The 288,358-nt window shown below is 40.9% G+C and overlaps 1 protein-coding gene across 5 annotated transcripts; it reads right to left on the reverse strand.

Moving 5' to 3' along the window:
- Positions 1-1,744: 1,744 nt before the first annotated feature.
- zfpm1 (zinc finger protein, FOG family member 1) lies at positions 1,745-198,288 on the reverse strand. 5 transcript variants are annotated; one of them, XM_080186879.1, is made up of 11 exons: positions 198,277-198,288; positions 150,879-151,010; positions 122,393-122,488; positions 58,234-58,370; positions 34,208-34,310; positions 23,962-24,198; positions 22,788-23,012; positions 19,046-19,090; positions 16,806-16,901; positions 7,655-7,798; positions 1,745-7,301 (listed from the first exon to the last, which is right to left on the reverse strand). In XM_080186879.1, exons 2-11 carry the CDS (start codon positions 150,994-150,996, stop codon positions 4,798-4,800), a joined length of 3,705 nt encoding a protein of 1,234 aa, XP_080043005.1. In that variant the 5' UTR covers positions 150,997-151,010; positions 198,277-198,288; the 3' UTR covers positions 1,745-4,797. The 5 variants fall into 5 exon arrangements, with proteins under 5 accessions (XP_080043005.1, XP_080043002.1, XP_080043003.1 ...); XM_080186876.1 differs by lacking the exon at positions 198,277-198,288 and adding an exon at positions 198,000-198,200; XM_080186877.1 differs by lacking the exon at positions 198,277-198,288 and adding an exon at positions 159,411-159,499.
- Between the last annotated feature and the right edge of the window lie 90,070 nt (positions 198,289-288,358).

Consider the following 288,358-nt stretch of genomic DNA (forward strand, 5'->3'; position numbering starts at 1 on the left):
GCGACTCATGCACAAGGACCCCCAGGTCCCTCTGCACCGTAGCATGCTGCAGCTTTTCGCCCTTTAAATAGTAATCCCTCCTACTATTATTCCTGCCAAAGTGGATAACCTCACACTTGCTAACATTGTACTCCATCTGCCAGGTCCTCGCCCACTCGCTCAGCCTATCTAGATCCCTCTGCAGACTTTCCGCACCCTCCGCACAATTTGCTTTTCCACTCATCTTTGTGTCATCAGCAAATTTCAACACCTTACACTCAGCCCCCTCCTCCAGATCATCTATATAAATGAGGCCCCAGCACCGATCCCTGAGGCACTCCACTAGTCACCAACCGCCAATCAGAATAGCACCCATTGATACTTACTCTCTGCCTCCTATTAGACAACCAATCCTCTATCCACGCTAACACCTTACCCCCAACTCCATGCCCCCTAACCTTCTGAAGCAACCTTTTGTGTAGCACCTTATCGAACGCCTTCTGAAAATCGAGAAACACCACATCCACCGATTCCCCTCTGTCTACCGCACTAGTCACATCCTCATAGAATTCCAATAAATTTGTCAAACACTACTTCCCCTTAACGAATCCGTGCTGTGTCTGCTCTATCAAACAATTCTTTTCTAGGTGCCTCGCTATTTCTTCTTTGATGACGGATTCAAGCATTTTTCCTACTTTAACCTCAATAATCTCCTGGGAGTTACTTACTGTCATGGGTTCATCTATTTCTCTCAAAAATTAATCCCCTATCTTGAAACCAGATGATGTTAAATATCCTCCTTCAATTATTAATTTTGCTTTTTTATGCATAAACAGCATAAAGCAAGAGGAACTCCTAGCTTACCTACATCTCATCCTACAAATGATTTTAAAAGTTCAGATATCTGAACAAACCCTATTTGGACTTCATAGCCTATCAGAATGGATGCCATTTTCAGAACAGTAAGTGAAACATTTCTGGGTGCAAAAAGACTTTTTTTAAGCATGCATACAAATTATTTTTCATACATCATGCAGTATTAAGGGAACCACATAAGTAAAATAATGTAGTCAATTTATCTGCAATAAAGAGGAAAGTTAAGAATGGAACATTAACACAAATCTGCACAGAACCAAAACTCAATGCTCAGACCTGACAAATTGTTTTCCCTAAAAATTTAACTTACAGAATGCAGGAGGAACTTTGGAACTTACCTGAAGAACAAAATAGTGGTAAATGAAGCAGGGAAAATTGATACTTTGCATTTGAGTGATTGACTTATTCTAAATAAGGCTTGTCTTTTGTCAGAGAATCTTTTGAAAACTGAAATAGTATATTTCAATTGCTGTTATACATATCCATTAGGTTATATTACAAGTAACCCTCCAGACCCCACCACGGTTTCATCTTAACACACTGTCCTCTCCCAATGACTGTATGTGAAACAAGCTCTGTGCTCAATTCCTAGGAGATACAAGTGAGTATTATGAAAGAACTCAAAGCAGCATTGTAATTTCCTCCATGTTCAAGGTGCATCATTACAAACTAATGTATCCGGTCGAATACAGGAATGGAATATAACAAACACAACTGAGGGAATAATATGAATGTCGAGTCCAAGGAAAAGTCCAATTTCACTGACATAACATACTCACTGTGGTTCTGTCTTTTCATGCGAAAATGCAATTACTTTTGTCTCAAGATACTGATTCAGAAAGAAACATATTATAACAAAAGGACTCACAAAGACAAGCGAGGCATAGTAGTGCTTCAGATGTCCCACTGGACAATTTATTAGCATGCATAGCTCAAACTAGTGTGTAGGGGTCAATTCCCAATTGGAAATTAAGAATGACATTCAATTTAACAACATGATCAGTCTTAGAAATGGTTAAATCACTGAAGGCAGCTTTCAACTGAAAGTTGAAGGTTATTGGTCACTATATTAGGCAAATTCAGAGAGGTATAAAAGTGCTGAATTGAAACATAAATATCTTGTAAATAGCTCCTAAACTACATCATTCAGCAGAATTTATACAGTGCAGTGCAAAAAGTGTAAAAATGGATTTATTAAACTGAACATCCATTAGCACTGCTTTATGGAGAGAGGAGAGAGAGAGAGAGAGACAGACAGACATGTGTCAAGGTTTATTCCACAGATCATAGTAAACACTGCTCTACAATATAAATAAATTAACAGCACCTTCTGGAAAAGTAAAAAAATCTTGTATTTCATAAAGTCTTAGAAAGACACACGTGCAACCAAAGCATAGCTTTTCTGATTACATAGGAACAATCATGCAAACAACAAGAGTTTCAGCGACCTTCGGGTTTGATCCAACTTCATTTAAAATGTCATTGCTTTCATACATCTTTAGGAAACATTAGCAGTCTACAAACTGTATAGTAGCCAGAAGTGTTTTATTTAATTTAGTGATGTAACAATCTTTTGGATGAATAAAATCTATAACGATGTTTAAAATTATACCACAATATAAATCTCCAGATAGACTACCGAGGCATTGTAGGTAACAGTCCACAGGTGTAATATTTGGTCAGTAACATGTTTTGACCCAAAAAGAAAGAAAGTGAATCTGCCGGGGAGCACAGAGGATGCTTGTTCGGTACCACTGAATTTGTGGTCCAAGTGCCACTCTTGCCTCTCATTTCCCATCAACAGAGGAAAAGTTACAGCAAGATGGCACAGTAATTAGCACTGCTGCCTCACAGCGCAAGGGACCGAGGTTCGATTCCTGGCTTGGGCCACTGTCTGTGTGGAGTTTGCACGTTCTCCCCATGTCTGTGTGGGTTTCCTCCATATGCTCCAGTTTCTTCCCAGTTTGAAAACAAACATGGTTAGGTACATTGGCCATACTAAATTCTCCCTCAGTGTGCCTGAACAAGTGCCAGAGTGTGGCGACTAGGGGATTTTCACAGTAACTTCATTGCAGTGTTATTGTAAGCCTATTTGTGACTCATAAATAAACATTAAAAAAATTAGTTTGTTCAGTTCCAAACAGAGCATTGATAAGGGTAGTGGGGGTGGGGGAGGGGGAGGGGGAAATGTAGAAAGTGGAAGAGGTGGAGCGAGAAAGTCAGGTTAAGAGCAAACACTGCCACATGTATGATGGGCCAAATGGCGTTATTCTGTGCTCTAATTGCAGTGATATTTATTCACGATTGAAGCGGCCCAGTCAGGTTGTTGGCCTTCTCTTCCTCCTTTCATCTGGTTCCACTCAGGTTTAAAAAATGTTAAGGTATTTTTCAAACTCACACAGATGCCACTGAACAAGGCAACTTGTTCCCTTCTTCCAACATTACACCTTTCAGATGAACAACATGAAACACAATCGCGATCAACAGTTATTCATGAAGACTACCAGACTGATAAAGAGTAGGGATCATTCACATTAAAGCACCATGACACCATTCCATTCATTAAGCGCACAATGTACATTGTAGCAATAAGCTTTGTCTACAAATAATAAAATGCAAAAGAAAGGCAATTAAATCCTGGGATGCATTGGACCTATGGATATTGTACAACAAAACAGTTCAAATTATTGTCTCCCCCCAATTACATTTACTACGTTAATTTGAGTCCTGTTCTGGTAAATGAAGTTGAAAAATAAAAAATAATGCTGTTGCCAGCACATTTTTGCCTTGGTGCTGGCACTGCATTGCATGTAAACCCTGATAATAAATACAATACTAATAAATAAAAATTAGAGACATTACTACAGTTGAACTGAAAGTACCGAAATGAAGACTGACAGCTTAGCATGCACTAACAATTAGCAAGAGTATCACTAAATCTATACAAACTAGCTTTAAACTACTCTGCCCCCTAGTGATCACTTTTCAATATTTCAGTAGTATTCAACTGTCAGAATGTGTGTGATTAACATTGTGAGAAAACGTATGACTGTTTCAATATTTTCTTAGGAATCATTTTCGATGTTTTTGACTCGAGTTACAAAATACTGAATTTGCAAGGCCAAGTTCTGGCCAGTCTGCCAATCAAAGCCAAGCCTGTCCTAGAATTAAAACACATCCAATGGCCAAAAAAAGGTTTGGAATTCATGGCAGCTGGGCTGTTGTTAATGGCACGGGATGTCTCGGAGATTGAAAACACTGACAAAGTTATATTGCATTAAAATTCCTTCAAAGGTGGAAACTCAACCAGCACCCATGAGGTTAACAATGAATAAACTTGTGATACTTCAACTTTAACCCCCTCCATTTTCATAACCTGCAAATCTTCCCCTGAACAGAAGGCAAATATAGGTGCCAGATTGTCAAAAAAAGAGAGATGAAAGTATAATACTTGTTTTATAAACTCACCCAAAGGTTGCACATGGAATATTCCAAAAATGTTTCTAAGAAAGTTAGCGTATGGTTAATTTGATTTGGGAATTTATTACAAAAATATTTTATATTACACAGCTGGTAAACACGCCTATTGGCTCTTTCACATGGCATGTAAACAGGTGTGAAAGATTTAATTTTGTGCATCATCATCCTTATTCAGTCAACTGAAAAAGTACAATCCTTCTAATGTGCTTCCCCAGCTAAGTATAGGAGTTTGAAAATGAATCCAATTTAAGGGGATAGGATTGAAAAAAAAATTCTCTCTATCATGGGACATTTCAACGTCCGAAGACTGGAATGTGGTTAACATTTGAACACCAGAAACCAATGTTGTGTTTTCATGATTGTTTCTAAACTGTACAGCAAATGCACAGATATTGAGGTGTTAGGTAATTTGTGCCAAAAATCAGAGCAAACATTCACAATACAGCTTGCAGATGCAAGAACTTATTTCACATGTTCTGCAGTATGAGAAGAACAGTAATACTTCTTGTGAGCTATAAAAGTTGAAAGGCTACTGAACTTGATGTTGCACAAGCGACAGTATCTGTGGTTTCCATTCTGCACCGGGCTTGGGAGTGACATGGCTGTCTGAACAGATTTGTCAACATTCATGGCTGGGCTAAGGGATTTGAAACCTGGGTTCCTGGGACTTTCAGGCACTGGTAATATTTTCAAAGCAACATTAGGGGAGGGTGTCACTAAAGGTTTAGGTGAGATGTTTTGCAAAGGACTTTCAACTGATGACTGGGAAGAGATCGATTCTCTTTGATCTTTGGCATTCGGGATATTCTTCTGTATTTGAGCAACTGATTTGAGAGATGGGGCAGAAACTATGGAATTCTGAGGGCTGATTTCAGAAACACTGTTTGTCATGAGTTTACCTGGTGCTGAAATATCGTGCATTAAGCCATCTGCTGAGTGCCCAGTTGAAAGTTGCTTGGCCAACAACAAATCATGAACATTCTTAAAATGATCAATAAGGTCTCCTTCAATTGGTCCATTAAGTGGACAATAGGGGCAGATGACTGAATGAGTGCGCTGAGATGCTGAGAAGGTTTTAACATGGGGTGACATCTGAGGCCCATCTTGCAAAACATCTGAACTACTGTGATACATTCCTGGAGAGCTGTTGGGCGTAACACTGCCATGTACTATGTTTGGACTTTCTGGAATACATTTAGTGCTTATTTCATTTTTCTTCAATTCCTCAGTTTGTATTGGAGGGTCTGCATTTTCCACCCTATTTTTCTTGGCTTTTACTGAAGCTGATGCCTGCATCTTTACTCTGGCCAGATGCTCCACCTTGCTGTGCTGAAGAGCAGTAGCAGAGCAGTAATACTTTTTGTGAGTAAGATAGTTTTCTACATTGTTGAAACCAATTTTGCAGGAGGTACATTCATGATAGTCTGTTGAAAAGTGCGAGGCTGGACGCAAAGGGGCAACATGAATCAACGGTTCTTCCTGAATACGAGGCTTTTTGCTAAGATCAATTGGGCCATCAACATCCAAACTTGAACCTGGTGATGATGTTGCACTGGACTGTGTTGTTAATATATAACCTGTTGATAGGGAAAGAGAATCTGATGACCTTGAAGAAAGTGAGAGAGCCTCTTGTTTAATTTTCAAAGGTTCCACATTGTTAGGTGGCCCAGCACTTTGAAGGATGGCAGCCGAAGGACTGTGAACAGGTACTTCACTTGGGGAAGGTGGAGGAAAGGGCTGATGGCTAGTACCATGAATCTCATACAGTTTTCTACGTTTACGTGTACGTACAATTTGCTGAAGCATTGCCGCTTTTCCTCCGTTTGGCCTGCGAAGAGGGGGGTCATGTCTTGAAGCACAATATAAACGCTTGTGGACCACATAAGTTTCATGCCGGGTAAACCTTATATTGCAGGCTTCACAGACAGTTTTTGAAGGGTCATCATCAAAATCTTCAACGGAGTTGCTTGGACTTTGGCTGCCTTCACTGACTCTACTAACACTTTCCCCTTCAGATGAGGTATCCTTCATGGCACTGTCTTCACTTTTGATTTCTGGAGGTTTACTCTCAACATTTGGTGTCCGCAGGTCTCTTTCAGAGTCAGTCTGTGAGGAAGAAGCATGCTGGTTTTCTGTTCCAGAAGTTGGGCTGTGAATTACTTGTTCATTTCTATGTGCGGGTGCAGAATCTTTCACAGTGTCATCAACAGTAGGGTTTTCTGCCTGCTGATGCCTGCTGGAACAGTAGAGTCGTTTGTGTGCCAAATAATTGTTGATATTATTGAATGTAATGTCACATTCATAGCATGTTGCTCCTTTTTGAATGGGTGCTCCTGCATAGAGAAGTGGATAGTTGTTGACTCCTTGCTTTAATCTGCTGTGGACCAGCTCAGACATCTTGGCTAAAATTTCAGAAGCTTGTGGAAATGTGGAAGTTTCATGACTGAACATGTATGGTATCAGAACTGTTCCTTCAGGCATAATTGAACCTGTCCCGCAGTGGACAGGACTCGAGGCTGGTGTTGGGCTTGAACACTCCGATTTCACCTTTGCTATCAATGTGCTTCTTGGTGATGAAACATTGGAAGATTGGTCAGGAGTAGGGGCTGTCTGACCCTCCACCATTGTCCTATCACCTTCATTTTCACACTGCAAATTGAGAGGCTCCTCTTTGACTTTCACAACTACGTCAAGTTCCTCGGAAACTTCTCTACTCAAAGCTGGAGATCTTCCGTCATCCCTGCCCTTTGTCTCCTCCACATTGTGCCATGGCTCATCACCTTGATGAATCTCCATGTGCTTGGCCAACTCTGCAGCATTTCTTAGCTTCTCGTGGCACTGGCTGCACTGAAATGTATCTTGTACAACATGCAATGAAATATGTTGCTGCAAGTTTGATTCAGAATCCCCAACATACTCACACTGGTTACACTTCAGGCTTAGGAAAGGACTTGCAACCTTTACACCTGTGATAAACAGATTACAACAAAAAGAAATATAAACAAAAGTTGTATAAATCCAGTATTATTTTCAGCTTTCATCCACTAAATAGAATTTTTAAAGTGTTATTAATTCTATACAGCCAATGCACAAATTGGAAATGTTTCTAAACTTGGATGTTACTTCCCCCATTGTTACTAACCTACATTACTTTTGCAATTTTAAAATATGAACATTTTCCAACTTTTAAAAATAATTTTACGGAAGTATCATTTGATAAGTGATGCAATAAATAAGGAACAGACCGATCATTTGCCATTTCAAGCTGACACTAAAATAGCAGGATATGGGACATTTCTAGCATGTGCTTGTTGCTTACCTGTTGGAGGAAGTGCAGGTACACCTGTCCTTGGAGAAGATGAGTCACCTCTTGCCCCTGGCTGGCAGGCCATGTGATTGGTAAGTAGATGACTGTACAAGATATCTCTTGTGGTGGAGACAAATCCACAGCCATGACAAACACCTGTGGTAAACCACACAACAGTCTTCTGAGATATGTCCTTTAAAATTCACACCACCTCTCTCAACCTGGTACTCCTGCCCTACTCGAATGTTTTAAAACCAATGTACCCCTTGTTTAAAAATACAGTTTACTTAAAATTTTGCATATGGAGTAAGAGTAGGCCATTCAGCCCCTCAAGTCTGCCATTCACTGTGATAATGACTAATTGCCATCTCAATTCCATGGACTGGTCTTTGGGAATATCATTTGTCTTAACTGGGCAATCAGAGGTCACTGACTTTATTGCTACTGTCCATCTTCTACTTTTGAACCAATCACCAATTCATATCATGATGTTACCTCCAATTCTATACCATTTCCTTTTTATAAATACTTGTGTGTAGAACCTTGTCCAATGTCTTCCAAGACTATATAGGCAACACCCATAGAGATACTTCCTTGATTATCCCAAGAAATCACAGAATATTTATAACACAAAAGACAACCATTCAACCCCTTGTGCCTGTGCTGACTCTCTGAAAGAACAATTAATCTAATGCCACTTCCCATAGCCTTGCGCATCCTTCCTTTTCAGATAATGATGCAATTCTCTTTTGGAAGCTCCAATTGACTGTGCCTCCACCCCACTCTCAGACAGCATTCCTAACCACTGGCTGTGTCCAGAACACTTCTCTCACGTCACCACTGTTTCATAATTGCCAATTACATGAAATCCGTACTCTAGTTCTCATTCCATTCACCAACGGGAACAACTTCCCCCTATCTACTCTGTCCAGATTCTTCATGACTTTGAAAACCCCTATTGAATCTCATCTGAACCTGCTCATCTTCAGGGAAAAAAGTCAACTTCCCCAACCTTGGTAACTGAAATCCCTCAACCATTTCCATGAATCTTTTCTGCAACCTTCACATCCTTCGTAAAATGTGTGCCCAGAACTGGATGTAATACTCCAGCTGAGGCTGAGACAATGTTTTACAAATTTAACACTATGTTCTCACTTCTGTACTCTATGCCCTTATTGATAAAGCTCAGGATGCTGAATGCCTTATTACCAGCTCTTTCAACCTGTTCTATCTTCAATAACTTATGTACATATATACCGGGGTTCCTCACTCTCTTTATATAGTCCCTCTGCATTCTTCCTACCAAAATACATCACTTCACACTTTCCCGTATTGAATTTCATCTTGCCAATGTCCACCCATTCCAACAACCTATGTCCTTTTGAAGCTCTAAACTATCCTCTACATGGTTCACAATATTTCCAAGTTTCATATCATCTGCAATTTTTGAAACTGTGCATTATACACCAAAGGTCTGGATCATTAATACTGGGGAGAATATGTATTCTATTCCCTGTGGAACTCCTACAAACCTTCATCCAGTCCAAAAAAAACCTTTCATCCCAACTCTTCAATATGTCACACTCAGCCAACTTCACATCTGTGTTGCCACAGCTGTCCCTTTCATTCCACGAGCTCTCACTTTGCTCAAGTCTGTTGCGTGACACCTTATTAAATGCCTTTGGGAAGTCCAAATTTTTTTTTTCTTTTATCCAGTAAAACACTAGAGCAAGCATGCAATGCCAATTTTGGTAATTGTATCTGGTCACTGGCTTGTGTCGAAGCTTTCAGTTTTCTGTCAGAGTTCTGAATAACTTGATCTTACGTGCCAAAATAACTTAATTTCTAAAAGCTGGTTTAAAATACTTTGCAAACTCTTCATAAAACTAAAGAGAAAACTTGGAAGGGTAAGACCGTGGGGAGAGGGTAAGACCATCTCTGTTTCAGCTCATCTGCTGTGCTCACTGACCTATGTTGTCTCCTGCTCAATGTCCTGATTTTAAAATTCTCATTTGTTTTCAAATCCTTCCATGATCATACCCCTCCCTATCTCTGTAATCTGTTATTTCAGCCTTATGACGCTCAGAAATCTGCACTTAACAAATACTCATCTAATGCTTATTAAAGCGATTTGAACACCCTTGATATTAATTGCTCTACCACTGGTGGTCATACCTGAAGTGGCTTTAGGCCCCTACGACTGTCCTCCTTTAAGACACTCGTTAAAATACTTCTCTGATTAAGCTTTTAATTATCTGCCTAATATCTCCTTCTGTGGCTCAGATTTTGTTTTATAATGTTCCTGGGAAGCATCTTGGAAATTACATTAAAGGCTCTATGTAAATTTAATCTGTTGTTAAGCTGTAAACTATAGCTTCCAGTCTACATACACATGCAGTTTACATGAAAACTCTTGCAAATGGGCCAAGGATTTCCAGCAAAATAACTCGGCAGTGCCACCCAAATACTTATTAATACAAATGGGAATAGATTTCTCCAAGCATATCTCCATGGCAAGGAAACCATAAAAGTGCATAATGATAAGCGCAGAATAAAATGTGCCTTAGTAATGTTCACTCCTTTGATTCTGGGGATGAATTATGTGTGTTCAAAAAGAACACTGAATATTATGTTAACCAGCACTGGCTTATGGCCTTCTTTGCTCAAACTTTCTACAAAGTCTAAATACATTTACAGGAAATCCAAACCTCCAGTTTCATTTCATCTTTCACTGTGCACTTTCGTCATTCATCCTTATTGACCCGAGTGTATGAATTACAGATCCTCCTATGAATGCTACTGGCAGTGTCACTTCACTCCTTGGAGACATTATTTTACTTTTCAGTGCATGAGAACAGTAAGCAGGATGGCCCATGGAAATAAATTGTCATTGCTGGGGATTAAATGCCCAACTGAGAACAAAGTGACAATGATTGATGAATCTATGTATCACAAATCCCTGAGTCAAGAATCTATCAGATTCAGTGTAGGAGATTACTTGTTATTTTACCAATAAATTTCTTCAAAAACAATGTTCATTCAAGATTCTTGGCAGGAAGAGGATTTAAAAACAATATAACGGATGGGACTTTCCCAAAAAAATTCCAAGTGTCGCATTTGCGTAAAAACTGGAGTAAATTACGCTTTTTTTTCAGCGGGATTTTCAAAATTAATCTCCCACACACTGTGTGCTGCAGTGTGCAAATCTCATTAAAAATCAGGGGGGCAGGGCCTATTTCCACTGGACAGGCTGGCAGCATAGTATTGAGCAGGGCACTGCGCATGTGCCAATCTGTCATAGTGGAGATCAGCGCATGCACAGTGGACCCGCACTGATGGCCTCCTGAGCGCTGGCCAGCACAGCAATCCTCGCGTAGCTGGCCGTGCAACCATCCCCCACTACTGCCCGCCCCTCGCAACATGCACCAATCACTGGCAACCTTCTTGCCCCTGATCTTCTCAGGGAGTGGGGGCCTCAATTGCACCCCCTTCACTGCAACGCACTTGGGCTGCCAGCTCCCTGCAAGTGGGGAGCTGTTGAAAACCCAGCTGGAGTGAAACACTCCTGGTTGGGGGAGTTGAGTCCCTGACCTGCTAATTAGATGCAAATTTTGATTTGAATACATTATGCAACTCTGCACCGATTTCTGGCATGGAGCTGATGGCACCCAGACACAGAGGCCGTGGCGCCCAGGGGGAACCCCACAACCTCTGCACGAGTCTCCCAGCTCACTGCTCTAATCGCTCCCAATGCCTTTAAACTGGGAGTACTGTTAGAGCATTATTTCGCTTTCAATGAGCAAAATGGACAGAATAGGGTAAGCTGAATTCTATTCAAAATATTTTGTTTTAACATGACAATACATCAAAACACCGTGTTTAAAATATATTAGAATGATTAACACAGGAATCAAGTCAAACATTCCAGGAAACAAACCTACTGACTGGATCTCTCAAGAAAGTTATTTTATTAACAGTAGATATGATTTGGTGCCTTCAGACTGAATGTAGATTCAGCTCATATTCAACTTGAAGGACTTTGTAATGGTGCCAAATTAAATAACAATTTCAAAGCAGTTTTCTCCTGTAGGTTTGTTCAGCTTCTGACTAGACTGGAAGGGTGGAGAACACAGTGTTGGGGTCAGTTTATTCGATTGTCTGGATAACTAGATGCAGAATGACAAGTTGAATCCTAGTTCTGGCTGTGGTGGTTGATGGAGGCCTATTTCCTCACTTTGCCCTGTGATTGTCGAGTGGTGCGCCTCAAGCTATATACAACCATTGCATCTTTCCAATGGAGGGAGATGTTTGTGGGTCCTTTGTGGACCTATGGCTAACGAACTTATCTGGAAGGGCGGAGAACAATCATGAACAAAATGCATCAACTACAGGAAGCAACATCCCAGAGAGAGCTATATTGTGAACTGGAAAATATATACTTCCACATGTGCGCACACATGCACGAAGACGCGCACACACAATAAAAATAAGTTTAATATACTTCAAACTGTTACAATCACATTACTGGATTTGACAAGAACTGCTTTAATTACTTTTCAACTACAATGAAAATAGTTTGAAAATGCATCTAAAGAGTAACCTTCTACCAAATTCAGGGATTGGGAACTATGAAAGTTTAAGTTTATTGAATGAAACAAGGACCTTTAATTCATATTGAAACTTTGGTTTTTAAATACATTTCTATAGGATTTAATTTTAGGAAGACTAATTGTAGTATTGGAATACAGTTTCACTTCTGCTTCTTGAACCCAGCTGATTCTAATCTAAAGGTGCGAGAAACAAAGTTATAGCATCAACTCAGCCAGGAATTTTCCAGCCACAGATGCCTGGCTGGATTAGAAAAGGCAGCTATGGAGTTGCTCAATTGTGGACATAACTGGGGATGCAATTTTGGCTCAGACATTTAGTGCCACAGAGCTGGGTTACAAAAATACTGGTTGCTCCATTGCTTTTTGTGATTTTAAACTTTCTTTCCTCCCACAGTTTTAACGTTATCCCTTTCCTTTCCATTCTGAACGTGTGTTGACTATCTAGTTTTGTGCATTCGGCATCTCCTAGGCTTGCATATTTCGTAAACTGAGCCTGTGTCAGGATTGGTTCAGTCTCGCACTCTTGCCCAAGTCAGATGGTTGTGAGTTCAAGTCCCACTCCAGAAACTTGTGCAGTAAATCTAGGCTGACATTCCACTGCCATACTGAGGATGTACTGCAATGCCATAGTGCTGTCTTTTCGGTGAGATGTTAAACAAAAGTCAGCTGTGCCCCGCAGGTGGGTGCATATGATTCCATAATACTATTCAAAGATGAGCAGGGGAATTCCTTCCAATGTCCTGGCCAACATGTAGCCTTCAACCAACATCACTGAAAACAGAAGACCTGGCCACTAACACATTGCCGTTTATAGGAACTCACCTTGTGCAACAAGGCTACCACATCCCTACATTACAACAGTCATTATACTTCAAAAGTACGTCATTCACTGTAAAGTGCCTTGGGACATGGAAGGTGCGAGGATGCCATTCTGATTGTTTGAACTTGATGAACATAAGAATATACAAGATAAAATACAGGTAAGTGTGAGGTGTTGCATTTTGGCAAGTCAAATCAAGGTAGGACTTTCACGATGAATGGGAGGATCGTAGGGAATATTATGCAACACAGAGACCTTGGAGTTCAGGTGCATGGTTCTCTAAAGGTGGAGTCATAGACAGATAGGGCAGTGAAGAAGTCTGTTGGCATGCAGTACTTCATCAGGGCACGGAGTATAGAAGTTGGGAAGTTATGTTGCGATTGTACAAGATGTTGGTGAGGCCACACTTGGCGTAGTTTGTTCAGTTTTGGTTGCCTTGCTATAGGAAAAATGTTATTAAACTGGAGAGAGTGGAGAAGAGATTTACAAGGATGTTGCCAGGTCTCAAGGGACTGAGTTAGAGGGAGAGCTTGGACAGACTAGCACTTTTTTCTTTGGACAATAGGAGACTGAGGGGTGTATAAGATCATGACAGCATGGTTAGGGTGAACACATTCAGTCTTTTTCCCAGGGTTGGGGAAATCGAGAATTAAAGGCCATAGGTTGAGGTTAAGAGTGGAAAGACTTCATGGGAACCTGAGCAGCAACTTCTTTTATACAGAGTGTGGACGTATGTGGAATGAGCTGCCAGAAGAAGTGGCTGAGGCAGGGACATTGACACCATTTAAAAGGCATTTGGACAAATACACAGTTTGAAAAAGTTTAGAGGGATATGGGCCAAATGCAGGCAAACGGGAATAGCCTAGGTGAGCATTTTGGTCAGCATGGACCAGTTGGGCCAAAGGGCCTGTCTCCGTGTCGTTGATTCTATGATAATCAATGATATCCCTGACCACTGGGACATCCAGTCCATATGAACTGATGCACAAATAGAATGTCTGCAGATATATGCACCTTTCTTTTGGGTGAATCAAACACAGAATACGTCAACTATTACCATTTTAAATGGTTTAAATCTTTTGCCACGAACCAAACAAAAGATCTGGGAGTGAAGGTATAATTACTACTGTCCTCCACTAGAGAGAGTTCCTTGTGATCTACTAAACAGAGTCACAATCAATGTGAAAACAGGTGAACTTTATTGACTTCAATGACGGAAGCAGAGTCCCCAATTCTACTGTCAACTGAAACTAACCCCTTCAATGTTTGACTAGTCAAATGGTTATTGAAGGGAATCTTTGTGACATTATTGTAAAAAGAGCACTTCCAAATAGGCTAAAAAATAGAGACCACCTTGAATAATGAGAACAAGTACATAGCATTTAGTTTTTAAACACGTTTTCCTTTTTAAAATATCTTACAAATAATGTCTCAAACATATTAGCTTGGCACTGAAGCAGAAGCCTTGCTGAAGGTGTTCCCTTCTATGTGAGTCGTTAAATTGAGAGCCTTTCTGCCTTCTTGGGTGGATGTGTTCCAAACAGTGGTCTTGCTAATCTCCTGTCTCACGTTTATTCCCCATTAACATCTCCAAACTAAAACGAATCAATTCCTTAGGAAGACAGGAAGTTGATTCTTATCCTGGCTGCTGGTGCACGTATAGTTTCCCCAACTAAGTGGCATGGTGGCACAGTGGTTAGCCCTGCTGCCTCACAGCGCCAGGGGCCCAGGTTCAATTCCAGCCTCAGGTCACTGTCTGTGTGGAGTTTGTACATTCTCCCTGTATCTGCATGGGTTTCCTCTGGGTGCTCCAGTTTCCTCCCAAACTCCAAGGATGTGTGTGTTAGATTGATTGGCCATGCTCAATTGCCCCATTGTGTAAGGGTGTAGCAGGGTAAACATGTGTGGTTATGGGGATAGGACCTGGGTGGATTGTTATCAGTGCAGGTTTGATGGGCTGAAGCTTCCGCTCCCTCCTTAGACCTCCACTTCCTTCTATGAACCCTTGCCATTCCCTTCGCTTCTCTTGTGTACTCTCCACCATCACTTCCAGAAGTGAGCTAGTGGCAAGATGCTACATGATCGAGCAGAAAGAGGAGCAGCAAACTGTTTGAGGGAAGTCGGATGGACCAGGGAGAAACGAGCCATCGACAAAGGAAACAGCTAGGAGTCGAGAAGGTAAACTGAAGCAAGGTAATTTGAGGGTGCCACAGGGGTAGGGATGCAAGGGAGCGGTGGGGTCATGGGGAGAAAACCAGAGCAATGTTGTGTTTTCTTTACTGTCTTTGTTCATTTTAATACAGGCAGCTGCCCGCGATGTCTCTGTCAATGATCTCGGTCTGTGCAGGAAGTGCACCCTCTAGTGCTGTGGCATATGTAAACACAATTCTTATCTCATTACAGTTGCGGTACTTGCCACGTGTTAATAAACTAATATACTTACTCATTAAAGAAAATCAAAGTGACAAATTCAAAGTAAGTTCACTTGCTATCAAACACATTGGAAGATCTCGCGGATGTGAAAAATGCTTTAGAACGAGTTATGTTTTTTCTGAGGGGCACAAACGGCAACAATTTTGCTAACATTTCAAAAGTTTGACACTGGTAGAAATGAACAGATTGCAAGGAAAGAATGGATTTCTTCAAGGAACTATATTGGTATAAGCACTTAGTTATTTAGTGAATGACTCAAAATGGGAGTGAAGTGCAATTTTAAACTTAGGTGACGTAAAACTTCAACAGACAGTTATTTTGTTATATATTTCTACATGTGACCAAAAAGAACACATTTGAGAAAAGAAGACATCATGTGAAGTAGGGTACAGAAATAGATTACGCTTAGCTCTGGCATAAAAGCTCAGTTTAAACTCTATATTTACTTTGGGTTTGTCTAAATCGGAGCTAAGAACATGACAGTAATCAAGATAGCTGAAAAAAGGTCTTTGGCTTGGGTAGTCTGGTGACCAACATAATTCACATTATACCATTAGAGTTACTGATTTATATCTCTGTGACCCTCTGCCTCCCAAGCAATACACTGAGAAAATGCATTAAATGGACCTCATTATTTTTTCACTGATTCATGTCTTCTTTAATCAAACAAATGCAAAAATCCGGTGGAAGGAAAATATAGAAAGAAAAATCGGTTTTAGATGGAGATTTCATTTCTTTTCCAAAAATAGAATCATGTTTTTCCAAAGCAGCAATGCTCCAGGTAGAGATATCCCAAACTATATAAAGATAAATGGAATAATGAAAGTTTTCAAGAAAACTAGACAACAGCCCAAAGTATAAATAAGATCATAGCTTTGCCAATTTAACTGAGTTTAGAGGTATGGCTTTGGCCTGACTGGAAGAACAAGCAATAAATAAATGGTTTGCCTCAGAATCAGAACATCTGGATTTTAATCTCATGGCTGTCCAATATTTAAAGATGGAAGTCTCAGTAAGCGGAGCTCCAAATACTAGCTGAAACATCACACAAGTACAATTTTCATCTCGGATGACTGGAAAGGTGCACATAGTCTCAAATGTGCAATCCATTTTACATCACTCACTGGATAGTCAGGATATGGGCAGCGCAGTGGTTAGCACTGCTCTCAACACCAGTGACCTGGGGTTCAGGTGATGATTCATCACTATATACAAGTGAGAGGGTAGTACATTATGCAGGGGAAATCAACAAATTAAAAGCCCCTCCTGGGTAGAATTTCTGGATGGAAGAGTAAATTACCATTCAGGCTGTCCATGTGCACTTTCAGGTGTCGCTCACAGTTTGCTTTCGTTGTAAATGCTGATAGACAGATTAGACACACAAATGGCCTTTCACCTGATCAATAAGAGAACAAACAACAGTCTGAAAACCAATGACAATGGCAACATTGAAAGGTATAATTTTTAAAGGCAAGTGAATGTGCACTAACTCAACATCAATCTTAAAGTTTCTGTTTCTTACAAAATAACAAAGGTATTTAGATCAACCACCACTTCAATATTTAATTCCGTTCAAGCTGAATTGCTGCAGCTTAAAGTAGAGATTGCAAATTAATTACATGCCAATTTAAATCGCTTCCTACTAAAATCTATGTTCTTGTCCTGTGGTAAGAGGCTAATTCTATTACTTTCATTAATATATTGCCCCCGCCTGCCCCCTTGCTCCCAATCCAATTTCACAATGGCAACAATTTGTACCTGCTGCTTTTGGCAACTTTCCTCTAGTTTCTTTTTAATTTGATAAAAGCAAAATACTGCGGATGCTGGAATTTGAAACAAAAACAGAAAATGCTGGAAAACCTCAGCAAGTCTGACAGCATCTGACCAGTTTCAAAGGGTCATCCAGCATCAAAACATTAGCTCTATTCTCTCTCCACAGATGGTGTCAGACCAGCTGGTATTTTCCAGCATTTTCTGCCTTTGTCTCTTTTAATTTGTCCATGCTACACAATCACTACTTTTACCATTTATCCTATGAGGTTCAGTGTGGCCATGTGTACTTACTTCCATTTTATCTTAAACTCTTCAAATTAGGGTCTCAGATATCAAGGAAATTCCACAAAGATGTAAGCAAAACCCATGCCCGTTGAAGTGGTGGAGGCTACCTCGCTAAATATTTTTAAGACGCGGGTTGATGGGTTTTTGATAAGAGGGGATTAAGGGTTATGGGGAGAGGGCGGGAATGTGGAACTGAGCCACGACAGATCAGCCATGATCTTACTGAATGGCGGGGCAGGCTCGAAGGGCTACATGGCCTACTCCTGCTCCTATTTCTTATGTTCTTATGTTCAAACCATAGGTGAATTTCACCATTGATGAGCCAGGCATGTTTCTTTGACATTCAGAAAGGTTCATCAGCAAGGTTTTACAAGATTCCAACAGATTATTGCATGCAGTGACAGAGTTTTACAGAAGAAGCACCCAAAGTTGCTTAAAAGAACACAGAGCTGGAAAAATAAACACTTCATGTGGCTACGGTGGCAGGGTTGCCACACAAAGTATCTAATTGTGCTTGCTAGTTTTCTTCGTTCCATCGGAGGATTCACTTCCCCAGCCCAAAGTCAAGACTTCCAGCCAGAGACTGAACATATGGCTTGTTTAAGTGGAGATTCATCTCTTGACTAGCATCCTCCTCCCGTGAAAACATTACTACCATGTACAAGCTAGGAGAACTGAGTTATGGATAAAACATTCACATTACAGTGAAGTTGATAGTGTTCTACATTGTCTAAGAATGTAGTGGTGTTCAGAACTGTACTCAAAAATAAAAATTTGAACATTGAGGCAAAATGCACTCTCAGCTTGGCTTTCTTTGCTTGTTTCATGAATATTAAACCATTTCATAGAATCCTACAGTGCAGAAGGAGGTCATTCAGCCCATCAGTTATTCCACCCAGGCCCTATCCCCATAACCCCATGCATTTACTGTAGCTAGTCCCCTTGACAGTAAATGGCAATTTAACATGGCCAATCCACCTAACTTGCATATCCTTGGACGATGGGGAGAAACAGTGGGAATCGAACCTGGGTCCCAGGTGCTCTTTTCTGGAAAGTTTGTCCAAAAATGAAATAGCCAGTGTAAATCCTTGTAACGGATTCAATTCATGGCCATTGCTGAATCCCTGACTATTAACATTCTGGGGGTTACCACTGACCAGCAAATTAACTGGAATAGCCAAATAAGCACTGTGGCTACAACAGCAGGTTAGCGGCTCGGAATTTTGTGGCAAGTAATTCATGTCCTGACTCCCCAGAACTTGTCCACAGTCTACAAGGCACAAGTCAGGAGTGTGATGGAACGCTCTCCGCTTGCCTGGATGGGTGTACCTCCAACAATATTGAAGAAACTTGACGTCATCCAGGACAAAGCAGCCTGCTTGACTGGCAACCCTACCACCGCCTTCAATTTACACTCCCTCCACCACTGACGCACAGTGCCAGCAGTGTGCACCAACTACAAGATACACTGCAGCAACTCACCAAGGTTCCTTCGACAGCACCTACCAAAACCACGGTCTCTACCACCTAGAAGAGCAAGGGCAGCAGTTACATGGGAACACCACCACGAACAAGTTCCCCTTCAAACCTTCAAACCACACACCCTCCTGATTTGGAACAATATCACAATTCCTTCGCTGTTGCCAGATCAGAATCTAGGAGCTCTCTTCCTAACAGCACTGTGGCTGTTCTAACACCATATGGGCTGCAGCAGTTCAAGGTGGCGGCTCATCAATACCTTCTCAAAGGCATTTCTGCATTTATGAACGGACAATAAATATTGGCCTAGCCTGCAATGCCCACCTGCCATAAACAAACAAATTTTAAAAACGTGAACTCTAATTTCATAATAGCTTTGAAAATATTATGACAGCCACTTTCATTTTATTTATTAAAAGTGTCACAAGCAGGCTTACATTAATTAACAATGCAATACAGTTACTGTGAAAATCCTTTATCTGGCAAACTCTAGCTTCTGTTCAAGTACACTGAGGGGCAATTTAGCATGGCCAATGTGCCTAACCAGCACGTCATTCGGCTTGTGGGAGGAAACCCACACTGACATGGGGAGAATGTGCAGATTCTGCACAAACAGTGACCCGAGCCAGGAATCGAACCTGGGTCCCTGGTGTGGTGAGGCAGCAGTGCTAACCACTGTGCCACTATGCTGCCCATTCAGTATGTGATTGGAAAAGATGTAAACTACAATGCAGTATTCAGAATGATATTCTGATTTGGGTGGCACGGTAGCACAGTGGTTAGCACTGCTGCTTCGCAGCTCCAAGGACCTGGGTTCAATTCCCGGATTGGCTCACTGTGTGGAGTTTGCACATTCTCCCCGTGTCTGTGAGAGTTTCCTCCGGGTGCTTTGGTTTCCCCCCACAGTCCAAAGATGTGTGGGTTAGGTTGATTGGCCATGCTAAAATTGCCCTTAGTGTCCTGAGATGCATAGGTTAGAGGGATTAGTGGGTAAATATGTAGGGATATGGGGGTAGGGCCTGGGTGGGATTGTGGTCGGTGCAGACTCCATGGGCCAAATGTCTTCTTTCTGTACTGCAGGATTTCTATTCTTCTATTTCTATGCTGTCTACATGTTTTGGAGCACCAAAATGATGTGACACGCTGTTGGAGAGACAAGTCCATGCCTACAATACAAGATTCCCCTCTGAAAGTGGCAGTCAAGCAAGTGAGAAGCATCTTAATTTTATTTTATATGAAACGATCTGGAGAAACATTACAAATTCCAGATTTGAAAAACGTATCTATGAGAATCTCCTCTTAAGATTGAAGGGTGACTTAATAAACAGCCTCAAAATTATGTAACGTTTTGACACAATAGACACAGTGTTGCCATGTGTATAGAAGAGCAAAACTAGAGGCCTTTTATATAAGTTAAATAACAAATACAGAAGAAACATCTTCACTCAGTGTGAAGAATGTGAAACTTGCTACTATGGCAATTAGTTGAGGAAAAAGAATTAAGAGGAATATGCTGATCGAATTAGATGAAGAAGGATAAGAGGAGGCTCGAGTGGAGAATAAACACTGGCTCGATTGGCTGGACTAAATGGCCTGTTTTTTCACTATGTTCAATGCCATTCTATGTTACTGCAAATGAGGTAATGAGGTGAATAAGGGACTCATTCATTGTCTAGAACATTAGACTGCAATTTTTTCCGTTGATATATTTCTGACAAACATTTCCATTACAGGTGTTTAACTGAACATGGGTTTTCCAAAACAGTCCATAATGAATGGCAAGCAATGTGTCTATTAATTTAGTTTTGAAGTCTTTTTCTCAAGTTAAACTAAAATGTCCCATCATTCATCGGATGAACAATATTAAACTATTCTGAGCTTTTGAAATCACATCATAATTTAGAAAGCAACATTCCTCCTGCAATGCTAGAGTTTTCCACTTCACCCAGTGAAATTTCCCTGCCTTTACCTCTGTATAACTATGTAAAATAATGTTGTCTATTATCAGGAGTAAGTCAGATGTAACAATCAAGTGGCAAAAAAAAACCAGCAAACACAGATTCACAAAGGAAGACTGCAGCAATCTTTTACACTTTTTAGAGGAGTTGAAAAGAATTGGACAATCGGAGGCCCCATGATGTGGTGCACTTCCAAAATGTCTCTGAAAAATATCTAAAAAATACTGAACTTGTTTATGTAGCATCTTTCACAACCATAGGATATTCCAAAGCTATGCACAGCTAACTAATCACTGAAGTGTATTAACACTTGAAATGCAGGGAAACCAATTTGCACAAAGCAAGGCCCCACAAATTTCAAGACCAGAACATCTGTATTGGTAATGTTAATTGAGGGAGAACACATCTGTATCACTGTGAGCATTTCCATGGGATTTATTTTGTTACATTCATCTGAGACGATGGGCAGCTCAACAATTTAACACCTCATCCAAAATGCAGGATCTTCAAACATTCAAATCCTTCAGCATTCCATTCAACTGTCAGTTCAGATTATGTGCTTAAATTGGACCTGGAGGTGAGTGTGCTACGAGTGAACCAAGGCTGATTGCCAACTATAAAGCTTCTACTTAAGGTTCAAGTGGTGAGGTTACGAGGCTTTACCTGGGGATATATACAAGCTGACAGCTGTGTACAAAATAATGAGAGACATGGACAGAGTGGATAGGGAGTGGCTGTTCCCCCTAATTGAAGGGTCAGTCACAAGGAGACATAGGTTCAAGGTGAGTGGCAGGAGGTTTAGCAGGAATTTGAGGAAAAACAATTTTTTTACCCAGAGGGTGGTGACGGTCTGGAATGTACTGCCCGGGAGGGTAGTAGAGGCAAGTTGCCTCACATCCTTAAAAAGGCATATGGAAGAGCATTTGACACATCATAACATTCAGGGCCATGGGCCAAGTGGTGGTAGATGGGATTTGATGGGGGGTTCAGGTGTTTCTAATGTATTGGTGTGGACTCGATGGGCCGAAGGGACTCCTCTGCGCTGTACGATTCTAGGTACAAAGCATTAGGCTTTTATTAGGGTAGTTATGTCACATCGGGGAAGTTCGTGTTACATCAGTTTTGGAATTCCTACTGAGCGTCCAACATCAGAGAATTCCAGCCAATGACTCTGGATCAATTCAGGGATTATTATGCAAAGCCTGGATTGCTAATTTGTCAGAATGACAAATCGGACATTCACTTTATATTACTTGATTTCATCGCTGTTGGCATGTCGTGGAACCTAATCATACTTTTTGTGGCCGTAATACCACTAACAGGTCACCAGAGCCAGAAACACAAATCATTTGTTCTGGAACACAGGCCATCGCTGACAGACTTGTGTTATAGTTAAGTGAAACAAACTTGTATTTGGAATTTTGAATTGTTACTGTGTTATTCTTTTTTTGGATTGTTCGAGGCTGGCTACATGAACACTTTCTAACTATGCACTAAACATATAATTGGCAGATACCATTCCCTAGTGCTAACAAACATTGACTTGATGATTAAGTACCGACTACCATTTAGCTTCACAGCTCCTCCAAGTCAGCGTACTCATGTGATGATGTAATGATTTAATTAATACTCATTTCTGTCCCACTTCTGTGGCGTCTCCAAGTTATTTCTTTTGTACTGAAATGGTTGCAATCCAGCACCCTAATTACCCCATTCTACACCCAGAATATTTTAAATTAAGACCTGCTGTATTAGAACAATTTAACTATAGATGTAAATTTACTCACCACTGTGACTACGAACATGGATCTCCAGCGAACTGGCACTGGGACAACTTTTGTTGCATTGCGGGAAGGGACAGATACGCTCATGTGGTGAAGGATCCTTGAGCTTTTCCTCTGTAGGAGTGGGTACAGATTTCTGCCGGCTGGCACAGTAATACATAAGGTGAGCTTGCAGGTTTCTTTCGCTCCGATACCAAATCCCACACGATTTACAGGGAAAGATGTCCTCTGGAACAATCAAGTTTAAAATAAATATTCTGAAGAACTATAAATACAACAATTCTGATAAGTAACCAAAAATCTGCTTTGATATTCTTTTTCTTGTACAGATAGCAATTTCTCTATTTGCCTGTCTTCCGAGATCGTGACGAAAGGAATGCATACATACTCTGATCCTACACACTAATCAACAAGATGTGAAACTGCTGTTAGGGGATAGCAGCCCTCTGTGACCCTCCTACGGATTCTCTCTTCCCTAACGAGTAGCACTTCCATCACTGCGACAGTCAACTCAATAGTGGTGGGGGGGGGGGGGTTAGTTATCAATGCAAATCAATATCCCGCTACAATATTATCATGGATCATCTCCAGACTTAAGTTTAATTTATCCTTCAATGATGAAGCTCGTTGGAAATATGGTGTATATTTTAAAATACCACATAAGGAAACAATTTTATCAATAACATTTAATAAGAGCCTCTGGTGCTCTGAAATATGATATGGCATGCACATAATGAGCTGCTAAATCAAGCAAATTCATTTTATGATAAAAATACTGATTTATAAACAAAGCGAAGGAATGAAAAGGACAGGAGCAAGTATTTTATGCAAAATATTAACCCATTTTCACTTCAAAAACAAAATCCCAAACACATTATCTGTGCCCACCATCCTTTAATTAGTTTTCCAATTAACCTCTGTTGAAAATGTCACCGTTTTAGCACTTAACATTCAACTGCTTCATTATCTGAGTACTGATGGAGTGCTACACTGTTGGGGGCACCGCCTTCCATGCAAGGTCTTCAACTAAGACCCTGCCACATTTGCTTAATTAGCAAGTGACGACACTTCAAAAGTCATTCACTTAGTTTAATCTTCTCCAGTAAATAACAAAAGGCCACAGGAAGTTGTTACTTTAGTGATTACATTAGCTGCTTTCTATTTCAGTGGAACTTACTGTTGACAACTGCAGTAGCTAATATTGCAGCCATGCCCGCTTGCTGAGGAAGAAGCTGGATGTCAGAATGTAATGAAGCAGGGTAAGTGGTCGCTTGCTCCGAGCACTCTGCAGGCTCCACTGGCTCCATCTTAACACTTAGATTTAACACAGGGTAATTGTTACTCTGATCAACAATTGCTGTTAAACATTCTCCTTCTGCGATGGGCTTAGTGGTTTTGCACCAGATCTGATTATCTGTAGAGGAAAACAAGACACTTTTGTGAAACAGTTCTGAAGTGTTCTAACAGTGCCAGAGCTTGGTAATACATCCAAAACATTCTATAAATCTGCAGCAGATAGTATTTATTGTTTGCTAGGGGACTGAGTTTGTTTATTTACCACCCCCTCCTCCACTTATTTTCTGATTTTGTTCACTCAGAATAGAGGATTGAATTTGTTCTGATTTTTGCTTCCCTTCCTCTCCAGGGCTTCAGATTTGGTCTCAATTGAGGGGACAAGTCACCTTCCTCATCAGAAATTTCCATCAGCTCTGATATTGTTCATAGATTGGGGATCTGATCCTACCTACCCTAGAGACGCAGTTAGTTAACTGGAACTTAAATCAATTGGGGGAGGACCACTGGGGACAATGGGAATGATCGATACGCAGACCAGGAGCCTTATAAAGGTGAAGAAATGAGAGAATACTTCTGTCAACCTACCTTAACCTACTTGTACAAACCTGGCTATTAGCTCAGGCTCAAAGGCCAAGGTTGCTGCAAGTAAGTAGTTCACAACACCAGGTTAAAGTCCAACAGGTTTATTTGGTAGCGCGAGCTTTCAGGGTGCTGTCCCTTCATCAGGTGAGTTGAAGGGCAGCACTCCGAAAGCTCGTGCTACCAAATAAACCTGTTGCAGTGCTGCCCTTCGCCTCGCCTGATGAAGGGACAGCACTCTGAAAGCTCGCGCTACCAAATAAACCTGTTGGACTTTAACCTGGTGTTGTGAGGCTTCTTACTGTGCTTACCCGAGTCCAACACCGGCAACTCCACATCAAGGTTACTGCACCACGATGACTGCTGACTAGAGCTAGACAATGATTGAAATGTGGACTGGAATGTAGCTGAGATCAATCATGATATTATCCAGGAAGGCAGGAACGAAGTTTATTTCAAGCCAGGAGTGAGTGGGCTGCAGTGTTGAGGGCCAGGATGGAGGCTAGCATGGAGGCTGGAGTACTGGGGGAAAAAAAAAGTAGCATTCAGGACATGCTGATGTGGGAAGAAGGATATGGAAACAGAGCTAGCAGGGAAGAGGTGGCCAGCCAGAGGTCTGGGGAGTGTAAATGCTAGCTAGAGCACCTGTGGTTAAGGATTAACTAAGCAGAAAAAAAAACCACATGCTGTCTCAGATGGAGAATGCATCATTATGAAGGATTTACTAAATTACTACAATCGCACAACATTACAGTCAGACCCACATTACAAACAGATTTTTAATGAAAGAAAGAAGTCCACCATATGTTCCATAAATATGCAAACACTTTCTGCAGCATGTTGCTGCTCTTGAAAATTTGAATCAGCAAACAAAGGATCAAGCACATACATAAATTATAGTAACAGTGGTTAAACAAGGCAGGGGACTGTACATCTTTTTTTAAAGGAAAAGAGAATCTTTGGGGACAAGGTGGTTAGGAGGGAGCATTTGCTTCTATTTGCAATAGCATCCTGGAATAACTCTTCCAGAGCAAATGAGGGCTGTGGTACAACTTCAAAGGGGTCAGAAAGCTGCTGAGCCACACACAAGCTAGAACCACAGATTTTTCATTCAATTAGTGAGGGCAGGCAGCGCTACAGAATCCTCAGAGCTGCCTCCTCTGGCCTCATGTTTGTTCTGATGTGGATATGCCTGCGTTGGACTTTGTTCATCGATGAAGTCATAGAATTTCTGCAGTGCAGAGAAGGCAATTTGGCCCATTGAGTCTGCATCGATCTTCCAAAAGAGCACACCACTTAGGCCCAATCTTCCATCCTAACCCTGTAACCCTGCAGATGACCAATCCATCCAAGTTGCACATCTTGGCCACTAAGGGACCGGCTTGGCAACCAAGGAGATAAATTGCTTCCAAGTTGAAGTGAACTATTTAATTGATAAAGGATTAATCATAGCAGACCTTGTTGCTAGTGGAGAATATATTTAGAATATCATTGTTAGGGACAGCAGAGAATAAAGATTATTTTCAAGAAAGATTTTTTTTTTGCCATGCTGGCCTCAAAGTACTTGGGCATCATGAGTGAAATAAAGTCCGACAGATGCAATGCTCTATCATCTTCACCATATATAAACAAAGAAACATGTTTACATCTGAGGGAACCATTACCACAGAGCAACATAACCACATCTGTTACTAACCACAAAGGGTTTTTTTTCTCTGATAAGTCATTATCATACCTATCTACGAGGCATCCCACTGCTACCACTACTCTGGCTTGGTGGTTGCACCTTTCAAAATGTGAACGCCTTCTCTAGCATCGAGCAAAAATCTTACCAGATAATCAAAAAGCTAATAGCCATTTTGTTTATAAATTTTAGAAATGAAGAGGAAACCATAAATACCTATGACTCAGACAACTGAATTTAAGCAAAGCTTACCTATTTTTAGCCAGAATGTTTCAGAGCTTTATTCTCTCTTGTTAAGGCATTTACTACTCATGTTCCTTAGAAGCCTATTTCTTTCCCCCACAAGGTACCACTCCAATTTGAATTTCCTTAGTCTCACTATATCCTAACTTAAAATAAATCTTTTGTAATATTGAAATTAGTAAGTAGACATTCATAAAACATTCTTCATAGTTGTATTTTAATATTGAATGTGTGCAGCATTATGGTTTACCGTACGGTTATGCTAAACATAGCTAATTTAGCTTCACTAAGAATGCCAATGATCCATCGATCATATTCAGGATCATTCTCGAGAAGTTGACCCCATCAGGCTAGGAACCTCTTCTCCAGCTTGCCAAGCACCAGGCTTTTCCAATGACAATCTTATAAGTTACAACCAAGTGGAGTTGCTTGAACTGGCCTCAATGTATCTCAGCGAGCAAGATGGGAAAAGAATCCTCACCAGGGCTCACATTCATAGGCTGGGAATTGGTAGCCCATTTTCAACTGTGTGTGTATATCCACACTCCCGCTGGAGGAAGGTATACAGGCAAGTATAAAATTTAATATGATCACGATGTCTGATCAAATACCCTGCCAGCTTTCTACTTAAATTCACACAATACAATTTTTTTACATGGCCAAATTACCAGAGAGCATCCAGCATCCATACCTGAACTGGAATTACCAGCAGAGGAGAAATGGAGAACACAGAAATAAAATTATTAACTGACAGCAAGATTCTTTATTGTTAATGGGTTGGTGGTTTACCAAAAACAATGCAGTGATTAAAACTTCTGGCATTTCTTTATGAGTATGAATCATAAAATGTAGTTTATCATAGCAAAGGAGATTAGAAATTTTAAGAAGAGGTGGACACATTTCTAGTAGACAAAGTTACTGAGTGACATGGAAGGTAAGGGTGATGGAGGGGGGTTTGGGACTGATGAAAACAACCATCTCCAGTTTTGTACAGTCCTATGTTCCACAGTACATTTCAGAACTTTTAGCGTTTAAATAATTGTGGGGTGCTAATAGGAGCAATGGAGGGGTGGAATAAAAAGTAAACAGAACTTAAGTTTTTTTAAAAAATATAAAATGATCTTGTTATCTGTAGCATTGTAAAGAAAGGAGGCAGCCCATTGCAACCAAATGAAATGATGCAGTTACCAGCTGTAAAACAGTTGTGCTAACTGCTGCGTTTATTTATTTATTGAACAAAGTACAACAGACAACTTTTAAATATGTACATGTCCAAAGAACAATAGGAAAGGTCATGAATAATGGTGGACAATTAAACAACTAACAGGATGGGGAGGAGGCTCCTCATCCTCAACGATGGGGAAGGCCAACACATCAGTGCAAAAGAGAAACAAAAAACAGAAAATGCTGGAACATCTCAGCAGGTCTAACTGCACCTGTGGAGAGAGAATGGAGCTAATATTTTGAGTCTGGGTGACCCTTCATTAGAGCACTTCATCAGTGCAAAAGAGAAGACTGAATCATTTGCAACAATCTTCAGCCAGAAGTGCCAAGTGGATGATCCATCTCACAGTCTCCTACTGAGATTCTCAGCATTTCAGATGGCAGTCTTCAGCCAATTTGATTTACTCCATGAGATATCAAGTAATGATGAAGACACAGGATACTGCTAAGGCTACAGGGCCCTGGCAACATCCCACCTATAGCACTGAAAACTTGTGCTCCAGAACTTCCCACGCCACGAGGCACGCTTAGTTCGAGGACATCAGTGCAGGAGATTGTCATGGAAGTGCAGCTTCCAAATCCAGAACCTATACCTCCTAGAAGAGCAAGGGCAACAGATATGTTGGTTCCCCATCACCTTGAAGTTCCCCCTCCAAGTCACTCACTATAATCGCCGTTCCTTCACTGCCACTTTGTCTGAATCCTGGAACTTCCTCCCTGACAACAGTGTGGGTGCACCTACACCAGATAGACTGCAGCAGTTTAAGAGTACAGCTCATCACCACCAATTAGGGATGGGCAATAAATGCTGGCCTAGCCAGCAATGCTCACGTCTCAAGAACAAATAAAAAAATCACATTGTATTTCTGACAGACCAGGGTCTATAATTTAGATATTAATTTTATCAACAAGCACATACAAGAAACACTATCTAATTAATGAATTAGCTATCATAAACTAAATCATATTTTAACATATAAGCAGAGCCCATCTTCTGCTGTCCATGCATTTTTATCACTCCCATTTGAACTAAGTTGGTCATTAGACTGCAGCAACAAACTGTTTCTCTGTTCTGACTTGAAAAAGGAACCTGAACATCAATAAAGGGATGCTACACAATATGTGCACACATTTCAAATAACAAAGTGGTTGTTTTGTATCAATCCTCAGGAAGCTCATCCATCCAGTAGTCAAAAGGATGTGATGGAAAGTCTTTTGCACCCCTGATAATGGAAAACCCCAGACTGATGGCCCATTGTGATCTTGATGTGGGTATGCCGGCGTTGGACTGGCGTAAACACAGTAAAAAGTCTGACAACACCAGGTTTTAGTCCAACCTATTTATTTGATAATATTCTCACTAGCTTTCGAGGGGACAGCCTCTTCGTCAGGTGAATGGAGAGTTCTGGCCTCAGACAGAGCATATAAAGCACAGACAGTTTAGAGATTACTGATTAAAATGCGAATCCTTACACCTAACCTGCTGTTCAAGACCTGAAGTGGCTGACAATGTGAGTGGTAGGAGCACTGATCACAGTTTAAAGAGATGTGTATTGTCTCCAGACAGTACAGTAAGTGAGGTTTTGCAAACCCAGGCAAGTCACGGGGGTTACAGATAGTGCGACATGAACCCAAGATCCCTGTTGAGACCGTCCTCATGTGTGCGGAACTTGGCTATCAGTCTCTGCTCAGCGACTCTGCGCTGTCGTGTGTCGTGAAGGCCGCCTTGGAGAATGCTTACCCGAAGGTCAGAGGCTGAATGCCCGTGACCACTGAAGTGTTCGCCAACAGGAAGGGAACAGTCTTGCCTGGTGACTGTCGAGCGATGTTCATTCATCCGTTGTCGTAGCGTCTGCATGGTCTCCCCAATGTACCATGCTTCGGGACATCCTTTCTTGCAACGTATCAGGTAGACAATGTTGGCCGAGTTGCAAGAGTATTTACCATGTACCTGGTGGATGGAATTCTCACGTGTGATGATGGTATCCATGTCGATGATCCGGCATGTCTTGCAAAGGTTGCTGTGACAGGGTTGTGTGGTATTGTGGTCACTGTTCTCCTGAAGGCTGGGTAGTTTGCTGCGAACAATTTGCGCCTCAATATGCCAACATCTTCATGCACAGGTTCGAACAAGACTTCTTCACTGCACAGAATCTTCAACCGATGCTGTACACTAGATACATCGATGACATTTTCTTCCTTTGGCCTCATGGTGAACAATCACTGAAACAACTATATGATGATATCAACAAATTCCACCCCACCATCAGACTCACCATGGACTATTCCCCAGAATCAGTTGCATTCTTGGACACACGCATCTCCATTAAGGCCGGTCACCTCAGCACCTCACTGTACCGCAAGCCCACAGACAATCTCACAATGCTCCACTTCTCCAGTTTCCACCCTAAACATGTTAAAGAAGCCATTCCCTATGGACAAGCCCTCCGTATACACAGGATTTGCTCAGATGAGGAGGATCGTGACAGACACCTCCAGACCCTGAAAGATGCCCTCGTAAGAACAGGATATGGTGCTCGACTCATAGATCGGCAGTTTCGATGCGCCACAGCGAAAAACCGCACCGATCTCCTCAGAAGACAAACACGGGACACAGTGGACAGAGTTCCCTTCGTCGTCCAGTACTTCCCCGGAGCGGAGAAGCTACGACATCTTCTCCGGAGTCTTCAACATATCATTGATGAAGACGAACATCTCGCCAGGGCCATCCCCACACCCCCACTTCTTGCTTTCAGACAACCACACAACCTCAAACAGACCATTGTTCGCAGCAAACTACCCAGCCTTCAGGAGAACAGTGACCACAATACCACACAACCCTGTCACAGCAACCTTTGCAAGACATGCCGGATCATCGACATGGATACCATCATCACACGTGAGAATTCCATCCACCAGATACATGGTAAATACTCTTGCAACTCGGCCAACATTGTCTACCTGATACGTTGCAAGAAAGGATGTCCCGAAGCATGGTACATTGGGGAGACCATGCAGACACTACGACAACGGATGAATGAACATCGCTCGACAGTCACCAGGCAAGACTGTTCCCTTCCTGTTGGCGAACACTTCAGTGGTCACGGGCATTCAGCCTCTGACCTTCGGGTAAGCATTCTCCAAGGCGGCCTTCACGACACACGACAGCGCAGAGTCGCTGAGCAGAGACTGATAGCCAAGTTCCGCACACATGAGGACGGTCTCAACAGGGATCTTGGGTTCATGTCGCACTATCTGTAACCCCCGTGACTTGCCTGGGTTTGCAAAACCTCACTTACTGTACTGTCTGGAGACAATACACATCTCTTTAAACTGTGATCAGTGCTCCTACCACTCACATTGTCAGCCACTTCAGGTCTGGAACAGCAGGTTAGGTGTAAGGATTCGCATTTTAATCAGTAATCTCTAAACTGTCTGTGCTTTATATGCTCTGTCTGAGGCCAGAACTCTCCATTCACCTGACGAAGAGGCTGTCCCCTCGAAAGCTAGTGAGAATATTATCAAATAAATAGGTTGGACTAAAACCTGGTATTGTCAGACTTTTTACCATTGTGATCTTCCCAGAGAACCTATTTGACATGGTCAAAAAAATCCTTTAATTTCAAAATAGAATTGATTGGTGCTGGTTGGAGAACTTGCCCCAAGACAAACCAGCCCATTGTGATCTGAACTACCCGGGCATAGTCCGTATTTGGCATGTGGCAAAAACAGGACAATGCTTAAATGTTTGGTGACAGAAATTCAGATGAAGCATTTAATGATGCACAAACACTTTTATTGCTCTGTTAAGTAAAAGCAAACCAATGTTTGCATTGATTCCTATCCTTGTTTTTTTAAGGAAAGCTTTTCATAAAATCTGGAAAAATACTTATATACAGGTAATGGCATTAGAAATGCTTGACACAATTGGCAAGTTATTAGTTTCAGATGGTGCTTATGCATATAAATGTACAAAATATAATGATGACTTGAAAAAGAAATATAGAATCCGGAGAGATAGGAGATCTTAAGGTTTGATTAGTAGACCAGTTATTAAAAGTTATTGGGCTATAATTTGTCGTAATAGTGGTGTATGCCGTTAATTAGATTTGCTCCTGCACATTTAGCTTTTAATATTTTTCTGCAAAGAACATTGTTGAAAATGTGAGCTAATAATGTGAGAGCAAGGGGAAACAGGCATCTGCAGCCCAGGTGAACAGGGCAAATAATCAACTATTCAGATTGAAGAGTCGTGAAATAAGCAGCACAAGGACTGAGAAGCAAGCACAATTTAGAGTGTGTCAATTCTTCGTCAGGACGAAGGGGCTAACCCGAAAGCTTGCGAGTATATTATCAAATAAATAGGTTGGACTAAAACCTGGTGTTGTCAGACTTTTTACTGTGTTTACACCAGTCCAATGCCGGCATACCCACATCAATTCAATCAGCCAGACCTTGGTAGAATGATGTGTTTAACAGCACACAGCATTGTTAAACTGGTTAGCAACTTCTGGTGATTCCAAATGCGCAATTAAACATGGAAACCAGAAAGCTGTCCGAGTTACATTGCTCTTGAAGCTGGATGAGAATGGTATCTTGCTGAGAGACTTGCATTGAAACATATGGGTACAGTGTTAAGTTGCAGTACTTAAGTGATAAATACCCACTACACTTGCCAGAAGAAAATGATGACTTGTCCATTTCAGCACAAGTAAATTTTTATTGCTATGTTAAGTCTTAACTGCTGTCAAACAACACACAGGCACAGAAAATTAATGTACATCTGTGGTGGCCACTACTTCAGATTTAGCATTAGCATTAGAGATTTAAAGTAAACATGTATATTTTACTTTATCTTATCTTCTTGCATCTCTCTTCTAATTTAGTCTTTCTTTAGATCCCTTTATTTTCTCTGTACCTGATTTGACATTAAGTTAAGAATTTAGCTGCCACTTTCTGGAAATGCTGTTCATTAACCTTCATGTGGGTTAATTAAGGCGATACAAACAAATTGTTTGTCCTAGCCCAGAGCTCTGTAGTGTGCAGAACGCCTTTTGGTTCTCCAGTTACATCAGGTTCCAGTGCAAATAGCCAAGTGGGCGAGTGCAAATATAACAAATTATGTGTGCCATTGATTCTCTGCTATTCGCAACATCTAGTCCAAAGTCAAATCAGGTATAGAAAGAGAAATAAAGAGAAGGAAAGTGAAAAAAAGAATGAGAAAAAAAGAGACAAAAAAAAACTCAAAATGATCAAAACCACGAATGAATGAATGAATGAAATGTCACACCTGTAATAATTAATTTTCAGTAGCTGAGGGGTTGATTGGCATTAATTAACACATAGCATGTCATTAAAACTTTAAGACTCAAAATTATATGACTCAACTTTGTGTGGCGAGTTAACCAAATGAAGTGTCAGATCAAGCTCAAGATAGGGTCAAGGCCTTATCCTGTCAACTTGGGTCTTATTTGTCTCTCTTGAAGGGACCTTGAATTGGATTCAATTGGATTTTGAATTTGGTTTTTGGAGCAAGCAGGGAATAGATTTGCATTTGCCCAATTTATTCTGAACACTGGCACTGCAACTTTAAGGGTGGAGTAAAATTTTTTTTAAATTGGGTGTGGCGAGTTTGGCTCATGTCTATCATATAAATAAAGCATCTTCACACCATCCCAACCACTTCAATGCAAGGACAAAGCATTCCAGATGCTGAAAATCTGAATACAAACTGAAAGTTCTGGAAATGCTCAGCAGTTGTGGTAACATCTAAGGCAAAGAGAAACAGAATTAGTGCTTCAGGCTGGCAACCCTTCACCAGAATAGCAGTTTGAACGAGAGATCAACTCAGCATTTTAACCCTGTTTCTCACAGACATCAGATCTGCTCAGTATTGCCAGCATTTTCCACTCTTAATGCACTTCAGACAGTAAGGTGATCTTTTTGCAAAGGTGATGTTTTTGTAAAGCTAACAGTGGGGTGGCACAACTGGGATATGTGGATATTTGTGTTTAACTGGGCACTGGTGATTCTCCTGAAGTCGCTGTACAGTTCATGGGTTGAAAGCGACAAGTGGCATTAGCCTCACTGTTATTCCAAGAGCAAAATCAAGCCCACTGAAATGTAAAGTTAATGGTGGCAGACGGACAGATTTTCCGATGAGAAAATTCCCCCTTCCGATATATAGAATTGGTTTCTACAACAACTTCTCTCAACAGAGTAATGCCGAAATAAGTTTATTCTTGATTGGAGTTGTTTACATTTTCAGTAGGCTTGATGATTGAAAGTTTCCCATCCTAAAGCTTTTTCAAAGCATCAGAAAAGCAGTAAGCTTAACCAAAATGAAATTTGGCCAACATACAATATACTCTTAAGAGTTGACAGAAAGAACACACACCTTTGCAGTAGATGGTGCAATTGGCCGATTCTTCATTCACCGTTACTTTCAGTTGTCTTAACCAGCACCATTCGTCCTTCAGCTGCAGGGTCACAGTAACACACTGCAGGGAGAAAATAACTTGTTTAGGAAACTCCTTTCCTACTTGACAATGGTTTTTGACCTAATTTTGACAGATTGCACAGAGTACAGCATTGGTTGCCAATTTTGTTCATTCAATGGTTATGATCATGAGCCAATTTAGTGCATTTAGATGACTCTAGCATGTGTGAGAAGCAATTTTGTTTTGGACTAATGCTAATGTTTTTGTGCAAATGCAGGATAAAATCCAGGATTAAGTTCCAACAACGCCAACTTAAATTTATATAGTGTCTTTATTGTAATAAGACATTCCAAGATGCTGCATAGGAGCATTATAAATATGACACTGAGCTGCATAAAGAGATATTAGGGCAGATCCCCAACCATTTAGTCCAAGAGCTAAGAAAGAGTGTCTTAGAGAGATAGGGCAGTATGGAGGTGTAGGATGGGATAGGCAGAGCATAGGGCCTCGGAACTGAAAGCCCTCAATGGTGAAGTAATCATAAATCAGGGATGCTGAAGACGCCAGAATCAGATAAATGCTAGTATCTCAGAGGGTCTCGGAGGAGTTAAAAAGAAAGCGAAGAGTGAGAATTTTATCATGACATTGTTTGATTGGGAACCAGTCAGGTCCGTAAGCACAGGCATGGTAGTTGAATGGGATTTGATGTCTTGAACATCAGAGTGTGTGGGAGTTTGCGGCAGAGTGGTTAGCACTGCTGCTTCACAGCTCCAGGGACCTGGGTTCAATTCCCGACTTGGGTCACTGTCTGTGTGGAGTTTATACATTCTCTTCATGTCTGCGTGGGTTTCCTCCGGGTGCTCTGGTTTTCTCCCGCAGTCCAAACATGTGCAGGTTAGCTTGATTGGCCATGCTAAAAATTGCCCTTTAGAGTCCTGAGATGCAAAGATTAGAGGGATTAGCAGGTAAATATGTAGGGATATGGGGGTAGGGCCTGGGTGAGATTGTGGTCAGTGCAGATGCAATGGGCCCAATGGTCTTTTCTGCACTGTAGAGTTTCTATGATTGGTCAGGAGTGCATTGGAATAGCCAAGTCTTCAGGGAACAAAGGCATGATTTGAGGGTTTCAGCAGCAGATGAGCTGAGTTGGGTATGGCTGGGCAAAGTTAGAGAGATAAAAAAAATAAGCATTTTTAGCAATGGTTCACTTGTGTGTCATAATTGACTTATCCAAATCAATTAGGACACCAAGTTTGGGAACAGGCTAGTTTTGTCTCAAATCGCAGCCATCGAACGGAATGAAGTCAGTAGCAGGAACGGAGTTTACAGCAGGAACCAAAACGGATGCCTTCAGCTTTTCCAATATTCGACAAGAGGAAATTTCTGCTCATCCAGTACTGGACGGCCAAATTAAAAGGTGAGAGTTTCCCTCTACTTTGTTGTGAAAACAAACCAAACATCACCACTGATTTTGCATCAGTAGGAAATGAAGATCACTTTGCATCATTGCCAAACCTGTAGTGTAAATGCATCCTAGAACACAAGTCAAGTCAGCTAAATAGCATAATCTCTTATAGCAAAAACAAAAGCGTCCTTGGAAGTTCAATTTCACTATTTAATTACATTCTTGTTAAATTTTGACTCGTGTCTGTCAGGACAGGGGAATCCGTTCTATACTTATTCTTCTTGAAATATGCAGACAATTATAAAATAGGCAAAGTATATATCACCTCAGGGACACATATTTCAAAAATACTGCGTTAAAAATTTGAATTACTTATGCACTCAATTGGTTCACCCCACTTATAATGGTATTCTTCAATTTTCAATAAATTAGCCAGAAAGTAAAGTTTTAAGAATCATGATACATTGCACAACTGAATCAAATGTGCACAATTCCTTTCACAGTGCTTTCGAATATCTTAAAATAAAATCCAGTAAATCCGCCACTATTACTCAAATGATCCCACATTGACCTGCATCTTTGTACTTGGGAATAATTAATGAACAGAGACTCTTAGTTAAAAAGCTCAGTACACAAAAACAAGAACCACATGACAGAGTTTGAGAAATTCTCCATCTTTGACAATAATCATTAGAAGGCTAACAAAATAAAAACTCTTCAAGGCAGCACACAACATTACTCTCAGCCACAAGATGGCACCAACGATGGATTTTTCCTGCGATTTAGTTCAGTTTTTTTCCCAGGTATAGCTGGGACAAGATTTCATAATTCAGCCAGATTAAAAAGAATAAATGGATTTCGATTTCCAAAAAGAAATAGAAACAGAAAACGCTTTCTAAGTTGAGGTCATTGGACTGCAGTGAACAAGAATTTCTATACAGCAAGATTAACTTTACTTAGCATAGAGGTCGGCATACAAGTCAACCTCTAATGCCTCAAAGAAACCCTCCAAAAATTGAGGTCAACTAGTATAGATGTAAACTGCTGTTGCGTAATAGTGGTTGCCATCACTGTGGTTTGTCACGTGGGGATTTGCTTTATGCAAACATGTCTTAAACTCTCGTGCATCTTTGCAACACAGCCATATCACCTGTTCGATGCCTTCCACCAAGTTATAAGGTGCAAGTAAAAGATCCATTGTGGTGTGAAAAATTGAGGCTGACTACTAATGAGGGTATAATGTGTCATGGCTGAAAAGGGGAGCAGGGGTCAACTCCTTTACTGAGTTGATGCAAAATAATAAGTTTTGGAGCTAAGAATAATGCTGCCAGTTTATACACCATAATCTGCGTTACATTGAACAGGTTTTTTTGGCAAATTATTGTGCAATAAGTACAAAAACATACCACAAGAGGGATATGACTTATGTAATTTATTTTAAAAAGTTGCAACATCAGCGAAAAAGGCTATCACCCTCAAGTTATACAATAATAGCACTTCAAAGCATTCCTGCCCACAGCACTTTCAGTGTAAATTTTGTAAGCCAATACCCGATGGCAACCTGGATCCAAATTCTCCTGGATCTTACTGATTCCTATCAAAGCGCAGCCAAATGTAGCCCTCTTGGACTGCAATGGGCCTAATGTTTGGATCAGTGGCACACCAGAGGAAAGCAATACATCGATGCTTATAGGCTGTTTGGATTCTAATTTCAAAATATATGGCTATGTCTCTACCATCTCAATTCATATCTTATCCCAGGCAAAGCAGTAAATTAAGAAGCAGATCAAAATTTGATGCTTTAACAGTATCACAGTAGTTATAAAAGGAAATGCAGCCCATGGTATTGAATTTGATCTGTCGAAAGACGACTCCCAATTTATGTTCAGTTAAATGTTAAAAGAAGCCAACTATTCCCTCCATTAAACCACGAAGAGTTTACATGAAAATATATTAATGCAAATCATCTTTCTGATAAACGGTTACAAGGAAAATGCAGGGAGAAAAGACCAGATGGATAGTTCACGCAGAGACACAAGGGGCTGAACTGCCTCCTATGCTATAAAGAATCAAACCAATTTCCCTTGTCAGTCATTGGCATTACGATCAATGAATTCCTCACCATCAACATCTTGGTGATCACTATCAATTGGAAACTTAAGCGGATCAGCTGCATGGATTCTGTGGCTATAAGAGTAAGTCAGAGGCTGGGCATTTAGCAGCAAGTGACTCACCACTCTCCCCCACCCCGTAAATGTCACACACTCCATCTGGCTTTGGAACGTATCACCATTTTGGTCAAAATCCTGGAAATCTCTAATGTCACTGAGTGAGAATACCAACAATCAACAGACTGCAGCATTACACCAACATTTTCTCAAGGGCAATTAGGGATGGACAATAAATGCTGACCACTCCAGCTGTTCACATTTGATAAACAAACAAAAATTCTACGGTTCTAAGGTGCGATATACTGAGCAGAATTTGGTTAGCTATGAAATGCATCAACGTTAATACTTTGCAAACCTAGTTATTTTCTAGGCTTTTCTATCTGCTTCTGAAATTACTCAATGCTTGACAATGATGCTGACATCTGCAATCCTGAAATCTTTCACATCCTTTTCCTATGAATGTTAATGATTGCGAAAATTTTAATCTGGGATGATCCCTGAGCTGTTGCTGAGCTTTTGATATGAAATCTAATTATTCAGCCTCAAACCAAGAGCTACAGTCATCTCCGAGAACTCATCAGTGCAGTAGCCAGAGTTCAAAGCCAGATGCAATATCCAACATTCACGGTGCAAGTGAAATATTTTACCAAAAATAATGTTGTTTGTCAACTAAATGCAATTCTATTTCAAAAATCAAATTATAACAAATGCTTGAGTGAACCTTCCACTATTTTTACAACCAAACCTTAGCTAAGAAAGTCAATAATTGGCTTGCAACCGACTTTTTTAAAACCATTCTTAATTGTTTACCCCTTTGGGAGTCACTAGAATGGGTGAAAGGGTTGGGGGGTGAGGGGGGTGGGGTGCAGGGAATGTCCATTGTCTGATGCAGTGGTCACTGGCATGCAGTAGAATCTAACAGTTGCCTGAGATTTTTGGTGGATTTTTCAGCCTGACTATATAGAGTTATGCACATCTTGCATCTCAACTGCTGGCTGATGGGTTTCCAGAGGCCCTCTGCAACCTGCGAATAGGGAGAAACCACAATTTTGATGTTCCAAAGCTAATTACATAACTTTATCTACATATGCATCCTAATGAATTAGTTACCAAACATCAGTCTATCATTAAACAAAATAAATGGTAATTTATTAACTGCCAACATTGGACGTGGGCTTCCTTGATTTCTGACTGCAGTCCAAGTTTCACTCGCAAAGTTCCTACCAACACATTTTCAACTGTTGTCTAATTTAACTTCTTCCACAGCGCAATGGGCATGACAATCCCAAGTTATACTGGGAAGCCAAAATGAAGCACTGAGCTAAAAATATCTCATAGCAACCAGGTGATGCTTTTTTAAGAATTAATACAAGTATACTAGAAGTATACAGCATGTATACCAAAATAGAAAGTGCTGAAAATTCTCAAATAGTAATAAAGTAGTAGCCCCTGTGGAGAAAGAAGCACAATTAATGGGCAGAATTTTACCACCATAGTCTCTGGTGGAAGGGCAAGAATATTTTCAGGTTCAGAACTCAACCACCACATTAGAGGGATTCCGGTTATTTTTGCCAGCTCCAGTTCCCTGAACAATTAGGAAAGAGCTTGGAATGGGACAGTCATTCACTCAGGAGGACAGTTTCTGATTAGAGACCAAAGCATGCTTTGGTAAACGTTGCCAGCACTTGGATTTTTCAAGCTGTTGCACAAAAAGGAATGGGGAGGACACCACCGCCACCACACCTCCCACCCTTTCCTGGAGGTCTTGCTGATGGTCTGCAAGAAGGCGAGTTCTCCTGAGGGAGGGAAGAGGTGGAGGTGGTAGTGGAAGAGGAAGTCAGCAGCAGGAGTGAATTCTCTCCAACATGGACATAACACAATAAGAGGATAAATGATCTGAAGAGGGGGAAATAGTTAACACTTTCGGGTGTCAAACCCTAATCTCTGGCTTGCTTAGCACTTTCCTGCACAGCACATTTTGGGTTAACACACCTTATAGCACCACTGATTCCCCTCCGTGCAGGCACCTCACAACCCATGTGCAAGAGGGCAACCTTATTGCCCTCTTGCACACATGCCTAACAAGCACCCTTCATAATTGGTGTCCTTCCTTCCACTGTACAAAAGCAAACACCAGCATTCACTGCTTTCTCTCCCTGCAGGCAAGCAGCACACACAATTTAGCAAAAAGCAGGGAAGTGGCATGTGGGGGAAAGCAGGGGGAGGGATAGGCCTCCACTGATGGACACTTATTGGCCAATGACAATTCATGCCCAACAGGTCCATTGGGAAGGCACTGTTCTCCAAGGATCTAGATGTTGGCAGTGACCTGCTGAGAGAGCTGGGGTTTTTTTGAGGCACTGATGCTCAGACATGTTACCAGAGCTGATCCCCTGCCTATCAACCCTATTTTGGGCATCTGATCTCCTTCCAACCAAATTTTAGTGTCTATCCCTTGCCATGCATGGGGCATGCAGTGGAGGAGAAGGCAGACAGTGCAATTGTTGGTGTGTTGCTAGGGCAATTGGTAGTGCTAGGCCCCCTGCCCTAATCTGTGGATCTGGTGGATCCCAGCTGCTCTGAAGGCAGGGAGGAGTACTGAGGCAGGTAAGTGGTTCAACAGTTGTAGCGCCTGCCAATCAGTCGGCAATCAACTTTCAAGCGCTGTCTGACAGAATGCTGTGAACGGCAAGATCTCACCTGGCCATATCTGCAGCTTTTCTGTGTGACAGGTCAAAGCTTTCCCAACCTGTCAGTTTCACTGAGGAATTTTTTTCTCATTGTACATTCGCCTCCTCCAACCTGCCATGTTGAAGATGCACATTGGGACTGCTGCGCAGTAGGAAGAAGAAAACTAGGTGCAATATCCCTCCTAATCACTAAATACCTCAACTTTCTTCCTGCTTCAGTCATTTGGGTGGGTGGGGTCAACTTCACAACCAATCTGCCCTTGGGAAAGGTAGAAGGTGATGGGAACACATCAGATACTGGTCCAATGCCATATTCTGCAACTTTCTTATCTCTGTGACCCTGAATTTGCCTCCTCCAGCCTGGGAAAATTCCACCCACCAAAGCTCTCCTTTTTGGGGAAAGGGACTTGCAGAGTTGGGAAGGGAAGTGTGAGGGGAGTACTGAGAAATGAAAATGTTCCCCACAAAAGGTCTGTATAATGAAATTAATTGGAATATTTTATAAAAAGGCAGCACCTATCTCACAAGCTGCAATAAAATACAAGAATGGGGAGTCCATTTTATTAGGGGTACCATGAATATCAATTGCTTGGCAGTATGCAGAAACAAATTAACTTTTTTATATAAGGCAAGAGGGAAAACATTGCTCATCATATGCTGATCAGAACAGACTCAATTAGGTCCTTCAAACCTACCAGCTCTTTTGGGGATGACAGTGAATCATGCAACTCTTACGGCGGCACAGTGATTAGCACTGTTGCCTCACAGCGCCAGGGACCTGGGTTCAATGCCAGCCTCAGGTCAGTGTGCAGAGTTCTCCCAGTGTCTGAGTGGGTTTCCTCCTGGTGCTCCAGTTTCCTTCCACAGTCCAAAGACGTGTGGGTTAGAATGATTGGCCACACTAAAATTGCCCCTTAGTTTCAGGAGGACGAGCAGGGCAAATACACGGGCTTATGGGAATAGGGCCTGGGTGGGATTATTGTCAGTGCAGGCTCAATGGGCCAAACGTCGTCCTTCTGCACTGAAAGGATTCTATGATTCTAACTCTTGTTAAAAGGCATATTTGACTTTGGAGAATGATTTGCAACCCTGAATCCCTTTTTAAAAATTATAGCAAGCAGCTGTGTAAAAATTAAAATTGTGTTTGTGTTTATCATAAAGAGCAACATATTCATTAAAAATCTAAGTTTATATTTTTGAACGTGATTGTATAAGAACCGAGTATAATGGTCATGGCAGGGTGTCAAAAAAACCTTGCTCGCTGCTGAAATAGATTACCAGCAATTGTCCAAAATAACACCAATTTCAAGATATAGTCATGATTTGGAAAGCTCCAAAATTTACATCAAACAGCAAGAGTGACTACTCAAGAAACTACACTATGAAAAATTATGAGCATATGCTGATTTGAAATGCATCTTTAAATTCTGACAAAATTTGGAACTTCCAGTACATTTAACAGCATCAGCTCTTCAGTCCAATTATTCTCATCATTCAAAACATGGCTCTGGTATCCTGGCTCACAAAGGATTCCATATTTTTAAAGAGTTGAAGGAAAACTATGACAAGAGCATAGTGCTGGTAATATTAACCAGACCGTCTCAAATACATATCATACACAAACATGTTCCACACCACATCTTTATCATCTGCTTATCACTAATTTATCAGGTTTCTCCTGATGCACTAGAGCCTCAGATACTTAAGACTTGCTGAGCTGCTTAATTTATCACACTTTGTAGTTCTGGAAAGCATCCATCAAACAGTCGAGTTTCTTTAGAAGGAAAAGAAATTTTTAAGAGTTTTTTTTAGGAAACTTCACAGATAACACGAAAAGAACATTTAACTGCAATGTAATATCAGAATGTCATGATATGAAGCAACTTGCATAATCAAGCCACGCAAACAGGAAAACAGGTCCTCAAAAGTAGAGTGATGATTGGAGAACTTTTAACCACTAAACATGAAAAAAAATCTCTAAAACTGTTGAAGTAACACATTTGGCACGAAAATGAAATGTATGCCAGGAAAAGAAAATACAAAACTGCCATTAACTATTCCATTCCAGAACCAGTAGATTTTTTTTGACCTTAAGTCATAGCTAGCAAATTAACCAAAAGATGCCCCATATGTTTCCTTCTTTTGAGCAGCAAGTAAATGTCTTACTTGTGTTACCAGGGAATGTCAGTTGGGTTCTGAATGGGGCACACATTTAGAAGATAAACTCCGTCAAGGCAAGGTACCTCCTTCTTTCTTACTGCATCATCACAAAAAAAGTAAATACTCAATGGATCTCAAGGTGGAAGCAATTTTTAAAAAAAATTTGTTCATGGGATGTGAGCATTGCTGGCTAGCTCAGCATTTTTTTGCTCAATCCTAATTGCCCTTGAACTGAATGGCTTGCTGGGCTAGTTTCAGAGGGCAGTCAAGAGCCAATCATATTGTGGTGGCTAACATCAACAAAAGGGAAGTAAAATCTCTCATCATCTGTGTATTTCTGAAATAAGCAAGTCAGGGGATGCTCAACTGACTCTTAGCCCTTTATATTCTGTTCTCCCTTTCCCACACATCCTTTTCCAAATTTTTAATCTTCTTTTAATGACTTAATTATTCCGGATTTGGTTATCCAAGTTATTTTAAGACATAGCCTTTGCGCTTAGTTTATATCTCCTTGTTAGCTCAGACACACAAGCAGAAAAGTGGACTTAAACTTGAAGCTGAAAGCACCCCCAATAACCCAGTTAGGTTATCCACTAAGCAAGTGAACTCTGCAGTTCTGGAAGTTTCAACATTCAATTCCAAGTGTATGCAGTGTTGACCGATAGCAAACAAGTGGTGTGATGTAACTGGCATTAGTGCTCCAAGACAATGCACAGAATTCCCATTTCTGGTCATCACTAATCCTCTTTCGGGAATATCTGTGAAAGGACCGTTAGTCCTATTTCGGGTTAGATGAATCTCGACATTGTAAATTTTCTCTTAATTAGGAATTTGCAGCCTGCCAATACTGTGACAATTCTAATTTGGCTTCTTTCCTGGGAAGGCAGAAAGAGGATAAGATGTGAAATACATAAAGTGGTCTGGAATTTGGAAAGGAAATGATTCATTGCTGTTATGTCAATTGCTTGTAGGCTGCACACCCACATCAAGACAAAACACCTCGACTCTTTTGGCAAGTAATAATTTAGGACCAAGCAAGTTGTATCATCTAACAAAGGCAGTAGATGTAATGCCTGTTCAGGTAATGGAAATAATTAATATCTATCGCCAAGATGTCATGTACCTATATTTACAGTCTATGGACTCTGCAATTGTCTTGTCAGGAACAAGATTCTTGCGGTTTTGCTTTGTTATAAAGTTACAAATGTTTATCAGTATTTTGAAAAGCCAACATAGTGCATTTTACATTCTGTTTTTGGTTGATACTTCTGATTAACTGTGGACGCAGCTTCTTATCTTCCTTTTGGATTTGCTCAATAACAGAAGAGAGGCTGAAAAACTAGCAATACGCCCCGTGTCATTAGTTTCTTGCACTGGCCCAGTAGACCCATATACTGGCCAACAGCAAGGCTTGGTATTGTGCCTTTTGCTCATTTGTCAGGATATGTGTAACACAGGAAAGGCTGCAGAGTTACTGCTCATCTCTAGTTTCCCGAAGATAGTAGTGGGACTTCTCCTCGAATGCTTTCAGTCCTTACTCTAATTATGCTCAATAGCAAATTCCTGAATAGTAATTAAAAACATCACTGGTCCAAGTTGGGGTGGTGTGCGAATTGAAGGCTATTGTATTCCCATAATATAGCTGCCTTTGTTCTTGTTGATAAACAGCATGGGGAGGGAGCTGCTGTTGCATTATGAGTTGCTGCAGTATATCTTGTAGATTATGCATTACAGTGCACCAGTGAAAGATGGGGTGGGTACCAAGTCCAGTGGCAGGAGCACTGATCAAGTGAAATGCTGCCAAAGCTTCAGGGGTGTGATTATGGCTGCACCCAACCAAGTAAGCATTCCAACACACTCCTGCACTGCGTATCATAGATATGGAGAAGGTCCAGGAGTCATGAATTTCTCAATCTTTGGCCAGCTCTCAGCCACGTGTCAATATCTGGTTCAATTCAATGCAGCTTCTGGTCAATTCAATAATGTCAGTGAAGATGTTGATAATGGAGGATTGGGCTGTAGTGAGTACCTTTGAATACCAAGCGAGATGGATGTACTCTCTCTTATTTGACAGAGTCATTACTGAGCAAACTGTCACTTGTCAGCAAGTGACTGTCACCAAGACTGGACATTTTACAGATCTCCTGTAGGCTGGGAGGAGAAAGGCATGGAATGGAACACTGGAACTGTTAGAAAATATCCCCATTTCTGACCTTGCTTCCCCCCACCCCCTCGACTGCCATAGCTTTCAGTTTTGCTTGGGTTTTTTCACTAAGACTTTGTCAAATGTCACCTTGCTGTTAAACGCAGCAATTCTCATTTTCTATTGGAGTTCTGCTCTTCAGCCAATTTCTGGGTCAATGCTGTTGCCGTGATTTTAATGCAATTCAAATTGAACATCAGTGAGCAGGTTATTGGTGAGAAGCTGATAAATTAGTCATTAACTAGGTTAGCTATATCCACACAAAATCTTGTCTTAATTGACTTATGTTCCGCCATAAAGAGGATCTCTATTCTTGAAAGTGATGGGTAATCAAAGATTGGGTTTTCCTGTTCAAGCCATGAAGCCGATGTACGGCATCTTTCTAAGCAAAGATGCGAGTGCCAGGACATTGCAGCTGATCTTCCTGCATGAGGACAATTAAGTTGCCTTTTCTGGGAACATCATCCAGTTAGTGATGGCAGGTGACCAGAGGATGCGGCATTGTCAATCAGAGCTAAGTGAAGGATGGTTGGCAGAGCCACTGCGATACTGCGTCGCTGAGGTGGATGGAGAAGCAGAGAATGACACAAAATGGGTGTCGTCATATTGCTGATGAAACCGCAGCCAATCCCTTATAGGTGGATCCATCTATAGGCGACAAGCAAATACTTACAAGCATCTGCCTGCAAATATCCTCAGGATTGGAAATGTTGTCCTTAAAAGTGACTGCTGCACATGAATCACGTGGTGCTCCGATCTTCTGCTCTCCTCACGTTTCCTGAGAGTTGCCGATCCACAGGCTCAGTGAGGTACCATGTGATGCCAGCAAATTTCCATTCCCTTCCAAAAATATCCATTGATTTGTCTCCCCTTACCATAATTGGCTTCTCACTGTGTTAGGTAGGCTGCCATTACTGTTCTGAAGTCATTAAAAGAGTGAGGAGGTGGGAACATATCGGACAGCTAAGCCAACACTTTTGGTTTTCCACTTCCATGATCTTAGACAAAGCCGCCTCCAGAGTACATGGTAAATCCTCCCTCCTCCACAAACATTCAATCTTATATTCTTTCTTTCAGTTGATTCATTTTATCACATTCTATTCTTTAAAAAAACTAATTTCAGTCTGGATTATATGACGCCTTTGTTTTATGTTCTCCTAATTCTGGAGTGCATAGCAGCATCTGTACTATTTTCAATGCATCGGTAACAAGGATTATGGTTCACACTGCAGCCTTCCATTACAGTTCAGTTCACAGGGAGATTATGCTATGTGTATGAAAATGTTTTTTTCCTTTCATAAGAGAAAAATACCTGGAATGAAGTTAAATCATGAGACACAAACATGATGGCCTTCCACCAGTGAATCGTCAACTGACCGCATTGATATAGAACATACTAATATTGGTCACTTCAGCAGAAGATGTCTGGCACCAACAAGAAATCAATGTCTTCAGGAGAAATGGGGAAGAGCAAAACTGATAGGGAAAGGCAAAGATCTATAGCTCCCAGATCCATTGCTGCCTGTGGAGCAAATTTTTTTCTTGGTGCCAGAGTGATGACCAACATAGTATGGTAATCCACCTGAAGAGAAATGAATTCACTATAATATACTCTTAAATTTAAGAAAACATTATTTATCTAATTTATAATGATAGCAATCAAACTTTAAAAAGGATTAATTGATAAAAAGATTAACCGATGTGCAGCAGTTTCTAACAAAATTAATCCCACATTTCCCCAAATACAAAAGCTCGTAAAATAGCATTTTAAAAAATATACAATGCTGGAACAGAACTAAACTAAACCAAAAAGAACTAAACAGTTCATTCTAAATGTATGGCAACGCAATTTCTCTGGGCATGTGGGACAAAAAAAGTCCATAAGATCATTTCACTGTGTTAATTACTGTTAAAAAAATGGAAGTCTCACAACACCAGGTTAAAGTCCAACAGTTTATTTGGTACAAAGCCACTAGCTTTGAGCGTTGCTCCTTTGTCAGGTAAGTGGGAGTTCTGTTCACAGAACCTGATATTGAGAGACTTCTGATTGTGTTTATTCCAGTCCAACGCCGGCATCTCCACATCAAAGAAACAGAAAACAGGTAGCATGCTTAAATATTATATTTTTAATGAAATGTTCAATGAATGTCAAAATGTGCAACCAAGTTTAAGAAAGCTCTAAAGCTTCCAGTTTGGCCTTGGCTGATTTGAAACTTGCCAACTGCGATCCCAATTACAATCAGAATATGAAAAATAGGTTGATTAAGACTCAACAGCAAAAATAATTCAACATTACATTTTATTCCACTGATTTTGTTGCGATATAAGTACTATTAAAACTATTTGAGGAATACTCAATTAGAGAACCCTCTAATTGAAACATGACATATGTCCTTCAATCGAATGGGGATATCAGCACAAAGCATTTAACAAGCTGTTTTCACGAATCCAACCTTACTTCCAATTATTGAAGGCGGCATGTTTTACTCAGCTATTTGACTTAGTTAAAATAGAATACATTTTATTCATTTGCTTTGTTAGCGGGTCAGTGAGGTCACTGATGACCTTTAAAATATTTTTGCAAAAGCGAAATGTTTCAGTTATTTTAAAATCCTACAGACCAATGTATCAAAGCCTGTTTTGTTCCTGTGGCTACATAGGCCTATTGACTCTTGCCCTTGACCCAATGATTTTGCAGTGATAGTTTGGAAACTTTCAAGTAGCTGATAAGGGTTTGTATAGATTAACAGGACCTGTTATGACTGAGAGTAACTCAGACCTAGCAGGAAAGATGGCTTGAAAGAATATTTTAACACTGCAGGATTAAACTGAGGCTGAAACCGTCTTGTAGCTGTGACTGGCTCCAACAATCATGTCAGAATAACAATCCATTGAAAAGCAACTTCCACATGTTAGACTACAGGGTGCCAATAGACAGAAAAGCCAGATTTGACTTCCAAATTTAACCATTTAAAATTAAATAATTTTCCAAAACAGCAACTTTATAAATCATATTTTAACACATTATGTGGGGGTATGGTACGAACAGGCACCGGGGGTTCAGAACAGGTTACAACATGTAAGAGAGGAGAATGAAAGAATCTGCATTTATACAGCATATTTGTATACAGCCTTATGACGCACCAACACTCTTTACGAAGTTCTTCTCGAGTTTTGTAGTTTCAGATCAGAAACACTTTGATGACGTGTTCACTCAATCTTATAAACTGCTAGAGCTTGAAGCTGATTTTTTTGATCAAAAAGGGTTAACTTTCTCTTCGAAAGTCAGTCCTGCACCATGTACTTTTAAAACAAAATAGAAGTTGAAAAGATTTGTGCATCTTTATTAATCAACCGATTGATGAGCTTTAATTCAGCTACATCCTCACTGGACTGAAAATACTGCTGCTCATTACATAAAACAAAGATAAGCACACCACCGGAACTCAACAAATATGTAGATAGAAGTTAAAATCTTGGAAATGAATGTGTATCAGCCAGGAATCAATCATTTTCGACTTGGTGTACCAACAGCCTCCCAGAAGCATGGCGCCTGAGGGAGATAAAGCTCAGACTAGAGAGATAAGGGTTAATCTGTATTTAATTCGAGATGATGATGAACAGGACATTTAATGAACTCAGAAATATAGATTTTTTTTATGTAATCATGTTATGTTCTCATATACCAGACAACTGTGGTTGCGTTAATTACCAGCTTAACAATTTTCCCTTATCAGAAACACTCATTTGACCGGAATTTATATTAAAATACTTCCAAATCATACCAGGGGAAAAATAGTTTGATGTTTTTCATACTCACTGAACATTATCATGCAAGCTAACTGTTTATAGTTTTAACTAAGTGTTAAATTCTTCCTGTCTTTCTATATTGTCTGAAGTGTGGCAGCAATTTAAATTTTGCCTATGTCAATTTGATGAAATCCCAAGTAGTAAAATATTTAGCATGTGGAATTATCTGCACGAAAGATGCAATATAATGCTCGCACCAAGAACAAGCCATCACAGCTGTAAATAGCAAATATTAAAACTGGGTTACACAATAGGGTAATTACAGGTCAAACTCCAGTTTAATTCCAGATCAGAGAAGATTAAATTTCCATTGGCCCTTTATGAGTAGCAGGCCACAGGACATCTCAGCAGAGAGATGATATGCGAGGCACTTTAAATAAGATTTAGGGATGAGATACATTTTTGTAACACAGACCTTCATGGGTAAGAAAGTAATATTCTGTACTTAAGCTAACTCTGACAGGAATTCTGCCAACATTGGCTATTCAAAATTGAAAATGTCCATTTCCTTCATGAAGTTTATCTTCATGAAATCATTTTTTACCCATAGAGCTTGAATGCTAAGCATCGCCTGCAATTTCTCATGTCAGGTCATTCCACATGGGCCGATGTGTACAGAAACACAACTTATTCTAATGGTGATTATGATTATGGGAGGCATGCTAATGGGAGCTTGCTTGTCTTGCCTACTAAAGAGATCTTCATTGCAATTTGTTTTTCAGTCCATTTGGGGAAAGTGGTATGGTTCCCACTCTTCCAGCATTTTCACACCTGCAAATAGAGAAGTGCATTCCCCTGACTACAGGTGAAATGTGTCATGACCAGTCTTCTCTGACAGCTAGCATCAGAAGTCTAAATGAAGTGGATTTGGGAATCTCAATCCAGTTTCTCATGTACAGCACTGAACGCAAACTCAAGGAAATCATAATATATTTGGTGTGTGAAAAGCAATGTCATTACTGCAGTCGTCTCAGCTGAGGCACATGGCTGAGAAAGTAGTGGGTCCTTCAGTCAACATTTGGGGATGCTATCCTGATCTGGGGGTGCCTGATGGCAGCACTGCATATTTAAAATTAGAAGGGCTTTATCCCCATCTTAAACACCCCTCATTTTGACGAGCACCAAAAAAGACAGTATTTGGAAATATTACTGAGTTTATGTTATGCCAGTACTACCAGTAAATTAACATAAAATTATATATTGGAAATAATAAAATATATGAAGTTGTTAGGAGATATTATTTTACAACTGTTCAATACTAAAATAGTCATTAATAAAGGATCTCCATTTCTGTGAACTTGTTCCAAGTACTTCTTTCCTAACTGGAATCTCTGTTAATCAGAAAATAGCTTTACCAAAATATCTCAAAAGAGATATTAAAATCAGTTATATTTGTCATGCATGTCGCATCTGCCATCTACCTTGTGATTATCAAAACAATTGTCTTCTTCCTCACTGGTTAAATGTCCAACTCTGTGATTTTCTTTACTTCTCCATAATTACAACCTTGTCAAAAATCTAACATACAGATTTCAGCAAAGCGCGCTCTCCTCATCAGACGTCTTCACTCATTTATCTATTAGTATCCCAAGTAAGCTTATAATAACACTGCAATGAAGTTACTGTGAAAATCCCCTAGCTGCCACACTCTGGCACCTGTTCAGGTACACTGAGGGAGAATTTAGCATGGCCTACATCTTTTGGACTGTGGGAGGAAACCCTCACAGATATGGGGAGAACGTGCAGACTCTGCACAGACAGTGACCCAAACTGGGAATCGAACCCAGATCCCTGGCCCTGTGAAGTAGCAATGCTAACTACTGTGCTGCCCTTATTTGCATTTGCAGAGATACCACTTACACTACAGATCCACACTCATCCCATATTCCTAAAACATCCAAAATGCACAATAATGTTTGCAAAAAGACAAAACCTCGCCACAGATTGGCTTGTACAGTTTCACCCCTCCACCCACAAATGGCGTCTTGTAACTCACCAGATACCTGAGCAACGTGGGGTCAGTCTTTGAATGACTATTTTCCAAGGCCTCTCCTGCCCCTCACCCCCTCAAAATACTTCACGGCTGCCAAACAGCCATCCCAAGTCTGGAGGCCAAATGCAAATAAATTCCAAATAGTCACAGCTCCCAAGGATGGGAAAATGATTGTTTTTTTTAAAAACAGCTCCATTCAGGGAAGCTAGGAGATCACAGGCCAGTCAAATTGGTGCTCCCCTCATTAAAAAAAAGTATTAGAAACTTATTACTTGGATTACCGCAATTTCATTGATCTAATTTTATTTTGACTTCAGTTTTGTAGGCTTTCATTTGATGTTTATAATTCGGAAAGCATAATGACAGGATGACAGATTAAGAGCAATGTGACATTGATGTAAACTTAATTCCTGATTACTGGAGACGTAGTGGGAAGTGTGGGAGAGTGGTCTGGGGAAGGGAAGATGACTAGACATATAAAAAAAAGTGGATTGTTGCTGCTAATTGCTGAAGTTTCTGCCAACATGGGATGATCTATCCCTGCATGGAATCAGACATATAGAATGAAGGCCACGTAGCTAACAGTTTATAAAATAAACTCAAGGAAGTATTACATGCTGCGTGATTAATTGCATTTTTTTTTCAGGGGCAGGGAAGGGTTATTCACTCGGATTATTCATCAGGAATTCAAAGAAAGTGCACCATGAATGATCCTTATTGGCACAGCACAGTAATAATTTAGCAAGACATTTTTGCCGAGAAAGAAAGCCAGAAATAAATTAAATAAAACTTGCTCCAAAATAATTTGCTTGACAATAGGATCAATGGAAAACACCTCATAAATGCCGAAACTTTGTGGTCAGTTAATATCAGAACTGGAAATGTTGAGTACATCTCCGAGACACATTGGAAGATAAATGACCAAACCATACCTCAAGGATGACACAAACTTTAGGGCTGGAATGTAACTGTTCCATAAAAATGGCAAGAAAAGCGATGATTTGTTTTATATTTAAAGAAAAAGAAAAGCCAGAGATTGAGTAAAGCCACTGAAAAGGGGATCAGATGAGGGCATGACAACTAACTGCGCACAAATGCAAAACTGCAAAATACGTTTCTCTTGTCTCAGCTTTTAAGCAAGAAAGAAGTCAACTTATTTGATTTGGAAAGAATGACAGTGAAGAGCAGAGGTAAGTTGTGATATTATCCTCATTGCTAGCAGCACGGTAACTGCCCAGCTGTGTGCACAAGGGTTGGTGACTAAGATTAATCATTTTTCTTTGAAAAGGTGTGTAAAATAGTCAGGGGAATGTCTGTGGACTTTAATTGTACAGACTTTCATAAGGCATTTGATAAAGTACCTCATAAGACTCAGCAAAACTTGAAACTCATGGAATTGAAGGCACATTTGGTTAGAAATGGGTAAAGCAACAGGAGACAGAGTAGGTATAATGGGCAGGTAGTCTGGGATTGGCTCATCTTCAAGAATTTGTCTTGCAGTCTCAATTATTCACCGTATTTCATGGGATAGAAATGACATATCTAAATTTGTTAATGACACAAAGGTAGGTGGCATTGTATGCAGTGTAAATTGAAGGATAAAATTAAGACAACATATTAAGTCAATGGACAAAAAGTATGAAAAATAGAATTCAGTGTAGGCAAATGGAAGCTCATCCAGTTTAGATTTAGAAACAGATACAACAGGGTACTTTCTACATGATCGAAAGCTAGAAACAATGGAGGTCCAAAGTTACGTGGGAGTCTGAGTACATAGAGTATTAAACTGTTCTCAACAGGCACAGAAAATAATCAATAGGGCTAATGGAATGATGGCCTTTAGAGAGCAAGAATAAGAGGGGATGGATCCTATACTCCAGATATACATAAAGAATGATTAAACCACATCTGGAATCCTGGGAGGAGTTCTGAGCAACATACCTTAGGAAGGATAAATTGGTATTAGAAGAGAGCGCTGTAGATTTATCAGGATGATGTTCAGACTCCAAAGATCAAATTGAGATTGTATTCTCTGGAATTTAGAAAATTATGGGGTGATTTAATTGAAGGTTTCAAGATATTAATGGGCACAGGTAAGTAGATAAAGAAACTATTTCTGGTTGTCAAACGGAGTTTGAGGGGCATAGACTAAACATTAAAGTCAGATCTTTGAAACTGAAATTTGGAAACACTACTATGCCCAAAGGGAGTTCATAACACTCTTTTGCAAATGATAATTGATGCTAGATTAATTGTTAATCTTAAATGAGATTTTTGGATATTTTTAATTAAAGGGGTCTTCACGGAGGAGGACGTGAATAATTTGCCGGATGTTAGAGATGGAAAGGTGGTAGGACTGGAGGGTCTCGATGACATTACTGTTACTAGAGAGGTGGTGCTCGACAGACTGGAGGGGCTGATTGTGGACAAGTCCCCAGGACCGGATGGAATGCATCCGAGGGTCCTGAAAGAAATGGCAGAGGTGATAGTGGAAGCCTTGGTGGTTATTTTCCAGACGTCGCTGGATTCCGTGAAAGTGCCGGAAGATTGGAAAACGGCTAATGTTACGCCGTTGTTTAAGAAGGGTGCCAGGCAAAAGGCGGGGAACTATAGGCCTGTTAGTTTAACGTCTGTTGTAGGTAAAGTGTTAGAACCCGTCATCAAGGAGGAAAGAGCGAGGCATCTTGAGGGGAACTGCTTGATAGAGCAGACGCAGCACGGTTTCCTTAAAGGGAAGTCGTGTCTGGCAAATTTACTGGAGTTCTATGAGGATGTGTCTAGGGCGGTGGATAGAGGAGAGCCGGTGGATGTGGTCTTTCTGGATTTTCAGAAGGCGTTTGACAAGGTACCTCACAAGAGGTTATTACAGAAGGACAGGGGGCATGGAGTTGGGGGTAGGGTGTTAGCGTGGATAGAGGACTGGTTGTCAAATAGGAGGCAGAGAGTGGGGGTCAATGGGTGCTATTCGGATTGGCGGATGGTGACTAGTGGAGTGCCCCAGGGGTCGGTGCTGGGGCCTCAGCTATTTACCATTTATATAGATGATCTGGAGGAGGGAATGGAGTGCAGGGTGTCGAAATTTGCTGATGACACCAAAATTGGTGGAAAGGCAAATTGTGCGGAGGGTGGGGAGAGTCTACAGAAGGATCTAGATAGGCTGGGCGAATGGGCCAGGAACTGGCAAATAGAATTTAATGTTGGCAAGTGCGAGGTGGTCCACTTTGGTAGGAATAATGGTAGGAAGGATTATTACTTACGTGGAGAAAAACTGCAGCAGGCGACGGTGCAGAGGGACCTCGGGGTCCTTGTGCATGAGTCGCAAAAACCCAGCTTGCAGGTGCAGCAGGCGGTCATAAGAACATAAGAAATAGGAGCAGGAGTAGGCCATCTAGCCCTTCGAGCCTGCCCCGCCATTCAATAAGATCATGGCTGATCTGTCGTGGCTCAGTTCCACTTTCCCGCCCTCTCCCCATAACCCTTAATCCCCTCTCTTATCAAAAACCCATCAACCCGCGTCTTAAAAATATTTAGCGAGGCAGCCTCCACCACTTCAACGGGCAGAGAATTCCAGAGACTCACCACCCTTTGAGTGAAGAAGTTCCTCCTCAACTCCGTTCTAAACCGCCCCCCCTTTATCTTGAGGCTGTGCCCCCTAGTCCTACTGTCTTTTTTGAGCGGGAAGAGTCTCTCCACCTCTATCCTATCCATCCCATTCATCATCTTATACGTCTCAATGAGATCTCCCCTCATTCTTCTAAACTCTAACGAGTACAAGCCTAGTTTATTCAGCCTCTCCTCATAGCTCAACCCCCTCAACTCCGGTATCAGCCTAGTAAACCTCCTCTGCACTCCCTCCAAGGCCAAAATATCTTTGCGCAGGTGCGGCGCCCAAAACTGCACACAGTACTCCAGCTGCGGCCTCACCAATGCCCTATACAGCTGCAGCAAGACCTCCCTACTTTTATATTCAATCCCCCTCGCTATGAAGGCCAGCATCCCAGTCGCCTTCCTGACCACCTGCCGCACCTGCAAGCTGGGTTTTTGCGATTCATGCACAAGGACCCCGAGGTCCCTCTGCACCGTCAGGAAGGCGAATGGGATGCTGGCCTTCATCGCAAGGGGGATTGAATATAAAAGTAGGGAGGTCTTGCTGCGGCTGTATAGGGCGTTGGTGAGGCCGCAGCTGGAGTACTGTGTGCAGTTTTGGGCGCCGTACTTACGCAAGGATATTTTAGCCTTGGAGGGAGTGCAGAGGAGGTTTACTAGGCTGATGCCGGAGTTGAGGGGGTTGAGCTATGAGGAGAGGCTGAATAGATTAGGCTTGTACTTGTTAGAGTTTAGAAGAATGAGGGGAGATCTCACTGAGACGTATAATATGATGAATGGGATGGATAGGATAGAGGCGGAGAGACTCTTCCTGCTCAGAAAGGATAGTAGGACTAGGGGGCATAGCCTCAAGATAAAGGGGGGGCGGTTTAGAACGGAGTTGAGGAGGAACTTCTTCACTCAAAGGGTGGTGAATCTCTGGAATTCTCTGCCCGTTGAAGTGGTGGAGGCTGCCTCGCTAAATATTTTTAAGACGCGGGTTGATGGGTTTTTGATAAGAGAGGGGATTAAGGGTTATGGGGAGAGGGCGGGAATGTGGAACTGAGCCACGACAGATCAGCCATGATCTTACTGAATGGCGGGGCAGGCTCGAAGGGCTAGTTGGCCTACTCCTGCTCCTATTTCTTATGATCTTATGAAGACGGGTTATATAAAGTTGGGTCGCAGGTCAACCATGATCTCACTGAATGACAGCACAGGTCTGAGGCAGTGAGTGGCTTCCTGTTCTCAGTGCTTAAATCTCAGGGTCTGATTAAGGCGAGTCTGAAGAATTTAGGGTAGAAATTACAGAAACTCTTCCAGAGATCACTGAATACCAGAGAAGACAAAGTTTGAAGTAAAGTAGAAGTGACGCAGTAAGCCACATATCACAGAGTTTGATATCCATCGAGGAAACACTGCCTGTGCGAAACCAGCATGAAGTTACTGGATAATTTAGTAAGGTGAACAATAACTGTTGAAATGATTACGAGAGCATTTGGATAGAAATAAAACCAAACAGTTTATTCCAGATGGGTTTTTGGAAAGGTAATTTTATCAATCTAATTTGTTGGGTTTATTTGATGATGTGACAAATGAGCTTAATGCATCTGAAGGGCCCAGCAATTAAATAAATAGCTCCTACACTACAAAAAAAAATCAACTGACTTGAATGCATTACAGTCAATACTAAGCAAAAATCATCACTTAGTGCTGTCCTTTACGTATCATTGGAGGAATCACACTTAGAATACTGCATACAGTACAAAAAGGATATTGCAGTTATTGGAATGATACAGATGAGAGCAAAAAGGATGACTGACTGATAGAATTGGATTATGAAGAGCGATCACGAATTATACAATTTTAATATAAAAGATTGGGAGAAAAGCAAGCAACAATGCCATTTTTAGAATGGGGATAGATAATGAGCTGCAGGACCAGAGGACATGACCTGTGCTTGAAGGAGAGTATATTCAGAAGTAATGTGCAGAAGCATCACTTGAGTAAGTGAGCAGTAAAACCACGGAGCAGGCCCCAAGAGGTGGTGGAAGCACTTAGTTTTGATTAATTCAAGGACAAATTAGATGCTTTCGTTCAGAAAGCATGTTGAAATACAAATACAAGTAATTTGAGGAATGATGAATGTTACATACAACATGCTTGGGAACCACAGGTGACTTCAGTTTGCCAAGATTTTCATTTGTAGGAGCTTCTTTCGGTAATTAATAGTGTTCAAATTAATTTTGTGTGCACTGTATTTTTGTAGCGAATTTTTTACTTCCTAACATTTATGCAATTGTGGTAAGTAAGCAAGTGCATTTATTTTATTAACTACAGCATATCATCTCCCAGACAATGCATTCCAGATCTTGAACATTCATGTGTGAAAAAGCTTTTCTTCATGTTACCTTTACTTCTTTTGCCAATTTCTTTAAATCTACGGTCTCTTTTTGAGTGTGGGCTGGAGGCAGGTTCAACTGAGCCATTAAAGAGGGAACTGAATTGTTACTTGAAAAGGAAGTGTGGGCAGAGCTACAGAGACAAAGCGGGTGAGAGACACTAGGTAAACTGATTTTACAAAAAGCCAGTGCAGACATGATGGGCTGAATGTGCTACAACAATGCTGTGATTTTATGATCATGTGCTTATCTGCACAGATTTACTTATTTAACTAATGTTGCGTGGATCCAAAACATCTTTACCTAACCATGGCTACTGAGGATTATACTAGTAATGTGTTTGTTTAAAAAAAAGAAAAATTAATTGATGAGCAAAACACATTGTAGATTCACCAGTTTTATAGAACAAATTAAAATTGAATAGCACATTTATGCTTTTGGGGGGTCACAGAGTCTTTAAAAAGTTAAGGCTGGCCTTTTTAGGACTTTTGAATGCATTTCCAACTCAATTAAAATTGGTTTCAGCACTTCTCACAACCATCCTTAATTAGCATATGCAATAGATCTTATTCATTGACAGATTGAGAAAATCTATGCCTTCCTGCTCAATGTACAATGCAGCAATAATCACTTAAGTGATTTAGCAGCTCCCCGCCGGTTGGAAAATCAAGTTCCTGTTCTTGAAATCTGGACTGTAATCAACATTTTGACCACCATCACGTTAGACTTTTGAGAGATTGCAATGTTATAATAGTTCAAGTGAAGCAATGTATTGTTCCATTCTGGCATAGAAGTATATTTCAGTTTACAGTGCATTTGACACGTCGAATCAACGTTTGAATATAATTTATGTAAAAACCTGCCAAGAAAAATAAATTCATGATGTACCAGTACAACTGCAACGCACGAGGCCAGTGAAAAGGTCAAAGCACTTTTGAGTCAAAGGGGCTGTTCAAAATTCAGTCATGACAAAAAAGAAACTATACTGTGATGAGCACTGCAATTTTATTCTTTGAACGGAAGTTCTCCTTTACACTGTTACAACGGTTCAACCACAGAAAAACACTCCTTCCACCACCCGCATGTTATTTCCTACACCCCTCGACTGGAAACCAAATGCCAAATTGCAAGCAACTGCATGCAATGCATCAGACAATAGGAACTAGGTTGAAAATTAAATCGACTGAAAATTAATTGAACTGGAAATAAAAAAAGTGTAAAGTGAGTAATCCATCTAAAGTATAATGGAAACACTAGTATTTTGAGCTACTTCCTCGGATGTGCATGGCACCAACACTTAATTCATTGACTGTTGTATTCTCAGATGTTCATTGGTTAGTTGCCAGTGCAAAGCAAATGGCAGTGACTTCAGAGCTGTTGAAGATAATGAGTCAAACTCAATGAGAGCCAATGGAGTATGAAGCAATTTCTTCATGAAACATAATTGACAATACTTATTCTATGTAAGCAAAGCTCAAGCTTTCAGAATTAATTTCTTGCCAGATAATTTAAAAAAAAATATAATGGTATGAACTGTGGTACACAAAAAAAAATTACATCCTACCGAGTTATCACTTTCCAGGGTTCTTTTGTTGTTGCTGTTTATCGAACCTTCATATGGACCCCAGGATAATCCTTTTGCCAGGCTTTGACATGCACGCACTTGCATTTCAGTGTCCAGGTGATGTAGCTCCAGTGACTCTGATTAAAATGAAATTTGAATAAAATAATTTAAATGAGATATTTCTTAGACCGCCCTTTATCATGCAATATAACATCTGCCTAAAACAAGACAAAGAGGTGTTCCCTTTAAAGCAACTTGGAATGCAAGGAAAGTTGGGATGGGGAGATCAGATTCTCGGGGAAAGTATTCCACTCTTCCTTATCCTAAAATAAAAATAGCATGGACCAAAACAGCATTTTCGAACTGCTTAATGGAGATCCAGAATTTTGCCAGCTTCTATTCTGATAATGCAAATTATTGGGTTGAGCCGTATGAACCCTGGTACACATCCACACACTTCAGTGGACCAGAACTTTGAACCAACTTGAGAGCCAATAGGTCCCATAAAATAACACTACCAGCTGTCCCCACACTGCCACACTTTCTTTTCATGAGAATTAAGGATTTATCAAAAGATTGAGGAACAGGAACCCTCTTTGGTGTTGCCTTGTCCAATACAGAAATCAACATTCTGGAAAAGAATGCTCACCTGGAAGTGAACTTTGAGAAATCAATCAGTAACACATTGCTTTTTTCAGGATAAGGTCCATCTCCTGTAAAAGGTTGGCCAATTTTTTAATCACTTTGATAGATATACAGACAGGTCTCTGCTCTGTTTTAAAATGGCCATTTGCAATGACCACAAATGTGAGCATGGTAAGTCTTCAACAATAACAATGAATTCTCAAGTGAAGGTGCACAGCTGCTGAGGGGTGAAAAGAATAATAGAACTTTCATTTATGGGATTTTTTTTTTAAAAAGTGCTGGTCACACCATTTGGTTCGATTTGTGAATATGGCTTTGATTAATTTCACATAAATAGCCAAGTTTCCTTCAATTAACATACCAAATTAATCTAAAAAGGTTTTTAAACTGGACTACCATTACAGATTCACTTTCACATCATCCTCCAAACAAACGATTGTGGCAACTAGAAAAGAATTTTCTTGAGTCATCTCACGCACATCCTTATTACAGCTGACCAACTGTACTCAGAACAGGTTAGAATAAAAAAACTGATGAGTTAAATACTTCTCAATAACTGAAGCCATGATGCATCAAGGATTAAATGCAATTGATGAGGTTGCTTACAATTTTTGTACGCTGGTTAATTGAAAAGGCTAGTTCCTTCCATTATCTACTCAAAGTAGTCATACATTTTGTTTCCGAGAAGAACAGTATAATAAGAGACTCTTCAATTTTAAACAAAAATTATGTCCTTGGCAAACACACCAGATCACTCCTAACCATTTCCACCTTCGCTCTTCCAGCATTAAAACATTAAAATTTACTAGCCTGCACGAGTGGAAATACACAATGTGGTGCCCTCATCAAGACAGAACGAAAATGGTTCCTTTGGGGAGATAGGAGTGGCCTTACATTTTTCTCCATCGGCATTAGAATTGTAACTTTGCAATTCCATAGAATTCATATTTCAATTTCACAGAAATCAAATTGAGGTACACAAGAAAGATAATTACTTATGTTTGGACAAGTTGAAGACACAATGCAAAAGATTTAGAATGGATTTCATGTTTTTAACAGATTTGACAAAGTATTGCTCTATTTAAACATAAGGGTATAATAATTAAAGGTAAAGTTGCCATAGCCTCAGGTAGTGATTTTAACTATCAACTAAGAAAGGTTTCATATAATGCACCATTCAGGGAATGTAAAGGAAATAGCAGATGAATATTATAGACATATCATCAGGAAATATGTATCGCATATTGCTAAAGAAATTATTTTCTTCATGAAACAATCTGGCTGCTGCACCCAAAATTTGCTCCACCTTGGAGTCCGGCCTCAGTGAAGAATCACTACACCTCAGGCGAGGGGCAAAGTTGAGAAGGTGAGCCTTCGTGAATAACTTCTGCCGGCACGTGAATTGAACCCGTGCTGTTGGCGTCGCTCTGCATCATTAACCAGCTGTCCAGCCAACAGAGCTAACCTATAATCATTACAAGTACAATGTTTTACTAAGGCCTGATTCCAAGGTGGAGCAAACTTTGGGTGCAGCAGCCAGATTGTTACATGAGGAAAATAATTTCTTTAGCAATATGCGATACATATTTCCAGATGGTATGTCTGTAATATTCATCTGCTATTTCCTTTACACTCCCTATATGGTGCATTACATGAAGCCATGGCTTAGTTGGTAGTGTTCTTGTCTTTGAGGCACAAGGTTCCAAGTTCAAGTCCCACTTCAGGGCATCAGCACAAAAATCTATGCTGGCACTGCAGTGCAGTGCTGAGGGAGGGCTGCACTGCCGCCTTGCAAATGAGATGTCAAACCTGAGGCCCTGAACCACTGCTTGGGTTGAAGCAAAAGATTCTATGGCATTATTTCGAAGCAGAACAGAGGAATGAAAACAAATAGCCACCAAGCTATGGACCAGCACTGAATCGGGAATCATTGTTCATCGCTAACCTGGTACTTCAAAAATAAAACTCTTTCTATTTCTATGAAGTATCTGAGAAGTCTCACCATTCCCTGTTGCAATGCCAAGTGCAAGTCTTGTTAAACCAAAATAAGAAACAGGTGGGCTACTTGTAGCGAGACCTTTGGCTTTGCCAACATATTTCTTTCCTTCACATTAGCATAAATACTCTTTTCGACCAAAAAGGTCCTGCCTCCAAATCCTTTCCTGAACTTAACTGAGACAACACACAGCTTTTGAACAAATATGCTGATCGCATTGTGCAACACCACGATAAAAGGAACCATTCATCAACAGGACTTAAGTCAACGCTGTGCAAAATGCAAGAACCCAACCACCACCCTACGAACTTAAATCAATGTGAATGGACAAAAAGTCGACCAAAAAAATTGTCAGCAGCTATTTATTTTCAGATAGATGGCCCAGAAGTAATATTTAGGTCGTTCCCTCCAAACTGCCTCACTCGTTACATGAATCATCCTTGCCCTGTGCTCCACTCCTGAGTATAGAACTTGGCCTTGCCTCTGTTCTAATTTTCTGTCTATAGCGCTGTAGGGAAAACGGTCAGCAGTCTATTTGACCAGACACAATTTGCAAACTCACCACAACGAAAGGAAAGCTAAGGAAACCTACACCATGCCAGGAGTTACAGGGAATAAATATTTCATCCCAGAAATTGCTTGTTGCACTATAATTACTTCACCAGAGCACAAACCTAGAGTGTTTAATTTTAATCATAAGTGTTGAAAAATCAAACATTACAGACTTCCATCAGTATGGATATGTGCATTTAGGAATGCTATTTCAGATTTTGCACACATACTTTATTACACAGAGGATAAGAAAGTTGAAATAAGGTTAACTCTTTCTAACTAGTCCCACAAAACAACATACCCTTTAACTGCCAGTAGCTGCACTATCTCTTCCCCTGTGCTGCACCCAGTCCTGTCCTTAGTTCATCACTCATTCCAGGTCAGGATACCATGGTGCAGAGATAAGACTGTTTGTTCGACATGCTCCATGTCAAAATACTAATCTATCTTCCATATATCAAACCCCACCAGAGCAAAATGCTCTGCAAAAGATAAACAAACCTTCCCAGCCAACAGCAAACTGCTCTGCAGCTACTGCAATGACACGTTAACCACTTTCCCCAACCTAATTGTCAAAATATTTTATGGCTCCTGATGTGCCTTTGTTCCAAGTAATCAAACAGGATAACAGTGAACAACAGATGAAGTCCACTAATTGAATCTTAAAAAATGTTTTCACTGCAGTGGATATAACAGTGCCAATATTTTGAAATTATCAAACAGTCTGTCTTCATATTATACTGTAACCGTACCACAGTTCCTTCAATGGACAGTCTACACTTGTAGCAAACAAGTTAGCAAGATTTGGTAATGACTCAGCAAAACAATCTCTGTCAGAATGTATTGTTTCAGCTTGGCAGTGAAAAAAAAATCGACAAGTTAGCTAAGCCACCCTTTGATGATGACCGAATGATCAACATCATATCTCAAAGCGCTTTCCTTCTCAAAATCTTTCCAAGTAGTTAATAGATGCCAAGCTATAAAACTTTAACTTTTTTTAGATAAAATGCAAGATTGTACAAACAGAGTTCTCAGTTTCATAATTTATACTGGGAAGGGACAGTTTTAGTGAACAATGGCTTCTGCACCAAGTAGCATAACCCACTTTCAAAATGTTTAACTACCATCTTTACCAACTTTGAACCTTCAAAAAGGTACTGACCAGTTCTGTTCTTTTCTACAAATGCAAAACATCACCAAAAGTACACCTACATATTCAACTGTTTTACAAGGGGAGGGACAGTGTTAGAATTATGTCATGATAACCATTAAATGATATCAGGGAAAACAGTTAAGATGCCAGTTTCTACAAGGAAAAATAAGGCTAATGGCACAAACATAAAATCTTAACTTTATGAAGCAGGTTTGGTGAAAGTCCAATATTAAAAAAAACATTTCAGATTAAGATCATGAAGTAATCTAGCCTCCATTATTATCTTAACTCTTGCAATGCAGGCTGCAAGTTTACATTAATTACTTTAACGGTGTAGTTTCCTGTTCTCACCTCAAATTGGAAATTTCCTTCAATTCTGATTCCAATTGCCACCCTTCTCACACCTTCACACAGTCCACCTCCAACTCTTCCCTTTCTTAGCTTTGGTCCCCATTTCTGAGGATATGCCATCAATAAACATTTATTACAACCCTTCTAACTCCTGTAGGTATCTTCACTACATTTCCTCACGTGCCATACCTTGTAAGAATTTCATCTCATTGCCCTGCTTTCTCCATCTCTGTTGTGCCTATTCTGATGTTGCTACCTTCCATACCAGTGCCTGACATGTCCTCATTTTTCCTAAACTGAGGATTACAACCTCCCGCCCCACCACTATGGTTAACAGGGGCCCCTAACCATATCTGATCAAATTGTCCCACTTTCACCTTCCCACCCAGAACCTTGATGAGGTTCCCCTTGTCCTTTCTTTCCAGTCCCCCTGTTCTCTGCGGCTTCCTTAATCAACAGGTCACCCTCCACCATATCTGTCACAACCAAACACATTTAGCCCTCTCCCTCCCCGCTCAGCGTTCCAAAGGGACCATTCCTTCCACAGCACCCTTATTCACTCCTCTAAACACCCCAAGAATCTAGCCCCTTCCCATGAAACATTTCCACACAAGAGCAGGAGATGAAACGCGCATCCTTTTACCACCTCTTTCCTCACAAAGCCCAAAACACTCTTTCCTGGTGAAGCAGTGATTTACATGTATACATCTTTCACTACCCAGAAAGCAGTTGCCACTATATTGGGATGACACTGTGGCAGATTGGTTGACCGCTTTTCAGAACGCCTCCGTTCAGTCCACAAACAAGGCCCTGAGCAAAGTGCCCTATTTCAATTCTCCACCTTTCCTGTGCTGCTATTTCTGTCCTCTGCATATAGTTTTATATACTAGACAGGGCTATGTTCTTTGCAGACAGAAAGAACCTGTACACCTGTAGAACCTGTGCTAAACAAAAAAACAAATGACAGCCATTCACTTCAGGGTAATACCTTGAGCAATCAGGGTCAAGTTGCCTGGTTTAAATTTCAAACTATCCTTGGCAGTAAACTGTCACCACCAATTTTGCATTCTCATAACAACACTTCTACCAGATTCCACTTGCCAACCCAGGGGAGACAATGGCCTAGTAATATAATTGCTAGATTATTAATCCAGAACTTCAACTAATGTTCCAGGGACCCGAGTTCAAATCCTGCCACAGCAGATGGTGAATTTGAATTCAATAAAAAATATCTGGAATTAAGAATCTGCTGATGACTATGAAGCCATTGTCAATTGTCAGAAAAACTCATCTGGTTCATGAATGTCATTTAGGGAAGGAAATCTGCCACCCTTACCTGATTTGGCCTACATGTGACTCCAGAGTCACAGCAATGTGATTGACTCTCAACTGCCCTCTAAGGGCAACTAGGGATGGGCAATAAATGCTAGCCACCCAGCAATGCCAATGTCCCACGGATGAATAAAAAAAAACAGCACTCTCTTCTCAAGCAGTATAAGTTGTTTCCCCAGCATCTTGAAAAACTTCAACATGTCTCTTTTATGCAGTTCTCAAATCTGTACTACCAGATGACTTTCCTCGATGTTTTTAAGCAAACTATTGGCTAAGAGTAAGAACAAAGGAGGTTTCCCCCTTAAATTTAACAAAACTACACAAAAAAACAGGTTATTGAGGTTTGAAATTAATGCTCAATGAGACAAAAAAATTGTGCTACTTTCAACATGTAATAAGACAATCCAGATTTCTAATTACACAACTGTTTTGAGTGAATTGCAAATGATCCAATTACAACTCAGCATCGACATTGGCCTCAGAATAATCTAGGGTTGTCTTTTCTGCATAATAATACGTGTGGAGCTTTCATAAGAACATAAGAAATAGGAGCAGGAGTAGGCCATCTAGCCCTTCGAGCCTGCCCCACCATTCAATAAGATCATGGCTGATCTGTCATGGCTCAGTTCCACATTCCCGCCCTCTCCCCATAACCCTTAATCCCATCGCTTATCAAAAACCCATCAACCCGCGTCTTAAACATATTTAGCGAGGCAGCCTCCACCACTTCAACGGACAGAATTCCAGAGATTCACCACCCTTTGAGTGAAGAAGTTCCTCCTCAACTCCGTTCTAAACCGCCTCCCCCTTTATCTTGAGGCTGTGCCCCCTAGTCCTACTGTCCTTTCTGAGCGGGAAGAGTCTCTCCACCTCTATCCTATCCATCCCATTCATCATCTTATATGTCTCAATGAGATCTCCCCTCATTCTTCTAAACTCTAACCTTGCACGACCTTCCACTTTCAACTGCTCCATCCAGTAAAACAGCCTCTTCCCATCATCACCAACAAGTGTTCAAACTAAAATAAAAATCTGATTTCATGCCCTTCAGCCCCCCACCCCAAAAGCTGAACTGCTAATTCCTGGAGGCTCGGGAAAAATCCTGGTGGGTTTGTAATACTAGAATAATCACATCACCTGCACAGTTTCTCTGTACAACTGGATTACAATAACTCGTCAAACCTGATTTGGCAGAATTTACAGAATCGAGAATCAATCAGGAGACAAACTGCCTGTCCAGTAATTTCCTGATTCTTGCAAATTTCTGTAACTATCTTAATCCACAGTGTCCCTACAAATGGATGTACTGCTTACATTTACTGCATCAAAAGTCAAGGTCAGACATCTACAATACTGTATAGCATACTGCTGCAAGGTTTAAAAGGTGGTATCATAAATTTAAAATACTTCTTCAAAGCACGTGGTAACAAGTATATTAACTTTTACGTAATGTTCTACTTGAATGGTCGGGTGTGCAACTGTTTTCTAGTGCAAGTACAAAAGCATATAAACTTTTGATTACTCTGTCAAAGTAATCAAATTCTTGGTCTTCCCCAGTCAGTAACAATGGCATGGTGGTACAGTGCCTAGCCCATTGCCTCACAGCGACAGGGACCCAGGTTCAGTTCCAGCCTTGGGTGATTGTTTTTGTGGAGTTTGTACGTTCTCCCCGTGTCTGCGTGGGTCTCCTCCAGGTGCTCCAGTTTCCACCCAGAGTTGAAAAATGTGCGGACTAGGTGGACCAGAAATGCGAAATTGCCCTTGGTGTCCCAAGATGTGAAGGTTAGCCATGCTTATTAACCATGATAAATGGGCAGGATTTTAGGGATAGGGCAGGGGGAAGGTGAAACTGGGTAGGATGCTCTTTCAGAGTCAGTGCAGATTCGATGGGCTGAATAGCTTCCTTCTGCACAGAAGAGCACGATCCTATGATATCTCAGACCGAAATTTTCCAGCACCCCCCATCCCCATTGCAGGTTTTCCCACAGCAAAGATGGCTTGCCATTGGCCACCAGTGAGATCTTTCAGTCTTGCTGAAGCCAATGGTAATTTGCATGGTTCACCTGTCCCAACACAGTGGCAGGCCGGACTGGTGTATCCTGCCCTGATTGACCAAGTCAAATAAGTTGACACAGACTTTTCTGAGAGAGAGCAGAAACCTAAAAGAAACAATCTGAATAAGGAAGTGTAATAACTCATGATAGGACACTGTAAAAGGTAGAGACTCAAAAACAGAGAATATTACCTTACAATCAGCAGTAAATGACGAATGAAGTTACTATTACTACTTCAGTGTAACTAAGGAAATCAGATCATGCTGGTTTTGGCAGAGATCAAAGCTCATTTCGACTAAAACACAGACGAATAAATAAAACTCAGCGAAGCATTTAATCAACAGAATTCGACAAATAACGATTTATCTAATTCAGTGATCGGGGGAGAAGAAAGCGCAAGTTTTTCGAGTTCTGTCTGTGGAAGATGGATGATGGAAGACAGCAGTTCTATACTGTACCTTTGAAATTGTTTTCTTGCCTTGCTACTCCCTAGAAGTGAAACTCAATGATCTATTAGATACTAATAGTTCAAATGATCGTTCATTATCAGTTGTAACAAAGTCCATTTTCCTTCCTATCTTGGTATCTATAGCATTTGTGCTTTGTTTGCTCCAGTATCCACGTTAATGCAATTTGATTATCTTATCTTCTCATCAGCAACCCACCCTCCCCCTCGCACCCAAGTCCCTCAATGCAATTGGACTTCGCCTGGTCACATGACCTTAAATTTATCAGAATAATTCCTATCACTGGGATCATTAACCAAATTCTGTAAGGTATCCAGGCTGTTTGCTTTTGATAAAGTCACAGAAAATAACAGTTGCTGTCAGCACCATTTATCTAACAAATGGATTTCTTTTGTTCTTGCACAAGTTCAGTTCTCTGCAACAAAAATATTTCTGATAAGTTAATTCGGAATCATTCTAAGGCCCTCACATGTAAAAAGATCAGGAGACAAGATTAAATGGGGCACAACAACCTCAGGGTCAGGTTAGATATCGCTTAAAATGGGTCATGCCTTTTACAAGGGAAACAAATCGAAACGTCTTGTATTTCAGTACAATGCTGGATACGTATCTTTAAGTGTTGTCACTTTCAGTTATGCTGAATAATGTATTTACCAGTTTCTCCCACCTTTCCATTTAAGGAGTGACCACGGCTAGCTCAAGTTTCTCCTGATAAAGATCAGAGCCACAGCAATTATCCATTAACAATACACAATTGGAAGCCATGACTGCAACCAAGTGCTACAATACACTTGGTGTAGAATGGGGGATGGGAAGTCAGAGTTCCCAGTCGCAATTGTTATCCAATGATTTCAGCTCAGTGTGTGTCTGTTTGGAAATTGGTAACACAGTTGTTGCTTCCTGAAGGTAAACATCTTGCTGGCATTCACCCTCAAGGAAAAGAAACAAGGAAGAAAATCGTAAAATGTGATTACATAAATGTCTGAAATTGTTTGGCTTCACTCAAATAGTAAAACCCATCTTTGCACAGTAAGATGTTTGTAATTTTGTCCATGTAACAAATCATTGTACCTCAAAGTTAATTAGTGCCTGTGATGCTTCAGAGGGACACGATAAGATGCTACATAAATGCAAATGTTTGTCAGAAAGGCCCAAAGCTCAATCCCTGACCTGCGCTGGATTGGTTGGTCTCAGTTATGAAGGCAGCAGGGCAATACAACTGAACGTGGCATCCTTCGATTGAGTGAGCTTGTGGCCAATCAGCTTGGTGGTTGTCACAATCAAGCCTCAAATGAATAACACCTAACATACCCAAGGTAAATGAAGGCTTCAATTGGAGGATCGCGTCCAGTTCTGGAAAGATGAAGGCTTTAGATTCAGTACAGAAACGATTCATGAGAATGCTCCCAGGGATGAGGAACTTCAATTATTATTATTTACATAGAGTGGAGAAGTTGGGACTGACTTCCTTGGAGAAGACTGAGAGATGATTTGATAGATTCAATAGGAGGTATTCAAAATCATGAGAGAACTGGACAGAGTATGTAGGGAAGAAAAGGAAGTCTTGAGATTAAGAGGGCATACATTTAATTTATTTGGCAAAAGAAGCAATGGTGTCGTGAGGAAAAATATTTTCCTGCAGTGGTTAGGATCTAGGATACACTGCTCAAGGTGGAGGCAGGCTCTTTCAAGGCATTCAAGGGCAAACTGGAATATTATTGGAAAAGGAAGAATGTGCAGGGTGACGGAGAGAAGGCAAAAGGAGTGATACTGGGAAAGCTGCTGCTGCAGAGAGCTAGCACAAGCGCTTCAGGCCAAATGACCTTCTTCTGTGCTGTAACAATTCGGTGATTGTGTAACTGGCTCTCATGGAGCTGCAACCCACAGTCAACATCCTCAGAAGAAGAGGTAGGGGGAAAACCTGAAAGAAATAAACAAAGTAGGTGCATTCAAATTGTGAATTAAATGACACAATTTTTTGAAATTTCGCAATATATTTAACTCAAATTATATTAGCCTTTATCATGCTTGCATTTTATCATCTTTAGGCTTTTCACAAAGGGCAACACTTTTGGAGTCTTGACTTTGCATGCTCATGTGAAAGTTCTCATGACAAAATGATCTGGATGTCTGATTAAGGAAGGTATAAAGTTATTACAGTGGAAATGCACTTTATTTTATAGTATCATAGGTCGGTGGTTAGAAATATGAACACAACAGGAATATCTTTCTAATGTAGACATTCGAGTGCAATGAGCTTGAATGTGGGGACATCTTTACAGACATGTTTTGGTCATTTGACTGAGTACCAGCACTTACATTACAGACAACATGGCCATCAAACACTCCGAGATTGGGTGCACCACAAGCCAAGTAGCTGGTATATAGCTCCATCTGTTCTATCCCAATAATGTACTACAGAGTTGTGAATTCTATCAATAACAAAGATGTGCCTTTATCTTGCGCTTCTAACACATTAAAAGACCCCAAGGTGTTTCATAGTCTGACACCGAGTGACATAGGAGTAAAAACTTGGTAAAACATGTTGATTTTCAGCAGTATTTCAAGCAAACAGAGATGGGTGGCTGCCAAGTGCTCGGCATCTTCTAAAAAGTTTATTTTATCCTGCATAGATTTTCATGTTGCTGAATTGCTTGACAAAACTTTAACTGAGAAATTAATATTTTAATCCACAAATCAATGGTTCTCGATGTTTATACCAAACAATAGCATACATGTTTTACCTCCAAAGTAATCCAACAATTCGTCATTCCCTGCCTACATCATCCCTGTCATTCCCACAAACTGATCACTGTCCATTTTTGTTCAATCTGTTAAGTTTCTTTTGAGTGAAGTTGCGTCTCTGATCCCTCACATTGTTGATAAAGATCATCCACCATTCCCCTCCATTATGACAGACATTTCAAAAAAAGTCAGCAATTGATACCAATGAATCCTCTGTACTTCCTGGCAGTAAATTTCTGGTATTCCATTGATGCACAAATGATTGTGGGAAGGACTACTACCATCCAACTCAAAAATATTAAAGGAGAATTCACAGGGTTCAGGGGGGGAGAAAAGTACAATTTGGATCCTGCATATCAGTGAATAAATCCCTATTAACAGTTTCCCTTCATGTTTATGCAACCACACAAAAAATCAGAACAAGTCAGGGTTAAACCCAACAGTCATGTATTGAATGTACTTTGCAAAAATACCTCTTATCTAAAATTCAATCATACCCAAAGATAATAAATAATTTCCCCAGAATTGCAAGAGTCAGCACATTTTGAATGTAAATGATTTGGTTTGTTGGCTTTCAATTTTTCGTGCAAGTGTAATGACTTTTTGACCTGCAAACTGAGTAAAACCAAAATGCAGCACCTAGTGCAATATTGAAAAGGTGAACTTGGCACACGGTCAAATAAAATGTTGCTGCTTTTCTTTAATAAAAACCTTCCAAAAGTTTCATCTACATAAGAACATAAGAAATAGGAGCAGGAGTAGGCCACCATTCAATAAGATCATGGCTGATCTGTCGTGGCTCAGTTCCACTTTCCCGCCCTCTCCCCATAACCCTTAATCCCCTCTCTCTTATCAAAAACCCATCAACCCGCGTCTTAAAAATATTTAGCGAGGCAGCCTCCACCACTTCAACGGGCAGAGAATTCCAGAGATTCACCACCCTTTGAGTGAAGAAGTTCCTCCTCAACTCCGTTCTAAACCGCACCCCCCTTTATCTTGAGGCTGTGCCCCCTAGTCCTACTGTCTTTTCTGAGCGGGAAGAGTCTCTCCACCTCTATCCTATCCATCCCATTCATCATCTTATACGTCTCAATGAGATCTCCCCTCATTCTTCTAGACTCTAACGAGTACAAGCCCAGTTTATTCAGCCTCTCCTCATAGCTCAACCCCCTCAACTCCGGTATCAGCCTAGTAAACCTCCTCTGCACTCCCTCCAAGGCCAAAATATCTTTGCGCAGGTGCGGCGCCCAAAACTGCACACAGTACTCCAGCTGCGGCCTCACCAATGCCCTATACAGCTGCAGCAAGACCTCCCTACTTTTATATTCAATCCCCCTCGCTATGAAGGCCAGCATCCCATTCGCCTTCCTGACCACATGCTGCACCTGCGAGCTGGGTTTTTGCGACTCATGCACAAGGACCCCGAGGTCCCTCTGCACCGTCGCCTGCTGCAGTTTTTTGCCACGTAAGTAATAGTCCTTCCTACCATTATTTCTACCAAAGTGGACCACCTCACACTTGCCAACATTAAATTCCTCTTAAGGATCTCGCAAAATAACCTGGAACAATGCATCTTCAGCCAGGTCAGCAACGTGTAGATGCCTGCATGGATAATGTCTATTTTCTGACCACAGTATAAAAATAATTGTGTAAATTTTAATTGCCTTCTTTGTCAATATATATTCAATGGGGTAAGCTATACCAGGTATTCCACAACGCAGTTTCCATTCTAATCATCATCTTTCTTTTCCACTAAGTTTTTTTTCCTTATTTAGGCACTAGTACCTTAGTTATTCTCATGAAAGCTGGAGTGTGACAGTCATGATCCTGGCGTACATTAAGTACAAAAAGTAAAGTTCACAACATCCCTTTGAAATTGGGTAGACAGTAGAGAAGAAAGGTTTGTTTATTTAGTGACTGAAAGCAATGATTTAAGGGTATTGCTCTGTAACACCAGTAACTGTCCGGCCAACAAGCATCAGAGAATATTTTTAAACTCGGCTTGGCACTAGGCTGGAGTTACGCACCATAAAATGAGAAGTTTATACTGTGTTAAGTTCTTGTTTTCAGTATGCTTGTGGGTCACATCCTGAATTATACTGCTGCCTTTGTATTGGTGCGTATCAAAGTTGCTTCTCATTGACACAAGAATGATCTCTTACTTCTGAGTAGAAGTCTCAGACCTCACTCCATAATTTGAGTGAATAATCTATGGTAGCACTTGTGTAATATTGAGGAAGTGCTACAGGTAGTTCAAGTGAATGGAACACGGTACTCTTTGAAGAAGAACAAGAACTTATCTTGGTGTTTGAGACAACAAATACCAAAAAAAAGGTTAATTATCATACTTGCACTTTGTGGGACCTTGTAAGCAAATTGGCTGTAACCTGTGCATATATAACGGCACCACATTACAACGATACCTTATTGCATGTGCAGCACTTTGACAGGCCCCGAGAACATTAAGCTCGAAATGCAAGTTCTTCTGCTTCTTATAGCAAAATTAATTACAAAGGCATAAATAAACTGCAATCCAAGAGCCACAATTAAAACAGGCCATGAAGGAACAGGGATATTGAGCCACACATGTTGCTGCAAGCTCAATTGTGCAACCCATTCATGTTTTTGTTAGACATTGATTTCAAATTCAGTGCTTTTACCCCAATCATTAACAGGTACCACTAAAGTTTTAGATTTTAATGGTAACACACTCCAATAAGCCTTTGCTTCCAAATGCAATTTATTCATCAACAAGGTGCTGGCCAGTCTCAGCCACAGGATCTTACAGTCCCATGGATGGAGCAAGGGGTGCACTCAAGGGGATATCCCATTGACAACGATGGGGGAAGAATAACCTGCAGCCAGCCAATGGCAGGCCACCTCTGCCACTGTGAAATACATGGTGGAAAATCCCACCCAAAATCATGAACTTGGATGTCACGCAAAACCCATGCACAAGTTTAAATCAGATCTGTATGTTCCAGGGTTAATCAGTCACGAAAGGTTATTGACCTGAAAGATTTTGTCTGCTAGCCTCTCTCCACAGATGCTGCCTGATCACAAGCACCTTCAGTATTTCGTGCTTTTATTTCAGATTTCCAGCATCCACAGTACTTTTTCTGTCTATTGCTGATCATCACTAATTGGGCTGAATACTGCGAAACAACAATTGGAATTAATAGTGCCTCCTGTCTATGTCCGCAACACTTGCCCATCCAAGACAAATCTAATGGTATAAAACAAGTGGAATAAAGGACCAACTCATTTTTAAAGCCACCATCCACACGATCAATCTGTGCAATTTTGAGGCAATATCCATTGAACAAAGATATCAGTGTTTGCAATGAAAGCACTATCTTTATTTCTTTTTATAGCCTTTAAAGAAAAATACACTCCCCACATTTACTTTGTAATGACTGTAATTACCAGTCAGTTAGATTAATTATTAACAGATGATCAAACTCACGGAGGGAAATTTACATTAAGAAAAAGATCACAAGCATTTCACACTGTTGTTACACATTGCCTGAAAGCAGGTCACAGTTCTCTAGAAAACAATGATTTAAATTTTCTCAGCCCTACAGTCACCCTGATTTTATTACTATTATATTCTCTTTTGAAATTAACCAAAGCAGATGATTAAAAAAAAATCTATCCTTTTTAAATATACACTTATCGTTTTTCTATGCCTCTTCCAAAGCTACTGATTCATTGCTAAGGTATGATCTGATGGCCACTGATCATCTCTAGTACCCTACATGCAAATGGACCCATCTTGCTTGAGCATCACATGTTGTCAAGCTATTTCACCAACTAAACCTTCACAGATGATCCAAACTTTCACCAAAATGCACATGTGTTTTCAGTAGGTTGCCACTAGATAGGGAACAAAAGCCTTGATTTGTACTGCCTAAATTCAGAAGTGCTGATACCAACAGTAGCTCTCAACCACATCCCTTCATTTTAACTAACTGTAAGGGATTATGTGGGGACCTAACCCGGCAGCTTTGTGAGTTGTTAGAGTCATGGAATCAAAGTACAAGTGGAGGCTATTCAGCCACTGAGTCTGTACCAACCCTCTGACAGAGCATCTAACCCTGGCCCACTCTATGCCCTATCCCTATAATCCCACAAATTTATCCCACTAATCCACTTAATGTAAAGTCTTGCCCTTGTTAAGGGCAAATTAACATGGCAATCCACCTAACCTACACATCTTTGGACTTTGGGAGGAAGCCGGAACACCTAGAGGAAACCCACACAGACATGGGGAGAACGTGAAAACTCCACACAGACAGTCATCCAAGCCAGGAATTGAACCCAGATCCCTGGCGTTGTGAAGCAGCAGTGCTAACTACTGTGCCATCATGACTTTACGATGCTAATTACGATGCTAATGTTCTATTATTCAACTAAAAAGACAATCTGTAGTTTAAATAAACACAAAATTAGAAAACAAAATCTGAAATTTCGCACGAGTTGTGCATGTGACAGTGTTTTGCTTCAAGGAGCCGGGCTTGAATTTATTCCTGACAGATCTTCTCCAAGTGTCTGACACACAATGAGTTTAGGTATTTTCAATTCAGTCCCTTGCAGGTCTGCAACATAAAACCATCAATTGTTGCTAGAAACGGTGGCTATTTTGCTATAAGAACATAAGAACATAAGAAATAGGAGCAGGAGTAGGCCATCTAGCCCTTCGAGCCTGCCCCACCATTCAATAAGATCATGGCTGATCTGTCGTGGCTCAGCTCCACTTTCCCACCCTCTCCCCATAACCCTTAATCCCCTCTCTCTTATCAAAAACCCATCAACCCGCGTCTTAAAAATATTTAGCGAGGCAGCCTCCACCACTTCAACGGGCAGAGAATTCCAGAGATTCACCACCCTTTGAGTGAAGAAGTTCCTCCTCAACTCCGTTCTAAACCGCCCCCCCTTTATCTTGAGGCTGTGCCCCCTAGTCCTACTGTCTTTTTTGAGCGGGAAGAGTCTCTCCACCTCTATCCTATCCATCCCATTCATCATCTTATACGTCTCAATGAGATCTCCCCTCATTCTTCTAAACTCTTAACGAGTACAAGCCCAGTTTATTCAGCCTCTCCTCATAGCTCAACCCCCTCAACTCCGGTATCAGCCTAGTAAACCTCCTCTGCACTCCCTCCAAGGCCAAAATATCTTTGCGCAGGTGCGGCGCCCAAAACTGCACACAGTACTCCAGCTGCGGCCTCACCAATGCCCTATACAGCTGCAGCAAGACCTCCCTACTTCTATATTCAATCCCCCTCGCTATGAAGGCCAGCATCCCATTCGCCTTCCTGACCACCTGCTGCACCTGCAAGCTGGGTTTTTGCGACTCATGCACAAGGACCCTGAGGTCCCTCTGCACCGTCACCTGCTGCAGTTTTTCGCCCCGTAAGTAATAGTCCTTCCTACCATTCCTCCTACCAAAGTGGACTACCTCACACTTGCCAACATTAAATTCCATTTGCCACTTCCTGGCCCATTTGCCCAGCCTATCTAGATCCTTCTGCAGACTCTCCACACCCTCCGCACAAATTGCCGTTCCACCAATCTTGGTGTCATCAGCAAATTTCGACACCCTACACTCGGTTCCCTCCTCCAGATCATCTATATAAATGGTAAAAAGCTGAAGCCCCAGCACCGACCCCTGGGGCACTCCACTAGTCACCATCCGCCAATCCGAATAGCACCCGTTGACCCCCACTCTCTGCCTCCTATTTGACAACCAATCCTCTATCCACGCTAACACCCTACCCCCAACTCCATGTCCCTCGACCTTCTTCAATAACCTCTTGTGAGGTACCTTGTCAAACGCCTTCTGAAAATCCAGAAAGAGCACATCCACCGGCTCTCCTCTATCCACCACCCTAGACACATCCTCATAGAACTCCAATAAATTTGTCAGACACAACTTCCCCTTAACGAAACCGCACTGCGTCTGCTCTATCAAGCAATTCCCCTCAAGATGCCTCGCTATTTCCTCCTTGATAACAGATTCTAACATTTTACCCACAACAGACGTTAAACTAACCGGCCTATAATTCCCTGCCTTTTGCCTGGCACCCTTCTTAAACAACGGCGTAACATTAGCCGTTTTCCAATCTTCCGGCACTTCCCCGGAATCCAGCGACGTTTGGAAAATAACCACCAAGGCATCCACTATCACCTCCGCCATTTCTTTCAGAACCCTCGGATGCATTCCATCCGGTCCTGGGGACTTGTCCACAATCAGTCCCTCCAGTCTGTCGAGCACCGCCTCTCTAGTAACAATAATGTCATTAAGACCCTCCAGTCCTACCACCTTTTCATCGCTAACACCCAGCAAATCATTCACGTCCTCCTCCGTGAAGACCGAAACAAAAAAGTTATTCAAGACCTCAGCCATTTCCCCATCCCCAACCACTAAGACCCCCTTCTCATCCTCTAAGGGTCCAATGTTCACCCTAGCCAGCCTCTTCCTTTTTATATATTTATAAAAACTCTTGCTATCCTTTTTTATATTAAGCGCTAGCCCAGCTTCATAGTTTCTCCTACCCTTCTTTATCAACCTCTTTGTCAATCTTTGTTGGCATTTAAACCTCTCCCAATCCTCTTCTCGCCCACTACTCTTAGCTACTCTAAACGCCTCCGCTTTTAATTTAACACTTTCCTTCACCTCCTTTGTTATCCACTGCTTATTACCTCTCCTCCTACGGTCCTTTTTAACTATTGGAATAAATTTCTGCTGAGCACCCAGAAAGATCTCCTTAAAGATCCTCCACTGCTCCTCAGCAGACCTACCTTCCAACGCGCTCCCCCAGTCAACATTCGCCAATTTTTCTCTCATCCTACCATACTCCCCTCTGTTCAAACAAAGGACGCGTGTCCGGGAACCCACTTTCTCCTCCTCCATCTGCACCAGAAACTCCACCATACAATGATCCCTCTCCCCAAGAGGATCCTTCACCGCAAGGTCCCTAATTCTACCCGTCTCATTACATAACACCAGATCCAAGATAGCTCGCTCCCTCGTTGGCTCCAACACACACTGTTCAAGGAAACTATCCCGGCAGCATTCCAAGAACTCCTCCTCGAGCCCACCGCGTCCAACATGGGTTGACCAATCAATATGTAGATTGAAATCTCCCATAATTATGGCCGTCCCATTCCTGCACGCTGCACTTATTTGCGCGTTAACAGCCCGCCCCACCTCCAGATCATTATTTGGGGGCCTATAGACGACACCCACCAGCGTCTTCCTCCCTTTGCTGTTCCTAATCTCCACCCACAACGATTCCACTTTCTGCTCTTTGGTTCCTATATCATCCCTTGCTACCACCCTGATGCTATCCTTAATCAGCAGAGCTACGCACCCCCCTTTTTCCTCCCACCTATCCTTCCTAAACACTTGATACCCCTGGACATTCAGCTCCCAGTCCCTGTCATCTTGCAGCCACGTCTCTGTAATGGCCACCAGATCATATCCATTTGTGCTGATCTGCGCCACCAGCTCATCCACTTTATTCCGAATGCTTCGTGCATTCAGATAAAGCGCCTTCATCCCAGCCTTCACCTGGACCCTATTTGCCAGAACGCCACCAATCATACTCACGCCCCCACTCCCTTTATTATTGGGACATCCTCGGCCTCTTCCCTTACCTGTACCCTCTCCTTAACTTTAGCCCCCGTAATGTCACCTACCCTCGCACCCTCCCCCCAACTAATTAGTTTAAAGCCCTGTCTACAGTCCTATTTACACGATTCGCCAGGACTGTGGTCCCAGCACGGTTCAGACCAACCCCATCCCTCCCGAACAGGTCCCACCTACCCCAATACTGATGCCAATGCCCCATAAATTCAAACCCATTCCTCCCACACCAATCCCTGAGCCACCCATTTACTTCCTTAATCTTATCAATCTTGCGCCCGTCTGCACTCGGTTCAGGCAGTAGCCCAGAGATAACCACCTTGTCGGTTCTACCTTTTAATTTAATTCCCAGCTTTTCATACTCCCTCCCCAGATCCTCAGTCCGCATTTTGCTTACGTCGCCAGCACCCACACATACCACAACGACCGGATTCTCACCCTCCCATTCCAGGTTCCTCTGCAGCCCAGATGCGACATCCCGGACCTGAGCACCAGGCAGACAACACACCCTTCTGTGCACTTTGTCATTGTGACAAAGGACAGTGTCAATACCCTTCACCCCACTATCCCCAATTACTACTACGTTCCTTTTCCCCTTCTCTTTGCCTATGTCCTGCTGCATCACTGTACTGTGTGCAGTTTGCTCACCAACCTCACCTCCCTTGTTCTCGTCCAGACTGGAAGCAAGAACCGCAAACCTGTTATGCAGATTGAGAGGCTGATGCATCCGCTCCCCACCCCCCTTCCTCCGCTCCCCACCCCCCTTCCTCCTCTCAGCAGCCCCCTCTTGTTCCTGACCCTTAGAGTTAGCCAGTCTAGGGGGGGTGGATGTCACTTGCACCCCATTGACAATGGCACCCTCTCTCCCCCTGATGAGCCTCAGTGTCTGTAGCTCAGAGGCCAGCTCATCTACCTTGAGCTGGAGCTCCTCCAGCAACCTGCACTTACTGCAGACATGGTCACTGGGGAGGACCCTGGGGTCCACCAGTTCCCACATCATACAGAAACAACATATCACATGCCCCTCCATTATTCACTGTAGTATCCACACAAACTTACCTGGCCCTTTTGATCCGAAGCCCTAATAACTCACTCTGCTTCCCTCTCACTCTGCTGCCCGCTGTCTACACCAGGCCTCCTTTTAAACCTGGCGCTGTTTTAAAGCTTGCTCCCCCACAACTCCCTGCTATCCGCTCCCTTAGAATTCTTAAAGCGGTAAGTTTGCACTATTTACTAACCATACATTCAGAAAGGACAGCAGGACTAGAGGGCACAGCCTCAAGATAAGGGGTGGTCAGTTTAGAACGGAGTTGAGGAGGAACTTCTTCACTCAAAGGGTGGTGAATCTCTGGAATTCTCTGCCTGTTGAAGTGGTGGAAGCTACCTTGCTAAATATATTTAAGTCATTGGTAGATAGGTTTTTGGTAGGCAAGGGAATTAAGGGTTATGGGGGGAAAGCGGGAAAGTGGAACTGAGCCACTTCAGATCAGCCATGATCTTATTGAATGACGGGGCAGCTCGAGGGGCTAGGTGGCCTACTCCTGCTTCTTATGTTCTTATGTTCTAAATACAAAAAGCCCGCAAAAATGCTTTTAAATGATTTAAACAGTATTACAAGGAAAGTTCTTACTACGAAAGCGCTTTAAACTTATTTAAACAGGTTTTTAACAGGTAATTTCTTATCTGTCTCTCTGCTCCTTCACTCGTCTGCTCCAGCAAACAATGGAAGACCACTGAGTTTTTTTGTGACTATCCCCCAACAGAGGACCTGATTACTCAGAAGTCCACATAGCACATCTGAGATGGTTAATTAAGTGAATGGTTCTGACTGGGCTCGGTGCCCATTTCTATAGAGTCCAACGATCCTCACTTACACTTTTATTGTACTATAAAACTAAAATAGACTGAGAGGGGACACTTTTTGTTGAAAGTGCTCACCTTTTTAATAAAAGAAAATATCATCAATATCAGAAATCTCTGATGCTTCAGAGAAAATGTCAATTTCGCTGCAAGCAACGGAGTTAATGACATTATCTTGCTAGGCTGCTCTGGTGAAAGTACCCTTTTGCAGACGTATTATCAACTAAAATTTAACACTTAAGGGGGGAATATTACCAGAATTTCTCCAAGTGTCAGGCTCCAACAGAAAACTGGCGTCAAACTCTCCAGCTCCAGCGACCAGTTTTCTCTCCAGATTTTGAGCCTCTTGGTCAAAAGAACGGGTGAGCATGCCATCACTCTGGAGTGACAGGGCCTCAGAGAGCCAGCAAGACCGACTTCACTGAGATCTGAGTGCCGTTTTTAAAGGGCGCCCTGATCACAACAAAAAGTTATCCCCCTCCCCACCACTCCCCCCAAGCCCACAATCATCACTGGCATTCCAAGTGCCACCACCCCCACACTTATCAGCATGCCAATCTCTTCACTCTTTCCAGAAGGCAGTGATTGGCCTTATTCTTCTTCCCCGGGATCCCCAGAAGGATCCCTTTCCAGAGTGTTTCTGGTTTGGCCAAACCTGTTATGAACCTCACTGACACAGGTATGAATATTTACTGGCGGGGGGGGGGGGGGTTCATGTGGCACTGGGGAAGAGGGCTTTTAATTGTATTAAAATTTATTAAAATATATTTAAATGTGGTTCCCACCCTTTATGGATGTGAACTTCTTGACATCACCACCAAGGGGCGGGAAAAATAAGGAAACACAATCTTCCTGGAGAGAATTGCGTTGTCCCGATTGTCTCCAAATTTTGCACCCATGCCGTGAACCCGAACATGGACAGTGCAGGCTCAAAGTCCTGCCCAAAACACTTGATCAAACCTGGTCAAAAAGGTATTAACGGGAATCTTAAAGATGCAGAGAAAAGAACAGAGGTTTAGGATGGAAAGTTCAAAGCTTAGAAGCTAGGTAGCTGAGGACGTATCTGCCAATGAAGTGATTACAGTAGGGATGCCAAAAGGGATGAGAATCGCAGAAGCACAAAGGTCTCAGGAGGTTGTAGGTCTGGAGCAGGATACAGAAGTAACATGGGAAGACCATGGAGGGATTTGAAACCAAGACCAAGAATTTTAAAATGGAGGCATTGGTGACAGGGAGTCAATGGAGGGTGATGAGTAGAGGGGTAATGGGTGATTGAGACTTGCTAACATTTGCAATGGGGCAGAGTTTTGGATAAGCTGAAGTTTACGGATGATAGAAAACTCATTGTCTGTACCTTTAAGATTTGATTACTTTTAAAGACTCACATTTCAATCATTATTTTGTATATTGAGTTTGTGTCTTATATGCCAAGGCTGTAATGGAACAGTCAAATCTAGAAGTAACAATGACATGAATGAAGGTTTCAGCAGATGAGCTGAGAAGAGGGAAAAATGTGTGTGATGTTACAAGTGAAGAAGCGGAGATGCCGGTGTTGGACTGGGATAAACACAGTAAGAAGTCTCACAACACCAGGTTAAAGTCCAACAGGTTTATTTGGTAGCAAAAACCACCAGCTTTTGGCGCGCTGCCCCTTCGTCAGGTCAGTGGGAGTTCTATTCACAAACAGGGTATATAAAGGCACAAACTCAATTTACAAAATGATTGGAATGCACGTCTTTACAGGTAATCAAGTCTTAAAGGTACAGACAGTATGAGTGGAGAGAGCATTAAGCACAAGTTAGAGATAAATTAAAGAAATCTCTTTAACCTGTGCTTAACGCTCTCTCCACTCATATTGTCTGTACCTTTAAGATTTGATTATTTTTAAAGACTCACATTTCAATCATTATTTTGTATATTGAGTTTATGTCTTTATATGCCCTGTTTGTGAATAGAACGCCCTCTGACTTGACGAAGGGGCAGTGCTCCAAAAGCTAGTGGTTTTTGCTACCAAATAAACCTGTTGGACTTTAACCTGGTGTTGTGAGGCTTCTTACTGTGGTTACAAGTGAAAGCAGGAGGACTTTTGGTGATGGAATGGGTATGAGATCAGAAGTTTATCTCAGGGTCAAATATCACACCAAAGTTGTGAACTGTCTGGTTGAGCCTCAGACAGTGCCCAGGGAGAGAAATGAACTCGGTGCTCGGGAACAGAACATGCTGGGGACTAAAGACAATGATCTCCCCAACATTTAATAGGAGCAAATTTCTGCTCACCTAGTATTAGAAGAATGAGGGGAGATCTCATTGAGACATATAAGATGATGAATGGGATGGATAGGATAGAGGTGGAGAGGCTCTTCCTGCTCAGAAAGGACAGTAGGACTAGGGGGCACAGCCTCAAGATAAAGGGGGGGGGGGGCGGTTTAGAATGGAGTTGAGGAGGAACTTCTTCACTCAAAGGGTGGTGAATCTCTGGAATTCTCTGCCCGTTGAGGTGGTGGAGGCTGCCTCGCTAAATATTTTTAAGACGCGGGTTGATGGGTTTTTGATAAGCGATGGGATTAAGGGTTATGGGGAGAGGGCGGGAATGTGGAACTGAGCCACGACAGATCAGCCATGATCTTATTGAATGGTGGGGCAGGCTCGAAGGGCCAGATGGCCTACTCCTGCTCCTATTTCTTATGTTCTTATGGATGTCTAACAAATATTCTGGCAATTAAGTGAAAATGAAAGGAAGAGGTAAAGCTGGTTGCCTCCATATATACATGGACACCAACAGTGTGTTTTCCAATGATATTGTTGAGTGGTAGCAGGTAGCTAAGAAATGGAGGGGATAAGGACAGCTCCCTGGTCGAATCCAGAAGTAACTAAGAGGGAACATTATGCATCCTGAGTAGTTTCATGGAAAACGACAGGTATGGACTCAAACCCAAAACCAGAGAATTTCAATTATTCATTGATTTATATGATGCATTTACAATGTATCTTTTCATGAAAGTACAGAGAACGTTCTTCGGTATTCAATGCTATTATTAATGAATCTTAAGTGGCAATGAACTGCCAAGCAACATGACTAGACAATTGTTTGTCATTCTGCACCAACTGTGCATTCATGTTTCACTGTGGGATTTCAAAAATGCGAAGATCATTCATGGAATTGAGGGATAAAAGGCAAAGTAAAACAGGCTGGTCAGAAAAATTAAATGCAAAAGAAAGCAGAACCAGAAAGCTTAATTTCTTTTTGAAGGAAAGCATGTAAAATTAAACGAGGGCAGATGAGCCCCCGTCTCCCCTCTGCCCACAGCAAAGCTCAGCAATAAAGAAGGTCTTCATGTCCTTTACCCCTCCCCCAATGAGAATCCAGAGAATGAAAACGTCAGTGGCATTTCAGCCACCTGAGGTCATTGTGCTCTGCACAACCCTGAGTAGCTTCTGAACTTTATTGAAACTGGAGCCCTCTTTATTTTTCTTCTACTTCCTTCACTTGGAAAATAAAAGAAACATGATCAGTACTGAAATATATATTTTGTGGGTTTCTTTTTTAACAAGTGATAGCACACCCGATTGAGGTTCTGATACTCAGTACTAAAAAAAGTGCAAATCTAATAAACAATTTCCTTTATTAATAACTTTCAAAATCTAAAATATTGACGAATCACAATCCTCAACAACGCTACTGTAGTAGCCAGAGTAAAGAGCCCAAAACTTTATTTTTACTGCAGCTTTTATTGATGAGCCAGATCAGAGCAAGATGTACAGGACTACTCATTAGATGATTAAGTCTGTAGACCACTGCAATTTATGGTGAACACACAGGCATTTTTCTTGTTATACGTTGGGATAAACTCTCAGATGTTAGACATCCTTGTACCAGTCATGACATGGATTGTCTGGAAGTCTTGAGATCACAGAAAAACAGGAAATGGAAGATAAATGATGCACGTCAAGGAAGGAAGAGATAGAATGTCAATGGGAATAAAGGAAAAGGAAGAGAAACATAACAGAGGAGGTGAACAGACATTTATAAATAACCTGGTTAAGTATACTTCTTAAAACAATTCCTAATGAAATTACAAGTCTTTTAATGAATTAATGATGTAATAATTTCAAACATGTTTATTTCTCTCCCACTCTTGAAAAAAAAATGCAATATTGTAGGCAGTGAAATGGTAAAAGGGCAATTTTTAAAAAAAAACTGACAACTTCTTACCTGCTTCAGCAAGTCAAAAGATGACCAATTTTACGATTAAAGTATTTCACTTTCTTCCCCTTTATAAATGAAATGGTAAGTTAGAACCCATAAATCTGAAGGTAGTGATTTTTACAAAGGTTATGACTCAAATTCTGATTCTTTTGAAACCTACAAGTATTGCACAATCTTTATAAAAAGGGTTTTCAAAGACTGTTTCATTTTTCAAATTATTGTACTGCATATTGACAAGATTGTCAAATCATATTGCATCCGCAGGAGCCAAAAAGGATACTAATGTTTCAATTGTTACGTAAATTTTAAAAAGCAAAACTAAATTTACATTTTACTCTAAATGTGCTGACACTTCTTCTTTGATTTTAGTCCACTTAAATGGCATTTCCATTTTTATATCTGTCGTGACTTCATTATTTCAAAGTACATAGTAGTTTAAAGATAGATCTACAGGAAAATCTCCATTATCTGCCACGTTTGGGGAGGTGCTGCTTAATCAACTATGCTGGTTAACGGAGATGTAAGGCAAGTTCCATGTTTTCAACTAATCAGAAAGCTCCAGTGTGATCAAGCAGGTGCTGAGGCAGTGCGAGAGGTGCAGGAGCATGCAAATTTAGTGAGTGCTGCCAGGGAGAGATGGTGCGACAGAGCGATGGGAGTCTGAGACTGGAGCAAGGACAGCCATCGACAACAACTACCAGTCTGTTTGACGACTTCAGTCAAAAAGCAAACCTGACCCCAGAATTCCAGTTGCAGAATGCCTGATTAAAGAAACTTTACTGTACATGGTCATCATCTATGCCACAAAGGACAAATTGGCCCTTATGTGGAACAACATAAATTGGAATAGATCAGCAAACAAACACTCGAGTCCAAACAGATATTTTAAGCTATTTAAGTCTAAATGGGAATTCGTTAAGGATCTTGGCACGTGCCCATAAAATGTGAAGAATGTAAAAATATGATTGTGAATATAACAGAGATTTAGAAGTGGTGACAAATTCTGACTTCTGAAACCTACACTTCCCTTGCAAATGAAACCTGTACCAGGGTGTGCTGCTATTTTCATTTCAATCCATTACAAAACGATGACTGCTTCTTTGTGTCTTGGTCCCTGTCTGTCAAAGAATCTGATCTCCCATCTCTTAACAATGTGGAGAAAACTGAATCCATAGCCCTAGAAAATGGGAGAAACACATTAAACAACAGTAGCTTTATTCTTGTCCCCATCCATCTGCTTCCGATCTGTTGCAGTTATCAAGTTTCAGGCCAAAAAATACCTCTCAAATTGAATCCCTATTGGTATAAATGTACAGTTACGTTCTACAGATTTCTTATTTTGTACAGCATTATACTTTGAATCTTGGACTTCAGTTTATTTATAACGGTCAAGACAGTTCTAAGTGTATTAATCATTGCAGTATGTAGAATGTGGATGTTCAATCAGTACCATTCATTTAACTAAGAATTATTTCTGATGTTTTCTAATGTTGGGGTTAGTATTTATTCATCCAGAAATATCCAAAAGCTTAAATCAGTTTGGAAGGGCCAATTCCAAACGTTTTCTTTTAAAATGGGTTTAACCTTGAAATTTGTTCTTTTTTACATAACCAAAATACTGCAGCCAAACTGGAGAAGGAAATCCCAACAGTTCAGATTTGGCATGGCTTCATAAGAGGCTCTCTCATCCATACTCACTTCAAACATACTGGCACCAGGCAGTGTGTCAATTTCAAGATGCCAATCCCAAGATGCTAATCCCCTGCCAGCAATAATCAATAATGCAGGTGAAGAGAGGATAGAAATCCTGCTTTCCACCTAACTGAGGCCAATCAAAACTGCTCAAATGTTTTCTTAAACATGTCACGGCTGGAACTTTTGTTTTAAATAAAAGAGATGGAATGCTTACTCATGCCTTCAGAAACTGACTGAGTTAAGGCAGTTGGGTACACTGTGCCAGCTAGTTACAGCTATAATATGGATCATCCCGCACCTATGGATGATTAGCAGGGCAAAACGGGAAGCCTTGACAAGATGGTGTTGTTCACGTTGCACAGGTAGCTGGGTAAGGGGACATTCAGTGCCCAAGTGTCCAACGGAATCCACACTCCCCCCAGCATTATGAGGATAGAAGTGCAGCAGCAAGCTACCTAGGACAATGCAGCAGCCACCTGCGCAGAAGGAGGCTTCCAGCTGGCAATGGGGGCAAAGTATCACATTTTGGGCCCAGTTATGAAGAGGGGAAACACCCCCTGCTAGAAGGGCAGTGCCCTAAGCAGCAGGAGGACACAAGAGAGGAAAACAGACAGCAAGCATGGTGATGGGGGCCAAACCCTCAACAAAAGATCTACCACTGAAGATGGAGCAACTTGGGAGATGTCTGAGAACCAATTCACAGGAGACTGAGTCTTTAAGCAGATGGTCGCATCTGTACCGTCAGTGACAAAGAACTTGCATCTCAAAGCATTGGTCACCATGCACTGTCCCGTTATCATAGCTTTGAATTTCTTTGTCTCTGGCTCCTTTTGAGGATCAGCTGTGAATGTTAGAGGCATCTCAAAACCAGCTGCCCTTCACTAAGTTACTGATCACACATGCCATCTTTGCAAGTGCCAGACAACACATTAATTTAATGACAAACATGCTTCACAGGGATACAGGGTATTGTGTTTCATCACCATTGCTGAATATCCCCAATTTCGAGACCTAGTTGATTGCAGCCAGTGATTAGGGTCAATGAGATCCAACAACAGGAAGAACTTCCACTCTCTCAAAATTCAACTAGTCTGTGGCCACAACAAGAGCCCCTCCCACGTTCCTGCTCAATTTTCTGGCAACAGTTTTGATTCCTTCATCCTCTTCAATCCAGGAAGTCTCAGATCTTTACTCAAATCTCAAAAGTGCACTGATGTAATCCTAGGGGAGAAGGGATATCCGTTGAAGAGAAGACTGCTTATCTCTCTGCTCAGTCCCAGTCAAAGGTACAGAGGCCAAACAATCAATGTCACTGCTTTGTAGGACGAACATTAACCGGGTCATTGGGCTTTTGATACATGATTCCGGTATCTGGGCCAACTGTTGGGGGACTGTCAAACTCCTCCTGCAAGAATCTTGGTTGTTGGTTGTCATGGTGGTCTGCTGAGTTCCACCGAACATGACTCGAACATTTCTACCCTCGCAGATTTTAAGTGGACAGGGAACACAAATCCACACAATTAAAATGTGCATCAGAACAACGTGGGGCAGACTGGATCATCTGTAGATCTTTTCCTGGCTTCTGTTTCCAAACATTTTTGGTGCAATTGTTATTTACATGTTTTTGTCCCTAAAAGTAACTATCACCATTGGGGAGCACGGTGGCACAGTAGTTAGCACTGCTGCCTCACAGCACCAGAGACCCGAGTTCAATTCCGGCCTTGGATCACTGTCTATATGGAATTTGCATATTCTCCCCATGACTGCTTGCTCCAGTTCCTCCCACAGTCCAAAGATGTGCGAATTAAGTTCCTTGGCCATGCTAAATTGACCCTAGCATCAAGGGATTATCAGGGTAAATATGTGGGATTATGGGAATAGGGCCCGAGTGTGATTGTGGCCAGTGCAGACCCAATGGGCTAAATTGCCTCCCTCTGCACTATAGGGATTCTATGATAATGTACACTAAACCTGAATTGAAATTCACAAAACTAGATTCTATTACTTAAATCTGCCTATGTCAATGTGGCCATTCATATTAGTCACTGCACATGTTGCTGCATGGAGAGACATGCCATTGTTCAGTTCTCCCTATTTGAATTGGCATGCCTTTTAATCAATAATGGAGCAATTTTGTTCATAGCAGAGGTGAGATCATCAGCCACTATTTTCAGAAAGGGCCATCGTGGAGAAGCGGAAGAAAAAGTGAAAATATGGACAGGTTTAAAAAAGTTTGAGCAAGTCAATTAGTGAAATAAGGTTCCGCAATATGCAAGTTATTTCATGCAACAGTAACTTCAATGAAAATTTACACATGCCTTCAATGGAACTGTAATTACATAGATTTGCAGGAATTAGCAGCCAACTCCAATTGGAACTTGCTGTTGGCAGCACAAGTTGCACAAACCTATCAAACTTGGGAGGTGCGAGTGCAGTTTAACTTGGATACATCCAAACAGTATGTTTCCACTGACCTAGAAAATTACACATTTTCAAAAAGAAGTGACATTTTTCGTTATACATTCAGCTGAAGACTTTGTGATTATCCCCTTCAAAATGCGCTCTTCAGCAAAGAGATGTCATACTCCAACCAGGAATTAATTCTGTAACCTGTGAAGATTGTTTCAATTACCCCACTAATTTCCTTTCCATCTGCAAATGGTTACATTATGCCCTCCTGTGAATCACAAGTATGTCATGGTGATCACTGTGCTCTTTCAAGTATAATTAAGGAGGTTTTCATTTTGAGATCATAAAGCTGCAGTAATAATTGAGGAACCGTTATCTGCAGAAGGTGATAGTCTGTCATGGGCTGGAATTTTCCTGCTGACTGCACATCACTGCAGGGGATCCAGGGCCTACATGAAGCAGCGCCAGGTCTGGAATCAAATTGGGGCTTGACTTCAGAGTCATTCATTTCAACTTTTTAAATGACATGCACCTGAAAAGATTTCCCTTTGATCCAAAAGTACATTTACTCATTTTATAGCGTGCAGAATGACAAATCCAAATCATGCTTTGATGGTTTATATCTGGTGCAAAATCCAAACACATTGCAATTTTATACTTACTTCGTAGGCAACATTTTTAGATTTATTTTAATCAAACATGCTAAGATAAACATTTAGCCCCCTGTAATGCAAAATGCAACATTTCTGGAAGCATCAATGCACAATATAAAATTGTACTATGTCTCCAAGTCTCCAACAGTCCACCAGGATCAAAGCTGGCATTATTAACCCAACAAGTTCCCAACTGCCTTTAGTTGACTAATATTGCCACTTTGTTCACTGGTGTCATGGACAAAATTTGTGTTTTCTTACTGTCTGTAGACAGATTTTAATTGACAAGGGAGACAAGGGTTAGACCATAAAACACAGGAGCAGAATTAGACCATAAAACACAGGAGCAGAATTAGACCATTTTGGGCCATCGATCTGCTCCGCTATTCAATTATTGCTGATATGATTCTCATCTCCATTCTCCTGCCTTCTCCTCGTAACCCTTGATCCCCTTATTGATCAAGAACCTCTCTCTCTTAAAGGCACTCAATGACTTGGCCTCCATAGCCTTGTGCAAAGAGCTCCACAGATTCACCACTCTCTGGCAGAAGAAATTCCTTCTCATCTCAGTTTTAAAGGGTGCGTCCCTCCACTCTGAGGTTGTGCCCTCGCGTGAACGGACATCTCTCCCATTAGTAGAGACATCTTCTCCACGTCCACTCTATCTAGGCATCTCAGTATTCTGTAAGTTTTAACTGGATTCCCCATCATCTTTAGACCCAAACTCCTAAACCACTCCTCATATGACAAATCTTTCGTTTCTGGGATCATTCTTGTGAACCTCCTCTGGATCTCCTCCAAGGCCAGCACATCCTTTCTTAGTTATGGAGCCCAAAACTGCTCACAATATTCCAAATGAGGTCTGACCAGAGTCTTATACAGCCTCAGCAGTACATCCCTGCTCTTGTATTGTAGCCCTCTCGAAATAAATGCTAACATTGAATTTGCTTTCCTAACTGCCAACTGAAACTGCATGTTAACCTGAAGAGTCCTGAACCAGGACTTCTAAAATCACTGTGCTTCAGATTTCCAAAGCCTTTCCCCATTTAGAAAATAGTCTACGCCTCTATTCTTCCTACCAAAGTGCATAGCCACATTGTATTCCATCTATCATTTCTTTGCCCACACTCCTAGCCCGTCCAAGTCATTTTGCAGCCTCCCCACTTCCTCAATACTACCTGTCTCTCTACATGTCTTTGTATCATTCACAAATTTAACAACCATGCCCTCAGTTCCAAAGTGTAGTTTGAGTCACAATCAATTCAGTCATGATTTTACTCAATAGCAAAGCAGGCTCAAATGGCACACTGCTTCTGTTTCTTATGATCTTGTGTTCTGATTTAAAGTATATTCTAAGGTGCAAAATCCTATTACCAGACAATTAAACTGAGCCTCTGTTGATTTAACTAGACTTAATGGCCTTTAAGTGACCAAGGTCCATCTTAACAGAACATTAACTTGTGCATTAGATGGCACAATTTTCTATGCTTATGAAGTTCACCTCATCTGACTTATTGTAAGCACAGGTAAACTGATGGTATATATGAAAATCTCAACAAATGTGCTTGGTATTTGAAATGTCTTCAATCAATGTTTTGTAGGAACTTCTTCACTCAAAGGGTGGTGAATCTCTGGAATTCTCTGCCCGTTGAAGTGGTGGAGGCTACCTCGCTAAATATTTTTAAGACACGGGTTGATGGGTTTTTGATAAGAGAGAGGATTAAGGGTTATGGAGAGAGGGCGGGAATGTGGAACTGAGCCACAACAGATCAGCCATGATCTTATTGAATGGCGGGGCAGGCTCGAAGGGCTAGATGGCCTACTCCTGCTCCTATTTCTTATGTTCTTATGTTCTTATGTTGTATTCCTTGTACTTTTAGTGTCAGCTTTCAAATGCTAATAAGCAAGCAAGGACTTAACTGATTCAACATTTTATTTAAATTACATCAATAAAAGCACACACAGTGATGGAATGCAAGTAGAAAAATGAAGGAATATGAAGGTAAATATCAAAATGATGACCTGCCAAGAAAATACCTCAAGAATGAATCAAACAAGAACAGTCATCAAATCAAATTCATATTTAAACCAATAAAATATTGCTAAATATTTTTGAAAGATGCTTTGAGTAAATTTGTTTTCTCCACTGAGAAGTTGGCTAGATGGAAATGGATGTCAATTTTTCTAAAAACCACAACACTTACAGGAAGATATGACAAATGTCAACACATGTGCTTCGTATTTAAAATGTCTTCAATGTTTTGTATCAATTGTAGGTGTCCACATGCGAAACCTGTGATATCCAGTGGTATTGCAGTTAGACTGCAAATTCACATGCTCAGCCCCTGATATGCCTTCTGATGTTAGACATTTATAAGAGCAGGCATTCACATGACATTCAGGAACTTGTTCTTTGCAAGTTGCTCTCAATGACAAATTGGAACCTCTCCGTTAACTCACTGCACAAAGTGAAAGTAATGAAAACAATTCAGATCGTTATATTCAAGCTATTGTTCGCATTACAGCTGACCAAAAAAAGGTTTAAAGTTTATTTATTAACGTACAAATGGGCTTACATTAGCACTACAATTAAGTTACTGTGAAAATCCTCTAGCCGCCACACTCTGGCACCTGTTCGGGTACACTGAAGGAGAATGTAGCGTGACTAACCAGCACATCTTTCTGACTGTGAAAGGAAACAGGAGCACCTGGAGGAAATCCACTCAGACACTGGGAGAACATGCAGTTGTAAAACAGACAGTGAGCCAAGCCGGGAATCAAACCCAAGCCCCAATGTCACATTTCAGAATTGAATCTTCTAATCGGTTATGAAATAGTTAATAGTCACTGGAGCTAATCAGTATCTATTATTTTTTATTAAAAAAATGATTTCTCAATGTAAACAAAAAAGGTAGTAACTTGTGGAAGATTATGAATCACAATTTTGAATAAAATGAATTTAGAATATTGTTTGACTTGATTCATTAAAATGAACTTATTTTTTAAAAATAAAAACGTAAATAAGGGAAGATCTTAGACCGTTACTAAAATCCACACTTCAAATTAAGTGGATAACAATGAGTTGTTTTCTGATATTACAAATGGATGTTTATTAATACTTAGTAAAAGGGCTGAAAGGTAATTTAGCAAGTAACTTTTTGATGTACAGTAGACTTACTTAAATATATAGGATATCAGAGGACAGAAGTAGGCCATTCAACCAAATAAGTTGGTGACTGCTTCATACTTTTGTTGTTGTACTTTATAATGAAAGTCTTTTGATTCAGCAAGGCTGTCATATTTAAAAAAATATCTATTACATGCAGCAAAGGAACTGTTGAAAAATTAGAACAGATGTTTTCAGGCTGTCCTGAAGAGAAGGCATTGAAATAAAAAAAAATGACAGGTACCATTAACAGCTGAAAGCAAATCCATAATTCCAAAAAAAACTGCCAGCAAAGGAATACATTTTTGTGCATTAATGGCAACCTTCATTAATGTAACACAATTAATTTTCTGAATTAGCCATGTTAGAAGACCTTGTCTGCAGATTGTGTGTTCTGTTTTGTAGCCTTTTGATTGGTCCTCAACTATCTGCACAACAGACTAGTTAACCAAAGATACAATGTCTATCTCCAGACCAGTCTCAATGAAATTTCCTATCACAGCCAGGCATCTGGAGTTAGCAAGGGATGGGCAATTCGTAAGACAGATAAAAACAGTGCTCTCCTTATGGGCACTGCCCTTTGGTCAAACTTAATTTTGCTGAACCATCTTTCATTAAAAGGCTAGCACAGCAGTAATTATTTCATTACTCCAGCGACTAAGTATAGATGGCAAATTCAATTTCTTCCTTTTTAAAGAAAAGGAAATTACAGTATGGACAGAATGCTGTACTGAGGGAAGATGGGAAAGTTGTGTAAAGTGCAATGACAGTCACACAGTGCTGCATTTAAAAGGATACAAACAGACTTTACATCGCCATGTAACCAACATTTTTCCATTCCACATTCAACAACTCATATTTTCTCTGCTACGAAATTCCCTCTCTGATGACAGTACATAACAGTATGGGATTGGCTGCCTGTTGTGTACAGGTTAACGTTTAAAGTTTATTTATTAGTGTCACAAGTAGGCTTACATTAACACTGCAATGAGGTTACTGTGAAAATCCCCTAGTCACCACACTCAGCACCTGTTTTGAGTACACTGAGGGAGAATTTAGCATGGCCAATCTACCTAACCTGCACATCTTTGGACTGTGGGAGGAAACCGGAGCACCTGAAGGAAACCCACGCAGACACGGTGAGAACATACTGACTCCATACAGCTGGTGGTCCAAGCCAGGAATTAAACATGTAGTGCTAACCACTGTACCACCCCAAAATATTCAGTTCCATTGTAGTCAAAAATTAATAAAGCATAATAGAGAGCTAATCCCATAATACATGTTGTGTGTCACTGCCCAACTTCTACCTTGATCAAGAACCTGATTTAAAAAAAAGCATGCATACATTCAGATGCAACAGACAGAAAATGGGTTGTGTCACTGGAGATCCACACGCATATTGTTTGTACACGGCAGAACATTTCAAGCGGCTGGTCAAAGTTGGTGTTGTTGCAAATGCATATTATATAGTTGGCATAAATTACTCAGGGAAGATTGGTAACATACAACAAAATACAAAACTCCAATATTCCAGCATTTGGCAGCGAACAATCACACAGTTAAAGACAGATCTTTCCTGAAATTTCTTTAGAAAAAAATGTAGTAATTTTAGTTATCCCATCTGGCAGATAAGATAGTTCACACTACTGTAATCATGCTTTAATTCCAAGCATCAACTGACAACCTATCAATACTCCCCATGCTCCTGCAGTGTTGCTTTATCAGAAAGAACATGAGAAATTTGGTGACATCTCCAACGCCATAAAAGAATACTTAATTTAAAAGTAATTCAGTACAAACTCTCTATTAAAAAACTCATTTGAAAATCAAATTACAAATTTGATTGATTTGAAGCTAATAAAAATAATTGAAAACTTTACAGATTCCATTTCAATAAGGAATATTTACATTGTATATTGTACAACTTGGCCAGCAAGTTCACAACAACTAAACATGTAACCAATGATTATCTCCAATGACTGGTTTGTTTTTCCTGAGTGTTTTTTATAGCATTTGTTCATTTCAAACTATTACCATCATGCCATTAATATATGGTTTGAAAACATTTGTGAACCAATTTTCTGAGCTACATTTTAATGGAATGAATCATGATACCAGAATCCAAGTCAACACTAATAAATCACAGAAGGGGAAGTGCAGGCAGGCAGATGGGGGCCATCTTCACATGTTCTAGTTACTTTTTTTTTTAAAAAATGAAGCTATTCACATATCAACAGTTTAAGGTTTAAGGTGAGGTAATCCTGGCAAGGCCATATCAATTGCCCATCTCTCATCATCCTGAGGGCATTTAAAGTCAGTCACAGGGACTGGAGTCATATGTCGACCAGGCTGCACATGGATAGCAAGTTCCTTTTCCCCAAGAGATATTAGTGACCCAGTTTCTTTTTGTTCCAACTCAACAGCTTTCATGGCCACTTCTGGTGTGAGCACAAATTACCAGAGCAACCATCACTCTACTACATCATACCAGAGCCAGGTGTACTTTGTAGGGGAAGAACACCAATTGCTTTTATTCTTTCGGCATAACAGTGAAACAAATAAACTTCATTAATAAATGAAACTACAACATTTGTTACAAATATGAAGCTCATATAAGATTGTAATGTTCTGGGGCTCTAAGGTAAAATGGAGGAATGAAGTGGGTCCTGTGACCCACATCAACAGGTTTGGGCGGTTTAGTTGTTAAAAGTTTAAGGGAGGCTTGGGTTTGAATTACTGGGAAGGTGGTGCAAGATATTCCCTTAGACATTGGCAAGGGTATCTATGCTGTACTTGGGTGGACTGTTAGTCTCCATGTCTCACAAGGAGATGTTAGGAATGTCAGGTTTTATAAACTTTAATGGAGTAAGGGGGTTTGTGGATAGCTAATAAGTATTTCTTCCTGAATACAAGATCCTTTTGATTCACAGTGCCAAGAAGAGGGGCAGAATCCACTTGAAATCTTGTTGCATGATTCCTCCAATCACTGAAAATTCAAATAAGTTTTTGACAAGTTATTTACCTCTACAACAATTCTAACACACAAGTTCATTCAATTTATGCATTATAATATGCAGTTTTGGATGCCTATGTTTCAAATATACCCAAACAGCATGATACAACTTCTATAACACTAGACTAATGAAATAATAAGTATTTTTTCAGCACATCATTGTTCAGGCAAAAAACATGATATTTGATAAAGAAAGTCTCACACTTAAACCATTCATTTTAAATTACAGACACGATGATAATGTGGCATGATACAGTCAGAGATTAAGGCCAAAATATTTTTATTTAACCCCTGTAGTTTAAAGTAGTGAAAATGAAACTACAGAAGAGAAGTTTTATTCATTTCTTCAGTCTGACTTTTACTTAAGCCTGTCCTGCTGATGAAAACCACCATGAAATGATATTACTTTACTGATTTCTGTCCCACCCATACCTTGCATCTGGCAAAGTATAAGCGAAAAACATCTGAATAATCTAAATAATTTATCCCTCCTGCTGCATCAGAACAACCAGTACTGCCACAGACTGTGATGTTCTCTACGACCTTGGGCTTCTAAAAATTGGGATTGGACAGATCTCGGGAGTGGGGTGGGGGGGGAGGTGGGTGAGGAAGAGGGAGTGAAAAGATAAAATGAAGAACAGAAGAGTTTTTATCTTTCAATAACATTTCTGCAAAGAATAATAAATGTTATTCAAACTGCTCTCGAGTTTATCACGATGTGTGAGTTGATTTAGAAAATAACATTTCCTCAAGCTGACAAATGTTGGAAATAAATTTTGCTTGCATTAGTGAACAATCTACCAATCGGCTCCTAAAATGATTCTTCCCAATATCAAGCTATAATTAAGCGTGATTGACTATTCTTACACTTCTTTCTGAAACTCTTGTTTGCTTGGAGAGCTCGTCACCTCCAAATAGTTGTCCACCAACCATGTCTCCTCTTTCAGCTAGGATAGAGATGGTTGAGTTAAAAATCATAGAATCATACAGCGCAGATGAGGCCCTCCAGCTCATCAAGTCCACAGCGGCACATTTGAAACAGCTGAACTCCCAACTAATCCCATCTGCCAACACTTGGCCCATGGAACTTAATGTTATGATGTACCAAGTGCTCACCCAGGTATTTTGTAAAGGATGCGAGGCAATTCGCTTCTACCACCCTCCCAGGCAGTGCATTTCAGACTGTCACCACTTTCTGGGTAAAAATGTTTTTCCTCACAATCCCACTAAGCCTCCTGCCCCTCACCTTGGACCTACATGCTCTCATGACAGACTCTCAACTAAAGGGAACAACTGCTCCTTATCCACTCTGTCCATGTCTCTCAATTTTGTAACATCTCGATCAGGTTGCTCCTCAGAGTTGCAGAGCATTTGGCTTTGCCTAATGAATAATGTTTCATTTGCTGCAGACTGTTCCCATCTCTCTCTCTTTCCAGGTATTTCTGTTAAATTTACCAAATTCCTAATCTTAATTTGAACGCTTTGGTTTGGGTCCTATGTTTTTCTATGTCCAAGCACATTTTTTAATGGCTGAAATTTAGGGAGCACAAAATAATCTCTGATATGCAGAATGTATTAGAAACAATATGGGAAACAAGGGCAGCCTCAAAGTATAGCAATAATTACTTCCAGGATAATGTTTAGCAACATTTCTTTTAATACTGCCACTCAAATACCATACCAGTGCACCATAGAGAATTATACACGATAGATTTAGGTCCAAGAATGAAGCAGTAACAGATGCCGGCTCCCTTGGGGTTTCCAGCTCACCTACTTTTAAACCTAACGGGTGGGGATTCATTTCTAAAATTAATGAGGGGAACAACAAGTAGCGCTGGCAAATCTCTCATTACGGCACAAATTTAGCTTTACTTATTCAATACCTGTATATTTAGAAAAGAAAGAAATGTTAATATAGCGTGTTGCACGTACCCAGGATGGTTCAAAGCCTACAGATTACTTTTGACATGCAGTTGCTGTTATCATGCAGATAAATACAGCAGCTAATTCTGTACACCCCATTAGGCTTGACAAATCCCCACAACAGAAAGTTCATTTATCGCCATGTTAGTTTGGAGAAATATTAGCCACAAAGTTACTATTTATTTTTAATATAAATGAATAGGCAACTAGCTTCACTATTCAGCAAAATACATACATTAATACATGATAATATACAAGTTTCTTAGCAGCAATATGTGAAGAAATGTGCATCACAACATTGTATGACTTTGACAATTTCAGCGACACAGCAACTGGAACAGATAAGAATGTAAACAGAAGGGGGAAAGGGAAAAAATAAAAATAGCAGAGTTCACAGAGGCAACTGCACATCTTTTAAGTGCAGCTGCCTTCAGACTGAGTGGAGTTTGGTTGGAGGAATGCCCAAAACACAACTTGTGTACCTTAAACCTATTAGCACAAAGCTTAAAGTCATGAGAGTTATTCAGAGATATAGAACGCCCTTTTGGAGAGGTAAGGTACCCTTTCGGATAAAGGCCCGGGATGCTGATGGGAGAGGAAATGTGCCCTTTCAGACTCTAAAATTAGGCATGAACGTATGTGAAAAGTGGATAACGTCATTGGAACTGTAAAAAGAAACGGTCAAGCTGCCATGTGATTTAAATCTCCCGTCCTTTAAATATTTTTAAAACTGGTCTACTGTTTTTTAAAAAATCAGATTTTATTTTTCTATGACAAAAGTTTGGGGGCTACCATTATAGAATTACTGTTACACGACTAATTTCACAAGCTATTATCAAAGTGGGATGCCTATCAGTTCAGTTTGATTGACAGCTTCATGTTTATAAATATTGAACAATGTATACAATTGTTTGTTGTCGTAAGGGATTAAACATTTGGAGGAATTTAAATGTAGTAATGAGTTTTTAAATCAATTAATTTTTTTTTAAAATAGTAAGTTAGTGAAAAGACATGTAAGAACCTTATTTAATTTCAGCATGGATCCTGAGGTATGCCCATGATGGCTACTGTGAGAGTTGGAATGACAGCTGTAAGAGTGGAGACATGGGCTGGCAAGAGTTGGCACTAATTTGGTATTGGGGCATAGGTTGACGTGCAGGGTATGAGGGGTCATGGAGCTAGATAGAGGGGCAGAGGTTAGTGTGGAGGTCATGGGAGGCAGGTGCAGGGACTTGTTTTGAAAATCCAGACTTCCAAGGCACTTTTCCCCCACTTCAGGTTTGTGGAGCTGGAAGTTAACCTGAAACAGAGTGAAAATTCAAGCCACAGTCTTGCAGACGGTAAAGATTAAATTGCATTGTACTAGGAATGAGAGGCTTCAGTTTTTGGTTGCAGCATTGTTCTCTTTAGGACACACAAGATTAGGGAGATTTAATAGAGATGGTCAGAATTAGAAAGCTTTTTGATAGAATAGTAAAGGAGAACTGCTTCTACTCATTGATGAGTCATCATCAAAGGACATAGATTTAAGATAATTGGCAAAAGAACCAGAAGGGAAGTGAGGACACTTTTTAAGAAATAAATACAAAGAGTCATGATGATCTGGAATGGATTGCTTCAAAAAGCAGAGATATTGGTAACTTTCGAAAAGGGAACTAGATATATACTTGAAATGGCAAGGAAAGCAAGACTATGGAGAAAAAGCAAGGATGCAGGTTAAATTAAATAGTTTCTTTAAAGAGCTTGCACAGGCGTGGTCAACTGATCAGTCACCTTCTTTGCTTTAAGATGGTATGATTGTTTCTGATTTGTACCACACTTGTTCAACTTACAATTAAGGAAGAATATTTGAACAACTGTTAGCTTGTGATCATATTGATAATAAATTAATCAGGTGTTTTATTAAACATAAATTGGGTTAATGTTACTAAAATCTCAACAATCATATGCTTGCTTTTTGATTATTTGTTAATGAAAGGTCAATAGCAATTCGGCATTACAAAGTGTGCACAAAGCAATGATGTTTCAGTGTCGGAAACAACGTGTGATTGAAATAAACCAAAGTATAAGATTCTTTTTTGAAAAAAATCAGTACAATTTGGTAGTCATAACACTCAAAATAAAATGAAGAATCAATGCTATTAGCTAACTTGTGAAAGCAAACTTAAGTGAATTGTAATGTATGGAATCACAGAATCACTAATGCAGGAGGCCATCTGGCCCATCGAGCCTGCACTGACTCTTCAACAGAGCATCTTACCCAGGCCCTATCCCCTTAGCTCCAAGTATTTACCCCGCTAATGTCCCTAACCTGCACATCTTGGGACAGTAGGGGGAATTTAGCACGAACGATCCATCTAACCTGCACATCTTTGGACTATGGGGGGGAAACCGGAGCACCCGGAGAAGACCCGCACATATACCCAACTAGAAACTGAGAAAATAAATAACTATTTCTAAACATTTTCGCAGCAAACCTATTGCTTGGAATACAATCTCAAGGAAGACTTAGAACAGACATTTACAATATTTTCATATTACTAAGATTTCTATTGTGAGCCAAAGTTTGTGGGAGCAAAAAGTGTGTTAATAGTTAGAATTATCGTCCAAAAATCTTCAGCTATAGACAGCATATTAATGAATGGATTCAAGTCCAACTGGAAACTATATCAGGAAGAATTATTTTTTAAACTAAAGATGTCAAAAAATGCAATTAAAGGACAATGTCCCCAATAAATCTACACTGCAGTTTGTTTACAAGAGTGGAACTTTCTTTTAATGCAATGTAAACTGGCAGTACTAAGTGACAATGTCAGCTACGCTGCTTTCAGAAGAGCATGTGCACAGAGTTAAACACACACAAAAAAATCTCATTCTTGGGAACCCAAATCCCAATTAAATTTTCATATTAAAGCTCATTTATAAAACTCCTTAGCCATTTAAGGAAATCCGATTGTACAATAGCTTGATTCCTAGTTGTCCAACTGGGATATACAGCTCGCTTGCTTCTTTGCACATTTTTCAATCAGTGCCTCCATTATCAGTGAGCTATCCAGTCATTAAACCATCATTAGGCCATGCTGGAGCTCTCTTCCAAAAATAGAACAATTCAAGCACAAGTCATTTCACATCATTCTGATGTATTCAACGTAGTTTGTTTGTGTAAATCAAAGGAAAAAGGAGCGTGCAGTAATATGAATACTTAGCTGAATATAGATCAAGTACTTCATTCCATAAATATACATTAACTATAAATAAATATATATAAATATATATATTTATAGGTAATATAATACTAGATTATGTTTTAAGAACATACATGCTTTTGGAGTCTGTAAGAAACAGTAATTTGATAGAAATACATATTTAAATTTGTACTAAATGTTTTGCGGGCCAAAGTCTGACCATTTATTCTCTCTCCAATTGTAAATTTCTTGCTACTCCCTGGTTTTCTAACTGAGAGAATAATTACACCAGGAACCTGGAGAAGTATATTTGATGCATAACATTTGACAAAAAAAAAGTTTCAAATGGGAGCCGAACAGTTGCATGAACAATTTGTGCAAAAGCGAATAAAATTTCTTCCCCATCCTTTTGAAAAATTTGAGAGTACTCTGCTGCGCTAATCCATTTTAACCTGTTATATAGCTCCTTGAGCAAAGATTTAAACCAACAAAATTAGCTGAACTATATTCTGACTACTTGTCCGTTTACACATTTTTACTCCCAACTGCGTACAGTGTTTCAGCCATACATTCAAACTGCTGTATGGCCACGACGTAGCCGAATAAAATAATTTGTTTTAAACTAAGTGAAATGTATTTGTTTATAAATAAGTCGTCCTGGTTTTGACAGAGAAAACAGCACGTTAAAAAAAAATGCCAAAAAGTGAAACATTTGCTTAGAAGATAATCACATAATACAACTATATCAAATTCTTCTCTGATAAAAATTACTTTGTTCTAAAACAGTTTCCCTGTACAGGCCAAAAGATCAGCCTCAACTGCCCAAGATATAAGATGGTCCTGAAGGCCGCTTCAGTTCTCTCACGGTGCTGATTACACTTATCAGTTTTTTGCATATCAAAGTTCTGAAAAATATTGAACCCTCTGGCATACAAGGTTATTTTGAAGATTAAAAGGAATACTTCAATTCAGTTTGCATAACTAAGCTCATATTTTCATGGATATATACAGAGGCTGGATTATTCACTCAGTCTCAATCAACTTTAAACTTTCCTGCTGCATCGCCTCAGGGGGTTTGGTCCGATGGAAACAATCCTGCTTATGCAACTGGGCAGATGCAACAACAGCTGGAACAGAAAACCAAACGGATGCCATGGCAAATAAGTTGCGCAAAGGCCTGAAAGAAAACACTGTTTGCCTGTGCAGGGAGGCTGAGACATTTAAGCACACCAATGATTGAAACACAGCTGCTGTTCTAGCTCCCTCAGCTCAGATAGCAGTGTTGATAATACTGTGAGCAACCATGGTGGTGGTACAGACCCTATGGAGTCTGCAGCAGTACCTTGTTCACTTTCACACACTCTTGCCAATGTCACAGCTGTCGTCGATGGCAGGGCAGCCATGGATTGGTTGCAGTAGTGACCGCAGAAAATGATTAGTTTAAATTGAATCTCTTCCTGGAATTGTCTCTCCTCTTGTCTCCCATTCTTTAAAATGGAGACAAAGGGATTAATCTTCTTTATCTTCCACATTTGGCTCTGCTCTTCCTTCCTCTGTGTGCCTTGGTCCTACCCCTGCTGACCAGGAATGGCTCTGATTTACTTGTCTCAAATTTCATATTCTCATCTTCGAGTGTAAATCCCTCTTACACTTCCTCTGCAGCACCTTCCTGCCCTACAACCACTACTGTGACTTTTAAAGGTGTCTTGACAAATACATGAATAGGATGGGAATAGAGGGATATGATCCCCAGAGTTTTAGCTCAGTCAGGCAACATGGCTGCTGCAGGCTTAGAGCCCCTGTTTCTCTAATTCCAACTACATATACATTCCTCATCCTTCCATTTGCTATCGAAGCCCACTTCTGATTTTCTGCCCTAATTTCTTTTGTTTCGCGATCCATACACTATTCTTTCAAGACTATTCTTAAACCCAACTACTTTGACAAAATTTTCGGTTACCACACTGATATCTCCTTCAGTTCAATGCTTGTTATGATTTAGATACTTTTTTATATGAAAAGATCCACGAGGGTGGCACGGTGGCACAGTGACAAGCACTGCTGCCGCACAGCACCAGGGACCTGGATTTGATTCCCAGCTTGAGTCATTATCTGTGCGGAATCTGCATGTTCTCCCCGTGTTTGTGCGAGTTTCCTCCGGGTGCTCCCAAAAGATATGTTGGTTAGGTGCATTGGTCATGCTAAAATTCTCTCTCAGTGTACCCGAACAGGTGTCAAAGCATTGCAACTAGGGGATTTCCACAGTAAGTTCATTGCAATGTTAATATAAGCCTAATATAAATAAATTTACTATGTAAATGCAAATCACATTTCTCATTTTAAACTCTGTACCTGCTTGAGCCCAACATTCTCACTTTCTGCCCTTCCACTTTCAAATATCCATTTTCCCCGATCCTCGCTCTCTCGTGCCCAGATTCCACTGCGGCCCCTCAAACTTCGATATTCTCTTTACATACACTTTATACATCTTCCTCTCATTTCCTGACTATATCTCCTGATGTTTGACACTGATGCAATTGATATCAATGCCAGAAAACGCAGGTTTTATCATTGTAGGCACCCAAAGTTGGCATCAAGCAATTCCATTTCAATAAAGCACAATTTGTAAAGTTTCCACGACACAATTCCAACAGTATTCTTGAACCAGAACCCAAATGAGATTACTAATTTAGTGCTATTTCATATTGCTATAAATACCTAGTTCTTAATTCCTAATTTTAGAAGGTAACTTCTAGCTTTGGGTAGATAACGGGCAAGCTAATTAAAAGGCTGGACTTTAGAACAGTCAGAACACCTCAGGTAACGGCAATTCAAAGGGTTCCACGTGTGAGGTCTGAGCTAGGAGAATGAAAGCCATAAAAGTAGCAAGTGGTCTATTTCAGTTAGGGAATTGCAGACTGCAAGTTTGAGGAGAATTGCCTTGACTTCATGAGCAATTTGAATCATTCATGCAAATCTCATGATCAAGAGGTTTTGTAACTAACAAATAATTTAAGTATCTTTCAGATATCTCAAACATTCAGATGAGTGATTCAAGTGGCGGCTTGGTTGAATTCTGAAAAGTCATACGTGGAATTTTTCCTGAACGCCCTGGGATTGGAGCTAAAAGCATACAAGTTGATGGGTGTGAACCAAGAGTTCTTCAGGTAGAGAAAGGAAGTCTGAACAGCTGAAAACAGACAGGAGTCAAAAATCATGACAATTTCTGAGTTGAAGGTTCAACAATAGAGTGCAGTGAAGCCCATTCTTGAACTGGAACGTTTGTAACTATGAGACAATTAAAGGGGTCACTTAGGTAGAGGATAGTGGAAAGACATGAAAGCTCATATCTTGGAAGGTAGCAGGAACAATGAGAGTCAAAGTGAATTCCTGAGAGCTGTGGCACTTTGGCTTGGTCCAAGGAAATGAAGGAACCTTCAAGAGTATAAATGCCCAGAAGCTCCCTGAGGTGGATATCACAAGAAACAAGAGGAGGTTTAGTTCTGAATTTTAGACCAGCATAAATATGAATGTGCTTGATTATGCTTTTCAGTGTAAAATACAAGTACTCACTTAAGACAGCGTTCATTTAGTAGTATTTGCTTTACTTGTTTCTACCAGAATACTAACAAGATATGCAAATCTCAGAAAAAAGTGACTCCTCAAAACAATGCACAACTCAAGAGTGGCCTGCTTAAAGGCCTACTAACCAAGGTTATTGTTTAAAGATAACTGAATCAGTTAAATTCCTGAGGACATTCTATCTGATGTTCTTACATTAAGGATTTTTGTTGGTGCTGTGCAATCACATGCTGCAATTCAGTCTGCTTTTCCTGTGAAAGCTCAAATGCAACAGGCCCGACTCATGAAGCTACATTAGGTGTGTACAGTGTTACGAATTACCAGTTGATGTACTGGATATTGCAACATTTGCAATATGGGCAGAAAAAGAAAATCAAAAATTCAGTCATTGTGGTAGGTGCACAAATATTTGTCAGGGAACTAAATTCTCATTGCAAAATTCATTTTTGGTGGAGGGGGTAATCTAAGGCTTGTCTCCCCACTGCACCTCCCCACCTAGAAATCTTGATTCCTGATACTTTGTTGGTCTCATTTCCAAGAATATTGAATCTCCATTCTTCTTACCCTTGTCTGCTTGTTTTTGTTCTGCGACTCCCACAGCAAGTCAATTTCAATACCAGATCTCCATTGCTAAACACTAACCCCACGTAAAGATGCAGTACAATTGAACAGGTTTCTTTTACCCACGTGGCTCTCTCCAGCTATAGCAGGAGTTGTGGTGCGGAAAATTGTCAAGTCAGAATTCAATGCTGATGATCCACTCTCTTCCTCTAATTCACTGATATTCAGGAGGGGATGCAGTTTTGATGCCTGGCAAAGCTGTCAACCTTGCAGGCAAGGTGGAAATAGACAATGTGAACATGGTTCTGCTTGGCTCGAACACCAAATGCAAATAACCACTGACCATGGTGGAAATGCAGCCTAAGCATTGCTGAGTAAGACTAGTTCAAGGGCTAGGCTGCATAAAATAAGTTACCAATAGTTTCCCTTAAGGTGCTTTCTTTGATATTGCATTGCTTTCAAGGTTTATGTTGCCAAGTGCAGTTCATTGCTGGACAGTTAATTGGGAGGATGAGGATATCGGATACTTGAATGGAAATCCCAAAGGTTTAACTTCCCCATCAGATTGGTTCAGAACTTGTCACTGACATTTTTGAGGGCTTGGCATTTATTTTTGGTTGATATGCTTGATGTAATGTTCTTTACAACTAGAGGTGCAACAAGTTGTTGCCTCTTTGTTTCCACTTTTCTCCCAAAGTTCCAGGGTGCCCAAGTCACTGCAACCCCAGATATCAAGAAATGTAATTGTTGTTTGATAACTTCCAGACCCCCGATGAAGCAGGCCGGCTGTAATTTCTGATGCAATTGGATTGCCAGTCTGTTCGGAAGTTCTTGCATTGAAATCCAGATGATCCAATCTCACCCAACCTTCTGACACAGATCAGGCAGTATCTCGACAGTGCAGTGCGCCCCCGGGGCCTAGTGTCAAGGGCTGCAGAGTCAAAGGCAGGTAAGCCACGCCACCTTTTTTTTTTAAAAAACTGCACCAGCTTCCATTAATCAGGTAAGTTTAAAGGTCTTTGACAAGGTCATTGTATAAGCTAATTGGATAGGATTTGGTAATGGGGTTGGGTTAAGCGTTGGAGATGTTGTCAGGGACTGGGGTGGGGGGGGGAGGTGGCAATGAGGGAAACAGGGCACCTCAGTGGTCTTCCCCAGCCCAATGGAGCCCCTACAGTTCAGAAGTTATGGCCTACAAATTTGGGACTCGGCCAAGCACATCTCAGTGAATTAAACAGCATGACAGCCCACCCCAGGTTCCAAAGATCCTACTGTGCGTGACACACACAGAATGGCATTCTGTGGCACGGTAGCACAGTGGTTAGCACTGCTGCCTCACAGCTCCAGGGTCCCTGGTTCGATTCCCGGCTCAAGTCACTGTCTGTGTGGAGTTTGCACATTCTCCTCGTGTCTGCATGGGTTTCCTCCGGGTGCTCCGGCTTCCTCCCACAGTCCAAAGATGTGTAGGTTAGGTTGATTGGCCACGCTAAGAAATCGCCCCTTAGTATCCAGGGATGCGTAGGTTAGAGGGATTAGTGGGTATAATATGTAGAGATATGGGGGTAGGGCCTGGGTGGGATTGTGTTCAGTGCAGACCCAATGGGCCGAAGGGCCTCTTTCTGCACTGTAGGGATCTATGGTTCACAAGCAGAGTGGTATTGATCTGGAAGCCACTGCCCATGAAGGAGAGGCAGTCAATGATTTCAAAAGGAAATTAGATGGGCACTTGGAAATAAATCCATCAGCCTCCCAGCCATTGTCTATGCTTCCCTCTGCCTCAGAAAAGGAGCCAGCATAATTAAGGACCCCACGCACCCCAAACATTCTCTTTTCCACCTTTTTCCGTCAGGAAAAAGATATGGAAGTCTGGGGTCACCTGTCAACCGACTCAAGAACAGCTTCTTCCCTGCTGCTGTCAGGCTTTTGAATGGACTTACCTTGCATTAAGTTGATCTTTCTCTACACCCTAACTATGACTGTAACACCACATTCCGCACTCTCTCCTTTTCTTCCCTATGAATGGTATGCTTTATCTGTATAGTGCACGAGAAATAATACTTTTCACTGTACACCAATATATGTGACAATAATGAATCAAATCAAAATGTGCTGGGCTATGGAGATAGTACAGTCTGAACAGATTGCTCCTCGGAGAGCCAGCATTGACCCAAGGGGCCAAATGGTTTCCTTCTAGACCATAAATGTCTGATTCCTCGTACAAGCAAATGTTTTCATTTCAGCTATAGCAGCGCAAAAATGGACAAAAAATTGATTACTCCTGTGAAGCTCAACTGGTTGACAACTAGGAAATATTATTGCAGTGTGTGGGGAGAATTATCGAATTATCTAGCTCCAAGGGTTTTTTTTAAAAAAAGCATGTGGGTAAGTTAGGTGAATAATATCTAATGCTAGGAGGCCATTAGGTGTGAGATCAATTCTTCACGTCTTTTTTAAAAAATGATACATAAGAACATAATAAGAACATAAGAAATAGGAGCAGGAGTAGGCCATCTAGCCCCACGAGCCTGCCCCACCATTCAATAAGATCATGGCTGATCTGCAGTGGATCAGTCCCACTTTCTCCCCATAGCCCTTAATTCCCTTGTCTATCAGAAATCTATCTACCCGTGACTTAAATATATTCAACGAGGTAGCCTCCACCACTTCAATGGGCAGAGAATTCCAGAGATTCACCACCCTTTGAGTGAAGGAGTTCCTCCTCAACTCCATTCTAAACTGCATCCCCCCCCACCCTCCCCTTATTTTGAGGCTGTGCCCTCTAGTTCTGCTATCCTTTCTAAGCAGGAAGAATCCCTCTACCTCTACCCTATCTAGCCCCTTCATTATCTTGTAAGTCTCAATAAGATCCTCCCTCAGCCTTGTAAACTCTAACGAGTACAGACCCAGTCTATTCAACCTCTCTTCATAAACTAACCCCCTCATCTCTGGTATCAGCCTGGTGAACCTTCTCTGTACTCCGTCCAAGGCCAATATATCCTTTCGCAAATGGGGCCCAAAACTGCACACAGTACTCCAGCTGCGGCCTCACCAGTACCCTGTACAGTTGCAGCAAGGCCTCCCTGCTTTTATATTCTATCCCCCTCGCTATAAAGGCCAACATTCCATTTGCCTTCTTGATCACCCGCTGCACCTGCAGACTGGGTTTTTGCGATTTGTGCACAAGGACCCCCAGGTCCCTCTGCACTGTAGCATGCTGCAGCTTTTCACCCATTAAATAGTAATCCCTCCTATATTATTTCTACCAAAGTGGATAACCTCACATTTGCTAACGTTATTCTCCATCTACCAGGTCCTCGCCCACTCACTCAGCCTATCCAGATCTCTCTGCAGGCTTTCCGCGCCCTCCACGCAATTTGCTTTTCCACTCATCTTCGTGTCATCAGCAAATTTTGTTACCCTACTCTCAGCCCCCTCCTCCAGATCATCTATGTAAATGGTAAACAGTTGAGGCCCCAGCACCGATCCCTGCAGCGCTCCACTAGTCACCAACTGCCAACCAGAAAAGCACCCATTGATTCCAACTCTGTTTCCCGTTAGATAACCAATCCTCAATCCACACAAACACTTTGCCCCCAATTCCGTGTACCCTAACCTTCTGCAGCAACCTTTTGTGAGGCACCTTATCGAATGCCTTCTGGAAATCCAAAAACACCACTTCCACCGGTTCCCCTCTGTCTACCGCATTAGTCACATCCTCATAGAAATCCAATAAATTCGTTAAACACAACTTCCCCTTCACGAATCCATGCTGCATCTGCTTGATCAAACCGTTCTCTTCTAGGTATCTTGCTATTTCTTCTTTGATGATGGATTCTAGCATTTTTCCAACTATGGACGTTAAGCTAACCGGCCTATAATTCTTTGCCTTTTGACTGCTACTTTTTTTTAACAGCGGCGTAACATTAGCCATTTTCCAATCCTCCGGCGCTTCCCCAGAGTCCAGCAAATTTTGATAAATAATTACTAAGGCATCCGCTATCACCTCTGCCACTTCTTTCAGAACCCTGGGATGCATTCCATTCGGTCCCAGGGACTTGTCTACCTTCAGTCCTGTTAGTCTACCAAGCACTACCTCTCTAGTGACAGTAATCGCATTAAGGACCTCATTTTCTACCATCCCTCTATCTTTAATATTCAGTAAGCTATTTGTGACCTCCTCCGTGAAGACCGACACAAAAAACTCATTTAAAGCCTCAGCCATTTCATCGTTACTCACCTCTAAATTCCCCCCTCTCGTCCTCCAAGGGTCCAACATTCACTCTAGCCAGTCTCCTCCTCTTTATATATTTGTAAAAACTTCTACTATCATTTTTTATATTTAGAGCTAGTTTAGCTTCGTACTCTATCTTTCCTTTCTTTAGCGCTTAGTCATTCTTTGTTTTTTTTAAATCTTTCCCAATCTTCTAATTCCCCCCTATTTTTAGCCGCTCTGTACGCATCAGCTTTTAATTTAATACTCTCCTTTATTTCCTTCAATAACCATGGCTGGTTACCCCTTCTCTTAGTCCTTCTTTACCATTGGAATATATTTCTGCCATGGACCGAAAAAGATCTCCTTAAAAATCCTCCACTGTTCCTCAGCTGTCCTACCAACGAATCTGTGCCCCCAATCTACATTTGCCAATTCTGCCCTCATCTTATCATACTCCCCTCTGTTCAAACAGAGGACACTGGTTTGGGGCCCTACTATCTCATCCTCTATCTGCATCAGAAATTCACTCGTCCCAAGAGGATCCCTCACAAGAAGATAACTAATTCTACCTTAGGGTTATCAACAACTCTGAAGTGGACAGCACTCATCTATTAAAATTAATGCTGAACTAAGATCAGTTTTGTGTTACAGGCAAATATACAGTGAGAACGGAATTGCGATTACCCAAACTCATGTCATATCATGACCTTTACTGCTAGACAGATTTTCATCCCATCAGCCTCAGCTGAATTCAAGCTTGTAACACAGTATCAAGTCATAGATAATGATAAGGAGTGTGGGCAGCAAGTTAGTACAGTACACAAAACAGTGCAATGAAACGTCAACTTCAGGTCATTTATAGAGGAAGCAGATACTGGACATGAGCTGAACTATAGCAGCCAAGATAACCCAGAACTAGTTAAAAAACATAGATCCTCCAAAATCACATTTGCAATTAAAACAGCGAGATTCACAGACACACACAATCTTTATTGAGAGTGAGAAGGGGATAACATTTAGCAATTAAAGAATCGCAAGCTAAACAGACCTTAAAAGTAATTACTTCACAATTAAATATTGCCAGCTTACAAAACATACCATAACACAGCACTGTAAATCTGAATGTGATTGAAGCTCTCAAAATAACAACATATTTTAAATTTAACTAGGATTAGAAAAATATGCATTTGGGATTAAGGTAGGAGAAGATGCATTTGGCATTGCATGTGCACCTCAAAATACTACTAAAAGATTCTGAGGGTCTGTGCCTCCACCGCCCTTTCAGGCAGAGTGTTCCAGATTCCCACCACCCTCTGGGTAAAAAAGCTGTTCCTCACATTCCCTTTCAACCTCCTGCCCCTTACTTGAAATCTGTGCCCCCTAGTCATTAATCCCTCCACCAAGGAGAAAAGTTTCTTCCTAACTATGTACCCCATAATTTCATACATCTCAATCATGTCCCCCTGTGCTCCAGGGAAAACAACCCCAGTCTGTCCAATCTTTCTTCATAGTTAAAACTCTCCAGAACAGACAGCATCTTGGTAAATCTCCTCTGTACCCTTTCCAATGCTATTATATCTCACCTATAAATTGGATTCCAGAACTGCACATAATACTCTAGCTGTGGCCTTATTGATGTTTTATACAGTTCCAGCTTGACCTCCTCCATGTCTTGACAGATAATGTCTTGAGGAGAAATGGGAATACAGGATGAATGGCAGGATCCTGGGAAGCACCAAGGGTCAGAGGGACCTTGGTGTGCATCTACACCGGTAGATGTGCTTGCCTTTATCCGTCAAGACAAGGAGATCAAGCTGGAACTGTATAAAACGTCAATAAGGTCACAGCTGGAGTATTACGTGCAGTTCTGAAATCCAATTTATAGGTGAGATACAACAGCATTGGAAAGGGTACAGAGGAGATTTACCAAGATGCTGTCTGTGCTGGAGAGTTTTAACTATGAAGAAAGATTGAACAGACTGGGGTTGTTTTCCTTGGAGCACAGGGGGACATGACTGAGATGCATGAAATTATGAGGTATATAGTTAGGAAGAAACTTTTCTTCTTGGTGGAGGAATCAATGACTAGGGGGCACAGATTTCAGGTAAGGGGCAGGAGGTTGAAAGGGAATGTGAGGAACAACTTTTTCACCCAGAAGGTGGTGGGAGTCTAGAACACTCTGCATGAAAGGGCAGTGGAGGCAGAGACCCTCAGAACCTTTTATTGGTATTTTGAGGTGCACATGCAATGCCAAGGCTATGGGCTAAGTGCTGGAATAGTTAGGTGGTCGTTTCCTGACTGGCACAGATGCAATTCACTGGAGAGCCTTTTCTGTGATGTAGGCCTCTAGGACTCTGACTAAAATAATCGGAATAGATTACGAACAATAACCTATGAGCAATTGAGGAGCAGATTAGAAATCCAGGCATCCACAAAAGTGCTATTGCTACTTTTCCTTCTGTAACTGACACCTATGTTTCAGGGATGGGGAGCTGATGTTCTTATTTTGGACCATCAAATCTGCATACATTTTAATAGTAAATTAGAAAAAAAGACTTGTATTTATGACACTTTTCATAGCCTTGGGACACTAAAAGTGCTTTACAGCCAGCGAGATATTTTCGAAGTGTAGTTACGGTTGTAACGTGGAAAACAGGGCAGCCAATTTACTCAAGCAGCAAGGTGGAAATGACTAAATAATCTGTTTCAGTGATAGCGGTTCAGGGATAAATATAGGACGGGACACAATGACAGCTTAAGACAGGGCACTAATTGAATTTCCTCCAAGCTACAGGAAAACAAAATTTTACATTTAAATTGAAGGAAAAATCTAGTTAACTTAATTTGTAATGGCTCACTAAGTAAAGTGTCAGCAGTTTGTTTTGAAAACCAGTCCACTAGCTTAAATAAATAGTCAAAATGGATAAGTAAGTAGTACATTGGAACACATTACAGACTGCATTTTAAAATGTAACATTAGAATTTTGAAATTGTACTTATGCTACCAGTTACACCATGCAGTTTGAGAGTTGATATGAGTTTCAGCTTCCGTTATCACAAACTTATTTAATTTAGTTGGTGTCATCCAAATTGCATTTAGGCATGTGGTATGTCACCAGCTCTAGGCAGTAGTCTATCAGAAGCCATCTATCTGCAAAGTGAAGTAGAAAAAATTCCAAATTGGTTCACTGAACACCTGGCACTTTTTCAAAGTTCATTTTTAATCATTGTTTTTCCATTGCTGGCAAAGAGTAGATTGTGACATGGTGCAGAGTTCTTTTTGTTTTCCTCTTACCTAAAGTCATTGCACAGCCAGCTTTATAACTCAGGTCTTTCAACGATGCATTACCCTCAAACTTAAAAAGGTGTCAGTCTTGGCTCAGGTGCACTCTCAGCCGAGACACAAAGTTTCAGGTTCAAGCTCCACTCCAGGACCTGAGCACAAAAATGAAGGCCAACCCTCTAGTGTTGTGGCACTGGGGGGAGGGAGATGGAGGCTACGTTGTTTCAGGTGCCACCTTTCAGATCAAATATTTAACCCAAACACCATTTGTCCTCTCAAGTGGAGATGAAAGATCCCATGACATTATTCAACAAAGAGCCGGAAAGTTATCACTGACAGTGGTCCAAACATTCCCCCAGTCAACATCACAAGAACAGATAATCCGGTTATCATCACATTGCTACTTGTGGGAGCTTGCTGTGCACAAACTTGCTGCTGAATTTCCAACATTACAACAGTGATTACACTTCAAAAGTACTTTGAGACATCTGGTTGTTGTGAGAAGTGCCGAGTCTCTCTTCATTGAGAGACAATTCTCGGTAGATGACAGGCTGCATTTTGTGACCAGATGCTGAAATGGTTGCCATCAACTTTATGAAAAAAGTAAATCAGTGCACTAAAATATAAAACTTATAACCTATTGAACTCTCAACTTTGAGAATTAATCAAGCAAAAGGGGAATTGCTGCTCCAAAACAGAAAGGCTTCCTGTGCAATACATTGATTACAAACAGCTATGTACATCCTGCACATCACTCCTGACCATTCACAGATCAACCTCTCCAGCAGTTGCAAGATGACCTGATCTCTTTCTCTTCCCCCTCCTAAATACTTTCTTTAGGTCTCCATATTTAACACTCTTTGACAAGGGAAGTTTAAGAGCCAAGTTCTTTCATGGCTATTGTCACTCCCCAATCAAACAAGATGGTTTATACAGATGGAACTAGATTAGCTACTATTTCCTTTAAAAGAAGGAAGATTCGAGTTCTCACAGAGGTCTGAATGCAACATAGGAACCAATCCAAGAATTTTTGATACATAATAGGTAGGTGACATCAAATGCTTCTGGAGGCTAGGATTTGTAACCACAAGATCTCTGAAGTCAAATGGTCTACAATACATGGGAAGGATGTAGCATATTTCTTCAACTTTCAAGTATTCAAAAAGTTACTGTACCAAATTCTGGCATGTGAAATTTACCAAGAATGTTAAATCTTTCCTGCATCATTGTGCAGCCATTTGACTGTCCAGGGCTACGATTACCCATTCCATTTCAAATCGATTCATATTACCATTCCTTAGTTTGCCTTCTCTCCCTTTGCTCAATAATAAAGTACAGAGATTATAATTATGGAGTTTTAAACTTGAAACAAATTAGACCCATTTTGTTCAGCAAAGATCTGTACATCATGGTTCTATCCATGTAGTCAATCGCCCAGTGATTGTGTTCTAAATATATGTTGGGGTGAAATACAAAGCATTGGTTCAAATCAAGTAATGAATTGCTGGAGTTTGTTCCTGTTTGTGCGCATATCTTAAACATCAGTGCTGACTGTTGCTTGTATTTTGGTCTGTATGCAAGCAATTTAGTGCACAAAGAAAGCCATTTTAGACAGGACATATACATTTTGAGAAAACTTTAAAAGATTAAGAAAAGCACCAAAATAATGTTGTTCTCCAGGGTCATGCAAAAATACAGCAAATGGAAAATTAGTTGCTCACATCCAACAAGCAAAATGCCTACTCCCATTTATTTTTATTATCATTTTGTATAGAAAATGAGAGATAAGGAGGAAAAATGTCCAGGATATTTAGTCACTGAAGTGGCCAATCTATATCCTTCCCATCTCTATGGTTATCCAGTTGACAGCAGCCGGCACTGAGACAGCTACCTCAAAAAGCGCCAACTCTTCCTTCCCCGAATCTCTTTAGCTGATAAGCAAAATGGCTGGAATGTGGCTGATAGCCGGTCTATCACAGAGGGGAGTTTTGAAAAACCCACAATCATCCCACGTATCATCATCCTGCCATCAGCTCCAGACCACAGGACAATTAATATTCACAATTGCTGCTCTAATGGCAGGCTGTGAGATAGTGATAGGATTCTGCAATATAGTATCTTACTAATAAACATTATCCCATTTCACTCACACATTTCTTTATGGTGGTGATGGAATTCCACGCTGATTGTGGAGAAACACTTTGAACTTGCATTAAGTTTGAGACCAATAATTTCAATTTATGGAACGGTTCTGTGGAATCCAACAAAACCAGAAAATAAAATGAAATGCAAGTTTCAAATTAATAAATTAAAAGTGTCAATTCTTAAACTTTTAAAATTCTGTTAGCTTGTTACAACAATGCTGATTAACATGCAAGTCAAATTAGAGAATATGCAAGTTAAAAATTCTTCAAGCACAATCAAGATGCCCAAGTGGTTAAGAAATTTATAATCAATTTTTATGCAAGGTTCAGGTCACCAAAGAATCATTACAACTCAGTTTCAACTTGAATTTTGCTGAGAAGAGACATATTGTCAAAGCTTTTCCTCTTGCACTCATCAGGCCAAACACAAGTCTGACAGATTTCAAGTGATTATTACAATTCATCCTACAGAAAAGGATACTGATTAGAGTCAACTTGCCAACAATGCGCTAAAGCATCGTCATAGAGAAAGCAACAGGTAACTACAGGCTCTCCACATCCCTGAGTAATTTAATAAAATGCAAAGCTTGAACATATTTCCTTTATTTGCAAAGAACAGGACCCTGCGTGTGAATGCATGTCACTTCCAGCAAGTATAAATGAATCATACTCCAAGTTTCAACTTAAAACTTACTACTATATTTTCTACAAATGTTTATAATTACACGGTTGTGCCACTACAGTTACATATCAAAGGAAAATGCTTAATGGATCAATATTGCCTCAGTGAAATGTATACTAGGCCATTCAGCCACTTGAGCTTGTTTTGCTATCCTAACAACGTGCATTACATGGAGTCCCTGACACGACCAGAAGATGCTTGACTGGAACTAGGTGCAATGTTTTTTTTGAGAAATCTTCTCCACCTATTCTCCTATTGGGAACTACTCCAATACTGCTCACTGACTCCTTAATGGAAGAATACACTCTGATGCAATTTAATCATACCAAATGCTATATGAAATAGGAATCTCCTATATGACCCAGAGAGGAGCTTCAAGCCACATCACACATCCCCTCAAACTTTCATTTACATCATTCTATTCTTCTCTCCTATTTCAGTGTGTCAAAATCTTTCCCCCCATTTCCAGGCTTAATTTCTCTGTATAATTCCAACTCATTCAAACTTCCACATTCATCCCCATTATGGTTTGGAAGTTCCAGGGATCCACCACCACTCAAATCCCTCAACAGAAGAGCAGCATCTTCCCTTCTGCCATCAGACTTTTGAATGGACCTACCTTGCATCAAGTTGATCTTTCTCTACACCCCAGCTATGACTGTAACACTACATTCTGCACTCTCTCCTTCCCTTCTCTATGGGTGGTATGCCTTGGCTGTATAGTGTGCAGGGAACAATACTTTTCATTGTATATTAATACCTGTGACAATAATAAATCAAATCGAACTCCAACTTGAAAATCCTAATTTTTTTTGTTTCTTAAGTCCATCTTGCAATTTAGTTCTCCAACATTCTCCAGTCTTAACCCCATTGGAAAGATTGGACATGCTGGGCCTGTATCCACTGGACTGATTAGAGTCAACTTGCCAACAATGCGCTAAAGCATCATCATAGAGAAAGCAACAGGTAACTACAGGCTCTCCACATCCTGTATCCACTGGACTTTAAAAGAATGAGATATGATTGTGCTGCCACAGGTAAAGTCCTGAGGGGACTTGACAATGTGAATGCTGGAAAGAGGTCTCCCTTTATGGCAGAAAGCAGGACTAAGCAACACAGTGTTAAAAATAAATAATGTCCCATTTAAGATGATGAGGAGAATTTGTTTCCTTCAGGCAGCCAAGAATCTGTCGAACTCTCATCCCCAAAGAGTGGTCAGTACAGGGTCCTTGAATATTTTTAAGGCTGAGGTCGATGGATTCTTGACTAACAAGGGAATCAAAAGGTATCGGAGATAGGCAGGAATAGGGCACAATAATATCAACCATGATCTTAATGAATGGCAGAGCAGGCTTGAAGGGCACACTCCTGTTTCTAATTCTACGTTGTGTGCATGTTTGTATCTGAAAATATCCACTGCTGCAATTCTGCTAAATACTCAATACGCTAAAACTCTTCCCCAAATCACTCTATCTTCGTCCATATCTAAAGTCTTATTAAAACCACATTATTGCAGCCTTTTTGGTCACTTCCCCAATTCCTATGAAACTCCGAGACCATCTGCAATGCCAAAAGCTCTATTAAAGACAAACTGTGGAGTACTGTGCAACAATGTACACTTGCTTTTAACTTTGAAAGGGCTTGTGGAGAATGGGAAGCATACAAGTTGAAGGCATTAAAGTTATTTAGATACAATGTTTGATAATGCATGACAGTATCCCTCAGGCTGCAATAACACATCACAACAACAGCAGCAGCTACTAAAAAGGTCAAAGCATTCAGTGAGCTCCATTTATAAAAAGTATTTAGCACTTTAGCAAGCTGCAAGATCGTCAACCTCTAACTGTCTGGCCACTAATTTGGCTGGGAAACAAATAGAATTTCAGTAAACAGCTACAAGAATAAAAAGATGATTCAGAGAACTAGAATTGGTTTGGATGCCTATTCAATTCAGACTGCAAAGAGGTCACAAGATAGTGAAATTTGATCATCACCACCGAATAACTGATAAAATAGTGCTTCAGTAACAGAAATATTGAAGTGGAAATGATAGAATTCCAAATCTGTGGTGGTGGGGGCCACATGGATATAGCACAAGTTTTTAAAACTGAGGATTTTGAGGTGTTCACATTGGTTGGCAAATCATTAAAACCCTCCATTATGTGCACACAACTCTGTTTGACAGTTTGGATACACGTGCAATTTTACTGGCCCATAATTTAGTCATGCAACAGGATCACAAAGTCTTCAATTTCTTTTTTAATTGCACTCAAGGTCTCAGTTCATGAGCACTTGGTGTATTTTGCAAGTTATTGATCATCCAGAGAAAATGCCTGCTCAGTAGTGCGATTGCCCTTATTGATTCAATAATGATTTGTTACAACTAAATGGTCTTTTCGCAAAAAGTAAAATGTAACTTTCTACTAAGTTTGAAGGGTAGTAGTGGTGTTGAAAGTGTGTAGAACAATCTGTTAGCCAACACCACAAGTGAAAACGAATATGCCACTTGGGATTAAATATCTAAATGTAAGAATAAACATGATAAAATTACACCCAACCTAGAAAATAATTTACAGATATTACTGTAATAGTTAAAGAACTCTTCTTCTGGCCAACTTCAGCATATGTTATTTCCCAAGCTGCATTAATATGATTAAATGAAATGCTTATCAACATTGCAATCTCCAAAAGCAGCACTAAATAAATGTAAAACTGGGAATCATTGTAAATCATGTTGTCTTTCTCCCCACCCCCAAACATTTAGTTGTTTAACTAATCCGGTTGTTAAAAAACCTGATAGCTCTGTTATGATCATTACTTAAAATAAATGGCAGTTTTGAAAAATAGATGGGCAACATTTCTACATTCACATTAGAAAGTCACTCCTAGAAAGATTCAATGTTTGCATCTTAAATGGAAAATAAGTGCCTGCCCAGTAGCTCCAACAGCATAGTTAAGCAACTCTGTCATTTTAACATAAGCATCAACCTCTATAATAGCATACCAAATGGAGTAAAGTGCATAGGAGAGATGGAGGGGCTGCTGGTGTAGGAGTTTCGGCAGTAACATGACTCATGGTGAACTGGTTGCCTGTTCTGCGTCTCTTTTCCAATGCGGGAAAGGAAAAACAGGTTGCTGATTCACTGCAGGCAATCAGACTCTGACACCCCCCTGCCTCTAACTGCTGACCCAATACTGGCTACCCACCCTCAGAAGGCCATTAATCTGTGGAACTCTTATCCCCAGGGAGTGGTAGAAATAGGATCATTGAATATTTTTAGGGCAGAGGTAGATAGATTCTTGACTAACAAGGGAGTCAAAAGGTATCAGGGTTAGGCAGAAAAATAACACTGAAGGCACAATAAGATCAGCCATGACCAATACGTGGATCAATATGTAGCTAAGAAACAGGTGTCACCTGTGGAACCTGAAAACTGTCATCTATACAAGTTGAGGCAGTGATGGCACTCACCACCAATGATAGTGGAGTGCAGGTAATTGAGTATTCTAGCAGGCTTTATTAGTCCACACGACAACACAAACACTAGGCAGCCACTGTTTCTTCAGGCATAACTCTCAGTATACAAATGCAGTTAACTGCACTATCTGCTTGGAATATAAAGAGCAGCATTAAATACATGCTTTCCTCCTGGCCGCCAAATTTCTACCATTATTCATTCCTACAAACATTTACACCAAGATTCATAAATAGTGGACCACTGACCCCCCCACCCCCACACCCCCCACATTACCTAAGCCATAAGTCATTTTTTTTGAATGGTAGGTTCAAATTTATTTTAGAAAATTTAAATATTGTATCAACACCTCACCACGTGCTTCTTTTAAAAGAAGTCAGAGCCCTTCTCTCTCCCAATCCCCCTCAGCTCCATAAATGGAAACACAAATTTCACAAATGTTTATCAATTCAAAGAATGAAAGCTGTAGCGTCATTAGCCAAAGTATAAATTATAAGGCTGAGGATTTTGTAGAACTGTTTTATTGTTCATGAAAATTCCTTTCCTCTGGAATTAAACTTAAATTGTCTCCTTTTGTGTTTTCTTTCAACGCTGAAGAATGGGAAGAGAAATAGACACTTAGAAGTCATTAAGAGTGCAAACTTGAATACTGCAGAATTCCAACAGATATCCATGAGTTTTATTGTACATTACAGAATATTAGAAAGAGTCAAGGTTTCCTTGAAAGGGGTGAGAAGCACAATTTTAATTATGTTTAAACACAAACACTCCCATTCTACTGAACACACCTATTTAAGATATCTGTTAAATGTTATGTTGTTAGGATACGAAATGTTCAAAAAAAACTGCAACTATGCTAAGATTTGATTTTTGCCTCTTGCTCATACAGTCAAGAGTTCAAGTCAAAGGAAGATTAAACTATATATGCTTACCCCCAGCTTATGCATTCCTCACCTTAACACATCCCTCAGCTCCCATTTCGTTGTCCTACCCGCACCCATCCATTTGTTAGTCAAACTTCTAATGTTACAGGTACTCTGAAAATTTATGCGCTTCTGGGCTTACTTTCAGAAAAAGCAAGGCAGAAAATTGATAAATGAATATGGAGAAAAAAAAGGGGGCAAAGATTAGAAAATGGGCACCTAAGGTGATGGCTAATAGTACATTCTTCAATACAAGGAGCAGAGACTGCTAATGCTGTACAATTGCCCAAAAAAGGTAGAAAGCGATAGACCAATAATTACAAGCCAGTCAGTTTAACCTAGGTGATGGGAAAACTATTGGAAAAGTTTTGAGGACAGTATAAACCAGTGCTTCAAAACAAAAATTAGGATGGTTACAACAACACAAAGGCAAAATACTGTAGAAATCTAACTAAGAACAAAAAAGTGCTGTAATTACTCAACAGGTCAAGCAGCATCTGTGGAAAGAAGTACAGTTAATATTTCAAGTCAGTAGAGTTCATTTGTTAAGGAAAGGAGGTGTCCAACCGATTTTTTGAGAAGATAACAAGGAGAGTTGATATAGTGTCTTAAAAAAAAGACTTTTGCCAAGGTCTCACATGGCTCACAGGTCAGAAAAATTAAAGCTCATTAAATTCAACGACATGTGGCAAGTTGGATCCAACATTGACTGAGTGCCCAAAAATGCAATAGTCGACTCATGTTTTTGTGACTGAGACTGTCTGCAATGGGGTTCCTCAAAACTCAGTATTAGGTTCCTAATGTTTTGTGATATGCATCAATGATTTAGACCTAAACGTATCAAGCATAATAAAGACAGTACAGTTGCAGATGATACAAAAGTTGGAATGTGGATTAACTGTGAGGCAAAAAGCTATGGATGACAGGAAATATCATTGGACAGGTCAGGTGAGCAGTCAAGTGGTAAATGGAATATAATGCAAGGATATGAGGCAATACATTTGGGAACGGAAAACAAGGCAGACAAAATAAACAGTAGGACACTGAGCAATTTACATTGGTGTCAGATATCAATCAGTTCACAGCAAAGGAATACAAAGAACAACAGTTATGTTTTAATGAAAGGCCATTGACCAGAACTGTTATTCTGTTCCTCCCTCCACGGATTCTGCTGCAACTACTGAGTATTTCCAGCAATTTTGTGTTTTTATTTCAGATTTTCAGCATCTACAGTGTCTTGCTTCTGTAACATTTCACTAGACAAACACCAAGAATGGGCAGGTTCTTTTATAAGGAAAGGTTGGAGAGGCTAGACAAGCGTCCACTGGAATTTAAAAGAGTAAGTGGTGATTCATAAGAACATAAGAACATAAGAAATAGGAGCAGGAGTAGGCCATCTAGCCCTTCGAGCCTGCCCCGCCATTCAATAAGATCATGGCTGATCTGTCGTGGCTCAGTTCCACTTTCCCGCCCTCTCCCCATAACCCTTAATCCCTTCTCGTATCAAAAACCCATCAACCCGCTTCTTAAAAATATTTAGCGAGGCAGCCTCCACCACTTCAACGGGCAGAGAATTCCAGAGATTCACCACCCTTTGAGTGAAGAAGTTCCTCCTCAACTCCGTTCTAAACCGCCTCCCCTTTATCTTGAGGCTGTGCCCCCTAGTCCTACTGTCTTTTTTGAGCGGGAAGAGTCTCTCCACCTCTATCCTATCCATCCCATTCATCATCTTATACGTCTCAATGAGATCTCCCCTCATTCTTCTAAACTCTAACGAGTACAAGCCTAGTTTATTCAGCCTCTCCTCATAGCTCAATCCCCTCAACTCCGGTATCAGCCTAGTAAACCTCCTCTGCACTCCCTCCAGGGCCAAAATATCCTTGCGCAGGTGCGGCGCCCAAAACTGCACACAGTACTCCAGCTGCGGCCTCACCAATGCCCTATACAGCTGCAGCAAGACCTCCCTACTTTTATATTCAATCCCCCTCGCTATGAAGGCCAGCATCCCATTCGCCTTCCTGACCACCTGCTGCACCTGCAAGCTGGGTTTTTGCGATTCATGCACAAGGACCCCGAGGTCCCTCTGCACCGTCGCCTGCTGCAGTTTTTCGCCACGTAAGTAATAGTCCTTCCTACCATTCTTCCTACCAAAGTGGACCACCTCACACTTCGATCAAAACCTTTAAAATCCTTACAGGTACGGACAGAGTGGACATGGAGGGGACGTTTCCCCTTGTCGGAGAATCTAGAACTAGATGACTGCTGCTTAAAAATAAGGGTGTCTCATTCGAACTGGAGATTAGGAGAAATGTTTTCGGTCAGATGGTCGAGAGTCTTTAGAACTCTCTTCCTCAAAAGGCAGTGGAGTATTTTTAAAGTTGAGATAGCAGCTTGATTAACAAGGGCAGGTGAAAAGTTATCAGGGTAGGCACGAGTGTAAGCGGGTATATGGTGAACATGTGATTGAACTTAAAATCAGATCATCCTATTGAATTGCACAGGAGGGGCTAAGTGGTCTATACTTGCTCCTAATTCATATGTTCATATGTAGTTGCGTTTAGGTCCCACGGGACAATTGTACTAAGTTATTACATCAACAACTTATTTTCGAAAACATTTGTAACCAAATGAAGCATCCCAGGCACTTCACAAGAGCACTATTAAAAAAGTACGACATTGAAATGGGCAAAAGCTTGGTCAATGTGACAAGTTTTAAAGAACGAAGTCTTAAAGGAGGAAAAAGAAGTAGAAGGGGAAAGAATCATAGAATCCCTATGGTGCAGGAGGCAGCCAGTTGGCCCATCGAGTCTGCACCAACCATCATCTCACTCAGGCCCTATTCCTATAACCCCGCATATTTATCCTGCTGATCCCCTGGATACTAGGATTAATTTAGCATAGTCAATCATCCTAACCCACACATCTTTGGACTGTGGGAGGAAACCGGAGCACCCGGAAAAAACCTACACAGACAGGGAGAATGTGCAAACTCCACACAGAGAGTGACCCCAAGACCGGAATTGAACCTGAGTCCCTGGTGCTGTGAGGCGGCAGTGCTAACCACTCTGCCACTGTGCCACATGGGAGGTGGGGATGTAATTCTGAAGTTCAATATCAATAATTGAAGGCACAGCCAAGAGCTGTAATGGAACAATTGAAATTGTGGATGTTCAAAAGGCTAGAGTTAGAGGAGTACAGGTACTTCAACATGTTATGTGGCTGCAGAAGATAAAAGAAATGGGGAGGAGGGAGATCATGGAGGGCTTTGAAAACAAAGATGATAATTTTAAAATCAAAATATTGTTTGACCAAGGACCAATGGGAAATCAGGGAATAGCACTTGCTGTGATTTAAGGCAGAGTCAACAGAAATTGGATGACCTCAAGTTTATGGAAATCAGCAGTGCATTGGAATGATCAAGCCTAAAGACATCAAATGAAAGTTCCAAGCAGATGAGCTAAGACAGGAGTGTATTCAGGCAATGCTACAAAGCAAGAAATAGGTATTCTGAGCGATGGTGTAAATATGGGTCAGCAACCAAATTTATGAGCAGGAAGATACCATTGCAAGTAATTCTCTGGCTATGATTAAATAGATAAGGAGGAAAGCAGATGCCACCACTCCTGGTTTGGCAGAGGTGAAAGCTGGTTGACAGGATTTAAATATGGAATTCTGAGAAGGATCAGGATGGATTTGAGGCGCCAGACAACATTCAAGAGCTATTGAGAGGAAAGGGAGTTTTCAGATGGGACAGTGTTGTGCAAGGAACGTGGGATCAAGTGTTGGTCCTTACAAAGCCGCACTGCACTCCTGCTCATCAATGAGCACCTTGCTTGACAAACAAAATAACTCCTAACTTAACCCCTCCATTATTCTCCCAATCATGTCAAATTTGTCTTTGCAGTTTTCTGTTGACAAAATCTGACTGCTTTTCTGTCTAAAAGAGCAAAACCTTCCTCACACAAAGGGTGAGGTGTTTATTGATTGGCGAGACATACTAATGGTTTAATTATTCACAACCTGGGAAGGAACAGGATGAAAGCTTATTCATCAGCATTTTATCCACTCAATCTCAGTGGCTTTCAAAAAAAATTCACATACATATTTTAAACATGACTTCCCCTCCCCTCCACAAATCTTTGTGAAAGTATTGCCAAAAATATCCTGAAATGCAATAATTAAAGTCTATATATTGCTTTTCAAACAGCAACAGAAACTTTTAACTGCACGGAGTTTACCTGGCAACTGCCACACTTCTGAATCCTTCCTCTTGCCTGTTGACCAGTTCGCTTCCTGTTCTTCTGGAGTTTTGGGTACATCCGGCAACCCTTGGTCTGAAATTTAAAAAGTACTTGTTACTGAGAGTTTAAATGAATCACAATACTTTTAATGTCATAAGTAGGGAATTAATAATAATATTACCATTTGTAATTTTACAATTAGCACAATGCTTTTCACACACAAATTAAATTTTTGTTTTATTTTTTAGAACTTGGCACATAGCAAGAGTTTTGGATCCCGTACACACTTCCCATAGGCACTGTTGTAAATTTTTACTGATTCGGGTAGAGAAACACCAAGGCAGATAGCCATATGATAACAGGTTTATGAGTTTGCCCATGGCCAAGTGAGGAACATCAATGTTAATGCATATAGAGGGGTGCCACAACAGGGGGACGAACTCTAAATCTTTGACAGAAGTAACTGGCAGTTTTAATTGCCTGCAGTCCCTGGCAATACACATTCTTGTATTGCAATGATGTGAAGGGCCTTCAATGTAGGTAGAATTATTTAAATTGAAGACTGAGACAGCATCTTCAGTGGGCCTATTTGTTGCACTCTCCAAATATTGTTTTAAAAAAATAATTACTTCGATATACAACCTATGTATTAATTGCACATAAGGCAATTCTTATCCTTTACCACACCTGGGCCACACAGTGCCCATAAATCATTGATTCAGTTTATAGATGTATAAATGTTCTGCCTTTAATTGATATCTTTGTGATTTTACATATTTCCACGGCAAAAGCAGCTCTATCTTAAAATCAGAGCATTCAAATTCTGTAGACATTGGGGAAGTCATCTCGTCAACAATTACAACTCCCCTATTACCAAGGCACTCAATGTAATGTGATGCAGAGATGCAGGCAAGACTTGGCATTGGGGTAAGTAGAACTAAATACATATTGCCGCTTGAATGCGTACCCACTCACCGTGGGTGAAAATTATTAGTGGTGCTGCAAATTTCCAGCCTCTACCATCTGGAAGGACAATGGTAACAGATGCATGAGAACACTAATCATTTACAAATCATTCACATGTATCTAAGTTTCTTCAATATATCACAATCCCGACTTGGACATACACCATTGTTCCTTTGCTTTCAAAATTCTGGAACCCCTTTGGTGCTATTGAATCACTTTCCCCACATAGTGATCCTTCTCAGCACCAGTATTTTCTCAAAGGTAACTGATGTTAAGCCTGGCCTACAATGCCTTACATCTTTAAAAAGACTACCTTGGGTAGAATTTCCCCATCCCACCAGCCATTGGAATCATAGCAGGTGGGACACAGACCAGGCAAAGGTCTGTTAACCTCGGTAGGAATTTCTGGTCTTGGGGTGAGCGCAGCCGGAAAATCCTGCCCCACAAGTCAAACACGGTCAAAATCACAGCCAAAACACTAAATGCAGCTAAAGGTACAACACCTTTCACAGTACCTTTGTCTCGTATTCACGTACAAACACAAATTCCTTTCGACTCTAACATCAAAATGCAGTTTTATTTAAGTGACTTTTAATTACTGTACACCTCATTATACACGTATCATAACAATGATCAAATTACCAAGTACAAGCGAACAGATGCCCAAGGTGTTCTAAGTCCTGAACAATGTATGTGGAGCACATATAGGTCCAGGACTCACCATTATATGTGAAGTTCTAAGGTCATTCCAATTATACATATGTAATTTTGTTGGATAAAACAATACCATATACTTCTAAAAAGCTATTTGAATTTATCTGGAATCAAATCAATATAGCCCAAGATATTAAATTATCAACTAAAAGGCAATGTCCAGAGACAATCTCATCAATCCTCTTACTAGTTACATTTTGTTGAAGATTTCAATAAAATTTCCCTTTCAAATTTCCATCTTGGTCACTGTTGAAGCAAGAAGGTTTACCCACTCTCTGCGCTTAACACATGACTGCTTAACAGAAATTTTTCAATTATCTATCTTTCCACAAACATCCCATGGCTCCCTTTGTGACAGGTATGTTTTGCTTTGAATGTGAAATTAGGTATGATTGGAATATCATACCCAATTCAGAAATGCTGACTGGACAGTTTTTGTTCTGTAATTTCAGAACATTCAAGATTCTAGTACCTTTACACCCAAATGGCAATCAAGCAATGAGTGAGTGCATGGTCTTTTAGACCATCAATGTACTGCACTTTTGAAGTAATATGAATGTTTTTCCTCAACTAAGCTCCATAAATACAGCATTGCACTGTTGGAAAAAAACTTGAACAACTTTGGGATAATCATTCTGATCAATTTTTCCTTTTGCCACAATACCATGAAAACATGAGCGACATTACTGCTTTTGTGTCACACAGCCATATGCATCATTGTCCCATTGTCTGTCAGTGAAAAATTCATCAGACATACAGGAAAGAGAGACTTAAAGGATTAAATTATGAGATCAGGTAACAAACTTTTGCCCATTTGTGTCACTACATAAAATTGAGTGGTAGTTTAATAGAGGTGTTTAACATGATAAAATAATTCATTCGGGTAGATAAAGCAAAATAATTTGCTTCAGGTTTGTGCCCAGGTTAAGGTTGAGAACACAGAACAAAAGGGACAGAACCATAAAATAGCCTCTCCATTCAGGAGGGAATCGAGAAGCATTGCTGCACAAAGAGTAGTAGACATTTCCCCAAAAGGATCTAAATGCTGGATCAACTGAAGCTTTCAAGACAGAAATCATTAAAGTGTTTTGTGAATTTAGGTATCAAGAGATATGGAGCAAATGCAGGAATGGGACTGAGTGCAGAAAAACTAAGACCAAGCTCAATGATGGACAGGTTCAAGTGGGTGAATGGCCTGTGCCTGTTCAGTTCCTATGAAACCTGCATACCACAGGTCTTTGGTTGTCTATGGTACTTAGAGTTGCACAAGTCCGCTTACCTCCCTATGTGTTACTATAAAAGAGAGCCAAATGAATTAACATAATTTAAATCACAAATATCCTTCATTATTATCTTCTCTGGGCTAATTTCAACACCTCCATAAATTCATACAATGCAACTCAACTCAAGATAGATCTTCCAAAGCTTACTGTTGAAAAGATAAATGACATTTATTGGCATTCTTTGTAGCCATTATTTTTAACTAACAGGCAAAACTCATTCTAAGTACAGTAGGATACAATGAGGGAGCCAATGCTATGGCTATCTGAAAAGTCATCTTAATAATGTATTGGAATTATTTGCTAATATAGTGAGTAATGGTGTGCCTTAACAACTGTCACAACATGCTTTCATAGCAACTTGATAAATTCTATATTTATGGCAGCAAGATTTCTTTGATAAGTTTACCTTGTTAGTCTGTATATGACAGTGTATAGATTATCGCCCAAAGTGCATGTTTGTCTTTATACTGAAGCATGATAACTAACATTTTCAAATTGATGTGTCATAAACAGCTATTCCGCCACGTCATTAACTTTTATATTATCAATGCTGAAAAGATAACAAAATTATCACATAAATCAAAAAGCTGCCAAAATTGAATGGATTCTAAAAGTAATAACAGAAAACATGCGATTCCAATTTTAAAATATCATCTCCTCATGAATAAAGAAAGTTGATTGGAAATACAGTCTTCCTCCATGACCTTAATATTGTTATCAACTTATCATTTTGACAAACAAACCAGTACCAGGTGTAACATACACACTGCTTCCAAACTCCCTAACCCTAATCCCTGTCCTAGCTCACATCTGATAAGTATGTACTTCCCTTTTATACAGCGAGGGCAAAGTCTGGTAAAAACAAGCAGCCTTTACTGGAGTATTTCCAAATAATTTTCCTAAACTTTTTTTTTGAGTGGATTCTCTGCTGAAAGAAAAGAAAAATGAGTAATAGTGGGCAAGGATAAAATTGTGTGATCTAACCAATAAAACATTCTTGCAATCTCCATTTATTCCTCTGTAACACGCAGAAGAAATTTTCAGTCAGCTTAACCATGTATATTCAGAACTACGGATTTAAACAGAGTCGAACTTAATGCTGTTGAGACAATCCCTATACAAAGCATAAGATATTACATTGGATTCTAAAACAGCAAATTATTTTAGCTCAGGTTTAGAGCCTTGCAAAGCCTGGCTTAGAGACGCAATACATCGTGGGGGAATACTAATTACCAAAATTTTTTTGCTCATTCTTATGCAAATTAGCCAAAAGACTAACATGCAATAATATTAATTTTAATCTAATCTGACTTCATCAATGTGCAACTTCAATCCCAAACATTTTCATAATCTTTTCTCTTACTGTTGTTTAAAAACTACAACGTCAATCTTTCCAGGAGCCCTTGGCCGCTCCCAAAGACAGTAAAGAGGAGATATCATCCATTTTACCCTACCTCTTGCCATTTTATTTCACCCAGATTATGACTGTTGTGTGCCACAATTCTCTTGTTACCCTGCATTACTTGGGGCTCCCAATGCATAACTTGTATGCACAGATGTGCAACAGCGTGCCCCACCCACAAAATGCACTATAGGAACTCATCAAGGTTCCTTAGACAGCACCTTCTAAAACCACAAGTGCTACCATCTGGAAGGACTAGGGCAGCAGATACATGGGAACACCACTAGCTGGAAGTTCCCCTCCCATGTCACTCACCGTCTTGACGTGGAAACGTTTTGCCATTCCTTCACTGTCGCTGGGTCAAAATCCTGGAATTCCCTAACAGCATGCTGTGTATATCTACACAACTTGGACTGTAGTAGTTTAAGGCAGAGGCTCACCACCATCTTCTTGAGGGCAATTAGGGATGTGCAATAAACGCTGACATAGCCAATGGTTCCACATGAAGGAATGAATAGAAGTGCCATTCAACCTCAACAACAAAACTGAAAATAGATAATCACCACTTTCAATAAACGCAAGACTAAGCTGGTTCTTCCTTAGCTCCATTACTACTCTGCAGATTACAATACCAACAATTGCTCTAACATGAGGGGATACTTCCACATCTTGGTACTAGGGTTTGAATACCTGTGCCAAAATCATTAAGGCGGTTACATAATTATGTATAAATGGGATATGTCAAACCATGCTATATCAGCTTGATAAGATGGATGTAAAAATCTCATTTGAAGAGGAAGTTCACTCAGTGCACTGATTAACATTGTTCTCTGAACCAACAGCATTAAAATAGGTTTACTTGGCAAATACTTCACCGCCAATGATTGGACAGTGCTGTGTGCAATGTGCCAACAATACAAGTACATAGTTTATTAAAAGTGGCATCACAGGTGGACAAAGTGGTGAAGAAGGCATTTAGCACACTGGCCTTCGTCAATCAGGGTACTGAGTATAGGAGTTGGGACATTACATTACAGTTGTATAAGTCATTAGTGAGGCTGTTCTTGGGAGTATTGTGTACAGCTCTGGTCACCCTGTTTTAGGGATGACATTAATAAACTAGAAGGTGCAGAGAAGATCTATGAGGATGTTGCCAGGACTAGTGGGCCCGAGTTACAGGAAGTGGTTGGCCAGGCCAGGGCTTTATTCCTTGGAATGTAGGAGAACGAAGGATGACCTTACTGAGATGTAGAAATCACGAGGTAGGGTGAACGCACGCACAGCCTTTTTCTAAGGGTAGGAGAATTGAAAACTCGAGGACATAGGTTTGAGAGAGAGAGAAACGATTTAAAAGGCAGCTGAGGGGCAACTTCTTCATGCAAAGGGTGATGCATGGATGGAATGAACTGCCAGAGAAAGTTGTTGAGGCAGGTTCAGTAGCAATATTCAAAAAGCATTGAGGTAAGTACATGAATAGGAAAGGATTGGAGGGATATGGGCCATACACAGGAAATTGGGACTAACTGGGAGGGCACCATGGACCAGTTGGACTGAAGGGCCTGTTTTTGTGCTGTATTGCTCTATGATGCTAGAACTCTAACATAACAGTGAATATGCTTCAAAAATAATTAATTTGCTGAGAAGCACTTTGGATAGCTCGAAGAAAGCTAAAGATGTTATACAAAAGATAAATTCTATCTTTCTTTGCAATGCATTGAATTGAGATGGCTGCTGTAAACACCAAGAAAGGGTGAGGGGAGGGGTAATAGTCAATACCAAGGCAGCCTGTATTGCAGGAGACCATTAATAACCTTGGAGAATCGGCAAGTGAAGTTCAACACAGATAACTGAAGTTGTACTTTTGGGAGGAAGAACAGGGAGGTCATTTATTATTTGGAAGGTGCAAGTGTAGGCGAGGTACAAAAACAAAAGGGATCTCAGAGTACAAATGCATCAATCACTAAATGTTGAGCCACAGATTAGCAAGGCCGCAAAAAAAAACAATTCAAGCACTAATTTTTATTTCAAGGGGGATAGAATCGTAAAGCAAGAAAGTAACACTAAACCAGGATTGAAACTTGGTTCAACCACACTGATTTGCTATGTGTAATTCTGATCATTTTTTAATGTTAAAAAAGAGAGGCACCGGAAGGGGTGCAGTGATTTACAAGGATGATGTCAGAAATGTGAACAGTCACTGATCAGGAAAGGATTAAAAGGCTGAGTCTCTTCTCTCTTGAAAAAAGGTGGCTGATGGGTTATTGAATAGAGGTCTTTAAACTGATGAGAGCTTGTGTCCAGAGAGAATGTTTCCACTTGTAGGGAAGAGCATAATTAGAATACATCAATACAAGATCGCCATGAAGAAGTTCAATAGGGAATTCAGAAGAAACCTCTCCATCCAAACACTGATAAGAATGTGGAACTTAGTATCACAGAGTGGTTGAAGTGGGTAGTACAGATGTATTTAAGGAAAAATTAGACAAGCGTATCTGGGAGAAGGGAATAGATGGTTTAATGGTTGATTTCAATGGGGAAAGATGGGAGGAGGCTTGAGCCTAAAGACCAGTATGGACTGGCAAGGCCAAATGGCCTATGTAATCTGAGGAAATACATCTGCATGAAGTACCAATAGTCCCTCAAGAGCTAACTACATTGTGTAATACTTGCAAAGAAGAAACATAACTGGAAAGTAAGTTTCACGAGGTCTGCTACAACAAAGTTAAAAGGAGACAGCGCAGAAAACTAAAACACAGATGACAGATCCGGAAATGAATAAACAATAGGCAATAAGAGATTTGCAAAGAACCAGAAGGGGATGGTAATTATGAGCAGATGAATGACATAGGGAGCATGCAAGATTGACAGCAATATTGCAGTCGTAGGGGATACTCCTATGTAACAAGGTTCAACAGAATGTGTTGACTAAGAATGGTGCGCTACTCCTGATATACTCAAGTTTGATATAGCAGTTGACTGAGTAGATGGGTCAGATTGTGAAGTATGAAAGGGATATACCAGATCTTATGGTCCATATGGAAACCAACAATATTTGTTGACATATAATTACATTTCAGGAATTGGGGATTATTTTGAAAAGGGATTCAAAACTGTAAATCTCAGAATGGATCCCAGCGAAACAGACAGATTAAGCTGCTCGACACATGGTGTAGAACAGAGGATTTCAAATAATTGGCTCACCCCAACTACTTCCCAAAGTAGGAAAGTTTTTACAATCAAAAGCTGCACATTAATCTTAGCCAACAGAATAAATTAAACAGTAGAGAAGGACTTTAAACTGAGGGAGCAGGAGGGAAACAAATAAATGCAGCAAAGAATAAACTAAAATGTATTTACATGAATGTCAGATAATTTTTAAAAAGTGGATTAATATTAAGTATAGCAAGTCAAATGCTAAAAGAAATTGTACTAGTTGCTGAAACCTAATTGCTGTGTGTGAGCAGAGAACATATCTGTACTACTGTGCGTATAGGAGAGGAAATAAAGGGTGTGGTGGCATCATCAGGAAAGGTTCATACTTTGCAAGAGGAAGGAACTGGGAGTTAGCAGAATCTTTTGGGTGGACCTGGAAGACTCAGAATGGTTACAGCACAGAGGGCTTCCATTCAGTCCATCATATCCAACTCAACTGATCCCAATTCCCCCATGTTTCCTGGACCCCTGCAAGCATTTTCACTTCAAGTACTTCACCAATTCCCTTTTCAAAGACATGACTGAATCTGCCTCCACCACACTCTCAAACAGTGCATGCTGGATCCTAACCACCTCTGACATAATGAGGTTTTTCATCACGTAGCCATTTTTTGTGCCAATCACCAAAAGCCGATCTCTTCTGATTCTCAACCCCTTTGCCAATGGAAATAGTTTCTCCCTAACTACTCTTCCTAGTCCCTCATGATTTTGAGCACCTGTATCAAATCTCCTCTTAACCTTCTCTTAATGGAACTCAACCCCACTTTCTCCAAATTGTCCACATAATTGAAGACTCTCATCGCTGAAACCATTCTTATAATCTTTTCTGCATTCTAAGGCCTTCACATCCTTCCTAAAGTGCAGTACTAGTATCGGACACAACAGGTTCATCCAAACTTCATTGCTTTTATACTCTTTGGCCGAAGATCCTGTATGCCTTTTTAATTATTTTCTCAACCAGCCCTGTATTTTGTGTATTTACACCCTCGTATTTCTCTATTCCTCTATCCAATTTACAATTATACCATTTATTTTAAATTGACTCTTCTCATTCTCCCTACTAAAACATATCACCTCATTCTTCTCATATCACCAGCCTGCATCCTCTGGAAATCCATCACTATCCTCACAATTCCAAGTTTGTCTCATCTGCAAAATTTTGAAATGTATAGGTGCACCCTAGTCTAAGTTAGGAACGTACATCAAGAAAGCATTTGTCCTCCTATTGACCTGCAGGGAGCCCCAACATATGCCTTCCTCCAGTCAATAAAAACTGTTCACCAATTCACTTTTTTTGTCACTCAGTCAATGTTAGATCCATGCTGCCACTATCCTTTTTATTTCATGGGCTTCAACTCTGGAGGCAAGTCAATTATGAGACACTTTATCAAATGCCTTTTGGAAGTCCATGAACATGGCATTATCTTCCTCAACCCCCTCAAGGTAATTAGACAAAATCTGTCCTTTTACAAATCTGCGTTGGCTTTTAATTTTATCGAAGCAACTGCATCTTTTGTCCCAGATTATAATTTCTAAAAGGCTTTCCCACCGTCAAGGTTAAACTGACTCATCTAATTCTTGGATTTGTCCTGAAATTCTTTGAACAGAAGTGCAACATTTGTATTGACTAGTTTAAAAAAGTCAATAGGCCCTGCTACAAATGTGAGTCTGCCACATGTACTTGCCTAGAGTTTAATGGAGTCAGTCACTTTAATGAACGGTCAAGTGTCACCCCTGACTCCAGAGGCACAGTTTAATTTGGCAATGACCCTTGTTTAATTGGGATGAATAGAATCACAAATATCTGTGATTGCCATCATGATGCATTTTCTCTACTCATTCTCTTTGACCTCTCTGGAGTCTTTCAAATAGCTGGCCACACTACCGTCCTGCACTGCCTATCGCTCATGCTTCATCATCTCTTACTATCAAATTGGAGCTTAATTCATTCTTGAGATGTTGGCATCACTGGCTAATTAGCATTTATTGCCCATTCTTAATTACCCCCAAGAAGGTGGTGCTGAGCTGCCTTCTTGAACCACTGCAGTTCATGTGGCGTAGATACACCACAATGCTGTGAGGGAGTGAGTTCCAGGATTCTGACCCAGAGACAAATCCCTGCGCTGTTCCAAGAAAGACTTGCATTTAAGAAGCAGCTGACAAATCTCAAAGCACACTACAGCTAATGAACGTTTTGCAATATAGTCACGATTGGTAACAGCCAAGCTGAACACAGTAAACTCCCACAAACAGCATATGTGGTCATGACCAGGCACTTTTCTTTTAAAAGTGAATTGGCCAAGGGATAAATACTAGCCACGTCATCTGGTCTTCAGATGAGTGTCAGGAGATACATATTGGCCAGGTTGTTGTGTGGGAGAATGTTGCACAATATTTGAAGTAGTGCCACGAGATCGATTACATCCATCTGAATGGCTACATAGGGATTCGGTTAATGTTCCATCTGAAGGATAGCACATCAGTATTGCACCAGAATATCAAACTAGATTCTGTGTTCAGTTTTTGGTGTGGGACTTAGGGTGTGGGCATTACCATCTGGGCCAGCATTTCCTGCCAACCCCTATTTGCCTTTGAGAAGGTGGTGGTGAACTGCCTTCTTGAATGGTTGTAGTCCATCTGGTGCAAGTACACTCACACACCATTAGGAAGGGATTGTGACCCATTGACAGTGAAGGAATAACAATATAATTGCAAGTCAACTGAGTGTGGGACTTGGAGGTGGCAGTGGGAGGGGGTAACGATCCCATGCATCTACTGCCTTCATCCTTCTGGGTGGTAAAGATCACAGCTTTGGAAAGTGGTGTTGAATGAGCTTTGGTGAGTTTTTTGTAGATGGTACACACTGTATGTCAGTGGTGGCTGGGGTGCCAATCAAGTGGCCTGCTTCGCCCTGGCTGGTGCTGAGCTTGTTGAGTGTTGTTGGAGCTGCATTCATCCAGGCAAGTGGAGAATTATTCCATGACATTCCTTACTTATAGATGGTGGACAAGCTTTGGGAAGTCAGGAGGCAAGTTACTTAGTACAGAATTCCCAGCCTTTGACCTGTTGTGGCCATAGTATTTATAAAGCTGGTCCAGTTCAGTTTCTGGTCATTGGTAACCCTCTGGATGTTGGTAGTGGGGGATTCAGCAATGGAAATATCATTGAATGCCCAAGGGGAGATGGCTGGATTCACAATTGTTGGAGAAGGACACTGCCTGGCACTTCTCCGGCATGGAAATTACTTGTCACTTATCAGTCGAAGCTGGAATGTTCCAGGTCATGTTGCATACTGCATAGAGTGTTTCAGTATCTGAGGAATTGTAAAAGGTGTTGAACATGGTGCATTCAGCAGCGAACATTCCCACTTCCTACTTTACCATGGAACAATAATGGTTGGGCTTAGGATACAATGCTGAGGAACTCCTGCAGAAACATCCTGGGACTGAGCTGATTTGCCTCCAACAACTGTTGTCATCTTCCAATCTGCTAGCTATGATTCCAACCAATTCCCATTTACTTCAATTTTGCCAGGGCTCCTTAATGCTACAGTTGGTCAAATATTGTCTTGATGTCCATGGCGTAAGCTCTCACCTCCCCTTTTTAGTACAGCTCTTTTGCTCATGTTTGGACTCAGGCTTTAAGTAGGTCAAAAGTCAAGTGATTCTTGATAAACAAGGGGGTGATGGCTTACCTGGGCTAGACAGGAGGATACAGTCAGGTCAGCTATGATTTTATTGAATGGCAGAGCAGGGTCAAAGGGCCAAATGGTCGACTCCTGCTCCTTGTTTGGTGGATTACACCTCTAGTCAAAGTTCAACTTTAAAGATGTTACCTTAATCCCTGCTTTGTTATCGTGAAATTACAGGGAAACACAGCCCACATGGCACTTCATTCTTTGGAAAAGATAGAGCAAGGCAGGACAGGTGGAAAATTTGAATGAGGTCTATAAAATGTTCACAGGCAATGAGAATTCACACCTAGGGAAGTTCTTCCATTTGCCACAATTTGCCTGAGACACTGGGCACATGGTTTAAAATGTTATGGGTCTAAAAAGAATATAGGAAATTCAGTTAATTTATCTGAAATAGTAGGGTGATAGAATGGTAGAAAAGATCAGGTCATGGATTTTATTTTGAAAAAACAATTCAAAAAACTATTAGCACAACTTCTTCAGGGTTATCCGTTCCAATATTGCAACAAGGGAACTGTGGGGTCATTTGGTTTGTCTGACTTATTGTTCCAATAGTCTTCCACTGCTTGGCATATTATATAGAACATACTCCAGCCTGACCATTTGGGTTGTCACCTCTCTTTCACCCACCACGCTCACTATGGAGTATTCCTTTTAATTTGATTTCCAGCTTTCAAATACTACACACCAAATGTGTGTGTGCTATATCAGGACAGTAAGATAACCATGGGATCTTTTACCACTACCCCAGAAGATAGCAAATATACAAGAATGATGGGAGAAAAATTAAATAACATTAAAGCGAATAAGAATTTAGAAAGTTGGACAAAAGGCAAAATATTCCAAATGGAATCAACAGAGGGTCCCTCTCAAAACATTTACCGTCTATATTAAAAAAGTCACTAATTAAACACCAACAGAAATGAGAATCAAAGATATGGATATACATGTTGGTCTGATTCTAAAATAACTGTACCCACACTAGACAGGTCTTTCAATGCAGGGTGAAATGTAATAACCCAACCTGAGAGGAAACAACATTGCCGTAAGTAAATTGATCTTGTTCAGGAAACTGAAATCAAGGCCATGTTAACTCCTGATCACATGCCCTAAATAGTGGAAAAAAATAACAAATGAAAGTCAATGCTAACACATCAAATCAAGGAATATATATATATACTTGACTTTAGGTACGAGTGATCAAATCGATTGTGCTTGCGTTGGCTGCTTGAATTCCATGGGCCATTGCAAATTAGAAAATTAATTTTCCTCGTTCTCATAATCCCATCCATATTTTTGAAATCTATGTCCTTACAGTCCTGATCTTCGCCTTTGCTGGAGCATCAGTATACAGTTCTCTCCCCGCTATGCCACCACAGCCTCCTCTAGGTAGTTTTATTTATAAAACTGACCTTTTTCTTTAAACAAGTATTGGGAATCTCTATTCTGGACATTTCCTCACTTTTCTTCCCACCCCAGAACACAGTTTCCAAAGTTTACATAAAACAGCTTTATTCTCTATTGTGAGAAGACAAGCTGTGCAGGTCAACATTCTTGATTGCTGCACGAGAGGGAGGAAACCATCTTCTTAAATTAGAGTGGGTGGAAAGGGAACTTAAATCACACATGGGGCTGGAAAGCTGATTCAGTCAGAGACATGCTAGGTGACTTAGAGGAGGTATAGATGAATAATTTTTTTTTGAAACAGGCAAAGTTAAATTTAAATAAAACATATTACTCAGTATTTTTTTTAGTTGGAAAAATACAAACCATAGCCTAATTTAGTTTTTTACATATTAAAATAGAAATGGGATATCTTAATTTAAGGAAGGAAATGCATGAGAAAATTGCCCACCGATAGCTAAGTACTTTTTAAAAATGAAATAAAGCTACCTTTTCCAAGAAAGTCTGAACAAGCCTAAACTGCAAAAAAAAAGTACATGAGAAATTTTATTTTACATGAACGCCTAACAGCAGGATCAATTTAAATCAATTACAAAATGATTCCACCTATGCAGGGATGTATTTTAACCTAAATGATCTTCCAAAAATTGTGTTTGGGTGATCCCACTTCACTAGAAAAACCATCCCCTGGATTTCCTCATGTGGCCCAGTAGCTCTATTTTGGATCCCTCCTGCACTCAGCTGCTCAGTGACTATACGTGGCTACAGAAAACTCAACATATATGACCTCAAATTCTACTTTATTGCTCTGACCATTAGGCTACCGCTGAACAATTCAACCACCACCCAAAATCCTGGAAGAGAAATTTCCTCTCTTCCAAAATCAAGGTCATCCTGTTACTGAAACCAATTCCACTTTGGTGCTCTCTTACTAACCTCCCACTAGATCTTTCCATTGTCTCAATCTCAGTGATTTATTAAACACTTTCTCAACAAGCAATGGCATATTCAATGCCCCATATACAATTATCTTGTTCTTCTGACCAAAATGAATCACTTCATTCTTCCCTGCATTAAATTTCATCTGCTACTCATCCACCAGTTTGTCTCCGTGCTCTTGACATTTATCATTATCCTCCTTATAGTTCACAATACTTCAACGTTTTTGTCGTTTGCAAATTTTGAAACTTCACCCTGGATACCCAAGTCTAGATCATGAAAGTACACCAGACAAAGTAGGGTCCAATAACTGAACATAATTTATCTGTACCATGTATAATCAATCATAGAATCCCTACAGCACAGGAGGCCATTCGGCCCAAATCACAATCCCATCCAGGCCCTATTCCTGTAACCCCTCATATTTACCCTGCCAGTCCCCTGACACTAGGGTCAAATTAGTATGGCCAAATATCTTTGGACTTTCCTCAGGTTTCAGAAATAATGTTTCGTCACTACTGTTTCCTTCAACTCTGCTAATTTCATATCCATGTTGCCACTGTCCCTTTTATTTCATGGGCTCTAACTTTGCTCACAAGCCTGTTATGTAACCCATCATTAAATGCCATTTGGTAATCCATGTACATCAAGTTAACCCTCATCCACCTCATCACATCAAAAAGTTCAAGCAAGCTGGTTAAACACAATTTGCCCTTGACAAACCCAAAATTACACGGATTCATACTTCAAATTGAAATTGGTCTTCTCTGCTCCCACCTGCAGGAAAAGGGACAACTTAGCGACAATATGGTTTTCTTATGTAAATATCTTTTGAAACTGCTAAATAATGGATTCTAAAATAGAGTATTATGTATTTTTGCTGTAATAAATTATTTATTATTTTGCTGGATTTCCTTAATTCACATTTGTACAAATGGTCATTAATTTTGTACCAATTCATCATTTCTACATGTTTTCACACCAAGGTTAAACTAACTGGACTCAACCTTATATCCTTTCTTAAACAAGAACGCAACATTTGCAATTCAGTCATCAGGCACCATCCCCGTACCAAAGGAGGATTGGAAGATTTTGGCCAGTGTCTCCATAACTCCCTCCCCTTTCTTTCCTCAATATCCTTGGGTCCACTTCATCTGGCCGCCTGGTGACTTATCAATTTTAAGTGAAGCCAGTGTATCTGATGCCTCCTTTTGATCAATTTTTAGTCAAGTTAGTATCTCAACCCTTTCATTATGACTTGGGCATTCCACCAGCTGCCGTGATGGGATTTGAACTTGTCTCTCAAGCTTTAGTCGAGGCCCCTGCATTGCTAGTCCAGTAACATCATCACTAAACCACTGTCCTCTAATATTGAGGCAGAGGAAGGGTTGGTATGTTACTGCAACAGGTACGTCAATATGATCGTGTACGTGTTTAGTCAGTAACCTGGCACTGACAAAATACCACTGACCTCTCAAATGCCACATTCTCCTTGGCCGTCTGCTTGAAGTGAGGTATGCAAAATCATAAGTAGCGCTTTTAGTAAAACACTCCACAAACGTATTACAAACAAAACTTGACAGCAAACCAACCACAAGGATATTAGGACATCATGAGATGTCATTATAGGGAAGCTTTTACAGCAGTAGTGAGATAGGTGGAGAGGTAGAGGGATGAATTTCCCATAGCTTAGGGCCTTCGAAATTGAAAGCATAGCTATGAATGGTAGCTCAATTAAAATAGTGGGACGTGTAAAAAGCCAGAACTGGAGGAGCATAGAGATCAGAGATTGAAACAAAGGTGAATGTTGTAAAATTCTGGTATTGCCAGATTGTTATCAATTTAGCAGCAAGTACAAGGATAATGGGTGAATGGAACTTGGTACGATTTAGGGTACATGCAACCGAGATTTAAATAAGCACAGAAGCTGGAAGGCCAGCCATATGAGTGTTGGAATAGTCTGATCTGGCAATAGTAAAAACATTAATGAGTGTCAGCAGCAAATGAGTTAAGACAACAGCTGGATTTGGGTGATGTCGTGTAAGTGGAAACCAACTTGCAAATGTTTGGATGTAGTAGGAATCTTATCTTGGCAGAGGGTAATAAATAGGACATCAAGGCTGCAGGCATTTTGGTTCAGCATTAAACCATTGCCAGGGATCACTTTCACAGCTAGCAAACAAAGTCTGTAGCAAAGGTAAAGAAAATGGTTGCAATCTTCCCAAAGTTTAGGTGGAGGAAATTTCTCTCAACCCAGTCTGTATGACAGATAAACAAACAGTCTAAGAAAACAGAGGCAATGGAGGAGTTGAGAAAGATGGTGATGAGGCAAAGCTTGGTGCCATCAGTATACATCTGGAATCTGAAGTCGTGTTTGTGGATGATATCCAAGCAGTAGCTTGTACATGGGAAATAGAAAGGGTAGCCATGGATAGATTTTTTAGGAGAGGCCCAAGTTAACAGGGCAGGAAGAGAGGATTATTATCTGGCAAAGTCTGGATAGATAAGAATGGAAACAGGCAATTGCATTCCCATCTAGCAGACAATGGAGGGAAATTATTGAAGGAGGATGGTGCTATGAATAGTGTGAAAGGTGTAGACATTTCAAGAAGGATGCAAAATTGGGAACTCACTTTGTTACTTCACATGTGGTGGTGGATTTTACAAGAAGAATGAATGAGGGGAAATCAGCTGATTACTGATTAGAAGGCATTCTAATCAGTAATCTGTAAACTGTCTGTGCTTTATATGCTCTGTCTGAGGCCAGAACTCTGCATTCACCTGAAGAAGAGCGAAACCTCGATTGCCAGTGAGTTTACTATCAAATAAATCGGTTGGACTTAAACCTGGCTATTGTCAGACTTTTTACTGTGTTTACCCTAGTCCAACGCTGGCATATCCACATCTTGAGTTTTGCAAGCATGGGTTGGTTGGGTACAGCTGGTACCTTGTATTTTGCAAACAGCTGAAGAGACATGTTGTTTGATACGATCCATCAGTCTTTAGGCCACATTACTCATTCGTGTGATAGGCAGAATGTTTTTTTTGGCTTGATGGCAGCACCCTGCCAGATGCCACTTGAGTTGCTACTGCATTGCACCAGCATGAAGTGGCTAGTTTCACTGGTTGCTCAAAGTTTTGAGATACCTTGCCTTTCCAGGGTAATCCGAGTAGATGGGATACTGTTCAGGACAAAAAGTGGCAGAATTAAGCTCATTAATGAGTTTGCACAGTAAACAGTGAGCAACAATCTGATCACAGTGGCCATCTCACAGGATGCTTTGATGCCCCTATTTCAGCATTAAGCTTGCACCGTGAGCAAATAGCTCAGGTCTTCTTTAAAAGGCTACTTGCAAGGCCAATCCAATGATGCATGGAACTGTAGGTATCCCAACATGGCAGACATTGTAGAGAACACCATCTGGCAAAATTTCCAAATACCACATAACTGCCCCACTTCAAAAGTGAATTTGACTACAGGATACAGCCCATTAACGTGTGCAAGGAAGTTCTTAGCTGCAAATTTAAACATAGCAAATGTCTTATCTACATATCGGAAATATGTAAGGGTAGGTGATTGGATGTCATTCCATCAAAGACACTTCTCTCATGGAATCCAGCAATATGTTTAAGGGCTAGGCTAGAGGCGATCCCATAGTAACACCACACATTTGCACATACATTGTGTCGTTAAAACTAAGTTCTTAAGTTCAGTGAATACTGATTTACCCAATAGCAATGAATCTAGGTCACTACGATATATCGCTGCAGTGAAAATGTCTATGGATAGATCTTGTGGATCTTCCAGGCAATTCATGCTGCATGGCACTAACTTGAGCCAAAAAATTCTTCCCACCTCAGTTGCTCCTCATGTAGCCTCTTTCCTACGTATGGATAATTTTCAGCATTCAACTGTAAGAGAAAGAAGCAGATGCAGCAGTCCCCAACTTGCTTCCCAATTACTCAGAAATCCAGCTCTCTAATTCAGCTTACTAACTGCCTCCTCTCTTCTTTTTGTCCCTCTGTCACATATTTCACCTGCCTGTATGTTGGTACTATTCCCAGGTCAAAGGTCACAGATCACATTTTGTTCATTTATTAGCATCACAAGTAAGCTTACATTGGCTTTGCAATTAAGTTATCATGAAAATCCCCTAGTCACCACATGCCGGCGCCTGCTCAGGTACACTGAGGGAGAATTTGGCATGACCAATGCACCTAATCAACAGGTCTTCTGGACTGTGGGAGGAAACCAGAGCATGCAAAGGAAACCCACGCAGATATGGGGAGAATGTGCAGACGCCAAACAAAGTGACCCAAGGCTGGGAATCGAACCCAGGTCCCTGGCGCTGTGAGGCAGTAGTGCTAACCACTGTGCTACCATGCTGCCCCTTGGGTTCAAATCATTGAAACCTTTACTAAGTCCTTTGGAATTGAAAAAAAATTGATTGCAGATTCCCCAAACATTTTAATGAAATTCAAAATTTTTCTTCCTGTTCCTGCTCCTGGGACAAAGGCTGTCACAATATTTAAAGGAAACAGAGCTAGCACCATAGTGCAAGTTGCTAATTCTACTCCCCCTTGACAAACAGCACTGTGATGGCTTTGTTGCACATATGTTGCTAAATGAGGGTGAGAAGTGCTATGGTTACTCATATGGGTGAAAAAGAAAAGGGAGACAGGCTCAGTACATAACCCTGTCTGCCCTGCTGAGAGCATGGAACTTATTCAACGTTGCTCTGCATTCCAGAGAGTGAAGAATTGGGAGTCAGTGTCCCACTCTAATCAAAACAAGTGATCATTCTGAGTGACTTAGTGGCATCCACAGCAAGGAATTTGTTTTCTCCACTTTCAAAACCCTTCGGGGGGGGATTAGAGTTCTGACTTGAGTAATGCTATGCATTCCTCTTGGTTGGCTTGGTTCCATGCCTTCCTTTCCTCTGGGCATTAATGGTGTTCAGAATTGTGCACTTGTTCGTGAAGCTAAGAAACACTGTGAAGTTATTACAGGGTGAAATCAAAGAGTCAAGTACAGCCCCCCTCTCATTTGTCTGTCTCCCAATCTGCTGCAGACAGCAAAGGAAATGGCTGTTCTCTGTTAGTCACCAGGCTAAAATGCTTTTTTAAAAGATTGCCACAGGATCAACTTCCTTGCGGTTTATCCCATTCAATGTCATATCTTTGGTGTAAACTGAGTTACTGCAAATTTCCAAAGATATGGCAACAGAAAGCAAGTCTCAAAGAAACTCACCCCACCTCCTCCCCACCAAATGAACATCATACCATGATGTAGTTCAGTTCCTTTCACTCATTTCATATTGGTTTATATTCCTATTAGTGAATCTTAAAATAGTATTTTTCTTTTGGGTACAATTGTGAAATTACCCCCAGAATGCACTTGATATTAGGATAGGCCTCAGGTTTCTGCTAAAATTCATTGCATTTAAAATCTTCCATGAATCAGTGCAAATAGAGCATAATAGATTGCAATCTTTCCTTGTCAACTTCAAAACCGGGAACACAGTTAAGGGTGGTAACCTGGTGCAGTTGCAGGCTCACAGTTGAAAATGAGCTTAACGTTAATAAGGGTGTTTAGTCTGCCACCTGACAGCAAGCTTAAAAACACTACAGTTAAAATTTGAATATTTGGTGAACACCATCTGGTTTCTTGTATAAAGCAAAAAAAAACATTTTGATACAATGGAATCTTTGAATATATTCCTACTTGTACAGCTAAGAAAGTAACATCAATAAGAAGAGTCTTCCTGACTCAAAGCAATAGAAGGTATCTTGCAGTTTTGACCTGGAGACATACCTAACTTTGTGGGTAAGGTCCAATTCAGGTGAATTGAATCGCGAACCAGTGTAAAAGATTTCAGGAAACAAGCACAGGCAAAACTCATGTATTTTTAAAGTTTATTTCCTTACTTGTAAATCAACAATTTAATGTTCTACAATGAAGAACACTATTTGTTCGCCTATGTGACCATCCTGAAGAAACCCGCCCTACAATCTTTCACAACCTACTTTAAATTGTACCATGCAGGATCAGCAAATTTCAATACTGGTTGCACAAATCCAGATCATTTATGTATATAGTAAATAAGAGAAGCAATTAATTTAATGTTGTAAAATCTCATTGTTTACCATTAGGTCCAGCAGTAAAATGTAAAGGAACACAGTAGAGTGCAATCAAATCTGAGGCCATTTGATTGTTGAACTTGTCCTATTCAAATAGGGGAGGCGATAGCCTACTGGTATTATCACTCGACTATTAATAGAGAAACTCAAGTAATGTTGTTTGAATCCCACCACTGCAGATAGTGGAATTTGAATTAAATAAAAACTAATGTCTGAAATTAAGAATCTACTGATGACCACAAAACTATTCTTGATTGTCACTAATATTCTTTAGGGAAGGAAATCTGTCGTCCTTCCCTGATCTGGCCTACATATGAGAGCCATAGCAATGTGGTTGACTCTCAGCTGCCCTTGGGCAACTGGGGATGAGCAATAAAGGCTGGCCAGCCAGTGACACCCATGTCCCACGAATGAATAAAAAAATAAGGTGTCAATATTGTTAGGAATACAAGGTTTTATAAGATAGCTGGGTTTTAAATTCTCTTTTAAAATCAAGCTTAAAATCAAGCTAAAAAAGGAAAAAAAAAAATCGAGCATATAAAGTCCAACATTTCTGCTCACCTGGTTGCTATGAGGACTTGGCCTGGGTTGAATTCTACTGAAACTCAAGCACCAGCTTTCAGACCTGAACACAAAAGGCAGGAGCTTCTGGCCAGGCCTTCTACACATTTACTGAAACAGAGGGCCCAGGGCAGGAGAATGAAACACGAGCTATTGCAGACAGCCAAGGAAATGACTATTCTCTTGTTAGTCACCAGGCAAAACATGGGTGAGAGGACACTGTCTGGTCAATGAGATAGCTGAGAGATTTCAGCACACTGGAACACTTGCCTCTATGTGGCCAAAAGAAGGAGCTGCCAGAACAAGCCACTCTGTTCAAAGTCACCTTGGGGATGCTCAGAAGAAGGGAAATCACTTGATGGGCACTGGACATTACGACTCAGCAAAACAGGAAGAAGCAAGCGAGTCTGTTGGAAGCAACTTTGAACTGGTTGCTGTAGAAACTGCTGTTGTGCAGAGTGTAGTGTAATATATAAAAATGTGGCATGGAGCTATTAGTTGGGTTAGGAAGTTATGGTGGGGATATCCATTATATAGCTTAGTACATTAGTTGTCTCCTCAGTAAAGTTCAGTAAGAAATCTCAACACCAGGTTAAAAAACAGTAATGTTTAGTCATACAGATTTTCTTGTCTGATGATCCTGTGAATTATCACTGGGATTTCAAATTGCTTCTTAAAAAGGGTTTCAGTCTCTCCAAGAATTGGAACAAAAGCATCCGGGGAATTAATCCAAAGGCAGAAACTAGTACACTGGAATTTGCTTTAAATAAATAAGATTTCACTGTTACCTTTGCTGTATTCAGTTAAAGGTATACATGGCTACACCTACTCAAGTATTTCTAGAGAGAAAGGACATCTGTGAATGCCTTGCAACATTTAAAGACCTTTAAAAAGCACGTAACTAGGTAGCAGTGTCTGAGGAGTCAGGAGTAGTTTTAAAGTTAGGAGCTAAAAAAAGTAGCTTGCTGAAATATTGGCTCAACATAAAAGAGAAGCTAAGAGAGAAAGAAAAAAATGAGAGGGAGAGGGAGAGAAAGAAAAAAAGCGAGAGAAAGAAAAAGAGCGAGAGAAAGAAAAAGAGAGCAAGGGAAAAAAAAAGAGAGCAAGGGGAAAAAAAAGAGAGCAAGGGGAAAAAAAAAGAGAGCAAGGGAAAAAAAAAAGAGAGCAAGGGGGGTGTGTGGGGGACCCACAGAGAGAGAGAGAGAGAGAGAAGCCCAGAGAGAGAGAGAGAGAGAGAGAGAAAGAGATCCAGAGGCTGAGGGAGAGAGGCCCAGAGAGAGAGAGAGAGAGAGAGGGGGGGGGAGGGCCAGAGAGAGAAAGTGAGAGAGAGAGAGAGAGAGAGAGAGGCATTGCCGAAGCCCTGAGAGAGACAGAATGTGGCTGAGTGAGTGAAAAGAGGAAAGTAGAGATAGGGATTTCAAGTCTCTTTTGGAAAGCTAACAGGATTGAACAATATACAACTGCCGGGAGGAAATATATGCTCCTCCACCTTGTACCTCTAAATAAATTGGGCTGAAGTCGTTAAAAGGAAACAATAAAATCATCAAGCACTCGCAGAAACAGACTGAACCACAGAGCATGTAGCATGTGTGCTTACAACAAAATCTACAGTAAATACATGGCATATACTGCTGAAACCAAGGCTAAGAGACAAAGGTTTGTACAGACCTCAAAATAGCCACAAGATGTCAAGTTTTTAATAACATGAAAAGCTAATACTTTCACAACAAATAATCTGAAAAGGGTCATTCTGATCACAGACCACTTCGATAAATACTTCAAGCTCTGTAATGTTTGAAAGCTGTGGCTTGAACCAGTGATTCAGAAAGAAAGATCCTGTTAATAAAGAATCCGAGACAATGTCAATTTCTTCCAATGATACTTCCAGACACGCTTGTCAACTGTAGCAATGTCATGAGCGGACCAATCAAGGATCTATTTAAAATAAGGAATTTGGGTCAACAACGACGCAGGTCAGATGTACATCAGTCAGACTGGTGTGCCAAATGGAACAATTTTGTAAGTTGTTCAAGGCAATGCAAGAAAAATCAAATGTTCCAGCAAGAAAATGCAACTTAAAACATGCAACACAACGCCAAAGGGGACATCAGTGAAATATCACAAGCTAGAAATAATTTTTGTCCACAACAAGATTTTTCTCAACAAATTCTATAGAATGCTGGGGCAAAAGTAGACATAGAGCTTTATTCTGTATTCCACAACAAAGAAGAATTGAGTGTTAGCCCATGGATAGAGCTCTCAGGTACAAGATAAATTCACCATAGTCCCAGATGACCATAGGCTGCTCTTCCCCTCGAAGGGGGAGTGACTGGTGGTGATTTAACCTGAGGATCGCTGTACCTCAGGCGAGGGGCAAGGTTGATAAGGCAGGGTCTTCATGAATAACCTCAGTCGGCACATGAGTTGAACCCACGCTGTTAGCATCATTCTGTATCACAAACCAGCCATCCAGCCAACTGAGCTGACTGACTCCCAGCTCTTTGTAATACAACAATGGAGGAAGTTTATACATCTTCAGAGTCAAAAGCTTAATTGATATCCATAAAGCAGATTATATGATTCACAGGTAGGATTAACAGCTGTTGCTCGAAACAAAATGCCAAGATTTTATGGTTATAGCACTAGTTGCATAAATCTCTATAATTTCCAGTCTATCATTTATCCAATATAGGTTTCAAGGCAATTACAGAAATCCTATTTCAGCCAAACTTTCTGCCAAAGGAAATTAAAGTTTTAAATTGTCAAAACATTAATAATAACCTTAAACTTGGAATACAATGCTCAACTATTGACTTGGAAACCCATGCATAACAATTCTTCAGAAGCTCATACAGGAAAGTGCATAATTAAAGTGAACAAGTAACTCTTTTTCATCAAAAAAAATGCCATTTCTCAAGTGATCACCATTCATTCAATGCACACAAATGTCGAAAATTTCTATTTGTTATGACAGGAGTTCTGATAAAAACATTAATTCGAGGTATAAATTGCCAACTTTGCTTTGGATGGAGATGGGTCCATTTATGGGTCAATAGCATCTTCACCAATAGACTGTAAAAAAAATATCAATGGGGCTTCCATTAATGGTACCTATGTCTGCTTTTGCCTCAAGTTTAGAAGCTACATTAGTTTTCACACAGACTCGCCTTCGGTTATGACTGAGGTTACTAGGAAGCTAGACTGATGAAATGTTATAGTGCAGAAGAAAAGTTTAAAAGTTTATTAGTCACAAGTGAGCCTTAGATTAACACTGCAATGAAGTTACTGTGAAATTCCCCTAGTCACCACAGTCCGGCATCTGTTTGGGTCAATGATCTGAACAAGCAAATCTTTCAGACCATAGGGGGAAGCACCCGGAGGAAACCCATGCAGACACAAGGAGAACATGCAAACTCCAAACAGACATTGACCCAAACTGGGAATTGAACCTAGCTCCCTGATGTTGTGAAGCAGCAGTGCTAACCACTGTGCTGCCATGCCACCCAAGGTCACTCAACCTACTATGTCTTTGCTGACGTGGAAAGCCACGCACTTTTCAGAGAAGGAAATGGGCCTCTCCACATTATCTTTGATATCAAGTCCCCCTCCAACCAAATATTTGTCGAGTTTCCTTCAAAAAGTCATTTTAGATGATGCATCACATCATTATTAAGCAAGACATTTCATATCCTAACTAAGCCCTCGCTTTAAAAATAATTCTACTTTTGCTTTAGGTGATAATCAAATTTCTGCAGGTGGTGGAGCAGAGACGATTAATGATTTCAAAATAAAATTGGATGACCACTTGGTGGAAATAAACTTGCAGGTCTACAGAAATAGTGGAGGCAATGGGACTAACTGTATTTTCGACAGTGAGCTGGCATGGACTTGATCAGCCAAATGGCCACCTCCTGTACATAATCAATCTATGCCCTTCAACAGTTGATTTACTGACTATGTAAATAACTGATTTTGAGTTTGTCTGTACAATCTCTTTATAATCTTTTTTATTCTAATTAAGTTAACCATAGGTTTAGTGGTCTCTCCTTAGTGAACTTGAGCAATTTCTTCGATATCCTTTCCATTGGGTCAAAGCTGTCCTAAAGCACCAATTCTGAGCAAAATATTTTAAGTATGGTATCGCTGAATCACAAACATTGCACCACAGGTGGAGGCCATTCGACCCGTCAAGTCTGCGCAGGTTCTCTGCATGGATGGACACACTTAATTCCACTTAGCTGTCTTTACCACGTAACCCTGCAAATTCCACTTCAGATAATTATCCCTTTCTCTTTTGAAAGCCACAATTGATTGTGCTTCCATTGCATTGTGCAATAGGAGTTTCCTCACGTTGTCACTGTTCCTTTTGCCAGTCACTTTAAATTGGTATTCATTTACTCTCAATCCTTCCATCAATGTGAACAGTTTCTCCCTATCTACTTTGTTTAGACCCCTCATGATTTTAACACAAGAACGAAGAACAGGACAACACAGGAAGAGGCCCTTTGGCCCTCCAAGCCTGCGCCAGTCACGTTTACCTATCTAGGTCAACCGCTTATACCCCTCTATTCCCCTTTTGTTCTTATGCCTATCAAATAAGTTTTAAATGTGGCTAACCTAATTGCCTCAACCACCTCACTTAGCAGCGTATTCCAGTCTCCACTATCCTTTGCGTAAAAAAACTTCCCTCGCACATTTCCACTGAACCTTTCCCCCCCTTATCTTGAACTTCTACCCCCTTGTAAATTGTCATTTCTGCCCTAGGAAAAAGCTTCCAACTCTTCACACTATCTATATCTCTCATATTTCTATAAACTTCTATCAGGTCGCCGCTCAGCCTCCGTCTTTCCAGGGAGAAAGCACCTTTGTTAAATCGCTCGATCTTTTCTTCAAAAAGGAGAACAGCCCAGCTTCTCCAATCTATCCAAGTAACTGAAGTCTCTTATTCCTGGAGCCATTCTCATTAATCTTTTTCGTATCCTCTCAAATGTCTTCATATCCTTCCAAAAGTGTGGTGCTCAGACAATACACTATTGCAGCTGAGGCCAAACCAGTATTTTACACAGGTTTACCAAAGCTACCTTCCTAGTGCACCTGATCCCCCTATTTATAAAACCCATGATCACACATTAACCACTCTCTCAACTGCCCTGTTATCTTCAATGTGCACACATACCTCCAAGGTCCTTCTGCTCCTGCATCCCCCATTTCATATTGTCTCTCTTCTTGCTCCTTCCAAAATGAATCACCTCACAATTCTCCTCACCAAACTTGCATGCCATCTGCAAACTCTGACATTATACCCTCCATGTCCCAGTCTGGCCGCTTTCCTCTAGTCTGAAAACTGATCATTCAGCTGATCCTCTGCTTTTCGTCTCTCAGCCAATTTTGTATTCCTACAGCCACTGCCTCTTTAATTCAAGGGCTTAAACTTTTCTAACATGTTTGTGTCAGCAGGTTGGTGAAGATGTGGTCAAGACTATTCCCTCATGTTGGTTCTCACCACCTGCCTGCCAGCCACAAGTTAAGTCTGGATGTCATGTCCTTCAGAACTCAGTTAGCTCAGTTAATAGTAGCACTATCAAGACACTCTTGGTGATGATCATTGAAGTTCCTCATTGAAAGCAGTTGTGTATCCTGGTTACTGTCAATGCTTGTTCCAAGGAGATGTTTATCAGGGAGGACTACTGATTAATCAGATGAAGGAGAAGTAGGTGGTGATTGGCAAGAGATTTCCTCACCGACATTTGACCTGAAGCCAGAGACTTCATGCAGGGCAAACGCAACATTCTCAGCAGACTTGCTACCACTATACTGCTGGTAGAACAGGATATGCCCAGGAATTATGATAGCTGAGTCAAGGACATTGAGCAATATTCATTTCTCAAGATCATCCCTTTGTTAGTCTGTCACTTAAGATCTTCATTAGATAGCCCTCCCAATTTCAGGACCATCCACAGATTTTGATGACGGTGATTTTTCAGCATCACCTTGGCAGGACGTGCCAATATTAACTTTGATGCCTAAGTCACAACTATAGCACATCCCTTTCTTTATCTAATATAGAAGTAAATGAGTGTGGATGCTGGAATCTGAAGCAAAAACTGAAAATGCTGGAAATTCTCAGTAGATCTGACAGCATCTGTGGAGAGACTAACATCGAGTCTGGATGACCCTTGAGCAGAACTGAAGACAATAGAAAATAGGCTGATATTAGGGTGATTTTCTTTTGTCTAGTGGCTTGAAACAATTGATTGGGTTGCCAGGTTTTTTTCAGAGGACAGTTAACAGTCAATCCTATTAGTTTTGAGACTCAAGATGTATACAGGACAGTGCAGGTAAGGCCAACAGGTTTCCTTCGCAAAAGAACTTAGATAATATCCAATTCATTTTATTAATAGGATTTCCTCCAATAACACTTTCATTTGTCAGGCATTACTTGCCTTTTACAAATCTGCACCTTGTCAAAATGTTCATCACTGAGCAGCAGCTGGTGGTCATATCATCACCATCACATTCCACATCAAACCAGACACAGTCAAAATCAATTGTGCTAAAACATCTACAACACAAATTTATGCTCAAATATGTTCCTTATATCATGGCCCAAATCTTTCAATCAGGGTCAGACCCCCTTGTTTCTGACCCTGATTCAACAAACAAACTACTGACTCACCTCCTTCCAATTTTTCTGGCCGATCTTGCAAAAAAAAAGGAACCTGCATAACTCACTCATGTGCAGGAAACCTTGAAAGGAACAGCAGAGAGAATCTACACAGAAGCCATGCCCCTTTTTATGGCATTAGCTGCCTTGTTCTGCTAACAAAGAGCTCAGGTGTCCCAGAACTCCTCAGTGTGTAAGTGAATGTATGTATGGTTGAGTGAATGGTGGGTGTGTGAAATGGTAAGGTGGCAAATGAGTAGGGTGGTTGGTGGTGGTGGCGGTGGTGGTGGAGGTGGAGGATATTGACAATGATAATTGTAAAATTACCCAGGACTTCAACTAGGATTTTTCTATTTAATAATATTTCCTGGATTACTCTTCAGAAATAAGTTGGGACTGTCCACATTCTCCAACCTGAACTCAATCTCAGTCTGAGATTTTTTTTGGAGGGCCCCAGGGAGAAGAGGAATTGCCGTTAGAAGTACAAACTTCCCGGGCAATTCCCACAGAGTCAGCATGTCGGGATTTCCAAGACATACTGTCGCACATTTTGTATGATAATGCCTGATCTCAGACAATCCAGAGACCAAAAGGTCTGGGCCTGTGTTTCAAAAGAAAATTAACAATGTTAATATTGTGATTAAAGTAACTGGGAGTTTAAAAATAACTTAGGAATGGAATGAATATTTAAACAGCATTTTTTGAAACCTACTTCAGCAGACACTCTACTATGATTACTAAGGATTTGGAAATGGAAACAGCAAATGCTAGGAATACTACATTTACTTTACAAACTTGTAATTTTTAACTATAAACATGGCACGTCAGATTTATGGATCCAAGATGAATTTGTATTCAAACAAACTGCTTTACAGACAATAGAAGAAGCGTTGATTTATTACAGTCACTCTATTGATAAACTATTAAATCAGGACATGCAAAACCATCTTGACTACGTACAGACAACAAGGAAATTAGATCGGAAAAACACAACTATTCATAGGTTGTCAGCTATATGACGCTGTTCCACTGTAGATACTCAAGTACGCTCTGAGCCAATATTACACTATTACCATGTTTGTATTCAAATTATATACATTGTTCTTAGCTTACGGTCCATGTGTTTTCTCTTTATCACATCCTAAAATATACAAAATGCATTATGCAGTCAATCAATAGTCTTTACATACACAGTATTCATAAATTGATTTAGACAAGTGAACATATTCACAGGCATTCTGGAGGGAAATATAGTAGTTGTGGGCATAATGAATAGGATACCATAGAAGTTGGATAGATTGGTCTCCAGCAAGGGGGGGATACAAGTTGAAATATCCATTGGTTTAACATTTGGAAATGGTTGAAAATTATTCTCTGGTACAAAACGTAGCATAGGGATATAAAATACTGAAGCATTTTGGATTTCAAGATGGCACTGTTGTGGTCCTGAAACCCAACTTGTAAGAAAGGAGATGAAATTGATAATTGGAGCATCAAATTACCTTCACTATGAAAAGAACTTGATGTGTCACAGTCTGCAGATTCATCATGGCTTGAAGCTATTGCTTCTCTTTCAGACATATTGTTGTCATCAGTTAGATTCTCCTCGCCTTCCTCCATTTCATCAACGGAACCTTTAAACCAAAGAAATTCATTTGATAAATCAGAGAAAACCCAGAAAACAACAAATTATTTAGTTCTACATTAAATTTCCTCAGCTGACAAACTGATCATGCCAGTTTTTAAAGGCTATTGCTCATAGAAACATTCTTTTCACAAAAATATTGTCAGTAATGCCTGATCACAAAAATAATGAACATAGAAAGAAATCACTGAGCACTTTGCATTGGTGCTTGTGCTAACCTCTCAACTCAAGATACCTACTGGCAGATTATTTACATTTTGTTAGTCAAAGACAACATAACTGAATTTTTGAATGCTGGGGTTAGGACAGAGAAAATATCCGCAGGCGTTAGGTGTTAATAGTCTTCTATGGCAATGTATTCTCTTTACCAAAGTTATAGAAAATTAACCTCAAAAGACAAAACTCCAAACATCCTCAACTATATACAAGCTGGTGTGTTATCCAGGGGAATTTAGCTTTCTCTATCAACATATGTACAGTCATACAGATAACACAACCTTCATATCTGACAACTAGTTTTGATTAAGCTTGCTGTGAATATTTGAGTTAAAAATATTGAACCTCAGCATCTCACATCCACAGCCTTGGTCACATATGTCGGAGTTACTGAGCTTGGAGCTGTACAATTTCTGCTGGGCATTTATCATAGAAGCACAGAACATTTACTGAAGGAGGTCATTTGGTCTGTCGAGCCCATGTCATCTCTCTGCAAGACGAATTGAGTTAGACCCACTCCCTCATCCTTTCCCTGTAGCCCTGCATGTTTTCCCCCCTTTAGGTGCTTACCCAATTCCATTAGCAGAGCCATTAAATTATTTCCTAATTTAAACAAAATGTGATGATGATTCAAGCAGAAATGCTCTGACCATTCTTGGAAAGGTACAATGCTGTATTTGACTCAAAACTAGAAATACATAATTCAAAGGATGCAATGCGAGACACAAGTCAAATTTCAGTTATCATTCTAGCAATATCGATCATAAATATTTGCCAATCTCACACCTTAAAACATTTGATAAATATTTTAAAATTGTCATTTTTAAAACCATGATTTGGTACATTCATTTCGCAATCGACAGCAGGGCCGCTATGCGAGATGATGAGAAATGCAACACTAATATTGGTCAGTGGAGTGGTTTGCTGTTTAAGAAACTGACCTAACAGGTGTATTCAAGATTACAGCTATTTCTCAAGGGACAGCGCAATGAGTTTGTCATCATGTTTGGACCAGTGGCACCATCCCATCAAACCCTGACCCTGTTCTGGTCGGATGCCCAAAAAATATGCACCTTCCAGCAGAAGTCAGAGATAGCAATTAAGATCAAAAAACACAAATGACTCTTTTCCTACTTTCTTTGCCTGACAGGCACTGAAGATAATTGTATAGACCCTACTCACACCTTGGCTGAGAGCACTTAACTCATGACCCACAGATTGACAGACACCTTGTGCTCTGGAATTGTATGGCACAATTTCATATTAAGCATTTCTAATGTTTGAACACAAGAAGTCAGAATCATGCATTTTTAAATATGAAAAATTGCAACATGGTGACATATTTAAAGCATCAAACAAGAAAATTATTTCCTCTGCTGTTTCAACATATTTGTTCTTTGGGTATTACACTAATGTACAGATTGCACAAAGTGTGGAACACAGAATCCTTGACTAGGTCCCACAATGCTATATGTAATCTCTGGACAATTTACTGCATTAACTCTGTTTCACATGAAAGAAATGTTATTTCTTAATTTGAGTATACTAACACCGCGCATGGCATTCCCATTTATTTTGGTATCAGCACGATTTCAAAATCACATTCTTCTCACCATTAACTTAAGCTAACCTAACCTGCATCCTAACTGGTGCCAAGTCCCCTTCATCCATCCCCCACGCTTACTGATCTACACTGGCTCCCAATTGAGCATTATGATTTTCCAACACTCATCCTTATTTTCAAATATCTTCAACATCTTGATCCTCTAAAACCCCACAACCAATTCCAGCCCTAGGAGCCTCAGATATCTGCACTCCTCCAATCTGACATCTTGTACGTCCCTGATTTTAATCAACCCACCATTGCCAATGGTGCTTTCAGCTGCCTAGGCTCTGGAATTTTCTCTATACATTGCTCTGCCTCTCTATAATTTTTCCTTCTTTAAATACTGTTTAAAAAATACACTGCTTTTGCTCAGCTGCCCAAAAATCCCCTTCTATGATCGAATTTCGTTTGATAAAGCTCTTGTGGAATGCTATGGGACATTTTACTAAATTAAAGGTGCTAGATAAATGCAAGCTTTCATAGCGACAACCCAAGCATCACTTTTTATTAAATGCTTTCACTATATGCTGAGAATGCATCAGGAGACAAAGGATAAGATTTGTTAATCACAAGAAGGTTGACACAGTAGCAAATGAGCCAACTGGTATATATGCACCACATACAACGCGTACTCTGCTTTTCACATATTGTTAAATCAACATAAGAATGTGGTTAAATATAGGTTTGTGTGGAACTGTACATTTCCAAAGTGATGCAGATTATAAGCTGGTTCACTGAATCAATGCCACTTGTAGAAGTTAAAATGTTGCTGATTGCTGGACTCTTGCACGAATGCTCATCTATTCTGCCATGCTGTTTGAGGCTGTTAATGTTTTAAGTAGCATATTAATTATTTTTAATAGGCAGTGAATATCAAGTTCTCAAGTAATGCCAGCTCGACAAAAATCAGAAAATAGTATAAAAATATTCGAGCAGAGATTGAATTTACTAGCCTGGCTTATTATACTGTAAATTTTGTTGAAGCCATTCCAGGACTACAGAAGTGGAACAAATTCCATTACTGTGTCAGCACAGCTATTTTATCCATTTCCAATTCAGTTGCTAGCTGTTTGGCATTAGCTGATTTCTCCATGTATTGCAACTCACAAATCAATGGTTTGATCATGAATCGCAAATTTAAAAGGAAAACAAAACTCAGGTAAAGATGTTTACAGAAAATGCACCACTTTAAAAAGAATTCCACATGAAATTCATTTTAAAGTTTATTATTACTACCACAAGTAGGCTTACATTAACACTGCAATGAAATTACTGGGAAAATCCCTTGGTCACCACATTCAGGCACCTGTTCAGGTACACTGAGGGAGAATTTAGCAAGGCCAATGCACGTAATTGGCACACCTTTCGGGTTGTGGGAGGAAACCCAAGCAGATACAGGGAGAACATGCAAACTCCACACAGACAGTGACCCAAGCTGCGAATTGAACCTGGGTCCCTGGTGCTGAGAGGCAGCAGTGCTAACCACCGTGTTAGACCCGAAGTTGCATTACAGGAGATTAACAACTGACCAAAACATAGAAATACAAATAATTTATATAGAGTTAAGTACTGAACTTCTCACACTCAAGAGACTGTATATATCCACGCACATAGAACATTAAAAGATGTCAGTTTATTTTGGCACTTTAAAAACTGTAGCATGAGACCCATCATTAAAGTTATTGTGCTTGTACCAATCCTAACTCTTCAACCACAACCATAGGCCCCACCAAGTTTGGAGGCAGAGGGAAAGGGGCTGGTTGTTTTTTGGTTTAGCAAACCTGGAAGAGTTTCCACAGGTTCTGCTAAATGTTACAGCCTCCCTTTAGCCAGATTAAAATCAAAATGGAAGAGTGAATTAATCGATCTATTTCCCCTATATCATTCCTTTCAGTGCAAATATTCAATTCCATTTTAAATGTCTATTATACATTAGTGGCAAAAAATTAATATTCTAACGTAAATGTCTCGAGTGATTTATCATCCAGTAAAAATAAACCTTCATTGTTTACTTTCTCTGCTCAGTAACAAAAAAAATGTTTGAGCTGATCATGGTTAAAAATTCCTGTGCGTGTTGAACATTCACTCACTCCCTCCACTGCCAATACACAGTGGTGGTCGCGTGTACCATCTACAAGATGCGCTGTCAGAAGTCACCAAAATGCCTTCAACAGCACTTTCCAAATCTGCTACTTCTACCACCTCGAATAACAAGGACAGTAGATGCATGGGAACTCCACCCTGTCCAAGTCACACACTGTCCTAACTTGGAACTATACCACCACCCTGGGTCTAAATCCTGGGACTCCTTTTCTCACAGCAGAGAGGTCTTACGCAGACACAGACTGCAGCAGTTTAAGAAGGCAGCCCACCACCACCTGGCCACAGGCATCAGAGATAGGCAAAAAAACGATGGCAATGTCAGCGATGCTAAAAGTGATCAGGGCATTCTAAAGATGATCAGGTGAGAGTTTCTCTAGTAGTAGAAACAGGTTACTTAAATGACTTCAATTGAAATGTTAAGTGCCACAAATGCATATAGTTTATCTAAATGGTTGTCAAATAGGAGGCAGAGAGTGGGGGTCAACGGGTGCTATTCGGATTGGCGGATGGTGACTAGTGGAGTGCCCCAGGGGTCGGTGCTGGGGCCTCAGCTTTTTACCATTTATATAGATGATCTGGAGGAGGGAACCGAGTGTAGGGTGTCAAAATTTGCTGATGACACCAAGATTGGGGGAACGGCAAATTGTGCGGAGGGTGTGGAGAGTCTGCAGAAGGATCTAGATAGGCTGGGCGAATGGGCCAGGAAATGGCAAATGGAATTTAATGTTGGCAAGTGTGAGGTGGTCCACTTTGGTAGGAAGAATGGTAGGAAGGACTATTACTTATGGGGTGAAAAACTGCAGCAGGCGACGGTGCAGAGGGACCTCGGGGTCCTTGTGCATGAGTCGCAAAAACCCAGCTTGCAGGTGCAGCAGGTGGTCAGGAAGGCGAATGGGATGCTGGCCTCCATAGCGAGGGGGATTGAATATAAAAGTAGGGATGTCTTGCTGCAGCTGTATAGGGCATTGGTGAGACCGCAGCTGGAGTACTGTGTGCAGTTTTGGGCACCGCACCTGCGCAAAGATATTTTGGCCTTGGAGGGAGTGCAGAGGAGGTTTACTAGGCTGATACCGGAGTTGAGGGGGTTGAGCTATGAGGAGAGGCTGAATAAACTGGGCTTGTACTCGTTAGAGTTTAGAAGAATGAGGGAAGATCTCATTGAGACTTATAAGATGATGAATGGGATGGATAGGATAGAGGTGGAGAGACTCTTCCCGCTCAAAAAAGACAGTAGGACTAGGGGGCACAGCCTCAAGATAAAAGGGGGGCGGTTTAGAACGGAGTTGAGGAGGAACTTCTTCACTCAAAGGGTGGTGAGTCTCTGGAATTCTCTGCCCGTTGAAGTGGTGGAGGCTGCCTCGCTAAATATTTTTAAGACGCGGGTTGATGGGTTTTTGATAAGAGAGGGGATTAAGGGTTATGGGGAGAAAGCGGGAAAGTGGAACTGAGCAGCGACAGATCAGCCATGATCTTATTGAATGGCGGGGCAGGCTCGAAGGGCTGGATGGCCTACTCCTGCTCCTATTTCTTATGTTCTTATGTTCTTATGTAAATAACTGGGTAAGAACAGTTGATTGGCATAAAACCCATCTGGCCTACGTATGACTCCAGATCCACAGTAATGTGGTTGACTTTTAACTTCTCTCAGAGATGGGCAATAAATGCAAATCCAGCAAGCAATGTCCATATCCCTTGGACAAATAAAAGAAGGTGAGAATATAGTCAGTGCAAGTAGTTCTACAAAGCTGGACAACAAAGGAGAGTTGATGTAACTGACACATCAAAGACTGTAGAAGGATTGCAAAAGTCAAGGAGGGTGGATATCAGGGAATATCGTTCAAGATTTGTTAGGGCTGTTACGGTATTGGACTATGTTCAATTGGTTCCAACTTTCCTTAATCCTTTGAAGGAGGTAAATAGTGATAAGCTGGTATCAGATACTTTGCAGAAAAGCAAAATACTACTGTGGCTTGAAATATGAAATAAAAACAGAAAATGCTTGAAATACAGAGCAGATTAAGCAGCATTTGTGGAGACAACATATATTGGTTTGGCTCTTTCCAAGTTCAGAACGTTTACTTGTTTTTGATGCATTTATTTTACAGTTGGAAATTAAACCATAGTCTTACAAATACAATTACGTACCACAGTATAATGGGTTAAAGAGAAAAGAACATGTAATTTACAGCCACAATTTGCACAGCCACATGTTGTGCCAAAGTGCTTTACAGCTAATATAATACTTTTTGGAAATAGTTGCTGCTGTAATGCAGCCAATATGGCAGCCGATTTGTGTACAGTAAGCTTCTGAATAATGGAATAATAAATCAGATGAACAGTTTTTGTGATGCTGAATAAAGAGTCTTTTACAGCCAGCAGAGAGGGAAAACAGGCTTCTCACACAGTACCACACCACAGTACAAGCTTTATTTTGAAGTCCCACTCCAGGAGTCGGATTAAATGGACCAGCTCTCTGATTCAGAGGTGAAAAAGCTATCACTGAGCCATGGCTAAAACTCATACAGAACCACACAAATTTCCAAACAGAAAAAACGTGCATCAGCCATCTAAATACATGTTAAATGGAATTCAGAATTAGAAGTCTAAACTACATAAATTTAAAGTGAGAACAACCAGCCCTGAAGCAACTCTTTCTCTCAATAAAAGCCCAACAACAGGTGGTTGCAGCAGGTTTGCAAGAGGGAGCCAGTGGACGAAGGCAATCCCTCGATATTGAAGTAAAGAGAGAAAATGATTCATCAGAGCAATAACACAGAAGTCTTGAGGGACGCCAAGCCAGAGGAGGCTTTTGAGATAAAGGGGAAAGGCCAAAGAAGGATTTGAACACTAGGATGAGAATTTGAAAACATACTCTTAGTTCGAAGCACGATGAGTGACCTTGACGGCATAGATCATGTGCAAGCTGATACGCGCAGCTAGGCTTGGACACATTCAGTTTGCTGCAGAATGGAGCATGGGAGGCAGCCATGAGGTCATTGGAAGGATTGAGTCAGGAAATGACAAAAGTATAGGTGAGAGATTCAACAGTTGATCTACTGCATCTTGGACAGTTATAAACAAGGTAGGAGAAGGCAATCTTAGCAATGGAAACAGGGAATGAAGCTATGGGAAAAATGGGCATGAATTTAGAAGGCAGCAACCCTGTTCAAGGACTCGGAAGTGAAGAAGGTTGAAAAAGCTAACTTTAGGACAGATGGTTTTTTTTAAATGAAGGGGTGATAATGGCAAACTATGATTATATCTGAAGCAGATATAATCATAGATGATGGAAAAATGTAAGGGTTTAGAAACCAGTTGCTTTGTCACCAGTTTAATAGGGAAAGGGTTAAAAGAGCAAGAGGGAGGGGAGCTCATAGGCAACAGGCGCTCAGAGCAGACGTAAAAGGAGATAGGAATGAAAATAGAGGGGATGCAGTTTGGAAGCTATGGTAGTGGGGTGGAGAGAATTTTGCTTGGTGGGCAAGGGAAGGTGGCAGAAGCAGCAAAATGGAAAAAGAAGCCTCTAAGCGCCTCATACTTGTTGTTAAAGACAAGGGTGGCTGGGGCATGGGAAAGAAATTAAGGAGCTAATAGTGGAGAAAACAAGCCAAAGGTTATCTTGCATTCCAGGATGTTTAGCATAAGAGAGTAGAGCTTGATAATCCTTAATGTGGTCCCAGGAGTTCTGCTGATAACTGTCTAAATATATGTTTTCTCATCATGTAGGTTTTACAAAGTCATATTTAATCTAGATTTACAGAAAAATGAATATCCACCTGTTGCTTATTTAAACAACACATTCTAAATACGAAAGAAACCTAATGTGCTATTAGCAGTTTCATCTTACTTTTGAGCAAATGAATCGTTCAAGGCAATAGTCAAGACTTCTCACTTTAAACTTCTTCAAAATCCATATATCCCATCAGTCACCAATAGAGTTATTCAAAGAACATGACATGCTTTCAGTATAATAGTGCAAAATCAATACATTGGTATTTATCTGCATTAAACTCAGCCAACAACTATGATTTAATCTCATAAAATGCCACTGAATACCATTTTTTGATTTAATTTTACTCAGATTGCTATGTAAATATTAAACCTATCTGCTCCACTCCCAACATATGCAATGTTAGCATAATCTCTGTAATGAAGTGAATCCATTCTGCTCTTCTGTGAACCCTGGCCTAAAGGAAGGCATGCTCAATGCCTCGGAGCTGATGCCTCGCAATTTATTTTTCAGTCAGACAGATTACAACACAGGAACTAAAATTTACCATACCAATAATAACAAATATGATTATATCAAACATTACAACACTGTGTTAATCAGTACGAGTTATTTCACCGTCTCAAAATTAAAATCCTGCAGCTAAGAATAAACATGTCAAATTCCACGTCTTGCTCTACTTCATCACACCACTCTGGATCCCTCCACTGCCTCAGATTGGTTATACCACTTACCTGGCATCCAGTACTGAATGAGAAGAAAAACACCAACAAAATACTAGCAAGCCCAAATCCATTCTCATTGGCCCATACCGACATTTCATTGTCACCCAGGAAGACATTAGAATTGGTCACTATCTGAGGCTGAACCAGACAATATGCCATTTTGGATCTGTGCCCCGTATCTAATCCATAAACAAGACTGCTTTGTGACGCAATAATCACCAGTCTCAACCCATCTGTTGCCAAAACCCTTGCCCATGCTTTTATTACTTCCAGACTTGATGCTTAACACTCTCCTTGCTGGTTTTCCATCTTCCACCCTCTATAGATTTGAGCTTATCCAAAACTGTGCTGCCCATACCCTGACTCTGAATTTTCCCTGTCCCGTTCTCTCATCATCCCTTTGCTTGCTAAATTGTATTGGCTGATGGTCTAGTAATGCTTCAAATTTTAAAACCATCATCCTCATTCTTTAAATTTTCCATTGCCCTACACCACCTTTTATCTATAACCTACTTCAGTCCTGCAACTTTCTAAGCGGTCTCCAATCCTCCAGTTATGGTCTCTCATGCATCTCTGGTTTTCTTTGCCCCTCTATTGGTGGCCATGCCTTCACTTACCAAAACTCACTCCAGATTTGCCTGCAGAAACTCTCCATCACTCTCTTCCTTTAAGACACTCCTTAAAACTCTCTCTTCGATCAAGTCTTTGATCACCTGTTCCAAAAACTCACGTAGCTCAAAATTTTGCCTGATGATGCTTCACAGGAGCATTTTGAGATGTTTAATCTCAAAAGGTTGCACAAAAAAAATTTTATTAAGACTTAGTTTATTCACACATAACAATAGCATTTGTGCGCTTCAACGTCTGATACCAATAAATACAGCCGAGTAATGATAAAAACGGAAGTCTACAGAAATGCAAGTGACTTGGAATGTCGCATTGGAACCCAAAGCCTCGCTCAAAATTTTGCTAAAGATCTGCAGCTCACGGCTGAAAGCCATGTCATTCAGCTGATCTTTTCTCATCCATCCAAAAGGCGGCAATTAGAGTCTGAAAGTACAATAATGTGAATGTATGGGCGTGGCAAATAAGGTGTCCCCAAATCTCAAAGTTAGTCAGTCACCTCCATACTGTCGCCTGTTCAAATTGCCAGTGCTTTGTTATTAAATGCTAAATATATTATATCCTTTCTTCTGTTGCACCATTTGGTTCACCTTTTCAGAATTCCAATTGAACCATAAAAGTAGCTTTTAAGTGGTTAAGAGAAGGGAATGCATGACAATAGCAGTATGGTTTTGATTTTCAATTCATTCACCCTATTAGTACTACAGTTACACATTACCTTTTTGGCTGAAGCAGTCATTTCATCACACTATTGGTACAATGTGCTCTGTAAAAATAACTCATTCATTTGCTTCTCTTACATCTAGACTGGTAGCCACTTGGAATAACATTAGCACCAGCACTTTTGGCTTTTCTCCGGGGTATCAGAAATATCCAAAACATTTTACCACGAAAGCTGTCATATATCAGCTCATGTTGAATGTCTAATCATGGGATGGATTCCTGCCAAGTTTCAACTGCCCCACAAGATCAGGTGCAAAATCAGTTTCTGAATGGGAGGCAAATTCTTATCGTAAATATGAGGAGACAATTTCAAAAGGAGAAAAATGAATAAATCCAAGTTTTGTAGTTTAAACAACAAATAAATAAGCTGCATATTTTTCCAAGAAACTGGCAAGTTAACTTGATCTTCTCAGGATTCAGAAAATTTTTTGTACATTCATGAACTTTGTTACTTCAATAATTTGTTGCCTTTAGCTCAAGTGACTGTAGGCATATATATTTACAGCAAAAGAACAAAACAGCTGGTAATCTGTACATAGCACACAACAATATCCATGAATAAAGAGGCTCCAAGCAAGAGAAGGTAATTTTTCTAATTCTGTTAATTTCAGCTCGACTGCAATTAAAAGAATTCCTGATAATATTCTGAAACAATTGGTCGCTGATAAAGAGCCATCCCATGTAAATGAAATAGCAATAGGCTCATCGCTCCTTGCGCAGCTTCACAGCTCCGTGTTTCCCAGATAAAATTAAGCCAGCACTTAAGACTGATTTGACTAGTGGCATCATTTCTGCGGATTGCTGGAAGCCTTGCTTGGTTATCAAGTCGAACAGGCACGGCCAAGCAGTCTGATCTTTCTATTCTTCATTAAGCAAATACGCAGGAATGGAAATGAAAACATAATAGCTATTTGATTTCCATCAAGATATTTTGCATATTGGTTCAGGACTGATAGTGGAATTTCATCAACTCTTTTCATGCTTTAAAAAAAATTGCATCACTGAGCTGAGGCGCCTGCAGATTTCTTTACACACAAGATGGAGTTTTTTTTGCAAAAAGGACAACTTAATGATAAAATGTCCTTTCTAGAATACCTCCCAAAAACTCATCATTAAGGTCAATGTAATCATAATCCAAAAATAAAGTATTTTAAGGATCATCAATGGAATTAGTGAAAATGAACAATTCCGTAAGAAATTGAAATATTTTTAAAGGAAACATGGGGAAAAATGTGTTCATGGCCAATTGTAAAACTCTTTTTAAAAAGCAGGTCATTCAAGCACAAGAATTATGACTTCTAGACAAAAACGATGCGCAGTTCATTACCCTCCAGAAAACTGAGTTCAGCAAAATCAAAACTTGCAAAATACTTAAAATAAAAGCACGAGCCTAGTCTGAAAGTCAAATAGTTGCCATTTGTCAAGTTTATACAGCAGGAAAGGCAAAAAAAATTTGTAAAGAGGTCACATCTGTGACACAGTGGTTCCAATTCAGACATGCAATTATACAGTCTCCTTCGACAGTCTGATTATCAAACTCACGTTAATAAAGAGAAACCACAAACAAAAAGGTTAATACTGGGCTACTGAGGAAGGCCACTTGATTCCTTCTTTCATACTAACTCAACACCACCACATCATAATCTCAAACTAGGTCTTGGAATGATTGCAGAAATTTTGCCTCCCATTCAGAGACTGATTTTGTACCTGATCTTGTGGGATATTTTGAACTTGGCAGGAAGCATCCCATGATTAAACATGCAACATGAGTTTTCGAATCAAGGTGATTAGGTAGCAATGCTAATAATTGTCAAGAGGGCGGGCAGGGTAGGGTAGATGGAGACGATGTCTGCTAGAGGACCTAGCCAGAAGGGGCATAGATCAAACATCAAAAATGAGACAATTACGACTGAATGTGAGAGAAATGTGTTTACAATGAATTGTCTACCACTGGAATGCACTATTAAAATTAGTATGGAAGTGCAGACCATGGCAGCATTTTGAAGGTTAGGCAGATGGTTGAAGGCAGCAGGGATGAAGATACAGGGAACAGACCAGTGACCACATGGAGGATAAATAACACGTATTGTTCAAGCCGAACTCCCCTATTATGAAATTGCAGTTTCCGTCTTGCTGCCCAGATGACTATCCCAAGACATTTTTGCTGTGGAAAAAGTGCTGCCTGAAGCCATGGGATTAAAAGGGGAGGTGGCAGTTGATAGAAAATCAACTGAGACTGTAAACAGTTATTAGTGGTAAACTGCTGTTCCATGACTGAGGGGAATCCATGGTGTCTTCCACTGATACACTGCTCTCTCGATACACAATGACCCGCACTTGAGCACAGGGTCATACTTTACAAGTTCACAGCTGACTCAAAGCCGGAAAATGTACTAGACAATGATGATAATTCCATCAGCCTTATGGAGGAACTAAGCAGAGCAGTGAAATGGGCAGCTACATAGCAAATTAAATTTGATGCAAAGAGATGTGAAGTGATGGATTTGGGGAAGGAAGAGAGACAACATAAAAAATGCAAGTTTTCTTTAAAAAGGGGATGCAGGAACAAAGAGTAGTCCACAGCCAGAAATCTTACAAAGTTTTGTTTTTTAAACAAGCATATGGGAAAATATAAAGACAATGAGTTTGTGGTAAATCTTTATAAATACAGGAAACAGATTCAATAATAATCTTCAAAAAATAATTTGACATATCAAAAGGTGAAATTTTCAGAGCCTTAGGGAAGTAGGGCAGTGAGATGAGCTGGACAGCTCTTTCAAAGTGTGGATACAGACACAATGGGCTGAATAGTCTCCTTCAATGCCGTATATTTCAATGTTGGAGTCCTGCGCTTGCCTTTTCCTCATTTTATACTGAAATATGTTGCCCTGTTACCACAGTTAAAATGGAAGTATTTCTTCAGATTTGCCTATTCTAATGATGTATTTTGTACAGCTTTATAAAATCCCCTTTCACAAATTGTCTTTCAAGAATTAAAATATTTCAGCCCTAAATGTTGACAAACCCCCTGGACCAGGATCGCCTGCATCCTAGGGTTTTAAAATAAGTGGCTGCAGAGATAGTACAGGTTTTGGTCATAATCTTCCAAAATGCTTGAGATTCTGAAAGGGTCCTAATGGATTGGAAAAAAGATAACATAACACCTTTATTCAAGAAAGGAGGGAGACAGAAAGCAAGAAACTACAGGCCAGTTAGCCTAACATCCATCGGAGGGAAATTGCTAGACCTCCATTATTAAGGGGGCGACAGCAGGACAAGTTGTCAAGGGGAGGTAGACAGTCTGCAAAGGAATACAGACATATAAAGTGAATGGACAATAATTTGGCAGATGGGGTACAATGTGGGAAAATGTAAACTTGTTCACATTAGCAGAAAGAACAGTATGTTATTTAAATGGAGATTGCAGATCTCTAAAGTGCAGAGGAATCTGGGCATCCTTGCACAATGATCATAAAAACTAAGGATGCAGACACAGCAAGTGATTATGAAGGCAAATGGAATGTTAGCATTTATTGCAAGGGGAATGGAATATAAAAATGTTTAAGTTTATTTATTAGTGTCACAAATAGACGTAAATAAACACTGCAATGAAATTACTGTGAAAAAGTGGGAAGCTTTATTGCAGCAGTACAGGATCTTCAGAGATCACAGTTTCAGCCTGACATTGTCAGAATTGTATTCTAACAATATGGCAATGCTGCTTGAACTTTTTCAGCCTCATTGATCGCATTTTGTCAGTTCAACTATGTTCATTTAATAATTCTTCATACGTAGTACTTTATTCCATTCCTTTACTTATTGTTCATATTGAATTCCATTTGTCACAGTTCTCTGTGCTTGGATAACTATCATGGTTCCATGGATACAGAGTCTGACTTAATTGCTCACCTTTTGGATTGTGAGAAAATTACTTTCCATTTCTGGTTACTAAGGAGTCCTAGAACCAAGTTGCAGTTTCCCGACTTTGTATTTCACCTGGAATACGAAGTTAGTCTCAGTGACGGTGACTACGAAACTATAATCAATTGTTGTAAAGACCCACCTGGCTCACTAATGTCCTTCAGGGAAGGAAGGAAATTGGCCATCCTTACCCGGTCTGGCCTACGAGTGACAATGGACTCTCAATAATGTGGTTAACTCTTAACTGTTCTCCGAAATGGCCCTAACAAGCCACTCAATCTAAGAGGCGATAAGGGATAAGCTACTAATACTGGCATTGCCAATGACACCCACATACCAGAGATATTTGAAAAAAGGTACCTAAACCATTGCCCACTTTTAGCCAATTTTTGTGCCCTTGCAGGTCTCACCATTAACAGCCACTGATTTGAGTTTCTGTAACAATACTAAAGCAAAACCATGTGAAAACCTTTCTGGAATTCCAAGTACATTATGTAGAGGATTCCCTACTGCCAGCTTGGAGTAACACTTCAGTTTACTTCAGGAAAGTTAAGGAAATTGATCAGACATGATCATCCTCTTCTAAAATGATGCCAATGACCAATTACTAGATTCCTTTCCATAATGGAATATTATTATCCTGGATAACAATAAAACAAGTAGTACAACTAAAGCACACAGTTTCATTTAGTAATGGACATATTTCTTTTTCTCTCCTCGTCTCCATCTCCGAGGGAGTCTTCATGGAATCCTACTGATAAGGAAGAGATATAAGAAGTCAATGCAAAAATATTGGACTTCTAATCTTTCAACCTTTTAACCCAGTGGGAACAAAGCTACTACTCATATGGAGGACAAGTACTAACTCAGGTGGCTGTGCCAAATGCACTTATAATAGTGTGTCTTGGTTGCCACATAACATCCTGACCTGGAACCACTGTCTTGACCCTTCATTGTTGTTGGGTCAAAATCCTAGAAATCCCTCCCTAATAGAACTGTGAATGTACTTACACTTTAACTTACATGTACTTACATGGATCACTGCAGCTCAAGAGGGCAGCTCACCATCACCCTCTCAAGGGCAATTAAGGATGGGCAATAAGAATGCTGGCCTAGCCAGCCACACACTCACGTCATGAAAAAAAATGAAGAAAGCTTCTTTATGCTGTTGGTTAAAGCCAGGCTCGCAGCAACGTTTAAAAGAACTCTCCTTAAAAGTTATACAATGAAAAAAGACAGGGCTGATTTCCAAAACTGAGTCAAAAAGGAGACTTATTCAAAATATTCTATCAGGTTTCAATTTCAAAGCAGAGGAACGAGGGGTGAAATATCAGCAAGTCAGGAACTTCTCTATAACAAAGCAATTCTGTAAAACAAACTTCAAATAACCTATCTTCAAGAACAATGAAACAATACCATCATTTAGTACTTCTACTGGAAATGCAGTTTTGTTGCAAAACTGCCACACAATTAAAGCAAGTGAAAAGAGAACGTGCAATTACTTTGATTGAATTTTTGGAAGAGGTTCCACTTCTGTCCCCTTCTCTAATATTGGCTTCATGTTTTATATCAGCCAAGATCAAACCCATAGCCATGGGAAAGTCCATGTCAAAAGTTAGCTCATTTTTTCAGTATATAATGACCTGTGTTCTTCTTCATACCATCTTATTGCTGATTCTAGAAAGGCTATATCGGTTCAAAATTGTAAATGCTGGAATACTAATAGATGTGATTCATATGAGCTTATATAAAGGTAGCCTCAGAATGGTTACTACTGTAGTTTTATTCCAGTTTAAGAAGCTTTTTTAATATGTAAATTGACATATCTATGAAAAAAGCTTTAAATGCAAAAGCAGGGGAGTGATCAATAAGATTAAGACACATGGGTCAAACTGAGATAAAACTTTAAAATAGCAGAGATAAGCACGTTTGACCTAGTCAGATAGCTGTCTTAAATGTATTTACTTTTTTTGAGTGTACTGTGTATTAGTAAAGAGATTGTATTTGCAGCAATTTAAAAATAAAAGTTATCATCTATGCACAAACAAGTTATAGATTTCACTAATATAAGTCACATAGATATACTGAAACTTAGTCAAGTCGAATCCAGCAATCTACAAAACTCAAGGTAAATGACCATGTTTTGTTTGTTAGCTGCCATTGATGTTATAAATAACTTGTGTCCAATTGAACATAGTACACATAATGGTTCTGGTGTTTTTTTAATTTAAATTGACACAAAAAAAGCTGTACTATATACAGCATGCTGCAGATAATCAGATCTGAGTTGGACCATGATGCATGCGTTGACTTTCAACGAAGGAGGACTGCAATGACAGGCACTGACTTTCATCAAAGAAACCAAAAAAACATAAATCACAGCTATAGCAAGACAGACAAATACATTTGATCATCCCTAGGTAAAATGTGCACATCAACCATTATTTAAAAACATCCTTGATCACTGAAAGAAAAAGTATACCAACTCTAAGGTCAACAAATGGGTGGGGACAACAACTTACCTTGCTTCCCACTTTGCAACTTAAAACTCAAGTTTCATGAAGAAAAGTAGCCATTGTAAAAAAAAGTTCAACGCAACTCTATGTAGTAAAACTTGTGTCCAATCCCAGGACTAACAATAACTCATTCATGCATCTTATAAAGATGAAAATATGATGGAGACGTTATTGGAAGTGAAGCTCTAGATCAAATAGGGCTCTAAGGTTATAACCAGTCTGGTTCAGCCAAAGGCTGAGGGAAAAGGGGAAGCAGCATCCATAATAAAGATGCTGGGGCTGAGGATCAGAGCTTCATTCTATGGCAATTTATCTGAAAGTGGGCCCTGGACAAGTAGTCTGAATGCAGAGGCAGTAGAGAGGTAGAGTTGGGCTTCATGTGTGCTTGGCCTGATGTTTGCAGATGATGGCAGCAATAGAGAGCCTGTAGCTTAGGGAGTCAACAATTAACATTTGGCAGGTTTGGAAACAAGTGTATAGGAAGTGCAAGTGAGCCCATCAAAAAGCAGCTCTGGCTGTAACTGGATTGGTAAGAGTAGAAGTAAGTAAAAGTAGTTCCATCAAGATTGGTAGAGGAGTGGCAATGGAGGGGATGCTTAGGTAACGAAGATAATACAAAGAGATTCTGCAAAGTTACAGATATAGAGTACCTTTTGTGACTTTCCCCAAGAACGATTTTAATGCTCTAGCAGGGATGAAAACCTATTGGAAAGATTGAAATAGGGAGGTGGAGGAAGGATGTGTATAGATGTAGTAAGTGACAATATATTCAAGAACACGAGAGAAGGGTGGTTGTGATGCGTTCAAGAGGACTCAAAAGTGGAGGTTTTGAGAATCGGCAGGGGCGGGGGGGTGATGATAATGTCAGTTTTGAAACGAGTGGGAGAGGGTCTATCGAGAGGGAACCATTCATCAGGAAGGGACGTCGGAGGATGAGCAGTTTACTGGAAGTAAAGGGAGCTACTGGGCTAAAGAGATTGGAATCATGAACGATAAGCTTAGTATGTGGGTAGATGAAAGAAAAACAAAGGCGAGGTTATTTCAATGGTTGGCACATGACAAACAGGAGTAAGAAATACAGCAGTATAAATTTATCTCAGTACTAATATTTTAATCAATTGGTATTAGGATGTGGTGTGCTCCTGCTATTCTTTGTGCAATGAGTTCCTGACATTGACTGTGCTTCAGCCAATGCAAATGAGGCCGTGTGTTTTACAGTACCACTCCTATGCACCTTCAGCTAAAGGTGGCTCAGACAAACATCCATTTTCAGAGCTAAGGAAGGCTAGGAGAGGATTGATGAATAGCTCCCTTAAGTGCAATGATATTGTAATATGATGAAAGACAAAACCAGTTGGAAAAATCATTCTGGCACAAAACTGAGCCAAAGACGGGAATTAGAAATACAAACTTTAAAAACTCAGTTAAGCCACGATATTACATGCCAACCACCAAAGAACAAAGACTTGCAATACATGTAATTCAGGCTGAACTACTCTCATCCTGGTGCCAAAAATTGGTAAATTATTTAATGATTTCACAATTATTATAATTTTTGCACTGCCCCATGAAATCTTCCAACTTCAGTATTTTAATACTTAACTCGTCTAAACTATTCTAGTTTAATCACTTCTGCTACAGCAAAATGTAAGCACACTCTGCCAGGACTCAAAGCACAAACTATCCAGCCAAGTATGCAGACAAGAGTTCCATGATAAGCATCCTGATAACAGATAGAAAATAGCAGCATATTCGAACTTTCCCACAATCCAGAAATCTTGAGACAAGGCAACTGGCCTATCAGTCCACTAACCCCCTCTGAAAGCTTCCAGCCGCTCCCCAGCTCCCTTCCTGAACTTGACCATGAAAGAGCAAAAGGGAGTGATTGTGATGGAATGAACTTGCCACAAAACAGGTCCCCCCACAATTCACTGAACTTGATATAAAACAGATAATCTCTTTGTCCTTCAGACTGTTATCTAGTCTGTGACCCTGAATTCATCTTCAAAACTGAAGGAAAAATAACATACTGCAGATGTTTTTTATTAGTTGAAAAGCTCCTGAAACCACAATGTTTCATGGCACAAAGTCAGATCCATTACTAAGGGAGGTTGGGCTGTCACACGTATTTCTATAGCCAAATTATTTTAACAAAGAGCAACTTTTTTTGTTGAAAAATGACAGTAAAATTCACCACTTGGAAAGGAAGTCGTATCCTGTGACATCAGGACTAAGTGTGCAATGTGAATGAAAATCTAAAGATTATTAAAGCTCAACAAAGCATCACATGCATTTCAGGTTCAGCTGGTTTACTATCAAGTGCTAGAAAATCACTATCTAAATTTAAAAAAAAAACAGGTCTTCAGTTATAAACTGATTGACTCGGGGCTGATTATTGTTTGCTTTTGAGGGTTGAATTAAAATAAGGTTGGAAATTCAAGCCCCCGAAAAAAAAATATACAAGACCACATTAAGAATTTTCAGCAGAAGGACAAAGCTATAGTCAGTCATCTATTGTGCAAAATTAACATCCTAGGTAAAATATCAAGTGTACTAAAAGAAAACTGCATCTCACACAGACAAACGCATGTCTGAATAACTTGCTCTCCAATCTAATCCTCTATCCAGTGTTTTGCACCATGTCCAGCTTTGCGAAGAAAAAAAACCTTCACGTCACATTTAAAGTGTTGGCTTTGTTCTATTAACTATGACAACTCATTTCTGTAGTAAAAGATCCCATTAACGAGGGTGACCAAAACTGAAAAGGTAGTTTGAGACAGAGAGAGAGAGAGAGAGAAAGAGCAGAGTGTAAGCAGAGGCACAAGGTTGCAGGCAGTCTCAAAAGGAAGATTGAATGAGGGATTTGTAAACGAGAATGAGGATTTTAACTCAAGCTAATGTTAGTGGAAGGAGGCAGAGTTGAGGATGGGCGAGACATGAGGATTGAATTCAGCTCAAGGTTGAAGTAATACACATGTTGTTTCTCACAGTTAGAGTATCTAAGATGGGGGATGGGATCATGTGCTAAGGCAGAGTTTCTGAAGAGGCCAAACAGGATGCTGCCGTGCTAGTGCTGTGTTGCTTAAAGTCCATGACCTGATGTCAAGTAAACAGTCAGACAGCACAATTTTAGCAACTGATCCAAGTACAGAGGGGTGAGGAGATAAACTTGGATATCTGAAGCATACAAATAAAATTGAGTCATCCCAATAGAAGATATCGTCAAGGGACAAACAAATGTAGATATTCCAAGTTACTGTGCATACATTGGAGAAACCATTGCAGGATCTATGCTGATGGCATAGACATGGGTACTAACACCAGAGCAGAAACACAGAATGGACCACAAATAAGATGCAATGGTGTAAAACATTGCAGTTAACTATATGGAAGTCCACTTACGGTTGGAGAGAAGATATAGTGCACCATGGTTATAAATATCTTCACTGAATTACCTCAGGGCTATGTACAGATTGGAAGTCAGACTGAAGAAAGCAAATAAAGAAGATGGCATGAAATATTGCTGACCCATAGTGATAATGGAAGATCACAGATGTGGTGGAATCTGGACAGGGCAGAATACTAAGGATAAGCTTTTAAAGGATGTAGCAATTGCAGCCATTTTGAAAGTGGGGTAAAAAAAATCCTCAAGGAGTGTGAGCAAATATCAACGTTGACAAGCTTAGGTAATTTGGAGCAGTCAGAAAAGTGCCCCAAGGGAGCCTTTGGTAGTTATTTAAGGATATCAAGAGAAATTTGCATTTAAATTACACTTTTCATGTCCTCAGGATGTCCAAGTGTCTCACAGCCAACAAATAAATTTTGAAGTGCAATCACAATAAGTTTATGCAGATAAAAGTGACAGCCAATCTGCAGACAGCAGAATCCCACAAGCCGCAATGAGGTAAGTGGCCAGGCAATGTGTTTTGATGGAGTTGACTGAGTCATAGAACAGTTACAGCACAGAAGGAGATTATTTAGCCCATCTTGTCTGTACTGGCTCTCTGAAGGCACAATTCACTTAGTGCCATTTTCCCAGTTTCAGCGGCAGCCCCAACATTCTTCCTCATTAGATAATGATCCAATTCCTTTTTGAATTCCTCCATTGAACCTGCCTCCACAGCATTCCTGGGCAGCGCATTCCAGATCCTAACCACTCACTGCTTGAAAATGTTTTTCCTCATGTTGCCATTGCTGTTTTTGCCAATTACTTTAAGTCTGTGCCCTGTCATTTTCAATCCTTTCATGAGTGGGAACAATTTCTCCCTATCTACTCTGTCCCCTCTTTCAAATCTCCTCGCATTTTTGTTTCCTCCAAGTAAAACTGTCCCAGCCTCTCCAATATGCCCGTATGAATGAATTTCTTCATCCCTGGAACTATTCTCAGAATCATTTCTGCATTTTCTTACATCCTTCTGAAAGTACAGCATCCAGAACTGATCGCAATACTCCAGCTGAGACCAAACTAGTATTTTATAGGAGTTCAACATAATTTCTTTGCTTTTGCACTTTATGCCCCTATTAACTGAGCCTCAGGTGCTCTCTGCTTTGTTAACCATGTTCTCAACCTGTCCTGCAGCTTTCAATGAATTTCACACATACACCTAAGTCTCTCTGTCCTGCACCCACTTTAGAATTGTGCCCTTTAATTTATATTGTTTCTTTGCATCCATTCTAAAAACACTAATCACTTTACATTTCACAGAAGTGTAGAAGGAAGCCATCTGGCCCATCAAGCTGCACCAACAACAGTCCCAATCAGGGCCTATCCCTGTAACCCCAAGTATTACCCTACTAATCCCCCTGACATTAAGGGGCAATTCACCATGGCCAATCAACCTAACCCACACATCTTTGGTGTGTGGAAAGAAATCAGAGCACCCAGAGAAAACCCACACAGATATGGGAAGGATGTGCAAACTGCACAGACAGTTACCTGAGGAATTGAACCTAGGTCCCTGCCGATGTGAGGCAGCAGTGCTAACCACATCTGCCACTTGTCCACAAATTCCATGAACCTATTTAGGTCCTTTTGAAGTTTGATACCATCGTCTTCATAGTTCAAGTTTCCTCCCGTGTTCCAAACATGTGTGGGTTAGGTTGATTGGCCATGGTGAATTGCCCCTTAAGACCAGAGGGATTAGCAAAGTAATGCTTGTTCCAAATAAACCTGTTGGACTTTAACCTGGTGTTGTGAGACTTCTTACTATGCCCACCCCAGGCCAATGCTGGATTTCCACATCACCAATACTTAGAAGTTTTATATCATCCACAAAGTCTGAAATTGCACCGCATATAACAAGGTCTAGATCATTAATATATATCAGCAAGAGCAGTTGTCACCCATCCCTGGGGAACTACTACAAACCTTCCTCCTGTCTGAAAAACATCCTATTCTGTTATTCAGCTAATTCTGTATCTCCAGTGTAATTGTCCTTTTTATTTCAGGATCTCTAATCTTAGAAGTTTGTTGTGTGGCACTTCATCAAATGCTTTTTGGAAGTCCACGTTACCTCATCAAAAGATTAAATTATGTTAGTTAAACATGACTTGCCCATAACAAGTCCATGCTGACCTTTGTTAACTAACCTGCATTTGTTCAACTGACTTAACTTTCCTGAATTATCATTTCTAGAAGTTTCCAGATCACTGAGGGTAAGCTAACTGGCTTGTCGTTGCTGGGCGTGACTTTATACCCTTTTTTGAATAAGGATGAAACAGCAGCACCATCCCAGGCCAAGGAAGATTGGAAAGCTATGGCCAACACCTTCACCATTTTCGTTCTCATGTCCCACAGCATCCTTGGATGAATCTCATCTGGTCCTGGTGTCTGATCAACTTTAAATACAGACAGCCTAGCCAATACCTTCTCCTTACCAATTCTAAAGCCTTCAGTGCCTGAACTACCAACTCTTTCACCATGGCCTGGGAGACATCTTGTTCCTCAGTTAAATCAGATGCAAATTATTCATTCAACACCTTAGCCATGGCTCCTTGCTTCCATGCATAACTCCCCTTTTGGTCACTAACTGGGCCCATTCCTCCTTTCACCACCATTTTACATTTAATTGGCTACAGAAGAATGTGGGATTCCCTTATGTTAGCTGCCAGTCACTTTTCATACCCTCTCTTGGCTTATTTTATTTGCTTTTTCAATTCCCCTCTGAACTTACGTTCACCCTGGTTCTCAGTTGTATTATCCACCCCAACATTTGTCATAAACACATTTTTTTTTCCTTTATCTTAATTCCTATCTCTTTTGCCATCCAGGAAGCTCTGGATTTATTTGTCCTACATTTGTCCTTTAGGGAATATACTTTGATTGTGCTCAAACTCTCTCTCCTATAAAGTTACCCATTGTTCAGTTGCAAATCTTGCCTGACAACCTTTGATTCCAACTTATCTGAGTCAAATTCATTCTTACACCACTGAAGTTGGCTTCCCCACTGTTAATATTCTTACTCTGGATTGTTCCTTGTCCTTTCCTGTAATAATCCTGAACCTCATGATAAATTATTATCATCACCTAAAGGTTCTCCAAGTAATATCTGACCCATTTAGCCTGCTTCATTCTCAAGAACCAGGTCTTGCCGTGCCTTCTTTCTCATTGGACAGGAAACATGCTACTGTAGAAGACTCACCTGAACACACTCTAGGAATGCTTGTCCCCTCTGCCCTTTACACACTACTATGCTATCTCAGTCTACATTTGGATAACTATAGTATATAATTCTTGTATCTCTCTGTAAATTTGTTCCTCTAACCTTCCCCGCTATTCGGCAGTCTATGGTCTACATAGGACAATGTAATTACAACTTTTCTGCTTCGCTCACACTAAATAGATTCGTCCTTAACCTCTCTGGGACAGTCTCTCACTGCAATGTTCTCCTTAATCTGTTGCCTTCTCTCCATTTCCTACTTCTCCTGAACAACTTGTATCCAGGAACATGTAACACCAGGTCCTGTTCTTTTGAGAGTCTGGTCTCTGTTAAAGCTACAGCATCATACTTTCACATAGCTATCTGCACCTCACCAATCTTATTTAATACACACTGCTCATTCACATCTACAGACTGCAACCCTTATCTAGAAATGATTACTTTCCCATTACTCTAAACTGACCTAATGAAGTACCACTGGCTAAACTAATGCTATCTGTCTCCTGTACCGTGTGCATCTTGGTATTCTTTTCTAATGTTACCTCCTGATTCCCACAAACCTAATAAGTTAACGTAAATCCTCCTCAAAGCACTGGCAAATTGCCTCACCAAGAAATTGGTCCTGTCTCCGTTTAGGTGCAACCCATCCAGTTTATACAGGCTCCATTCCTCCCAATGTCCTAGGAATCTAAAGACGTCTCCTTTGCACCATCTTTCATGTCACACATTCAACAGCTTATAACTTTTGAGATCCTGCTTGCCAAATTTCCATTTAGCTCTCCTGGCTCCAGGACCACATTCCATCTTTTCATCAATGTCACTGGTACTAATGTGGACCAAAACTATTGGCTGTTCACCCTCCCACCTTTGGTGCTTTGCAGTCATTCATTACATCATTGATCCTGGCATCCGGGAGGCAACACAACATTCTTGATTCATGCCTATAGCCATAGAAACGCCCATCTATTCCCCTAAATATTGCAGCTCCTTTCAATATTACTCTTCCAAACTTCTTTGCATCCTCTTGTACAACAGAGGACTTGGCTCCAGCTGTGCTCCCCAGATGGACTTCCATCAACATTCAAAACTGAATACCAGTTGGAGTGTGAGGTGCATTCAGGGGTCTCCTGCACTACCTGCCAGTTTCCTCTAGACTGTCTGGTGGCCACCCTCTCCCTGCATATTCTTAAGCCACAAAGTGACCACATTCATTAGCGTGCTAACCTTCAATCTCAAGGATAAACTACAGTAACACCAGTTGCTGCTCATGTGCTGAAACTTGGAGTTTAAGGTGCTGCAACTAACAGTACTTCCTACATATGTTTACGCAGGGCACAAGCAGCACCTGGGGAGTTCCCACACTATGCAGGATTGAGGTATTAATGCTGGCCAGGGCACATGGTAACCTCCTTAGTGCTTCTTCAAATAATGTCATGGAATGTTTTACATGTACTTCAACAGGCAGATGGATTCCAAGTAAAAATGTTATTTAAAGGGTGGCACTTCTGGCCACGCAACAATTCCTTTGAAGTGTAAACCAATATTTATTTGGTCAAATACTGAACTAGGGTTGGAGTAGGGCTCAAGGGCAAGAGTGCTATCACTTCAGTGTGCTGAAGACTTCAGAGGAATTACAGGAAAATGTAGAATATTGTGCACCAGAATCAGGGCAAAGTGACCTGTGAATAGTTGGGAAAGTATGAGACAGCAAAATGGATATTCTTAACTTTAAAAGCAATTAAATCTCAGTGTTCTTCTCAATGGGTAGATGCGAGGACCAACAGGACAAGAAACAGAACAAAAACGGAGATATTTAGTTGTGAAAATCCTTGGCATTTCTAAAGGCGATCCTGCCGTAATCTAATCCCAATCTAATCTAAGTTTTTACAAAATGCTGCATCTAGATCATAATTTTCAACTGAGGTGAAGCATTCCATGTTCTACTAACCCTGTGTGGAGAATAATTCTTCCAACTTCCCCATTCATTTTTCCGATAATCCCAGGCTCAGGCCTCTTTATGACTGATGCACCAGTCAAAGGAATTATCTTTCACTTTTCACCATCTCAAAACATAACACTACTGTCAGACTGATCAAAGAAAAGTGCTTCAAGCCTTTCTTCTTAATGTTTACCTCTCACCCCGGTAACACATTAGTAACTCTTCACTCCTTTCATTTGCTCCACTTTTTCCTGGAATGCAGTGCCTTGAGCAGCCTGAAATACCCCAAATAGGGCCTATAATTGGATAAATTCAACATCACCACCTTGTTTTTGTATTTAATGCCGCTATATATAAAAATCCTCAATCCCACATGTTTTGTTTTTTTTCCTCTACCGGCACTCCCACTTCTAAAAAGAATCTAAATACCTACACCCATAGATCTGTCAATTCTTCAGTCCCCAACCATTTAAGATAAAACTCTTGTACTGTTCTTACTCCTGAAATATATTTCACGTTTCACATGTATGGCAGCCACCCATCTCCTTATTTAGCTAAGCCATGCATATCATCATGCACTCTCATCGGTTTGCCAGACTCCCAAATTTTATTATTCCACTGTACTTCTACTCAAACATTTTCTATTAAATGGAAATCAAAGCATATTCATTAAGAAACAAAATAGAAGTCAGGAATTTGGTGGAATATTCTCTCTACTTGCCATGAGTGCAGATTCAAAACATCCTGGAAGCTTGACACCACCCAAGGCAAAGTACTTGATTCATCCCATCCGCCAGCTTAAACATTCATTCCCTTGATCACCAGTGCCAAGTGGCAGCAGTGTGTACCATCTACAAGATATAGTGCTACATCGCACCAACGCTCCTTCCACAATTCTTTCTAAACCATCAACCTTTACCACCTAGAAAGACGAGAGCAGCAAATGCATGGAATACTACCAAATGCAAGTTCCCCATAAAGCTACAACCATCTTAGAACTATACTGCCGTTCCTTCACTGTCACTGGGTAAAACCCTGAAGCTCCTGTCCTAAAAGCAATGTGTTTGTACAGATGGGCTGCAGTGGCTCAAGGCAGCAGATCACCAACATCTTCCCGAGCACAAGTAGGGATGGGCAATAGATACCTGTCTTCCAAGTCACACTCACATCCCGTGAACAAATTTAAAAGATCATCATACTCCATTCACCTATACTGATTACTTTGACATTGTAAATCAAATTAGTCAAGCAGGTCTTTACTGAGAAAAGACAAAGTGGTCTATAGCTTACTGCATTAACCACTTCCCTTTTCCTGAACAGAGATGTAAATAATGTCCATCCTCCAGCACATTTTCCCAAAAATGGAAATTGTGCCAATGTGCAGGAATTTATTTCAATCAAGTCTGGCAATGTTGCTTCTTTTAGTTCCACTAACTTTGTTTTCAAATACTGCAGTTTTCTTTTCACATTTTTTCTCCACTAATGGCACCTCACTATCCTCCTCAGGGCTCCCTACACAGTCACAATTTCTTCATTTTCCTCTACAACAGCATAGTCAAAATATTTATTAAACATTACCACCATTTATTTACTCTCAAGTACAAAGTAATCTTCATCTTTCAGTGGCCTCATCTATTTTTTTTTTGAGTGCCCTTTTATTTCTTATATATAACGTATGGCTGACCAACATTACACATCTCCCTTTCGAACTCCTATCTTTTTATTTATATCTTATATTTTCATCTGTAATTTTTGCTCTAACCTATTTATTCTTGGAGACTCAGCCTTTGAGAATCAGAATACATTTAACCTGCTCCTCATTCATCTACTGCTAAAATATCTGTTGACTCACTATTTGAGCTTCCAATGTTGTTCCAGCCAATTGATCAGGCTAAGTTTCTTTTCAGACCACTCCTTTCAGCCCAAAGTCTTTATCTTTAGTCCTCTGTCTGTTATTACGTGAACCTAATTAAGTTATCACTACTATGTCTGAAGTGAGCTTCAACATTCAAATCATTCACTTGTCCTGCTTTATTTCCTGGAACCTCTCTTTAATGCAATACACTGATTAAAAATCAAGCCTGGGTACACCCCAAAATTCTTTTCATTTGTCATCTACTTTAGGACAATTAAATCCATCCATTGTTATAATGTTTTTACCACTTCAAACCTCTCTGAATTATCTATATATTTAACCTTACTTTATTTTCCACCATTTGGTGATCATGACTGTACTCCCAATATGATAACAGATCCCTTATTTCTTAAATTAAAACCAGAAAGTGCATGAAACAGTCAACAGATCAGCATCTGTAGAGTGAGAAAGGTAGGGTTAACATGTCAGATTCGAGATGTTTTGTCAGAACCCTGGGATGTTACAGATGAACAGCTTATAAGGAAGAAGGTGATGGGGAAAAATGTCTGATGAGGTCAAGGCCTGGAATTGATTAAGTGGCAGAAATAGTGCCATAGGTGTAAGTGAAGAAGACAATAATAGAAGAAATAAATGATGCAGCCAAGGTTCAGAGGATCTGTAAACGGTTGCAGTTGAATAGCACACAAGGAAAGTACAATAAAGCTGGCAATGCAGAGAAGGCGCCAATGACTCAGACGTATGATTGACAAACAAGGCAGGTGGCATTAGGGGAGCAGACCACCCAGTTGCTATTCTAACAACCCAACTCAAGCACCAGGTCACAAATTCCCTCTCCTACTTTTATTTTTAAAAATTGCTCCACTTTTGTCTTATGCACTTGTCACATTCTTTCTCAGATCTTCTCCCCAGTGAAGCAATTTTATCATGACCAATGGACCCAGCAGCAACATTGAATTCCTATCGACTGCTGCTGTCAGCTTCACTCCTCCAACACTGATATTTTAATGATAACTCCTCATTCTGAATGTCAGCTTCAGTCCAAGCTCCTGCTGCTGATTTATAACTGGAGAGGGTCCAGCAGGATAGATAAAGGGAAAGAGGCAGCAATGAAGGTTAGAACTGAGGTCCTATGAGAGTTTTCATTGAAATATCACCATGCTGGCAGTGTGCTACAGCCATTGGTTGGAACATATTAACTTAAAGGAGAACAAAAGGAAAATGTATTTAAGGATGGCAGCCTACCTGAGAAGATGGTCGGCCACATTTAACATGTCATTTTTTTCAGCTGTTGAATAGTATTTTGAAATTTCCATTTACCAGATTATAGTTGACAAATTGTATATATATACACACACATAAACAAAACACTTTCCATATGGGCTGTGATAACAACATAAAATTCTCAGCAACTGTACACAAATTAGCACATTCAATGAGGCCTTAATAAAAGGCTACCAAATGAAGTAGAAATCTCCGAGCTTCAGTGAGGGGTTCCATGTAGTCCATCCATCTTGGCCCTCAATGTGAATCATGAGATGTTTGAAAATTCATCCATAACGCTTGGTAAATTAACTTCTAAATATCAGATATCTTCAAACTACATCTGCCCATTACAATAAAGAATGCTAGTCTACTGAACCTAATGGAACCACTAATAAGACTCATGGATGATGTTTGCTAAGTTACTCTGTGGCATGTTAATTAATGTTAGAAACCTAATTTCTTTTACTGGAAAGGAAACTATTACAAAAGCAGTCTGAATAGATGAGAAGATTACTTTACACATTAAAACACTCTTCATACGCTCGCCACAGTTTCAAGTATTTCACAGTTTCTAATTTTTTGATGATCAAAGCTTCAATTCCAGCAATTTTCACTCTGCTCATCAGAGGCAATTTTTTGCTATTCCTCACGCTTGCAAGAATAAAATAAATTGTTGGTTAGGACACAGATAGAGTAGTGTGTGTAGTTCTGGAGTCTACATATAGGAGCGATCTGATAGCATTGGAAAGGATGTAGAGGAGATTTATCAGGGTTTTGTCTGGGCTGGAAAGTTTTAGTTATGATGTGAGATTTTACAGATTGGGGTTGTTTCCCTTAAAGTAGACGGTGGGGGGGCGGGGGGGGGGGCATAATTAAGATGTATAACAGACAGGAAGAAATTTTTCCCCTTAGGTGGAGAGATCAAGGACCAGGGGGCATACGTTAAAGGTAAAAGGGCAGAAGGTTGAAAGGGGATGTGAGGAAAACCTTTTATCACCCAAACGGTGGTGGGAGTCTGGGACTCTCTGCCTGACAAAGTGGTGGAAACAGAAACCTTCATAGCCTTTAAGAAATATGTAGATGTGCATTTGCTATGCCAAGGCATGCAAGGCTATGGGCCAAGTGGTGGAAAATGGGATTGGAATAGTTTTTGATTAGTGCAGGCACGATGGGCCAAAGGGCCTTTTCTGCATTGTAGACCTCCATCAGTTTAAATCAGAAATGTGAACTTTAAAAAAATTATTTTAAAAAATTTTAAAGGCAATAAGGTGATGCAAATAAACAAGTTCCAATTTTCTCCAACAAGCAAATTCAAGCAGATTCCAATTTGGTCTTCAGTGAAAACACCATTTCCGGTGTGTCAACATTCCTGTCATAGTACAATTTATTCAACTTTTTATTTTAAATATATGTTATAAGCACAATGAAATAAGCACAGTTCTTCACATTATCCTTTTGGTGCTAGTGTAAAGCACATCATTTATTGTGCATTGGTATAAGCACACAAACAGAAAACTGCTAGGTCATCAAGGTGGCCAAGCTTCCAATTCCTCTGGGTAGCTACTGAGCAAAATCCTGTGCTGTTATACCAAATGTAGTGTGTACATTCAAATCCACAAACCTGAATAATACATGTATAAGCACAAAAGTACAAACTGACGTTAAGGAAACTAAAAATAACTTTCACTACAGCTCATTTTTACATAATCTGGCAACAAACCCTGCTGACAAAAATCCCATAACGGGTTTCACCAAAAATCTGGTTGCACTTAATCACTTACACGGAAGACTGAAACCCAAATATATCCAATTGCTAAGTGACAGCCACAAGGTTCCAGGTTAAGTCCCATTATAGTGCTTGAGGGTCAAAAATCTATGCTGACAGTCCAGTGCAGTACCAAGACCCCATCTGCCTATGTGTGTGGATGCAAAAGAGCCCACATTGCTATTTGAAGAAGAGAGCAGGAGCTCAAACTGCTCATAATGTCTGCAGAATTTCCTACATTACAACTATTCTTCAAAAGTACTTCATTGGCTGTACAGTACTTAAAAAATTGTATTTACACAAGTTATTCTCAGCATGGAAGTTTGGGCAAAAAGAAATCCAAATCATCACAGCTGGATTTAAATTTCTATGGTATTAATAATGAACCAAATATCTTTGCAAACTATCAAACCATCTGTGCAAAGTTTATACTGTACACACAATCAATAACACCGAAAAATGAGAGGCAAAGGTAAGATAACAACTATAGCAAGATGCATTTATAATCCACCTTTAAAGAGGCAGAAATGTCGTAAATTGCTTCAAAGGAGCATTAACAGGCAATCACTGACATTGAAATAAAAAAAGATATTAGAATGGATATCCAAAAACTTGATCAAAGAAGTAGGTTTTAAAATACATCTTAAAGAAGAGCAAGACGGAGAGTTTTAAGGAAAGTAATTCCAGAGCTTTGATCTTGGACAAATGAATGAAGTTAGGTGAATGGGGCCTGGTGTGGATACAGACAGCAAAGTTTTGAATCAGCTTAAGTTTAAAGAGATTGGAGATAACAACAACATGGATGAAGGTTTCCGCAGCAGCTGGGGAGAGGCAGAGAAGAGTGTCATTAGGGAGGTGGACGTTGGCAGTTATTGTGATATGGCAGGATATGAATCACAATTCAAAGCTAAATAGGATGCTGAACTTACAAATAGATTGATTACATCCAAGATAGTGACCAGGAAAGTCAGATGGAATTGGTAGCGAGGGAATGGAGTTTATGATGGGGGCTGAAAATAATGGCTTCAAACTTCACAATATTTAATTGGAAGGAACTGTGGCTCATTTAGGGCTGGTAACTGGACAGAGTCTGACAACACAGGCAGTGGAAGTGATCAAATGAGGTCATTTTGTGGTGGAGTTGGATCAGTTAGTTTTCAATCCTAGCATCATGTCTTTGGAGGGTATTGGTGAGGGTCAGCATTACCTATCTTTGCTCCACATCCCTTGATATCTTTGCCTAACAAAAATCTATCTCCACTGTCCTCACAATTATCTGAGCATCCGCAGCTTTTTGTGAGAAATGTCCCCTATATTTTTACATTGGTCCTCCTGATTTCACTTCTGGATGTCAAGGCTTTAACTTTAGGATTATGTGCTGTTGTTCTTGATCCCTCTATAAGAGGAAATAGGTTCTCTGTATTTACTGTATCCAATCCTTAAATGAGAAGACCAAGATGAGGAAGTTAAAGGAGGGAATTCCAGAACTTGGATTTCCGACTGCTGAAGGGCACCAGTGAACAGGGCTAGATGCAGGTTGAGACACGGATTTAAGTTGATCCTTTCAAACCATTTTAAAATTTTAAGTGCCTCAATTAGATCACCTCACCACATATAATTTAATCCTCAGGTTCAGTATTATTCTGGCAAATCTGCACTGCATCCCTCCTAGACCAATACATCAAGAGCTTTGATGAAAGATCATTGATCTGAAATGTTAACTCATCACTCTTCACAGGTGCTACTTGACCTGTTGACTGACTCCAGCATTTTATTTTTGTGTTTATTCCAATATATCCTGGATGAATTGCAGTGTTCAAAACTGAACAAAATACTCCAGATGGGTTTGACCAATTATAACTACCTCTTCTTTACACTTAAGATAAAACAATATAGGTGTTTTGATAGTTACTTGCACCACTCTTCACAGTTTAAATGAATTATGCGTGTTGATTCCTAAATCTCTTTGTTCCTCTAAAGCTCCTAATTTTTGAAACAATACTTAAATTCATCTTTCCAAAATGGATGGCATCAGGTTTAACTACTCAATTTGTTCATGCCCCCTTAAAATTTCCTGCTCCCATTTGGACTACTTACTGTCACCCCTAACTTACTGCTGTTTGCAAGCCCAGATGGTCAACCTTTTAGGTCTTGATCCAAGTCATTAATAAATTTGATGCAAATTTGAGGCCTCAGAGCAGATCTCTGTGGAATGCCACCTGCCACATCCAGCCAGAGTGGCTGCCCTTCAGTGTCACTCTCTACTTTCCATCTCCCAATTAATTTCCAACCCAAGTCAAAAGGCTACCTTCAGTTCTGCATGTTCTTGTTTTTGCTCATAATTCCTTGTGTGAAATCTAATCAAATGCCTTTGTGAAGTCAATATAGGGAAACAAACATATATGCTACCTTATTTGTAACATCCTCTAAACATTCAATCAATTTAGTCAGACATGACTTATTCTCCACAACTGATGTTAAAAAGGTACATTTTAAAGAGGAGCTTTAAACAATTAAAATGACAATAATTTAGGAAGGAAATTCTAAAGCATGAAGCCTAGACGGTTGAAGGCATACCTATTAATGGGTGAGCAAAGAGAGGGAAATGCACAAGTCAGGGGAATTGAGTTTTGACAGAGCGGTAAGGCTGGAGGAGATTAGAAGACAAGGCTATGAGCCATTCAAACATGATGAAGAGAATTTTAAATGTAACATGTCAGAGAACTGGAAGCCAAAGTATGTCAGCAAAGACAGGAGTGATACGAGGGGGATTGGTACAAGATGATATATATAGGCAGCAGAAAGATGAGTTAACGATTACAAAGGATAGAGAATTTGAAACCTGCCAGGACAGCAGTAGAATAGTTGCCTCTAGCGTGTGACACATTGTGGGGTCAGGAAGAAAAATTTTGGATAGTCTCAATTCTTAGCAACAAAGATGTACATGAGCTCTGCACACATGCTCTTAGAAGTGATGGTGGAGGGGGTGGGGCGAAGCACAAGGAGACAGTCGGTGGGACATAAAGTTGTTTCGGCAGAGTATAGAGGGGGTCTGGTGCTGCTTGTTGTGGTTCAGCCAGATTTGGTGATGCATGCTAAATGCTCAAGTCTATGTCAGTTGAACTTGTGGTGGTGGAAGAGGGGATGTGGGCCATGCCAAGAACAAAAAAATGTTTAAGACTGAAGGTTTGATTGGAGGCTACGGCATTAATAATAAAGATGAGCAGCAGTTGAGCAGATTGAAGATCTAGGTTTACACTAATGGCGAAAGGAAGGCCACGACAAGGAATGTTACATTTGAAAGTGCCTGGTGCAGAAAAAGCAGTTAAAAGTGGGTACAGTGAAGCAGTTGACGAAGGAAACAAGAAAGTGGTGATAAATGGTCATAGCTGCAATTGAAGCTATGGGTGAACACAGGCTACAGAAGCAAGGCAACAGAAACAATTACTGTGAATATTGATACAAGTGTTAATGTGGAAAATGAGGTTCACAAAATGAGCAGAGCATGAAATCAGAAGGCAGGACAAAGTGAATTGGAACTGAGATTGAGACCACTGAGGGTTAGGAGTTTCTCAATGCAGAAGCAGAGGGAGGGGAGCAATGAGGAACATGACTTAGAAAAGGCAACAGAGATTGAAGATTTTAAAAAAGGTGAAGAAATGGGTGGAACATTTGTAAGATGTTTGAAGAAATTGCCAAATAATTAGGAGAGTACCTCCAATTTCCAAGTCAGTGATCATATGCATCATGTATTTTGTGAAGCTAATCGATGATATCTACAAGTACCACTTGCATTATACTCACCAGTGAAGTTGCAAATGAGATCCGAAAAGCAGATTATGCAATCTTTAAATTGATTTTTTACGACCCAAAAGTCCATTCCATCAAATGATTTGCCAATATTATGTTCCCAAAAAGACTGATTGGGCAGAGTGCAATTCACGACACTAAGAATGTTCAGTTTCAGTCAAGCCATTTGGCAAGACACTGACTAAGAAGTCCCTCCGCAAAAAGAAAATCATTTTCAATTTGCCAAGCAAGTCATATCATGAGTTTCTCATGCATTTCTTTTAAAAGGTAAAATTAGACTTAGGTGGAAGAATAGCATGTGGAATGAGGAGTTAATTTTAATAAACATGTTAATTCCCTTTATGCATCCAGACACCGCATCACTGCCCGACTTGTTAAAGCATAATCAGATCAATGCTGATGGAAACAATTAGGTTGCACAAGTTGTTTTAGCATCAAGATCCAATATGCAGCATTAAGATGGAATTTCAACCGCACACAGCTGAATTTCAATACTGCTTGTGGGTAGAGAAACAACAAGCCGTTTTTCCACTTGCACCTATGGTCTATTCAAAAGAGCAATAGCAGGAGCCCAAGATGAGATTACAGTTCTACCATTTCAGCTACAGTTGTTGAAGGGATCAGGGAAAAATAGTCAAAAGGTGTGTACCATCGCCAGGACAGACTTGCCAAATCCAATCTTCACCCTCTGCCTGCACTGTAATTTTCTTTTAAATGTAACAAATTATTTCCATCAGAAAATGCCAATGAATGTTCTTTGATTTTGTTAACTTTGGATATACCAAGAGTAAATGAGCTTGCTTTCACACAATACAGCTGCAAATGGCTGCTTTAGGAATAGGTGCCAAGTTTTCTTTTCTCAGGCAAGAAAAAAAGAGAAAAATGGAGAGGAAGTTCTTCCTGCGGTATCAGATTGAGAGGTTTAGGTACAGATCTCTTTCTGTGCTTAACTGCAGAACAGGTGTGGAGAACAGCAGTAAAATCTCTTGACTTCCTCCTTGCAATTCGAAGAGCTTTAATTTTAATCAATAGTTAAAACGAGGGTGTAGGTCAAAACGTGAAATGCAAAAATTAAAGCAGACTTACTTCAATACATTTGATTAATCACAATTTTGAAAATTGGAATTTTTCACAATGATGGATGTAAATTAAGCCTATTGTATTCCTCCATAAGTAGCAGCCCTTAAATTTAATAGAGTCAATGGTTATCACTTTTCCATTAACTTACTGGCCTGTGCAAAAACATTAATAGGGGAAGTCCTGTAGTCATAGAATGGACAGATAGATGCAGACAATAATTGCTCGTTCATTCAGTTCTAGTGTTATCTGGACACAATACAAAATGCTGAAGCTCTACACATTTTGTAAGCTCCTAAATATTATATTAAATATTGTATAACTGTTAAGAAATTGTATTTAAAATTGTTTAATTTCATATTGTAGCTCCCTTAATTTGTGCAAAATAAACAGTCTAATAAGTTAGCAATCATTTATTTTCCATGAAAAAAGTTCAGTTTATTAGAAAGTTAGGGCTGTGCATAAAAAGGGTGTTGTATAGATAAGACATAAAAAAAAACATATTAAGCATTCATGATCTGCCACTGTTCCAAATAATATTTTACAAATAGAAACAACTGTGAAGCTTTTTTGTAAAAAGGTTCAATTCCAATTTATGCCGTTTTAAATTAGGATGAAATCTGATGTCTAAACTATAAAAATTCAGCATTAATTCAACTTTGTATTTAGGAAAATAGAATTAAAGATGTATTATCTCTTGAATGTGAAATATGCCATCATGTTATGAAATACTTTAAGACAATCTCCGGAGCTCTCAACTTAAGACATCAATACATCATATGACTCACTTAACAGCTAACACCAGGTGCATTCAATTTACTTGTACCTTCAGAGACTTCCAGATAATTTTAATATTACACTGGTGTGTATCATTGATAATGAGTAGAACTGCTGTTAGGTATTGGATTGGCAAAGTCTATCTCTAATTAGTAACTGTCCATATCACGATAAGGTAAACTCAGTTTGACCTTTCCATCATGTATCTATAGCAACCCAGCCAGTTTATTTTTAAACTGATGAAATAGCAAATAGTAAAAGATCCTCAATTAGATATGGGTGATTAATTAACACATTTTGATTGGAATAAACATTTCTTCTGAGGACTGTACGAGTCATGCGTTCGAGGACTATTGTTGAAAGGAAGCCTGAAAAAAGCCAGTGATTAAGATGCAGAGTAGCTTAGTTTCAAATACCTAGTCCTTCTGCCAAGTCCATATCCTATCTAATGAGGGTGTAGTTACTTAACATTCATCACCAGTGAACTCTGTAACTTTATCAGCTTACAAGCATGGCGCCATTGCAAGGCCAGGCCATTTTCAGTTCTCAGATAGTACAGATAAAAGTGTGATAGATTACAATAGATTGTTTCACTTGAGAATATGTGGCTCCCAGAACACACAATATAGTTCCCATCAGTTAGCTGGGGGAGGAAAATGAATGAAAAAGACAATAAGAGGAATAGGATAAGAAACAAATTCTACATAAACAAGAATAATTAAGAAAGGGGAGATTGAATTACAAAGAAGAATTAAACAAGAAATTAAATTTAAGATAACAAAGTGAAGGAGAAGGGAGAGAGGGATATCCATTGTATAGCAGGAAAGGAAAAGACTAAAGCGAGTGGGAAAGGAAAAAATAGCAGGGTGAATGCAAATTATCAGGGAACAGGGAGAAGTGGGCCAAAGAATCAACAGTAACATAAAAGGAAGAATTAGTTGTAGTACAATGGAAGTGTGCCATAAATTTATCCTTGAACTCAATCTTAATAAAATGCAACAAATATGAAATAGAAATTGAGTTAATTTAACAATAGGATTATAGTGCTAAGTGTTAATCCTTATTTTAATTTGCACAAGAACATTTCAGAACAGGTTGTTTATTTATTGAATCTATCTTATCCTTTTTGAGAGAAGCATTTTCTTTCCTGTCAACTAAGCTAAGCAAATCATTCAACAAATTTCCAACAGCATGACATACAATTCAGGAACAGTTTGTAATTTGATATATTTTAGAACACCTGCTGCATACTCATCAGACGCATTTCTTGGAAAATCATAAATTACCAGGAAATCAGAAAGGATGACAGTTGGCTCCATCAAGTGAAAGGAGAGTTGGATCTCTAAAATTGAAGGCTGATGTTGGCCAGAACTATCACTAGCAGCCATTCACATTTTATTCTAAAGTTGTTGCTTCAAAGACAGTGGGGGAAACCATCTCTTCAGGCTATGGCTTAAAAAAAGTACTACTGTTTGCTGTGGTCATGGTGCAAGACACATACAGTATTAGATGCCTGTGAAATCCTAAACACAGCCTTGTACTTGGTCATATTTTTGTCCTTAGATTTACACCAGATTTCTGGTACAATTTGTAAGGCACTGATCATTCTCCAATATCTCACCCATGTGACTACTCACATGCGAACTATGGCCTTGAACACACTTGTGCCTTGCCCTGTCCTCACTATACGTCAAAAGTACAGGATGTGTGGTAGAGTTCATGATTCACATTCATTGATTAGCCATTGCAATACTAAGGAAACTCACTGTTGTCAGCATGAACATTTTCCAGTTCTGTTCTACAATAAAATATTTGAATAATCACTTAAAATGGAACAATACCCACCATAACGTTTGTGCAAAATTCCAAAGAAAATGGTTAACAACAACTAATTCAGAATGGACAATATATCGAAGCAAGGATTTTCTAGTTTTTATTGTCTGGATAGACTGGGACTTCTCTCTTTGGAGCGTAGGAGGCTTAGGGGTGATCTTATAGAGGTCTATAAAATAATGAGGGGCATAGACAAGGTAGATAGTCAATATCTCTTCCCAAAGGTAGGGGAGCCTAAAACAAGAGGGCATAGGTTTAATGTGAAAGGGGAGAGACACAAAAATGTCCAGAGGGGCAATTCTTTCACACAGAGGGTGGTGAGTGTCAAGCTGCCAGAGGTAGTAGTAGAGGTGAGTAATTTTTGTCTTTTAAAAAGCATTTAGATAATTACATGGATAAGGTGAGTATAGAGGGATATGGGCCAAATGCAGGCAATTGTGATTAGCTTAGGGGTTTAAAAAAAGGCGGCATGGACAAGTTGGGCCGAAGAGCCTGTTTCCATCCTGTAAACCTCTATGACTCAGTCACTGTCTCTGCCAGCTACATCATAATCTGGTATTAACAGTTCATAATTATAGCATAAACGTTTGTTTTTAAAAATCTCAACTAAGTTTCTGGAAGGTGCACAGAATACTATTCATCTTTCCAACTTATCAACAACTTCATTTACAGGCAACATAGATGACGAGTGAAATGAAAGATTTCAGCTGTGCAGAACAGAGTGCCCTAGAGAATTGAAGAGTAAGGTTATAGCCCACGAGTCTTCTGCCCTCCATTCTAACACGATATGGGTAAAATAGTGGACATCAACATGGCAGCCCATTCCAGTCATGAACTTGACGTGCCACTGATCTTGGGTCACATTCAAATCACAGACAAATGGTGTAACTGGGACTCTGATGGAAGTTCTTCAGCGTTAACAGTCTTTGTTATTCCTTTCACCACCCCTTACGTTCTGCACGAAAAGCACAGTCCAACCAGTGATATCCTTACCATGCCTTATATTAAACTTCCAAATACAAAAATGTGATGAGCTTGTTCACAAAGAAAGGACAGAAATAAAGGGCCTGATTTTACCACTGCGGATGCGTATACATGCTAAAGTCGGGCGTGAAACCATTAACTTGATCCGTGCCCGTGCAGATGGCCACTTTACTGAGGCCTGGGAATGGCTGCGATCTGATTCACAGCCGAAATGGCGATTTAAATTGAATTAACGAACTACCCGCCCAACTTCATCAGCGTTTCCTCCTTTACCACCGCGTTCGCCAATCCAGAATCAGGCCGAAATGGACATGCTAAATAAAAGTCTGTTTTGGGCACTCCAGCTGCTGAAGAGGTGAGTTCAAAGCTTCCAACGGCTCTCTGACTCAGACTGGTGATGGTGGTGGTGTGGGGCCCTGATCGTTCTCTGGATGGGGCGGGGTGGGGGTGAAAATAGAATTTTTTTAGAATTATAGAATCCCACAGCGCAGAAAAAGGCCATTCTGTCCATCGAGTCTGCACCTACCATGATCCCATCTTGGCCCTATCCCCATATCCCTACATATTTACCCATTAATCCCTCTAACCTATGCATCCCAGGACACTAAGGAGCAATTTAGAATGGACAATCAACCTAACCCGCACATCTTTGGACTGTGGGAAGAAACCAGAGCACCCAGAGGAAACCCACGCAGACACAGGGAGAACATGCAAACTCCACACAGACAGTGGCCTGAGCCGGGATTCGAAATCAAGTCCCTGGAGCTGTGAAGCAGCAGTGCTAACCACTGGGCTACCGTGCCACCCAAAGAAGGAGTGAGGCCACATCGTTCTCTGGTTTGGGGGGTGAAGGGGGAGAGGGAGGCAGGTGAGATGAATCTCTGGTGGGGGTGGTCACGATCGGTCAGGGTAGTGGGGAGGGGTGGATAAGGGGGACAGTTATTTTGTGGGGGTGCACGATGTCTTTGGGGGCCTGTGACGTCTGTGGGGGCCATCGCTCCCAGGCCACTTTATCCGCATTCTGCTGCTCGGGAGCAATCTGACACAGGTGCTCTTTTTCAATTTTTTTCTAACTGTGCATGCACAGTCCAGAGTTCCAATTGTTTCAGGCCCACAGTGCGATTCAGATACTCGATTTTCTTTTCAGGCTAACTGCTAATAGGGACCCCTGAAAGCTGATTTCCAAGTCAGATCTGAATTGCACCCAGATTCAGCACTTCGAATGAAAATGGTAAAACCTGGCCCAAAATTTATGATAACCAAGTGCTCAACTCATCATGCACTATTTCACAGTTCCACATTCTACTCCCCTTCTGAGGTACTCAGCCACTCGTTTCAGCAAAGCTGGTGCTGTTGTTCTTGAGAGAATTTTTACGTTTACTGTGGCCAGCTGCTGCTCAACTCTGACAGGGTCTAGCTACAGATTGCTGAACTTTAGCCGCCAGACGGCTCAAGCTGAACTAATTTTCTGGAACCATGCTAGGTGCTACTTAAGATGTTGGCAAGGAACAAGCGTGACAACATATGCCGCTCCTGCTGTGCCCACGATCATTGTGCCACTCCCAGTCCTATCAGGCTTATCATTGTTATGATGTGGAGGACCACGTGCCTCCTTGACAGTCAAGGGTAGCCTCAAGGGTGAGTTCGTTGAATGTATTAGTGATTGTTTCTTGGAGCAATATGTTATGTAACTAACCAGACAGCAGCCTATTCTGGATTTGGTATTCTGTAATGAGCAGGGCTTAATTAATGACCTCATAGTTAAGGATCCTCTAGGGAAGAGTGATCATAGCATGAAAAAATTCAAAAGTGAGAAATTGGAGTCCCACACTCACATTCTGGAGTTAAACAAAGGTAATTACACAGTTACAAGGAGAGACTTGGGCCTAGTGGACTGGGCAGGAAGGCTAAAAGGTAGGGCAGTTGATGAGCAGTGGCAGTTGTTTAAGATGATATTCAGTTTCTCCCAGCTAAAATATATTCAAGAATTAAGATTGTAAGAGCAGGAAAAAAATCCATGGCTAAGCAAGGAAGTTAAAGACAGCATAAAGACAAAGACCAGAGGCAGACTGGAAGATTAGGAGACATTTAAAGATCAACAAAGGGTTTCTAAAAAAGTAATAAAAAGAGCGTCAGTAAAATATGAAAGAAAACTAGCACAAAATATAAAAAAGGATAGCAAAAGCTTCTGTAAGTAGATAAAAGGGAAGAGAATACATAAAGCGAATGTTGGTCCCTTAGAGGATGAGACTGGGGTGTTAATAACTAATACAGCAATGGCAGGGTTGCTAAATCAATATTTTGCCTCAGTTTTCACAATGAAGAACACTAGTATCATCCCAATAATAACAGAAAGGAAGGAATTTGGAACAATTACTCAACAAACTACTGGGATTGAAGGCAGACAAGCCCCCAAGATCCTGATGGCCTACATCCTCAGGTCTTAAAGGAAGTACCAGCAGAGGTAGTGGATCGACTAGTCATTATATTCCATAATTTCCTGAATGCAGTTAAGGTTCCAGTGAATTGGAAAAATGTTACGTTAATGTCCTTATTTAAAAAAGGGAGCCAGAAACTAGGAAACTATAGACCAGTTAGTTTAACACCTGCTATCAGAATCCATTATTTAGGAAGTAATAACAGGACATTTGGAAAGTCAAAATGCAATCCATCCGAGTTAGCATGGTTTTATGAAGGTTGAAATCGTGTTTGACTAGATTGCTAGAGTTCTTCAAAGAATCACCAAGCAAAGTGAATAATGGAGATCCTGTAGCTGCAGTACATCTTCACTTCAGGAAGGCTTTCGATAAGATACCACACAGAAGTTAATACACAAGGTAAGGTCATATGAGGTTAGGGGCAATATATTAGATTGGACAGACGACTGACCAACCAGCAGAAAGCAGAGAGCTGGGATAAATGTTTGGCGAGACTTAACCAGTGGAGAGCCACAGGGTTCGGTCCTTGGGCCCCAACCATTTACAATCTATGTTAATGACTTGGACAGGAATAGAAGGTACTATAGCCAAGTTTGCTGATGACTCTAAAATAGGTGACATAGTAAGCTGCAATAAAGAAATAAGCAATTTACAAATGGATATAGATAGGTTAGGAGAGTGCGCCAAAATTTGGCAGGTGGAAAATATGATAGAGGTTATTCATTTTGATTGAAAAAACAGAATGGCAACTTATCCAAATGGACAGAAACTTCAGGGTGCTTCAGTGCAGACAGATCTGATTATCCTCACGCATGAATTGTAGAAAACTAGTATGCAAATACAGCTGATAATAAGGAAGGCACATGGAATTTTGGCATTTATTTTGCCTAAAGAAATAAAATATAAAAATAGGGAAGGGTGAATGGAGAGAGGATGTGTCCTCTTGTGAGGCAATCTAGAGCAAGAGGTCACAGTTTTAGGATAAGGGGTAGCAGATTTAAAATGGAGATAAGGAGAAATTACTTCTCACAAAGGGTAACAAATCTGTGGAATTCACTGCCCTAGAGTATGGTAGATGCCAGGACATTGAGTAATTTTGAGGAGATAGATAAATTGTAATTGAAGGATTACGGAGAATGAGCAGCAAAGTGGAACTGAAGTCAAGACAAGATCAACCATGATTGTATTGAATGGTGGAGCAGGCTTGGGGGGCTGAATGGCCTACTTATGCTCCCAGTTCTCCTTGCATTCTATTCAATACCTTCTCCGTGCTACATTTGTTCCAGTGGTGCACCAATTTTTGAAAAGTATTCAATCCCAAACACTGACACATCTTACATTGACCCGAAAAACTTGCGTGCCCCCCAAATAATTTATTTTGGGATCCTAATTCTTCTATAAAAAAGTTTTACTTCTTTAGGTAAGATGCTGGTAAGCAAACAAATCCATTGGATTCTGTGTACTAATACCAATATCAGGGCATCCCAACACATTGTTGTCTCCTTCAATGTAATTAAGTAAGTATCCCGCTTTCACAGTTAAAATTTCAAAATCAGATAGATTTTTGTTTTTTAAATGTGTTAAGGAATATGGAACAAATGTAGGTCAATGGAGTTGATCATATCACTCATGATCTAACTGAATGGTGGAACAGGCTCAAGGACCTACATGACCCCCTCATTACATTAAGACACAAGCCAAAAAAAGTGGGTCAGCAGCCTACAGCACTACCGAATCAATTTGCTTAGGTGATTAATACGCAGTAGTGCCACAAATAATAAAGGCATTGTTTTCCAACATAACATGACATTTTTATCACTAAATTATAGTGGATGCTGTTCCATTTAACTAAGTATTCACACAATTATTTTTAGTGTGGAACTAAACTGGAGCAGTCATTCTCTCAGTGCCTCATAGTTCCTAAAGAATGTGAATCATGAACTTGACCAAACAACCCAAGCTACTGTAAATCATGGACTTCATACTTCTGACTTTATTCATATATTAGCCAATCAATTCACCTGAGGGGTGCTCTCTGGTTAACACAACCTCTGGTCCAATGGCTGACTTTTTATTCAAAATAAGGATCTACGATGACACTAACAAAATAGTAAACTAAAAACTAAGCTTTACTATGTGATACTACTAAAAAATGATTTGATGGCAATAGCTCCCAAAAAACATTCGTGATACTGTCAAGTATTTTTCTCTTCACTGGTAGCTTTTTTGCATACAATGACAGTGACTTAATTTTCATCATTGTCATTTTTGTTCAATAGTCAAAACTTGATAACATCTCACCAGCTAATTTCAAATCACTTTTAAAATCACAAACATGCACGACCAATTTTGGTCTGCCCACCTGGTGAACAGGAGAGCAAAACTGATAACATCAGCTCCATCTAGTTTAATGCTTTATTTTTAAGGCATTCCCAAAGGGAAAAAGAAAACCAAAAAACACAAAGGAGGGCTGCTTTTTTGTACCAGTGTCAACTCCATGGAAAGCAGGCAGCAGATACAGATGGAGTAACCAGTTGGAATGGGGTTAAAGAAGCAGTGCACTGCATTGCTTAGCATGAAGGAGGAACATCCAGTAAGTCAGTCATGAGGCTAGAAGTACAAATGGCTGCACCATAAATTTGAGCGGCACTACCTGTAAGCATGCAGACTGTTTTTTGATCCAAGTAATACTACTTAACAAAGGCAGACAGCCACAACACTACAAGGTTTCCCCTCAGACAGAAATTCTTTTCCCTCCTCCGCACACAGTCATCAAGAAGCCGCACGTAAATTCATTACTTTGCCTAAAGAAATATGGACAGACTAGCAAATGCCCAGATCATGGTCATTCTGAAGGTTGCCAAACTTTCAAATTTTCTTTTTTTCAGCTCTGACTCAATTAGCACTTTCAGTCCAAAATTAATATTTTAAAAAAGGCATCAGAAAATGCTATGCTCAATCCCCTGAAGACAGGCAGTCAATCACACCCTATCTTACTGCATGAACATTCACCTTATTTGCGTAGACCTAATTTGAAAAATTTAATTTTATGTAAAAAAAGAGATTACAAAAAAATATGTTATCATCAAGCAATGAATAATCCAGGCAGCTTTTTTTTCCCTGGCATTTTGGTGGAGTGTGATAAGGCTAAAAACAACAGGCTGCTCAGTAAAGTGAAAAAAAGAGAGATAGATAACATTGATATGCACTCCTACACAAAACAGTCCAACCCTTATCTTTGCTTTTTATCACAGTTCTTTTTTTTACACAACCAGACTGGAAGCTCCTTTAATAAAACACCATGAGAGGGAAAAATAGACGTGAAGTTCTAACTCTCCCCCTTTAAAAAAAAAGGAAACATAATTTATCAAGGTATTATCGAGAAATCCAGACACCCTAATCAGCTCCCATGAAGTCAGTATTTCCATTCTTATCTAGTGGAGGAGTGGAAATGGAGAAGTGATTGTCAGAGCTGTGCAGATTACTGGAGCGGAATGCTAATGGAAGACAAGGCTCGACCATTGGTCGCTTAGTACTTGCTATCAGCACCATTATCAAAGCTTATCAATGCAACCATCGCTTCATAGTAATGGGGCCAGTTCAACTTTCTGCATTATCATATAGCAAACCTGCCCAAGAGGCCTACACCAGGAGAATGCTATCCAGCTCAGAAAGGGAGACAGAGGCAAAGAGGGGAAAAAAAGGAAAAGCAATAATGGCAGCAGCAGCAAAAAGTGGAACCACAGAGAAGTGGATACACAGAGAGGGGGAAAGGGAGTGAAATACATAAAGACACATATATGTGTGTGTAGGGGAACTGGAATGATTAATAAAAAAATTGCAGGAAGCAAAAGAGACAAAAAAACCAGGGTAACAAATAGTAACTGTGGAAAAGTAATGAAAAAGAATTTAAAAGTAAGGAACCACCTAGAGAAAGCAATTAGGTGAAGAGACGAGAAAAGCGAATATTGAGCAAAATCAAAGACAGAGATGAAAGACTACTAACATTAGATAATAAACAACTGGAAAGGAATAAGACAAAAAGAACAAAATGAAAAATCACTAAAAAGACACACTGTAAACATTATGCAGAACAAATGATCTCAAGTACATTACATTCTTTACTTTCACAATGTAGCTGATACTAGATATTCTTACAGTTGCCACATAAAGTTTGTTTTAATAAAGTTTCCAAACGATCAGCAGCAACTTTCAATGATTAATGTGAAATTATTTTGACAAAAAGGACAGTTAAGGCCAAACATTTTCTTTCAAATACACCATTGAATGGCAAGTCATTAACTTAGAAGTTTGCACAAAAACGATGAATACCAGTGCATTAATCAAAGTTATCCAGCTTGCCAGATAGCACTCAGCATTAACCTTGCAATTAAAGACAAATACAGTATCTTAGCTATGAGGACATCTCAAATACAGCCTTTTGGATCTAGAGGCCAACCTGGATACAAGAATGCATGCAAAAGAGGCCAAGAATATCAAAATACTCTTCAGTTTGTACATTTTACTATAATTACTGTTATTCAAAAAAATACTCAGCACAGAGAGAGGACTGACTGTTCCAGTAATCTGTGAATAACAGACATTATACAATCACCACTAAATCATATTTCCAAATAGGTACTTATTTTCACATTTTGTTATCTGCTCAATTATGTAATTTCACTTTTGTAATCATAAGGTTCTTTTTCTACTTACTTCTTACTGTCGATCATTATATAATGTACGCAATTGTCAGCAAGATAAACTTAATAGAGTCCTATTTCAGTTTATTTTACCTCCCACCAAAACCTACATTTCCCAAGTAGACTTTGCATCAGATTTTCTCAGTTATACACAATATCCCTTCGTATCTGCTACGGCGCAAGCTGTTCAAATCCAGTTCAAGATCAACTTCTGCCAACAAATAGAGGCTCAATCTTAAAAGACACAATGTACATTTCCATAAAGCATGACAGTGTCAATAGTCAGCCCATCACCCAAAACTCTTAAGCTGTTGCCTGTTTCCAAATATGATCTGTACGCTTTTGTCATCTGTTTAAAATGATGCCGCATTTTAAGCAGTTTATCAAGTCTCGAGCCTTTAAATCAGAATGATCTTTAAGTGAAGCAGAAGATTGACCAATACACTGGATTATCAATAACTGAAATCTAACAGGTCATCAGTTTTTCTCATTTGCGGGGTCATTTTTCTTGTAACTTTCACCTGTGAATCTTTTCCAATCACCTTTGGGATCGAGTACAAAAGGAGAATAAAAAATACTGATAACAGCAGTGTTAGGGTGACAGTCACTCAAAACACCAGGACAAATTTTGACAATTCAAAATTCCACATTAAACATTAATTATGAATGCTCATGTGATATACAACTGGACATTCTGTCCAAAGACCTGCTACATTTATCCAGCTGTTAAACCTGGTTGGTGAAAAAAAACAAAGTATATTCTACTGCTTTGAGCCACTTGTGATGTATCTTTTACACAAATGATCAATAAATTACTAATGTTATGTAATGTTCTACATTTGTTTTCATCCAGTGATGAAATTAACTTAAGAAAAACTACTACCTGAGTCCTAGCTGCCACAGAGCATCATTGCAAGTCAAAAGAAGGCTACACAGAATCTCATGAAATTAACAAGCGACATAAATAGTTTGAGCCTAATGCCAGGTGGTGAAATGATTAAAAAGAAAGCTATCTACAGATGCCTTTCCCGTCTCTCCACGATACAATGAACTCAATGTTACATATAAAGAAATCAACGGTATTAATATAATAGCTTAACGATGGCATCGATTACATCAGCAGACTTTCTGGGGTTTTTTTGTTTTTTTAAATTTCTTTGTATTTCTATAACCGTCCCACTCGGTACCTCTCCAGTCTGGTATGAACTGATAAGAACTGTTATCGCACTTGGCAATCTATATCAGGACCTAGATCAAGCCTCCGGCTTATCGTGTTTTCTCATCACCCAGTCTACAGTCAAACAAGCTCTACTTTTGTTCAATGTTTCCTTTAGCAGAAAAATAGAGTCGTCATCAGAAAAGAGGGGGCTCTATTTTTTTTAAAAAAGTAAAACAAAAGCAAACCCATGCTAAAAGGAGGGGAAATTGAGAATATAGAGAGCTGGCGATTGTTGCTGCGATACAAAAGCACCAGATAAGTAAATGATGACCGATTATTTTTAGCTTGCACTGGTTCGCTGGCGAGGTCGCCTGTGAAATATATATCCTGTGCCTCCTACTTCTGATCAGAAATACGAACACCTGCCTGGAAACGGTGGCTCCGAAGCGGAGAGGAGAGACGCCGCGGCACTGACAGACGGCAGGAGAGTTTGTGAAGTGAGCAGAAGAGCAGGCAAAGCGACAAACTCACGTTTAATCTGCCGGGGGTTACTCTGTTTCCTCCTGGACATTGTGGCTGCCGGTTGCCTGCCTTGATTAGGGAGGAGGGGGTGGATGGGTGGGGAGTTGGAGAAAGGGGGTAGGTTTACGGGTAGACAACCGTGCTTTGCACTCGCAGCATGTCACTGGGGCAAGAGGGAGAGCGCAGCCTGAGCACGGCACTGAGTGAGCAGAGCCCGGGAGCGGGAGCAGCAACAGCCGCCGCGGCGCAGCGAGCCATTCACAAGCGGCGCGTAGTAACAACTCACCCGATACACTGTATCCACTCCGCCGTCTGACGTCACGCCGCCCACCGCCGCCATGGCAACGGGGCAGCCTCGAGCCGTGCGTCAGGACGCAGCTAGGTAAACAAAGGCCGCGTGACGTCACACGCTCCACCTGTTCTTCTCTTCCCCCCCCCCGTGGAGTTAAGAGCCCACCTGAGCAGGCACAGATACACATAGACATCAAGCAGCCGATCAATTAACCGCAATAAGCATGGAATCTGTGTTTTACGGGCGGGCCAAATTTTTCACTCAGGTGTCCAGCAGTGCCAAGTTTTTTACTTGGGTAGATCAGGTTTTCATTGAAGTGTATTGGCAGTTTTCACTCAGGTCTCCAGGTTTCACTTAAAGTGTTGGAGTTGAGTCAATTTTTCGCAAAGGTGCACAGATAGACCAAGTTTTCGCTCAGATAGGTCAAGTTTTCGTTCAGATGTGCAGGTAGGTCAAGTTTTCACTTGGGTGTACAGATAAGTCAGATTTGGTTGGTCAGGTTTTCACTCACGTGTCCAGGTTTCACGAAGGTGTCCAGTTAGGCCAAGTTTTCACTCAGGTATACAAGTAGGTCAAGTTTTCACTCAGGTGCACAAATGGGTCAAGTTTTCACTTGGGTGTACAGATAGATCAGGTTTTCACTGAGGGGTATTGGTCGGTCAGGTTTTCGCTCAGGTGCACAGATAGATCAGGTTTTCACTGAGATGTATTTGGTCGGGTATGTTTTCACTCAGGTGTCCAGGTTTCACAAAGATGTCTAGTTTGGTCAAGTTTTCACTCAGGTGCACAGGTAGTCCAAGTTTTCACTCGGGTGCAAAGTTAGGTCAACTTTTCACTTAGGAGCAGTAACATCCGTTTCTGTCATTGAAAACTTGACCAATCATTACAAAAAAGATGCACATCTAACCCCTCATGAGAAAAATACGCAGCTGCTCCATTTGTTTAGTTTGATTTACAAGCTATCACGTTCTTTGTCATCGCAAATGCAATCTTAACTTTTCTTTGGCAAGTTTTTTTAAAAACAGCCCCTCACACAAGTGGAATTCCATATTTACAACTCTCCAAAACTAGCTACAGCGGTACTCTTGATCGGGACTGCACATTCTCTCCCTATAAAAGTGGCAGGGACATGTATGCTCCCCCTCTAGGAACTGAGGCACTGACTAGGGAAGCAATGTGTTCAGGCCCTGCCAATCAATGTGTTGTTCACAGAGGCACTGCCTGCTGGAGTTTTATTGGTTAAATACAAAGCACATTGCTGATGCTGGAAATCTAAAATAAAATCTGAAAGTGCTGGAAATATTCAACAGGTCTATCACCATCTGTGGAGAAGAAAACAGAGTTAACATTTCGAGTCGAGTATGATTCTTTAAAAATTTAAACACTTCAAACGTTGTACAGCTTTCCAGCAGGGTACTGCTAAACTTTTCCCTGCCTATCCAGCAAAGACTTCGACAAAATGCAGGAATTGAAATTAACAATTTGAGCAGGAAACTGTGGATTTTGATGTTTGTCAGCTAAAATTGCAGAAGATTAAACAGGTCAGAGGCCAAAACAGGCTAAGCACCGCTATTTTATCTGAATGCATATTGACTTCTAAAATCACTTATACACACATGCCTCAATTGCAGCTGCTAAGCAATTTTCTGTGACCCCTGCAGTACACTGATTTTATATCTGACAGAAAATGCAATCAGTGTTCAGGAAAGATCTCTCAGATATTAGATACAACCATCGGCATGATTACCCTTCATATTTAGAAATTGCACTTGAACACTCGGACATCAGAGGCAGTACAATGGCACTTATGATAGCAATTCAATGATGTCTAACTCGTATATGAGTGCCACAGAAAATTACCATGTAGGTAATAGGGTACTACACAACCCACAAATAAAGATTGACTTCAGCAATACTAGTAATAAATTGACATTACTTTAATTTTTTTAATGTTAAGGTGGCGTATGATCCTCCCAGTTTCACTTTTCTCGAAATACCCAGGTTCCAGCATCTCATGACTGGGAGATATGGGCTGTATATGAAAATCTTTGTTTTGCACAACCTGTGCATTAAGGCTGGAGAGTAATATAACGTGCTAGAAATTAGTTCACACTGGCTGACCAAGCTGAAAAGATTGATTCTTGCTTCTGAAGAAATAGACCTGAGACTCATCTGTTATTAGGTTTGATAAATTACACCAGTGAGCTGTAGTTTCCTGCTGGATGTTTCTGAGCAGCTTGTTAGCAAAATGCCCCCAATATTCTAATGAACCTATGCTTTCTGTCTGCCATAATGGAGGTATAGGTGTCAAAAATAGGTCATTGAGCCTCAAGCCCAGAGGCCCAGCATACTGATCAGGCAGGACTTTGGAATGATCAAACAGTGCTTCAGATGACTGGCAAATACCTCATATATGCCTCTGAAACAATGGCCAAAGTAATAATGTGCTGCATTCTGCAGAACATTATCATTGCTAATTTACATCAATTGATTAAACTTCAGGAACCAGAGCAGAGAAATATGAAGACATCCACGTTTAACGCCACACGGAAAGAAGATGTATGTGAAGCAACAATCATTGGTGCGTGGCTTGTTCCCCTGAGCAGTGGGCATCGTATATATCTCATTTTGTTTTCTAGAGTACGTCAATCAAATTAATTGAATTGCTCTACAGAGCCAGCAAGGACTCTCCATTGGCCACAAATTCTGATGGAGTGGCAATTGAGGTGATTCTATCTCGCCCAACCTACCTATCCAGGCCAGGCAAGATCTGGGCAATGCAGAATGTTCCTGGGGCCTAGTGCCAAGGCCTGTAGAATAGGTCAAAGCTAGTAAACCTCACCCTTTTTTTTAACAGCACAACTACTGTGAACTAGAGCCTGATTTCTAGGCCTACTGGGGAGTGCAATCAGTGGTAGCAGGAGCAGATGCAAAATCCATTTCTGCCCATGATTGGCTTCCGACATCAATTTTATACTAGCTGACCAATTAATTGCTAGCCAGCATGAAAAGCCTGCTGAGACACTCTGAGCACTGCTGACAGGGCAGGAAGGGGATCAGCAACAGGACGAAGTAGGGGACAGATGGGGGGGAGGGGTTTAAATGAAGTTCCCTGAAGGCTGACAGTTGTTCAACAGCCTCAGGGAGCTGTTTGAATATTTAGGGGCCTGACTACTTTTTCCAGTTATTGTGCTGTCCATAGTGTCAGCAATATGCCATCTGCACCTGCGGCACATGCCAGGTGGGATCGAAAGGCCCAGGGCTAGTCCATCCCCTGCTTTTCTGATGAGTCTCTGCAGGTTCTGCCGAGGCAGTCAGTGCACAGCATGACAATGTGCTGTCGCAAGACAGAAAGAGGAGGTCTGGATAGAGGTGGCAGGTCAGGTCAGCGGACATGATGTCAAATGAAGGACCTGAATCCAGTGAAGGAAAAAGTTCCATGACCTTCTGTGTTTTGCCACAGTAAGTGCTAGTTCCGGCTGGAACTGTGGACAGATGTCTTTGTGGGCATTAGCGCTCGCTGGCTGAGCGAGTGGGCGAGGACATGGCAGATGGACAAGTGTGAGGTTATCCGCTTTGGCAGGAATAATAGTAGGAGGGATTACTATTTAAAGGGCGAAAAGCTGCAGCATGCTACGGTGCAGAGGGACCTGGGGGTCCTTGTGCATGAGTCGCAAAAACCCAGTCTGCAGGTGCAGCAGGTGATCAAGGTGGCGAATGGGATGCTGGCCTTCATAGTGAGGGGGATAGAATATAAAAGCAGGGAGGTCTTGCTGCAACTGTACAAGGCACTGGTGAGGCCGCAGCTGGAGTACTGTGTGCAGTTTTGGTCACTGCACTTGCGCAAGGATATTTTGGCCTTGGAGGGAGTGCAGAGGAGGTTCACTAGGCTGATACCGGAGATGAGGGGGTTGGACTATGAAGAGAGGCTGGATAGACTGGGTCTGTACTTGTTGGAGTTTAGAAGGATGAGGGGAGATCTTATAGAGACGTATAAGATAATGAAGGGGATGGATAGGGTAGCGGTAGAGAGATTCTTCCCGCTCAGAAAGGACAGCAGGACTAGAGGGCACAGCCTCAAAATAAGGGGGGAGCAGTTTAGAACGGAATTGAGGAGGAACTTCTTCACTCAAAGGGTGGTGAATCTCTGGAATTCTCTGCCCATTGAAGTGGTGGAGGCTACCTCGCTAAATATATTTAAGACACGGGTAGATAGGTTTTTGGTAGGCAAGGGAATTAAGGGTTATGGGGAGAAAGCAGGAAAGTGGAACTGAGCCACTTCAGATCAGCCATGATCTTATTGAATGGCGGGGCAGGCTCGAAGGGCTAGATGGCCTACTCCTGCTCCTATTTCTTATGCTCTTATGTTCTATGGTGCTCAGCAGCATGAAATGCAGAGTGTAAATTGACTTGTATTCCTGTGCCTCGAAAGGTTACATGTGGTTAGACTGAGTGGCTGGCATGCATGTAAAATTGAGGCATGGCAGCGTGATGGCACTTGAATCAGTGTCTTTTGTGGGGAAGCTAGTATGTTCCAGCATTTCGAGGGGGGTTCTTAAGAACGTACCTTTGTCCTTGCAGGAGAAGAGGAGTCACAATGTGCAGGAACAACGACTGACAGGTGATGATGTCTCAAATCTTCTGCTGTTGAGTCAGGTAGAAGAGCAAGTACTGAAGATGATATGTGAACATGGAGTCAAGTCTACTGATCAAGGAGAAGAGGCAAAGAGTCCAGTGAAAACAGAAAAAATTGAGGGAAGGTATAAGGGATGAAGGACAGTAGTTGTAAGACTGGCATATGAAATCCATTGCTCACCCTTTGGAAGTCTTTGCTCAGCCAGACGTACATTCTGAGAAGCAACCAGACTGCATGCAGTCTGACTTCATAATGCTGTTTGTGACTGACATTTTTTCTTCGTCTCTCAAATGAAACATTTTCTAGACCCCAGAAGGACCCCAAGGATCATTCCTTAACCTGTGATGATGACCTGCAGCCAAATCATCTGCATCATGTCTTCCCTCTGCACCAGTGAAGATACAGGCACATCAGGCATTTGTATTTTGGAGCAGATGGTAGTGCACAGTGGTGAAGGCATGAGGAACTGGCGGAAGAAGAGTGGGACGATTGCTGAAGACCAGGACAATGATGAGGCTCTGGAATCATCCATCAGACAGCAAATGCTGGATGTCAAGCGAGATCCATGTAAAGGTCTCACAGAGATTGCTGAGGATCTGCGTGCCATGGTCTTTATATTGGAGGAGTCATGCAGAGCATGAGCATTCATCGGCCCACAGCTCTGAATGCACTGTTTCCTCCATAGCAGAAAGTGATGATTCTCATGGACTGGCTGCCTCAGGAAGTCATGGAGGAATTTCCTCCATGACATTCATATCTGCGTGCCCAAGCACTTGCAGTGACCTCAGCAGGTCACTCAATGTAAAAGATGAATGAGGCACCCCTCCATCTATAGCGAGCAGGGAGGTTCAAACCAATCTCATGTTTCTAGATGACCTGCAGCTTTGTTGATCTGTGGGGTCTTCCCAAGGTCTTCCTGATAATGGCAGCAGCCTCTCTGCCCATCTGCCATTGACCTTCACAACTGAGGATATTGTGAGGACTGAGCAGTGTCCAGCCATGTTGCTGGACACTCCCACCTAGACGGGCCTACACAGGCTCTGGCAACCAGAGAACAGCCATCACTGATGGGGCATCAGACTCAGCAGCCTGCCTCCAATCCAGAGAGGGGGGATACCAAGGTGTGGCATTCACAAGTGAAAACTTAAGTCTATGATCACATGGGGGATTGCACGAGTGATTATTGTTTCTTTGACCACATAATGATGCATGTATATCTCATCCTTCAACATTAAAATGTTGTTAAATCCTATTGGTTTGAGCCTTGGGCTGATGGGGGTTAGTTTAAGTAAAGCCAGACCTTGTATGTTTGGAGGGTGGGTGGTGGATGATGTGAGTCATCAGGCCTTGGAGAGAGGGGGGTGGGTTGGGCTTGTGGAGAGGAAGGGTTGTCAGGCCGGGTTGGGCCTTGGGGAAATAGGGGTCTAGTTGGAGGTTGTGCAGAATCCCATGGGAGGGGTGGAGGTGGAATTCCTTGTGGGGATGGAGTTGGTAGTTGTGGTTGGTATAATAGTTAACCAAAAGCTAGAAGTGGTTTTGATTTTTCTGTTTATAAGTCCTAGAGGTCTACAGCACAGAAATAGCCCTTTGGCCCATCAATATGTGCTGATCAAAAACAGCCCTCTAACTATTCTAATCCCATTTTCCAGCACTTGGCCCATAACCTTGTATGCCTTGGCATCGCAAGTGCACATAATAATAATTCTTAAATGTTTTGAGGGTCTCTGCCTCCACCACCCTTTCAGACAGTGAGTTCCAGACTCCCACCATCCTCTGGGTGAAAAAGTATTTCCTCACATCCTCCTAACTCTCTTTCTCCTTACTTTAAATCTATGTCCCCAGTTAATTGATCCCTCCCCCAAGGGGGAAAGTTTCTTCCTATCTACTCTACTAATGCCTCTCATAATTTTATACACCTAATCATGTTCCCTCTCAGTCTCCTCTGCTCCAAGGAAACTACTCCAATTTATCCAATCTCTCTTCATAAATAAAACTCTCCAGCCCAGGCAACATGCTGGTAAATCTCCAGTTCATCCTTTCCAGTGCTATCACATCCCTCCTATAATATGGATTCCATAACTGCACACAGTACTCTAGCTGTGGCCTTACCAACATTTTATGCAGTTCCAGCATAACCTCCCTGCTCTTAAACTTGGCTAATAAAGGCAAGTACACCAAATGCCTTTCTAACCATCTAATCCACCTGTCCGCCTACCTTAAGCGGTCAGTGTACATGCACACCAAAGCCCTTCTACTCTTCAATGCTTCTGCTGTTCATCATGTATTCCCTGGCCTTGATTGTCCTGCTCAAGTGCATTACCTCGCATTGATCTGGATTGAATTCCACTTACCATCTGACCAGCCAGCTTATATCTTCCTGTAATCTCCCACAATTGTCCTGCACTGGGAACTGTCTGAAAATTGTGCTTTTATATCATAAATTTTAGACAGTCCTGATTGTGTCATAGTTTCCCGTATTCAAACAAACAGCGAGCAGAGCTGGGAGTTCAGATTCAAACAGCCAGTAGAGCCGGATGACATAGTGGTCTTAGCTTCAGACAGTGGCATGTCATGTACAGTGGAGGAGTTTCAAAAACTTGTCAAATCGAATGGTATTCATCATGTTAGGTTAGCATCTTACCATCCAGCTACCAATAGGTTAACGGGATGTGCTGTACAAATGTTCAAATCATTAATGAAAAATAAGTTAATAGGCCTTTACCTCTATGTATAGCTAGTTTCTTATTGTCATACACATCATGCCAATTGTGACCACAGCTGAGCCACTTGCAGATGCAGTTGGATATGGTATTACCAGATTGGACAGGCAGGTTGGAAGCTAGACAAGCCTCCCAGAAAGAAAATCTTGACTCAAGAAAAAAAGGCAAGAGTTTTCCAAGTAAATGATTTAGTCTTGGTCAGAAACTTTGCAGCAGAACTGACGTGGGTGACTGGAAAGATTGTCATGGTGTGGAGATGCCGGCATTGAACTGGGTGAGCACAATAAGAAGTCTCACATCAGGTTAAAGTCCAACAGGTTTATTTGATAGCACAAGCTTTCGGTGCATTGCACCTTTATCAGATGACTCACCCGATGAAGGAACGGTTCTCCGAAAGCTCATATGACCAAATAAAACTGTTGAACTGTGTTGTGAAATGAAACTTCTTACTGGAAAGATTGTGGAAAGAACAGAACTGGTCTCCCATGTTGTAGAGATACAAGGTTGTTGTGTCAAGAAACATGTAGACCATCTGAGGAGGAGAGTTGGGCATGATACAGGACTTCAACAGGTGACCCCTGCAGTCAATTCAGGATTGGCTACGGGGATGTTAGTTGTAAATGTGGAACCGGTGCAACCAACAGTTTCTGTAACTGAGGAGACAGCAGCTACAGATGAGGATTTTGACTCTGGACCAATGAGTTTGTCTTTTGCAATCGTTTGACCAGGTTCTCTATTTCCTTAAGAACGTAGCACAAAATTGAGAGGTTCCATCAGGATCTGGAGGTTCCTGGGATGTCCTTGGGCCAACTTAATGAAGTTCCTGGACCAACTTAATGTTTGTTTTGATATGAAACACAAAGTGGCATAGTTCTTCTGTTGGTTAATAGGAGGTATTTGGGTTTCTCTTTAAATGTTAACTGTCTCTCGTCATCCTGTAACACCCTACTGATAACCTGGCAATTAACTTAAGAGCAGCTTGAATCTGGTGAGCTGAATTAGAATGCCAGTTTGGAGTGAACTGCTCTGGTGCAGAATAATGACAAATAGTTCATTCTCTCCAGCTATTGCTGTGAATTTGCTGTAGCGAGACATTATAAACAAAGGAGTCTGATATGAATTTTTGTTTCAAATGTCCCTATCTTCATGGGTCTTTAGGCGCAGTCCACTTCCAGCCTTCGGGAGATCCTCATCTGACTTAGCATAGAGGTCTGCAACATTACACACTGACCAAAGAAAAATCTCCCATTGTGGGGAACCTCATTTCCCACCCTGGTCATACTCCCTTTGACATAGCTAACCTTGAAAGGGATGAGGCTCAGGTCATTATCCAGAGGATACGGACTAGGCTTAATTGGTAAAAAAAACTAAAGGGAGATTAGGAGAAATGTTTTCACACTATGAGTTGTTATGACCTGGGATATACTGTCTGAAAAAGTGGTGGAAACCTACTCAACTTTCAAAAGGAATTGGTTAAATACTTGAAGGGGAAAAATTTGCAGAGCCATGGGGAAAAGGCAAGGGAGTAGGACTAATTGGATAGCTATTTCAAAGTTCCGGCACAGGTCAAATGGGTTGCAACATTGTGACTGTGTGACCACCAGGAGTAAATCAGGATCAACTGCAACCAGGTTCAAACCTCTTTCAAACCACTGTTATGGTGGAAGTTCCAATGAACAGCTGGAGATATTCTGTCCTACTTATTTTATATTCTGCAACATTCACTGGACAGTGAAATGAAGTGTGAAGCTGCCACAAATATTATAGCTCTGACTTTGGGAAATCAGCAAGATCTGTGCTACAAATGCTGGCAGCACACTCAGCTGACCATGCCCAATCTTGCTAGGTTAGCTCATTTGAATAATTATCATATTTTCCAAGCACAACATTACCCTTGCACTGACAGCTGGGCTAATTGGCGAATGCAAAAATCTGACTCGCAGCTGAAATTTAAAGCATGTGCACACTTAAATGTAAATTGTTGAATATAGAGAAAATATAATTACAGGCAAAATAAAGCTTCAAGACAGATCTTAGTAAATCTTCCCATCAGCCACGCTTCATTAATTTCTCTCCCTCTTCAAAACCATACAACACTATTGATACCTCAAAGAATTTTCATACTCACCACTGAAATTAAACCTAACAGTTTCAAAATTACACACGCTATAGCAGAAACAATTAATGCACAGAGAAAATTCTAATTCATGTTATGAAAAATATCAAACTCTTAATAACAGCTATGATTCAATAATCCACCTTTAAGAAACTGAATAAGCCAGCCAGACAGCAGAAGTAACCATGCATCGATTTTACACAGACAAGCTCAATGCTGGAACAAAATACATCAACATCTTGTGAATTATTCTTGCACATTAGCCTAAACTTAGTAAGACAGTCAAAAAATATGTTTAGATTGTGACAATTCACAGATTAAACAATGTCTGTTGCAAAGTGGATAGATGATAGTTTTGCAATAGAAGTCAACCCTTTATTTTCAAAAGGTGCTGGCAGTGAAAGACTTGGTAAGGGACATTGTCAGTAGAATATTTTTCCAGGTACTGCAAAATTCAGCAAAAATGCAATTCTTAAAGTGATGCACTGGACCATAAAAGAGGAATTTGTAGCTGCAGCATAAAGAGTGGATTTGTTATTCAGAAAAGCAGTGTGTTTAGTGTGGCTCTTTTGAATATTGATGAGTTGATAGTCCTGCTCCACTAAGTATGTGAAATAGACTTATTTGGAGTTAAAGGCTAACCTCAAATAAAAGCACATCTGGATGGACTGAAATTGCTAAATTAGTGCAATCACCAAGTCTATTGTATCCTAGTGCAAGTGAGGAAAACAGGGCAGAATCTTTTACAGGGACTCATGGATTGGCTTCACTTCAACTTCCCCTCTCTCTCCATCCTTCTCCCCTTCATAATTCATGAGGATGAAGTTCTAGCTTTCCTTTTCCTCTCGCTTATCATCTTCTCATATTTTTCATCCTCTGACAACCCCCTCCTCCCACCCCATCCCCCCAACCTGACATCATTACTGGACAGATCTTCAGGGGAGAATGGAACAAGATAAGGACTGGTGAGAATTATCGCCTTGGAATGAAAGAGACAAGGCAGTGGAAGCTTGACACAATGACTTGGTACTAATTCTCCCAACCTTGTTATTTCCTACTAGTAAAAATGAGTGCATCCCTACCTGGTGTATCTGGATTTCCAGAAGGCACTTAACAAGGTGCCACACCAAGGACTGCTACATAAGATAAAGTGCACTGTGTTACGTAATGTATCAGCATGGATAGAGGATTGGTTAACTAACAGAAAGCAAAGAGTGGGGGTAAATGGGTGTTTTTCTGGTTGGCGATCAATGACTAGTGGTGTGCCTCACGGATTAGTGTTGGGACCGTAATTGTTTACGATTTACATGGATGATTTGGAGTTGGGACCAAGTGTAGTGTGTCAAAATTCACAGATGATACTAAGGTGGGTGGCAGAGCAAAGTGTGCAGAGGATGCTGAAAGTCTGCAAAGGGATATAGATAGTCTAAGTGAGTGGGTGAGCGTCTGGCAAATGGTGTACAATGTTGGTAAATAGGAGATCATCCATGTTGGTAGGAATAACAGCAAAATGACTATTATTTAAATGGTAAAAAAATGCAGCATGCTGTTGTGTCGAGGGACTTGCGTATCATTGTGCAGGAATTTCAAGGAGTTGGTTTGCACATGCAGCAGGTAATTAAGAAGGCAAATGGAATTTTGTCCTTTACTGCTAGAGGGACAGTGTTTAAAAACAGTGAGATTATGTTGCAGCTTTATAAGGTGCTGGTGAGGCCATGCCTGGAGTATTGTGTACAGTTTTGGTCTCCTTACTTGAGAAAGGATATACTGGCACTGGAGGGGGTGCGGAGGAGATTCACTAGGTTGATTCTGGAGTTGAGAGGATTGGCTAATGAAGAGAAACTGAGAAGGCTGGGGCTATACTCATTGGAATTCAGAAGAATGAAGGGAGATCTTATAGAAACATATAAGATTATGAAGGGAATAGATAAGATAGAAGCAGGGAAGTTGTTTCCACTGCTAGAAAGTAGAACTAGGGGGCATAGCATCAAAATAAGAGAAAGCAGATTTAGGACGGAGTTGAGGAGGAACTTCTTCACACAAAGGGTTGTGAATCTGTGGAATTCCCTGCTCAGTGCAGCAGTTGAGGCTACCTCTTTGAATGTTTTTTAGGCAAGAATAGGTAAGTTTTTGAACAGTGAAAGAATTAAGGGTTATGGTGAGCAGACGGGTAAGTGGAGCTGAGTCCACGAAAAGATCAGGCATGATCTTATTGAATGGCGGAGCAGGCTCGAGGGGCCAGATGGCCTTCTCCTGCTTCTAGTTCTTATGTTCTTGTGTTCTTAATCCATGGGGTTCAGTGCTACTAGTCAAAGACCTCTCCTCAGGTGATCCGCCAGTTGTTCCTTGCATCAAAACTAAGGAAGTGCATTGAACATTGACAACTGAGAATGGTTCCAGGTGTCATTGAAAAACTAATGCAAGACATGTGTTGGCATCAACTTATTTAGGTGGAGAAAGGGGTTTTAATATTCTGGCACACACTTAAAAGATTTTCTTAACCATTATGTATTGTGAAGGATTAATTATATTGTAGGGATATATCATATTATATTGTATTGTATTATTTTAGGGAGTTAATGCATGCTGATAACCAAGGGAGAGTGCCTTGTTTGTTACTTGCCTATGCTGGTCAGGTCAGGTCATTAAACTTCTGAAGCACTAGTCTATACTTCTAAGATGAGACAGTTAGTACTCAGTGCCAATGCCATCTCTCCCCATTCAGCACAATATATATTTTGTGACAGCTTCCTGCCATGAAGATCAAGCAGTCTGTCTCATCTTAATTTATTTTTTCATGGAATGTGGGCATCGTCAGTAAGGCCAGTGTTTGTGAGCCAGCCTTTGCTATGCCATTTCAGAGGGCAGTTAAAAGTTAACCCCATTGCTGTGGGCCTGAAGTCACATGCAGGTCAGACCAGGAATGACAGATTTCCTTCCTGAAGGGAAGCAGATGGGGGATTTTTTTTACAACATCTATGATAGTTTCACTATTACTGGTACTAGCTTTCAATTCCAGATTTGATTAATTAATCAAATTTCATTTCACACCTGCTATGATGGGATTTTAATGCAAGTCCCCAGTCTGGGTACCTGCATTCCTAGTCCAGTTATTATGCCACATCCAGGTTCAGTCATCATCCAAGAGAATTTGGAGGTCAGTTCGCAAAATATTGACTCCATTTATGTTCCTCTTTTGTCTGACTATGATTCTGCTTTGGTAGACATGCTAGAAAAGTGTCATAATACCACACATGAGGCACTTGAGTGCAGGTGAGTTATCCAAACACTAAGTTGCTGTTCCCTCAGCTGGCTGTTACAATCTTCAGCCAGCACTAGATTTTCCAGCCTTTCATGCTGGATTGGTCTTTTGGCCCTGCCGAAAGTGACCCTTGTGTGGTTTCCCTGGCAGTGGGGTGTGCAATACATGCAAAAGCCCATAGGTACTAGCAGGACTGGAAGATCCCAGTGGCAGCCAATAGCTTGCTGCATCCACCGTGGGAAAGCCAGACACAGGGGGTGGGAAATCTCAGATGAAGTTACATTCTTATCCTGTTTTAGACAGGATTTATACCAATGCATCTTCCAGTGGACATGCAAATGAACTGTTTAACCAGATTTTGTTAGATAGTGAATGCAAGCAGGCTTTTTCCACGAGGCTAGGGGAGAAAAAAAAAACCAGAGGGCATGAGTTAAGGGCGAAAGGAGAAAAGTTTAAAGGGAATATTAGGGGGGGCTTCTTCACGCAGACAGTGGTGGGAGTGTGGAATGAGCTGCCGGATAAAGTGATAAATGCGGGGTCACTTTTAACATTTAAGAAAAACTTGGACAGGTACATGGATGAGAGGGGTTTGGAGGGATATGGTCCAAGTGCAGGTCAGTGGAACTAGGCAAAAAATGGTTCAGCACAGCCAAGTAGGGCCAAAAGGCCTGTTTCTGAGCTGTAAATTTTCTATGGTTTCTATGGTTTCTATGTGGCACAATTCACTATATGCACTTTGGGGCATTGCTAGGCTACCTGAATGTTACATGACAACATAGGAGTTTATTTTCTCATACTTCTGATAGACTACACGCCTGTTCTTATTGCATTCTTAGAGAAAGATAGAAAGTAGCAACTTGACATAACAGAGAAGAATCTTGGGACAACTTTTATTTTGAAAACAGTGGAACAAACATGGATGAGGATAGTGTCCAACTTTTTGAAACTGACCTTTTTTTCGCAATATCATTTGACATTCCTAAGACTCATACAGGTATTGGCAATAAAAGAAGGCAACTTACTGCCGATTGGCTTCTGGCAATACCGCTCTCAATTGGCCATTAGGAAAAGTAGTAAGATAGCTCTTGAATTTTGATTCTCATGTGATATGGTTTCAGATCTGTGCACGTCAACTCCCCTTGGTAGCACTGTTATAAAACTTGATTTTTTTTACTAACTAAGCAAGCAGCTTAGTGAATTTCAATGTTTTAAAAATTGTGAGTGGTTAACAAGCAAATGTGACAAATAATAATCACTATTTAAAATAACTTTACAAGAGGACAGTTAAAATTCTTGCAGAACAATAATCCACAAAAGGACTACAGAAAATGCTAACATTTTAAAAAAGTTTGTCATTATCAGAATCTACATTCTGGATGGACTTTTCTTCATTGTAAAAGTATTTAATTAGTACCAAATCAATGATTAACACTAATATTTCACACAATACTTTGTCACAGGTCTGATTTATTGCTCCCAGGAACTATGGAATTACTGCCAGTGACAACTGAACAAAATGTTGGCCCCAGTTTCTCTACTAACTGGTATCTATGATGTGTGCATGGTACAAAGAGAAGGCAGACTTATTATGCCAGCCAAAATTATTTGGCAGGTGCATTTAAATGTTTTTCCTAATGTAGATTGGTAGTAATCTAAATACTCATGTTTTATTTACACTATGACCAAATACACTCACTCTTTGTGCCAGTAATATTTGTATGCAACACGTAAAATTAAGGCTGTTGTCCAAATGGCATTATAGGTCAATTCTTCATTATATGTTCTAATGAACAATTTAATTGGGAAGACATGTAGAATGGGTGCTGTAGGGGCCATGGCGGAGCACTGTACCTTAAATTAGCATATGCATATTTAATTGCTAGTTTCAGCTTCACACAGTTCAAAATATATTCACTGGTAATAATAAAATTATAATAAATGGTCCCAATATCACCTCACAACTGATTCTTCACTGTGCCACTTAAACCAATGTCTTTTTATGGGGTGGTACAGTGACATCTGAACTGTAAGCAAGGAGATAACTGACATCCACAATCCATATCATGCTCTCATTGCCACCATTTATACTTACCTACCGATGTGTATCTGTCAATAAGCAATGCACTGCTAGTTAAACAGAATGTACATTACCCAAATTATACTGATTATGTTTATACTGGACATACTTTTATCATGTGAAACTCAGGCATCCACCACCAGTGCTAAGCCACATACGGATATTATGCATTTTTGTTTGCATAGCGATGTTTTGAGTTTCAAGTTCGGCATGGCTGAGCTGCATACAGCTGATGAGAGAGAGGGAAAAAATAAATAAGGGTTCCATGCTTGAGTTGTGCTTCAAAAACTCTTACTAGCTGGCTATATTGGCAGATGCCGGGAGAACGTAAGAACTAGGAGCAGGAATAGGCCATCTGGCCCCTCGAGCCTGCTCCCCCATTCAATAAGATCATGGCTGAGGTCATGGTTAATTGACAATTTTCTCAAACACACTCCAGGTTGTCCAGAAAGTGACAAGAGAAAGAAGCAACACAATAACATTCCAGCCTTGCTGTCATTGATATGACTACTCAGTGCCAGAAAGAAATGATCACCTTTCAAAGTACAGGTACAGCAGACTCCTTTCCTATTTTATTCTTTCATTGAGTGCAGGTGTTGCTGGTTAGGCCATAATTTATTGCCTATCTCAAAGTGAACTTGAGAGTGAGCTTGTGAGCGCCTTCTTGAACTACTGTAATCCATGTGGTGTACTGCACCCAGAGTGTTGTTATGAAGGGAGTTCCAGGATTTTGATGCTGCCACATTGAAGAAACTGTGACATAGTTCCAAGTCAGGACAGTGTGTGACTTGGAGGGGAAGTTGCAGGTGGTGGTACTTACGTGCATCTGTTGCCCTTGTCCTCCTTGGTGGTAGAGGTCACAAATTTGGAAAGTGCTGTTGAAGAAACCTTGGTGAGATGCTTGAATGTATCTTGTAGATGGTACATTGCTGTCTCCGTGCATCAGTTTTGGAGGGAGTGAATGTTGAAGGTGGTGGATAGCATGACAATCAAAAAGGCTGTTTTGTTCTGGATGGTGTCAAGCTTCTTGAAGATTATTGGAGCTGCACTCATTAAGGCAAGCGGGGATTATTTCATCACATTCTTTACTGTGCCTTGCAGAAGATGGATGTGCTTTGGGGAGTTAGGAAGTGAGTTACTCAGCTCAGGATTCTTAGCTTTTGATCTGCTCTTGTAAACGCAATATTTACCTGGCTAGTCCTGTTCAGTTTCTGGCCAATGGTAAATGCTAAGATGTTGACAGTGGAGGACTCAGCAATTGTAACGCCATTGAATATCAAGAAGAGACAGTTGGATTCTGTCTTTTGGAGATGGTTATTGCCAGGCACTTGTGTGGTGCGAAGTTAACTTGCCATTTATCAACCAAAGCCTGAATGTTAGCCAGGTTTTGCTGCATTTGGACAAGGAGTACTTGTGGATCACCATCGCAAATGGTGCTGAATATTGTGCAAACATCAGTAAACATTTCTGCTTCTGATCTTATGTTGTAGGGAAGGTCATTGATGAAGCTGTTGGAAATGTTTGGGCCTAGAACAGTACCCAGCGGTGAGGTCCTAGGGCTGAATTAATTGACCAACAACCAGAACCGTTTTCTTTTGTGCTAAGTATGACACCAAGCAGTGGAAAGTTTCCGCCCTTGTTCCCCATTGGCTCCAGTTTTGCCAGGGCTCCTTGATGGGCGGAAACTTTCCACTGCTTGGAGTCATACTTAGCACAAAGGAAAACGGTTGTGGTTGTTGGTCCACTGTTTAAGAAGGGCAGCAAGAATAATCCAGGTAATTACAGGTTGGTGAACATTACATCAGTGGTAGGGAAATCATTGGAGAGGGTTCTTTGAGACAGGATTTATTCCCACTTGGAGATAAGTGGACATATTAGTGAGAGTCAACAGGCTTTTGTGAAAGGGAGTTGTGTCTCACTGACTTGATCGAGTTTTTTGAGGAAATGACGATGATGATTGATGAGGGTATGGCAGTGGTTGTTGTCTACATGGACTTCAGTAAGGCTTTTATAAGGTATCTCATGGTAGACTGGTGCAGAAGGTGAAGTCGCATAGGATCAGAGGTGAATACAAAACTGACTCGCTCAAAGAAGACCGAGGGTAGCAGTGGAAGGGTGCATTTCTGAAGGGAGGGCTGTGACAATTGGCGTTCCTCAGGGATCAGTGCTGGGACCTTTGCTGTTTGTAATATATATAAGTGATTTGGAGGAAAATGTAACTGGTTTGATTAGGAAGTTTACGGATGACTCAAAGGTTTGATGGATTTGCAGATAGCGATGAGGACCATCAGAGAATACAGCAACATATAAATCAGTTGGAGACCTGGGCAGGGAGATGGCAGATTGATTTTAATGTAGACAAATGTGAAGTAATGCATTTTGGAAGATCTAATACAGTTGGGAATTATACAGTAAATGGCAGAACCCTTAAAAATATTGATAAGCAAAAGGATATGGGTGTACAGGTACACAGCTCACTGAAAGTGGGAATGCAGGTGGAGAAGATAGTCAAGAAGGCATATGGCATGCTTGCCTTCATCGGCTGGGACATTGAGTTTAAAAATTGGCAAGTCATGTTGCAGCTTTATAAATCCTTAGTTAGGCCACATTTAGAATATAGTGTTCAATTCTGGTCGCCACACTACCAGAAGGATGTGGAGGCTTTGGGGAGGGTACAGAAAAGATTTACCAGGATGTTGCCTGGTATGGAGAACATTAGCTATGAGGAAAGGTTGGAGAATCTTGGTTTGTTCTCACTGGAATGATGGAGGTTGAGGGGCGACCTGATAGAAGTCTATAAGATCATGAGGGGCATGGACAAAAGTGGATAGTCAGAAGCTTTCTCCCCAGAGTGGAAGAGTTAGTTACTAGGGGCATAGGTTTAAGATGCAAAGGGCAAGGTTTAAAGGAGATGTGCGAGGCAGATTTTTTACTCAGAGGATGGTGGGTGCCTGGAACTCGTTGCCAGGGGAGGTAGTGGAAGCAGATACGACAGTCACTTTCAAGGAGTGTCTTGACAAATACAGGATGGGAATAGGGGGATATGGTTTCTGGAAGGGTAGGGGGTTTTAGTTAAGTCGGGTAGCGTGGCTGGTGCAGACTTGGAGGGATGAAGGGCCTGTTCCTGTGCTGTAATTTTCTTTGTTCTCAATATACAACTGTGCCACCCATCATCAATGGTTGTGGATTTGTCCTGCTGGTAGAACAGGTCATACTCAGGGTTGGTGATGCTGGTGTTTGTCTGTAAGGTATGATTCCACGAAGATGCTTATGTCAGGCTGTTGTTTGACAAGTCTGTGCAAGAGCACTCCAATTTTGGCACAAGCCTCCAGATGTGAGAGGATTTTGGAGCATCCACAGGGCTGTTTTTCTCTTTTAATCCACAGGTGCTTTGGTCTGCCTTGTTGTCCAACAAGGGGCATACACGCGGTGGGTCGTGCAAGGATGTTTCGAGAGTAGCCTAGTGCTTCACGTCGTTAGTGTGCGCTTAAACTGGACCAGCTGATGGGCAACACGACAGCTCAGTGACTATTACTGTTTGCTGTGCAGATACATGGAGTTGGGTCAGTGTCTGTGGGAGTTTGCGCTTTCTCCTCGTGCTTACGTGGGTTTTCTCCGGGTGCTCTGGTTTCCTCCCACACCCCAAAGATGTGCTCTTAGGCTGACTGGTGTAATAAATTGTCCCTAAATTAGTCTCCCCTCAATCTGGTTTCCAATGTGGAGTGCCATAAGCGTAGACAAGAGTCATGGGTGGAAGAAGGGACTCAATGTTGAAATGGCGGCACGGGCTCATTGGGCTGAAGGGCCTGTTTCTCGTGCTGTGTTGTTCTTTGTTCTTTGTAGGACAGTCATTGTCATTTCTGGTGCACAGGTCAATGCCAGCTTGCCCATTGGTGTCATTTCTTCTCTTGGATTTTGTAGCAGTTTGATATAACTGAATAACTTGTTGGGCCATTCCAAAGGGCAATAGACAGTTAACCACATTGCTGGTAGTCTGAAGTCACGTGTTAACCAGATCAGGTATAGATTTCCTTCGCTAAGGGATATTCATTAATGGGTTTTATGATAGACAACTGTGGTTTTCTGGTCACTGTTGCTTAGCCTAGTTTTAATTCCAGATTTATTAATTGAATTCAAAATCTACCAGCTGCCATGATGGGATTTGAATCCACGACCCAGAGCATTAGCTCTGGATTACTGGTCCAGTGATTTTAGTATTACAACACCATCTCCCCAGTGTCTTCCTGCCACAGTGTTTCATCCTTTTTTTTAAAGCATAACATTTTAAAGAACTTTGAACCTATCATCTGACTTATATGATTTAACTGCTACACTTCCAGAAAGCTTATTGATGACTATAATACTTGTTAGATAAACAATGACACTGGAATGGTGCCAAGAAAAGCTGGATCATGAGATGAACATTTTACAAATGTCATCCTTGTTTAATTAGCTACCCAGTTACACTGTCAGCCTAACAATCCAGCACTATTACATTGCTCATTGCTTGATCTTATATCATTACCTTATCACTAACACTTTCAGGCAATCTCTTTTTCTTGTAAACAGAAGTCTGTCAGGTAAGATTTTAAATGATCTTTTCTGTGCCAATCTGGCACTTCCTCTTTTATGCATACTTAAATTTCGCACAGAATAGAAATGTTTCCTATGATGTTAAGAGGATACAATTTACTTATAGTCGCCTTTGGACTTTACTGACTCACCTGGTAGATGTACCAATTGAAAATGCAGAATTGCATCAATTATGATTTGTATCTAAGAGGTGCAATATCCCGATTGCCTAAGAATTTAATTTGTTTTGTCGTGTTATTTCATTTTATGTATCATCCACATATTCAAGCAAATTTACATATATTGTACGTGGATATATATGATGGCATCCTCCCCCCCACCCCACCCCCCTTCCCAGTGCAATCTTAAGGGTTTTGTGTCTGCACGCCAAATAAGTGGGCAGCTTTCCAATAACATTTTAATGAGACTCAACTATAAAAACTATTTGGACGTCTTGTCAGCAATGTGATTTGGATAGTGGGAAACTTTTAACCAAAGACATTTTGTCCATCCAAAATGAGCATCAGCCTCCCTGTGCTGAGTATAAATGCCTACTATCCCACAGGGTGACTCTTTAAAACATACAACTTGTCTTTTCTTTCGGGGAGAACATAGGTTCTGTAGGATTTGTGGGTGTTTCTGTGATTTACTCTCTCAGTAGCGTCATTCTGCCTACCTGTGATTTCCCAAGATGTACTTCCAATAAATGCCTAGAGCTCCACATCATTGAATTACTCTGTGATAAAACTGATTGCGCTTGGCTGTGGAAGGAATGAGCTTGATGACCCAAATAACCTTTTCTCCTTCCATTTCTTTTTGGATTAGTTAAACCAATTAAAAGCAGAACAAGATGGATGAGTCAAAGTGTGTTGGCTAAATCCAAATTACAAATTGCTTTTCTCAGTACATTCTCAATACGTCTCTGAGCAGGTTTCCTCCATGTCAAAATCGCTACTTAAAAATCATTTGGGGCACCTAACTAATGTTGTCCATCGAAGGATATTAATTGTCTAAGCTCTTGGATAGCAGATCTTAATCCTTCCTTGCATTCTCTATCTTTACTGCTTCACAATTTTATAATTGTGCCTTCAGCAAAATCTTACTGACTTTGTTCTTGTGCAATACATGCTTTCAGCCCTAAATGACAAGTATTTTGTGAGTTGTTTCTGAGGGCTGCATTATTCTCTCCTATGTGTGGTAACAGCAGGGTAGGACATGTGCTCACCATTTTGACCCTGCCATAACTTCAGCACTTTCCCATGGGTCAGGGCTCATTACCTCTGCCACCGAAGATGAGCAAAGATAATGTTTTCACCTCTATGTGTTTGTCTATAAATAACATATCTCAAAAACTAGTGGACAGATTTCACTTAAACATGGTACACAGATAGGGTCTCACCAAGAAGAATTGATTGGGTTTGGCAAAAATTCAGATCTGGATCCTGGAATTTTTTTAAAAGACCTGTTAAAATTGGGAGATAGGATGAATTAACTATATTTTAGGATTTTGGGATTATTTTATTCAGAATATTGTTGATTTCTTTGTTTGTCATAGATTATCTCAGCTGGAATTTGTCACAATTGTCACACCGTAAGCACAATGTGAGTCATTTACAATGTCCACTAGCATGGAATAGGCAGGGAAGCTGAATCAGTAGCAGTTTGGTTGGAATGAGATTGAGAGCGGGAAATAGATACCATAGTCAAGATGAGCTTAGAGATCTTAAGAAACTAGAGAATTTGTGAGTATAAGAATAGCATGGGGAGAATTATGGGGAAGTTTAGCCTAATAGGCAAGGAGAATAGGATGGGATGTTGCAGAATGGATGGTCTCAATCTCAGGGACAAACAATGTTGTCATACACTTTGTTGGAGGTGAGAATGGAAGGCAGAGTTTAGAAGATAGGCAGACGTGGAGTAAAGAAGCCAGGGTTATGTTTATATTCCAGAATGATTCAGAAACAGTGAGCAGTTTTGACAGAAGAGTGCCTGGACGTTTTGATACTGTTCGTTATGTCATTATGCGCATAAATTGCTGACATGCAGTGGTATAGCATTTTAAAAAGGGGAAGATTATGTGGGATTAAATTACTTGTTATGATTAATTTTTTTCCAGCAGAAATTAGGTTGACTGAAACTGATTTTGCAATTAATACAGTTTCTGGCAGGACCTCACATGGATACTGCAGTTACAACTGCTTGCTTGTCTGATCTAATATAGGTAATTCACTTGGCATAAATTTGATTTGAGAAGTAAAGAATATTAGCTTCCTCAGCCAAGTTAAAAACCATCTGTAATAGATTAATTTTCAGTATGACTTTCTGCATTGGAATTAATCATTCATTCCAGTAGATATGCTGAAATTTTTTGAAGGATGGATGAATATCCTAGTATTCAATTTTACATTCACAATTAAAATAAAAGAAAATAAAAAATGACGAAGGGATAGAAAACCAGAGTCATAGTGAATTGTTGTTTTTAGATAGGAGAGAGGTCCACTGCTGATTTTGATATACATTAATGTCTTAGATTTAGAGGGACAGGGCACAGTGTTAAAATTTGCAGGTGACACAAAACTGTGAGGAAAATAGTGATGGACCTCAGGAACACCTAACATGGCTGATGGAATAGGCAGACACACTGCAATATAATTAAGTGTGATGTGCTTTGTTTTGTTAGATAGATTGAGAAGACACAATAGCTCAGAATTTCTGTTTCCTGGATGTTTTATGCCCTAGCGGTACCCCAGAAAATGTACTGGGTTATCCCAAAAGTCCTATGCAAGGACTGCATAGGAATTGCCCAAGAAGTTAAACTTCTGATAGGCAATTGCATGCATCTGGAACCCTCCAATACTCCACTTTAAATCAGAGATGGTTCCGGCTCTAAAGGTAAAGTTAGGATGATTAAAACCACTTCTAACTCCTGGATTACTGTAGTACTGACCTCAACTCCCCATTGGATGCCTTGACCACCGCACTCACCACCTCCAACCTGACTACTCCCTGACTACGCCACCAATTGTTCCCAACAGCATCCCCCCCACAACTTCCCATTGGCCTCTGACTAACCCCTGATCCCCCCCCACTGACTTATCCGTAGAACTCTCTCAACTGCCTTCCGACACCCAGGACTACCCTCTCCATTACTACACTAGATAGTCCTCCCGACTCCCTGACAAGTCCCCTCCCCCCACTTCTAATAACTACCTTCTTCTGAATTTGGAGGACCATTTAGTTCTGAAATGTTAACTTTGCTTCTCTCCACAGATGATGTCTGATAGATCTTTAACTTGGAGTACAATAGTTTTCTAATGTTGCATTTTGCAACATTAACGAAATTGGATAAATGTGATTACTGCCTGTCCAATGTGAGAGTTTAACTTGCCACCGAGAGATAAGTTATCGTTTACAGTTGACCCACGGTAAACAGGGGTGGTCTGAGATTTTGAAACATCACCCAAATTTGGGCCTGAGGGTTCCCTTCAATAATTTGCTGAATAGCCAGCTTCTCTTGTATTTCTCTGAAGCTGCTGACAAATGACTGTCATATGTTTTACTAGCAGCACCCTTTGTAAGTCCTAACCCAAGATGACATGCAGACACTAGAATGGGGCAATCCTTGGGCTTTCCATGGAGTTGGTAAGAGCATCAGTCTTTATTTAGCCATACACCTGCCATTTTGTTGACAGCTGTTGCTTAGCCTCGGCGACCGCTGGAAGTGCCTCAGCAGAGCTGGCCCAATTAATGCCTGCTCCAATGAGCACTCGCCAATTTAGTGAAGAGAGCCAAAAACTGGAATACTATTTCCTAAAACAGGAAATAACTGATCAAATAAGGGACCGAATGTCCTGTGTATTGTCCCAGAAATCGTTATTTCTTGCGCTCATTTTTCATCCAGAAATTTTTAAAACAATTTAATCTTTTTCTCTCTTTCTGGTAGAGGGGGAAGGCTTTGCACTTAATACCAGTGTCAAATTTTCAGATCCAGATAAAAAAAAGACATTGAACCCAAATGTTGAATTTTAGAAGGAAGATTCAAGGCTAGATTTTGAACACTGACTCCAGGGGCAAACTGGCCATATCGGAAATTGTTAACTACCTCCAGTAATTTCCTAATCTGGCCTAATTATAAATATTGCAGATGAATGAAATGCCACACGATGCATCAAGAAACAATATCCTGTCCATTTCCGTCTACGAAAGTTTAAATGTCATCTTTCACCATCCTTTTTTACAGATGCTAATTGCCCTATCCCTAGCATTGAGACTGAGTGACGTGTTTACATGGATTTTTAAAAGAGTATTTAGTAAGATACCACACACAAAAAGATCATGACACACTAAAGTAAGATAATATTGTCAAATAGAAAGAAAGATGGTTGGAGGGCAGAAAGCAAAGGGTAGGGGTAAGGTCAAGAGGAAGTTTCTAAGATTGCAAAAACATGGTGTTTCAAAAGAATTCTGTATCCAGAGGCACGGAGAACAAAAGCACTTACGAAAAAGCTGAGTGGCAGTACATTTTGCAATTTGGGAAACCCCAAAAATACTTAAAAAGCAATATGGTTACTACAGATGAGGAGCTAATTCTGAAGAAACTGGAGAAAGTAGAGCTTTCTTAAATGCAGATCAGAAAAATGACAACGTGGGTTTTCATAATTATGAATTGTTGTGGGATCTTTAATGGTAGTAGATTGTTTTCATTGGATGTCCAGACAGTAACAAGAGCACATAAAAAATAAAACAGAAATTGTAAAAAAATGTCTTTACACAGAAGTCAAAATGCGAAACGTTTTGCCATGGAACACGTAAGCATTTTTAAACAGGAGTTCAATGGCTGCTTGAGAAAGAATATTTAAGGATATGAGCATCAAATAGTAGGGTGGGATTAGACAAGCTAACTCACATGGAAGAAAACAGCAGCACAGTCCTGAAGCGCCAAGTAGCTTGGTTCTATGCTGTAACATTGTATGATCTTAGAATAGAATAATTTTATATGTTTTAATTGGTCCAACATTGGTGGTTGTGTTTTCAGTTACCTCAACACTAAACTCCCGCAAACTTTTCCTAAATCTCTGCCTCCCCACCCCTCTTAAAAGAATTAAAAGCCATCCCTTCGGCCAAACTTTTGGCTAGCTGCTGTATATCTCTAGCATGGTGTTAACATTTACTTTTTTACAGTCCTGCAAAATGCCTTGTGTTTAACAAAAACAACAACAATATCTTGTATTTATACAGCATCTTTAGCACAATAAACATCTCTCTTTGCACTTATCTTTCAAAAGGACTGCTATGCAGACTATGGTTCATAACATATCTGAAGTGCCATGAACCAGCACTCATTAAAAACTTGGCCCCACTCCATGAAAATTGCAGAGGACGCAGACATAGCTATCCCCATGATGGAGTTGGCCAGGTCAAGAGTGCCAATTGCAGGCATTTGACACAAAACAGCTCACTGCCTTAAAAAGCACTTCTAAAAATCTGGGAATTGGGTCAGGGATTCCAGAATCAGGTCGCAACCATCTAAAGGGCACCCAAGCCCCAATTTAGTGAAAATCAGCCCAACATTTCAGATCTGTGATCTTTTCTTCCACCTGAGAGGAGTTAGAAATGTATTTTTTCTTCAGCAAGTGAGTGGGGAGGGGTGTCTTGAGAAATAAGAATAAAAGAGAAGATTTTTGAATGGGTAGAAAGCAGAAACAATGAAGTGACAAAAGGATATAGGTACAAGGCTAAAGAGACTGGGGAAAATAAATAAACAAAAGAGCTTCAAGTTTTTAGGTGTCCAGATCACCAACAACTTGTCCTGGCCTCCCCGCCACATGCTGACATTTTAGTTAAAAAAGCCCACCAATGCCTTTACTTTCTCAGAAGACTAAGGAAATTTGTCATGTCACCTAAGACTCACACCAATTTTTACTGATGTACCATAGAAAGCATTCTTTCTGGTTATATCACAGCTTGGTATGGCTCCTGCTCTGCCCAAGACTGCAAGAAGCTACAAAAGGTCATGAATGTAGCCAAATCCATCACGCAAACCAGCTTCCCGTCCATTGACTCTGTCTACACTTCCCGTTGCCTCGGCAAAGCAGCCAGCATAATTAAAGACCATATGCACCCTAGACATTCTCCCTTCCACCTTCTTCTGTCAGGAAAAAGATATAGAAGTCTGAGGTCATGTACCAACTGACTTAAGAACAGCTTCTTCCCTGCTGCCATCAGACTTTTGAATGGACCTACCTTGTATTAAGTAGATCTTTTTCTAGATCCTAGCTATGATTGTAATACTACATTCCGCACTCTCTCGTTTCTTTCTCTATGAATGGTATGCTTTGTCTGTACAGCATGCAAGAAATAATACTTTTCACTGTATGCTAATACATGTGACAATAATAAATCAAATCAAATCAAAAGATGCATCAAGAAGAGATGTGAATAGCAAGGTCATGAATAGTTGCAATCCAAAAATAAAAGGGAGAAAATGACCAAACTAGCAAACAAACAAAAAAAAGGAACAAGTTAGAAAATAGGATCTAAAGTTATTGAAATCAATCTTGAGCCCAGAAAACTCAACAGTGCCCAGTTGAAAAATCAAGCAAATTCTTCGAACTTGCATTAAATCTCATTGGGATGCTGCCAGGAATTGAAGGCAGAGAAGTCAAATTGGGTGCAAGAAGGAGAAATAAAATTACAGGTAGCCAGAAGCTTGGGGTCATGCTTGCAGATTGAAGAGGGCTGTTCTTCAAAGCAGTCATCAGGGGCTGGATTATTAGGTCCCACTGGAAAAAGGATTGGCGATTGGTGAATGCAGAATTCTGCAACACCAGCCAGTGTGCTGGCTTGCCAACACCATCCCTCTCTTGGGTAATTTTCCCAGATGCAGCAGGTCATCATGACTGCAATCAGTGGGTATCCAGTTAAGGCCTTTTGAAAGGCTTATCGTCAGGAGACTGACTGCAGGCATTGGGAACTAGGCCAGTTGTCTGAAGGCAGCCTTCTGTCAGCAAATCAGGATGGTGGGCAGGAGGAGATGGGGTGGGGGGAGGAGGTGGTGGGGAAGGGTTCGGGTAGGCTTAGAGATCTTCCCTCTGTGCTTAGTTTCAGGCCACTTTTGAAGGAATTCACCTTCCATAATGGTGGCTCAGCAGAAGAGGGCAATTTTTTCATTTTAAATGTTAAATCCACTTTCTTTGCTGCCTGGAAAGGCAGTCTGCTTTTGAGCTGGAGGGCCTCCTGTGGACCCACCAGCTTCGGGAGACCAGTCATTGTCCTTAACTGGATGGCAAGCCTGCACTCTGGTCAATAATTGGTCCAAGTCTCAGAAAAAAATGCCCTCTGCCCACCCTGGTAGCCTCGATGCCATTTTATGCTTCAACTGGCCTTGGTTGGCAGAAAGCAGGACTTCAGCTCATCGCCAGCATTGTCCCACCTTGGCAAACTGCTAACCAGATTGGCTGGCAGCTCTCCAAGTCATCCCAGAAACAGCACTGATACAGCCACAGTGTCGGGAATCGGAGGAAAGGGAAAGTGTAGGGGCCAGGGAGTGTGTAGGGAAGGCCTGAGGGGTCATGAGAAGTTGAGGTGTGGGGTGGGGGGCAGGGATCAGGTTGTAGGAGGCAGGAGGATGTCTGGTACTGGGTCCTAAGGGGTAGGCACCCCCCTGGTTAGAAGAGGGTTTCTAAACAAAGTGCCCACTCTCTCCCACTGAGATCAAATTTTGCTTAACTTCATGTACCCCCACCCCCAATCTATCATCCACCTAAATTGCGGCAGGGACAGGCTTCCCATCCCATGCACTGCCCACCCCAGCGTAAAATCACAGCCAGGTTGAAGCCAATGGGATCCCATCCATGAAAATCTATGTCCCACACCGCCCCCGCACACCCCCCCCCCCCCAACTTTTGCCCCTGCTTCAGAACCTGCTGGTGTGTGTGGGGGGTGGGGGGGCGGGTGATGCAGGGGAATGTCAAATTTAAACCTATAATTTCCTCTTTGTCCACTAGATCACTCAGACAGGGCATCAGTTTAACATTTCATCTGAAAGATGGTGCCTCCAGAAGAACAGGACTTTCTCAGTAATGTACCTAAGTGAGCAAGTTTTTTGTTACTTATTACATACATTACTGGTAAGGTCCCCTTACATATTCACTTGTAATAAACCATCAGCAATATTTTAGTAACCATTTGAGAGCAAAAATAAGAGTATTTGGTAGCAGCATGTCTGCAAACTCTTTCGCCTTCATTGTTCTGGTGCATTACCTGACTGTACATACTTGTGGTTTATAAGCCATCTTTACTTAGAAGTACACACAAGACATCCAGATGTTAGAAGATGGCAGAACATCCAGACATCAAGCCCTGTGGCAAGTGCATATTCCTTTTTGTGTGGCTGTAATCCAATGCACTTTACGTGTACTGTCATTGTATTGCAGTGCTGGTTCAGATTAAAACTGAGCATTTAAAGATCACGGTATAAGCTATTTGTGTGCCATCCAAAAATTGTGTCCCTACAGCTTTCTTGCAATTATGTAGATAAGAGGAAAGTATGTTTGGATGATTTACATGGTCCTTCCCTGTAATTCTCAATTTTAGTTTGTGTAATGTGGCCCAATAATAATAAAATATACAAATTTGTGTACACATCCTGATTCAATTAAGCCATTTCCTTCTTTGTAGCCATGTCCTATGCAATATTCCACTGACCCTATTCATCAGTTCCATCCGTGCAGTTCACACCTTTAAGTTCGGGAGAAAAATACCTTTAGTTTCAAAGAACACCTTCCTCTTCAATGAGAACCTCCAATACATCTTTCTGAGAAATTGTATTTACTTTGTTCCCTTTTCTCCAATGGAACTTCAAAAACATGGCAGAAAGATGTCCAAAGATGTGCGGGTTAAGAGCATTGGCCATACTAAATTGCCCCAGTGTTCCGGAATGCATAGGTTAGAGGGATTAACGAGTAAATATGTGGGATTATGGGCCTGGTTGGGATTGTTATCGGTGCAGACTGCATGAGCCGAATGGCCTTCTTCTGCACTATAGGGATTCTATGAAAGGAAATAAATCTCAGTGTGAACAGGTAGTAACTTGTAAAAGAGCTGCTACCTTGATGGAAATCCCATTCCCATATCCAAAAATGTCTAATTCCCAGTGCATTGTCCAGGGAAATGGGATAGACGATGGGTGCGGAAAAGGAAGGGAGACTCGTAGTGGATGGCGGGAGGATGCGAGTGGGGGGTGAGGGGGGAAGTGGGAGGCCATGGGGAGACGAGGTTGGTTTGAAAGGGTCTTCAGCAGGGTGGGACCAAGACAGAGGGGAGACTGGGGAATTGACTGGATGGGATCAGTATTTCTTGCAGAGAACACCAGCAGTGTGGTGAGTGGGAACTGCACCATGAGAGCCAATTAAAGGGTGAATGAAATCAGGGGACTGATCAGACCTTGTGCAGTGCAAGGGAATTCTGATTGTAGTTTCAAGTTGAGTATCAGTGGACTTTAGGATTATTATTAGTTGCCGCAGGGTATTTTGTTTATTCACTTATGGAATGTGGACATTCCATAATTCCCTTTGAATTGCCTTCTTAAACTGCCACAATCTGCGTGATGATGTTTCTCCCACAGTGGTATTATGTAAAGAGTTCCAGGATTTTGATCCAGCAAAAACAAAGGAACACAGAACTAAAATATTACAGGAGATGGTGAGTTAAAATAAACAGAATAACATCTCAAATGTACTGAAAGAATTATATATCTCATCAGAGAAAGGGAGAAATTTTAGAATTTAAATATGATTAAAAAATTTTGCCAGACAGCCTGTAAAAGAATCACGCACTCTGCTCCCCACCACCACCACCACCAGCCTGTCTGCCTCCAGCCTGTGTAGTGAAAGTTGCCACTTGGCCACAGGCCTCTGTCTAACACTGAAATGATTGCAGCAAGGGTAGGCAGAATTAAAGAGCAATTCACACATGTTTATTGCTTTTAATTTACACTTCTGTGAATAATTAGTGCACTGAGCTGTAAAATCACTGTTGACTTCAATCAAATAAATTACTCGTATTCTATTTATTTTTTACTCTGGTAACATGTCCACAGGGAAAATAATGCACAGTGACACTTTCTTGAAGAAGCACTCTCGGGACTATCTGCAAATGGGAAGTGGTAGGTAGATGTGCTAAATGATGTACATTTCCTTTTTATCTTTTTCTTTTAAGTTGGTTTCCCATCAAAATCACTTGTCTTTTTGTCTTACTGTTAGAAGAGTGAAACACAGCAGCGATGACCTAACATACAACTGAAATACACTCACTCCCAGACAAGATGGACATGACTTCCTATTATGAAAAATATAACAATAAAGAATGTGATTTGTTAAATAACCAGAAACATTGGGCAGAAACTTCTGTTTCAGGGACTGAGTGCAGTGGCAGACAGGAAAGACAATGTGGCACCCACCAACAGTAGGAGCACTGGATCATCCACTTTTTAGCTCATTTTGTGCACTTAAAGGTCCCGAATGGCATCTCCTGTGGCAAGGCGGGCTGAGATTCATCTGCCCCAGCCTTACCTAATCAGCCTTTATTTCTGGACACCATATTATAAAACACCCACACACACATTCATCCTCTGTAGCCCAAGACCTGTCATGGTGAATGATGGCCCCCAGAAAAGCCAAATGCTGTGCCCAAAGTCCGCGACAGGGCACTGGTGGCCCTCCTTCAGGCAATTGAGGACGGGCGAGAGATCTTTTATCCCTTGTGATGGGAACTGGAGGTCCACTAACCTCGCCACCAAAGCTTGGACGTGGTCAGTGCCTATGCCCCTCAGTACTGTAAGAAGATGAATGATCTCATCTGCTCTACCACAACAGGTCAACTTTCTCAATCTCAACTCGCACGCTGGTAAATCTATCAGGCATTTGCAGCGTTACAGTCCACAAGGATCTCGCATATTTCTAGCACAAGGGGCATCAACACTGATTCTGTCACAAACACTATCCCCCCCCCGCCCCTACCCTGACCCGAGTCCTCTCAAACCATGTCTAACCCCATTTTTATCCTGCTTGTTTTAAGTGGGAAGAAATTGAAAATAAGCAGGAAATTCCATGACCTAGAGGCCATTAGCTGACACAGGGTGGGTAGTGGGATTAGTTTCCTGTCTCCTATCAACCTCTATCCCCTCACCAAGTCGGCATGGTGACACAGTGCTTAACACTGCTGCCTCACTGTGCCAGGGACCTGGGTTAGATTCCCAGCTGGGTCACTGTCTGTGTGGAATTTGCACGTTCTCCCTGTGTCTGTGTGGGTTTCCTCCAAGTGCTCCAGTTTCCTCCCACAGTCTAAAAGACGTACTGGTTAGGTGCATTGACCTGAACAGGCGCTGGAGTATGTTGACTAGGGGGAATTTCACAGTAACTTTATTGCAGTGTTTAACTAAGTCTTACTTGTGACTGATAAATAAATTTTACTTTACTTTAGGGCCTGCCTGCCTAGTCCTAACACTTTACCTTGGTGTCCAGCATCAGGGGCTATCCCATTGGGAACTGAATGCAGGCCTAGCAGTGACTACTATTCCCATTGGCATTGCTGGGATCAGAGAACTGCCAGCCATGTGAATGTCCGGCAGATGGGGTTGGATGACTTAGCCTGGCCAATTAATGGTTCTTAAGCCCTTAAGTGAATGTGGGACAAGCCACCAGAGTAGATCACCCTCAATATTTACACAGGGGTCAGGGACTCTGATCTGTCATAAAAGTTCACCCAAAAAAACAGAAAAATGCATCGCTGGAACGTATACCTGGAGAAGGGTAGGAAGCTGATTTGGTGCCTACCTGCAGCAGGATTGAGGTTAGGAAAGATGACAAACAAATCCAAGTCCTGTTTCAGTGTCATTTTACTGATCATTTCAGCTTGGACATTAAATTCCTCCTCTTAATTTTAGCAATGATGCTAAAGTGGAATTTTAATCCTATGCTTCTGACAGAAAATGGGTGGGTGGACCATTGAAATTCTTAAAAACCAATGGAAAGCTATGAGGATCCCACCAGTTAGAATATTAATCTACTCTACTGGACAGGTGGCAAGGACACACATACAGAGCCAGAAAGGCCTTTCTTTGCATATTCAACGTTGTATCCCTATCTCGTGAAGATCCAGTTAGGACCCGACTACAGGTGGCCTGATCTAGATAGCCATTGAGGCTCTCCTGCTCGGTAATGATAGTACGTCGAATATCCAGGGTCAAAATAGGACCATACAGGTACACACTCTATTTCCTTCCTGCTGGGACTGGGAGGAACAGGATCGAGGCCTTGACCAAGAATTTCCCCCTTCCTTTTTTGCAAGCTTTCACCCCAGAATCCAATCCCTCCTCTACCTACTAGAGCCCATGGCCTCTAGTTCATGCAGTTTCCCATTTCTTTTCACTTTCTCCCCACTCCAAACAAGTAAGATATTGGATAGTGGGATGTTTTACTGCATGGTTTCTTCATCTTGCTACCTATCAGCCATACCCCAGTTAAAGTTGTGTCTCCTGACGTATATCCAACATCAACTTCCATTTAATAAGAAGAACATCACAAGGTTTCTCTGATAGACATAAAGAAAATGGATGCTGAACTAGACAAAGAAAGATTAAGAAGAGTGGACCAAAACATTTGTTTGAAGAGATAACTTTTGAGAAGGTTTACAATAAAACAGAAGAGATGGAGAAGTGGAGGGAACCAGTAATGAAGAACAGAGGGGGAGTGCACAAAAAATTGAAGTCCCACTCAAGCAGCATTCGGAAAGAATTTGGACTAGAGCAAGTTCTGGAGATAGAATGCACAACGTAAGGAATAAAAGAATGAAGATTTAAGATTTGACAAATTGGGGTCATGAATGTTATGTATTGTAAACCAAAGCATGTCTTTGTGTGTCACATGATTATGTGATGACATCAGCAGTGGCATTTGAGAGATTTTCTCTCTCTTCCATCCTGGACGATAAGCAAGGAACACCTAGCTAATAAATCTCCACGAACTAGTGGAGTAACCCACTGTGTGGCAATCTTTTCATTCTTCTATCTTTGCTGTTAAAGTGAGCTAAAGTGGGTTCGAATCCCATCATGGCAGATAGTAGAATTCGAATTCAATAAAAAATATCTGGAATTAAGAATCTTCTGATGACCACAAAACCATTGTCAACTGTCGGAAAAACCTATCTGGTTCACTAATGTCCTTTAGGGAAGGAAAACTGCCATCCTCACCTTGTCTGGCCTACATGTGACTCCAGAGCGAAAGCAATTTGGTTGACTCTCAACTGCCCTCTGAACAAGGGCAACTAGTAGGGATGGATGATAAATGCTGGCCGGTCAGTGACGTCCATATGTCATGAAGGAATAAGGAATATGTACAACACTGAGATGTACTAATGTTTTTCACAACAATTGATGAACCAGATGACCTCGGAGTGGAGTGAGTTCTGTGATGTTTACGATGTATCCCTGAAGTGTAAATGTGATAGCCCAGATTTCTGAAGCAATAATCTCCTGGCTGGTAAAATGGAAGGAAATATTGACAATGAAGAATATAGGACCCCAAAAGTTTACAGGGCCCACTCAAGAATGTTTATCATTCTCCAAAACCTCTGTCATTTATTAGAAAACCATTCTTTTGGTCTGCTTCCTGCTGTGAATTTCTTTATTACTGAAATGTAACTGTGGGATCCTCTTGACTGACTGCTGTAATTTTAGCTTTTGGAGATAAAAGGCAATTTTTTGAGAATCATCAATTCTCTGTGGATGCCAACAATTTTCTGCAAGTTAACAGCAGCACTGCAGGGGAATCCATGGAATTTCACAGCCTACTGGGGGGGAGTTTTAACCTGCCTGGTTGGGTGAGTTTCTGTATGGGCAGCAGAATTAAAGAGCATAAACTGCTAACATGTTGAGAAGCCAGCAAGAATTCATTGACCTCCCGTTAACCTGAATACATTAATTAGCTCATGGGAAACTCCTGTGGGGCAAACAGGTCAGAGATTAAATCTGTTAGATGGCAATTAAAGGCAGATTTAACCCAGGATTTTGGCTCTATCTCTGAGCACACAGGGTTCCTGAGCTTCTTGGAACTTGCCAGGTAACGGAGGTGAGATGACCACTGGGATTGGAAGGACTGAGCAATTGACAAGTGAGAAGGGCTTTAAATCTTGGAGGTAGGACAGCTGCTTCCTTTCCTAAGTCAAAGATATTGGCTCATAGAACTTGTTCCAAGAGAGTGCTTTCTCTGCTTTGGAGGCGATTGCCAATATTTTCGAGGTCATTTCTGCTACTTTGGATGTTTTTTGTCTTTGATCTGTACTTCCCAGCTGTCAACATTCTCATCAGCATTGGAGCTGCTTATGCAGCTGTACCTTAATGGGACCTCTGATGTGAACCAAGAAGAGCAACACCAGCAGGAGAAGGAAAAATACCAGTAGCTTCACTGTCAGGCTGTGTTATATTTCATTCTGTCACCAGGTAGTTCAGAAACCCCAAATTCTCATCACTACTGTCCAGCCATGTCGCGACCTGGCTTATGTCCATCATCTCGTCCTCTGCAGAAGGTTATCTGTCTTTCCCCATTGTTTTGTGCCTCTTCCCCTACAAGGAGAAATAGAAGAGATTTATGAATGTGAACAATGGAATACATTGAGAAGATTGTAAAAATGTTTGTGGAGCATCACTGTGATGGATTGGGATGACATTCTATATTTTAATTTGGTGATGGCTGGTCAGATGGGCATGTGAGGAGATGGCTGGAGAGAGGGATAGTGCACCTGCAAGGGTTGTTGATCTGAAGAATGTTGTGTGCCAAGCGAAGACAGTAAGTGAAAGCTAGGGAAGATGGAGTTTGCACTTGAAAGGTATGTGATGTGGTACATTCCTGTCCTGATCAGGTCATTAAATCTCTTACCACATTGGTGCTGTTGATCTTCTTGGGAACTTCCAGCCAAGCTTGCTTATTCTCCACAACAGGCTCCTTCCATCTGCACTCTGCCTCAGAGCCCTTACAGCCTGATAGCCAGGGACGTACTTGAAAAGCATAGCACTGCCTATGCATGTTGACACTCAATCACTTAAGTTGCTGGTTCCGTCTGATGCTTTGATACTGCTTCCATTCTGACCTTTGCAGGGTTCCTCTAGATATTAGAGCTGAAACAGACTGCTGCAGGTTGTCATCTTGCCCATCCACTTTAATTGGTCAGGAAACCGCGAAGTCAGATATAAATACAGTGGCTAGGTTAAAAAGCCTCAATAACTATAATTCTGATTTCTGACACATTGCTGACCATCACCACTGCAAGCTGGTCAGAAAGTTAAAATTCAACTCTTTGTTTGATTTGCTCTTCTCCATCTCTAACCTTGCAAATCATTGAGGGACTGAAGCAACATGATAATTGATGTATATATTTTTCCCATTAATTTTCTATAGTATATTTGTTGTTTTTACCAAAGCATTCATGGGTTTTACCCTGCCAACAGATCATTTTGGTATCATTAAATTTTCAGTACCTAATCCCTTGAACAGAAAGCTCACCTGCCTGACCAATGGGTTGACTTTGGCTGGTGCGTCTCAGCATGATAGCAAAGGATCTCATAAACGTCCTCTCTTGTCTTAGTATAAATGGTACTATCTCTTTTAAACCCAATGAACATTTCAGCTCACAAATTTTATTTCATGACTTAAACTGTAAATATGCAGGAACAATTACATTTATTTGTCAAATAAGCTGGCATTCAAAATCTGCCCAGCCATTGATTACTTACATGTACTCATTTGGGAACATTGCTTGAAGCTCCAGGGAGGCAGATTCTTTCAAACACTCTTTCAATTCCCTGCACCACCAATCTGCTAGTCATTGACTTGGATGACATAATCATCATTGCTATTGGGGAGAATGACTGCAGCATATCTACCGCCTGAGTAAGTTGCTGGTGAACTTCTAGCACTTCCTTTCTCAGTATTCAGCATATATGTCTCTTGAGCATACTTTGGAGAATATTGCACCACAGCACTACACCAGCATTGATGAGGACTCTACAGATATTCCTGCTTCTACTGATTGTTCGTGCTCTGTGGTGTGTGAACTGCCAGGTAAAATCTCAACAAATCATGTACATAGATCAGATATCTGGAATGAGTGGGTTGCCTTATGAGCATAGGTTAGACAGGCTATGCTTGTTTCCACTGTAGTTTAGAAGAGTGAGGGAAGCTATAAGATCCTGAGTGGACTTGTCAAGATGGATGCAGGAGGTGTCTTCCTGTGGGCGAGTCCAGAACTCGGGTAAAAATAAGAGTTGCCCTTTTAGGACAAAGATGAGAATTTCTTTCTTTCAGAGGCTTATGTGACTTTGCATCTCTGCCTCAGTAGGTGGTGGAAGTGGGGCCACTGAATACCCTTAAGGTAGCGGTAGAAAGATCCTTGTTAGGCAAGGGAATCAAAGATGAAAATGTGGAATTAGAAACACAAACAGAATAGCCATGTTCTTAATGAGTGCATACTTTCCAGGACTATTGGAGGAGAGAGAAATTTGAAGTCTGTATCTGGTCACCCACTGTATTGGTCAATATGTATCCATACTATTTGTTAATGATGTCTATACTCTATGGCAGTCTGCAGCAGTGGTAATGGTAATTAGCCAGAGACTGTGAAGGACCAAAGGCATCTCTCTCCATTAGAGAAAGACGATTCTTTGTATTGCCTGAGGCGCACACTCCATGTCAAGCATGGGAAAAAACAAGGAGGCAGGCTTCCATGAACCACCAGTCGTTACACGGATAGAAAACACGCCCGTTAGCATAACTTTGCACCATCTTCTAGCCGTCTGCAGCAGCAAGATTTGTCTTTTTGAACGTTAGGAGTTTTGAAGCTATATAAACCCCCACATAGTCCCAACAGGAGGTGTAGCTTAAAGCTGATTAATGAGGCCAAGATTGTAATTTATTCCATTTAAACTTCAATTAATTGAATTAATTCTATAATTAATAGCTCACAGAATTGGCGAACCATGACAGCTTTCTCTAGCGACAAAGATAGCATTTTCACGTGATGACTTAATGTAGCTAATTCAGCTCAGACAATAGGTTAAATGAAAGAATAAGGGAAAAATGCTCATTAACATTTATAATCAAAAAATCTAAAATAATTACTAATTCATATATTGGACAAAATAATGCATATTTTTGGATAGCATGCTGGTTAAATAATCACATTACATGGTGTTTTGTGGAAGAGTTTAACTCCAATCGATATTGTGACTGGTTTACAAAATTCTTCAGTGTTTATACAGAGGAGGTCAACAATGATGCACTGATTCTTGTGATAATGTCATTGCATTACTAATTCTATCTGTTGCTCTGTATTTATCAAATTTTGTTTTAGCTTGTGATCATTAAGACTAAGATAAAATGTGAAGCTAGTGTATATGTTTTTACCATTGCAAATATCTTACTCGTAGCCCTTCTTGAACACAGTAAGCAACATGCCTGTTATAAATTTTCAGTCTGCCTTATACATTTTCTTAGAGCACTACTTGCCACTTCTGTAAACAATCTGAATGTTTTATGTCTAAGTAATCATGTTCATTGCCCAATAATATCTAATCATACAACAGTCAAACTAATAACAATAGTAACAATAATGTCCCCTTGTAATCTGAACACAATATTGTGGATTGAATTCCCACAGTGATGCTCCCACTCATCTGCCTTAACTTCAGGGGAAAAGATGCAGAATCCTCAGAAAGTTGGAAGTTCACCCCACAATCCTTCACACGTTCTGACGTGCAACTTCTCCAATCTTTCAGTAGATGGGCTGAAAACAATTTGTATCTGACCTCATTGAAAAGTTAAGATGTTTTGTTTTACAGACAAGTGATTGTGTGGAGTAATAACTTTAATCAAATCTCATCTGAGTCTTAACTTAATTCTTGTCCTCAAGAACAAGAACAAGAATTTTAAAACACAACATTTACATTGTTGGTTGGCAAACTTATCTTGGTCAGCTTTCTGTTTCTCACCAGTTTTGAGTTTAAGATTAGCAATTTTTCCTCACTGCTGTTGGCTACTTCCTTTCCTATACTGATTTACTTTATTTTGTGCCTTCTGTCTAAGTTTTCAGGATATGGAGCACTTTCCCTCTAACATCATCCCCATTCAGTGATATACCATGTAACTGGTAAATCAACCTGACAGCGCCTCAATCCCTCCTTTGGAGTGTGAGTCTCAAAAACACATCTCTAGCCACTCACAACATTTTTGAAGCATGTTACTAATACAACATAATTGTGGGGGACTTTAATCTTCATGTACTGAGGACCCAGGATCGAATCCCGCCACGGCAGATGGTGAAATTTGAATTCAATAAAAAGAATCTGGAATTAAGTATCTAATGATGACCATGAAACCATTGTCCATTGTGAGGAAAGCCCATCTGGTTCACTAATGTCCTTTAGGGAAGGAAATCTGCCATCCTTACGTGGTCTAGCCTACATGTGACTCCAGAGCCATAGTAATGTGGTTGATTCTCAATTGCCCTCTGAACAAGGGCAACTAGGGATGGGCAATAAGTGCTGGGCAGCTAGCGACATCCGTGTCTAATGAATGAATTTTTTAAAACGTGGACAGGTTCATCAAATTGCCAAGAGTGGTTTTGAAAATGAGTTTGCGGGATGTTTTTGAGACAGTTTCCTGGAGCAATACATTATGGAACCAACCAGAGATAAGGCTATTTTAGATCTAGTATCATATAATGAGGTGGGGTTACTTAGTAATCTCAGTAAAAGATCTACCAGGAACATCAAGTGACCAGAATACAATTGAATGCCATGTTGAGTTTGACTGACGTACTCCAATCACAAACAAGACTTTTAAACTCAAACAAACATATTACATTGATATGAAGGAAGAATTAGTTAAGGTTGATTGAAACTTCTTCACTCAAAGAGTTGTCAATCTTTCAAATTCTTTAACTTAGCAGGTTGTGGATGACACTCTCTTCCACATTCTTCTCTGAGGAAAGAGATAAAAAAGTCTGAGATTACATACCAACTGACTCAAGAGCAGCTTCTTCCCTGCTGCTATCAAATTTTTGAATGGACCAACCTTACATTAAGTTGATCTTTACACCCTAGCTTTGACTGCAGCACTACATCCTGCAGCCTCTCCTTTCTTTCTCCCCCATGTACTCTATGAACTGTCTGTATAGAATACTTTTTACTGTATACCAATACATGTGATAATAATAAATCATATCAAAATATATTTAAGGCTGAATGTTAGGAATATGAGACTTCAAAGGATGGTTATGTTTTGAACTGTCTCTTTCAGTTCAAGGTAAAAATGGAGCATTGGTCTTTCTACTAGTTCTGTCCAATGACAAGCCTAGGTGACCTGGTTACCATGAGGATATGATGTAGAGATGCTGGCGTTGAACTGGGGTAAACACAGTACGAAGTCTCACAACACCAGGTTAGAGGACACCATGAGGACAGACAGTCCAGGCCAAATGTTACTAAAATCCACTTGTCAGGTTTAACCTGAAAACAGGTGGATGTTTTTGTGGATGACTTTGCCATTTACAGGCAAATAGTCTGATTAAAGAAACCCTGCACAGAGAGAGAGAGTGAGAGAGAGAAATTGTCACATAGTGAGACAGAGAAACAGCAGCTACTGCAATCATTATTGGAATACAGTTCACTGTTAGCTACTAGACAAAATGCAGATAGAAAGACATTCTCTGTTTAAAGAGATGCATTGGTAGTCATTTTCCAAAAATCCTTGGATTCTGGAACTGCGCCAAAGAATTGAAAAACTTCTAATGTGGTACCCTTGTTCAAACAGGAAAGGAGGCAAAATGTACGAAACTATAGGCCAGTAAGTCTAATTTCAGTTATTGGAAAAATATTAGGATTGATTATTGAGAAGAGAATAGCACTGTATTTGGAAAGTCACAATCTCGTCAAGCAGAGTCAGTGTGGTTTCATGAAAGGAAAATCATGCCGGACAGATTTACTTGAGTTCTTTAAGGAGGTATCAGCCTGATTAGACAGAGGAGAACCAGTTGCTGCTGTATATTTGGATTTTCAAACAACAGTTGATAAAGGCGCTAATAAAAAGGTTACTTCACTGGATAGGAGCTCATAGTGTTGGAGATTATATTCTGACATGGATAGAGGAAAGGCTAACTAACAGGAAGCAGTGATAGCGATAAGGAGTCTTTCTCAGGTTGGAGGGCAGTAATCAATAGAATCGCTGGCAACAATGCACCCTCCCGCAATGAGCTCAATGCTTTCTATACCCGTTTTGAGCAAGAGGTCAATGAGAGGACATCTTCTGCCCTGGAAGTCTCTTCACAATATACATTAATGATTGGGAGAAAGGAACAGAGTGTACTGTGACCAAATTTGCAGATGATGCAAAGGTAGGAGGGAATATTGAATATAGAGAAATATTGACAGTTTGTGAGTGGGCAGAAAATTAGTAATTGGAATTCAATCTGGGAAAATGTGAGACTGTTCATTTTGGAAGAAAAAAATGAGAAGGCAGATTATTATTTAAATGGAGAGATACTGCAGAAAGCTGTAACACAAGGAGACTTGGAAGTCTTTTTCATGAAACCCAGAAAACTAATATACAGGTGCCAAAGTTAATAGAGAAGGCAAAGGAATGGTGGCTTTTATTTCAAAGGGGCTGAAGTATAAAAGGAAAGAGGTCTGGCTGTAACTGTACAAGGTGCTAGTGGGGCCTCATTTAGAATACTGTGGAGAGTTTTGGGCCCCTTACAGAAAGCTGTAACACAAGGAGACTTGGAAGTCTTTTTCATGAAACCCAGAAAACTAATATACAGGTGCCTAATATATTGGCTGGGATTCTCCCAAAAAAATTTTAAGTTCCCAACCTATGGGAAAATGGGAGAAAATTCCACCTTTTTTGTTAGAGTACCTGCCGATTGTTGGCCAGCTCCGCAACCCCCCATTGCTGACTTTCTGACTCCCTCATCCCCCAATCACTGGCCTCCTGGACCTCCCTGTTCAGCCCCTCTGCCCGCTCCCCCCCCCACCAGCCAGCCCCGATCTCCCTGACCACCCTCCCGATCCTGAAGACCCGCCCTGACCACCAACCACCCCACTCCCCCACTCCCCCTCCTCCACCTGGATGGCCAACTCCGATCGCCCTCACTCTCTCCCTCCCCGACCAATCCTTTTGCAGAGTGGCACCTCCCCATATACACGGCTCCCATTCAGCCCTGCTCCCTCTGGCCCCATCCCTTGGCACTGCCCAGTAATCAGTGGGCAGTGTCAGTTTGTCCCTTAGGCAGTGCCAAGGTGCCAGGCTGGCACTGCCCAAGGGGCACCTCCCTTACCCTTGACCTCCCAGTGGGTCTCAATGGCCTCTGTTCTCTCCAGTGTGGTCAGTTACCTGTTCTCTGTTAGTGGGGAGCAATTGTAAATGCTACTGTAGTGAACCACTCCCAGTTGGGGTTGGGGGGGGGGGGGGGGGGCGCGGGGGAGCCTGGGCCCACTAATCACATGGAAATGTCAATTTGAATGACATTTCCATATGATCATCAGCTCTGTGCCAACTGAGCTGATTATGTCAGAACACTTATCTTCAGTGATGCCTAGTGAGATGTTTCCCTGGGCAGTGCAGCGGCTGGGAGACTCTCCCCCATTATCATTGGAGGCAGTAGAAGGGAGGTTTACTAGGATGATCCTGGGTATGGAGGGTCTGCCGTGTGAGGAAAGATTGGACATGCTGGGTCTGTACTCCTTGGAACTCAGAAGAATGGGAGGTGATATGATTGAAATATAGATTCCGAAATATGAAAGATTCTGAGGGTGTTAGACAGGGTAAATGTTGGGAGGATGTATTCACTCATGCAAAATTGTAGGACCAGAGGGCATAGTCACAAAATAAGGGGGTGCTCATTTAAGGAACGAATGAGGAACCATTTCTTTTCTCAAAGGAGTGGTGAATCTTTTGAATTCTTTACATCCGGAAGCTGTAGAGCAGATGCTTGAACATTTTCAAGGCTGAGATGGATAAGTTTTTAATCAGTAGGGAATTAAGAGTTGCAAGGAGAAGGCAGGAAGGTGGACTTAGTGAGTGTTATCTCAGCCATGATCTTGTTATCTTCAAAGGGCTGAATGGCCTACTCCTGTTCCTATTTCCTATAGTCTTATAGCTTTTTGGTCTCCTCCTGTTTGGAAACATAACAGCTGAAGCATCTAGCTCTCCATATCAGGTCTCACCCTACACAAAAACCCCTGAAACTGGACTCATCATCCCTTGGTTGGGATTCAACCTTCATTAGGGTCTTGGATTGGAATAATCCCCAACCTCCCTTCAGGGAATCGGGGACTGCACTATATCTGCATGCACCCACTTCCCCCATGGTCAATGATTGGAATACCCCCCCCCACACCCCCACCAAGGTAACAGATTGGACTAACATGGGTTTGCGGCCTGCTCTGGAGTGCTCCCTGACATCTCTCTCACCTAACAGTCAGTCTGATCTGTCAGATCCAAAACATGCACACAAACCTCTACAGCTTTAGGGGCATTCCAGACTTTAGGTTTTTTGATACAAGATTCTGTATTCCTCCAGGTAACTGCCACAGTAAATATCAAGGCACACAACTATACATTGTCAAGGGCACTAAGGCTTGATTTTACCATCAAGTTGCACCCGTTTCCAATGCGGAAACTTGGTAAAGTTGGGTGTGAGGTGAGTAATACGGTCTGTGCATGCCTCTGTGTTGGTTCCCCCTTTACCAAGGCCCAAAAATGGATGCAATCAGGACTGTGTTCGAAACAGGCGCGACAGCCATTTAAATGTATTTCAATTGACCTAATGGGCTGCACGTCCAACTTTATCTGCACTTCCCCCTACCACCGCATTCGCCAATCTGAAATTGGCATGAAACAGACAGAAAGGTCCGGATGCTCCATCAGTAAGGGCTAGTGAGGAGATAAGTGCATAACATCCGACAGCTCTCTGCTGCTTACGGGTGTTCTTTTGTTGCAGCCATTTTCTTTCTCCGGTCAGTGGGACTCTGTGAATGTTTGGGGTGGTGGGAGGGAGCTGTTGCTCTGCAGGGTCTCTGATATCTGATTTGCAGCATGGACCCGAGTCTCTGCACTAACTTTGGTGATGCTGCTGGGTTCTGGTGCACTCAGCACTCTTCCAGCTGAAGGATGTACACAAAGCCCTTGCAAATTGCACTGCTGCAGCCTCTCAACTTTTTAAGGAGCTGTGAGTTTGGGGACCATGTGACTGGGACAATTAGGGGGCTGTGACTTTGGGGAGTACGTGGCTGGGGCAATTGAGGGGGCTGTGATTTTGGGAAGCATGTGGCTGGGGCAATTGAGGGGGGCTGTGAATTTGGGGAGTATGTGGCTGGGAGAATGGGCAGTATGGACAATGACTTTTGATGGGCTAGGGGTAAGCAGCATATCTTAACCTCTACATGTGTTCCTCTCTATCTCTCCATCTTCAACCACCACCAACCTTTCCCCTTCCTCCTGCCACTTCAGACTGACGAGGTGGCTTTTGCAATGCAAGTGATTGATCTTGCTTTTGGTTGCTGCTGGAGCTGAGGAGGAGGAGCAGGAGGCCCAGGCTTTACCATTTGCAGGGGTAGAGGGAGACGATCACCAGAGGCAGGAGTTGGCTGCATTCATCCGAGGTTGGGGGGCGGGGGGGTGGTGGGCACAGGAGGAGGAGGGAACAGAAACCCCGGCAATTCCATACATGAGTGTCATTTGTACAGATGTCGGACACCGTGTACCGCCATCATCTCCGCCACTGAAAGGAGACCGTGCAATCTGTTGTAGGACCTGCACCAAGGGAGGCAGCAGGGGGAGCACCCACTCTCGGTGGCTGTCCAATTGACAGCTGCTCTGAACTTTTTTTGAGACTGGCTCCTTCCAGAGCCACTACCTGCTTCACTACCTGGGCAGCGCAGTGGCTGGGAGATTCTCCCAGCCTAGCGGAGATGTCTATGGCATTCCCAGTCAGCTGTGCACACGTGTGTCATGATGCAAAGATGCCGGCGTTGGACTGGGGTAAACACAGTAAGAAGTCTCATAACACCAGGTTAAAGTCCAACAGGTTTACTTGGTAGCAAAAATCACCCAACAAGTTTATTTGGGAGCAAACGTTTGCTACCAAATAAATCTGTTGGACTTTAACCTGGTGTTGTGAGATTTCTTACACCTGTGTCAAGCAGGTCACAGAAGCCCTACATATCAAGGCAGGGGAGTACATCAAATTTAACCTGGACCAGGCCCATCAGGATGCCCGGTCTGCAGGGTTCGCAGCCATAGCAGGGATGCCTAACTTACAGGGAGCCATTGACGTCACCCTCAAGGGCCCCCTACAGAATTCACAAAGATTCATCAACAGAAAGAGGTTCCACTCCCTGAATGTTCCAACTAGTGTGTGACCATAATTTGAACATTATGTCCATCGGCACAAGACACTTAGACAGCGTGCACAACAGCTTCATTGTCAGGAGCCCTGACTTTGTGGGCTTGGGGCAATGCCTGTGTGGGCCTGGGGGAGGCATTATCCGGCTGGGGAGGGATGTGGCAGGGGAGCAGCATTCTCTCATTTTTTTTCTGTACACGCGCAGTTAGAGGTGCCGATCGAAGTTGCAGGTTATCGGGTGCATTAACACCTGCCCACAGGCTTGTGCAGCACAATTCAGAATCGCTGCTATTTTTGCAGGTAGGGCGCCTGAGAAGCAGTCTAAGAGTGAGATTTGCAACACTCCCAGTTTCATGTCTGCCTAGCACTTAGAATCAAAACAGTGAAACAGGGCCCTAGGAGTCCACCGGATTCATGCAAGCCTGACTGAGAGACGTACCATTCCTGTGCCAAGTACTTCTAACCTATTGTACAAATATTATGCGGCAGTGCATGTCCAATCCATCTTGTATATTCCCAGCAACTAATGAAGCAGACACCACTGCTTCAGGATAGCAGTTGGATATTGCTCCTGGATTCTGTCAGTTAGCTATCAGTAATCCATCTAGTATCCAGTTGAGACAAGTGCTCTCCATGTATCATTCTCATCCTTCTGGAATCTGGTACTTCCTAAACAATCCCTGTTCCCTGTACACAGCATGTTACCTTATTAAATTCATACTGTAATGTGAACTGTCTCTCTACCTTTTCCTGGACACCTACTCATAATTAGCCAACTGCCACCTCTTTATTCCCCACTCAGTTTGTGCCCTCCAGGCTTCCCTGGACTGTGAAACCCCTAAAATCGCTCTGTGCATTAGTTGCTTGCCACTATCAATGTAGTGAAACAAGTAAGTTGAATACTGCAATGGCGTTCTCTTTCTCTGCAGGTGAACTGAGTATTTGATCTTGTGCAGTCCAGCCAGTAACTTCTGCAGTTGCCTGTAATCGTACAAGACTAGCCTGTACTGTGTCACTCTAATCTCTTCTTCCCTGAACTGTCTGACTGTCTGTATCTTCCTCAGCAGCCGCACTATCCTCTATCAAAACAATGGACGGCAAAAATAAATAAACTTCTGCTCTTGTGACACCTGCACACAATGGTTATCAATTCCGGTTTAAAGTATTCCTAGAGATTTAATCACAAGCGTGGATCACGCCCCCACCATCCCCCCCCACCCCACTGATCTCAGGCAGAGTACCAGCTGACCTCCTTTTACCCCCACTGATCACAGGCAGAATGGCAACGGACCCCCCTTTTACCCCCACTGATCACAGGCAGAGTGGCAGCGGACCTTCCTTCATCCCCCCACTGATCTCAGGCAGCGTGGCAATGGACCCGCTTTTACCCCCACTGATCACAGGCAGAGTGGCAGCACACCCCCTTTCATCCCCACTGACACAGACAGAGTGATAGCAGATTCTCCTTCCCCTCCATTGATCACAGGCAGTGGCAGCAGACCCCTCCCTTCCCCACCACTGATCTCAAGCAGAGTGACAACAGGTCCACCTTCCCTGTGCACACTCCCCCTTTGATCTCAAGCTGTTGGACGCTAGGCACTTGCATCCTCACTAAGTGGAGCACCCGAATTGGACTTCTATGGAGCATGTGTGTTTTGTGTCAGTTCTCGGCTACTCGCCTCACGCCTGACTTCACCAAGCTTTTGTGCCCGAAAATGGGCACAACACGATGCTAAAATGGGGCATATAGAGTCATGGAAGTTTACAGCATGGAAACAGGCCCTTTGGCCCAACTTGTAAGAACATAAGAACATAAGAAATAGGAGCAGGAGTAGGCCATCTAGCCCTTCGAGCCTGCCCCGCCATTCAATAAGATCATGGCTGATCTGTCGTGGCTCAGTTCCACTTTCCCGCCCTCTCCCCATAACCCTTAATCCCCTCTCTTATCAAAAACCCATCAACCCGCGTCTTAAAAATTTAGCGAGGCAGCCTCCACCACTTCAACGGGCAGAGAATTCCAGAGATTCACCACCCTTTGAGTGAAGAAGTTCCTCCTCAACTCTGTTCTAAACCTCCCCCCCTTTATCTTGAGGCTGTGCCCCCTAGTCCTACTGTCTTTTTTGAGCGGGAAGAGTCTCTCCACCTCTATCCTATCCATCCCATTCATCATCTTATACGTCTCAATGAGATCTCCCCTCATTCTTCTAAACTCTAATGAGTACAAGCCTAGTTTATTCAGCCTCTCCTCATAGCTCAACCCCCTCAACTCCAGTATCAGCCTAGTAAACCTCCTCTGCACTCCCTCCAAGGCCAAAATATCTTTGCGCAGGTGCGGCGCCCAAAACTGCACACAGTACTCCAGCTGCAGCCTCACCAATGCCCTATACAGCTGCAGCAAGACCTCCCTACTTTTATATTCAATCCCCCTCGCTATGAAGGCCAGCATCCCATTCGCCTTCCTGACCACCTGCTGCACCTGCAAGCTGGGTTTTTGCGACTCATGCACAAGGACCCCGAGGTCCCTCTGCACCGTCGCCTGCTGCAGTTTTTCACCCCGTAAGTAATAGTCCTTCCTACCATTCTTCCTACCAAAGTGGACCACCTCACACTTGCCAACATTAAATTCCATTTGCCATTTCCTGGCCCATTCCCCCAGCCTATCTAAATCCTTCTGCAGACTCTCCACACCCTCCGCACAATTTGCCGTTCCCCCAATCTTGGTGTCATCAGCAAATTTCGACACCCTACACTCGGTTCCCTCCTCCAGATCATCTATATAAATGGTAAAAAGCTGAGGCCCCAGCACCGATCCCTGGGGCACTCCACTAGTCACCATCCGCCAATCCGAATAGCATCCGTTGACCCCCACTCTCTGCCTCCTATTTGACAACCAATCCTCTATCCACGCTAACACCCTACCCCCATCTCCATGTCCCTCGACCTTCTGCAATAACCTCTTGTGAGGTACTTTGTCAAACGCCTTCTGAAAATCTAGAAAGACCACATCCACCGGCTCTCCTCTATCCACTGCCCTAGACACATCCTCATAGAACTCCAGTAAATTTGTCAGACACGACTTCCCTTTAATGAAACCGTGCTGCGTCTGCTCTATCAAGCAATTCCCTTCAAGATGCCTCGCAATTTCCTCCTTAATGACAGATTCTAACATTTTACCTACCACAGACGTTAAACTAACTGGCCTGTAATTCCCCGCCTTTTGCCTGGCACCCTTCTTAAACAACGGCGTAACATTAGCCGTTTTCCAATCATCCGGCACTTCCCCGGAATCCAGCGACGTCTGGAAAATAACCACCAAGGCATCCACTATAACCTCCGCCATTTCTTTCAGAACCCTCGGATGCATTCCATCCGGTCCTGAGGACTTGTCCACAATCAGCCCCTCCAGTCTGTCGAGCACCGCCTCTCTAGTAACAGTAATGTCATTAAGACCCTCCATGCTGTCCTTTTTTTTAAACCACCATGCTAGTCCCAATTGCCCGTGTTTGGCCCATATCCCTCTATACCCATCCTACCCATGTAACTATCTAAATGCTTTTTGAAAGACAAAATTGTACCCGCCTCTACTACCTCTGACAGCTTGTTCCAGACACTCAGCATCCTCTGTGTAAAAAAATTGCCTTTCTGGAATCTTTTGTTTCACTCCCCTCTCACCTTAAACCTATGCCCTCTAGTTTTAGACTCGCCTACCTTTGAGAAAAGATGTTGACTATCTAGCTGATCTATGCCCCTCATTATTTTATAGACCTCTACAAGATCACCTCTAAGTCTCCGATGCTGCAGAGAAAAAAGTTCCAGTCTATCCAGCCTCTCTAGCCTCTCTTCATAACTCAAACCATTTAATCCCAGTAGCATCCTAATAAATCTTTTCCACACTCTTTCTAGTTTAATAATATCCTTCCTATAATAGGTTGACCAGAACTGTACACAATATTCCAAGTATGGCCTTATTAATGTCTTGATCATATAGCATTCTGACACCATGCCATCTGACCATGTGATGCCTGATCACATGACATCTGATCACAGTGAGGTCTGTTGTTGTTGACCATTTTTGTCTGTGATCTCACACCAACTGTTGTTATGTGACAAGATCCAAGAACCAAGAGGCCACCTCTGAGCAGGAGAAGAGGAGAAACTAAGGGTGGAGAAAAGAAAAACCAAGAAATCCCTCATTGATTTCAGGAACACTCCATATTTCAGAGACTCAACATTTTTCTGCAAACCCATTTATTATTTCACAAATCCCTCGGATGTCAAGACTCCCAGATGGCTCACTCTCTGGCCCCCAACTGCATTACACACCTTTCTGGCTCTTTGCAAATAGTAGGAGGAGCATTTCACCTAGAAATTTAAATCAATAATCTACCAAGCAACGCTATTAGGAGGAGCCCCTGATTCCGGGAAGCTCCTAATTATTCCAAAAGGTATCAGGACTCAGTACACTATCTCAACCAAACTCTGACCACAGACTCTTTGGTGGTCATTCACAGTCCTTGAATATGGGAAACTTTGCACTTTAATGATAATCCCTTCATGAGTCAAATCCTACTGTGGCAAAGTGTCTCATAACTTAATTGGATGGATACTGTTCACTATGATTGAGTGCAGATAAAAGAGTCAGCCCATTAACTTAGGTGGTTACTGTTGTAATATGTCTTGAAGGGATATCAGCATGACTTCACTAGAAGGGAAATGTGTCCTGAGATCCAGGCTTAGTTTCAATTTTGGTCCTCAGATCTATGATTCCCTCTAGCCTTGTCCTGACTTAATGTGCCACCAGAGTACTGAGCAGTTCTTTTTTAGAATAGTGCGAGACATCTGGTCTCCCATCTGTGCAATAGCTCACCTGGTCTTAAGGGTAATAAAATAAACACTATGTGTGACTAGCTGCTCAGCAATTTTACAATCTGCCAAGTTATCAGGTTGTCAACTCATATGGAACTATTTCCAGAAATCTGTGCCTTAGCCCCAAGTGGCAAAAACCTTTCTAGTTTGTTATGCTTTCACTTTCTAGTCACATCTGCCTTGTCTTTTCAAGCTAGATAATTAGTTTCTCATAACAGCTTTTTCCTTAGTTTCTTAAAATTTCTGCATATAATCTCCAGAGATTATATCAAAAGCATTGAGCAGAGAACATCGGATAACATTATAGTCCATGTTATATCTAAATAAGCACTCAAACTGGTATTGTATATTTATGGTAATAATAATTACTCTACATCCAAAACCCTTTAAAATCTTCTATCAAGGAATAACAAAAATAATACAAAAAAATTACAATTGCTTCAATGTGCTTACTCACAACAGGAGGATATCCAGGATTTCCATGATATATCGGTGCATACTGTTGCATGGGTAACATTCATTCTGAGTGGGTGAAAGCAAAAAACAAAGAGATGGATTGCCAAACACTTGCCTTTTGTGATGAGCCATATATTTTTGGAGGAGAGAAAGTCATGCTTTATGTTGGGGTGATGAAGTAAGTTGTTTGTGGCTGGTACAGTAGCACAATGGTTAGCACTGCTGCCTCACAGTACCAGGGACCTGGGTTCAATTTCAGCCTTGGGTGTCTGTGACAAGTTTGCATGTTCTCCCCATGTCTGTGTAGGTTTCCTCTGGGTGCTCCAGTTTCCTCTCACAATCTGAAAGACGTGCATGTTAGGGGGATTAAACATACTAAAGTATCAAAATACTTACTGTCAAGGGGTAAATATTTGGGGTTAGTTATCGGTGCAAGCTGAATGGTCTTCTTTTGCACTGTATGGTTTCTATTATTCTATGATTCTCTGCAAACGTTATCCTGACTCAAAACATTAGCTCTGTTCTCTCTCCACAGATGTCAGACCTGTTGAGTTTTTCCATTATTGTCTGTTTTTAGTGTTAAACATAACATTTCAATTTCTATCTCTTTCATTTTAGACATTTGTTCATATTTGTTCATTTTAAATACTAATTATGTCATCTTTGGCACAAATATAAATTATTATTCCTGATAGCTACTGCCAATGATTGCACATTTTAGGTATACTCTTGAGTCACTCTTGTAAATGGTCTGTACATTTTGTGATGATCCAAGTTGAGATGAGAAGATCCCAGAATGGAACCTTGGCTGAAGAAAATTTGTAACTTTACTTTTTTTTTAAAGAAACGTGGAAGCATAGAGTCCCAGGACTGCTTATTAGTTTTAACAACAAAAATAATTATTAAACAGAAATGTTATTATGTTACAATATGCCCTTAATCTTCCTTAGCCAACAAATACACATGGATTTTATGATTAACATAGATTACCAGCACATCTTAAGCTACAATGGTCTCACTAACATAAAGTCCCTTCAAGCGCACAGATGGACTGTGGTCAAATATTCTCCACTCTGGACCCAAGTGAATATCCATGAATTTCCCTTCAAAATGCGTTCAGATGATTAGAGTTTCCTCCACTCCAAAAAAATTTGCCTTAAAATCTTCTTTCACGACAATGTTTTCTATCAGCGATTTGTATTCTGAAATCCAGGCCAAGTTTTCCAAATGGCTCTTCTAAACAAACTGTCTGCTTCATTTTTTTAACAGCAAATTCAGTATCCTGGTTTTATAACTCCTCCTTCAGGATTCTTTTGTTTTAACTGCTGCCCAAACTGTTCATAATTGCTTTTAACTTTCAATCCTAGACTCGATTAACATGGCATCAAAGTTTTGATTTATCTCTGACATCTGCTTTCCCACTTTAATTCTGGTTATCACAACTGTCTCTTTCTATCACTACAACTGTCTATTTTCCCTTGAATCCATCTCTGAACAGTACCTTATTATTTTGTACTCTTAAATTCAGTCTTCTTAAGACGTTCTTTCAGTCCTTCCCTGGTTATCTGGATTGTTTCTAGTTGTTTAGAAGACTACGTCTTTGCAGCTCCCATTTCCTGCCCAGCTTTTTCTGGCAGAGTTAAGAGATGTTCACTCCATGGTCTCCTTCTTCAACAGCAAATAAGTTCAGCTAAAAAACTAAATTCAAAAGCCTTTCTATCTTAAAAGACCCTTAGTTGCTAAGCAATCACTACTACTTCTGCCAGCCTCTATTTACTCTTCATGTCACAACCCTCTCTAAGCATGATGGAAGCACAGTTGGAATTGAAACCAACCGCCACACATAGAAGCACTTTGTCCAGCATGGATCTAATGGTGGGTTTTACCTTTCCAGGCATAGAAACATTAAACTAAGCCCACTTAAAACTATACCTTAGTTGTAATGTTTATTAATACAAATATAAATTCCCTAAAACTAAATTTGTTTTCCAAACAATATGTTCAAGAGTGTACCAAAAAGCCTCATAGCTCATCATATAATAGCTCAATATGGGAACATAACAACAGTACCTCATATAATCTGAACTGGATATCGTATCATGCCCAAATGTTCAAGTGTGTGCTTCTCAAAATCTTTCAATAATTGGACTAAAAACACCTCAATGAAACGTGACCACATATCAATCATGAAGCTACCCCACATAGACAAATAATGTACAGAATAACAGTTCTAATCAGTTCTTATCATAAGCCACCTAAAGTTTTATCCCTCCTCCAGAACAAAATACACTAATGAACTTATATCACATTATACTTGTTAGCAGACTCATTTAACTTTTTCTTATCAATCTTCAATTTTTACTAGCTCAGGGTTAAGGTGAGCTAGTTTCCTACCCCTAAGATAAGATTTCTTCTTGGACTTAGCTGGCCGACTGGCATGACAGACATCTGTAAAAATTGCTTCCTGTTTTCAAAATTTTTGATCATTCACTCAGTTCACTCTTATAAGTGGTTGAAGCATCTTCGGGGTGATTCTCCCAGCCTGCTGCACTGCTCTAGCATCTCCCAGCTGAAGATTTGTGACGTAATCAGCTCTGCGCTGGAAATTGACGTGGAGCTGATTACAATATGGAAATCTTGATTTGCATATCATTATCAGGCCCAGAATTGAAGATACCCCCTCCCCCCCAATCCCTGGCCAGAAGTCGTTCATTCCAGCAGGGTCTACAACAGCTCCCCGCTAACAGGGAGCAGGTGGCCAATCCCACTGGAGGGAACAGAGGCCATTGAGACCCCCACATGTGGTCAGGAGTAAAGGGGGAGATGCTCTTTGGGTCAGTGTCAGCCTGGCAGCCTACTGGGGCTGCCGGGTGGGGTTTGGGGAGATTGGGGCTGGCCAGGGGAGGTCATCGGGACTTGCCTGCGGCATTAATATGGTAATGAGAGGGATTTGGTTCCCGGAAGGGTAGGGGGTTTTAGTTCAGTTGGGCAGCATGGTTGGTGCAGGCTTGGAGGGCCAAAGGGCCTGTTCCTGTGCTGTAATTTCCATTGTTCTTTGTTCAGGAGACAGTGATTGAGACAATGGCAGGGTCTTAAGGCCAGTGATGAAGGGCCTCTGCACATGCATCAATTTCCACACTGACAGATTGGCACAGGCACAGTGGCTCACTCAGCTCTACGCTGCTAACCTCTCGGGCTGGAATAGGCCCTGGTCCCAGATTTTCAGAGTGAATCACACTAGAGCACTCTGTGATGCACAGACTGTCAGAGATTCATTCTGGAAACCAAGCTGAAAAAAAAACAGCGAGAGTTCCTCCCCCTTTTTATGTGAATTAAGGACTTAGCATTTTTTTGGTAGAATCCCAGCCCTTATAATTCAAGAGTACACACAAAAGCCCAGTAAAAATAACACATTAGCATTATTTGGGTGTGTACCAATAGTTTTTTCTCAGAAAAATATTAAGAATAACAGGTAGGGTAGATTGGGAAAAAATATTTCTGCTGATTGGGCAGTCTAGGACTGGGGGCCATAATCTAATAAATGGACCCAAACCTTTCAGCAACAAAATTAGGAAAAGTTTCTATACACAAAGAATAGTCAAAATTTGAAATTCTCTCACAGATGGCAATCGATGGTCAATCAATTCATAATTTAAAATCTGAGATTGACGATTTGTCACCCAAAGGTATCAGGGTACTAGGGCAAAGGTAGCGAGGTGCAGATCAGCCATAATCTCATTGAATGACAGGAATAGGTTCTGGGAGCTAAATGGCTTATTTCTGTCCATATATTTCCAAAGTGAAAAGGAAGTAGCTCTGATCTCTTCCTTGTTTAGTGAGTCACCAATATGTCAGTCAATAAAACCATTTTCTGTTCCACCTGCCCTCCTGGAGGTGTGCATGTCTTTTAAGAATAAATTTCCTAATATTCTCAAAATGAATGAGAACTTCCTGACAATACGTTTGGGATGCATCAATTGTATCTCATTGTCCGAGTTTGATGTAGATTGTGAACTGGGATATTTCACACGTAGTTTGTTTAGCTTTACTAACACCAGTACTTGCTCCATTAACAAAGAAACTGTTTACCTCAGCAACTACAGCTTATGGCAGTAAACAGAATTTTAAATCCACCTGAAACAGTTACATGACTCAAAACAAACTCTTCCGAACATTTTCTGAACAGAAATAGCAAAACAACCATGAAAAAATTTATCTTGCTCAAAAACTTATTTTAATTTGCCTGATTTATTTTTACAAATATTTACTTGTCCTGAAGGTGATATTGCTGGGATACCATTCCATTGATGTTGGATATCTTCCAATACGTTAACTAAATTGTCGTTATTTATCTGAGATCCTTGACATAGAACTGCATAGAAATTACAACATGGAAATGAGTTTTCCCAACCAATTCATGTTAATGTTTATCCTCCACACAAGCTGTCATCTTAATTCCACATCACTCTTCCAAAATCGATTTATTTTGCTTTCCTTCAACCACCTATCTAATCTATTTTTTAAATATTAACAGTCTCTGCTTCATTTACTAACTCCCCTGCTGCATTCCACAACCTCACAACCCTGGCTGGACGACTGGTGTGGATCAGATTAATGCCAACAGCTCGGGGTTTGATCCCTGTTCTGGGTGGGCTCGCGACTCGCCTCCTGTGGTGGAGGCTGAGGTGCTGGGGTCAGATTTGCCTTCAGGCAGAGAATAGGGAAAAAAAAGAGTTTATTACAGGGACGTTGATTGAGACAGGCAACCAACCATTCCTTCTTTTTCAGTGCTCCAGTGAGTTTGAATTCCAATCATTCAATTGAAGCAATGATCTTAATTATATTCTTGGTCCAGTACAGAACTTAGCCATGGACAGCTGGAACATTCAGCAGTGCAAAATATAAACAGCGCCACCACATGTTGTAAAATCATCACTACCCAAAATGAAATCAGACACTCCTTTTCCTGTCTGTAAACATAATGTGGAACTTCACCTTTGTAATGAATTTTCTGCTATGTGATTTTTTTTTCCTGTCCAAAAGCCTGTAAAATCAGTAAGCAACTTCCAACATTGGAGAAAACTAGAACTGGCTACAGACTTTGCGCAGTGATGATTTTGGATTAATCCATGGGAAGGTTCTTTATGTGAGGAAAGAGGCAGAAACACAGAACAGACAAAAAATGAAGACTTGCATTTTTATAACGATTTTTCACACCCTCAGCAAGTGCTAAAGCATTTTACAGCCATGGAAGTGCTTTTGAAGTGTAGTTTCTGTGTAATGGAGAAAATATGCCAGTCTCTTTGTACACAGTATGATCCCACAAGCAGAAATGTGATGAATAACCAGATACGCTTGTTTTTTTATTGATGTTGGATGAGACAGAAATTCTGTCCAGAGCACTTCCGACAGTGACCATGGGATTTTGTAGACCAAAGACAGCACCTGTGACAATGTAGCACTCTCTCAGTAAAGTAGAAATGCATAAATTTCCTTTTATTATCCTCAAATTAAGAATATGAACGTCTGTTATAGACATTGGCCATGCGCTACAGACTGGGAGGACAGAGGGCAATATACTACATATGGTGAGTGCCTGTTATCAGCCGAACTGCAAACAGTTGCTTGGAAAACTAATTGGGTATATAGTAACCTACAAAATCTTTGGGCCTACCTTGGCAGCTGATAACAATATGGCATTGACAAATGCCTGGTAACAGGCCAGCTGGCCATCTTTCTGAGAAGAATAAGCTGCACAAAGTGTAAGACTAATAAATGACTGAAAAAAGTTGATCTGTCATCAAGATATGTATGAAAAAATACAGATTGGATCCAGACAATTTATTTATTCCATTAGTAATCAATTAATTCATGTTTGCTTCTGTTTTTTTTGAGATTCGGTACTTTAATTTTAAGTGTGTGTTTTCTCTATGACATGTTCTCATATGCTCCAAGTGTTTCGTGATCTTATTTAAATGTTTCCTACAACCAGATCGCTGCTCGCACCTCTAGCTTGAGGATTTTCACTACTGATTTTCCTTATTAAAACTGATTTCCAATGGCAGTGCACTTCCTTACAATAAGTAAAAGACCAGCTGGAAGATAATAGGGGGGATTTTCAGCTCTCATTCTTTTTTAGGTGGGCTCGGCAATGGGAGCAGAAAAGCCTGGTGGAAGCCCAAATTGTGTTTCACACGGATGTAAAAGTGTAACGTGATTGTTCCCCTGCCGCCTGCCAGTGACATAATGGGAATCCTGATGTTCAACATGGGAATATCAATGCATTGCATTTACATAACAGTATCAGGTCTCAATGCCTGAATCACTCTGCCTCCCATAAGAAAATCCATTGACATCGGCATGAGGGCAGACCAGTGTGAATTACGACTGGCTGCTCACAATGTGTACCAGACAGGCAGACCTCCCAGAGGAGCTCAGGTGAGTGCCTCACTCAGGGGGGAGGGGGTCATGCCTGGGCACCACCCCTGGTGATCTACTGTGCACTCAGGCGGCCTTTAAAAATGGCATCCCAATCTTTAAAAAAGACAAAGTTGTTGCCAGGGTAAACCCACCCAGTCACAGCCCACCCTGCCAGCTTGATGTCGTGAGGCTTGCCTCTTGATGTTTCCAACAATATGGCAGAAAAAGCCGCCAGCAAGTTACTATCCTGTCAGCCACCACACCCTGCTAAATACAGGTAAAGTCCTGCCCAATGGCATCTCAACTTCCCACTAGTTTTCAGAGCTGCTGCAGCAGCACAGATGAACTAAGGGAGAAGGGAACAACAGAGAAATTGTAACGACTGAATTTCTGTGCAATGATACGTGGGACTATAGGTGCTGCATACATTAAACCATTATGATTCTTTCTACTGAATTTAAACGAGTTAAGGAAAACTTTCTTGTGCAGCCATTTTTCAATTTTTTAAAATATTGATCAGTATTGAAGAATCAGTAGCATAACTTTTTTGCAGATACTTATTTCAAACAACTTCTAAACATTTCTGTTTGCCATTATGATGTACTAATGTGGAGGAAAGGGTGGCACAGTGGTAAGCACCGCTGCCTCACAGCGCTAGAGACATGGGTTTGATAATGCCCTCATTCTCTTTGTGTCTGCATGGGTCCCCTGGGTGCTCTGATTTCCTCCTACAGTCCAAAGATGTGCGGCTGAGGTGGATTGGCCATGCTAAATTGCCCCTTAGTGTCAAAAGATGTGTAGATCAGTTGGATTATTTACCATTTATACAGATGATCTGGAGGAGGGAACCAAGTGCAGGGTGTCGAAATTTGCTGATGACACCAAGATTGGGGGAAAGGCATATTGTGCGGAGGGTGTGGAGAGTCTGCAGAAGGATCTAGATAGGCTGGGCGAATGGGCCAGGAAATGGCAAATGGAATTTAATGTTGGCAAGTGTGAGGTGGTCCACTTTGGTAGGAAGAATGGTAGGAAGGACTATTACTTACGTGGCGAAAAACTGCAGCAGGCGACGGTGCAGAGGGACCTCGGGGTCCTTGTGCATAAGTCGCAAAAACCCAGCTTGCAGGTGCAGCAGGTGGTCAGGAAGGCGAATGGGATGCTGGCCTTCATAGCGAGGGGGATTGAATATAAAAGTAGGGAGGTCTTGCTGCAGCTGTATAGGGCATTGGTGAGGCCGCAGCTGGAGTACTGTGTGCAGTTTTGGGTGCCGCACCTGCGCAAGGATATTTTGGCCCTGGAGGGAGTGCAGAGGAGGTTTACTAGGCTGATACCGGAGTTGAGGGGATTGAGCTATGAGGAGAGGCTGAATAAACTAGGCTTGTACTCGTTAGAGTTTAGAAGAATGAGGGGAGATCTCATTGAGACGTATAAGATGATGAATGGGATGGATAGGATAGAGGTGGAGAGACTCTTCCCGCTCAAAAAAGACAGTAGGACTAGGGGGCACAGCCTCAAGATAAAGGGGAGGCGGTTTAGAACGGAGTTGAGGAGGAACTTCTTCACTCAAAGGGTGGTGAATCTCTGGAATTCTCTGCCCGTTGAAGTGGTGGAGGCTGCCTCGCTAAATATTTTTAAGAAGCAGGTTGATGGGTTCTTGATAAGAGAGGGGATTAAGGGTTATGGGGAGAGGGCGGGAAAGTGGAACTGAGCCACGACAGATCAGCCATGATCTTATTGAATGGCGGGGCAGGCTCGAAGGGCTAGATGGCCTACTCCTGCTCCTATTTCTTATGTTCTTATGTTCTTATGATTAGCCATGGTAAATGCATGCAGTTCTGGTAATAGGGCAGAGAAGTGGGCCTGGATAAGATGCTCTTTGGCGAGTCACTGCAGATTCAATGGGCCAAATGGCCTCCTTCCGCAAGTAGGGATTCTATGATTTTCTCTTTATTTGCATTGCCTGCTAGATCAAACACCACTGAGCAAGAATCAACAGATAGTTCAATTATACTGCCTAAACAAATTGGTTCAACAGTAACTTCAGAACAGCACCCTCTACTGCACTCGTGCAATATTCACAATCCACCACATAAGAATCCCTGAGTTAGGCCTGAATTATTTGTACTTCAGATTTGCTGCAATAGGGGCACATGAAGAAGGAGAAGTAGGTCATCCAGCTTGTCGAGCCTTCTCCACTATTCTGTAAGATCACGTCTGATTTTCTATTTCCACACCTCTGAATTCCCTTGGTATTGAAAACTTTGGCTTTGATTTTTTGACCTTTGGCCATTCCCAACAATCGAGTCTTCACAGCACTCTGCGCTAGACAATCTCAAAAATTCACAACTATTTACGTTATATATACACATCAGGAAGTTGCTGTCTAAGTTGTCCTACTATTCCAAAAGCTTTGCGAAAACAGTATCTCATTAGGAAGCTCAATGTTGAAACACATGGAGCAGTGTGGAGTAGCTAATGTGAAAGACTTGCATTAAACATACCAGAAAAGGTGAAGGCTTGTCCATTCCATTGTAAGTTTTTTTTTAACAGCGTGATTGGTCCTAATTACTGCCTCAAAGCCTCTGTGGCACCAATATTAACATTTAAGAGTTTCAGTCATTTTTAACTTTGTTTATCTATCTCTTATCTCTCTTAAGCCCATCTTTCTTCCCTTCCATTTTTTTCCTGCTTTTTATAAATGATTTTGCATGTAATTAAATATTCTAACTTATCATTTTTTAGGTTCAGACTGTGGTTTTAATACCAAATCTTCAATCTGATTGGTTAAGGAAATGCCATTGTGAGTCGGATCTCAAACAATGATAAGACGGAGTACAATAAAGAGATAGAGAATCTGTTGAAATGGAGTGGCAACAATAATCTCTCCCTTAATGTCAATAAAATGAAGAAGATAGTAATTAACTTCAGGAAATGTATTGGAGAACATGGCCCAGACTGCATCAGCGGTGATGAAGTGGAGCTGGTTGTCCTGGTCTCTCCATGCCGATGCTATAGTTAAGAAAGCCCACCAACACCTCTACCTTCTCGAAAGGCTAAAGAAATTCACATGTGCACCATTCACCAATTTTTACAGATGCACCGTAGAAAGCATCCTTTCCAGATGTATGGCTCCTGCTCTGACCAAAACCACAAGAAATTACAAAGGATTGTGAACATAGCCCAGCCCATCACGCAAATCAGTCTCCCATCCACTGACTCTGACTATACTTCGTGCTGTGTCTGGAAAGCAGCCAGCATAATCATGGATCCCATGCACCCCATACATACTCTCTTCCACCTTCTTCTGAGGGGAAAAAGATACAAGATTCTGAAAATATGTACCATACCAACATCTTCCCTACTGCCATCAGACTTTTGAATGGTCCTATCATATATTAAGCTAATCTTTCTCTTCACCCTATTTGTAATTGCAACACTATGTTCTGCGCCCTATCCTTTCCTTCTTCCTTATGTGCTCTTTGAGTGGTATGTTTTATCTTAAAGCACATAAGAAACAATACGTTTCACTGTATCTGAATACATGTTATAATAATAAATCAAATCAAATACACAGTTCCTTGCCCTGTTAACACAGTTCCAAGATCCCCTTATTGAAGGTACTGCATCAAAATGATCCTCCGATTGGCTAACTGTAGAAGGTAGAGTTGGGACAAGAGGGGTGTTTCCAGATGACAACCCATTACTAATGGAGTGTCACAAGGATCAATACTGGGACTACAATTATTCACAATATATATTAATGAGTTGAACGAGGGAAGTGAATGTACTATTGCCAAGTTTGTGGATGATACAAAATTAGGTGGGAAAGCAATAGCGTGAGGCTGGTACGAAGAGTCTACCGAGGGGTTAATTGAGGGGCAAAACTTGGCTGATTGAATATAATGTAAGAAAATACAAGTTATGCACTTGGGTAGGAAGAATAAAGAAGCTGAATATCATTTGAATGGAGAAAGATTGTTGAAAGCTGCAGCACAGAGGGATTTAGGGGCCTGCGTACATAAATCACAAAAAGCTAGCCTACAAGTTCAATAGCTAATAGGGAAGGCAAATGAAATGGTGGCCTTTGTTTCAAAGAAATGGAGTATAAAAATAGGGAACCTTGCTAAAATTATGCAAGGCACTAATTGGACCACACCTGGAATACTGTGAACAGTTTTGGTCCATATAAAGGAAACATATATTGGCATTGGAGGCCTTCCAGAGAAGGTTCATTCAGTTAATCTGAGTACAGAGGGATTTTCTTAGAGGAGAGGTTGTGTATGTTGGGTCTGTACTCATTTGAGTTTAGAAGAATGGGAGGTGACCTTATTGAGACATTTAGGATTCCCAGGGGTCTTGACAGGGTAGAGGTTGTTTTGCCCTGTGGGACTAGAGGGCAATAATCTCAGAGTTAAGGGTCAGCCATTTAACCTGAGATGAGGAGGAATTTCTTCTCTCTGAGGGCAGTGAATCCATGCAATTCTTTACCATAGAGGGCTGTAGAGGCTAGGTCATTGAGTATGTTCAAGGCCAAGATAATCGGATTTTTAATCAACAAGGGAAACCTTGGTTATGGGGACATGGCAGGAAAGTGGAAATAAGGATCATCATATCCGATCACTCATGATCTCATCGAATAGCGGGGCAGACTCGATGAGCCAAATGGTTTACTTTTGCTCCTATGTCTGATGGATACAGCAAGTTCCAGTGCCGCTCCCCAGAGAAAGTCAAAGGCCAAGTATAAAAGTTTACTAAATGGTTGTGCTATTTGTTCACAGATGACCATAAAATCCAGCCCATCATATCGAACATAACTAATACATGTTTAGGAGGACACTCAAGGTAGGTACAAGCATCTGAGATAAAGCTGGTACACTGGATATTACTCTAGCATTCACCTGAGCTTCTCTGGGTGATCTGTTTGGCAGGTGCACACCTTGGTACACCAGTCGAATTTTACACTACTCTGCCATCACATTGCCGTGGATGGACTTCCTGATGGGTGATGGGGTGGATGATTGGATGTTTCAGGCATAGAGGCCTGACAGCGATACACTAATTAATTCAAATGATGTTCCCAATGTTAAATGTCACTGAAGGGGCAGGGGAGAATTGCACCACTCACTCATGTTGACGTGATTTGGCTGATCTTGTGAGATTTTCTGCTTCTGTCACAGATCCCACCTGACACAATCGTGAGCGGAAAATCCCAGCCTATATTTTCATGTTCATTTTTAAGAACTTGTTTATTTACATAATCACTTCATGACATTGTTCAAATGGATTTATAATAGCATAGTTTGATTTAGTAAGCTAAATCGACGTGAACCTTGCACAGTCATTTCATTAATGGGACAAGGCGTTCCACTTCATGAAACGCCACTATAATTAAAAAAATATTTTTAACAAACAATAGTCTCTACCCATATATTTATATAAATATTATTCTTTCAAGTCAATACCCTTTGCTCTTCAGCAGGTAAAGATTTTTGTATCTTATTATTCATATTTGGTAGGAAGAATGGTAGGAAGGACTATTACTTACGTGGCGAAAAACTGCAGCAGGCGACGGTGCAGAGGGACCTCGGGGTCCTTGTGCATGAGTCGCAAAAACCCAGCCTGCAGGTGCAGCAGGTGGTCAGGAAGGCGAATGGGATGCTGGCCTTCATAGCGAGGGGGATTGAATATAAAAGTAGGGAGGTCTTGCTGCAGCTGTATAGGGCATTGGTGAGGCCGCAGCTGGAGTACTGTGTGCAGTTTTGGGCGCCGCACCTGCGCAAGGATATTTTGGCCTTGGAGGGAGTGCAGAGGAGGTTTACTAGGCTGATACCGGAGTTGAGGGGGTTGAGCTATGAGGAGAGGCTGAATAAACTAGGCTTGTACTCGTTAGAGTTTAGAAGAATGAGGGGAGATCTCATTGAGACGTATAAGATGATGAATGGGATGGATAGGATAGAGGTGGAAAGACTCTTCCCGCTCAAAAAAGACAGTAGGACTAGGGGGCACAGCCTCAAGATAAAGGGGGGGCAGTTCAGAACGGAGTTGAGGAGGAACTTCTTCACTCAAAGGGTGGTGAATCTCTGGAATTCTCTGCCCGTTGAAGTGGTGGAGGCTGCCTCGCTAAATATTTTTAAGAAGCGGGTTGATGGGTTTTTGATAAGAGAGGGGATTAAGGGTTATGGGGAGAGGGCGGGAAAGTGGAACTGAGCCACGACAGATCAGCCATGATCTTATTGAATGGCGGGGCAGGCTCGAAGGGCCAGATGGCCTACTCCTGCTCCTATTTCTTATGTTCTTATGTTTTATGTTCTTATATTCTCTCATTGTTTATTGCTCTTCAATCACATTAACCACCACCCCCCTCTTCTGCTTCTGACAGGCCTGTGTATATGCCTTTAACAAGAAAAGAAAACCGCCAGATGATTTGTTTTGTCAGTAAAATTTTAAGAGTTTTCTCTCTGAATAACTTTGAAAATGAAGCTGACTAGACTGAGAAATCAGGAGAGACTAGGCTAACACTCGGCTTCTTTAAAAGCTATGATCTTGGCCTTTAAGGAAGAATCTTTTGACATTTTGCTGGTTTTAAATATAAAAACATAGTTGGATCTCCTGAGATAATATCAGCAGAGTACTGCAGGCTTTGGAAGTCATGGAGGAACTTACTGTCTGCTCATCTGATCAAGCTGAGTGCAAACATTAACAGCAGGAAAGGGGTATAGACAGAAATTGATGGTTATTAAACATTTTATTATTTTTTAAAAGCCCTTTAGAGGGCAAAGCGTCAATTCCCTGTTACTTTTCATCTGTTTCATGTAGGATTGCTGCCAGACCATGAAATATGCATGTCCAAATATACTAGAGTAATAATAGTGAAAATCTAAAGGTAAGTTGAATTTAACCTTGAGAGATTTTGCTCAATCACATAGAGGCATATGCTAATGAAAAGGTCAATTTTGAAATGAAAGTAAGAGTCCTTTAACCTTTTAAACTATTTCTACCATTCTTGCTAAGGAGAATTAATGATAATTTTCCCACCATTGCAAAACAAATACAACACACTGAGTGACCAGCCATCTTATATAATTTGATTCACATTTGGGATTGACTGTATAACTAAGAACAAGTGATCTTGTCATTAAATTTCCCTGATCAGTCTCTAAGATTGAGAAAAACACACAGCATGGGATGGAAATCTCTTACAACCCGTTCACAGCCATGTACTTAATAGATTTGGCATTTACCCTCAGTGGCTTTTTCAGGATGTGATACATGCAAGCATTATTCTGACGATGCCAGCTGTATTGCAACACCAATCAGAAATGTATGCAATACTTAAAGTTCATTTGCGATCACAAGGAAATTAATTTTTTTTCTGTGACTGATAATTAGGTATTTGATGTTCAAGATGTCACGAATGCTCTGCAACCAATAAAGACAGTACATTTCCCATAATGGGATATTTTCCCTCTGAATCAAAACATATACAGTTGAGTATTTTGTGATTTTATATTATATGTGGTCCTGTTATTTAGTGATAACAGAGAGTACATATGGGTCTGGTAAATCAAATTGAAGATCAGTTGTGATATATTTTAAGATATGATAATAGCAGGGTACACTATTGATTGAAACTCTCATTGATCTGTGCTTGCAAAGCGTGGAAGTCATGTAGTACGACATTTGAAATAGCTCTCTAAAGATGCATTAGTAATACTGCAGATAAAACACAAGAGGTTCAGTGTCACAACCAGCAGAACAAAAACTGCTGAAAGCATCAGAAAATGAACAGCTAGCTGCCTCTAAATCAGAACAAGTTGATGACGAGAGTAAAGTTGATGACCAGATGAGCTCATAATTCAGTGCTGCCACTGAACAAAGCATGCAATAAATGAGCTTCAGTCCACTCTCAACAAGTCCTTACCTTACAATTCCTTAATATAGGATCCTGAGGGGGTCTTGTGACAGGGCGGACGTGGAAAGGATATTTCCTCTTGTAGGAGAATTTAGAACTAGAATCACTGTTTTATTTATAATAAGGGGTCGTCCATTTAAGGTGACTTCCACCTTAAACCTGATTGTGATCTGCAGCATTTGGAAATTCCCAGTAGTCCATTTGGTTTGGCGATTTAAATACCATAAAAAAATCATTTTATGTTTATTTAATCCTGAATTTTAACTACGACCCATGGGCAGGATTTAATGTTCCTGATGCAGGTTGGAGAACTGATGGGAAAGAGGACGGAAATTAGCGGTTCTGAGAAATTGAGAGCGAGAGGTGCTTTAAAAGCTGAAATCTTATTCCTGCTTCCTCGCCGAGGCGAAAGGCTTTTGCTCAGAGGATCACAGGAGAATGAACTGCAAGTCAGGCAGTGACTGGCCAGCTTCAGGCCTCCCCCAGGATTTAGGACGCCAGAGATGGAAATCCTTCCCACTGAGAACTGCCAGTCAATCAGAGGCTGACAACTCTCCATTTTTCAGCAATGCCACCACGTGTAGTTGCTACTGCTGATATAACGGTGAAGCCAGCAACAGAGTTGCACAGCCTTCCCTTGATTGTGCAGGACTGACAGCCTTGTAGCCCACTTAGGCAAATTCCATTAAATCCTGGCCCGTGTGTGTAAAGATTTTCCAGTCTTTTTGGAACTTGCTGCAGAAAACAACGCAAGAAGACAGTTGGAGTTAAGGGAAGTTGACAGCAATAAATGCTTTAAGTACTGAGATTCTTTTTGACTTCCTTGCCTCAGTGAGAGGTTTTTTACTCATTGGATCACAGGCAATTAAATTTTCACTGCTCGAAGATGATTTCCAATACTTTGGAGATCATTTCTACTATTTTGGAGGTTACATCCAATGATCTTCACTTCCCACTTGTCAACCTTCTGATCACTTCCCACTTGTCAACCTTCTGATACCTTGTATTGGAGGTACTGCCTCTCAGTACCTCCAATACAAGGTATTCAAACAGTGGATAAGCTTCCTGGACATGACTAAACAGCAGTGCCTCAGGCATCTGAACATTTCCCTGGTCACTGACGTTGCAATCTTCTGGAAAAAGACCTCTGCCGAAGTGAGCAGGCATTGCCACTCGTTCTCAAATGCACCACAGACCTTTGCTTCCGGCTTCTTGCAGGGATTTAGCAGGTGACATTTGTAGAATCTCTGAACCTGCTGTCTACAAGTGTATCTTACAGGTGACCTACGCCATGTTTACAGCATTGGGATTTTTGTGCACTTCTGACTTGATGAGGCCAGTCAGAATGAGTAAACAATTGGCTTTACCACTCTCCCACGTGTCCAGAGGGACAGCAATTGCACATGTGACAATCAAGGCTCTGCCATTTCACTCTGGAGCTTTCATCAAATGAAATGGCAACCACTCCATCAACGTTCAGCTTATCTGTAACTACCACATGACTATCAGGCGCATCTGTCCCAGATTCCTAAACACCTGACATGATGTTTTCAACACTTGCTTACAAGACAAGCAAGCACATGATGAACAGTAGGATCCTGGGAATATCCATGGTATTTCTCTAAAATATTCACACCATGAGTGAAGGAGCAAGTGGCTCCTTCAAAACTTGGGGCACCATCTTGTTGGCTTGTCCCACCGGTTGATTGGCGAGGCAAGCCATAAGGTACTGCAAGAAGCAAAAAATCAGGATCTTGCCTGGTTTCTCATCTCTTGCGATCTTACTGGCGATTTAAATATATGTGACATTCTGAGCATGTCATTAGTGAGTCCTAGTCGCAATCGTTTGGGCTCACTTTACTTATTTCCTCGCCAGTTGAACTGCTTGCTGGTGAGAACGACATGTAGCCTCCACCAGCCTCACTGGTGGGACCAGAGCCATCAAAGCCCCTCCAGGTGGTTAGGGGCAGGGAAGTGCACTGCCCAATGGCACCCTGGCAGTGCTGGGGTAGTGCGAAGGGGTTGGGTCTGAGGCAATATGTCGGCCTTACCCACAATGCTGACATCCCAATAACGAATTAAGAAGGAATTTCAGAAACTTCTCACAATTGTTTAAGCACAGCTGGGCAACCTCACTTTTAACCCTCCGCTTGAAGGGGACATTTCAACTTACACCACTCAAAATGGTGTTACAGATGCCGATGAGCGAGAACTAAAACAGTTGCTTTCCCCTCCTGTCCATTAACAGTGTTTATTATGAAAAGGAGGAAGTGTATGTTTCTTAACCTCTGAGCATGTAAGAATTCTGAATAACCAGCAGCAAACTTTCTGCGGGATTAAATAACAATAATTATTTATGCACCCATTTTACCCTACAAATCCCATACAATACAACTCACTCACCCACTCAAACACAAGCACACACTCAAGGAAAGTACAATTCAAGAGAATAGTGACTCCTATAAATTATAAACAAAAGAATTGTTCAGAATTCATGTGATTTTCTTGGAAAACACATGGTGCAGGCCTGGTGAAGAAGGCATTTTTCACTTCCGAAGTGTAGTTTGGTGAATTCAATAGCCAAAGTCAAATACTGGAGTCATTGCATGATTATCTGAAAGAGATGGACAATTTGAAGGATTTGGGGGTTTGAGACAATCACTGCCTTGTTTTCAGAATGGCCCATTCAAGGGAAATACTATTTCGAGTGGTTTCTGGATGTAGGCAATGACATCTTTATTCAGGAATGTGCCCGGTTTTCTTTTCAACACAGTGTGGCAACTTTCAAATCCACAGACCAAGAGTCAGGTGAACTCCTTGACGGCCACCTTTTGCAGTCTACTGTTGTCCATTTTAGAATGAAAAGTCAATTCCAGAAGATTCCACTCTGAGTAAAACTTATGTTTAAAAAGTTATGATTATGACATGCCCTTATGGGGAAATGACACAAAGGTGTTATCTAGGTGACAAGTCTTGAGAGAAGAGGGCAGCCTGAAAAAGATGGGGAATCAGTAAGAGTATGGGATTCACAAAGAGTGGCATCATGGGATGAATGGCCTGTTCCTGTGCTGAATGGCCTGTTCTGTTCCACTTTTAGAGCACTACTGAAATTGGGCAAAAGGCACTTTTGATTGTTTGAATTACTGTTCTGCTGATGCTTGTTGGTCATTCCTGTCTCTTGGCTGGTCCTTTATTATCAGGGTAAATAAAGGTAATCTATGAGGAAGACTTTGATTTTTTTCATTATGAATTAAAAGTCCAACTGATACATTCTAATCAGAATAATATGTGGCTTACTAGAACACTGGGCCCATGTCTGTCGCAATCACATTTTCTTATTACCCAGAAACCCAATTACATAGAACCATAGAAACTAGAAGCAGGAGTAGGCCATTCAGCCCTTTGAGCCTGCTCTGCATTCATTTTGATCATCAAATTCAATATCCTGATCTCCCCTTCCCACTATATTCCCTAATCCTCTTAGCTCCTAGAGCAATATCTAACTTATTCTTGAAATCAGCCAACATTTTGGTTTCAATTACATTCTGTGGTAGTGAATTCCTCACATTCAACGTCCTCTGGGTGAAGAAATTTCTCCTCATCTCAATTCTAAAGGATTTACCCCCTTATCTTCAAACTATGAATCCTAGTTCTGTGCTCCCCCACAATTGGGAACATTCTTTCTGAATCTATCCTGTCTAACCCTGTTAGAATTTTATAAGTTTCTATGAGATCCCCTCTCATTCTTCTAAACTCCAGTGAATATAATCCTAACCGATTTAGTCTCTCCTTATGTGACAGACCTGCCATCCCAGGAATCAGCCTGGTAAACCTTCGCTGTACTCTCTCTATAGCAAGGGCATCCTTCCTCAGATACTCCAGGTGTGGTCTCACCAATGCCCTATACAATTGCAGCAAAACATCCCTATCCCTGCACACAAATCCTCTCACTATGAAGGCCAACATACCCTTTGCCTTCTTTACTGCCTGCTCTACCTGTGCGCTTACTTTCAGCGGCTGATGCACAAGGACACCAAGGTCTGGCTGAGAACTGTTCCAAAGAATTCTCATTTTATGGAATAATGTTTCAAAATTTGGTCAAAATTTAGCTGATTTTAGTTAAAACTCTGATTAATTGAAGTTTTGAACCTGGGAGTCAGTCCCTACTGTGGCTGTTTTAACTGTGATTATTGTACAATGTTAAAAATTATTACTTCAAGCATATTCTGGGTAAAATCAAGCGCGACGAACTGGAATGCAATTATAGCACTAACTTCAAGTAGCAATATCAGGTCCCCACAGTTATTTTAATTACACTTAGCAATGGCCTTTAACATAATCTTGAGTGGGGTGCCCTCTGCACCTTTACTTTTTTTACCACTTCTCAATGTGGAGCAACAATGAATATGTGTGCTGAGCTAAAATTGAAACCACCTGTTGTGACTGTCTGGACTGGATTGCTAATGAAAACACTGCTTAGCTTGTTTATATTTTTGCAGTCAGCACAGGTGATGCCCTAATCTGGAATCTTGGGTTGAATGTGGGTTTTTCTGAAATAAATATCACGATAGTGAACAGTAAGAATGAAACTATTGAGTCCCTAGGCTCATGGCACATTAACGGTCTCTGACTCCATGATGACAGTTAATTCAATTATATGTACCGTTGGTTAGATTTTTTAGACTTGAAATCCAGAGCCAAATTGCAAATATCAGACAAGAGCATGGAATATGAATGGAATATAAATTTGTTTTATGACACACATCTGCCTAGAGCTAGAGCTCCAGCACTTACTGGCAACAGATATTTCAGCTCAGCATGGAAATTAAATGTCAAACTGAGCACAAAGTCTTGCATTTTTAATTTTTTTTAACACATAACAGTAAGTTTTTTTCTAAATATTTCTTGTGAAAGGTTCCACAGTACCTTAACTAGCAGGAAAAGGGTGGGCAAAGTGAGAAAAATAGCTGCCAGGAGGACCCAACGGGGGAGGGGGGGGGAGCCGCCTTATCACAGTTTTAGGCTTTTTAGCACAGAGGAGGAAAACTGCCAGCGTGGAAAACACTCTGAGGCAGGAAATCTGGCTTTCTTGCAGACTCCTGAGGATTAACAGCGACTTAAAGGGAAGGTGCTTGGTTGATGGTTGGCAAAAAATGTAAAGCAACATTAAGGAAATCGGATGGAAATCTTTAAAATGCTGAACAAGTTCCATCGGGCGATATGGAGAAGCTGGGTTGAATTTTCCAGTCAGGGTTGCAAGCCCAACATGGAACTGATTTTTCCCTGTGTCTGTGTGGGTTTCCTCTGCGTGTTCCAGTTTCCTCTCACACTCCAAGGATGTGTGGATTAGGTGGATTGGCCATGCTAAATTGCTGGTTTGTGTCAGGGGATTAGCAGGGTAAAAATGTGGGGTTACAGGACTAGGGCCTGGGTGGAATTGTGGTCGGTGCAGAATCGATGGGCCGAATGGCCTCCTTCTGCATGGTAGGGATTTTATGATTCTGTGGTTTCCAGGTCACGGATCTGGATATATGTGTAGGGGACATTGAACACGATCTGTCTGAAGGATGGCAAATAAGCAGTCATCCCCAGGAACACTGTCCAATTAGAGATGGCAGGCAGCCTGAAGACCCAGGCCGAGTCCCCAGCGTGAAGGGCATTCAGCTGTGAATGCTGCTGGGGTAAATGGAGAAGAACAAAATGGTATAAAATGCAAGCAACAAACTGCTAATGGCATCCAATTCCTCACATGCAGCATAATAAGGTGGATCCATCTGCAGGCGCCAAATCAAAGAAAAGCAAACATTTGCCTACAGCTGTCCTGAGAATTGCCAATTTTCTCTCTTAAAGTGGCCACTGTGCATAGTTGTTATGATGTTCTGTTCTCACAGTCTTGTGAGTAAACAAGTTGCAGATAAGCCATGTGCCACTGGCAAAATTGCTGATGACACAAAATAGTTTTCTTCCAAAAATGTCTACTCATTACCTCCATAATTACCTTAATTGGCTTCCTACCCATGACAGATGGGTGGCTGTCCACTCACTCTTTCCGTATCTGGAAAAAGTGGAAGCAAATGGGAGCACCTCAAAATTCCTGCCTATCAGCAATTAGTTTCAAATTTTCCCAGCTCCCTGTTTCTGATCCTGCCTCCAATGATCAGGGAAAATCGTTCCAACCATTTCCACTTGTGGGCGAGTCAGAACAGGGGACATAAAAATAAGATTGCCACCAATAGATCGAATAAATAACTCAAGAACTTTACTTGGAGGGAATGGTGAAAATGTGGAAGTCATTGCTACATGAAATAGTATATATCATTGAGCATTTAAGCGTTTGCTGCAAAGATGAGGAAGAAGGGAATTTGACTGGGAGAGGTACATAGAAACTAAACATAGAAACTAGAAGCAGGAGTAGGCCATTCAGCTCCGCCATTCATTTTCATCATGGCTGTCAACAAATTCAATATCCTGACCCCCTGGAAGAAGAAATAGCGAGACATCTGGATATAAATTGTCCCATTGGAAAGGCACAGCACTGTACATAAAGGACAGGTCACGTTTGATTAATTTGGTGGAATTCTTTGAGAACATTACATGCGCAGTGGACAATGGGGAACCTGCGGATGTGGTATATCTAGATTTCCAGAAGGCATTTGACAAGGTGCTGCACATGATAAAAATGCATGGTGTTACGGTTAGTGAATTAGTGTGGATAGAGGATTGGTTAACTAACAGAAAGCAAAGAGTGAGAGTAAATGGATTTTTTTCTGGTTGACGATCAGTGACTAGTGGTGTGCCTCAGGGATCAGTGTTGGTACCACAATTTGTTTATGATTTACATAGACGATTTGGAGTTGGTGACCAAGCGTAGAGGGTCAAAATTCTCAGATGACACTAAGATGAGTGGCAGAGCAAAGTGTGCAGAAGACACTAAAAGTCTACAAAGGGATATAAATGGTCTAAGGGAGTGGGCAAGGGGCTGGCAGATGGAGTACAATGTTGGTAAATGTGAGGTCATCCATTTTGGTAGGAATAATAGCAAAATGGACTATTATTTAAACAGTAAAAAGTTGCAGCATTCTGCGGTGCAGAGGGACCTGGGTGTCCTTGTGCATAAATCACAAAGTTGGTTTGCAGGTGCAGCAGGTAATTAAGAAGACAAATGGAAGTTTGCCCTTCATTGCTAGAGGGATGGAGTTTTAAAACAACGACATTATGTTGCAGTTGTATAAGGTGCTGGTGAGGCCACACCTGGAATACTGTGGACAGTTTTGGTCTCCTTATTTGAAAAAGGATATGCTAGCACTGGAGGGGGTACAGAAGAGTTCACTAGGTTGATTCTGGAGAATTGAGGATTGGCTTATGAGAGACTGAGTAGACTATGAATGGATATGGGCCAAATGTGGGCAATTGGGACTGGCTTAGGGGTTTAGGACAGCATGGACAAGATGGGCCAAAGGGCCTGTTTCCATACTGTAAACCTCTATGACTTTATGACTGGGACTATACTCATTGGAATTCAAAAGAATGAGGGTAGATGTTATAGAAACATAGAAGATTATGAAGGGATTAGATAAGATGGATGCAGGGAAGTTGTTTCCACTGGCAGGTGAAACCAGAACTAGGGGGCATGGTCTCAAAATAACGGGGAGTAGATTCAGAATTGAGTTGAGGAGGAACTTCTTCACCCAAAGGGTTGTGAATCTGTGGAATTCCCCGGCCAGTGAAACAGTTGAGGCTACCTTGTTGAATGTTTTTAAGGCAAAGATAGATAGATTTTTGAACAGTAAAGGAATTAAGGGTTATGGTGAGCAGGTGGGTAGGTGGAACTGAGTCCATGAAAAGATCAGCCAAGATCTTATTGAATGTCGGAGCAGGCTCGAAGGGCCAGATGGCCTACTCGTGCTCCTAGTCCTATGTTCTTCCCCCCCATCCCGTGATTCTTTATGTCCCTAGAGCTATATCTAATTTCTTCTTGAAGTCACACAATGATTTGCCCACAATTGCTTTCTGTGGTTGTGAATTCCATACATTCATCATCCTCTGGGTGAAGAAATTTCTCCTCACCTCAGCTCGAAAGGGTTTACCTCTTATCCTCAAACTATGAACCCTAGTTATGGACTCCCCCACCATTGGGAACATTCTTTCTGAATCTACCCTGTTTAACCCTGTTAGAATTTTATAAGTTTCTACAAGATCATCTCTCATTCTTCTAAACTCCAGTGAATATAATCCTAACCGATATAGTCTCTCCTCATGTGACAGACCTGACATCCCAAGGAATCAGCCTGGTAAATCTTCACTGTACTCTCTCTGTAACAAGGACTTCCTTCCTCAGATATGGATACCAAAATTGCACACTGTTTTCGTGTCCAAAACTGCTCCAGGAGTGGCCTCACCAACCCCCTGTACAATTGCAGCAAACATCCCTATCTCTATACTCAAATCCTCTTACCTAGTCAGGGATTTGAAGCATCATGTACCAAACCGTTGCAACTTGTGATAGAAAATAAAAGATTGTTTGCAAACAGGCTTAGAACTAGTTAGAACCGTTTCAAGCTGCAACCAAGAGAACAATGGAAAGGCACTTACTGAGAGGTTGCTTAAGTTGCAAAACCTGTTCAGCAACAGAGAGTATAAAAAGCGGGACACAAGGAAACCTTCTTTGTTACGACACTGTACGGCTAAACTGAACACCATGTTTCTTTGAAATAAAAGTTCGTAACCAAAAATTTGTGCCTCATCACTGACTCTCCAAAGAACCAGGATTTGAAGCTAAAATCTAATATTTGAAGCCAGAATCCTAGCTTTCCCTAATGCCTAGCTTTCTGTTGGCTCTTTCGTCTACACAGTACAGTGTCTCAAATCCAGTGTCCAAAAACCAGAGTTTATCCAAAAGCCAGATATTTTTAGAATATGACATGCTTCAATTTTAACTGAGTAACATCAAAATAAAACTTAATCTGGAAAATTCAGCTGGACGCTTCATTCACCTAGTGCCACTTACACACTGCTCTATTACTGTTCTCTGTGCAATGCCTGACACCCCCCCCCCCCCACCCCCACTTGAACTGGCTTGACTTGAACCTCCCATGGTCCCTACCACCTGACCCAAAATCTGGTAAGATCGGAAATCACACACGACCTTGATCCCAGCTTTGAGACAATGTACCTGTATTTTTGTCAGTGAACTGAGGCTGAGTGTCTCTTCTTTAATGCGTAGTTCACTGAATGTATGTTAATGAGGTGGGCCTTCAAAATGGACCAGGTTGTAAATTTAAACATAATTCCCTCTGGATCTATATCCAAATCATAGATATACATGGTGGACAGAAGTGAACAGTTCACTTCTGCTCAGCAAACAGACCAGACCTTGCTATTCAATTCCAAATACACGGAGTGACTGCCCTTAACTCTTCCTCTTTGTTTTTTTCCTTTCAAAGCAAATTCTAATCCAATTTAGAATCTTACCACATAAAATGAGCCTATTTGTCCCATCACGCCTGTTCTGACTCCTTGAAAGGACAATCCATTTATTCCCATTCATATTCCATTATATTGAAAATTATTTATTTTCAAGTTTCCATCAATTTTCCTTAAAAGCTACCAATGCATCTATTTTAACCTTTTCAGACACAGCATTTCATGTCTTAGCAACCCCTGAGGTAAAATAATCTCTCAATTCCCTTCTGGTTCTTCTGCCAACTTTCTTAAATCTATCCTTTGGTTACTGATCCACTTACCAATGGAAACAGTTAGAACATGTGAGCAGGAGAAGATCATTCAGTCCCTTGCTATCTCTATACCTTTTTAGGGCCCCACAATCTTGCCAAGTAACAGTCCAGCTATCAAACCTAATATGAAGAGTCAAAGATGCCAATAAATTGTCCAAGGATACTAAGTGAACCAGCACGGCAAAGGAAAGAGTTGGGGGCATGGATTAGCATGAGTTGATACCTAATTGGCATAGGCGATACCGAGGAAATTGGGGTCATAGAGGGGCAATATTGACATAGATGTTGGGATCATGCAGTGGAGGGAGGGATAGGGTTATTAAATTGGTATCAGCAATTTGAGGGCCATGGGTGGGGGCATCATTTGGCAGGGATGGGTCATAGAGCAGTGGGTGATGACTGAAGGAATGTTTTGGTCTTGTTATTTTTTATTTATTTAAACACAGTGCTGTTGCCCAGCCTATTTCCACACCCAGCAAGCAGCCTGTGCATTTGTTCTGAGGTTGCCCCCTCCAACCACCACCCCCCTGCCCAAGCAAAAACCCAACCTGTGGCTGGACAGTTTTAAAGGTTGACCTGGAAATCACTCAACCTGGAGCAAAAATCCAGGTCCTGATCTCCTGGCTCATCCACAGTTCGTTGACTTTTTGTGCCACTAATACACTTGCCTTTCTTTCTTGGATTCAAAGTAAGTGACCTCACACTGTACGATGTTAACTTCCAATTACTACATTTCTGTCCGCTCACATAAGCCTTTGCAACTTGCTCCTACCTACATTATTTATTGTATGTTTACTATTTAATGTCATCAGCAAAATTAGACATACTTTCATCCAAAACATTTAAAAATAGCATGTGAGCTATCCCTAGGGAATATCCGGAGTTATATCCTGCCAATTTCAGTATGTACCCATTATCCTCACCTGCTGTCTTCATGGCCCCAGGTTCCAGTCCAAGTCAATAGATTGTCTCCAATCCCATGCAGTCTTTTTTTAAGTAACATTGTTGGATGCCTTCTGGAAGTTCATGTGAATAAAATTTGCAGACACTCCCATAACTATTACTCCAAATTTCCTCAAAAGATTTAATTCTGTTTGTTGAACTCAAGAGTGCTCAGGACCAAGTGATGCTAAGCAGAGAGTAAAATTTGGGGAAATCTGTTGTGAGAGGAAATTTGATAAGTAGTAGGGGGTGAATGATGTTAAACTGAAATTTAATATAATTCTTTTGACTTTAATTTAGAACTTTAAAAACTGTGGAAAAGAACTGCAAGCTAATCAGCATTTATCAGAAACTGGCAGCCAATGGCAGCTAACTAACAATTAGCTAGGTGATTGCATGAGCAAAGGCTAATTACTAAGAGCTGTGTCAACACTTGTAACTTGGGCATAAACGATGTATAAACATAAACAGTATCTGCTGACACAGAGTCGTCTTAAACAGAGTGTAAAAGTTGGCAATTTGGTGCAATTGAGGATTTAGTACAGAGGAGGAAGGAGCTGTTGCTTTTTGCCTCCAATACTTGTCATAGTTTGTGTCTCCTACATTATGACAGCGGCTACATTTCAAAAGTACTTCATTGGCTGTAAAGCTCTTTGAGACCACTGGAGGTCATGGAAAGAATTATGTAAATGCAAGTCATTCCTTGTTCCTTTTAGTGCAGTTATTTTTAATTTTTAGTTTAATCTGTCTACAGCTTAAACTTCAAGCACTTAGTTAAAAGATTATAAACTATAAGCTAGGTTAAATATATAATAAATAAATCAGGGTTATGGATATATAGTGATAGCAGTATAGGTAGTGTGTCACAATAACAGCATGGGGGAGTTTGTGGAGAGCACTGCAATCTGGGACAATCACATCCACGGTTAATGCCTGCATTTCGAGAGATTTTTGATGAGAGTTGGTGAACTGAAGTCTGAGTTGCCAACATAGTGGGATATCAGGGATAGGGAAAATTACCTGGATACTTTGATCTCGAAGGCAGTCATGGAGAAGAAGTGGTGCAGGTCTGGTTAATGGCCATTGTCTGTGAGTCAGGCAGACATGAGGACCCCAGATGTAGTTCTTTGTCCCCTCCTACTAGTATGGGATTTTTTGCTGCGTATCTGGATGCGGGCAAAGTCTGCAGGGTGGAGGAGCAAACTGACCATAGTATCATGATACAGGAAGCTATTCATGGAGAAGGAGTGAAAAGAGACGTGATGGTGGTGGGCAGCACATAGTCAAGGTGATATGATTTTCTCTGTACATGACCAGGAATTCCAAAGGTTGAGTTTCTAGCCGGTGCTAGGATGAAAAAGGTCTTATTGTCGCTGGAGATGAACTAGGGTGATAGGAAAAGGATACCATTGTAATGTCTATGTAGGATTCAATAAAACAGGTAAAATATGAAATGAGGATCTGCTGAGTTTGAGAAGATAGAATCAAATTAATAAGTAGAAATTCAAAGGTAGTAATCTCTAGATGGTTACCAGAATGATGCAGAAACAGGCATGGAATCAATCATATATAGAATTGAATACATGGTTCAATGAGTGGTGTGGGAAACAGATGTTTCAACTTATGGGGCATTGGAACCAATACTGGAGCAAAAGATAGATTTCTGTTGGGACAGGCTCCACTTAAACTGGCTGGAACCTGTATCATGTAATTAATGTTATAAATGGGGATTTTATACTAAAAAGGAGTGGAAAGTTTGAATCTAAAGAAAAAAGTCAAGGCCACAGAGCAGTATAGTGATTTGGGCAAAGCACAGTGTAGCAAAATGTTTAATAGTGCAAAAGAGAATAAGGTCAAATATGGGAAAATGAAAGAAAGTTAACTTTGAAACACTTTACTTGGATAGCAAAAAACAAGAAGGGCAAATTAATGGCAGAAATAGAGATAAATGGTTTAATGAAGACTTTCCATGATGACCATGATTGGGAACTAAATGTTCCAGGCTAACATATTGAAAAGACAGACGAAATGGGAAAGATAAGTGGGGGTGGCTCTTGCAATAAAGGATGAAATTAGAACAGTGTTGAAGGATTTTGGCTCAGGAGAACAGGAGGTAGAATTAGTCTAAGTGGAGATAACGAATAGAAAGAGTTAAAACCGTTGGTGGGAGTAGTTTATATCTTCCCTGCATTCCCCCTCCCCCACCTCCATTAGCAGCTATATTGTTGGTCAGAGTATTACAGAAGCCTGTGACAGATCATCATGGGGGATTTAGTCTTCATATAGACTTGACAAATCAAATTGATGAAGGTAGTTTGGAGAATGCATTTATAGAATGCAATCGAGACAGTTTCCTAGGACAATACGTAATAGAACCAAAATAAAAATAAAATACTGTGGGTGTAGGAGATCTGAAATAAAAAACAGAAATTGCTGGAAAAACATAGACGGGCTGGCAGAATCTATGGCGAGAGAAACAGAATTAATATTTTGGTCTAATGAGACTCTTCTTCAGAACTGAACAGCAGTTTTTGCATCATGGAGCCAACCAGGGAGAACAATATGTTAGATATGGTGTTGTGTAATGAAGCAGGATTATTTAGTAATCTCATAATGACGGATCCACTTTAGAAGAGTGATGAGAATGTAATAGAATTTCACATTAAGTTTAAAAATATTATACTTTAGTCCAAAACTTAAGCTTATTAAACGTAAATAAAGCTAATTGCATAGGTATGAGGGAAAGTTGGTAAAAGTAGATCATGACATTGGATTAAAAATAATCACTCTCAAAGAACAACTGCAAATATTAAAATAAATATTCCATAATTCTCAATAAATATACATTCCATTGAGAAGTACAAACTTCATGAAGAAAGTAATTAGAGCTATGGCTAACCAAAGGTGTTAAGGATAATATTAGATCAAAAGTAGAGGTTTATAATCATGTCATAAGAGTAATAATGCAGAGGGTATATTTTAGATAGCCACAAAAGATGATGAAGAGTGAGCAAAGAGAATATACAATGAGCCAGGGATATAAAATCAGATTGTAAGTGCTTCTATGGCATATATAAAAACAAAGGCTGTGGCGTAAGTAAACATAGGCTTCTTAGAGGCTTAGGCAGGGGAAATTATTACCCTCACTGGGGAAGAAGGCTAGCTTCCCTCTAAGAATCAGACAGGCCAAAATCTTCAGAGAGGCACCAGTTCCAACAATGATCAGAACCAAAGGGGCCTGTTCCATCTAACATTTAGAGCCACAGTATAATTTCATACCTTTGCTAAACTAGTATGTTTTCCCAGACTTGATCATATAAACTGTTTTGTATGGAACTATGAGCTAGATTTGATGTAAAGTAGATGTTTGGAAACAGAGATGTCTTAGTGAGTTCAGGGAATGTGGGCATATTTTGGGAACAAGAGGTAATTACAGACAAAACAGTGTGTTTAGTTATTAATAAATTTAAGTGTCACAGTGTATATTAGTCTTTTTTTGTGTTATTTTCTTTTACTTTAATAAATACTGTAATTCATTGTTTACACACCAGGCACTTGTTCCTCCCTGGATTGTATATTGTTATTCACATTATTCCAAACAAACATATGCCACTAAGTTATCCTTTGGGGTTTTGAGACACTTTGGCAGGTAACATCAGTGGGGTTCTTGACACAACTTCAGGAATGGACAAAAGGATCAGGAAGGGGCCCTCAAGTTATAGCCATCTTCATGACCATGGGCACTGTGTGCCCACCTGCTCACCTGCTCCATTGAGAAGGAGATCTTGCACTGCTACAGAGGTCCACAATGACTTGCTGTGAAAGCCTAAGGCTCATAAAGCACTGGTGTTCAGACAGCCAATTTTCTGACTGCCTAAAGAACATTTATTAGGGGGTGTATCATCTTTGAAGTGGATCTCAGTATCCATTCCTTCTGTCCGGTGGTGCTTCGGCTACTCCTGGCGGTGTTGATATTGGAGCTGTTTCTATTGTTCCTCATCAGAGCTCCAAGACAGAGCTGCATAAGTTGCTCTTCCATTACAGTGAAGACTGATAGCGGGAAAGGTCAGATGGAGGTAAGTGAAGTCGAGGATGTGAAGCAACTTCCAAACAACTGTTATGATTCACCTAAGCACGGCTGCAGCAATTCAATTTCACTTTTAAAAGATCAATTCCAATAATTGTATGTTGAAGAATGAATGAGTCTGAAGCCAGCCTGTACTTTGAGCAAAGACACAGAAGATCGATTTTACCTTTCGGATGTGAAAACTTGGTACAGTTGAGCATGAGGTGAGTAGTGTGATCTGCACCTGCCTTCATGCTGCTCCCCCTTTACCAAGGCCCACAAATGGCTGTGATTGGGACCATGCCCGAAATGGGCCTGACAACCATTTAAATTCATTTGCATGCATTTAAATTGACTTAATGGGCTGCACGCCCAAACTTACCGGCACTTCGCCTTTTACCACTGCATTCACTCATCCAGAAATGGTGCAAAACAGACATGCTCCACAAAAGTTTGATTTAGGCGCTCCTGTTAGTGAGGAGATAAGTATTTAGCTTTTGACGGCTCTCTGCTTGAGATCAGTGGACGGGGGGGGGGGGGGTGAGGGAGGTCCACTGCCATTCTGTCTAAGATCGGGGTGCAGGGGGGAGGGGCAGTCCGTTGTTCATGCCCAAGATGTGTGTGTGTGTGTGTGTGTGTGTGTGTGGGGGAAAAGGGGGCACCTGCTGCCATTCTGCCTGAGATCAGTTGGGGGGGGGGGAGGGGGCCGTGATTGGTTTGGGTGATGGGGTAGTGGGGGGATAAGGAAGTTAGTAATGTTGGGGCTGTGGGGAAATGTCTGTCTGGGCCAGGGGAGATATTAGCCAGCCTGGCAGGTATGCGGCAGGGGAGTCGCAGTCTATCATTTCTTTTCTGCACAACGGCAGTTGGAGGTGCCAATCGGAGCTGTAGGGTTTTGGGCATGTTAAACCCTACTCACGGGCTTCTGCAGTACAAAGAATAAAGAACAAAGAACAAAGAAAATTACAGCACACAGAAAAGCCCTTCGGTCCTCCAAACCTGCACCGACCACGCTGCCCGATTTAACTAAAACCCCCACCCATTCAAGGACCATATCCTCTATTCCCATCCAATTTATGTATTTGTCAAGACGCCCTTTAAAAGTCACTACCGTATCTGCTTCCACTACTTCTCCCAGCAACAAGTTCCAGGTACCCACTACTGTCTGTGTAAAAAATCTGCCTGGTACATCTCCTTTAAATCTTGCCCCTTGCACCTTAAACCTGTGCTCCCTACTAATTGATTCTTCCACCCTGGGAAAAAGCTTCTGACTATCCACTCTGTCCATGCCTCTCATAATCTTGTAGACTTCTATCAGGTCGCCCCTCAACCTCTGTTGTTCCAGTGAGAACATATCAAGTTTCTCCAAGCTCTCCTCATAGCTAATGCCCTCCATACCAGGCAACATCCTCGTAAATCTTTTCTGTACCCTTTCCAAAGCCTCCACATCTTTCTGGTAGTGTGATGACCTGAATTGAACACTATATTCCAAGTGCGGCCTAAGGTTCTATAATGCTGCAACATGACTTGCCAATTTTTAAACTCAATGCTCTGGCTGATAAAAGCAAGTCATGATGTGGATATGCTGGCGTTGGACTGGGGTAAGCACAGTAAAAAGTCTGACAGCACCAGGTTTAAGTCCAACCGATTTATTTGATAGTAAACTCACTATCAGAGTAAACCCTACAGAGCATATAAAGCTCTATATGCTCTGTCTGAAGCCAGAACTCTCCATTCACCTGAAGAAGAGGGAAACCTCGAAAGCTAGTGAGTTTACTATCAAATAAATTGGTTGGACTTAAACCTGGTGTTGTCAGACTTTTTACTGATAAAAGCAAGCATGCCATGTGCCTTCTTGACTACCTTTTCCACCTGCATTGCCATTTAGCTTTTTACCATTTATATAGATGATCTGGAGGAGGGAACCGAGTGTAGGGTGTCGAAATTTGCTGATGACACCAAGATTGGGGGAACGGCAAATTGTGCGGAGGGTGTGGAGAGTCTGCAGAAGGATCTAGATAGGCTGGGCGAATGGGCCAGGAAATGGCAAATGGAATTTAATGTTGGCAAGTGTGAGGTGGTCCACTTTGGTAGGAAGAATGGTAGGAAGGACTATTACTTACGGGGCGAAAAACTGCAGCAGGCGACGGTGCAGAGGGACCTCGGGGTCCTTGTGCATGAGTCGCAAAAACCCAGCTTGCAGGTGCAGCAGGTGGTCAGGAAGGCGAATGGGATGCTGGCCTTCATAGCGAGGGGAATTGAATATAAAAGTAGGGAGGTCTTGCTGCAGCTGTATAGGGCATTGGTGAGGCCGCAGCTGGTGTACTGTGTGCAGTTTTGGGCGCCGCACCTGCGCAAAGATATTTTGGCCTTGGAGGGAGTGCAGAGGAGGTTTACTAGGCTGATACCGGAGTTGAGGGGGTTGAGCTATGAGGAGAGGCTGAATAAACTGGGCTTGTACTCGTTAGAGTTTAGAAGAATGAGGGGAGATCTCATTGAGACGTATAAGATAATGAATGGGATGGATAGGATAGAGGTGGAGAGACTCTTCCCGCTCAAAAAAGACAGTAGGACTAGGGGGCACAGCCTCAAGATAAAAGGGGGGCGGTTTAGAACGGAGTTGAGGAGGAACTTCTTCACTCAAAGGGTGGTGAATCTCTGGAATTCTCTGCCCGTTGAAGTGGTGGAGGCTGCCTCGCTAAATATTTTTAAGACGTGGGTTGATGGGTTTTTGATAAGAGAGGGGATTAAGGGTTATGGGGAGAAAGCGGGAAAGTGGAACTGAGCAGCGACAGATCAGCCATGATCTTATTGAATGGCGGGGCAGGCTCGAAGGGCTAGATGGCCTACTCCTGCTCCTATTTCTTATGTTCTTATGTTCTTTTAATGACCTGTGTACCTGTACACCCAGATCCCTTTGCCTATCAATACTCTTAAGGGTTCTGCCATTTACTGTGTACTTCCTATCTGTATTAGACCTACGATTGAAAATTGTTGATTTTTTTCTAATGAGTGCATCGGACGATTTGAAATTGCTGATACTTTTCTGGCATAGTGCATATGGGGGCACCTAAGTCAGATCTGAAACACTGCCAGTTTCACGTCCGCCCAACACTTAGAATCAAAATGGTAAAATAGGGCCCAGCCTCTCTCAGCCCTCACAACACCCAGTCATCATACCTTTCTTATAGTCTTGCAACAAAGTCCAATATCTCCCCATTTGGGGATAGTTGCTCTTGATTTGTGTAGCTCCCAAAGGAGTTATTCCCTCCACAAACTTAACAAGAATAATTTGCTCTGGCATTCCTTGTCCCTCCTCACTTTTCCTGATCCATAGATGGTTGCCATTCCTTCCTCTAATATTGCCCATTCCCTTTCTCAATGCTTTAAAACACTGGCTCCCACCCTGATGTGTCAGATTATCTCCAGCTTTTCCTTAAATTCTGAGATCTTGAGCTCCGTTAATCACATTTGGAAACAGTTCCCACAGATGCGTTTATCTGAGTAAACGTCTGCTATTGGAAACTCCACATCCTGCAGCAACCACATTTCATTGTCTCTTCCTGTGCTGCCAATCTTACTATAAATATTCGCTACGCTTATCTACTTAACTCTCAATCAAACTACTCTGCTCCTCCTCCCTTTGCTGCTCCGACTCTCCACTTTAAGTGAATTCCTGTTATGCCATATTGTTCTTGCCTTATTCTATTTTCAGTTAACTCCCAAAAGGAAGCTCCTAGTCTGATTATACAAACTGAGGTAACGATTATACAAAGAAAGTATCAGGATTAACAACAGAGCCATACAAAACCTGTTCTTGTATTTATTCCTGAGAGGAGAATCACGTTGAAGCTTTTCACCTTACACCCATCAAGACACAAGTGTCCTGATGAGTGCAAAATGAAAAGCTTTGACATATTTCTTTTTTCGGCAATACTCAAATTCTATAGTACCGAAAAACTTATGTAATTATATTGACTATAGTGCATGATTGTTGTGAAGACAAGTTTAATTTTCAGTATTGGTAATATGAATGACTACGATCCTGCATTTAGAAGCGGATGCCACACTCTTAATTTTCAGACCCATGCTTCCTGTGAATATGGCTTTCCACTGCGAAATTGGGTTCCCACAATCCTAATGTATCAAGCTTATCCAGGCACTTTTAATTACCTAAGTGGTAAAGAGCCTATATAAAATCATGTAGAGAGATGATGATCATGACTGGTTTTACACAATAATTTTTTTAATAATCATTCTTCTATTACAGTTATAAAGTGGCTAATGAACATACAAATATATGAATTAGCAGCAGGACTAGGCCACTTGGCCACTCACATCTGCTTCCTTTTCAATAAGATCATGGCTGATCTGAATGTAATCTCAACACCAAATTCCCGCCTATCCTTGATTACCTTTCACCCCCGTTTGTTTATCTAATCTATCTTCAAAATGCTCAAAGACTCTCGAGCGAGTTTTCCTGTTCCATCCCCCACGGGAATCATAGTGGGTGAGAGGTGGACCATGGAAAGGTCCGTTGACCTTGGGCAGGACGTTCCGGTTTCACGGCTGGAGAATCCCGCCCTCTGATTCCACCAACTTTTGAGGAAGAGTTCCAAAGTTTCATGACCCTCTGAGAGGAAAAAAGTTCTCTTCATCTCTGTCTTAAATGGATGACCCCCCCCCCAGTTCTAGATTTGCCGACAAGAGGAATCACCCTCTCCACATCCATCCTGTCAATACCCCTCAGGGTCTAATACATTTCAGTCACGTCACTTCTTGTTCTTTTAAACTCCTGTGAATACAGGCCTATCCTGTCTAACCTCTCCTCGTTAGACAACCCGCCCATTCCAGGTTTTTGTCCAGTAAACCTTCTGTGAACTGCTTCTAATACATTTATATCCTTCCATAAATAAGAAGACCAATATGTGCATGGTACTCCAGATATGGTCTCACCAATGCCCTGTATAATTGGAGCATAACCTCTCTACTTTTGTGTTCAATTGCCCTCACCATAAGTAATGACATTCTATTAGCTTTCCTCTTTACTTGCTGTACCTGCATACTAACCTTTTGTGATTCATGCTTGTACAACTACACCATTGCATGATTAGAAATTAAATAGCATGGTGATTTTAACAACGCACAAATGAATTGCAGACTATAATTTATAGTTAGATGCAGTAGGATGATTTCATTGGATGGTGACTAATATTTAGCCATTCCATCGAATTCAGTACACCATCACGCTCTGCAATTCAAGTAATAATTTAGTAAATTTCTCAATAGTATTTCATTGTTCATGTTGAGGCATGAGATCTTTCCTCAAAAGAGGAAATCTGACTTGTTGACATGGGTTGTCTGAGAGAAAGTGGTATCCACTGACTTTGTGTTTTGGTCTGTGTGCATCAATATCTCTCTCCTACCCTTATCATTTGTATCTCAGCGTTGATCTTTTTTTAAAGTTTAGTTATTAGTGTTACAAGTAGGCTTACATGCTGCAATGAAGCTATTGTGAAAATCCTCTAGTCACCACACTAGGGGAGAATTTAGCATGGAGAACGCACTTAACTTTCAGACTGTGGGAGGAAACTGGAGCAGCCAAAGGAAATTCATGCAGGCATGGGGAGAACATGCAGACTCCACACAGATAATGACACAAGCCATGAATTGAACCTGGGTCCCTGGTGCTAATCACTGTACTGCTGTTGCTCCTGTTATTTGCTATATCAGTTCTCATCAGGCTCGCTTTTTCCTTCTACACCACATCTAATTAGTTTGCTTTGTCTTATCAAATCTCAGATTTTTTTCTTGATTTTTATTTCCTGTCATAGAGCAATCGGTTTGCATTATGTTTTAAAAAAAGGAACATGGAATAAATGAAGAATGAGCAAGTAGGAACACGCTCTTTGGCATGTTTTCTCTTTGCTTATGTAATATGCCTTCAAATCTACAGAGGCTGTCTACTTCCATACAAGAAAGCATTGCTCTTCTGAGCTCCAAGTCAAAGGTGCACCAAGTTCTCATCAGACAGGTGCTCTACTCAAGCACTGTCTACCAAGGAACACCTGTGTTGGCAAATGGACAGATTCTCTCTTGCCTGTAAAAAGTTGGGTCAGACCATCAATGTCAGGAAGACAAATGCATTCAGGATGTTGTCATCTATCAGCTTTGACAATGTGACACTGGAGGTTGTTGATTGTTTCAATACATCTTCCACAATCTGTCACTTGATGCTGAAATCAGCACACACATCGGAAAAGCTGCTGCTGTTATGTACAAGCTGAATAAGAAAGTGTGGAACAACAATAACTGACTGAAAACAAACTGCGAATCTGCCTGAGTCCTCAGTACATTCCGCTACAGTGGTGAGTTCTGGACAACATATGGTAGGCAGGAGGAAAGGCTGAACAGTTTCCATCTTCACTGTCTCAGATATATCCTTAACATCCTGTGGCAAAACAAGGTCAACAACTTGGAGGTCCTGGAGTGTACTAATTTCATCTACATACACTTATTGTGAAGCCAATGATATGCACATTGACTAAGTTACATTCATTGGATGGATGACCCGTGTACTCCTTCTATGGTGAACTAACCATTGGGTCACAACTTCCTGGGCATCCATACTTCCACTGCAAGGGCATCCACTGCAAGTGAGCTATGTAGATGGAAAACACTGCCACTTACAACTGGAAGACAATTGCTGACAGCTATGACTTCTGGAAACTGACTGTATGGAAGGACATTGGAAGAGGCAAGCAGAAGTGAAAAGCTCAGCTGGCTGAAAGGAGGCCCAGGGAAATAGAGGCTTTTCTCAGCCCACTGCCTTCATCTGCAGCAAACACGGCAGAGACTGTGATACCAGAGCAAGGCTCCTGAGCCACACCACTTGATGATTAACACAGAATTAACCACCACAATGCAAAGTATAACCTTATGAGACAGAAGGCTGCCATCCAAAACACTCTCCTACACCACAATGATCAAATCAATGATTTCTAACGAAATGAAAACGTGTACAGAGAAAATCTGTAACTGTGAAAGTAACGGATATTTAATTAAGTTTTAAATGCTGCACCATCAGAATTTGAAGGGGCAGTCAGAGAATGCAATTCTAATTGAATAGTTAGGTACAATTACTGTTGGAGGAACACATCTGGTGTCTACCTGGAAAATGCAGCATCTGCTCATTCTAGGGTGCAAGGAGGGCAGCAGGGCCCCATTCATTCCATTGCAGTTTGCTGTGTAAAAAAAAATTAAATGTCCTTTTCTCTTTTGGTCCTCACTTTCCTGGTCTGAACCTCTCTGTTAAAGTCTACCCACTTTTGCTCAATACTATTTTATTGTTCCTTTCGTTTCTAGCTTAAGTACTGATTTGGTCACATGCTGTATTATTTGATTTCTATATTTTGTAGACAGGTTTGATTATTGGTTTTGACCTGTGTGCATTGGTCTGACAGCATGGTATTTTCTATTTATTTGGAAATATTGGAGAATGGCGTCTACGTGAAATGCTGTGAAGGATGTTTGATTTATTATTGTCATTTGTATTAACATATAGTGAAAAATATTGTTTCTTGCCCACTATACAGACAAAACATACCATTCATAGAGAAGGAAACAAGAGAGTGCAGAATGTAGTGTTACAGTCATAGCTAGGGTGCAGAGAAAGATCAACTTAATGCAAGGTAAGTCCATTCAAAAGTCTGAAAGCAGCAGGGAAAAAGCTGTTCTTGAGTTGGTTGGTACATGACCTCAAACTTTTGAATCTTTTTCCCGAAGAAGGTGGAAGAAAGTATGTCTCAAGCGCATGTGGTCCTTAATTATGCTTTTTCCGAGGCAGCGGGAAGTGTAGACAGAGTCAATGGATCAATTTGGGACCTGGATATGCTAATCTCTACATGGCATGTATAATAGCATAAGATTGGAATCAGAAAACTTAGTCTGCTTATGGGAATTACCTTTTCACCATAAACACAATTATTGGGTAAATGTCAAACCATAAAGGAATTGACGGATGGATTGAGGGGCTGGAAAAAAAAAGGATTCTATTTTTTTAACAGATGGGAGGCAGTGGATGGACTGAGTTCAGAGAATATTACGTTTTCTTTTCAAATGTTGGACAGAAAGTTGGGACCTTCAGCCAAACCTATAAAATGCAGGCCTGCATAGTTCACAAAAACAAATGTGATGATAAATTGGCAGAAAGCAATTTTAATTGGAAAAGCTAATGGACTGGAGTCAACTTGAAAAGAAGAGCAGGTACAGGTGGTTAGAGCTTGAGAACAGGAGGGAAGGAACAACATTTGGGCCAGAATTTTACTATGCTTTGGGTGGGAAAGCAGCCAACCAAGAAATGTGTGAAATTGCATGAAAAGATGTGGAGTGTGCGTCCTGCTGTCATCATGGACTTTCACCTTGTGGTCAATGCACGAGGGCAAGAGTTGGAATCGTGTCCACCAAAAATCAAGCAGGCAATTTAGTCCAATAAGGGGGCTCAATTGAAGGCAATTTTACACAGCCCGTCTACTTCAATGGTTGCTACAAGTTGCTATAGGAACTCCCACTCACCTGACAAAGGCGCAGCGCTCCAAAAGCTAGTGGATTTTGCTGCCAAATAAACCTGTTGGATTTTAACCTTGTGTTCTGAGATTTCTTACTTTGTTTACCCCATCTCCACGTCGATGGCTGCTGGCAGGCTGATTGGCCAGGCCTTCAGATTTTAGCTTCAACCTCTGTCCAGGGCAGGATAAACCGTCAGAGCTCCAATCAAATTTTAAAAGATGTCTGGGGACTGAGGTTTGTGTTTGAATGTGCTGCCTAGCCACGTTTTACATAGTTTTTCCGTGGCAATTTATTTTTCATGGAACTGCTCTGCAATGGCTATTCCTCTAAGGGAGAATTCGAATCCCAGCACACTCCCTTTGCTCAGCATCCAACCTCTTCCCACTCTCCCCAGCACCATTGAGCCTTTCCGAATGCGTGACTCATGCTGGCTGTCCATTTATTGGCTGGCCAGTATGGAATTGCATTCCAGAGCCAATGGCGACCAGGAATGCGTTTCACGCCTGTTTTTGGACCTGCTGACAGTGTGCGCCCGATGGGCAATAAATTCATACCATGGAGATTTGGCTTTCCAACTATTGTTTTTAGATGTGTAATACGTATTTACTATAAATAAAAAATGTGTTTAATAGAAGCTGAATCCTTTTGCAACAGATATCTAGCATATCCAGGAACCATGCACATTTGAGAGACACCAAAAAGCTAATAATGCAGATGCTCAAAATAAACTAGTTTTAAAATATTCAATTTATGTGTAATTTGAGACCAAAATAGTTGAGATGTTTCTGTTGAATCATTTCCAGGGATAGACAAATTATGATGGAAGAACTTGATAACCAAACAGACTAAGAGGAGGAAAATATTGTCTATTGGAACCTTGGTCGAATAAATATTCATAAATATGGGGCTGCGTTCGATATATTTGCACAAAGCGAGGAGGGCACCAGCTTGCTCAACAACAGAGCAGCATAATCCTAGCAAAGGGAGGAGGAGTTGGACAGCGATTTAAGCCTCGTTTTGTCATATTTGTTTATTCTCTCAAAACATGGTGCTTTATCTTTCCTCTGCAGTTCATTGCTGATGGCAAAAACCTGTGAATCATTTGAAGCTGCAGAAACAAAAGCCTCTGCAGGCCAAATGATCATATCAATTAATCAAATTAAACATTCGCTGTTATTTACAAACTGAGCCTGCAGTTCCAGTGTACAATTAAGTCTGCCTTGTAGGAGGAATCTTTTGCTCATGATACCAGTTTCTGAAACATTTCACAAAAGAGTTATCTATATCAAAGTTTGAGCAAGCAATGATAAAATCCTTTGGTCCTCCATAAATTAGAAGATTTTTAAAATTACTTTCTGACCTACTAATATCAGTCAATCTATTAAGCTATTTTCCTTTCACATGGCAGTAATTGTCCATCGAGTTTTTGACTACACAAAAAAAATCAGATGATTTTAGCATTTTCAGATTGGAAATTGCATTGAACACAGCTGGGTGAAAATATTCTTGATACAAGACGCAAACTTGATAAAAGGGTCAAGGGTTATGGCAGGCAGGCAGGTAAGTGGAGGTAAGGCCACAATCAGGTCAGCTCTGAACATATTGAATGGAAGAGCAGGCACAAGGGGCCAAATAGCCTAGCTCTGCTCCTAAATCTTGTGATAAGTGAAGATAATTGTTAATTTTTTCTAGCTTAATAAATCATATATTCAGTTAAAATATATCCAGCATGAAATTTGGCATCATAGTGTCCAATTTTTAGGTGCTCTTGGCGCCATTTTGCCTCAATTATGGCATTCATGGAATTTTATGTGCGATGTGCATGCATGGTGGGTGGGCTGGGAAGGTTTTCTGGTGTTCTCTCTCCAAGATCTTGGAAAGACTGTGATATTACACTGGCTGGCAAATAAAGAACATGCAATGATGCTAGGATGTGCTTCCAAAACCTTCTAGTGTAATTCCCGGTCCAACATGCATCCAAACTTTGGACATAAAATTCTAGCCAAGGTGCACATGCACATTTCTAGCCCTTACATGACAGATACAATTTTGGTGAGGGTGTTAGCACAGGTATGAAAGTGTCATCTGGAGGTATGAAGTGGGCACACTGTACTGATTTGACACCAATGAGGTCATTTTGGAGCTCAATTCTCTTAATGCTGTTTCTTAACCACACATTAAGAAACAGCATTAAGAGAATTGAGCTCCAAAATAGCTGAATGTGCATTTTAAAAGCAGCAGGAAAAAAAGACCCTGCTAGCATTATTTTCATCTGTGTCACTGGTTCTTATTGGCTCTTAATGTGACTGTGGAAGTTTATGATTGTTTCCAGCCTTCTGTTGAAGTGTACAGGGAGTATGGCACATGCTGTCGGACTTTGTCCTGACCTCAAAGACTTTGCATAAACCACTTGCTCCCAGACATGCATTCAGTAATTTGCATCCCCTTGGCTCACAGTACGACAGGGAGAGTAAGCTGAGGAGACACAAGACTTGCTACTGGAAGAGGGAGGAGAGGGAAGAAGCATTCTTAGCTTGAGGTTACATTCACACAATAGCTCATGGAGCAATTCTCCAAGCTGAACCTCGGCAAGGAACAATATGCCAAATGTCTCTGCTTCATCAAGGATATCCTTATTGTGCTACTTTCTGCAGCCACGAATGCAGACTTGAGCAGGGTGAGGATAGCATTGCCAGTGAGCCTGAATCTGATCACGGGCACTAAGTTTTCTGTGTCTGACTCCCTCCATACTAGAGCTGGTGATATTTTCACCATCCCCTTGTTTGTCAAACACTTTTGGACAAGAACATCACATATCTGGAAAGCAGCAGGTGGGGACAGCATTGCAGGCTTCCCCATGGCACAGGTTTCCATTGACTGTATATATGTTGCATGCCAATTCTGAGATGTACTGTAACTGAAAAGGATTCCATTTCTTCAACTCAGGTGCAGCAACCATTATACAGCTTATTGTGAAGTTCAGTTGTGCAGTACCCTAATAGCAGTTACAATACCTTCATTCTGCAGCTGCCATTTGCATTTGAACTTTCAAAGAGTGGTTACTGATTGGCGAAGATTAACCTTATCAATGTGGTCCATGACTCTGGTATGCAAACCACACATCTTTGGGTAACTTCTTTTAACAAAAGCCAAGCTGCCACGTGAAATATGATAGACAGACCATTGGGGTAATGATTGCATTGCCTGCGCCATTCTGGATAAGCCCTACAGACTGCCATTCAAAATTTGTGATGATCTGCTGCATTCTGCACAATC

Source organism: Carcharhinus amblyrhynchos, chromosome 4 (genome assembly GCF_965287045.1).
Source record: "Carcharhinus amblyrhynchos chromosome 4, sCarAmb.v2.hapA, whole genome shotgun sequence".
Taxonomy (NCBI): domain Eukaryota; kingdom Metazoa; phylum Chordata; class Chondrichthyes; order Carcharhiniformes; family Carcharhinidae; genus Carcharhinus; species Carcharhinus amblyrhynchos.

What these genes read in the sequence shown, in the direction of transcription:
- zfpm1 (XM_080186876.1), bottom strand. Translation starts at nt 198,039, where the DNA reads ATGTCCAGGAGGAAACAGAGTAACCCCCGGCAGATTAAAC. An exon ending in AGCTACTGCAGTTGTCAACA is followed by an intron (nt 23,013 to 23,961) that starts GTAAGTTCCACT and finishes TGATTGTTCCAG; the next exon opens with AGGACATCTTTCCCTGTAAA. An exon ending in ACCTGCACTTCCTCCAACAG is followed by an intron (nt 7,302 to 7,654) that starts GTAAGCAACAAG and finishes TGTTTATCACAG; the next exon opens with GTGTAAAGGTTGCAAGTCCT.